Source organism: Coregonus lavaretus (assembly GCF_964263955.1).
Source record: "Coregonus lavaretus genome assembly, chromosome: 15".
NCBI classification, from domain to species: Eukaryota; Metazoa; Chordata; class Actinopteri; order Salmoniformes; family Salmonidae; genus Coregonus; species Coregonus lavaretus.
In genome coordinates this window covers 19,521,150-19,778,346 of record NC_140002.1, presented here as the reverse complement: position 1 = coordinate 19,778,346, position 257,197 = coordinate 19,521,150, and the positions used below count along the sequence as shown (strand labels likewise).

The window sequence follows — 257,197 nt, the reverse complement described above, 5'->3', positions numbered from 1 at the left end:
AAAACAATGCTAATGACTGAAAAACACTAGTCGCTGTAGTTTATGAAGAAGTCTGTGGAGAAAACATCCAGTTGTAAAATGAGAAATGTTTCCAAACGGATGCCCTTATTACGTGATTAGATTATTACCAATGATGTATATAAACCCTGGATTGTTGATTATATTTATTGGCCAATGAGAGGCTTTGAAGCCACCAGTCGCCATAATGGTACTACTCAGAAGGAGCAGTCCTCCATAGGAATGAATGTAATTCTACGGTATTTCAATAAAATGTTTCAAGGACAAAATTACATGTAATTACGTTTTTCTTCATTGTAGTGGGGACAGTAACATTCAGGGCTGGATTAATGCAAGGGCTTACAGAGGCTAAATCCCCTGGGCCCAGGCCGTAGGGGGCCCAAGAGGCAAAAAACAAAAAAAGGCAAATATATTGATGTCACTTGTTAAATCCACTTCAAACAGTGTAGACGGATGGGAGGAGACAGGTTAAAGAAGGATTTTTAAGCCTTGAGACAATTGTGGCCTTGTGTGCCATTCAGAGGGTGAATGGGCAAGACAAAATATTTAAGTGCCTTTGAACGTGGTATGGTATTAGGTGCCAGGCGCACCGGTTTGTGTCAAGAACTGCAACACTGCTAGGATTTTCACACTCAGCAGTTTCCCGTGTGTATCAAGAATAGTCCACCACCCAAAGGACATCCAGCCAACTTGACACAACTGTGGGAAGCATTGGAGTCAACATGGGCCATGAAGTCCGGGTGGACAGGAAGGGGACAGGGGGAGCAGGTGGCTGACTAGAGGCGGCTATTCAGCAGCCTGATGGTCTGGGGGTAGAAGCTATTGGCCAGTCTGACAGTTTTTGCCATGATGCTCCTATACTGCCTGCATCTGAGCACATCAGAGCACATACAAAGTTATCATGCTTGTCTTGAGCGGATGTGTTAGATTGTGTTAGTGTATGTAGACCGCCATGTATTGTTGCCTGTACCTTTTGATGATGTGGTTTTTGCTGAAGCTTGACATTACTTTTAACTGCAGCATACTACAATATCTGAGAGGATATCACCTGACCCACCCACTTGCCTCCCCCTCCTTTAGGTGTTGCATGTTCTTTCCATTAGCCTTCCAATAAATGTATAAATAAATGCCAGTGATCAAAATGCATAAATGGTGCATGGTTTCTTTTCATTATATTTTGGATTAATAAAAAGGTTTGCATGGCAACGTGGTATGTGTAAATACACCCACCAGTTGAAACTAATTTACTGTACTTCTACACAATTTTAAAACTAAAATGCAAAAACAAACAAAGATGTCCCCCAGACATTGTAGGTTTATATTAGGTTTAAAGGTCTGTGGAATGGCGTGTACAATGTACTACTCAACTTCATCAAACATAGGCTACATTGACCCATTTAACCTTCTTGTGGAACAGTGCATACAGTGTTTCAAATACCGACATCAATGTGAAAGTAACCGGAGCATAAAACAGCTGACTGCGAATGCAAACTATGCCAGGTAAATCATTTTTACATTTTATTCATTTAGCAGACGCTCTTATCCAGAGCGACTTACAGTTAGTGAGTGCTGGCCCCCCGTGGGAATCGAACCCACAACCCTGGCATTGCAAGCGCCATGCTCTTCCAACTGAGCTACAGGAGGCCTACACATGCATTGAAATAAAAGGCATACATCAAAGAAATTACTTAGGCCTACAAATCGGCAAGGACGCATAAAGACAAACAAACTCCACCAAGGAATGAAGAAACATTTTACATTTACATTTACGTCATTTAGCAGACGCTCTTATCCAGAGCGACTTACAAATTGGTGCATTCACCTTATGATAGCCAGTGGGACAACCACTTTACAATATATCAAATGGGGTAGGGGGACGGTAGAATGATTGCTTTTATCCTATCCCAGGTATTCCTTACAGAGGTGGGGTTTCAAGTGTCTCCGGAAGGTGGTGAGTGACTCCGCTGTCCTGGCGTCGTGAGGGAGCTTGTTCCACCATTGGGCTGCCAGAGCAGCGAACAGTTTTGACTGGGCTGAGCAGAAACTGTGCTTCTGCAGAGGTAGGGGGGCCAGCAGGCCAGAGGTGGATGAACGCAATGCCCTCGTTTGGGTGTAGGGACTGATCAGAGCCTGAAGGTAAGGAGGTGCCGTTCCCCTCACAGATCCGTAGGCAAGCACCATGGTCTTGTAGCAGATGCGGGCTTCAACTGGAAGCCAGTGGAGTGTGCGGAGGAGCGGGGTGACGTGAGAGAACTTGGGAAGGTTGAACACCAGACAGGCTGCAGCATTCTGTATGAGTTGTAGGGGTTTAATGGCACAGGCAGGGAGCCCAGCCAACAGCGAGTTGCAGTAATCCAGACAGGAGATGACAAGTGCCTGGATTAGGACCTGTGCCGCTTCCTGTGTGAGGTAGGGTCGTACTCTGCGAATGTTGTAGAGCATGAACCTACAGGATCGGGTCACCGCTTTGATGTTAGCGGAGAACGACAGGGTGTTGTCCAGGGTCACGCCAAGGTTCTTTGCACTCTGGGAGGAGTACACAACGGAGTTGTCAACCGTGATGGCGAGATCATGGAGCGGGCAGTCCTTCCCCGGGAGGAAGAGCAGCTCCGTCTTGCCGAGGTTCAGCTTGAGGTGGTGATCCGTCATCCACACTGATATGTCTGCCAGACATGCAGAGATGCGATTCGCACACCTGGTTATCAGAAGGGGGAAAGGAGAAGATTAATTGTGTGTCGTCTGCATAGCAATGATAGGAGAGACCATGTGAGGATATGACAGAGCCAAGTGACTTGGTGTATAGAGAGAATAGGAGAGGGCCTAGAACTGAGCCCTGGGGGACACCAGGGGTGAGAGCACATGGTGCGGAGACAGATTCACGCCACGCCACCTGGTAGGAGCGACCTGTGACGTAGGACGCAATCCAAGAGTGAGCCGCGCCGGAGATGCCCAACTCGGAGAGGGTGGAGAGGAGGATCTGATGGTTCACAGTATCAAAGGCAGCAGATAGGTCTAGAAGGATGAGAGCAGAGGAGAGAGAGTTAGCTTTAGCAGTGCGGAGAGCCTCCGTGACACAGAGAAGAGCAGTCTCAGTTGAATGACCAGTCTTGAAACCTGACTGGTTTGGATCAAGAAGGTCATTCTGAGAGAGATAACAAGCGAGTTGGCTAAAGACGGCACGCTCAAGAGTTTTGGAGAGAAAAGAAAGAAGGGATACTGGTCTGTAGTTGTTGACATCGGAGGGATCGAGTGTAGGTTTTTTGAGAAGGAGTGCAACTCTCGCTCTCTTGAAGACGGAAGGGACATAGCCAGTGGTCAAGCATGAGTTGATGAGCGAGGTGAGGTAAGGGAGAAGGTCTCCGGAAATGGTCTGGAGAAGAGAGGTGGGGATAGGGTCAAGCGGGCAGGTTGTTGGGCGGCCGGCCGTCACAAGTCGCAAGATTTCATCTGGAGAGAGAGGGGAGAAGGAAGTCAAAGCATAGGGTAGGGCAGTGTGAGCAGGACCAGCGGTGTCATTTGACTTAATAAATGAGGATCGGATGTCGTCAACCTTCTTTTCAAAATGGTTGACGAAATCATCCACAGAGAGGGAGGAGGGAGGGGGAGGGTGAGGAGGAGGAGGATTCAGCAGGGAGGAGAAGGTGGCAAAGAGCTTCCTAGGGTTAGAGGCAGAGGCTTGAAATTTAGAGTGGTAGAAAGTGGCTTTAGCAGCAGAAACAGAGGTCGGCAGGGAGTCTAGTTTTCCTCCATTTCCGCTCGGCTGCCCGGAGCCCTGTTCTGTGAGCTCGCAATGAGTCGTCAAGCCACGGAGCAGGAGTGGAGGACCGAGCCGGCCGGGAGGATAGGGGACATAGAGTCAAAAGATGCAGAAAGGGAGGAGAGGAGGGTTGAGGAGGCAGAATCAGGAGATTGGAGGGAGAAGGATTGAGCAGAGGGAAGAGATGATAGGATGGAAGAGGAGAGAGTAGCGGGAGAGAGAGAGCGAAGGTTGCGACGGCGCATTACCATCTGAGTAGGGGCAGAGTGAGTAGTGTTGGAGGAGAGCGAGAGAGAAAAGGATACAAAGTAGTGGTCGGAGACTTGGAGGGGAGTTGCAGTGAGATTAGTAGAAGAACAGCATCTAGTAAAGATGAGGTCAAGAGTATTGCCTGCCTTGTGAGTAGGGGGAGACGGTGAGGTCAAAAGAGTGGAAAGAAGGAGGCAGAGAGAAATGAGTCAAAGGTAGATGTAGGGAGGTTAAAGTCACCCAGAACTGTGAGGGGTGAGCCATCCTCAGGAAAGGAACTTATCAAGGCGTCAAGCTCATTGATGAACTCTCCAAGGGAACCTGGAGGGCGATAAATGATAAGGATGTTAAGCTTGAATGGGCTAGTGACTGTGACAGCATGGAATTCAAATGAGGAGATAGACAGATGGGTCAGGGGAGAAAGAGAGAATGTCCACTTGGGTGAGATGAGGATTCCTGTGCCACCGCCCCGCTGACCAGATGCTCTCGGGGTATGCGAGAACACATGGTCAGACGAGGAGAGAGCAGTAGGAGTAGCAGTGTTTTCTGTGATAATCCATGTTTCCGTCAGTGCCAAGAAGTTGAGGGACTGGAGGGTAGCATAGGCTGAGATGAACTCTGCCTTGTTGGCCGCAGAACGGCAGTTCCAGAGGCTGCCGGAGACCTGGAACTCCACGTGGGTCATGCGTGCAGGGACCACCAGGTTAGAGAGGCAGCAGCCACGCGGTGTGAGGCGTTTGTATGGCCTGTGCGGAGAGGAGAGAACAGGGATAGACAGACACATAGTTGACAGGCTACAGAAAAGGCTACACTAATGCAAAGGAGATCGGAATGAAATTAACTAAACATCTGGGGAAACGAGGCCTCCCTCACTAACCTTTCAATCTACACATTAAGGCCGCGCCCGTGATTCAGAACCACTGAATGGACAGTGCCTCGGTACAGGTAGGCAGAGTGGAGCTCCGTTGGGTGTGGCTGAATGGACAGCGTCTTTGTCTAGTAGCCAGCTAGAATTAGGCTATTCAGTTCGTGGGCAGTTAGACATTTTCTGGACACAGTTAAGTAGCCTACAATGCTTATATGAAAATCAGAACTGGCGCGCAGATCTTTAGAAATTGTATGATCAATTGTAAATTGAGCAAATGGCACTGTCCATAGCTGCAGGAAGTAGGGGTTCTGAGGGTGCTGCAGCACCCCCTGAAAAATCTGAATAAAAAATACATATTAATAAAAAATATATATTTTAAAATGAAAACATTTCTCACAAAAGTAGTTCACTGGGATTTACTAGCTCTTTATTAGAAGACCGATATAGCCTTCTGTAGTGCATCCCCCAAAAAAATTATAGTGCCACAATATCTCAGTTTATTGCATAAATCGTAAATGACATGATCATTTCCTCAATCAAAATTTGTACCGATTAAATAGCCTATCAATACAGGGCTTTCCAGCCCTGTTCCTGGAGCACTACCATCCTGTAGGGTTTCACTCTAACCCCAGTTGTAACCAATGTTCCCTCAAAATATTTTGGGCATTGAGCAAATTTTAGGTCGTAAACTTGAACAGTGAAAATTTTGTACAACTTCGGCACGGGTTTACAGTGAACACTGAGGCTGTACCCTTACAGTTTTAGACAGTAGCCAATAGGCTATTGTGACTTTTTGAGCATAATGTAGGTCTGCCAACAAAACCAATGGAGCAAATCCCATAACATTTTCATATAGCTTTTGATTTGTATGATATAGCCTACAGCAGCCTATATGTGGTGTTCAATGCAGGCCTACATTACATGATACTTTTAAAAACGTTTTTACATTATGAATGGCTTGATATTAATTATTTTTTACTTAGTCTAACACCATGGGCCAAATAGGTGACTGTAAATTGAATTGTATGATGCAAGAAACCACTTTATAACATAAAATTAATTATTAAAATACAGAGAATTAGATCATGTAGGCTACCCCTCGGCCTATTGGCTTATTTGCATATTGAAGCCTGTCTCAAAATACAGCACTACCCTTTAATTAAGACCTAAGCGTTTTACCTTAATGGCTTTTCAAAGACAGCTTGAAATGTACCCTACACGTTTTATGCTCTTGTAGGAAGCAGTAACTCTCAATTGCTGACCTATACTTATCTATATCTGGGCTAATAACTCGGTAACTAGCAAAGAAAATTAAGAAATGTGCACACGCGCGGCTCTGCGCTCTGATCTGAAAAGCGCATTCACCCACCAGTGATTGAAAGATCGCTCTAGAGTACCCCCGACAATAGAACGATACTCCGTTGTGCTCTGTGCTCTGGCTCTGCCTACAACAAAATCACAGACTCAATCTTGCAAAGTTAAGATTTGTTTTGTTTTTGTTTTTATTTTGAAAAGGGGCTGATATTATGTTGATTCTATCACAGAAAAAACGTTAATCTATATATTGCGAACTAATGGGGGAACTCAGTGAAGTTCAATCTCTTGCATCTCTGAGCGGCACGGCATTTGTTCTGCACCTCCGTCCTGGAGGAAGTGCGCATCCGCGCGCAGTTTAGAGGGAACATTGGTTGTAACTAACCCCATTCATTTTATAAACCAGCTAATTATTAGAATCAGGTGCGCTAGATTAGGGTTGGAATGAAAACCTACAGAATGGTAGCTCTCCAGGAACAGGGTTGGAGATCCCTGTTATAAAATATGCATAAAATGCATCCTCCAATTGCAACATCTGCCTATGCCCACTCATATTGTCTCAAGAAAATGTTATATTTTTAATACCCTCAAACACCAAGTTAGGCATACCTATAGGCCATCATCGCTGTCAATCATGAATTATAATTATTCACGTTTTACCGGTGAAACTGCATCTGCATGCCAATCATTTGATTGAACTCAGTCAGTTAATGGAAATAGCCTATGCATTTCGATCTTCTTGAATTACTGTTTCGTGAGCAAATTAGAGCACAGCTAACCATCCTAAAATCTTTTTTTGGTGTCACAGTAACTTTATAGGCCTACTATGCTATGCTATTATATTCGGGTCTGTTATGTAAAATACTAATGAATCGTTATGTGATCTTGCAAGACATTGATTCAGCTTTGATCTAACTTAACTTAGCTGGGACCGAGAGATTGAAAAACAGCTTATATCTCAAGGCCATCAGACTGTTAAATAGCCATCACTAGCACATTAGAGGCTGCTGCTGCCTATTGAATCACTGGCCACTTTAAGAAATGGAACACTAGTCACTTTAATAATGTTTACATATCTTGCACTCATCTCATATGTATATACTGTATTCTATTCTATAATATTCTACTGTATCTTAGTCCATGCCGCTCTGTCATTGCTTGTCCATGTATATTTTCTTAAATTCCATTCCTTACTAGTTTTGTGTGTATTAGGTATATGTTGTGAAATTGTTAGATATTACTTGTTAGATATTACTGCACTGTCTGAGCTAGAAGCACAAGCATTTCGCTACACCTGCAATAACATCTGCTAAACACGTGTATGTGACAAATACAATGTGATTTGATTTGATTTGACTAACACGCGCCATTGTGAGAAGTGATAATCTTCTATTTGTAATAATAATAATAAGTGATGAGTAGGACTATTAGACGTATAGGCAACAGATCTTGATGAGTGTTATTTTTAAACGATTGGAGCGCCCTTTGTGGCTCTAAAAGGACAACTTTGATTTGATTAGCTTGAGCACATGGTTACAAAATAGCCTACTACAGAATAAAATAAAACAGCGGGGTGATTTATCAATTCATATAATTTATTTGCATAGATTTGATCATCAAATCAATTGACCAAGTAGTGAACATAAATCATTACTACGTAGAATTGCAGGAAATTCGTTTTAAAACAGACATAAAATCTAACTTTTGGTGTGGCGTATTCATGCATCTCAATAAGCTATCACCTAAATGCATTATTACCTTTAACTTGGCCCAATTCACATTTCCAATTTCCCAACCTGACATAGCCTACCAAGCTAGAACCGGCCCTGCGTCTTAACCAATAGCCAATATAGGCTAAATATCCCAAGCAGGGCTACAGCAACTTCCAGAGAAGGTCAGGCTCTTGGGCTTTGCGGTGGCCACTCTGGTTTGGGTGTCCTCGGCAGAACAGTGTCGCTGTAATTAAGTGGTCACATATCGTTCTGGGTTCCACTGCACAATAGCAGGTGGTTGGAGTTTTATGAACATCAAAGCAGGCATCGTGATTTTTTTTTTTTCAACCTTCTGAAGTTGGCAAGCCTCCAACGGGCCTCTGCAGTGCACACATATAGCCCACAGTTCTTCATCATTCGCCAGAGAGAAGATCAGGGAAGAAACCCCCATTTACCTACCTCTAGGCTGCTGCATATTTATTTGGTTTGTATTTACATATTTATTTGGTTTGTAATTCTATTGTTTTTCATGGAATTTTTGTGGTGCTCGATGCTCCTTTCTAATTAATATCGAGGGTCTTATTCTGGTGACATGATCATCGATGCTTGGCTGCCGTTTGACAAATACAAATAATTTAGATTTTTTGGTCCATAATAATCTCATAATGTAGTAGGCTAAATCCGCACTGTATCTGCGAGCTGTTGCCTAGAGTGCATGTGCCAATACCACAGTGGGCACACTTGCTATATAACGCAACATTTTTTGTGATAAAATCATCAGTAGAGTTGACAATCCAATCGAAACCCATTTAACTTGTATTTTTTATTCGGTACATTGGAATTTAACCGCATAAACTATTTTTATGTGCGCTACATCATCACGCACAGACTTGTATCAGCAACAAGTCAATTTGATGGAAACATCTCTGGTGGGAAAATGCAAGCATATTGTTTTTACGCATATTTTAGAATATTTGCATGAAAATCTGTCGCCAATTGGATCTAAACCTAGCTAGTGTTTAAAAAAATGAAATGTTTCATATTCATATATACCTAATAAAACTACTAACAGATCGTGTTTACCTGTTGCAACATTTTGATACACTCTAAAAATAAAAGGTTCATGGAGTATCATTTAGGGGTTCTTCAAATTGAAATTGTGGGGGAGCCCCTATAAGTTCTTCAAAGAACCCCTTTTAATGGATCCTCGAATAACCTTTTGTAGAACCTTTTGGAGTTCATTTTTTAACTACCCCCCCTCCCCTATTATTATTATTATGAATTAATTAATAATAATACTAATAATATGCATAACAATAACAACACAATGTTTTAGTTGTCAGTGTTTATTATGATTTTAGTGCAAAGCAGAATTTAAAAAACAAAGTATGAGGTAAACTCCCAGCAGAGCCACAAGTCCAATGGGTATATCCTCTGGCGTGTTGATGTTCTCCATATCCAGAATGATTTTTCAGTGCATGGTGATCAAATAGGTTTCATTTACATTTTAGTCATTTAGCAGACGCTCTTATCCAGAGCGACTTACAGTTAGTGAGTGCATACATTTTTCAAACTGGCCCCCCGTGGGAATCAAACCCACAACCCTGGCTTTGCAAACGCCATGCTCTACCAACTGAGCTACATGGGACCCTGTTATAGTCCTGTTTCCTGTTATATTCATCAGAGGTGTAGGGAGGGTAAAGTCTGTGAATCCAAAAAATAGTCATTATACAGCTGATTAACAAGACAGTATTCATATCTTGGTTTTTGTGGTAAATGTGAATGAAAAAAATATGTTTTGATAATGCTTTTCACACACATACCTTGTCCATAATGTAGAGGCCTATGGGATATTTATTGAAGAGGTAAGGGAGGAGGATGATAAATGTGATCTGCATAACATACCAATACCAATTGACATACCTTTGTATGCCTCCTTGTCTGCATACCTGCAGACACAGACACAAAAGTGAGCAGTTCAGTCATCTGCACCCAATACAGCTAGCCTTCAACATGTTCTTATAGCCTACATATTGTTACCTCTTTGTTGATTGATATCCATTGAATTGTGTACATTTTCTGTCTTGGAAAGATTTGCACAAATATGAAAAGATAGATGGTACAATCAGAAAACAATATCAATTTACATCATACAAGGGACAAACCTTACCTTACATTGAGGAGATCTTTACATTTTTCAGTTAAGTGCCTGCACCTGCTGTCCTTTCAAATTCAAATCCAAATGTTTCAGTTGGGCAGTTAGGTTCCTGCAAGAACCCCCACCAACTAAGGAGGTTCCTTGATGAACCCCACCTCCTATGGGGTTCTTGGAAGAACCTTTTGGGGGCAAAACTTTGAGGATCTTAGAAGAACCCTTGTTGAACACCTCATTTTTAGAGTGCACTTGGGATGCTCCTCATTCACAGCTGTACATATTACATGATAAATACAGTGCATTCGGAAAGTATTCAGACCCCTTGAATTATTCCCCATTTTGTTACGTTACAGCCTTATTCTAAAATGGATTAAATTGTATTTTTTCCTCATCAATACCCCATAATGACAAAGCAAAAACAGGTTTTTAAACATTTTTGCAAATTTATTTAAAAAAAACAGGAAATATCACATTTAAATAAGTATTCAGACCCTTTACTCAGTACTTTGTTGAAGCACCTTTCGCAGCGATTACAGCCTCCAGTCTTCTTGGGTATGATGCTACAAGCTTGGCACACCTGTATTTAGGGAGTTTCTCCCATTCTTCTCTGCAGATCCTCTCAAGCTCTGTCAGGTTGGATAGGGAGCATCGCTGCATAGCTATTTTCAGGTCTCTCCAGAGATGTTCGATCGGGTTCAAGTTTGGGCTCTGGCTGGGCCACTCAAGAACATTCAGAGACTTGTCCCGAAGCCACTCCTGCATTGTCTTGGCTTTGTGCTTAGGGTCGTTGTCCTGTTGGAAGGTGAACCTTTGCCCCAGTCTGAGGTCCTGAGCGCTCTGGAGTAGGTTTTCTTCAAGGATCTCTCTGTACTTTGCTCCGTTCATCTTTCCCTCAATCCTGACTGGTCTCCCAATCCCTGCCACTGAAAAACATCCCCACAGCATGATGCTGCCACCACCATGCTTCACCGCAGGGATGGTGCCAGGTTTCCTCTAGACGTGACGCTTAGCATTCAGGCCAAAGAGATCAATCTTGGTTTCATCAGACCAGATAATCTTGTTTCTCATGGTCTGAGAGTCCTTTAGGTGCCTTTTGGCAAACTCCAAATGGGCTGTCATGTGCCTTTTACTCAGGAGTGGCTTCCGTCTGGCCACTCTACCATAAAGGCCTAATTGGTTGAGTACTGCAGAGATGGTTGTCCTTCTGGAAAGTTCTCCCATCTCCACAGAGGAACTCTGGAGCTGTGTCAGAGTCACCATCAGGTTCTTGGTCACCTCCCTGACCAAGGCCCTTCTCCCTTGATTGCTCCCTCGGCGGCCAGCTCTAGGAAGAGTCTTGGTGGTTCCAAACTTCTTCCATTTAAGAATGATGGAGGCCACTGTGTTCTTGGGGACCGTCAATGCAGCAGAAATATTTTGGTACCCTTCCCCATATCTGTGCCTCACCACAATCCTGTCTCGGAGCTCTATGGACAATTCCTTTGACCTCATGACTTGGTTTTTGCTCTGACATGCACTGTCAACTGTGGGACCTTATATAGAAAGGTGTGTGCCTTTCCAGATCATGTCCAATCAATTGAATTTACCACAGGTGGACTCCAATCAAGTTGTAGAAACATCTGAAGGATGATCAATGGATACAGGATGCTACTGAGCTCAATTTCGAGTCTCATAGCAAAGAGTCTGAATACTTATGTAAATAAGGTATTTTTTAATTGTTTTCTTAATAAATTAGCAAACATTTCTAAAAACGTGTTTTCACTTTGTCATTATCGGGTATTGTGTGTAGATTGATGAGTGTAAAAAATGCATTTAATCCATTTTAGAATAAGGCTGTAATGTAACAAAATGTGGAAAAAGTGAAGGGGTCTGAATACTTTCCTAATGCACTGTATTACATACATACCACGTTGAAACATCTGTAATGGTAGTAATCTTGAATGACTGTTCATGCTCTGGGTCCAGTCGTTTCAGTTTTGTCTACAAGCTTTGTCTACATAGTCTTTAGACACTGACGCCATGGAAGTCAATGGAAAGGTCTTTACTGTACATTAACAAATAAATAAAACATACTTTGTGGTGTTTGTTCCCTATAAAATGAAATACATTTAAACGATTTTTTGTGAGTGTAGAGTATCTGATATCTGTTATTAGCGTATATGGTGACAAAGATAAAGTGCTGAGGGGCCATAGCCAATATGTGATCAGAAGTAACTCTGTGGTCGCAGCCTGGTGTCATAGACTAGACATACCATAGTAAAAGTTGGTCTGTGGTCACAGCCTGGTGTCATAGACTAGACATACCATAGTAAAAGTTGGTCTGTGGTCGCAGCCTGGTGTCATAGACTAGACATAACATAGTAAAAGTTGGTCTGTGGTCGCAGCCTGGAGTCATAGACATAACTTAGTAAATGTAAATCCGGGACACTGAAATTAGTATGATATGTTACGTTTGGTTTTGTTACATAAGACAGATGGTTACTTAAGGCAAAAATACAAGTAGGGTGGATGGGTAGGCATTTAACGTGAACATCTAGTAACCCAAAGGTTGCGAGTTCGAATCTCATCAGGGACAGCATTTTAGCTAATTAGCAATTTTTCAACTACTTACTACTTTTTAGCTACTTTGCAACTACTTAGCATTTTAGCTAACCCTTCCCCTAACCCTAACCTTAACCCTTTTAGCTAACCCTAACCCTTTAACCTAACTCCTAAACTTAACCCTAACCCCTAGCCTAGCTAAGGTTAGTCAGCTAGCTAACGTTAGCCACCTAGCTAGAATTCGTAACATACTATATCATACGTTTTGCAAATTCGTAACATATTGTACGTTTTGCAAAATCATAACATACAGTGGGGAGAACAAGTATTTGATACACTGCCGATTTTGCAGGTTTTCCTACTTACAAAGCATGTAGAGGTCTGTAATTTTTATCATAGGTACACTTCAAATGTGAGAGATGGAATCTAAAACAAAAATCCAGAAAATCACATTGTATGATTTTTAAGTAATTAATTTGCATTTTATTGCATGACATAAGTATTTGATACATCAGAAAAGCAGAACTTAATATTTGGTACAGAAACCTTTGTTTGCAATTACAGAGATCATATGTTTCTGTAGGTCTTGACCAGGTTTGCACACACTGCAGCAGGGATTTTGGCCCACTCCTCCATACAGACCTTCTCCAGATCCTTCAGGTTTCGGGGCTGTCGCTGGGCAATACGGACTTTCAGCTCCCTCCAAAGATGTTCTATTGGGTTCAGGTCTGGAGACTGGCTAGGCCACTCCAGGACCTTGAGATGCTTCTTACGGAGCCACTCCTTAGTTGCCCTGGCTGTGTGTTTCGGGTCGTTGTCATGTCTCCCGAGTGGCGCAGTGGTCTAAGGCACTGCATCGCAGTGCTAGCTGTGCCACTAGAGATCCTGGTTCGAATCCAGGCTCTGTCGTAGCCGGCCGCGACCGGGAGACCCATGGGGCGGCGCACAATTGGCCCAGCGTCGTCCAGGGTAGGGGAGGGAATGGCCGGCAGGGGATGTAGCTCAGTTGGTAGAGCATGGCGTTTGCAACGCCAGGGTTGTGGGTTCGATAAAATAATGTATGCGCTAACTGTAAGTCGCTCTGGATAAGGGCGTCTGCTAAATGACTAAAATGTAAATGTAATGCTGGAAGACCCAGCCACGACCCATCTTCAATGCTCTTACTGAGGGAAGGAGGTTGTTGGCCAAGATTTCGCGATACATGGCCCCATCCATCCTCCCCTCAATACGGTGCTGTCGTCCTGTCCCCTTTGCAGAAAAGCATCCCCAAAGAATGATGTTTCCACCTCCATGCTTCACGGTTGGGATGGTGTTCTTGGGGTTGTACTCATCCTTCTTCTTCCTCCAAACACGGCGAGTGGAGTTTAGACCAAAAAGCTCTATTTTTGTCTCATCAGACCACATGACCTTCTCCCATTCCTCCTCTGGATCATCCAGATGGTCATTGGCAAACTTCAGACGGGCCTGGACATGCGCTGGCTTGAGCAGGGGGACCTTGCGTGCGCTGCAGGATTTTAATCCATGACGGCGTAGTGTGTTACTAATTGCTTTCTTTGAGACTGTGGTCCCAGCTCTCTTCAGGTCATTGACCAGGTCCTGCTGTGTAGTTCTGGGCTGATCCCTCACCTTCCTCATGATCATTGATGCCCCACGAGGTGAGATCTTGCATGGAGCCCCAGACCGAGGGTGATTGACCGTCATCTTGAACTTCTTCCATTTTCTAATAATTGCGCCAACAGTTGTTGCCTTCTTACCAAGCTGCTTGCCTATTGTCCTGTAGCCCATCTTTTCCTTGTGCAGGTCTACAATTTTATCCCTGATGTCCTTACACAGCTCTCTGGTCTTGGCCATTGTGGAGAGGTTGGAGTCTGTTTGATTGAGTGTGTGGACAGGTGTCTTTTATACAGGCAACGAGTTCAAACAGGTGCAGTTAATACAGGTAATGAGTGGAGCACAGGAGGGCTTCTTAAAGAAAAACTAACAGGTCTGTGAGAGCTGGAATTCTTACTGGTTGGTAGGTGATCAAATACTTATGTCATGCAATAAAATGCAAATTAATTACTTAAAAATCATACAATGTGATTTTCTGGATTTTTGTTATAGATTCCGTCTCTCACAGTTGAAGTGTACCTATGATAAAAATTACAGACCTCTACATGCTTTATAAGTAGGAAAACCTCAAAAATCAGCAGTGTATCAAAAACTTGTTCTCCCCACTGTATAATACGAATTATAATTCATATCATATCATACGAATTGGTGTTCGACATCCACAAATGAATACATACCATAAATGGAGTGTCTGGGATTTAGATACAGAACAATACGAAATGCTCAGAGACCAGGTTGTTACACTGGTGTTGGAGGCAGGTCTCTTATAATCTGGTTGAGTCCTGTGACTACAAAAACCCCCCAAAAATGCAATAAACAACGATTCAGTGGTGAGAACATATAATTTACTGTTGATCAGCACAATATAGCCATAGATAGAACAACCATCAGCATATTCATTAGATTCATTCAATCATTCAATATGAGAAGAGATATTTTTTTATTTTTTTTATTTAACTAGGCAAGTCAGTTAAGAACAAATTCTTATTTACAATGACGGCCTATACCGGCCAAACCCAGACGACGCTGGGCCAATTGTGCGCCGCCCTATGGGACTCCCAATCACGGCCGGTTGTGATACAGCCTGGAATCGAACCAGGCGGTCTGTAGTGACGCCTCAAGCACTGAGATGCAGTGCCTTAGACTGCTGCGCCAATAATTGAAATCCATTATTAATCTGGATTAATTTAAGTAGAATAAGACTAGTCCTGCTTGTGAAACCGCCACAAAGGGTTTGATGAATCACAATGTCAGTTTACCTGTTTGAGAACGCATTGCTGAAAATCTGCTACCTTCGCGTTTACTGTGGAGTGGGCAGAGTTACGTGAGCTAAAATCATATTGCCATATATGAGCCAATAGTGAGGTTAAATTGTTTTACAACATGAGATTAAAACTGTAATGTTAGGATATAAACTGCTCTTTTATGAATTATAGAAAATTACTATTTTACATGAGAAAATACATACAGTAATTATCCCATTCTATTGTAATATTCACCATATCCATAAGATCACAATTGGTCTTACAGTGCATCAATTATTTCATATCTACAGTGGGGGAAAAAAGTATTTAGTCAGCCACCAATTGTGCAAGTTCTCCCACTTAAAAAGATGAGAGAGGCCTGTAATTTTCATCATAGGTACACGTCAACTATGACAGACAAAATGAGAATTTTTTTTCCTGAAAATCACATTGTAGGATTTCTAATGAATTTATTTGCAAATTATGGTGGAAAATAAGTATTTGGTCAATAACAAAAGTTTCTCAATACTTGTTATATACCCTTTGTTGGCAATGACACAGGTCAAACGTTTTCTGTAAGTCTTCACAAGGTTTTCACACACTGTTGCTGGTATTTTGGCCCATTCCTCCATGCAGATCTCCTCTAGAGCAGTGATGTTTTGGGGCTGTCGCTGGGCAACACGGACTTTCAACTCCCTCCAAAGATTTTCTATGGGGTTGAGATCTGGAGACTGGCTAGGCCACTCCAGGACCTTGAAATGCTTCTTACGAAGCCACTCCTTCGTTGCCTGGGCGGTGTGTTTGGGATCATTGTCATGCTGAAAGACCCAGCCACGTTTCATCTTCAATGCCCTTGCTGATGGAAGGAGGTTTTCACTCAAAATCTCACGATACATGGCCCCATTCATTCTTTCCTTTACACGGATCAGTTGTCCTGGTCCCTTTGCAGAAAAACAGCCCCAAAGCATGATGTTTCCACCCCCATGCTTCACAGTAGGTATGGTGTTCTTTGGATGCAACTCAGCATTCTTTGTCCTCCAAACACGACGAGTTGAATTTTTACCAAAAAGTTATATTTTGGTTTCATCTGACATTCTCCCAATCCTCTTCTGGATCATCCAAATGCACTCTAGCAAACTTCAGACGGGCCTGGACATGTACTGGCTTAAGCAGGGGGACACGTCTTGCACTGTAGGATTTGAGTCCCTGGCGGCGTAGTGTGTTACTGATGGTAGGCTTTGTTACTTTGGTCCCAGCTCTCTGCAGGTCATTCACTAGGTCCCCCCGTGTGGTTCTGGGATTTTTGCTCACCGTTCTTGTGATCATTTTGACCCCACGGGGTGAGATCTTGCGTGGAGCCCCAGATCGAGGGAGATTATCAGTGGTCTTGTACATCTTCCATTTCCTAATAATTGCTCCCACAGTTGATTTCTTCAAACCAAGCTGCTTACCTATTGCAGATTCAGTCTTCCCAGCCTGGTGCAGGTCTACAATTTTGTTTCTGGTGTCCTTTGACAGCTCTTTGGTCTTGGCCATAGTGGAGTTTGGAGTGTGACTGTTTGAGGTTGTGGACAGGTGTCTTTTATACTGATAACAAGTTCAAACAGGTGCCATTAATACAGGTAACGAGTGGAGGACAGAGGAGCCTCTTAAAGAAGAAGTTACAGGTCTGTGAGAGCCAGAAATCTTGCTTGTTTGTAGGTGACCAAATACTTATTTTCCACCATAATTTGAAAATAAATTCATAAAAAATCCTACAATGTGATTTTCTGGAGAAAAAAAATCTCAATTTGTCTGTCATAGTTGATGTGTACCTATGATGAAAATTACAGGCCTCTCTCATCTTTTTAAGTGGGAGAACTTGCACAATTGGTGGCTGACTAAATACTTTTTTCCCCCACTGTATGTTAATGTTATACTTACAATAAATGGGGGTCATAAATTTGATTCTCTTCATGTATTATTTCTACAGATGAGGAAAAGGGGAACAATTGTATTTAATGGCACTTACACTGAGTGTACAAAATATTAGGAACACCTGCTCTTTCCATGACATGACCAGGTGAATCCAGGTGAAAGCTATGATCCCTTATTGATGTCACCTGTTAAATCCAATTCAATTATCAGTGTATATGAATGGGAGGAGACAGGTTAAAGTAGGATTTTTACGCCTTGAGACAATTGAGACACGGATTGTATGTGTGCCATTCAGAGGGTGAATGGGCAAGACAAAATATTTAAGTGCCTTGGAACAGGGTATGGTAGTACGTGCCAGGCACATGTGTGAGTGTGTCAAGAACTGCAACGCTGCTGGGTTTTTCACACTCAACAGTTTCCCCCGTATGTATCAAGAGCAGTCCACCACTCAAAGGACATCTAGCCAACTTGACACAACTCTGAGAAGCATTGGAGTCAACATTGGCCAGCATCCCTGTGGAACGCTTTTGACACCTTATAGTCCATGCCCCGATGAATTGAGGCTGTTCTGAGGGCAAAATGAGATGCAACTCAATATTAGGAAGGCGTTCCTAATGTTTTTTACACTACACTGACTGATTTGGTACAATTATTTCACAACAAATTAAGTATATTGATTTAGCTTTAGTGTTACATGACAAATTGATTTCATGACATTGGAATAGATGTACAGGTTGATTAGTGTAACATGTAATACATTTAATAAAGTGCCACTCACTGGTTTTCCTCCTGCACCACAGACAGAAAGCGGAGAGAAAACACTGAGAGATGCCACAGACACAACGGCGAGGACAGATCCTTGTAGGCTGAAGATGGCTATTATACTTAAAGGTTGAAAAGTAACACAACAATGCATTTACCTTTGGAATAATCTCATTTATTTCCTCCATAGTTTTCTGTATAAGTCATTCACCAAGAACAGTTGCTTACTGGTGTTTTTCACTTTACTACAAATAACTTAGAATATTTGTTTGGTATAACTATTAGAATGCATTACTGCTTTCTCTCTTTCACAGGTGTTGGCGAAACTTGTTCCTTATTCAGCTGTAACGGCACAAATCTCCTGCTCACCCAATGTTGTCATCAAAACATCTCAAGTTAATCAGATACTGACCAAGGGTTTAATGATTGCTTCCATCGCATTTCTATAGGCACCCAAACTACGTGAAACTAAAGACAAAACTGTAGAAAACCCCACACTTGGTATAAATTACTAATGTGTTCCTGTAAACAACCTACAGTATCTCACAAAAGTAGTACACCCCTCACATTTTTGTAAATATTTGAGTATATCTTTTCATGTGACAACACTGAAGAAATGACACTTTGCTACAATGTAAAGTAGTGAGTGTACAGCTTGTATAACAGTGTAAATGTGCTGTACCCTCAAAATAACACAACACACAGCCATTAATGTCTAAACCGCTGGCAACAAAAGTGAGTACACTCCTAAGTGAAAATGTCCAAATTGGGCCCAAAGTGTCAATATTTTGTGTGGCCACCATCATTTTCCAGCACTACCTTAACCCTCTTGGGAATGGAGTTCACCAGAGCTTCACAGGTTGCCACTGGAGTCCTCTTCCACTCCTCCATGACGACATCACGGAGCTGGTGGATGTTAGAGACCCTGCACTCCTCCACCTTCCGTTTGAGGATGCCCCAAAGATGCTCAATAGGGTTTAGGTCTGGAGACATGCTTGGCCAGTCCATCACCTTTACCCTCAGCTTCTTTAGCAAGGCAGTGGTCGTCTTGGAGGTGTGTTTGGGATCGTTATCATGCTGGAATACTGCTCTGCGGCCCAGTCTCCGAAGGGAGGGGATCATGCTCTGCTTCAGTATGTCACAGTACATGTTGGCATTCATGGTTCCCTCAATGAACTGTAGCTCCCCAGTGCCAGCAGCACTAATGCAGCCCCAGACCATGACACTCCCACCACCATGCTTGACTGTAGGCAAGACACACTTGTCTTTGTACTCCTCACCTGGTTGCCGCCACACACGCTTGACACCATCTGAACCAAATAAGTTTATCTTGGTCTCATCAGACCACAGGACATGGTTCCAGTAATCCATGTCCTTAGTCTGCTTGTCTTCAGCAAACTGTTTGCGGGCTTTCTTGTGCATCATCTTTAGAAGAGGCTTCCTTCTGGGACGACAGCCATGCAGACCAATTTGATGCAGTGTGCGGCGTATGGTCTGAGCACTGACAGGCTGACCCCCCACCCCTTCAACCTCTGCAGCAATGCTGGCAGCACTCATACGTCTATTTCCCAAAGACAACCTCTTGATATGACGCTGAGCACGTGCACTCAACTTCTTTGGTCGACCATGGCGAGGCCTGTTCTGAGTGGAACCTGTCCTGTTAAACGCTGTATGCTGCAGCTCAGTTTCAGGGTCTTGGCAATCTTCTTATGGCCCAGGCCATCTTTATGTTGAGCAACAATTCTTTTTTTCAGATCCTCAGAGAGTTCTTTGCCATGAGGTGCCATGTTGAACTTCCAGTGACCAGTATGAGGGAGTGTGAGAGCGATGACACCAAATTTAACACACCTTCTCCCCATTCACACCTGAGACCTTTTAACACTAACGAGTCACATGACACCGGGGAGGGAAAATGGCTAATTGGGCCCAATTTGGACATTTTCACTTAGGGGTGTACTCACTTTTGTTGCCAGCGGTTTAGACATTAATGGCTGTGTGTTGAGTTATTTTGAGGGGACAGCAAATTTACACTGTTATACAAACTGTACACTCACTACTTTACATTGTAGCAAAGTGTCATTTCTTCAGTATTGTCACATGAAAAGATATACTCAAATATTTACAAAAATGTGAGGGGTGTACTCACTTTTGTGAGATACTGTAAGTCTACAGATAACAACAGGATGTGTGTGGTCATCACAGAGCTATAGCCACATGCCATTGTGTCAAGTCTTGACTCTACTCAGTAAACGTTCACTACATTTTCAAGGAAGAATGATGATGGTATTGTATTCAATACACCCTTGTTGATTCAGTGATACAGTATCTGCATCAGAAGATAATAACGCTTTCAGCTTTGATAAAATAAATTGGTTCAGTTAGGGGAAATTATAGCAGATTGTGTGATAAAGGGTATAAAAGCCACATTTATAGAGATAGGGAAGAGGCATATCATGTACATTTGGTATTGATCAAACTTCTGAATACATTTTGTATGTTTAACTACCTTGAGCAAAATAGTTACTATGATCTAAATCCCTAATACTAATAAAAACAAATAAAGTGTTAATGAGTGGTCTATAATTTTTAATTCAAAGAGAAGAGATTTATGTTTATACCAAAGAGAAGATATTTGACACATATAGTCTATGAGTATACAGTTAAACAGAAATAGTTACATTGTTTTAATTGTACAAAACCTTAGCATAAAACTATTTTTATAATGTTACTTTTCTTTTTTTACACACTCAACTGAACTTCATCATACCAAATAAATTGCCGGACTGAATAAGGGCACATCTAAACAGACTTCTGAAGTGGTACAAAATGTTCCATTATTGAAAGCTATGAATAGCATTAAAATCAAGTCTTCACCTTGGTGTGAGGATGACAATAACATGACATGATGTGTCATTTGAAATTGAACCCCTTCAAATAGTCTATCTATCCCCAACCAAGCTGCGCCTACGCTTTTAAACATGAGACAATAGAAATACATGTATTGTGGTGTTGTTCTCACCTTCAGTAAAGCCTCTTCAGGCCACCTCCATCTCGCTGACAGCTCCACTTACAGACAGGCTGCTGTGACAGAGCTGTTAAGGGGGAGAGTAGAAAGAGCTTCCTGTTTCTAACTGAACTCCACACCACATCCGTCCTGATCAGCGGGCTGGACAGAGAGTATTGTCGACCACCTCTAAAGGGTGCCCTACATCACTGTGGTTTAACGAGGGTGCAAGAAATGACACCTTTCAGTGCATGCTTTAGGGAGAGTACCCTGATGTACAGTTGAAGTCGTAAGTTTACATACACTTAGGTTGGAGTCATTAAAACTCGTTTTTCAACCACTCCACAAATGTCTTGTTCATAAACTATAGTTTTGGCAAGTCGGTTAGGACGTCTACTTTGTGCATGACACAAGTAATTTTTCCAACAATTGTTTACAGACAGATTATTTCACTTATAATTCACTGTATTACAATTCCAGTGGGTCAGAAGTTTACATACACTAAGTTGACTGTGCCTTTAAACAGCTTGGAAAATTCCAGAAAATGATGTCTTGGCTTTAGAAGCTTCTGATAGGCTAATTGACATAATTTGAGTCAATTGGAGGTGTACCTGTGGATGTATTTCAAGGCCTACCTTCAAACTCAGTGCCTTTTTGCTTGACATCATGGGAAAATCAAAAGAAATCAGCCAAGACCTCAGAATTTTTTTTTTAGACCTCCACAAGTCTGGTTCATCATTGGGAGCAATTTCCAAACGCCTGAAGGTACCACGTTAATCTGTAGTAACAATAGTACGCAAGTATAAACACCATGGGACCACGTAGCCGTCATACCACTCAGGAAGGAGACGCGTTCTGTCTCCTAGAGATTAACGTACTTTGGTGCGAAAAGTGCAAATCAATCCCAGAACAACAGCAAAGGACCTTGTGAAGATGCTGGAGGAAACGGGTACAAAAGTATCTATATCTAGTCTTATATCGACATAACCTGAAAGGCCGCTCAGCAAGGAAGAAGCCACTGTTCCAAAACCGCCAAAAAAAAGCCAGACTACGGTTTGCAACTGCACATAGGGACAAAGATCGTACTTTTTGGAGAAATATCCTCTGGTCTGATGAAACAAAAATAGACCTGTTTGGCCATAATGACCATCGTTATGTTTGGAGGAAAAAGGGGGACGCTTGCAAGCCGAAGAACACCATCCCAACCGTGAAGCACGGGGGTGGCAGCGTCATGCTGTGGGGGTGCTTTGCTGCAGGAGGGACTGGTGCACTTCACAAAATAGATGGCATCATGAGGAAGGAAGATTATGTGGATATATTGAAGCAACATCTCAAGACATCAGTCAGGAAGTTAAAGCTTGGTCGCAAATGGGTCTTCCAAATGGACAATGACCCCAAGCATACTTCCAAAGTTGTGCCAAAATGGCTTAAGGACAACAAAGTCAAGGTATTGGAGTGGCCATCACAAAGCCCTGACCTCTATCCTATAGAAAATGTGTTGGCAGAACTGAAAAAGCATGTGCGAGCAAGGAGGCCTACAATCCTGACTCAGTTACACCAGCTCTGTCTGTAGGAATGGGCCAAAATTCACCCAACTTATTGTGGGAAGCTTGTGGAAGGCAACCCGAAACGTTTGACCCAAGTTAAAAAATGTAAAGGCAATGCTACCAAATACTAATTGAGTGTGTGTAAACTTCTGACCCACTGGGAATGTGATGAAAGAAATAAAAGCTGAAATAAATCATTCTCTCTACTGTTATTGGCTAATGTGTATGTAAACTTCTGACTTCAACTGTACATAGAACATAGTTTTTGAATGGACTTTGTAATTTGCTTTGTCGTAACTGTAGAAATATTTCAGTGTTCTTCACTACTGGTCCTAGGGGTCCTCACATTGCAGGTACTGTAGTGTGGCCCTCCGGGACCAGGGATGAAAAACACTATACAATGCAATACAGCATGAATTTAAAAGTATGTTATTCATGGAAAACATTGCTAATGACTGTTGCTGTAGTTTATGAAGAAGTCTGTGGAGAAAACATCCAGTTGTAAAGAGAAATGTTTCCAAACGGATGCCCTTATTATGTGATTAGGTTATTACCAATTATGTATATAAACCCTGGATTGTTGATTATATTTATTGGCCAATGAGAGGCTTTGAGGCCACCGGCCACATATTGTTACTACTCAGAAAGAGCAGTCCTCAAAAGGAATGTCATTCCATAGTATTTCAATAAAATGTTTCAAGGACAAAATTACATGTAATTACGTTTTTTTTTTGTAGTGGGGACAGTAACATTCAGGGCCGGATTAATGCAGGGTCTTACGGGGGGGGGGGGGGGGGGGGGACACAATAATATGAAAAATGTATGTGCTCACTACTGTAAGTCACTCTGGATAAGAGCTTCTGCTAAATGACTCCAATGTAAAATAAATTAATTTTTATAGCTTCCAAAATATTTTTTACAATGTACTTTGTGTACAATACACAACACATTTATTGTGTACAACATGACAATACATTTATTGTATGTACAACGTAATCTGAGTACAAAAATGGCTGCGCAGCGGCTCCAAAACAGCGCCCCCTTTTAGTCATCTAGGGTACATTGACATCATTGGTTATTACACAGGTGTAAACCAGCCAGTTTGTAGTCCTAGGACCCGGAAATGAGTTACATATGCTTCATTCAGCCATTCCTATGGGGAAAATGAATGTGGAAAGAATAAGGTTTTGGGATAAACGCCGAAAACAAGGTCTGAGGTTAAGACAAGCTACGTTTTGTTCTATGATATAATATCAGTCAGTTAACATGACCTTTATGAATTATGAAGCCTTTATGTGCTTTGTTTTGTAGGCCTATATAAATGCTTCAAAATTCACAAAAAGTTGACGTTAGCTGAGGAAGACTATCTCATAGAACAAAACATATAAGATATCCTAAACCTGTGTTTACCACATACCTTATTTTCAGCGTTTATCCAAAAACCCTACAAAAACTCAATTAATTTCATAGGCTGGTCTCTACAAAAAGACGCCATTAGTAGTAGTTTGGGAAATTCTGCCCTGGCTTTCTGAATTAAATGAAAATTCTTCAATTAAATTAGTGCCTACAAAAAGACGCCATTAGTAGTAGTTTGGAAAATTAAGCCATGGCTCTTTCTGAATTAAGTCTATATTCTTAAATTATTTACAAAAAAACGCCAAATAGTCTGTGAATCTGCGAATATGACCAAACGTATATTTTGCTTCATAGGACACATGTTACAGATTAGGCTACAGAAAGCATGAGTTCAAAGATTTTATGCTGAAGCAGCCATGATCATCATACACCACAGAGTAGGCTACAGAGGCTGTGTTTACACAGGCAGTTCAATTCTGATCTATTTCCACTAATTTGTCTTTTTGACCAGTCAAGATCAGCTATTTTGCGAATAATTGGGTAAACGGTCAGAATTGGTGTGCCTGTGTAAACCAGCAAAGAGCTGACAAAAACTGGTTGGCTCGTGAATAAAGGGTACTTCCCTTGAACCCGGAAGAAGTAAGTTTTTTTTTTTTTTTTTTTAGCTGCTGGGGTCACGCACGTTTCTCTCCAGACTGTCACATGGCATGCTTGGCCACTGCAATGCATGAAGATATGGGGGAGATAGAAAATGAACCAGTGCGACCAAAAATTACGGATGCAAAGGGTATTCTCCAACAGAATCGCGAGTTCCTGGACTTCTTCTGGGATATCGCTAAACCTGAACAAGAGATACGGTTGAAGTCCATTGAAAATCTCATACAATATCTGAAGAAGAGTGAAAAGGTTGGTGTGTTTGGGTCTGCTCTCAGTTGCTAGCTAGCTAACAGCTAGCTACGCAGTTAGCTAACATAGCCTACTTATCTTGCTAAACTAGCTAGATAGCTGGTTAGCAAGGCACCTTTTACTGTTGGTGGGTGTTGCACTTTAGAGAAACACATAACGTTATCCATTTCCAGTTTGGTACAGCTGTAAAACGCTGAGCAGTATGGCTAGCTAGTTGGGCTAACGTTAGCTAACTACTGAAGATGCCCAGGAATATTCTTTCACACATTGCCACGTGTGTTGAGAGCTTTAATTGCTGGCATGTTTCTTACTCCCATCAATTTGAGTTGTCAAACTCTCGTTAGAAGGGGTAGGTGCTACCACACGTACTTTTTATGTTAACTTTATGGAGCCATCCAGTTCTTGACATTTAGCCCAAATGTGTTGTCTTTCCTTTTATAGCCAGATGAGCTGAAGTACACTCTGAAGAGACTGGTGGATGGCTTGGCACACACCAGAGAGGCTGCCCGGCCAGGCTTCAGTTTGGCTTTGGGACAGGTAATGCAATCAAAAACGCATATTTTGACAAATGGGTAAAATAATGTCAAATGTGTAGATAGTCCTCTAAGAAAACCAATGGTCAACATCTCATGTCGCCATCATAATCCTTTCAAAAGTTATTGGAGTTTTTACCCTTGTAAGATGGCCAAAATTAGGGTGACTAAATCAATGAAGGCCAGAAGAAAAAAAAGGAGTCAAAAATAAGGAAAATTGCACAGCATCATGTCAGCTAGGCTGGATGCTGTGTGAGAATGAAGGCTACCTGACAGGCTCACTGCCCTCTTGATCATCATCATTCTTCTCAAATCCACAGGACATAAAACAATATAGAGGTAAGATAGATATCGATTTTGAGACATGTAGTAGTTTTGTATACAGTTTTCATATTGATGCGAATTTCCTGTTCCTTTTCAAAGATTTCAAACAAAAACAAGTGTATCTCGGTGAAATGTCAATGGAGCACTGAGCGTACAGCAAGCTTTTTTATTCTCAAATCCTTTTACATTTAATTCAGCTAGTATCATGCTAATGTAGGTTTTTGCGACATACGGAAAGAACTTTGAAGATGACCTCAACATGTAAAAGCCTCAAAAGTTGCAGTGAGAAAGCTGCACTGCTCTGTCAACAGAGTTCGGTGCTTATTATCGGATGTATTAGGTTACGAAATCCGACTTTTTGGATATACTGTTAATGAAAAGACCCCACTGAACGATTCAGAACATGAGAAATCATATTTGTCTTGGTAAACTGTATTTTTTAACATAAGGAAGGGAAATTTCATCGCCAAAGTGTGTTTTCACCCACTCATGGCAGTGGGTGGACACCCTACTATACATCTAATGTCTCGCCAACATCCTGTGTCTTTGTACATGTCTTTCATTTACATTACATTTACGTCATTTAGCAGACGCTCTTATCCAGAGCGACTTACAAATTGGTGCATTCACCTTATAGCCAGTGGGATAACCACTTGACAATGTTTTTTTGTTTTTTTTGGGGGGGTGGGGTAAGGGGGGAGTAGTCTTTCGAATGAGTTATTAAGGTGTTACTACATAACATGTAAGAAGATGTGACTTATGCATCATTTCTGTCAGGTCCTGAGCGTGTTTGAGGAGGTATCTCTGCGTACTGCATTTGATCAAATCAAAGAGAAGCACAACTTGGCGACAGTGAAAAAGGTGAGCATGTGATGTGACTAAAGTTAGAAGCTGTGTACCATGGTAAATATTTACTAGTCATTTTACTAACATCCATATACTTAATGTAATCGGCCAATGAAGATCTCCATTTTGTACTGTATCTTGTGTTGACGTTTATGTTCATGTTGACAGAAACTCATCAGAAATGCTGCTTTTGGGAACTTATTTGGTGTGCTCGCCCTGTCCCAGTCCACACGCCTTCCAAAGGTAAGAATGACACCAGGTAACCCAAGGGCTTGGCAGATAAGACTAATATACCATGTTTGGCGCAGAGAATGGAGGAGCACATAGACGGGTTGGTTGTTTAGCAACAAAACTGACGGGTGCGGAACTATGGGGCAAAACAGACGGTGTTGGCTTAGACTGTTGACAAGTAAACTAGACTGAACAAAAATATAAACGCAACATATAAAGTGTTGGTCCCATGTTTCATGAGCTGAAATAAAAGATCCCAGAAATGTTCCATACGCACCAAAAGCCTTTTTCTCTCAAATGTTGTGCACAAATTTGTTTACGTCCCTGTTGGTGAGTATTTCTCCTTTGCCAAGATAATCCATCCACCTGACAGGTGTGGCACATCAAGAAGCTGATTAAACAGCATGATCATTACACAGGTGCACCTTGTGCTGGGGACAAAAGGCCACTCTAAAATGTGCAGTTTTGTCACACAACACAATGCCACAAGTTTTGAGGGAGCGTGCAATTGTCCTGCTGACTGCAGGACTGTCCACCAGAGCTGTTGCCAGAGAATTGAATGTTCATTTCTCTACCATAAGCTGCCTCCAACGTTGTTTTAGAGAATTTGGCAATACGTCCAACCTGCCTCACAATCGCAGACCACGTGTATGGCGTCATGTGGGCGAGAGGTTTGCTGATGTGAACAGTGTGCCCCATGGTGGGGTTATGGTATGGGCAGGCGTAAGCTACGGACAATGTACACAATTGCATTTTATTGATGGCCATTTGAATGCACAGAGATACCGTGACGAGATCCTGAGGCCCATTGCCGTGCCATTAATCAGCCGCCATCACCTCATGTTTCAGCATGATAATGCAGGGCCCCATGTCGCAAGGGTCTGTACACAATTTCTGGAAGCTGAAAATGTCCCAGTTCTTCCATGGCCTGCATACACACCAGACATTTTGGAAAATATTTTTTTACGCCTTTTTCTCCCCAATTTCGTGATATCCAATTGGTAGTCTTGTCCCATCGCTGCAACTCCTGTACGAACTCGGGAGAGGCGAAGGTCGAGAGCCATGCGTTCTCTGAAACACGACCCTGCCAAGCCGCACTGCTTCTTGATACGCTGCTCGCTTAACCCGGAAGCCAGTCGCACCAATGTGTCGGAGGAAACACCGTACAACTGGCGACCATGTCAGCGTGCATGCGCCCGGCCCGCCACAATACTCACCAGAATTTTGTTTACATTTTAGTCATTTAGCAGACGCTCTTATCCAGAGCGACTTACAGTTAGTGAGTGCATACATTATTATTTTTATTATTATTATTATTTTCATACCCCCTGTGGGAATCGAACCCACAACCCTGGCGTTGCAAACGCCATGCTCTACCAACTGAGCTACATCCCTGCCGGCCATTCCCTCCCCTACCCTGGACGACGCTGGGCCAATTGTGTGCCGCCCCATGGGTCTCCTGGTTGCGGCCGGCTACAACAGAGCCTGGATTTGAATCAGGATCTCTAGTGGCACAGCTAGCACTGCGATGCAGTGCCTTAGACCACTGCGCCACTCGGGAGAACTGTCACCCATTCAGCATGTTTGGGATGCTCTGGTTCCAGTTAAAGCCAATATCCAGCAACTTCACACAGCCATTGAAGAGGAGTGGGACAACATTCCAATGGTCACAATCAACAGCATGATCAACTCTATGTGAAGGAGATGTTGTGCTGCATGAGGCAAATGGTGGTCACACCAGATACTGACTGGTTTTCTGATCCACGGCCCAATATTTTTTTTTTTTTAAGGTATCTTTGACCAACAGATGCATATCTGTATTCCCAGTCATATGGAATCCATAGATTAGGGCCTGATTAATTTATTTCAATTGACTGATTTCCTTAAACAGTGGGGAGAACAAGTATTTGATACACTGCCGATTTTGCAAGTTGTCCTACTTACAAAGCATGTAGAGGTCTGTAATTATTATCATAGGTACACTTCAACTGTGAGAGACGGAATCTAAAACAAAAATCCATAAAATCACATTGTATGATTTTAAAGTAATTAATTTGCATTTTATTGCATGACATAAGTATTTGATCACCTACCAACCAGTAAGAATTCCGGCTCTCACAGACCTGTTCATTTTTCTTTTAAGAAGCCCTCCTGTTCTCCACTCATTACCTGTATTAACTGCACCTGTTTGAACTCGTTACCTGTATAAAAGACACCTGTCCACACACTCAATCAAACAGACTCCAACCTCTCCACAGTGGCCAAGACCAGAGAGCTGTGTAAGGACATCAGGGATAAAATTGTAGACCTGCACAAGGCTGGGATGGGCTACAGGACAATAGGCAAGCAGCTTGGTGAGAAGGCAACAACTGTTGGCGCAATTATTAGAAAATGGAAGAAGTTCAAGATGACGGTCCATCACCCTCGGTCTGGGGCTCCGTGCAAGATCTCACCTCGTGGGGCATCAATGATCATGAGGAAGGTGAGGGATCAGCCCAGAACTACACGGCAGGACCTGGTCAATGACCTGAAGAGAGCTGGGACCACAGTCTCAAAGAAAACCATTAGTAACGCACTACGCCGTCCTGGATTAAAATCCTGCAGCGCACGCAAGGTCCCCCTGCTCAAGCCAGCGCATGTCCAGGCCCGTCTGAAGTTTGCCAATGACCATCTGGATGATCCAGAGGAGGAATGGGAGAAGGTCATGTGGTCTGATGAGACAAAAATAGAGCTTTTTGGTCTAAACTCCACTCGCCGTGTTTGGAGGAAGAGGAAGGATGAGTACAACCCCAAGAACACCATCCCAACCGTGAAGCATGGAGGTGGAAACATCATTCTTTGGGGATGCTTTTCTGCAAAGGGGACAGGACGACTGCACCGTATTGAGGGGAGGATGGATGGGGCCATGTATCGCGAGATCTTGGCCAACAACCTCCTTCCCTCAGTAAGAGCATTGAAGATGGGTCGTGGCTGGGTCTTCCAGCATGACAACGACCCGAAACACACAGCCAGGGCAACTAAGGAGTGGCTCCGTAAGAAGCATCTCAAGGTCCTGGAGTGGCCTAGCCAGTCTCCAGAGCTGAACCCAATAGAAAATCTTTGGAGGGAGCTGAAAGTCCGTATTGCCCAGCGACAGCCCCGAAACCTGAAGGATCTGGAGAAGGTCTGTATGGAGGAGTGGGCCAAAATCCTTGCTGCAGTGTGTGCAAACCTGGTCAAGACCTACAGGAAACATATGATCTCTGTAATTGCAAACAAAGGTTTCTGTACCAAATATTAAGTTCTGCTTTTCTGATGTATCAAATACTTATGTCATGCAATAAAATGCAAATTAATTACTTAAAAATCATACAATGTGATATTCTGGATTTTTGTTTTAGATTCCGTCTCTCACAGTTGAAGTGTACCTATGATAAAAATTACAGACCTCTACATGCTTTGTAAGTAGGAAACACTGCCGATTTTGCAGCTTATCAAATACTTGTTCTCCCCACTGTATGAACTGTACCTCAGTAAAATAGTTAATTGTTGCGTTTATTTTAGTTCAGTATATATTTAGTCTCCAAACGTTTATTGAAAACATAAATCCATTTGCACAATGAGCACTTGTCTCTCAAATACATTGTTAGTTGTTGGTTAGATAGCTAGCGAATCTTAGCCATATTAGCATAGACATGACATTAGTCAAAACACCTCAAAACAAGACATGGTATCAATAGCAAGATACAATGAGCTGAAACGAGCCACCTACGATTCCCCACGACAGCTTCTTGTCATTGTTGCTAGCTATCTGACCATTCAGAATCATAACACACGCCTTCCGGGCTCGTCGATGCTTGTATTATTTTCATGATGTCAGCCAACCCGTCTATGTCCCTCTATTGTTACTGCAGAACCTAGATCAGTCTCTACTTTTCAGACTTCAGTGTGTGTTTTGGTATGCTAACTTACCTGTGTGTGTGTGTGACAGGAGCCTCAGGTGGTGCTGGAGTGTGTCCAGCTCCTCCAGAGCCTCTCGCTGCACAGAGAACACCTGCGGGACCTGCCCAGGAAGACCATGGTGGACATCCTGTCTGAGGTGAGTGACTCAGCCAGCTCTATTTCATACTGTATCACTCTTTTCATGGTCCAACGTTAACATTTTCTCATTGGCCCGGTCTGAAATATCTACTGGGCCGAACATATTTTCTATTGGCCCGTACATGGTGTAGTTTTTAAATGCTTTGGGGCCACGCAGGGCCTATAGGTTGGCATGCTTTCTCTCTATATTCAGCTATTAATAGGCTATATCTGGTTATTATGGTATGTATTAAAAAGTTGTGTAATTTAATTTAGCAATGTAAGTCATTACTCCATTCTTTAGAATTGTATTGTATTAATTGCACACATTTTTGTTTCTAAAGAATGTCATTTTGAGTAGATTTTTTTCTACATTTCAAAATAGGACACTGCCCCTTTAAGACGTTCTGCGTTCCAAAAGAGATATCGTCATGGCTACAGTAGGCTAGCCAAAACGAATGCTAGGTGTCTTTTTGTAGCTTTTTTTTGTTTTGCGGACTATCAACAGTAGCCAGCATATTACTAGTATGTTCACTATTGAAGGTTTACTTTCGTAAATCACGTAAAGCACAGGGAGTAGATTGATGGGCGCTTGTTTTTGCTCTGGACAGCTTGCGTGTGCTGTGTGTAAAGACATCAACTCATGTACTGCTCAAGAAGTTGTGACTAGCGGAAGCGTGGTGGTGCTTGAATGAATGGCCAATCATATTGCTCAAATACAAATAGCTTTTCCGCGTGTAGTCTTCAATGGTTTAAAATGGTGGACTGCGACATAGCAGGTAAATGTTGATCTGGAACATGCTGAGAAGTTACTGGCCCGACGAGATCCACTGGCCCTTACACATGCTTTTACTCGCCCCGGGCCAACTTTAATGTTGGACCCTGCTTCTAATGGTGTCCCAATGTGATAAATCCTGGTGTGGAAGGTTGCAGTCAGTATGACCTGTGTGTTGTTTGGTGTGTGTGTGTTTCTCCAGACGTCAGAGGAGGTGTTTGAGGAGGTGTTGCTGGGAGCTCTGCAGACAGACCTGTCCTCCGCCTTCAGCACCCCCGAGCAGCTGCAGCTTCTCCTGGTGGCCATGCAGAAGTTCCCCCAGGTGCTCAAGCCCAAGAAGCTGAAGAAGCTGCTGGGCACCTCCACAATCATTACCATGGACAATATCCCTAAGTGAGCAGCTTTTTACGACTAGGTCTAGGTTATTTTCCACGGTCAGGGTGACACACACACACACACACCTTTAATAAATGTACAATCAAAACCTGTGTTTCCTCTCCTCTAGGTTAACAGAAGTACTGAAGATGGCAGCCCGCTCTGTCAAGAAGGACCGCCTGCTGCCTCCGGTGGCTCTGGACCTGCTGCAGATCTCTCTGAAGGAGGACAACTTTGAGCTCTTCTGGAGGGAAACAATCATCAACGGAATGTTGAAAGACCAGCCAGGGCCCACACAGTAAGCACAGAACTGGGGTTAAAAGACTATTGCTCCCCACTTACATTTGGACCCTGAACCCAAATATTAGCTGATTGAACTAAGTTCTGTAGCCTAGACCCCTGTAATTTTTCAATTTTTTTTTTTTTTTTTAAACATTTTTATTGCAAGCATTTCCTCCCATGTATGTTCCTGTTTTCCTTCCTTTGTGGCAAATGTCCATAGCTGTGCCAACAGTCTGTCTTCTCTGTGCCACAGTTACCTGAGCTACCGGCTGCTGGGCAGTGCCCTGCCCTTGCTGAGCCTGGCCCAGCTAAAACAGGTGCTAAATGGAGAGGTGATGAGGGCCTACGGTGAACACGTGGTCTCTGCTCAGGTCAGTCTCTCCACAAATGCACCAGGTCATAGAAATACATAGTAAAGCTGCAGGCATCTTAGTTGGTCACAAAAAATTTGTAGTAAGATGCTCACTTATCCAAAAAGTTAGTTTATAATGTATTGACTTACAAGTATGCACTCACCTCGGCCCCTCAGCTCCCAGACCGCTTCAAGTTTGCCCCCGAGATGGAGACGTACGTGGGCGACTTCCTGCAGGGCTGCGATGACCCGGAGAAGCAGCTGGCGGTGATGGTGGCCTTCTCCCTGCTCACCAACCAGGGCTACCCCGTGGTGCCCTCCTTCTGGAGGGTTGTGCAGCATCTGCGGCCCACCGCCCTGCAGAGCTACGTGGACTGGCTCAAAGAGATGTTCCTCAACCCCCAGCTGGACAGCTGCCTGGACTTCAGCACCCGCAGGCAGAAGGAGAACCAGGAGGGCGGAGTCCAGTGAGTAGAACCCTTATAACATGTCATAACTATTAATATATAGCTAGAGAAAGAAGCATTTCGCTACACCCGCATTAACATCTGCTAAACACGTGTATGTGACCAATAAGATTTGATTTGATATGCCTTTCCAATGAATTGTTGACTCTCTATCCTTAGGAGAGAGAACTGTATATTCCGCCTGAGGAAATGGATCATTCCGCGCCTCACCTCCATCGTGGAGAACAACCAGGTGAAGAGAGAGGAGGATCTAGTGATGGATGTAGCTAGGTGAGAGATCTCACTGCAGGGAAAAGATCATGTCACTAACTGTTTGCTGCTCCAAGAAATGTTAAATGATGCCTTGGTGGTATCACTTGTGGGAGAAGCAAAGGGTTATCTTTTTCCTGTACCAAGTTGGATGTGCGTAATCTTTTCAACATTTATATCATTTCAACCAATGTATTCTGAAGGGCAGTTTATATTAGTAATGTAGCATATATGCTAGGGATGTAACGATTCACTGATGATGTAACGATTCACCGATGATGTAACGATTCACCGATACGCACCGGTTCCTGATTCAAATTTTTAAGATACAAGTGCATTTGTCCACGGACCCCAACCGAATCCAAATGTAGCATGCATCGGTCAGAAAATCGATTCAAATGTTACGAATCGCCAGTTCACATTTTTTTGTTGCTCATTTTCCATTCTTTCTCTCTTCTGAAAATACCTCCTCTTTTGTGACAACTGATGAGTGCTCTCCTACAGTGTCGAACTGCATTTAACGGTTGACAGTCATTGATCTACAAGTCATTTTGCATGCCGAACAACCCCAGACAATATCAGTAGCCTAGTCAATCAGCCCAGCATCGTTCGCTGACCAACGTGAGGTAGGCGGCCTGTTCCTGATCTTCCACATCTGCACAACACCTTCAGCATTCAAATGCTAAAATGGCTTGTGTGATATTAGGCTTTATTAGTTGAGTGACAATCAATATAATTTGCTAGGTTATTGTTATCTATGCGCTGTTGAAAATTGTGTTTTACCGGAATAAAAGTAAACTACGGGAGACACAACTCTCATCTGGCTATACCTGCTGAACAAGGCTTACAATATATTTTATTTTCGTTGTTCAGGTTAACCATCAGCAATAGTTTTACTTTATAAACAATCAGTGGATATTAGGGATAAATATTTTTCCTGAAAATTCACCACGCTTCCATCCTGGGAATAATTCATATTTATCTAGAGTCCCGGGAAATACCGCAAATCGTTTGTGCCCATTTTACATTTTTAGTCATTTAGCAGACACTCTTATCCAGAGTGACTTACAGTTAGTGAGTGCATACATTTTTCATGCTGGCCCCCTGTGGGAATTGAACCCACAACCCTGGCGTTGCAAGTGCCATGCTCTACCAACTGGCCTTTAGCGTTTAAAACCAAGATATGGTCACTATGCCAGGGTTCTCCCCAAATAAGAGGGGCGCTGCGGCACCTCGTCGGATTGGCTGCGCCATTACGTAAAGATTTCAAAGCAAATTAAACTGATATTTAGTAACGATAAAAGTAACTGTCTTTGATCGCCAATAACATTGTTGTGAACTGCGAAACAGGCAGTTCATAAATTCCAAGCGTTATCATGTTCCTCTATTAATTCAGCACATTTCAGCAGTAGGCTATCTCAACACCGAGCGCGCTCAGGAGTAGGCATATAGCGTTGTCGAATCATACAAACTTTGTAATGGCACTTACAAACAAAAGTCAAATGACCAAATTTGCTAAGCTTGCTAGATAACCTCCTTCAACGAATGACAGAATATCTCCTATATTTAGAAAAATTGAGTTGATGACTATACAGATGGCAGATCAGCTCATGAATAATGGGGAGATGAAGAGTGGAAAAAGTTTAAATATGAAAGTATCTTAACGGAGACTAACTCTGTAAAAAAATTTTTTTTTAATCTACTCTCATACTGTTTTGATCACACATTCTCTACCGAAGCTCACATATGGGCAGCAAGTACGAGACAGTGCAGAGAAGTGGGGGACATGTTACAGCTGTATTTTTGAAATGAATAGGCGAGAGACTTGCTTTGATAATGCAACCTATGGATTACAGAATAGAGTTAGAAATGTTAATGCGAGTCAGGATTTTGGGTTTTATTGGGACTGGATAGGAAAATAGCCATGGCTCTAGGAGAGGAGAAGATAACAATTCAAAGGCATGAGAGAAAGTGTTAAGGCAGAGATGCCTATGTAGTGAATTGTGCATAGACCTATCAAATGTGAAGAGTCACGCTAACTAGGTGTCCATCCAACCTTTTTATGAGTAAAGTACATGTCAGATAAACGTCATGATGGGAGGTGAGAAATAATATCATATCGAAGTAAACCGTCACGCGATGACATCTTGTGTGGTCCTCCCACTACGCCGCCTCAGGAGAGCATGCAATTTATTAGGCTACATATGAAACAAGTTATGATCAACTTCACAGGGTGGTGAAAGTGCAAGGTGATGAGCTTGATGCTTCTTTCCAATAAATATCGAGGATCTTATTCTGATGACATGATCATCGATGCTTGGCTGCCATTTGACAAATACAAATCATCTCGCTCTTTTGTCCATAATAATCTCATCATGTAGGCTATACGTGCACTGTAGCCAACAGCACGCAGATATAATACCAGTGGGCACACTTTCTATATAACATTTTTTGTGAGAACCATGAGTATAGTTGAAAATCTGATAGAAACCCATTTAACTTGTATTTCTTTATTCGGTACATGGGAATTTAACCGCAACATTTATTTTTATGTGCACTACGTCATCACACACAGCTTTTTATCTGCTACCTGTACATTTGATGGTAACACATCTGGTGGGAAAATGTGCATTGTTTTTATGCAGATTTTAGAATATTTGCATTAAAATCTTTCGCCAATTGGATGGAAACCTAGCTAATGACAGCTCAAAGAGGTGCACGTTATTTTATAGGCTATACTGTAGGGGTTTCCTGTAGGGTTTATTAACTGCATTCGTGTCGCGTTTGCAGTCCGGCAGTGTCAACTGTGAATGTGCTTTGAGTTTATGGGGACTTAGTGTGAAGTAAATACTTTAGGCTAAAGGCTTCCATGCCACAACCTGTTTGGATAATGTGCTATTTAATGGTTTATTTTGGAGGGGGGGTCAAATACAAAATTGTGCTATATATTCATTGGTCATAGCTAATTTGTAAACCATAAAGATTGATACATTACTAGCTCAAACACTTACTGTAATCTGCAAAAATGACAAGTTAATTAGTGGGTGATGGTGATTTTAGAACCAAAGTGGGGGGGACAAAAAACTAAATTGTACCCCCCCCCCCCCCCCCCCCCAATCTGGTAGTGGCGTGGTAGATGCCTAGTCTCCCTTGTGGCTCAGCTCAGTGCCTACATAGTACATACACCATAGACATATACATAATACACACACAAGTCAGCTCAGACAGATCCAGCTCAGAGAGACCCAGCTCCATCAGCATCAGATTTGAATTTACAATGAAAAATGAATGTATTTATGCAACAAATGTTAGTGCATCATATCGGAGCACATGTATCGAATTATCTTGAGAGGGAAAGATGCACATCCCCAATAGATGCTAACCCATTGTTTTATCCTCCATTGCACCAGGTTTGTCTTTTTCCATGCTTTCTTTAATGCTAAGAAGGCCACCCCAGACATACCGGAGACAGAAGCCACTCTGTCAGTGCCCCTGGATGAGAAGACCAGAGCCATCATCATCAACTCCTTCTTTGGGTGAAATAAGACTTCTTTACACTATCACTTTACCAAACACAAGCTGTGGGGTAGTCAAAGATGAAGATCATGGCTGGAATAGTCGGTTAAGTTTTAAACGTATGGTTTTAAAGGGGCAATTACATGAAACGCCACAGCATGAGTGTTCATTTCTGTTACTCTACACACCCTATTAACACGTCTCTCTAATCTCCCAACCCCTTCAGACTGCTGCAGCACATGAACCACCTGCCTTTGCTGGGCGACTCCCCCGAGGTGGCGGGCCGCAACCAGAGGCACGTGCAGGGTGTGACGGGTGACGGCTCCATGTGGATCTACTGCCTAGTGCAGTACGCTGACGCCCTGCTCAACCAGCCCAAGTATGCCCAGAGCACCCAGCCCTTCAGCCCTGAGCAGAGACATTCCTGGGACAGGTACAGACCACACTGACTGTACATGGACCATGTAGAGATGGGGGATTTAAAGGTTGGTGTAAGAAATGTAACCCAATAGTGAACCTGTTGTTATGATATATCTAGTATGCTGGCGTCAGTAGGGACTCTAATGAAGAAATCTAAGAAAGGCCAGACTCCAGAGACCTCTGCATTCCAACAACTCTTCCTGCTGGTTGGCATTCACCTCTTCAAGGTAAGCAATTAACTAACAAATGAGGGAAGAACAATTATTATTGTAGTAATATGGACATTTTTAATTTATTTTTATTTAATGTAATAATTTTTTTACATTTTAGATACGTAATTCTACTTCGTTCTTTTCCCACACATTTATGTATACGTGTTTGCTTGTACCGTAAAGGCTCCAGAGGATTTGGTGGACCTGATGCAGGATCTGCAGAACTGCATGGAGAAAGCCCAAGAAAAGAAATCCAAGAAGAAGACAACGGGTAAGAGACCACATATCCATAGGCAATGTGTCAAAGCCAATAAACCTTACTGAAGAGTTGTCTAAACCACCCCGGTCTTAATCTGTGACAGGGAAGGAAGTGCTCATTCTCCATAAATTGAACAATGAAAACCATCTATTTGGCTAGTTCCCCTCCATACTCTTTCACAGTTTTACGGTGACAGTAAGGTTTGATAAATACCACCCTCTATGTTTAATATGGTAGCCCTTGGTGTGATGTCTCTGGAACCATATGTCCTCCGTTCATCCAGGCACTGCAGCAGCAGAAGGAGTGGAGCCCCACTGGGCTGAGGTGGTAGTGGACATCCTGCTCTCCCTCCTGTCCCAGCCCAGTAGACACATCCGCCACGTCTGCAGGACTGTCTTCTCCAACATCTGTCCCCACGTCACCGCCAGAGCCCTCACTGCCATCTTGGATGTAAGTGTTTGAGAGAATGTGAAGGTTTCCTGTAAGATAGACTAGAGAATACTGTACTGTTACAGAGCTGTAGTTTTGATATGTTACATTCAAATATTACATTGTGTTCACTGAAGGTAACTTTTGTTGATTTGTAAAAGTACATGTTAGTATATTACAGGAATGTCCATTAATTAGATGCATTGTGTATTTAGGTTCTGGACCCAGATAAAGATGAGGAGGACAGTGCCGTCGTGGTGACGGATGATAAAGACTCAGACAAGATAAAGAAAGACAAAAAAAAGAAAGGAGAGGAGGATGAGGACGATGAGGAAGAGATGGAGGTCAGATCAGTTCTTTCACACCTAGTCACGTCCAAAAAACTTAAGTGTATTCTAAAGAATATTATAAACCGGGTAGTTCGTGCCCCGAATGCTGATTGGTTGAAAGCCGTGGTATATCAGACTGTATACCACAGGTATGACACAAATTACTTGTTTACTGCTCTAATTACGTTGGAGACTAGTTTATTATAGCAATAAGGCACCTCGGGGTTTGTAGTATATGGCCAATATACCACGGCTAAGGGCTGTATCCAGGCACTCTGCGTCATGCCAATATTCCACACCCCCTCGGGCATTATTGCTTAAATATATCCTTCATTTTAAACAATGTCCTAGCATCCCATAAGAGTGATTGCTTATATTTGAATGTAAACATACTCATCCTAAATATGTATTACTTGCTTCCCCAGAATGAGGAACAGTCGGATGAATCTGATGATGACTCTGATGAGGAGGAGGGTGAAGATGAGGCCATGGAGGAAGGGGGCGAGGTGGATCAGAACTTCCGAATTGAGCTGATGAAGGTCCTACAGAACCAGGGTGCTCTGGTAGGTGTTTTCTTGCCTGTGATTGGTATTTTGTTCTAGCTCTGGGTTTGTATTTACCGGTAACTCTTAGTTTTCAAGGTTTCACTTCTAGTGTTCAAGAAATTGTTTTTTAGCCCTCATTTTTTAATGCATTTTGTAGTAAGTCTCTCTGGATAAGTTTCTAGTGGTTTCAAGGTTACATTGAAATTCTCTCTGAAGTGGAGGATTCAAAAGCAGAGACATGGTATTCTAGACATTAACTGGACTGGGTCGTTCTTCCTGCCCGTCACAGGCCACAGACGAGGACGGCAGCGATGATGACGAGCTGGACGATGAAGCCATGATGAAGCTGGACAGCAGCATCGCAGCACTGTTCCTTGAACAAAAGAAGAAGATGCAGGCCAAGAAGGACGAGAAGGACAAGCTCAAAAAGGAAAAGACCCTCGTCAGAGACTTCAAGATCAAGGTATTCACATGACAAGACGACTATTTCTGTCTCATCTGTTTGGATACAGAAATGAGTTGTAAGAGTGGAAGGTGTGATGTGCTGTTTCCAATGCTCGTACTAGTATTAGTTTCAGGGCACATACTAATAACTTTGTTACACTAGCTATGAGCAGTGCTATTTCTAACACTGCCTCTCTTGTTCTTCTGGTGCTGGTCCCCCCCTATGTTCATGGTGTGCTGACCCTGGTCCTTTGCTGTGTTCCAGGTGCTGGACCTGGTGGAGGTGTTCCTGGCCAAGCAGGGCAGCAGCCCCCTGGTGCTGGGCATGGTGGAGCCCCTGCTCAGCGTCATCGAGAGCGGCATGAGCTCTGAGAGCGACCAGCAGGAGCAGGACTTCCTCCGCAAGGCCGCAGACATCTTCAAGTACGTCATGCTAATGCCTTTAGACGCATACACAGGAGACTGGCTCAGATACATACCCACTACCCTCAGACACATACACAGCAGACTGGCTCAGATACATACCCACTACCCTCAGACACATACACAGGAGACTGGCTCAGATACATACCCACTACCCTCAGACACATACACAGCAGACTGGCTCAGATACATACCCACTACCCTCAGACACATACACAGGAGACTGGCTCAGATACATACCCACTACCCTCAGACACATGCACAGGAGACTGGCTCAGATACATACCCACTACCCTCAGACACATACACAGGAGACTGGCTCAGATACATACCCACTACCCTCAGACACATACACAGCAGACTGGCTCAGATACATACCCACTACCCTCAGACACATACACAGGAGACTGGCTCAGATACATACCCACTACCCTCAGACACATGCACAGGAGACTGGCTCAGATACATACCCACTACCCTCAGACACATACACAGCAGACTGGCTCAGATACATACCCACTACCCTCAGACACATACACAGGAGACTGGCTCAGATACATACCCACTACCCTCAGACACATACACAGCAGACTGGCTCAGAAACATACCCACTACCCTCAGACACATACACAGCAGACTGGCTCAGATACATACCCACTACCCTCAGACACATATACAGCAGACTGGCTCAGATACATACCCACTACCCTCAGACACATACACAGGAGACTGGCTCAGATACATACCCACTACCCTCAGACACATACACAGGAGACTGGCTCAGATACATACCCACTACCCTCAGACACATACACAGGGATGCAAAGTCGTCGCATTCCGCCGTTCTGATCTCAAAATAGGCCATCCACGTGAATCATGTAGATCTGAATAAAACTTTTTTTGCGCGTGTGGTTGAAGAGGTCTTTTTTGAAGAGGTCTTTTTTGGGTGTTTTCCAGGTTGGCAAAGTTTTGGAAAATGATCAAATCCAAAAGGTTTAGGAAAAGTCATGGAAATTATTAATTTCTATTCATGTATTTATTTAGGCACAGTTTTTTACTATTTTATCAATCAAATAAAAATCAACATCAGCCAGAATCGGAATGACACTAGCGCATCTGTGTTTGTGCGCATCACCTGCATATTTGCGAGAGGAGTGGGCCGTTGCATCAGCAGGTAGGTCTATAAAATATGATAGAGAACAGATTAACTAGGTAGCCAATTCAAAACATATTGTACCCTCTAGTTAACTGTTTAGCTATTATTAGCATGTATTAATGTTTTCATCATGTCCCAAAAAAACAACACTTGCAAATAAGGCCATACAAAGTTTGAACATTTCATATGACTAATTTAAATGATTATTTTTGATGAAACGAACGATTCATGTTACCATTCTATTAGTTGGGATTCGGTTCAATCACGGTGAATGTAATCATGTGAATCAAAATAAAAATTTGTGAATCATGAACATTTCATTGTAGAAATAAATATTAGATGTTGCCTTTCTTTTGGATCATGTGGCTTCAAAACTTGTTTTGTAGATACTTCCAGTTGATTTGAGCATCCAATGTATGGTACATTGTAACTCAATAGATGCTAGTCAGCCTGCAAAGTAAACACTTCTAATGTAGCTAAGATAAATATGACTAAACTAGAAAAGGTACATTTCCTGAAAATGTGTGGGCTTGTTTCAGCTGAATAAAAAGATTTGTAGCCTACCATAGCCATTTCATCTTTTGAGATTTTGAATGAGCGAATTATTTAAAAAGGCACAAAACATATTTGGTTGTAATGTTGCAATGTTTTACATCAAGGGTGGTCAACCATCCTCCAGGAGAGCTAATGGTTGTGCAGGCTTTTATTCCAGTCTCCCTCTAACAAACCACATTTTAGAAATGAGCTGCTCAACTAGACCTTGATAAACTGGCTTTGATGTGTTTGAGTAGCTCTCCAGACTGAGGGCTGACCACATGTTTTATACAGTTGCCTAACAGGTATTCTACTTTGGGGGCCTCCCAGTGTCGATACTACATTACACATACTTTTTTATACAGTGCCCTCCGTAATTATTGGGACAGTGACACATTTTTTGTTTTGGCTCTGTACTCCAGCACTTTGGATTTGAAATGATACAAGTGAGAAAGTTAGACGCACAAATCATACCCCCAAAACATGCTAACCTCTCACAATTACAATAACAGGGGAGGTTAGCGTTTGAGGGGGTATGATATTTCTGCATCTTAACTTTCTCACTCATCATTCAGGACTATCCACAATCATGGTAGCATGCACATTTAAATTAAAGCTGACAGTCTACACTTTAACCTCATAGTTATTGTATCATTTCAAATCCAAAGTGCTGGAGTACAGAGCCAAAACAACTAAATGTGTCACTGTCCCAATAATTACGGAGGGTGCCGTATGTACATGGAGACGCCGCCAATTGTTGATAATGGAAATTTGGTTAAAAGTCATAATTCCATCTGTCAAAATGCATATGAATCCTGCATATCGAAATCATTGACTGAGCACAGAATGCATCCCTACTCGTCATACAAAAAATAATATCAAATAAAAGAGTTCAGATTGTGATGTTAGATATGTCATATCAGGAAGTTACAGGTAGTTTCGCAAGCCAATGTAAACTAGTGTTAGCGCAATGACTGAGTCTACAGGTACAGTAGCATACTAAAAGTTAATGAATAAAAGGTTTGAGTGTTCCATGCTTAAATCAGGCACAATGTACCCTCAAATGAGTCACTTGTGAGACAAATGTTCAGCTGCCCCTTTAAGGAAGTTGGAGGTAGTGCACTATAAAGGGGATAGAATATAGGGATAGGGTGCCATTTGGACATAACCGAGGAGTGATTGGAAGCGATGGATCCACTTGGATTGTTCTCTAGCGTAATAACTCATTAACAAACACTATTATACAGAGCTCTACTGCACTAACATTTTTTACAAGGAGTACATGTAATCCTAAATAGAACATTTTAGGAACACAATGAAAGTGAAAATGAAATTTATATTATTAAGTATTTGAGGAAGTGTTTTAATGACAAATGACATTAATACTGTTAACGCAAAGCAATGTGTTAGATGTAAGACAGGATGTGTTTTACTTCTCTTTATGCACCTATATAGAACAACTTGTCAGGTGCAGGTGCATTGAAGACTGATCAATTCCTGTCTGGGGAGACAGATTATCATTGTCATGTCAACGGTTTTCCAGTATTATTCTGCCACACTGATCAGTCAGTAACATCCTCTACGCTCTCCCCTCCCCCCTCCTCCCCTCCAGGAACCAGCTATGCCGGGCCAAGCAGTATTGTAAGACCGTAGGTGACAGACAGGGGGAGCTCCACGACCTACTGGAGAAACTCATGACCAAAGCCCAGAAGCTCTCTGACTCGTCAGTGTCACTCTACTTCTTCAGTGCATCTCTGTACCTGGTCAAAGTGCTGAGAGGGGGGGTGCCTGGGGCCTCAGCAGATGGCAAGACAACACTATCTACTGAGGAGGTAAGCCTCTTTACCTTTCAAATTTCACTACAGTGACAGAAGTTGGTCCTTAACCAACCCCTTGCATTAATGTTGATAGGTTCAACATTAACCTCACATCTGTTGATAGGTTCAACATTAACCTCACATCTGTTGATAGGTTCAACATTAACCTCACATCTGTTGATAGGTTCAACATTAACCTCACATCTGTTGATAGGTTCAACATTAATGTACGCTGAGTATTTACTATTAGCGTGTCTTTTGTGTAAAACCAACCTGTTGATATGCTGAAATCTCCTTGTGCTGCAGCTGAGGTTCATGGGTAACGTGGACGTGGAGAGGGTGTCGGACATCTTTAAAGGGGCTCTGTGCTCATTCATGACGCGCAGGAAGAGCCCTCTGTCAGGCCTGATGTTCATCGACCTCTTCACCCGCTTCCCTGTGAGACAACGGCAACAACACTCTTATTCTATCCACACTGCCCTCTGATTTCAAGAGACTGTATAAACACTTGAAGATAAATAATGTTTTCCTCTTGTGGCTGGTGTCAAGTAGTCTGTTGGCTGGTGGAACCGTGATGCTATTGGAGGTTGATTATCTTCTGTTGTGTGTAGGTTCTGTGTGTGAACATATTGGAGACTGCAGTGGAACACATCACAACAGGAATCCGAGAACACCAACAGGTAAGACTAGCAGGCTCCTCACCTCAACAATTAGGAGTAAAAAGCATCTAACCCTGGGTCAACTTCTACCAGCTCCACTTTTACAGTGATGACTGACCTAACTCTTCCCAGCCAATGGTCCTTTCAGCCTGATGGTAAATACCACTGATCTGCAGAATAACATCTGCACATTGAGGGTTTGACTTTGTATGTATGTGCCACAGAGCCAAGCCAGTGCCATGGTGCTGCGGGCGCTGCAGAGCAGGGAGGTACAGCAGCTGTTGGCGGGCGACCCCTGGGCAGGGCTGCTTCAGAAGGCGGTGGGCCAGGTGGCAGCGGTAGGCATCAAACACCTCACCCAAGCTTAGACATTAGAGAACGTGTGAAACCCCACAGTACACCATACTGCAATCCATAGGAATCAATCTCTAGATCACATCAGAGACTTGGCATCATTACTATAAAGCATGGGAAAAATCATGATATCACATTAATAAACTCTGATCAACTAACAATTGATTTTCATGCAGTTCAATCTATAGGTTTCACTTAGATGATAAATCATCTGTCTCTCCCTGGGCTTCTGATTTAGAAGATGTTACTGATATGGTTGTGGATGTTGTTCTCCTCAGAGTCTGGAGACTGTAGTTGAGACCGGTAAGAACAAGGTGGTCCAGGAGAAGTTGGTCAAAGCCCTGGAGCTTGGCCTGTTCCTCGTCAAAAACGTCAACCAGCAGGTAAACCAACTCTAATTTTACCACATCCTACTAAAATGTGAGGATTTCTTAACCCACCTTTGTCTCCTGTGTTTTACAGAAACTGTCTGTGGCTCTTGAGCCCCTCAAGAAGGTTCTTCTGTCCATGAGAGAGGTTCTGGGCTTCAGGAAGACAGGCCAGATGGAGGACACCTACTGGGCCCTCATGAAACACTTTGGAGTCATGTGAGTAACTCCGCCACAGGATGACTTTATGCAGTTACAGTACCATGTCATTGGGAATTAATAGTACCAACAATACACTCATAGTAACATATCATCATTGAGACCTACTTGACAGGTTTTTCTGTTGTTGGATGTGAGAAATGTTGAAACTTTCCACTATTTCAGATAATTGATAAGAGCTGCAGTGGCAGTATACCCACAGAGCAGGTTGGTTAGTAGTCCTTTTAGGGCCCCCCAAGGGGTTATCAAACTTTTTGGGGGCGGGTGACCCCTTTTTACATTTTTGTCATTTAGCAGGCTCTTACCCAGAGCGTCTTACAGGCGCAATTAGGGTTAAGTGCCTTGCTCAAGTGTACGTCGGCTCGGGGCTGTAACCTTTCGGTTACTGACCCAACGCTCTTAACTGCTAGGCTACCTGCCACCCATTTGTGATAGCGAATTCATCGGGGACCCCGTCATAATCAGAACACAACTCGAGCAAAATACAAGGAGTTTTACTATGACTTTAGCAGTGCATGGCCAGATGAACCAAGTCTCGGGCCCTGGGAAGGAATATTGTAAATTCCCGCCTCTTGGCATCGGAGAGAAGATTTAGCAGTTTAAGCTAATTTCCTGCAAATCTACACATTTTGCCATGAGGCAGAGAGAACTTTGCGTACTGTGGATACCTATATCCCATGTTGCCCAGGGTCAGGAATATAAATTGTAGATTAATAATATTACATTGTAAACATATTCCACAGAAAATGTGTTTAATCTGTTAACTACATTTTTTTAAATGAAAATGTCTAACGTTTTATTTTGAGATCTGGCACTGCAGTACCGGGTCCACAGACCCCACTTTGCGAACCCCTTCTCTAATACCACGTTTTTGTGGCTCCATCTTTAACAGAAAGCCCAAAAGAGACAGGACCAGGAAAACCAAGGAGGACCAGGCTGAGCCGACCGCTCCCAAGAAGAAGAAAGGATTCCTGCCTGAGACCAAAAAGAGAAAAAACCGCAAGAAGCAATTGCCCGTCTCTGAGCAGGGGGCAACAGATGCCAACACAGTCCCCTTGGGGAAACCAGAGGGAGGGAAGAAGAAAAGGAACAAAAACAAGAGGAAACAGCCAGGAGGAGGAGAGACACCTGGACAGGGGCTGGCCAAGAAGGCCAAGATGACACAGTCTGCAGGCAAACAGAAGAAAAAGAAGCAGCAGGGAGGTGGAGGAGAATAAAGTGGACTATCTAGACTGTATGTGTGTGTACTTAGACCCGGTCCACACAGGTTCTACAACTGATGTAAAATGCATTTGTACAAACATTGTTGTATCCCAACAGTTTAGTTAAATGTGTTGTACATCAGTTGCATAACCTGATGTGAACAGGGCCAGAGAGAAAGCATGTGGTTGTGAAGATGTGGCCTCACTAAGTTTTCTGTTATATTTTTCATACAAAGTCATGGTGAGAGAGGTTTGTGGCCTTAGGCTGTGGACAGTGCTAGATTGTCTCTTGTGTTCTTCAGTCTATGTAACCCCCCCCCCCCCCAATGCATAATGTTCTCTCATCTGGAGTGTTCACAAGCATATGAACTAACTGAACTGGTAAGATGTTATGTATTAAAGTAATAATTCGTCATTTGTTTGTCATTGGCCAGGATTCAATCAGATCATGCTTTGTTGGTTATGCGCCATTTAATGGTCATTTCTGATTTAATGGAAATATGCAACGTCTACCTTGAATGGACATGGCGTGAATCCCGACCTTTGGCATTATGCTAGTAAACCTCAAGCCTATTGAATGTGTGGCACATGGTAATGATACTGCTTTTATTGATATTAAACATTTCATACAGTAAGTCGCAGAACAGAATTTGGGACTGTGTTCACTTCAATATTTGGTTGCTAGTGTTCTTAGTAATTCTTCCAAAACAGGGTTCCATCTCAACCCTATGATGCTGGGTCTCAGTAGGCGATTCTCTGGTCTGTCCTGTTTGTCCTCAGTACACTGTTGAGACTGGAAGAGAAAGTGGTCCAATGAGGAATGGTCTGCGTTGCACCTCAGAAGGTAAAGGGACAATACACTCAAATAACAAGATGAGTCCATGTCCCAAGCGATCAGTTGTAGACCCAGCTACAGTATATGCATCAACCCCAAATAAATAGAAAAGTACAGCAAATCTAGAAATAACATGTTATCTTTTCCATTCATTTTTGCTTATGGATGGCCTGCGACATGGACTTACAGTATCTTAACTTTGAGTTTGGAATGTGACTCAATAGGTAAAAGAGAACGTTTTTCAGGAGGCATTACAAATAATGCTAGTTCAGAGTTGGGAGCTGTACTCACGTGCACTGCTGCTCAGGCTGGAGGACATGTAGCTGCTCCTGCCTCCTCCCAGCCCGAGAACGCCTCCGTAACCGCCCCTTCCAAAGCCACCCATGCCCAGACCCCCTCCAAAGCCGCCCATTCCGTAGCCACCGCCCAGACCCATCCCAATGCCACCACCACTGCCTCCTCCCAAGGCCAGCCCAGCCCCACTTCCTCCGCCTCCCCCTCCTCCAATGGCTGTCTTAGACATGTGCACGGTCACACCTCCTCCTGACTTCAGTCTGAAATGATACGCATCACAAATACATAACTATCATAGATGTAGTACTTCAGAGAGCATCAATCAATGCTTAAATGGTTGCAAATGTGGATGATGTGTGAGACCCTACTCTCTTACCTGGTCTCTTCACTGTCTAGGAGCTTCTTGTATGCAGTGATCTCAACATCAAGAGACATTTTACTGGCCAGGAGTTCCTGGTACTCTTGACCATAGTGTGTTATTTGCTGTAAGAAGAGAATGATTCATAGGTTATGCTGCACATGAAAGTGGCTCATATCAGGGTTGAAATCAGTGTTTTTTAACAGGTGTGTATATCTGTGGAGGACTCCGAACCCCATCCTTACCTTTCTGATGTCATCAAGCTGTGACTTGAGGGTCAGCACCTGCTCCTGATAGGTCTCTGTGTGGGAGCTGGAGTGGGACTCTGCCTCATCCACCTGAGAATCCAACTGGATGTTCTACAATGGGAGAGGTCAGGCCTGATTATTTAACACTGTGGTGAGCATTTATTAGGTTATGTGTAATCTTGGTTAACCCAGAACAAAAATTGTGCGTAATTTGGTTAGATGCTCCATAGTCCGTCCACGAGAGAATAGGTTCTGTCATGAGATACTACTGTGATACTTACCCTCATAAGATAAGCATTTTCTTTGAGACAACATTGCATATCAACAGCTCAGATTAGGTAGTAATCCTACCAGGGTCTTGAGCCTGTCGATCTCCCTCTGTACTGAGTCCATCTGCAGTTTGTACATGCGCAGCTCCTCTTTGGTTTGGGACAGAGTCTGGGTACTGGGCTGGGATGTCATGGACATCATGGAGAGCTGGGGTTTGACATTAGAAAAAGGAGATGTTACATTTCCATGGTGCCCTCACCAGTCTTAAAGTCTAACATTTGGGGTTGGATGATGGAAGGCAATGTTCTAACAGAGATAGTCCTGTGTAGGCTAAAACATACAGCGTATTGAGTGCAATACTAAGAACATCTACTTGAGGGGGAACGTAACACAGGGATAGGAATGAGAGACAATGGATGTTGTACTGGTTCCAGTGGTGTTTGCAATCAGTTATCGGTAGATACTGCCTGGCAGACTTCAGATAATGCAATATAAAGTTAACATAATACTAGATAGACCCCGTGTAGCTCAGTTGGTAGAGCATGGCGCTTGCAATGCCAGGGTTGTGAGTTCGTTTCCCACGGGGGGCCAGTATGAAAAATGTATGCACTCACTAACTAAGTTGCTCTGGATAAGAGTGTCTGCTAAATGACAGAAATGTAAACCAATAGAGAGAATGCAGACAAGATACTGCTGCAGGGTACATACACTGTCCTGCACAGACACCAGGGCATCCTGCTTGCTGCGCTGGGCCAGGGCTTCGTAGTGGGCCTTGACGTCTGTCAGGGCAGAGGTCAGGTCCTGGGCCTGGGCCGCGTTGTCCACTGAGATGGAGAAGGCTGACTTCACACTACCCGTCACAATGTTCCTCACCTCCTTCACTTTCTACAACACAAAGCGCAACAGGAAATGTGTAATGTCTTTACAGTTGTTTTAACCTTCCTTGTGGATATGACAACATATAATAAAGCAATTGTTTAATGAGCATACTACTATCTGAGCAGTGATTGACAGTCACAACTGAACTCTGGAACACATTGGGTGCAACATCTGTTGGGCATGTAGCCTTTATTTGAACACGGTCCAATGTGGCTTTGTTGATCCCCATTAATACTGTAATCTACTGTAACAGTGTTGTTTTTGTTGCACTTACAGACCCATAGTCCCTCCTGTGTACCAATTAAGCTGTTTTTAAGGGTACAGAGAGAGTCACACAGGATCTGTAATGTAAATTCTTAATGTTGTGAACTTATGGAAGGTCAGGTTCTGCAGTGGGTGATTTTAGTGAGCGAGGGAAGGAGACAAGCAGCGGTGCTTAGTGTTGAGTGCTGGCTCTCGGCTTGTCTAAACTACATAATTGATGGGGAGACATTTTAATTCAGCGCCTGGGCAGGGGAGCATCTTCAGAAGGCTCGGGAAGGAATGCTTTTACTGGTCGAGTACAGGTGCAGATAAGGAACAGTGCATATGTAGAATTCAAATAAAACTATCGCCGGGAAAGTGAACCAAGAGGAAAACACGCTTCAATGTTTGCTCATTTTTTAGAGTCTAAATGTGCACTGAACCCCCCCATGCAAGTTTAGCCAGAATGTTGGAATTTTCCAGTAAAATAGTTATGTTATCATGTCATGTACTCACAGCGTCATACACCTGCTTTGAGAGACTGATCTGATCTTCCAGTCCACCGATGTTGGTTTGAAGCTCGAAAATGACAAGGTAGAGATTGTCCACCTCCTTTTAAAGCATGGGAATAGTAGTTTTCGTAGCCATAACAGGATGTCATTCATTATTTCAATTATTTGAATCAGCGGAGGTTGGTGGGAGGAGCTATAGGAGGACGGGCTCATTGTAATGGCAGGAATAGACTAAAGGGAAAGGAGTCAAGTCAGGTCTCCATATGTTTGATAGTGTTTGATTTATTCCCTTCCAGCTATTACAATGAGCCTGTGCATTAACGCCTCCCACCAGCCTCTGTTTGACTAATCCTTCAATAGTTTGACAACGCCATGATGTATCCATACCTCTTTTAATGTGGTCCAGTCCATCTCTAATGACTTGGTTTGGGCAGTCTCCTCCTCAAACCTTTCAACATAAAACCAATAGAAGGTTTTATATCAATTAACTTTCAGTCAAATATATGCATTAGGTTTCATATCATCAATGTCAACAATTCTGCTTCATGAGTTTAAAGGATAATATATTGTGTACTCGGCTGAAACATGTGGGTATTTGTTATTCATTTTCGCAGTATCAATTGAATCTCAAGCTGTGTGATGATTGGATACAGATTCTCTTTAGATCAAAAGTGTCAAGACTGCTGCTGGAGAACAACGAAGGCTATTATTAGATTTTGCTCCAACTGAGCATTAAAAGCATTGATCTGCCGAGGTAATTATAAAGCAAAGTCACAACACCTACATGAGGCTGAGAGCCTTCTCTCAGCCCTGGTGCAGCCAGCAGATTATTCATGTATTGAACACTACAGACTAGTAGACCCCACTGTATGTACTCTATTGTGGATTCACTGCAGTGTGTGGTATTGTGTATGTAGTCTATTTACTGTACTGTGTATTATAGGGTCACTGATTATTTCATTATGGCCACACTGTATTGTGAGGTAATCGACCCTAACCCCACTCAACCTGCTCTGGACGTCGTCGATGAGGCTCTTGTAGTGCTCGATCTCGGCAAGGATGGCCTCCTTGGTGGCGGACAGGCCATCGATCTGGGTCTTGTAGGTGCCGATGGCGGAGGTGAGCAGGATGGAGGTGCTGACAGGGCCGCTCTGCTCCGGGTTGGTGAACATGGAGATCTTGGTCCTCAGCACAGCATTGGTCTGCTCCAGAGAGCGAGCCTGGGGACCAGAGAGCGAGAGAGACAGATCGATGAATACAGTACACACATTGATTTCTATTAGGTTAACACACAGACATACAGTCTGGTGATGATCCTCTCTGGTGATGTTCCTCTCCAAGAATGGGTCTGAATTTCAATGAGCTTGATTGATTTTGGACATTGATGTTCAGGACATTCCAATGGGCCGTTTTTATTTTGTAAGATCAAATCACATGCACAATATACAACCGATACATGCGTAATATGTTTTAGCATGGAAACAATGTTGAATGCATACATGAGCATTGCTATCAATTCCAAAACAAGGTGAATCTGATCCTATCCTCAACTGGGTTTCGATTGAAGCACAGACATTAATTATGGTCTGTCAATCCACATCTGTATGAAAAGTCCTCACAGGTTATAAAAGGTAACACCCTCACAGGATTGGGGTGTGGAGGATGTTGATGGGTAGAGGATACTGATCAACATAATGTTAATCATTTTGTTTGTTCAAGCAGAAATACAAATATTGAGTTTAATTTGGTTGTTCCGAGTACAAAGAGTTTACACATGGGGCCATATTTATGCATAAATAATTATTGTAATCTCAAAGTGTACTTAAAATATTACTGTGATAGAAACATTTAATACAATTTCATTAAAAGTCAAATATAGTGGCTAAATACCAACATCAATTTTCACTGATTATTGATTATAGCCATGAAATAATACTGCCTGTATGACGTGTTTGTGTGACATACCTTGTCAATGAAGGTGGCAAACTTGTCATTGAGGACCTGCAGCTCCTCCTTTTCCTTTAGGCGGGTCACCTGGACTGTGTCGAGGGAGGGCAGCGATGGGTCGATGCTGGGCACAGGGCTGACACCACCCACTGCGGCGGTGGAGCTCAGGAAGGACGGGTTGAAGCCATAGCCTCCGATCTTGAAGACGCGGCCGCCCAAGCGAGCCCTGAGTGGGGCCACTCCAGCCCTGAACCCTGCTTCCCCGCCACCTCCACCTCCTAGAGCCAGGGCACGTCCACCCATTCCCATCCCAAGACCTCCACCTCCGCCTCCACCACCCATACCCAGGCCTCCCCCCATTCCCATCCCCATGCCTATCCCCATCCCGAGCCCTCCTCTCATGCCGAGCCCCGCTGCTCCACCCCCCCCAATTCCAAAAGATCTGGAGAGGGCCAGTCCGGCCCCTCCGCCACCACCTCCACCGCTCCTGCCTCCAGAGAAGAGCCTGTTGCCCCCATAGGTGGCACCGAACCTCACCGCCCCCCCACTGATTCTCAGGTTAGTCTCAGCCATGTCAGCAGCATCAGCAGCCTCAAAGCTGGGGTGTCCAAGATCAGAGTTCTCTAGTCATAGACAGACAGACTGCCAGCCTCCCAGGGGTTTATATACACTAGGGCCCTCTTAAGGGGGCAGCTGGCCTCCCTGGCTGCCAATTCGCTGGGGAGGCGGCTCACGTCACTGCAGGTAGCTGGGCTCACAGGCAGGCCAGCGTCTGCCCGACAGGCACTCTACTCCCACAGATGTCGGGAGAGATACCGCTGCCCCGCAGGCGACCAGGGACTGATGTCTTTCCAGAAGCTAAGCCTCCCTGACTCGTGTTGCCTTGGCATTTGATGGATATTTATCATATGTTTTTCTCCACAATAAGGGTGCACTTACTTCAGCTCTTTCACTAAAGCCGTTTAATTGCCTGGCAAGGACTGATCCCGTTTTATCTTAGTGTCGTGCTATCGAGACGGCATTTTTGGAGATTGTACCACTTCACTGAGGGCTTCGCTCATAAATCATTCACCGGGATCACTGCACATTCTTGGATGAGCAGCAGGGCCTTTGACAGAGGCATATGGTATGCAACATGCTGCAGCAGACTATAGGAGATTTAGCATTCTACCCACCAGGAGGGTGGTAGTGGATGGGTGGGGATCCACAATATACAATGTACAGTAAAAATGCTTTTTAACACCTAGAAAAGTGCATTCCAAATCAATCATCCTTTTGATTGGACCGAGTTCAGTTCTAGGTCATCTCCTTTGTCCAATCCACTGGGCTAAAACTTGTCCATACACATATCAGCCCTAATGGCGAAAAAGTAAACATGCAGCTCGTGTTGAGTTTTTGCCTTCCTTATAACCTTGTAACGCAAATACAATCACAAAGAGTAAATAGCAGGAATCTATTTGTCCCCACAGTCGCCAATGAGAGGAGTCTGTGGACAGCTCCGGTGAGAGACTCCCAACAGCAGTGCATCCTGTAGGAGCTGGAGCCCAGCCAGGGATTTATTTTATTTAACCTTTATTTCTCCAGGCGAGTCAATTAAGAACAAATTCTTATTTACAATGATGGCCCCAGGGCTGGTCTTTGAGGAAACAATTAGGAACATGCTCTTCTGGCACCTGGCCAAGGGCCTCAGTCCCACTGGGAGTGAATGCTCCTGGGGGTCATCACTAGTTACCACAGCCACAAGGTCATTAACCTGCAAATTTCTACAATTTGTTCTTAGCATTATTCTAACCCTAACATTAACCATACTGCTAACCTTATGCCTAACCCTAAATTAAAACCAAATAGCACATTTTTGTTTTCATGAATTTTTATGATAGCCAATTTTGACTGTGGCTGTACTATCCATTGGAAACCAACGCCATCGACATGTTAGAGAACATGTCAAAGCACTCAATGATCCAATCAGAGGAGAGGTAGGTGTGACTTTAGATTCAATAAGGTCAAGGAACCCCTTGGGTTACTGAGAGCCAAGGTCGATTTAAGACATATTTTAGTTGAATGCGTTCACTTGTGCAACTGACTAGGCATCCCCTTTCCCTTCCCTTTGTTTGAGAGGATCCATCCATTCTACCCTCAAAGTGAGGCTCAGAATGCATAAGGGTTTTCCAGCGTCACAATGTTACATTTACATTATAGGCTACCTGTAATGGGAATATTTAAGATGAATAAAGTTCATATTCGGTTAAGAGTAATTAACACAATGCTTAGCATATTTATGTTTTCCCTTTCTGTAATACACATTATTTCCAGTGTTCTATTTGTTACACTCATTTGTGTAGGCCGGGTTGGTGGTCACTAGACTTGATACTGAATGTTCTCATATCGTTTGACAGTGATTGAAGCCAGAGTTACTGAAGGTACAAGGACCGATGACACTGATTATTATTGTATTGATGATTTTATGAACACTGTGATTCTGTAGCAGCTGGCAAAGTCAATGGCTTTGTCCGAATACCCATAGGCCTACTTGCGTTCTAGATAGTAGGCATTTTAGGTAGGCCTATGTGACAAAAAAGCTGTATGTGAAATTTCGAAAGTTCAGCATGCTTTAAATGCTGGGATGTCATACCTATTTTGGCCTTTCATCTAGTTGTAGAATTCGCTGCACACTATTGAGGAAGAGAATCGTCTTTCGATACCTAAGTGTCTGACAACAGGTGATAATTAGCTGAATGGACGTGCTGTACCAAAATGAACAAATGGCTGGAATCAACGCAATTGCGGACTAGATGACACATTCTCAGTAGGATGAGCCTAGTGCAAACAGTTTACCTTGGCTATAGCCTAGTATGCGGATATTTGTTGCTTACTGCATTCGTTAACAGAAGGGTATACTACAAAGCAGGATCAAGGAGTTAGTTATCGATAGTTATCTCTGGTTGCTTATCAAAGTAGTATACCCCTCAGTACTTTCTAAATAGTATGTAGTACGATTAGTACACATCAGAGGAGGCTGGGAGGAGCTATAGGAGGACAGGCTCATTGTATTGGCTGGAATGGAGTCAAACGTGGTTTCCATATGTTTGATACCGTTCCATTTTCTTTCCTCCATTCCAGCCATTGCAATGAGCCCGTGCTCCTATAGCTCCTCCAGTACATAATATTCCTTTTTAGTAAGTAGTAGCCTAGGCAAGCCAGATTTCGGACAAGGCCACTGTCTTTGGTTTTGACTGACTTTATACAAGCGTCTCGCGCTGATGTGTAGATAACATTTGGTAGCCTACGGTCTGATTAGAAAGGTCCTGTCTCCAAGAGACCTGTTAGACATTTTCTATGCTTCCGTTCTGGAGGCGTCTCCCTGAATTATTGTATTACACTCTATTGATCTTTGATTGATATTATCAATGACTGCTCTCCTTTTTGTTCACCTGGACATTTTTTGTTACACAAATATTATTTTTGACATAACGTGGTTCAAGGTAGAAAATGAGACATACAATGTCACATGCATGACAAAGAAAAAAAGCAAAAAAATATTTATGATTCCCCATTTATTACATTTCAGAGGGTACATTATAAATACTGAAACTGCTATAGGCTATTAGGACTCACAGCTATCTGGCACATGAAAGTAAATTAAATCTCGAATAGTGCATTATTACAAACCAAACGCATTGTGCCCTACAAGAAGTCACACAAGCTAGAACCTACAGTCATCTTAAAGACATTTAAGAAAATATTGATGTCCTTTATATCAACAACCAATAAAAATGCATCATTTAAATTAAACTATGCATCTCTGAAAATAATTGTTTGAGGCCATTTCTAAATACAGTCTGCACTGCCTAACCGCAACACATGGCAACTTAAGCCTCTTGCCACACTTTTAAAGCCAAAAGCCTGAAGTAGGTTTATGAGACTTTGTCAAACATGACATAAAAGCTTTATTTGATAGCTCCTACAAAACGTTGTGAAAGGGTGCCATATAGCACATCCTCATCAGAGAGTCTGGTTCATTTTAAGGTTTCTTCCTACATCTACTTGCTCTTCGTTTGAAAGTGTTGTACAAATCAAATCAAATGGATTGATACTAAGAGGAATGCATGGTCGCCAGAGGATATTACATAAAATGTGCTATGTCACCCATTTCAAGCCTGACAATATAGCAACTGAATGATTTATAAAGTGAAGCTTGTTATGTGGCACTGGTTTTAAGAGGTTTGAGTGAATTTTTTGGGCAATATTTCTTTAGGTAAAAATCAAATTCTACCATTTGCAAGTCCAGTAGTAGAAATAGTCGCAGAAATAAATACTTGGACAACTAGCAATTTACATCTACACAACGAAATTGTGCTAGCGGCACATGAACGTATCTACATTTCAGCACCATGGATAGCGCTCTTTCTAGTGGGCCTGTCATTTCAGCACCACCGAAAGCGCTCTTTCTAGTAGCCTGTCTTCAATTTACAATACTTTACCAAATGGTCCTTTGCTGAAATTATTCCACAAATGTATTCCAATATACTGACGGATTTTACTTTTATACACGATTTACAAACGTGGCACATATCAATCCACTCGGTGTGATTTATGATGAAAATGGCAAACATAGTTCCTTGAGGTCGTAGTGTTTGTTTTTGTGCCATATTGCTTTTCCCAGTTAATCCCAAATTGATGTTGTTTCTTTGTCAGTTACACCTGAACTATAACGTGGATATATTGTCTATTTACAAAGTCCCAACACTTTCAATTGCAGAGTTATCAAGACAAGACGACCGTTTCCAGCACTTGTCCATCTCCTTGCTCAATGTGTGCCATATCCAATTCTGACGCATTATTTGCAATGGGTAAGGTACCGGGGTCTTCCTGAATGTGACAACTGGTATTTTGGACAGCGGAGTGTGGCCGGTGTTCGCCATCTCGAGGCGATGGTCGGACAATAATGCATGGTCTCGCCGGCTCTCTCTTCGCCTTGGTGGACGGGCTGCGGTTGTCACGCTCGTATTCCTCCTGGGCACGCTGGATCTTCCTCTTCTTCATCCTCCTCTTGTTAAAGTGAAATGCTGCCAGGGAAACCAATATTATCCCAATGATCATTGCCACCAGCACCATGAGCGCAAAGGTCGAGGAGAACGGTTGGAAGAAGCGGCCCATTTGGTCCATGCAGGTGCCGTTGGTTTGGGAAGCTCCGTTGTAGATGCACAGTGGTATGGAGAGACCCACATCCTCGGACTCCTTGTTTGTCATTTCGTTGGGCTTTGATTTTCACTTCAGGGTAGTAATATGTCCTCTCCAACCTCAGCGCGACGAGGCAAATGGAATCAAAGGCCTCGACTGTCCCATTAGATTTACCTAAATGGAAATTAAAACCCCGTTGAGATCAGAGTGGCAAACTGTTAGAATACATAAGCCAATGACATTGTGTAGCGAGACTACAGTGGTCTGCATATGCCATCCGTGTATAAGCTCGCCATTCACGGCACGCCCGATTAAATTATTTAAATAATTGAGAGAGCTATTAGGCGTGCGTAATTGCGCGTCAGCTTTGAGATTTCAACAAATTCATAGCTCCAGAACAGAAATCAGAATTATATTTGGACGCCAGAGACATGATTAAATTCCATACAATTCCAATCAGTTTACTGCAAAAGTTCCTATGTGAATACGGAAAGGATGCACTTGAGACGTGCATCTGCAGCATCCAGGCTACTACAATTCCAATTAAACGAATTTACTTACATGAAACAAGACATGGTCACCATGATGTAAGCTAGGCTAATTTCAAGAGGCAGAAATGTAAGAAAACAATATGAAGGTAAATATTTCAGTCTGTTCGTTTATGTTTGAGGGGAAAATAGATGTTTTAATCTCTTACCTGGTGAAACTGTCTAGTCGAAGCCGTTTCAAGAATCGAGGACCGGCTTGAGTGGCGATATGGGGAGTAGAGAGAATTCTCATAGATCGCAATGACGTATCACACAATGCGAAAGCTGTACTCTGTCCACACACACCCACAGTGGATGCACATCTGTGTTCCACATTCATCACTTGAGTCTACATTGGAGGCTCCTATGCCTTCTGAAAAGCTTCAAGCGTAGCCTATATGACCTACAGATACGCGATCAATAAACTGAAAAAACGCCTTGAACCCCAACGTACATTCTATTGGTCACATGCACGCACTTCAGAACTAGCATGTAAAATAGTGTGGAGCTGTTCCCACGACAGTGGTGCTGAAATCATCTGCACAGCATCACGACTACAAACAGCCAGTCTACCTAAGACTATCGACATTGCATTTCACGCACTTTTACTTCTCACATGGACATATGCAAAAGAAAGCTGGTGTCAAAGGAATTGATAGAGATTACTGGTATTCATAATGAGGGTGAGAGCAGAAATAACTGTAAATCATTCACTTCACATAAGTAAACTTGAAGTATCACTGGACTGTATTTGTGGTAGGCTAAAGCAGCATTTCCTTGTCAAGAGAGGCTAGTGGGCCCAATCTGACACAGCCAGTTACATTAGTAGGGTAGGCCTAAGTGGCCCACTGTAAAAATGCTTGATTTGGCCAACAGCAAAGGCAGATCTTAGAGTATAATCCCTAAACCATGTTCTGGCTCTCCAGATGCCAATGCCAAAGAGTTTACAGTCAGGATCTCATAAAAATGGGTTGGGTCTACTGAAGGGAAGCTGGTAAATCAAATTCCCCCATTTCCTGTGGTAAAAGGATAAAGAAGTGCAACATGATCTCACGAACTCACTGTAAAAACTGATGTTTAGCCAAAAGATGCAACCTCACACTGCAAGGCTGCAGCAAAACATAATATAAGCTAAATGCTTTCAAATGTGCAACCAGGTTGCCCAAACTCCCGACCAAGATGCAGGGCTCATTGCTCGTGAAAATTATGACATTCCCTTGTCCAAACTATGACTTCTAGAATGCAGGAACCTTGAGGGCCATACTTGTGAACATTAGGTACAGTTTAAGTTTAACCTGGACCTCTGTCTCTTAAAATCGTTGACATACTTGCAAGTGGTCAAACACTGTTAGCTGTTCCCATCAGATAACCTGACAGACTCAGCCCTGTGCTAACCTGCACAGCTTGGCGTGATTATATCCGGTTCAAATTCAGTATCAGCCAATTTAACTCTACCCACATGTACATATTACCTCAATTACCTTGACTAACCGGTGCCCCCGCACATTGACTCTGTACCGGTACCCCCTGTATATAGCCTCCCTACTGTTATTTTATTTTACTGCTGCTCTTTAATTATTTGCTATTTTATATTTTTTAATTAACACTTTTTTTTTTTTTTCTTAAAATCTGCATTGTTGGTTAAGGGCTTGTAAGTAATCATTTCACGGTAATGTCTACACCTGTTGTATTCGGCGCATGTGGCAAATAACATTTGATTTGATTTAAAATCGTTGCCGTAGTTGGACATGATCCAACACTTGTTCATGAAAGCGCACTTAACAGCAGTACAATGGCACGTTCTGATAATCAAAGCAACTAGATCACATGCATTTGTCTGACAGTGGCTTCACAGTGTAGAGTGCCTATAACTCTTCGTATGTCGTAGATTGTGGCAAGGGTTGGAATCCCACATTAGTTCCCCGCCCCCTTTGAAATGTATAATTACATTTGTGGATAGTGGGTTGAGAGAAGTGCAGCCAAAACCTTGTAAATGAAGATTACGAATACATTTAATGAGGAGCTTCTTGTTTGAGTCCCTCTTGCAGACCGAGACACAGGCTACTGGCACTGCTACATAAATAATAGTCCCTACTATTGTCTATATTACATAGACGTGTAGGCTACACTTCATGTACAACATTTCATATGCATTATTATAATCATCAACTGTCACATATGCATTATTTGAATGAAGCGTTGAGGACCAGCAGTGAACAGTGTTTTCTCCTCAACAAAAATGCTTGACGCGAGCTAGAACTATCAGTTAATGTGCACTATTGTTTTAGCAGTGCTTACCACCATTAAGCAATGATTAAGATTGTACATGACAGCTATTTGAAGTCCATAAGGCTTTTCAATTCTTTTTTACGATGTACGATAAACTTAAGTTGTAGACTTCCTTTATCTTTTTTTCCATAAAAGAACATGGATGTGTGTGAAATGGATGAGCAAAATCGTGGGATTTTGTCATATGTGAAAATTTGCCTTTCTGAATTTTGTCTAAAGTTAGTAGCTAATAGCCTAGTCAAGGATGCATCATCATGCAATATTGGCACTCTACACTTGAGACAGACCAGCTGAACAAAAGTCAACCTTGAATTTAGAGAGGTTTAAAATATCCCTTTGGTGGCCAAGTTGACCTATTTTAAGGAATGCCATTGGTTGGTGGATATAAAGTAAAATATATTTGATTGGCTGATGCAGAATTTGTTACAGGAAATAATCACCGTCAGCTGGTGAGGTTAGCATAGGGCTAATTTATGCCAGGTTATCTGATGGGACCAGCTACAATGTAGCGTTCTATTACGTGCAACTACGTCGACGATTGTAATTGGCAGATGCACATTGAGAAGAGGTCCAGGTTAAATTGAAACTTTTTCAAATGTTTGCAAGTATGGACCCCTGTGAGGGTCAGATAAGGAAAGGGAAGGGAAGGTTAAAGCTGAGCTCCGCATAAGGTGAAACAGCGGCACTGGTCGCCCCAGGCACATTTGTTATTGTTTTGTTTTTGAAACGGGGCAGAGGAGCATCTTGCATCTGGTAAACAATAAATACAATTGAGTATGTACTATTGCGCGTGTAACACATGGGGATGTGTGAAACTTACTCAAAAGCATTACGTGTCCCGCTTAGCTAGCTTTTGAGGTGACGCGATCGGCTAAGACGCTTGAGGAGGGCGGTCACATGTGTTTGTAAGGCAGAGGTCCCGAGTTCGAGCCAGGTATGGGCAGAATCAGGAGGAAGTGGTAATCGGTAAGCAAGCAGCGTGACGTCCTTAACACGCGCAATGATGTCCGAGAAAAAAAAAAAAAAAAAAAAAAACTGTTCGTTGTTTGAAGTAACTTCTTTCTTGTTGCAAGTAACGTCTTTGTTGTTGCAATATCGCAAACGGACGTGGCAGTTTAACTGCTATGTATTCCAGGGGTATACTACAAAGCAGGATCAATGAGTTAGCCAGCTAACTTGCCTAAATATTCTGAAATAACTTATTTTTAAGAAAGATAAGTTTGAAATATGCATGGTTTAATTGATTCAACAAACAAAAACACATATGTTTAGCTTTCATAATAAACCAGAAAATCAATAGTTATTTATGTGTTGTTTATCAAAGTTAGCTGGCTAACTCATTGATCCTGCTTTGTAGTATACCCCTCAGGTTCAAGATCATGGGAGAGGTTTAAATAGAAAACACAATTTTGTTATTTTACTATTTTTTTTAACCTCAAATCAAGGAAGCGCCCGTGACCCCAAAATGGGCAATCCCATTTTGGGGTCAAAACCCCTAGGTTGGAAACCCCGAACTAGAGGATAGTAGCAGCAAACACTCCCGAGTCAATACACACATAAATTATTGTTGCACCTTGGGGTCTTGGAGAGGTTCTCTCTCCACTGTGTTCAATCGTTAACAAGGTGAACTCGTTAGACAAACACAGATGGAATCATTGTTCCTCATTGCCGTGACTGATAATGACTTGGAAAATGACAAAAACACTATTTACAAAGATAGGGAGATTTTCTTTCCCCCGCAAAAATGCCTGAATTGAACTCATCACTCACAGTGAAATGTGACTGATATTTGAGTCACGCTGCATTACAGCAATCTTTACTCCTACGAATACACTCCCGAGGATCCACAAAGAACATTACCATGAGATGTGCATGGAATGTCAACATACTGCACACACTCAAGATGACAAACTAGACCTTATAACATCAACAAGGTAAAGAAAAAAAAAAGGTAGAGGAAAATAAGTCTACAAAATGGAACCATCTACTCAATCCTATGCCAATGATATGCTATGGCAATGGTATATTGGCGGGCATGGTTATTTTCTACCCCTCTACACTATTACAAGGGCCAGTTTTAAGATGCAATGGTAATACTGAGACAAAGAGATGTTAATAATAAGTGACCAAAGAAGAGCTTGAGGGCTATGGTCTTTTGGCCATATGAGTGGATTGGAGAGGGTCAAGCTTGTACTCTGCTCATAAAGAAAGGAAGGAAAATAAAGACTGAAAAGGTTGGAAACTTTGGGGCAAAGTGGATGGCGAGGCGAGTGGAGAGGGCACACAGCACTGACGGATGACTTAAATTTAAGGAACTGCCTCCATCCGGCCCCATCGCACACAAACAAACTTCATCAGCTACATTTGTCACTGCTGTGAGCAGGGCCCGGCTGTTTGATGCTCCGGCTAAGTTTGATAAGGTCATTGTGGGAGAAACTCACTTCGCTGCTCTGTCTTCTGCAGTCTACATTTTCCCCCTCTCTAATTATGTAGATTTAGTTGGAAAGGACAGGCAGAGGACTCTGCGCTAAAACCCAGTAATCCAGCCTTCCCTGGATTACTCACTCTCTCAGAGCACAGCAAAAGGGGGAGTCAACGCCACAAAAAGGCCATCTGCTTCATTCCCAAAATTGGGGACAGACAAATGGTAAAACCATATATTATGCAAAGGGAAAAAGCCAGATGCGCTTCTAATAAGTGGGTAGCATCTAAACATTACGCCTTCTAGTCTGTTGTTACAAAAAACCCGGACTGCATTGAAAAGGGGATTTACGGCTTCGCAATGGTCAGGTCTCTTAAGTGGTATATTCAAATAAAACTAAAGATTGTTCCACACTTGTTATGAGTAGATATTACCATAAATCTTTCGATAGCTTTTCCACAAAAATGATACAATTACAATAGGAGGCCATTTTCAGTAGTGAAGCAACAATAGTGATTTGCTGACTTTCTATTTTGAGAGTACATTACTGTAAAATCGCTGTGAAGATAATGCAGCTCCCCTGGTTAACTGAGGCACCCACTGACCACTGACATGTTAAAGGGGGAGTGAGACGAGTGCATATGGGTTTTACAGAAAGGGGGAAACTAAGTGGGTTTAAAGACATCTTTCATACATAACTACTAATATAACCATTGGATTGGTCAGTTGTCATGGTGACAGCAAAAATCTGTAACAGGAGGAGACAACAAATGTCCAAAACACAAAAATACACTCTGCTGTGGACAGATTATGAAAAATCCTATTCTGGCATTCTACAGCATTCGGGATCTGCTAAATGACACTAAACAAAAATATAAACGCAACATGTAAAGTGTTGGTCCCATGTTTCATTAGATGAAATAAATGATCCCAGAAATGTTCCATACGCACAAAAATATTATTTATCTAAAATCTTGTGCACAAATTTGTTTATATCCATGTTAGTGAGTATTTCTCCTTTGTCAAGATAATCAATCCACCTGACAGGCATATCAAGAAGCTGATTAAACAGCGTGATCATTACACAGGTGCACCTTGAGGACAATAAAAGGCCACTCTAAAATGTGCAGTTGTGTCACACAACACAACGCCACAGATGTCTCAAGTTTTGAGGGAGCATACAATTGGAATGCTGACTGCAGGAATATCCACCAGAGCTGTTGCCAGAGAATTGGATGTTCATTTCTCTACCATAAGCCACCTCTGGCATTTTAGAGAACTTGGCTGTATGTCCAACTGGCCTCACAACCGCAGACCACGTGTAATAGCCATCACGTCATGTTTCAGCATGATAATGCACAGCCCCATATTGCAAGGATCTGTACACAATTCCTGGAAGCTGAAAATGTCCCAGTTCTTCCATGAACTGCATACTCACCAGACATGTCACCCATTGAGCCCGCTTGGGATGCTCTGGATCGACGTATACGACAGCGTGTTCCAGTTCCCGCCAATATCCAGCAACTTTGCACAGCCATTGAAGAGGAGTGGGACAACATTCCACAAGCCACAATCAACAGCCTGATCCACTCTATGCGAGGAAGATGTCGCGCTGCATGAGGCAAATGGTGGTCACATCAGATACTGACTGGTTCTCTGATCCACTCCCCTACTTTCTTTTTTAAAGGTATCTGTGACCAACATATGCATATCTGTATTCTCAGTCATGTGAAATCCATAGATTAGGACTGATTTCCTTATATGAACTGTAACTCAGTAAAGTCTTTGAATAGCATGAAAAAAAAAAATTTATGCACTCACTAACTGTAAGTCGCTCTGGATAAGAGCGTCTGCTAAATGACAAAATTTTTTATATATTGTTGCATATTGCTTTTATCTTTTTGTTCAGTGTAAGTTATGTCAATCACAGGGGAGTCGTGGGCAAGGCCTACGCCCATGTAATATTTGAACATGATGTGCTGGGAGCTGGAGGTCTGAAAGCTGCCCCAGGTGAGCCTCAGATGACATGAAACCACTTCCTTCTCTGTGAAAGGCATAACAAGCTGCACCACCGATGCCAATAAAAGTAATGGAATACCTTGAAGTCCCTGTCGCGAACTGTGCCCCATTATTCAGAATAAACGCCTGGGGTCTCTCTAGAGGTAGTGGGATTAGTGTAATAGCAGAGCTATACTATTATGACATGTCACACAGAAGTCACATTTTGTGAGGTCCCACAATTTCCATTGGGTTTTGTCATACACCTAGGATTACAAAATTCCGGTAACTTTCCCCAAAATTCCCAGAAATCCTGGTTAGAATATTCCTGTCATCAAGAATAAACAGGAAATCTGGGAATCCTTCATCCAGGACTTCTGGAAAACCTGAGAATCTTATGGGAATTTTGGAACTCTAGTCATACATATTTTGATATTACCGTCAATGACATGGATCTTTCCTTTCTATCAAGTCAAGTGGCGCTACAGCCGAGCATAAAAAATTAATGATTAAGCCAAAAAAAAGTGGGGAAAAGCTATAACAGGTAATGGGTCACAGATGGCGACTGGGACTTGAAGGTATTACATTACTGTTGTTTATTTTGAACCAGTGATGCAGCATTCTATGCTTCATGCAGAGAAGGCAGTGGTTTGAAGTAATATGAGGCTGCATTGTCTTAGAGCCAGACAAGCGGCAACTTTCAAACCTGGAACTGCAGTGAGGGAGAGGGGGAATAGAACAAGTGGAGAGAAAAAAATATATATGTGATGAAACATAAAGAGCCAGTGAGAGCTAGAGAACCAAACAGAGAGAGAGAGGAGTGAGATGTAATGGGGGAAAACAGTGTGATGAGAGCAACAAGAGTGAAAGAGTACCATCGGGACAGCAAGAGGAAATTTAACACAAAAAGTGAAAGGGACAGAAAATAGTGGTCTTGGGATCTGGGACAAGCATGTCTGCGTATTGTACATCTGTCAGCCTGACAGTCCTCCCTCGTAGTGTGGAGCAGATCTCCTCTGGTGAGACCACAGGGGGTAGAAGGAATAATACATTAATTTCCTTCTAGAATGTGCCAAAGTAATTTACATCTGTGAAAATAAAAACCTGAAAGTGGGCTTCAGGCTTTAACCAAGTGAATGGTGGTCGCGTTGCCCCTGTATCGAGCTAGAATCAAATAATTCCAGTCAAGGTGCAGCACGTTCCATGCCATTATATTACAATAGACATCACCTGGAACGAGATGCAGAGAAACACGTACGCCAAGGAAGTGGCTGTGTGATATTACTTTCAGTCATAAAACGGATGGGTGCTTGAAAGGGTATTTTAGAACAAAGAGAAACACTTGAGAAGAAATGTAAAACAGTATTTGGATAGGTACTAACTAAAGCACTTGTCAAATGTTTTCCATGTTAAATTACATTTTATATACCAAACAATCACGTGTAACTGTAAATTGTATGTTTTATTTGACAGTTTGGAAAATCTCTAATGTTCCCAAAATAGTTGGGAACATCCCCAAATAATAACAGGACAACAAGACATTGAAGAGGATGCTCCATAACACAGAGTGTTCGGTAAATGTCCTCTTTCGCGAGCCCTAGCGCCGGTTCCCCAGCAGATGCAGGACCAGCTCTTCGTCCTCAGCCAGAGAGAGGCCAGTGTCCAGGGGCTTGGCAGCTGCCTGTTGCCTGGGTCTCTTCCGGGTTCCCGCTGCCTCTTCTTCCTCACCAGAGTCATCGCTGCAGTCACTGTGGCTGCGCTTCCTCATCCCAGCAGTAGGGCTTTAAACAAAGAGAGGAAAAAGGTTTTAACAATCAGTTTAGCTCACATCAATGGGAGTGCGGTTTATATTGAGGGTCGGTCTATGGAGATGGGCTTTGAAAGGTGTTATGAGAGATACCGTGGTTCATGGGGATCTGTGTAAGAGAGGAAGAGGAACGCAACCCTGGGAGGTACCTTGGTTAAAAGTCTTCCAATGTTGCTAGCTGTTTGATTGCTTTCGGCTGCTCACGGTTCTTTGTAATTAAGAGGGATGGAAAGATGCATCCGTCTCATATCTATCTGATAGGGGAGATAGCTGGCCCTCTTTATTCAAAGTTGTGAGATGGCGTGGAAATAAGCAGTTCTATAGAGATCTCCAGGACTCTGTGTCAGGATGATCAGACACCAGCAATGGCATAATGGGATTAATTGAAAAAATTAGCCAAAAAAAACACGTCTAAAACTTTGGGAACACGACTTAACTTTGATGAAGTCAATTGTTGTGGATCAATTGAGAGGGGAATGCTTTATCATGTGAACAGGAAGCAGAGTGAAACACAGTTATTGCTGATAGAGTCGTCTCTCCTATTATCTACACCTCCGATTCATGACACTCTACAACTCTGGGGCTGGGTGGTGAGCACTAGGAATACAAATTGGCTGCCTTGGATGCAGAACCCCCATTGGGGTCATATTCATTAAGGAACACAGTAGGAAAACGGTTTGCAACGGAAAACTAAAACAAGTGTTTTTTTGTTGTTGGATAAGTTCAGATGGTACCTCCTCGTTTCGCCTGTTTTCCTCCAATTAATTTCTAATGAGTTACTTTTAAAGTAACCTTGCCAACCACAAACATGTAGGCAAGCGCATTCTCTTGACAGTCTTTCAGCTAGCCATAAAGAGGAGTAATTTAACCCAAAGTAAAAAGGAAGGGGAAAACCAGTGGTACATTTGTCTTGCTTTGCTGTTTGTTAGTGCTGACAGGGTGGTTCTCTCTAACCTTAGTCCATGGTGAACACAACCTGAGCCCAAATGAAGAACTTAGTTTGTAGAAAATCTGTTTGGTGCAGATAGTGAAAACATGATAAGTTGGGGAATGGTCCCACCTGATCAGAGTAAGTTATGTTTGCAATTTTAATCTATACTGAACAAAAATATAAAACGCAACATGCAACAATTTCAAAGACTTTGCTGAGTTACAATTCATTTAAAGAAATCAGTCAATTGAAATAAATTCATTAGTCCCTAATCTATGGATTTCACATGACTGGGAATACAAATATGCATCTGTTGGTCACAGATACCTTCAAAAAAGGTAGGGGCGTGGATCAGAAAACCAGTCAGTATCTGGTGTGACCACCATTTGCCTCATGCAGCGAGACACATCTCCTTTGCATAGAGTTGATCAGGCTGTTGATTGTGGCCTGTGGAATGTTGTCCCACTCCTCTTCAATGGCTGTGTGAAGTTGCTGGATATTGGCGGGAACTGGAACACGCCATTGTACACGTCGATACAGAGCATCCCAAACATGCTCAATGGGTGACATGTCTGGTGAGTATGCAGGCCATGGAAGAACTGGGACATTTTCAGCTTCCAGGAATTGTGTACAGATCCTTGCAACATGGGGCCGTACATTATCATGCTGGAACATGAATAGCACAACAATGGGCCTCAGGATCTCATCACGGTATCTCTGTGCATTCAAATTGCCATCCATAAAATGCAATTGTGTTCGTTGTCCGTAGCTTATGCCTGCCTATACCATAACCCAACCTCCCCCATGGGGCACACTGTTCACAACGTCGACATCAGCAAACCACTCGCCCACACGACGCAATACACGCGGTCTGCCATCTGCCACCGTTTGTCCCCAGCGCAAGGTGCACCTGTGTAATGATCATGCTGTTTAATCAGCTTCTTGATATGCCACATCTGTCAGGTGGATGGATTATCTTGGAAAATGAGAAATGCTCACTAACAGGGATGTAAACAAATTTGTGCACAACATTTCTGAGAAAAAAGATTTTGTGAGCGTATGGAACATTTCTGGGATCTTTCATTTGAGCTCATGAAACATGGGACCAACAACTTTACATGTTGTGTTTATATTTTTGTTCAGTGTAGCTACGGAGGAGCGGCTAATATGGAGTAACTTTAAATGTCAGAGAGTTGGCTCAACGCCGAGGCTAGCTCAACGCCCTGGACCAGAGCTAGCTAACAAGCTTGTGTGCGCAGCGGCACCAGAATTCAAAACACTTACACAAGTCTTACCGTTTTGTTATTAATAAATCCAATGTGAAACATACAATCATAACTATAGTATCCTTAACTAGCCTAGAAAACTAGCTGGCAGGCAGACACTGGATGGACAAGTTTTAGAGACAAAGTGCTTTACATAGGCACTTTGATGGCCTTGGAACATAAGTCATTATTAACTGGTTTCAATGCATTTAAAAGAATCGTTCTGGTTAAATCATCAACACTTAAGCAGTGTTCACATTGGCAGTTTGAAGTGACTCAAATACTACACTGCTCAAAAAAATAAAGGGAACACTAAAATAACACATCCTAGATCTGAATGAATGAAATAATCTTATTAAATACTTTTTTCTTTACATAGTTGAATGTGCTGACAACAAAATCACACACAAATTATCAATGGAAATCAAATTTATCAACCCATGGAGGTCTGGATTTGGAGTCACCCTCAAAATTAAAGTGGAAAACCACACTACAAGCTGATCCAACTTTGATGTAATGTCCTTAAAACAAGTCAAAATGAGGCTCAGTAGTGTGTGTGGCCTCCACGTACGTGCCTGTATGACCTCCCTACAACGCCTGGGCATGCTCCTGATGAGGTGGCGGATGGTCTCCTGAGGGATCTCCTCCCAGACCTGGACTAAAGCATCCGCCAACTCCTGGACAGTCTGTGGTGCAACGTGGCGTTGGTGGATGGAGCGAGACATGATGTCCCAGATGTGCTCAATTGGATTCAGGTCTGGGGAACGGGCGGGCCAGTCCATAGCATCAATGCCTTCCTCTTGCAGGAACTGCTGACACACTCCAGCCACATGAGGTCTAGCATTGTCTTGCATTAGGAGGAACCCAGGGCCAACCGCACCAGCATATGGTCTCACAAGGGGTCTGAGGATCTCATCTCGGTACCTAATGGCAGTCAGGCTACCTCTGGCGAGCACATGGAGGGCTGTGCGGCCCCCCAAAGAAATGCCACCCCATACCATGACTGACCAACCGCCAAACCGGTCATGCTGGAGGATGTTGCAGGCAGCAGAACGTTCTCCACGGCGTCTCCAGACTCTGTCACGTGCTCAGTGTGAACCTGCTTTCATCTGTGAAGAGCACAGGGCGCCAGTGGCGAATTTGCCAATCTTGGTGTTCTCTGGCAAATGCCAAACGTCCTGCACGGTGTTGGGCTGTAAGCACAACCCCCACCTGTGGACGTCGGGCCCTCATACCACCCTCATGGAGTCTGTTTCTGACCGTTTGAGCAGACACATGCACATTTGTGGCCTGCTGGAGGTCATTTTGCAGGGCTCTGGCAGTGCTCCTCCTTGCACAAAGGCGGCGGTAGCAGTCCTGCTGCTGGGTTGTTGCCTTCCTACGGCCTCCTCGTCTCCTGATGTACTGGCCTGTCACCTGGTAGTGCCTCCATGCTCTGGACACTACGCTGACAGACACAGCAAACCTTCTTGCCACAGCTCGCATTGATGTGCCATCCTGGATGAGCTGCACTACCTGAGCCACTTGTGTGGGTGGTAGACTCCGTCTCATGCTACCACTAGAGTGAAAGCACCGCCAGCATTCAAAAGTGACCAAAACATCAGCCAGGAAGCATAGGAACTGAGAAGTGGTCTGTGGTCACCACCTGCAAAACCAGTCCTTTATTGGGGGTGTCTTGCTAATTGCCTATAATGTCCACCTGTTGTCTATTCCATTTGCACAACAGCATGTGAAATGTATTGTCAATCAGTGTTGCTTCCTAAGTGGACAGTTTGATTTCACAGAAGTGTGATTGACTTGGAGTTACATTGTGTTGTTTAAGTGTTCCCTTTATTTTTTTGAGCAGTGTATTTTTTTGCATATCCAATTAGAATCTGTTCTTTTTCCTGCAGTCTGAACAGCCAAAAAGCACATGGAATCAGATATTTCAAGCCACAATTCAAACCACCTTCGTAAGTGGTTTGAGAAGTCAAATACAAATCTGATTCCTGGCCATGTGACTTGTGTCTGAACGGTCAAATGTGATTTGCCCTCCAATGGTTTTTAGACTGTTATCCATAAAATGCAATTTCTTTGAAAGTTGGATCATCATATCCTTTGAGGCTTTAAAAAAAAGCCTCTTACATTGGGAAATGTCCATGGCAGGCGTTGTCGTCACCTTTGTTTGCTACATAACTTCTGAGTGATAGGAAGCACGAGCACACCACCACCACCCAGCCTACACCACTGCACACACCCGTCATTACGATAATAACTATCGTTGCCATGTCAACAAATGACTGCTGTCTGAACACACACAAGTCTGATTTGGTCACTTGTAACTCGCTGTTTGGACTGTCAGTATTCCAAAACGGATTTGAAAAACGAAACTGTTGAATAATTTAAGGCTTTTCTCATGTGGATCCACACATAACTGTATGTGGTGGTATATAATATATAGACAGGAATGGGGTTAACAACTGATAAGAGGGAATGTTTCATATGTTATGGCCCTCACGTCAATCATGGCTTAAGTTGTGTTGCAAACATAATTAATTCCGATCAGGTGGGACGATTCCCCAACATCTAATGTTCTTACTATCTGCACCAAACAGATTTTCTACAAACAAAGTTCTTCATTTGGGCTCAGGTTGTGTTCACCATGGACTAAGGTTAGAGAGAACCACCCTGACAGCACTAACAAACAGCAAAGCAAGACAAATGTACCACTGGTTTTCCCCTTCCTTTTTTACTTTGGGTTAAATTACTCCTCTTTATGGCTAGCTGAAAGACTGTCAAGAGAATGCGCTTGCCTACATGTTTATGGTTGGCAAGGTTACTGTTAAAAGTAACTCGCCTCACCTTATATCCTCACTGTAAATCAGTTTATACTCCAGAGTTCTATGTTTTCTGTATTTATATAGTTTATTCCGTATGTTGGTTATGTTTCTGTATTCTGTTTGTACATTGTCTATTGCTGGCAGCAACTATTCACCAAGTCAAATTCTGGGTATGTGTATTGGTTGGTTTATTCGGATCTCCATTAGCTTTTGCCGAAACAGCAGCTATTTCTACCTGGGGTCCACACAAAAACATAAAACACAAATCTAAAATAAAACAATATACAGCGCTCTCCTGAATTATTGGCCCCTAGGTAAAGATGAACAAAAAAGGCTATGGAAAAGTTTCTGCATTTCCAGCACTCATTTGAGAATTTCCACACTGCCACTGCACGATATGGGGAAACAATCTAGGCCTTATTTTTAACCAAATGGTGCAATTGCGATTTGACTTGCGATTTAGCGCAAAACACTTTGGTGAACTGTTGGAATCATGGAAATAGAATGATTATTCTAATTCTATAGTTAGAATTTAATAGTGGGCACTTTGAATACAGTGTTGTTTGACATGACAATGAATGAAAATGCCAGGGATGAGTTACTGTGACAGGTAAGGAACCAAAGTGTTATTTTGTTTTTTTTAGGAACCAAAGTGTTGATAAGTGTTTCCTAGGGGACCCTATAATCTTTGGCTACATTGAATGTTCTCTCTTCACTAATGTATGTAGCTAACATTCATGCTTCGCGTATTCCTCTTTGATTTAGAAGATACTGTTGCACAAACAACATGCTGATTTAGGTCTACACCATCACTGGTATTATCAGGCTGTATAGCTAATTACGTTTGCTCTGACTCAGTACATTTATTAGCTAGCTAACTAGCTAACTAGCGATTACCATTAGCGGCTAACAAGATTTAGGCCCAACTTCCTAAGAAAAGACAAACTAGCTGCTTGCAGATGTAAGAAACACAAACTAAATGTAATTATAGAACGCTAGTGGATTTATAATAAGAAGCAAAGTGAAAACAGCATCGTTGTCATCAACATTGTTGTATGTGCTGCATTGACCATGCAGACTGAACGCAAGTGACTCCTGGTCGAGGAACAACAAATGTGCTCCTTGAGTGACAGAGGGTGGGGCTAAGTCTGTGTGGAAAGCGGCATAGAGAGAGAGTGAAGAGAGATGACAGGGTTTAGCCGGCAGGGGTATTCTTGTCCCATCGCGCACAAGCGACTCCTGTGGCGGGCCGGGTGCAGTGCACATAATCAATGTTATTTGATTATGCCTACAATCTGGAATTTTCGTCAGTAATATTTATAATAAAAACTAGAAGAGAAGCAGTTAAATCTCTCGTCAACCCTCAACCAGGAAAGACTGGCATGCATGTTGTCAATGTTAGTTCTGTATGTGCAGTTAAGGGCAAAGCGTGCTGCTCTGTTTTGAGCCAGCTGCAGCTTTACTAGGTTTTTCTTTGCTGCACTTGACCATATTACCAGACTGTAATCAAGATTGGACAAGACCAGAGCCTGAAAAACTAGCACAGTTGATTTTTGTACTTGGCGAATAACGTGATTCTGATTTTGGTGGTGGTGATACATAATTAACACAGTGTCAGAAACGAGGGTAATATGGGCTGCTAAAGGCTGTGCATCAATCAATTGCGCCCCTATGGTTAGCGAGTAGCATGCTAATGATTGTCTATATCCAATTAAAGCCAATTGGCCTTAGAGCTGTCCTGGGGACATCAAACCATCCAAACACCTGATAGTGCTGCTACTCATCATGTCACCGGCTGTTGCCCTGGAGATCACGATCAAACGACTCAGTGATTACGTCAGCCAGGGAGACTGTCAATTACACTGTCATTCATCATCACCACAGGATATGAGCAGTGGAGTCAGTCAACCAGAGGAATAGGCCAGTACAGGCATGGATGGACTCAGCAGGGACATGGAATGGATAGACAGTACAGCATATCCTTGGTGCGCTGTAACAATGGCCAGGCCATAAACCAGCAGCACAGGGAGGGTTCTCTTACAGATAGTAGTGGTGTGTGGAAATCTGCCAGGGGAAGGCACTAGGAGGTGGTGTTAATATACACTGGAGGCAAGAGAGAGAGGGAGAGAGAGAGGAGGGGGGTGCAGTAGAAGGTGTCAAGGTTAGGGTGATAAATAAGTGGTGTTCTGAGAAACCCCTCCTTGGTATAAACCAGTGTCCCGAGGAGAGAGGCAGGCAGGCAGGCTAGTGGTAGATCTCCGTGGTAACGGGCCAGCGTAGTCATGCAGTGAACGCCGGGGGAGTGGAGCGATGCATAAATCTCCTCTCGCCTCCAGCCCTCTGGACTAGTGGGCTTACGGAGGAGGAGGAGATGGAATGAACATCACCTGCTCCTTCACACACAAGGGGAGAGGGAGGGGGTAATAAATGCAGGCGGAGGGAGAGAAAGAGGCAGAGAGAGAGAAAGAAGTGTATGTGAGGAAGCGAACAGCACAGGGCCAGAGAGAGGTAAGTAGAATCAAGTCAGAGCGCGAGAGCACAAAGACAATACAACGTAGCAGACACCTAAGACCTCGAGAAAAGAGAGGAAGATGTGGAGCAGAAAACCAGAAGCCTCGTACTGCCTGACTCTCTGCCTTTAAATCCTTGGTGCATTGCCCTGTAGCGAGAGGCCACGTTGCCCTTCACCCTCGGCTGCCACTTTTAATCTGCCTCTAACTACACACTTTATAGCCTAGCTGCCACACACCCCACGATCAATGCCTCGGCCAGCGGGCTACAAAGGGAGTCCTCCCTCCTGGAAAGGGTATAGTTCTGCTCTGGAGGCAATTACACCTCGAATCCCAATAACCCCAGGCAGACGAGCAGGGATACAGCGCTGCAAATCTAATGAATCTAGGAATGCTCGATAGAAACAACCCCCGCTACAACAGACTGCCGGTCCTATAACGCTGCGCAGCTCGTTGTTTTCCAATATGGATTTCTTGAGAAATGTCAGACCATTGCTGGATCACAAGCCCATGGCTTCTCGATTCTGTCTGGTAGCTTTGAAAAGATTGGACATGTAACAGTGAATTCCAGACATCTAGGCTTGGTCGAATTGATGCCTGTTCTTTCAGATCTACTAGTCACAAAATCCTTATGGGTAGGGGCTGCATTGTCAAGTGATTTTAAATGCTCTGGCTGGAGCCTTTAGTCTATCATACATTCAGTTTCAGCCTAAAAACTAGCTGGTACAGTAGCCTATAGTTTTTACCTGCTCTGGTCATCTTCTTCCTCTGAGTCGGAGCATAGTTTGTCCGGGTCGGGCAGCGTGCTGGGGTCAAACTCCTCTCCATCGGCACCGTCCAGGTACGCTACCACCTCCTCTTCATCATTCTCATCCTCCTCACCTGACTTCTGCTCCTGGGACAAACACAACGGGACAAAATACACTGTTACTTCAAATACCTCAGGTGTTGGATTCAATAAGCAAATCAACCAATTGTGTGAAGACTATATGAAACCCGATGAATGATGCACCGGCTGTCTTGAAAAAGGTCTTACTGACCGAATAATTTACACATCAAAAGGTACAGATGTAAATGGTGAGTGGGGGTAAGATAGGAACATCACACAAGTTGTGTGCGATGTCAATAGCTTCAGTTGACATTGGCAATGCAATCAATAAAATAGATGAACTAACATGGTGAGGAGGAGAAACAAATTCCCCATACACAGTAATGTATGAGTACCGATGTTAGTGTATCCAATTACTGGATGCCATCTTTCATGAGGAGAAAGCTTGCCAAACCACACCAAAATCACACCCCTATATGAAATCAGCAACAATACTAAGTCTGAAGCTGGAAAGTAGCAATACTGCTGGGGGGCGGACAGAAATAATAGGATGAAAATGTATTCACAGTGAAAGCCAGAGGGATACAAATATCTGGAAGGTTAAAGCAGTATAAGATAAGAAAACTCAAACTGCCTGGTGCAGGAGTAGGTTAAAGGAATAGGGGAAAGATAAACGCAGCTGGATATTGAGGTTTACAGAGACAGGCAGAAAGGTAACCCTAGTAATGCGAGCATCGTAAGGACCGAACCACTCTGCTCGTGTGTGTCACTAATAACCTGTGGATCTCCCTCACACAATGTAACCTACAGTGAGGGAAAAAAGTATTTGATCCCCTGCTGATTTTGTACGTTTGCCCACTGACAAAGAAATGATCAGTCTATAATTTTAATGGTAGGTTTATTTGAACAGTGAGAGACAGAATAACAACAAAAAAATCCAGAAAAACGCATGTCAAAAATGTTATAAATTGATTTGCATTTTAATGAGGGAAATAAGTATTTGACCCCTCTGCAAAACATGACTTAGTACTTGTTGGCAAAACCCTTGTTGGCAATCACAGAGGTCAGACATTTCTTGTAGTTGGCCACCAGGTTTGCACACATCTCAGGAGGGATTTTGTCCCACTCCTCTTTGCAGATCTTCTCCAAGTCATTAAGGTTTCGAGGCTGACGTTTGGCAACTCGAACCTTCAGCTCCCTCCACAGATTTTCTATGGTATTATGGTCTGGAGACTGGCTAGGCCACTCCAGGACCTTAATGTGCTTCTTCTTGAGCCACTCCTTTGTTGCCTTGGCCGTGTGTTTTGGGTCATTGTCATGCTGGAATACCCATCCACGACCCATTTTCAATGCCCTGGCTGAAGGAAGGAGGTTCTCACCCAAGAATTGACAGTACATGGCCCCGTCCATCGTCCCTTTGATGCGGTGAAGTTGTCCTGTCCCCTCAGCAGAAAAACACCCCCAAAGCATAATGTTTCCACCTCCATGTTCAATGGTGGGGATGGTGTTCTTGGGGTCATAGGCAGCATTCCTCCTCCTCCAAACACGGCGAGTTGAGTTGATGCCAAAGAGCTCCATTTTGGTCTCATCTGACCACAACACTTTCACCCAGTTCTCCTCTGAATCATTCAGATGTTCATTGGTAAACTTCAGACGGGCCTGTGTATGTGCTTTCTTGAGCAGGGGGACCTTGCAGGCGCTGCAGGATTTCAGTCCTTCACAACGTAGTGTGTTACCAATTGTTTTCTTGGTGACTATGATCCCAGCTGCCTTGAGATCATTGACAAGATCCTCCCGTGTAGTTCTGGGCTGATTCCTCACCGTTCTCATGATCATTGCAACTCCACGAGGTGAGATCTTGCATGGAGCCCCAGGCCGAGGGAGATTGACAGTTATTTTGTGTTTCTTCCATTTGCGAATAAATCGCACCAACTGTTGTCACCTTCTCACCAAGCTGCTTGGCGATGGTCTTGTAGCCCATTCCAGCCTTGTGTAGGTCTACAATCTTGTCCCTGACATCCTTGGAGCTCTTTGGTCTTGGCCATGGTGGAGAGTTTGGAATGTGTGCTCCTAATCTCAGCTCGTTACCTGTATAAAAGACACCTGTGAGCCAGAAATCTTTCTGATTGAGAGGGGGTCAAATACTTATTTTCCTCATTAAAATGCAAATCAATTTATTACATTTTTTACATGTGTTTTTCTGGATTTTTTTGTTGTTATTCTGTCTCTCACTGTTCAAATAAACCTACCATTAAAATTATAGACTGATCATTTCTTTGTCAGTGGGCAAACGTACCAAATCAGCAGGGGATCAAATACTTTTTTCCCCTCACTGTATATGCATATATGCCAGACAATAAAAGCTACAAATAAAACAAGTGGAAGTTCTAGGGAGTTTTACTGTGTGATTTTTAATCCAAGCAGGGAATGAGAGGGGAGGTACCAAGAGGAGAGAGAAATAATTGATATACTTAAAATGGATGAAACTGCCCAGTGGAACGCACTTGTTAATGAGCTTGGGTTCTCAGACCCACAGAGCCCCCATCTTATAAAAGAATCTGGGACCAACACGGCTGTGGTAGATTTCTCTATGGACAGCTATAATGAGAGGGTCCCATTTGTTCCACATATCTGAATCCATGTCTCTAATCTCAGTGTTCAACAAGCCTTATTCGTCCCACACAGACAAGTCAGACTTAACGGCTTCCGGAAAACCATGAAGAAAGAGAGGAGAACATTGCTGTTTTTAACAATTCGATGGACTTTCTCAGATCATCTGATATGTGAGAATGAGACCTCCCCCACAGAATGTTTGAAATTGAATAAGGTCAAAAGGTATGACTGTTACTTCAAATTGGGTAAATGGCGTCACTCCAGAGGCTACCGCAGAAAACAGAGAGGGTCATGAGCACGAAACGTTGCAGATGAAAGAGTTAGCTATAGCAATGCACTCTACCCCTTTCATAGCTTTCCAAACAGAACCTGCAGTATGGATTTTCCTACATTCTGGTGGTTATGCACAGTGTCCAAAAAATTAAGGACACCTGTTCTTTCCATGACAGACTGACCAGGTGAAAGCTATGATCCCTTATTGATCACTTGTTAAATCCACTTCAAATCAGTGTAGATGAAGGGGAGGAGACAGGTTAAAGAATGATGTTTAAGCCTTGAGACAATTGAGACACGGATTGTTTATGTGTGCCAGAGGGTGAATGGGCAAGACATAAGATTGAAGTGCCTTTGAACGGGGTGTGGGTAGTAGGTGCCAGGCGCACCGGTTTGTGTCAAGAACAGCAATGCTGCTGGGTCAACATGAGGCAAAAAAAAAAGGGCAACTCAATATTAGGAAGGTGTTCCTAATGTTTGGTATACTCAGTATAGAGCGCAGCTAAGTAAATAGTTCAATGCACTTTGCTGATTTAATTAAGAGATATACACATGAAGTAGAATGAAAGGCAGAGTTCTAAGCTTAGTGAATGACATTGAAGCAATAGCCAGGCCGCATATGTAGGCTTAATACAGACACAGTATGCCATAGTATTTCACTCTTCCTACAGTATGTTAGAGCCTATATACTAAAGCTGGGCGATATGGACCAATATCCATATTGAAACAACGTGCCTGAATTGATGCGATAACGATAAATAGAAGTTTAGAACATTAATGTGCACCATTTTTGTTTTGTTTTTATCCTTTCAACTTCTACTACTAGTTTGATGGTTGTAGCCATCAATTGTCTCATTAACAGTCACCCATATTAGCAAACTTATTTCATTTCAAACTTCACATTTCTCTAGTATAGGCTACTTATCGTAATGAACGATATGAACAAGCTGCCTGCGATAAGTGATCAGTGTCGATCATTTTTTGTTTTATCTTCCTTGCTCCACTATCTACTCCTATATCCTCATCTCAACTCCTATACCCATTTACTACCCAGAGCCGACAAAATGGGGGAGGTGAAGGAAGAAGCGGGTACATTGTAGTAATTCTTGAAGCTAGGGAGGAAATCTAATCTATATCTAATATTAGAACACTTTAGTATTAGCTGCCATTTCCCGCTGCTAGTCTTGCCGTGCAGGGAGAGAGATTCAATGTCTGTACGTGCTGTAAACCAATCCTTTCTGGAAACCTGGCTTTTGTGCGATTCATTTGGAATTCTGCTGACAGAGACTTGCGGTAAGAACAATCCTGTCCATGTGAACAGAATAAAAACAAGAGTTCGCCCTGCCTCATGCTGACATCAGGGTGATTGAAAGAAATCCAACCCCTGATAGAGAGCAGGGAGTACTCAATGAGACTCAAACACAATACCAGTGGGTCCCAACACTAGTTCTTGAAATCAGGTGAGTACTGTATTTTTTTCTAACCTGATCATTATCTACAGATTAACAGCAAACATGCATCATTTCACTCACTTTGCCCAATAGATTAGTAATTACAAAAAAACAAAGCTGACAGTATCATAAACTAAATCTACTGATGAATTGGCAGCATAATGCCACACCACCATGCAGGCCTGTGCGTGGTCTCATCTCATTATCTTCAGTATAGTCTCAGATGTTCAATACAGCCACAGTTAGTGCCATTTCAGCCCCCACTAGGGAGACTTCTGGACTCATTATGACAAGGATGCCTAATTTAGCTGAGCGAGGAGCCAGTGTTTCCTTAGAAACTGAAAACCCTTTTAGGCATATTACAGATACTGTGTGGAAAATAACTGACAATAGTTGCAATAAAATACTCAGAGCACCTTTAGTTGGAAATGTGCTAACATTCGACAGTATATGGCATGCCATGTATTGATTGAAACAAGATATTTAATATTATACAGCGCATTTGGAAAGTATTCAGACCCCTTGACGTTTTCCACATTTTGTTACGCTACAGCCTTATTCTAAAATTGATAAAATTGTTCCCCCCCCCCCCCCCCTCAATCTACACACAATACCCCATAATGACAAAGCAAAAACAGGTTTTTAGAAATGTTTGCACATTTACTACAAATAAAACTGAAATATCACATTTACATAAGCATTCAGACCCTTTTCTCAGTACTTTGTTGAAGCACCTTTGGCAGTGACTACAGCCTCAAGTCTTCTTGGGTATGGGGCTATAAGGCCTGATTGGTGGAGTGCTGCAGAGATGGTTGTCCTTCTTGAAGGTTCTCCCAGCTCCACAGAGGAACTCTGGAGCTCTGTCAGAGTGACCATTGGGTTCTTGGTTACCTCCTTGACCAAGGCCCTTCTCCCCCAATTGCTCACTTTGGCCTGGAGGCCAGCTCTAGGAAGAGTCTTGGTGGTTCCAACCTTCTTCCATTTAAGAATGATGGAGGCCACTGTGTTCTTGGGGACCTTCAATATTGCAGAATTTTTTTGGAACCCTTTCCCAGATCTGTGCCTCGACACAATCCTGTCTCAGAGCTCTACGGCAATTCCTTCGACCTCATGGCTTGGTTTTTGCTCTGACATGCACTGTCAACTGTGGGACCTTATATAGACAGGTGTGTGCCTTTCCAGACCCTGTCCAATAAATAGAATTTACCACAGATGGACTCCAATCCAGTTGTAGAAACATCTCAAGGATGATCAATGGAAACAGGATGCACCTGAGCTCAATTTCGAATCTCATATCAGGGTCTGAATACTGATGTAAATAAGGTATTTCGTTTTTTTTTTTGCTAACATTTTTAAAAACCTGTTTTCGCTTTGTCATTATGGGGTATTGGGTGTAAATAATATTTAATCAATTTTAGAATAAGGCTGTAACGTAACAAAATGTGGAACAAGTCAAGGGGTCTGAACACTTTCCAAATGCACTGTACCTCAGAGCTTTTCAAGGCACCACTACATTAACTCTTAGATGTAAAGTCCCGTTTAGGGGACCTGCGTGGTTCTGGTACCGACTGACATTTTGCACTTAGTTATCAATCTGTGGACACCGTAGATCGAAATGGCTTGCATTGAGTGGTAGCCATGGTTCTCACAGACACAGGAGTATATCTCTTCCGCCTGTGTGACGTAGGATGTGAAATCTGACACCACTTGAAGCTGGGATGTCCCTCCTACCATTTAATTTGCTTTTCCGACCGTCTATCAACTCCTGGCTGAACCCTACGTCACAGCCCGACAAAGCACATGCCTGCAAACCTGACATCGTAGCACAGCAGGAGAGAGTGGTTTTGTCACTCTAGCACATTTATAGGCAGCTTTATAATCGAATCTAAAATAATTCATAGATTTGAAACAAAAATCACTGTCATAGACAGGCAATATTAATATGAGAAGAAAGGAGAGTTCCTAACGAGTTCAGGAAGCCAAGCTGGGATGTCATGATGGTTTAAGATGTCTGACAGTCTACACACACACGCAGAATCCATGCCTGGTGCCAGCTTAGAATGGCTTCAGTAAGAGCTATTGCCTATAAATATTTAAATAAATGCTGTAATCACTTAACATTTAGGAGACCATCAAATGTATGTGACGCTTTAAAACGCCGGAATACTGGGCATACATTAAGGGCACGCTAACCTACAGTGAGTTCATCATCCAGGGATCAGAATTTCAGCCTATTAATTTGCATTGTACAGTATGTTACGGTTACGCTGCTGGAGCCTCGTTACGTCAACCTTTATTAAAGGGTAGGTAGCATAAACGTAACCACATGTAACATATGGATTTGCATTAGTATACACATACAAAGTTTCAATGCAAAGTTACACCTCACTTTTCAATTTTTTTAGTTATTACATAAAACTGATCAGAATTCCGAAGAATGCCGAAGCCATGTCTGATTTTTTTAATTTTCGGGGGTGATGTAATATGGAGAACCCAGCAAGCCAGACTATTCCTTATAAATGTAAACTCCAACAGAAATAACTTCAAATCTATAACTTCAAATTAAACAAATCGCTTGCACCCATGTCTATTGGTTTCAATTTAATTTCCAGCCGACTTAAAAGCAAATACTTATGAATTTATTGTTACAAATCAACTTGCAAGGTTGCTAGCCAACTAGCCTGCTAACGTTAGCCCTACTAGCCTACTAACTTTAACCCTACCAGTCTGCTAACGTTACGTTAGCACTACATGAGTCAGCCAGTTGCTATCAACACCTACAGTAGCTTACAGCTACATTCAAGTAAATCAATGTTTTGGAGAAACAACGCCATCTAACCATTTATCAAAGAATGCTAGCTATATGCAGTTCTCTTTATTATCTTTGCCAGCAAGCTATCCCTAGCTTTGCTTAGCCCTGTAATTTATTTTCATTACCAAACATATTCAACATGTATTGTATGGTAGTGGTTGTATATCGATTACACCTACTGTAGTTGGAAAAAAGCTTGTCCAGTTTTCCAATTATTGTTTACTGGTTTCATGTCTGTATTTCATCACAAGGTGAAGACATTGACCACAGCACACCACACCCTGAGTACCAACCTGTATGGTCTACCACACTGTCTCTCATTAGCACCACCAGCTGAAGAGAGTTCTCCCTAATTGTCTTCCCCATGCCCATTCCCTTGGTGATTATTCATTAGGCCATTGAAGGCTGAAACGTCAAGAAAAAAGAAAAAACCTGACCCAACTATTCTCCTCACGCTCCTGCTGGCTTTCGCAGATTCTGCCATTACTCTCCCGAAGTTGCCGGTAATAGGCTACACGACGAGTCGGTAACCTGTGGAAAGACAATTTATCTTACCATTTCTACCGATCTGCGTGCCAGTTATGGTTTTAATATGCACATTTTCGTAAAACAGTAATTTAATTTATAATAACGTCTTTGTATCTCAAAATCAGTCACGTGGTTAATCAAAATATCCTGATAAAAATAAATATCCTATAAATCACATTGGCTACACATGGCCTGTCTGCAAGGAACTTGAAACATTGTATCAACTATTAACTTGGTCCTGCCCAAAGCTCAAGCTAGCAAACTTGCAACAATATATAAAATATTCTGGGCCCTCAGAGTTTCTAGCGCCAGTGAGCTCAGGACAGATACAGCTGTAGGCTATTTGCGCAAGGGATCAGTGCTCGACTTGGGCAGGAGCTCACCGGAGCTCCTCTTATAGAATATTAGCTCAAAAGTATTGTGGAGCTCCTGCACCTAAATATAAACAGTACCAGCACCCAAAATGAGTACCGGAACCTATTTAAATCCAAGTCAAGCACTGATAAGAAGCCTATTTTATGACATTTCCACGGGATCAGAGCATGACATTTTCCCCTTTCACGCTGAGTGGTTATCGAAAGGGAGAGAGCTGGAAAGATTTTTCAAATACATTTAGGACCTATTGTAATTCTCAATGGATATAAAAACAGATGTCGTTTGCTTGCTGTTTGAGGTGAAGAAAACGTTACTTTGAGAAGCTCCACAGGTCATTAGTGGTGGTGCGTTAAACCAATCAGAAATAATATCAGATCCCCAAACAGTCACATTGATATGCCTACATTTGCGCGCAGGCCAGGTAGCCTATACACCTACTTCTATGCGTGCGCGTCCTTCCTCAACATTGACAGGAGCACTACAAACAAAAGACAATGACTAAATTGACAGAACTCATCAATTGAATTAAATAAACTAAAACTTGTTTCTCGCAAGTGTAGCTTAGGTTGTGTACTCTGCAAACAATGTGCCCACTCCGACTATGACAATAGGAAGACTGGAATAATAATATTGAATGCATTAAAATAAATGACCATAACCAAAGTAACAAACATTGTAGATTAGAAATTACAGGAATTAACGGTTAATGTACTACTGGTGATATATGTACTGGGGAATTGATATACACTAACAATCAAACGCAAACAATTCACACAATGAAGTTATGGCGGGAGAGAGCACATTCTGGAGAGAGAAGTGCATTGTGCATCTAGGCACATGGTCAATCTGACGTCTGCATTGGCCAAGCAGCATTTATGGTGAAATGGCCTCTACAGAAGTCAGGGCAAGAATGGCCTCAGCAGAAGTAAGGGCATTCATACTTCTTGCGCTTTGTGGAGCAGTGCAGAGCTGTTGTCAAGGAAGTGAGTTTGTGTTTATACAGGATGTACCACCCCCACCTACCCTCAATCAATCATGTCAATGTGGAGCTATACAGAGCCCTCCGCATTGTTACAAAATTTGGAGCCTCCGACCACATTTTCGAATCAAGCATAAATTGGCTTTTAGTCTAGGCCTCCGCAATGGATTAGTTCACTGAGATGGGCACATATAAACGTCCCTTTTTCAGGACCCTGTCTTTCAAAGATAATTCGTAAAAATCCAAATAACTTCACAGATCTTCATTGTAAAGGGTTTAAACACTGTTTCCCATGCTTGTTCAATGAACCATAAACAATTAATGAACATGCACCTGTGGAACAGTCGTTAAGACACTAACAGCTTACAGACGGTAGGCAATTAAGGTCACAGTTATGAAAACTTAGGACACTAAAGAGGCCTTTCTACTGACTCTGAAAAACACCAAAAGAAAGATGCCCAGGGTCCCTGCTCATCTGCGTGAACGTGCCTTAGGCATGCTGCAAGGAGGCATGAGGACTGCAGATGTGGCCAGGGCAATAAATTGCAATGTCCGTACTGTGAGACGCCTAAGACGGTGCTACAGGGAGACAGGACGGACAGCTCATTGCCCTCGCAGTGGCAGACCACGTGTAACACCACCTGCACAGGATCGGTACATCCGAACATCACACCTGCGGGACAGGTACAGGATGGCAACAACAACTGCCCGAGTTACACCAGGAACGCACAATCCCTCCATCAGTGCTCAGACTTTCCGCAATAGGCTGAGAGAGGCTAGACTGAGGGCTTGTAGGCCTGTTGTAAGGCAGGTCCTCACCAGACTTAACCGGCAACAACGTTGCCTATGGGCACAAACCCACTGTCGCAGGACCAGACAGGACTGGCAAAAAGGGCTCTTCACTGACGAGTTGTGGTTTTGTCTCACCAGGGGTGATGGTCGGATTCACGTTTATCGTCGAAGGAATGAGCGTTACACCGAGGCCTGTACTCTGGAGCGGGATCGATTTGGAGGTGGAGGGTCTGGGGCGGTGTGTCACAGCATCATCATACTGAGCTTGTTCTCATTGCAGGCAATCTCAACGCTGTGCGTTACAGGGAAGACATCCTCCTCCCTCATGTGGTACCCTTCCTGCAGGCTCATCCTGACATGACCCTCCAGCATGACAATGCCACCAGCCATACTGCTCGTTCTGTGCGGGATTTCCTGCAAGACAGGAATGTCAGTGTTCTGCCATGGCTAGCCTTAGAGCCCGGATCTCAATCCTATTGAGCACGTCTGGGACCTGTTGGATCGGAGGGTGAGGGCAAGGGCCATTCCCCCCAGAAATGTCTGGGAACTTGCAGGTGCCTTGGTGGAAGAGTGGGGTAACATCTCACAGCAAGAACTGGCAAATCTGGTGCAGTCCATGAGGAGGAGATGCACTGCAGGACTGAATGCAGCTGGTGGCCACACCAGATACTGACTGTTACTTTTGATTTTGACTCCCCCTTTGTTCAGGGACACATTATTCAATTTCTGTTAGTCACATGTCTGTGAAACTTGTTCAGTTTATGTCTCAGTTGTTGAATCTTGTTATGTTCATACAAATATTTACACATGTTAAGTTTGCTGAAAATAAATGCAGTTGACAGTGAGGACGTTTCTTTTTTTGCTGAGTTTATATACACACACTACCGGTCAAAAGTTTTAGAACACCTAGTTTCTACATTGTAGAATAATAGTGAAGACATCAAAGCCATGAAATAACACATTAAATCATGTAGTAACCAAGAATAGTGTTAAAATCAAAATATATTGTATATTTGAGATTTTTCAAATAGCTACCCTTTGCCTTGACAGATTTGCACACTCTTGGCATTCTCTCAACCAGCTTCATGAGGTAGTCACCTGGAATGCATTTCAATAAACAGGTGTGCCTTCTTAAAAGTTAATTTGTGGAATTTCTTTCCTTCTTAATGCGTTTGAGCCAATCAGTTGTGTTGTGACAAGGTGGGGGGGTATACAGAAGACAGCCCTATTTGGTAAAAGTCCATATTATGGCAAGAACAGCTCAAATAAGCAAAGATAAACGACAGTCCATTACTTTAAAACATGAAGGTCAGTCATTACGGAATATTTCAAGAACTTTGAAAGTTTCTTCAAGTGCAGTCGCAAAAACCATCAAGCGCTATGATGAAACTGGCTCTCACGAGGACCGCCACTGGACTGGAAGACCAGAGTTCATTAGAGTTACCAGCCTCAGAAATTGCAGCCCAAATAAATGCTACCAAGTTCAAGTAACAGACACATCTTAACATCAACTGTTCAGAGGAGACTGTGTGAAATCAGGCCTTCATGGTCGAATTGCTGCAAAGACACCACTACTAAAGGACACCAATAAGAAGAAGAGACTTGCTTGGGTCAAGAAACACAAGCAATGGACATTAGACCGGTGGAAATGTGCCCTTTGGTCTGGAGTCCAAATTGGAGATCTTTGGTTCCAACCGCCGAGTCTTTGTGAGACGCGGTGTGGGTGTACGGATGATCTCCGTATGTGTATTTCCCACCGTAAAGCATGGAGGAGGAGGTGTTATGGTGTGGGGGTGCTTTGCTGGTGACACTGTCTGTGATTTATTCAGAATTCAAGGCACACTTAACCAGCATGGCTACCACAGCATTCTGCAGCGATACGCCATCCCATCTGGTTTGGGCTTAGTGGGACTATTATTTGTTTTTCAACAGGACAATGACACATACAGCACCCGATGTCACAGGAAGGCCAAAAATATAATCAAGGACATCAACCACCTGAGCCACTGCCTGTTCACCCCGCTATCATCCAGAAGGCGAGGTCAGTACAGGTGCATCAAAGCTGAGACCGAGAGAATGAAAAACAGCTTCTATCTCAAGGCCATCAGACTGTTAAATAGCCATCACTAGCACATTAGAGTATGCTGCTGCCCATTGAAATCACTGGCCACTTTAAGAAATGGAACACTAGTCACTTTAATAATGTTTACATATCTTGCACTACTCATCTCATATGTATATACTGTATTCTATTCTACAATATCTTAGTCCATGCCGCTCTGTCATTGCTTGTCCATATATGTATATATTCTTAAATTCCATTCCTTACTAGTTTTGTGTGTATTGGGTATATGTTGTGAAATTGTTAGATATTACTGCACTGTCGGCGCTAGAAGCACAAGCATTTCGCTACACCCGCTATAACATCTGCTAAACACGTGTATGTGACAAATACAATTTGATTTGATTTGATCCAACACACCTCCAGGCTGTGTAAGGGCTATTTTACAAAGAAGGAAAGTGATGGAGTGCTGCATCAGATGACCTGGCCTCCACAATCCCCTGACCTCACCCAAATTGAGATGGTTTGGGACCGCAGAGTGCAGAGTGAAGGAAAAGCAGCCAACAAGTGTTCAGCATATGTGGGAACTCCTTCAAGACTGTTGGAAAAGCATTCCAGGTGAAGCTGGTTGAGAGAATGCCAAGAGTGTGCAAAGCTGTCATCAAGGCAAAGGGTGGCTATTTGAAGAATCTCAAATATAAAATATATTTTGATTTGTTTAACACTTTTTTGGTTACTACATGATTCCATGTGTGTTATTTCATAGTTTTGATGTCTTCACTATTATTCTACAATGTAGAAAATAGTAAAAATAAAACTCTCGGTCGACCAACAACCTTACAACCAAACAATCGACCAGTCGACTAATTGGGGTCAGCCCTAACTAAAATATAACCACAGATCAAAGCAAAGAGAACAGAGCCTTACAGATTGATGGCTGGGGCCCATCCGATGGTAAAATGTTTAAAAGCGTGCAGGCTGAGTTCTCTAATAAAGCCAGGGGGAGGTGGGCACGTCACCGGCCGATGAAGAGTTGGGGAAATCCCAAATAGATTCCAGATCTCCGTCAGCTAGGGCACTAGCACTAAGCCAAGGTGGATGAAGTTACAAAACTCCCGTAGCCTACTTCAAAGAGAACATGCCAAAAAGTTGACAAAACAAAAAGGAGAACAGATGAGGTACTACAAAATTAGAGCAAGCAGGTATAATTTTCTCTCGTTTTGAGCCCACGGGAAGAAGGCACCAGAGCCTGCTGTGCTAACGAGTTCCCACAAAGTCAGTGAAGAGCATGCTGCATGGCCGCACGTTCCCCATCTGCTTCTTGTTTACATCACACTTCCTGTGATTGGTGGATTGTAGCAGCTCACCACCGCCAACACTTGGTCTGGAATGTAATTACATGCTAGCATGGCTAGTGGCTAAAGTTAGCCAGCTTGAGCTAGCTACTGAGCTAGCATATGAACTCTGTAGCAGAGAGTAGATCCTCCATACGACGTTGAGAAATAGTGCATTGTGGGTAGTTTAGAAGATATCTGGAAATAAGTTAATATGTAATAACCCAAAAACATAACTATGTTTGTACTTATAGGTAACCAGATCGTGGCTACAACTAAGTTAAGTCTTTGACCACACTGTGTTGTTACATTAGTGAGTAAAAACTCATGCTTCTACATCTGCATTGCTTGCTGCCTTGTGTTTTAGGCTCGGTTTCTGAATAAGCACTTTGTTACATCTGCTGATGTAAAAAGGGCTTTATAAATACATTTGATTTGATTTTATGCTTCCTACCATTTAAAGAGGCAGGACAAGGAATTATTATTGAAGGTGGAACAAGGTCATTGATACAATCTTGAAAGAAAAAAAGATGGATTCAAATTCTGTTCATGGGGAGTTGAGTAGTTCAGAGCTACACAGGGTTGAGGTAGGACCATATTCCAATTCAATTAAGGAATTTGCTGATTCATGTATGGGCTCTGTATCAAAATTGGGCCAACAACTATGCAAAAAACACTTACAAAGTGTGGCCACGTCAGATTGAAATCCCAAAGTGGGAGCAATAAGAGAGACAGGTGGACAGATTGATGAGATGAGAGCAAGTTAGTATTTAGCATGACACCACAGCTCACTCTCCCTGGTGGACTTTTATCAAATCTCTTCAGGCCTCTGGTGAAGGATTCTCATTTAGAGCTTCATCTCTGAAAGTCTAACTCCGGAAAATGTTGAAAGCAGTATCAGGCAGCAGGGAGGGAACATTTATTACAAACCTGTCAGACATTAGGCGGTCTGCACTCATTGGTGCATGCAGATCTCCCCCCCTGCATTTCACATCGGTTTTATATAAAAGTAAGACCTAAAAGGCTTTCCGGGATTCAAAAATGCACAATATTATGCTAAATAAAAGAGGGTTTATAGATAATATTGTGAAGGTTATGAGGCTAGGAAGTGAACACATCTGAAAATCCTTGAGTTGATACAGCTCATTAGATAACATTAGTTTCCATCTGGACACCAAAACAATAAACAAAACTAGAATCTGTTCCTTGGTCGGTCAAGCCAAGTAATAAACAATACTTAATATGCTGTGCTTAAAAATAACACTTATTAAGAGATGGGCTTTTGGGTATAGATTGAAAGACACTCATTAGACAACAATAAATAGTAGCTTCGGTTCAGATACCAAATAGATGTGATAACTAAGCACCACCAGGTCCATTGAGAACAGGCTGTCAAGGGGTGGGATGGATACCTCTTCCCTACACCAGTGCCGAGGCATCGATTGGATGATTAATCGCTGCATCCACACACCTGCATTTGCATATGCTTGCTATGCGAGGTATCCCCAAGTGAGACTGGGGAAAGAATGGACATGACAGCTGCCATCTTGAACCTGTGGACGGCCTCCTGAAATGGATGACAACAGCTGCTTTCCAGGCATCTCTGACTCAGTCGGATATAACCATTCCAGGGGGAGCAGAGAAACACTTTGGATTGGCCATCACTGGGCAGCTGCCATATTCTCTGCAAAGCTGACTTTTAAATGGCAACAAAGAGCGGTTACCTCTTCCAACTTCAATTTCTGATGCAGAGAGTCCGGGCATTGTGGCTTTCTTGGCATGACATCACAATAATACACTTCTCTTGGGTGGAAGTGAGACGAGCAAAATGCCATCTGTCCGAAGTGGGGGCTTTGTTTGATAAATCTTGGTCTTAGGAGATGTCTATTTAAAAGCATGGGAGTGGGGGTCCATCTGCTCTCATTGGTGTTTTATTCAGATTCGCTCAAATGTCAGCGAGCTAAATGTGCTAACTGGCCTCGGTAGGGCCAGTATCAAAATGTTTATGTTTGTGCACTGGTCTGTGTGACGATAAGGGTCTCCAAAGACTTACAGATTTGTATATGAAATATTCTTTACATGACTGCACTGTGTAACATATTGGGAAGCACTTCACATAAAGTACATAAAATCAACATAAAGTATATGCATAAAATCATCAACCAACCAACTTCAAACACATGGTAACTGAAATAACTCCATGGTAAGCGTTAGCATTTTAGTTTGAGGACAGTCACCTCAGTTGACAGAAGCGTATGGATTATTGCCATGACTTGTTATGCCAGGAGTCAATGTCAATGTTATCACTGGGACAAAGCCTACATGAGAGAGGCCGTTAAATTATTATTATTTGTTACAATCTATTGCTTTGAAAGTCAACCTCCTCCTTTCAAGGCACCAAAGCTCTTTTGTAACAAATCTTTCAAATCCCTTGCTTCTGAAGACCAGCAGAGTCCGCAGCAGTGGAGTTCATAAAAGTCTTAAACCCATGAGGATGGTCGCAGGGTACTGGAGGGGTGAGAAGAGTTTGAGCAGTCTCCGGCTACTGTTCCACCAATTCGGTGCCTTTTGAGAAGTGTAACTTGGTCAAAAAAACGTTTGATTTCACCTAATTTGAACATTGTCATAAAGAGCACATGTTGAACTTTAGAAAAAAACAAGTTTTCCCATCTCAAGAGGTTAAATACAAAAATGACTATAGTAAGTGCCTATTAAGTGCCAAATAAAGTAAAAAGGTTGACCGTAACAGGGTTGACGATTTCATCTAAATCAGCCATAAATCCCCTCATGACAGGGTGAATGGAAGTTTGTGTGCAACAGGGAGTGTCAATTGAACGCAAGCTTCAAATGTTTTTCTCTTGTTAAAAAAATTATAGCCTGTCTATCTATCGGTAACAGGGTTGACGTGTTATGCTCAACCCACTCAGTTTCCCACCTCAAAACACCAGAAAATTGACAAAAATAGTAGAACAAGCTCAGCTGCTTTTATACTAATAGTTTCACCATTTTAAAACGAAAGTTCAGTTCACGTAACATGGTTGACCTTAAAATGGAGGGACAGACGTAAATGATTCACTAATCATACGAAATAAATAATAATCTTCAGAAATGACTTTGTCAAAGCAACAAAATAATTAGGGCTTTACAATGATGGTGAAAACTTCCGAGACATTTTGGGGTTAAAATCTTCCAAGAAGTCACAGAGGGTGCACAGAGGGACATGTCAAAACGCTCAAGTCTTTATTCATTTATTGAATTCTCTGTGGACTAAATTAAAGGGCACTTCATTAAATATAACAGGCTTTGAAAATTCAATTTTGGTGCACAATTTCTACTTAAAATATCAAAGGGCAAAAGGTTTAAGTAGAAATTGCGTATGGAGATTGATTTCTATCAAAATGTTTAATATATATTAGCAGTAAGTCACAAACAAAAGATGTGTTTTGAAAATACAGAATGGTACTTTCTTTCCAGATTAACACAGCACATTTTACAAACATATTTCTTGCTTTGCAAACACAATAACTCCCTTTCCTCCTCACCTTTCCTGACGAGTTTCAGAAGAAAGTTCTTTGTTTCTGGCCATTTTGAGCCTGTAATCGAACCCACAATTGCTGATGCTCCAGATACTCAACTAGTCTCAAGAAGGCCAGTTTTATTGCTTCTTTAATCAGCACAACAGTTTTCAGCTGTGCTAACATAATTGCAAAAGGGTTTTCTAATGATCAATTAGCTTTTTTAAATGATAAACTTGGATTAGCAAACACAACGTGCCATTGGAACACAGGACTGATGGTTGCTAATAATGGGCCTCTGTACGCCTATGTAGATATTCCATTAAAAATCAGCCGTTTCCAGCTACAATAGCCATTTACAACATTAACAATGTCTACACTGTATTTCTGATCATTTGGTGTTATTTTAATGGACAAAAAAAAATATTTTCTTTCAAAAACAAGGACATTTCTAAGTGACCCCAAACTTTTGAACGGTAGTGTATTTCTCTGACTGATCAAAACTCGTTTTCTCATGCTCTTGTCTCTATGCAGCAGACATACACTGAGTTTACAAAACATTAGGAACTATTCTTTCCATGACAGACTGACCAGGTGAAAGCTATGATCCCTTATAAATCCACTTCAATCAGTGTTGATGAAGGGGAGGAGACAGGTTAAAGAAGGATTTTTAAGCCTTGAGACAATTGAGACATGGATTGTGTATGTGTGCCATTCAGAGGGTGAATGGGCAAGACAAAAGATTGAAGTGCCTTTGGACATGGTATGGTAGTAGGTACCAGACGCACCGGTTTAAGTGTGTCAAGAACTGCAACACTGCTGGGTTTTTCACGCTCAACAGTTTCCCGTGTGTATCAAGAATGGTCCACCACCCACAGGACATCCAGCCAACTTACATTTTTACATTTTAGTCATTTAGCAGACGCTCTTATCCAGAGCGACTTACAGTTAGTGAGTGCATACATTTTTCATACTGGCCCCCTGTGGGAATCAAACCCACAACCCTGGCGTTGCAAGCGCCATGCTCTACCAACTGAGCTACAGGAGGCCTTGACACAACTGTGGGAAGCATTGAAGTCAACATGGGCCAGCATCCCTGTGGAACGCTTTCGACACCTTGTAGAGTCAATGCCCCGACTAATTGAGACTGAGGGCAAAAGGGAGTGCAACTCAATATAAGGAAGTTATTCCTAATGTTTTGTACATTCAGTGTATAGTGAGCAATATGTTGGAACATCAAATTGCAATAAAATCGATGTACCGAATCGCAATACATATCGTTTCGGCACCTAAGTATTGTGATATCGTATCATGAGGTCCCTATTAAATGGGTTTCCATCGCATTTTCAACTCTACTGGTGGTTTTATCCCAATTGTTTTTTGCGTTACATAGCAAATGTGCCCACTCTGGTCTTGGCACAAACGCTCTAGCCAACAGCTCGCAGTACAATGCTAGTAGGCTACCTAGATGAGATTATTATTTGTCAAAAATCAGTCAAGCGTGGATCATCATGTCACCAGAATAAGACCCCCAATATTTATTGGAAAGGAGCATCAAGCTCATCACCATGCACTTTCACCACCCTGTGAAGTTGATCATAACTAATTTCATGTGTAGCCTAATAAACAGCGTTTCCACCATCATTTATTGCATAGTTAATTTTACAGACAAAAAAAGCTCCCACTTTATCTAGTGTATTTTGTTTTGTCCACATTGAAACTGTACCGATAAATTAGGTGTTTCTATTAGGTATGTCGTGAATTTTTTTTATCCGATATGCACTTTACTCACATTAAAAGGTTGGCTGGAAACCTGGTTAGTATGCCATTTATTTTCAACTCTTAAAGTGGAATTTAAACTCCCTTCAGCTGACTAAATTTAAATGGAGTGGACTCCCAATCCTATTGTGGACAGAGGTTGTTTCTAGACTTGACAGTTTATGCAGCTTTTGTATTCTGATAATCGAGTTCTGATTATAAAATTCCGAACATGTCATGAGTCTACATTTAAATGTGTCCACATTGTGTCTGTTCCCGCACTATTTTGAAATATGCATTCTACAAACGGTGGAATAGGCAAAACATGATAACACAACAGCTGATGGCAGTAGCTAACTACTATAGCTAAGTAACCAGCTAACCTCTGTTGCTAGCCAGCAAGCTAGCACGCAACGCTAAAGGGATTGCAAACGAGTTAGCATAACTCTAGCCAAACAAAAAAACATTTTCCTAAACATTAGCTAGCATTTAAGAGGCAAGCAAAAGCATTCCCCACACGCTAGGAAGGTATTTCCTCCAACGTTATAATGAAAAAGGTGCCTCTAGGTCCCAAAACACACACTATTTGGGGACTTGTGGGAGGCGTGCTGAAAGCACAATGTGCTTTCGGTAGCCTGATTGCGTCCAGACTGAGGATAAATCTGCACTCAATGCATCCCTAACCACCTCCTGAAGTGGTCAGACAGATCTGAACTCAATCAGACCACAAAGCGACTTTTGTGTGTCGAGACTCGTCTTTTCAATGCGAGCTTCGTATTCTGATAGCAGAAGTCGCATGTACAGTTGAAGTCGGAAGTTTACATACACTTAGGTTGGAGTCATTAAAACTTGTTTTTCAACCACTCCACAAATTTCTTATTAACAAACTATAGTTTTGCCAAGTCTTTTAGGACATCTACTTTGTGCATGACACAAGTCATTTTTCCAACAATTGTTTACAAACAGATTATTTCACTTATAATTCACTGTATCACAATTCCAGTGGGTCAGAAGTTTACATACACTAAGTTGACTGTGCCTTTAACCAGCTTGGAAAATTCCAGAAAAATGTAATGGGTTTAGAAGCTTCTGATAGGCTAATTGACATAATTTGAGTCAATTGAAGGTGTACCTGTGGATGTATTTCAAGGCCTACCTTCAAACTCAGTGGCTCTTTGCTTGACATCATTGGAAAATCAAAAGAAATCCGCCAAGACCTAAGAAAAAAAATTGTAGACCTCCACAAGTCTGGTTCATCCTTCGGAGCAATTTCCAAACACCTGAAGGTACCACGTTCATCTGTACAAACAATAGTACGCAAGTATATACATAGTTGAATGTGCTGACAACAAAATCACACAAAAATTATCAATGGAAATCAAATTTATCAACCCATGGAGGTCTGGATTTGGAGTCACCCTCATAATTAAAGTGGAAAACCACACTACAGGCTGATCCAACTTTGATGTAATGTCCTTAAAACAAGTCAAAATGAGGCTCAGTAGTGTGTGTGGCCTCCACATGCCTGTATGACCTCCCTACAACGCCTGGGCATGCTCCTGATGAGGTGGCGGATGGTCTCCTGATGGATCTCCTACCGGACCTGGATGATGTCCCAGATGTGCTCAATTGGATTCAGGTCTGGGGAACGGGCGGGCCAGTCCATAGCATCAATGCCTTCCTCTTGCAGGAACTGCTGACAAACTCCAGCCACATGAGGTCTAGCATTGTCTTGCATTAGGAGGAACCCAGGGCCAACCGCACCAGCATATGGTCTCACAAGGGGTCTGAGGATCTCATCTCGGTACCTAATAGCAGTCAGGCTACCTCCGGCGAGCACATGGAGGGCTGTGCGGCCCCCCAAAGAAATGCCACCCCACACCATGACTGACCCACCGCCAAACCGGTCATGCTGGAGGATGTTGCAGGCAGCAGAACGTTCTCCACGGCATCTCCAGACTCTGTCACATGTGCTCAGTGTGAACCTGCTTTCATCTGTGAAGAGCACAGGGCGCCAGTGGCGAATTTGCCAATCTTGGTGTTCTCTGGCAAATGCCAAACGTCCTGCACGGTGTTGGGCTGTAAACACAACCCCCACCTGTGGACGTCGGGCCCTCATACCAACCTCATGGAGTCTGTTTCTGACCGTTTGAGCAGACGCATGCACATTTGTGGCCTGCTGGAGGTCATTTTGCTTGGCTCTGGCAGTGCTCCTCCTGCTCCTCCTTGCACAAAGGCGGAGGTAGCAGTCCTGCTGCTGGGTTGTTGCCCTCCTACGGCCTCCTCCACGTCTCCTGATGTACTGGCCTGTCTCCTGGTAGCGCCTCCATGCTCTGGACACTACGCTGACAGACACAGCAAACCTTCTTGCCACAGCTCGCATTGATGTGCCATCCTGGATGAGCTGCACTACCTGAGCCACTTGTGTGGGTTGTAGACTCCGTCTCATGCTACCACTAGAGTGAAAGCACCGCCAGCATTCAAAAGTGACCAAAACATCAGCCAGGAAGCATAGGAACTGAGAAGTGGTCTGTGGTCACCACCTGCAAAACCAGTCCTTTATTGGGGGTGTCTTGCTAATTGCCTATAATTTCCACCTGTTGTCTATTCCATTTGCACAACAGCATGTGAAATGTATTGTCAATCAGTGTTGCTTCCTAAGTGGACAGTTTGATTTCACAGAAGTGTGATTGACTTGGAGTTACATTGTGTTATTTAAGTGTTCCCTTTATTTTTTTGAGCAGTGTATATACACAGTAACACGAGTCCTATATCGACATAACCTGAAAGGCCGCTCAGCAAGGAAGAAGCCACTGCTCCAAAACCGCCATAAAAAAGCCAGACTACGGTTTGCAACTGCACATGTGGACAAAGATCGTACTTTTTGGAGAAATGTCCTCTGGTCTGATGAAACAAAAATAGAACTGTTTGGCCATAATGACCATCGTTATGTTTGGAGGAAAAAGGGGGACGCTTGCAAGCCGAAGAACACCATCCCAACCGTGAAGCACGGGGGTGGCAGCATCATGCTGTGGGGGTGCTTTGCTGCAGGAGGGACTGGTGCACTTCACAAAATAGATGGCATCATGAGGAAGGAAAATTATGAGGATATATTGAAGCAACATCTCAAGACATCAGTCAGGAAGTTAAAGCTTGGTCGCAAATGTGTCTTCCAAATGGACAATGACCCCAAGCACACTTCCAAAGTTGTGGCAAAATGGCTTAAGGACAACAACGTCAAGGTATTGGAGTGGCCATCACAAAGCCCTCAATCCTATAGAAAATGTGTGGGCAGAACTGAAAAAGCGTGTGCGAGCAAGGAAGCCTCTGTCAGGAGGAATGGGCCAAAATTCACCCAACTTATTGTGGGAAGCTTGTGGAAGGCTACCTGAAACGTTTGACCCAAGTTAAACAATTTAAAGGCAATGCTACCAAATACTAATTGAGTGTATGTAAACTTCTGACCCACTGGGAATGTGATTAAATAAATAAAAGCTGAAATAAATAATTCTCTCCACTATTATTCTGACATTTCACATTCTTAAAATAAAGTGGTAATCCTAACTGACCTAAGACAGGGAATTTTTACTAGGATTAAATGTCAGGAATTGTGAAAAACTGAGTTTAAATGTATTTGGCTAAGGTGTATGTAAACTTCAACTGTAAGTTTCAAGTGTAGACACGACTAGAGACAGTAGGGTTTGAGTGAGGACTCATCAGGACTTTGACCACCACATAGCCTATACATTTGTTACGAAAATAAAATCAGAGAGCTGTCACTTGGAACGTAATCTCTCGTGGACAGACGCATGTAACATAACGGGCATCATTGAATCTGTCAACAGACTGTGGGATGCGATGACTAACAAGGAACTTTGTTCTGGTGCGCAGATTTCTCGTCACTGATCATTTGGACAAATCACGATTTTGCAGGTGTTCGCATCTTTCGAATTTCGGAAGGGGACATTTGTCCCATAGACTTGCCCGTAACTTGCAAAGAAAGGGGGGTGGAGCTACCGGCTGCTTCCACTCCTCGTTTTAGTATATTTTCTAACACGTCTCCCCCTAAAACTTAATCAAACATCTGACGCAATTACGCAAGATTTAATTTTTACCGAAATTACTGGGTACCAGATACAAAAAATTAGGTTTACTTTCAGATTTTCATTACTTCATATGGGTAAATAAATACAGAGTTAATGGCTTCCACCTCAAGCGAAGACAAGTCCTCCATCTACTTTCAGCTGAGCACCCAATAGTTAACAGTGAGATTAATTATTGTTTTGGGACACAGGTAAACAAGCTGCTGAAGCCCATTGGAATGCAGATCTGAATGCAGCAGAGCTTCTCTGGGGCTGGTTGGGCCTCAGTGACAGATTGGGTGGCACAGGTTTATGTGCAGGTGGCTGATACCAAACACATGATTAATTCTGCATCAATCCTCTGGATTTAACATATTCCTGTGAGAAAGCATGAGCATGAGCCCAGTCATTTGTCAGAGCCAAACCTAACATTCACATTTTTATAATATCCTTAAGTTATCCAACTTCTGAGCGTTGTGCTTAAATAATGAATAATAGCACCCTTAGAAACAATATGTTTTTTCTCTGCCCAGAGAACATCTAAATGAAATAACTCCGGGGACAACACAACTACACAAAACTTTAAATGACAAAAAAAAAACGTATAACTCCCTCAAGGACAGTGTAGAAGGCACTACATTTTGTTAACATACAGTGGGGGAAAAAAGTATTTAGTCAGCCACCAATTGTGCAAGTTCTCCCACTTAAAAAGATGAGAGGCCTGTAATTTTCACCATAGGTACACGTCAACTATGACAGACAAAATGAGAAAAAAAAATCCAGAAAATCACATTGTAGGATTTTTAATGAATTTATTTGCAAATTATGGTGGAAAATAAGTATTTGGTCAATAACAAAAGTTTCTCAATACTTTGTTATATACCCTTTGTTGGCAATAAGACAGGTCAAACGTTTTCTGTAAGTCTTCACAAGGTTTTCACACACTGTTGCTGGTATTTTGGCCCATTCCTCGATGCAGATCTCCTCTAGAGCAGTGATGTTTTGGGGCTGTCGCTGGGCAACACGGACTTTCAACTCCCTCCAAAGATTTTCTATGGGGTTGAGATCTGGAGACTGGCTAGGCCACTCCAGGACCTTGAAATGCTTCTTACGAAGCCACTCCTTCGTTGCCCGGGCGGTGTGTTTGGGATCATTGTCATGCTGAAAGACCCAGCCACATTTCATCTTCAATGCCCTTGCTGATGGAAGGAGGTTTTCACTCAAAATCTCACGATACATGGCCCCATTCATTCTTTCCTTTACACGGATCAGTCGTCCTGGTCCCTTTGCAGAAAAACAGCCCCAAAGCATGATGTTTCCACCCCCATGCTTCACAGTAGGTATGGTGTTCTTTGGATGCAACTCAGCATTCTTTGTCCTCCAAACACGACGAGTTGAGTTTTTACCAAAAAGTTCTATTTTGGTTTCATCTGACCATATGACATTCTCCCAATCCTCTTCTGGATCATCCAAATGCACTCTAGCAAACTTCAGACGGGCCTGGACATGTACTGGCTTAAGCAGGGGGACACGTCTGGCACTGCAGGATTTGAGTCCCTGGCGGCGTAGTGTGTTACTGATGGTAGGCTTTGTTACCTTGGTCCCAGCTCTCTGCAGGTCATTCACTAGGTCCCCCTGTGTGGTTCTGGGATTTTTGCTCACCGTTCTTGTGATCATTTTGACCCCACGGGGTGAGATCTTGCGTGGAGCCCCAGATCGAGGGAGATTATCAGTGGTCTTGTATGTCTTCCATTTCCTAATAATTGCTCCCACAGTTGATTTCTTCAAACCAAGCTGCTTACCTATTGCAGATTCAGTCTTCCCAGCCTGGTGCAGGTCTACAATTTTGTTTCTGGTGTCCTTTGACAGCTCTTTGGTCTTGGCCATAGTGGAGTTTGGAGTGTGACTGTTTGAGGTTGTGGACAGGTGTCTTTTATACTGATAACAAGTTCAAACAGGTGCCATTAATACAGGTAATGAGTGGAGGACAGAGGAGCCTCTTAAAGAAGAAGTTACAGGTCTGTGAGAGCCAGAAATCTTGCTTGTTTGTAGGTGACCAAATACTTATTTTCCACCATAATTTGCAAATAAATTCATAAAAAATCCTACAATGTGATTTCCTGGATTTTTTTCTCTCAATTTGTCTGTCATAGTTGACGTGTACCTATGATGAAAATTACAGGCCTCTCTCATCTTTTTAAGTGGGAGAACTTGCACAATTGGTGGCTGACTAAATACTTTTTTTCCCCACTGTACCATATCTGACCCAAGACTTTCCCAATTCCCTCCAAATCTTTAACAAACCTATGAAGCAATAACGTCTCCAACATTTTGCTCTGCTTTAGCCTGGATAAGTCTGGCCTGCTGCCTTATTGAGGCCACCGTTGTTGCGCTCGCAGGCTTTGGGAACAGTGTTAGGGATGATAAATTAAAGGACAGTGGAGAGTTGAAGGCCCTTTACCCAGTGGAGACAGCCTGTAATCCTCGAATTGTCTCTGTGTGCGAGGGGAAGGACGGCAGCGGGAGAAGTGTTCGGCATTGCGGAGCATGGGTCAATACACACAACCCCCATTTATACCAGGAAGAACCGGCCTGGTTTAACGTGCAGTTGGTAAAATATGAGAGCAGACTTGTAATGGAGAAAGCTACTTAAAAAATCTGCCTGATTTAAAGAAAGATGGGAAATGTGGCTTCTGAACCCAATGAAAGGCAGGATAATTGGAAAGTGTCAATAAATGTCTGATTTAACCCAATAGGAGGTTTTTATGTGGACGCCGGGGAGACTCCACTGAGTCGAACAATAATCCTGCACATCACGCTGCATTCAGATGTTGCATTTTCCCTGTGTCCACTTATCTGGTGGATTTGTCTCCCGTATCACTGACAAGGCAAAATAGGAGAGCTAAAAAGAGCAAAAGAGGTAGGCTATACACCAGAGTAATAGGAGGCAACAGAAGACTTATCAGTTGAGCTACCGGAACCAGGATTAGAGAAATGCCGCCCTAACACCTCCAGAGTATCTATCGCTGTAAACCAGCATTAATGTAAGAGAGAAAGGGAGAGAAATAAAGAGCTTGCATGGTAATCCTGCTGAGGCTGAAGACAGTTTTCATTTTCACATTACGCAAGACGAATCCAGCAGGCGAGCAGACTGACACGAGCTGAGAAGAGGGGGATTTAATATTACACTGAGAGGAAGAGAGGCACTCTTCTCTGCTGAAGACACCCCGGATGCTTTGTGACAGGGGTCTTACGTAAGACATAAGACAAGGCACTTCTCCCTCATCGTCTCATCCTCGCCCTCCCTCGTAGGTGGCAGGAGTGGAGCTGTGACTCAGCTGGAGACAGACTCTATGGAGTGTTTGGTACCCTTTTGTGAAGATATAACACTTCACATGACTCACTAGAGGAGCTGACATTGATGACCATGTAAAGTACTGTACCATTGTGCTCGTCCCATTCTTTCCTCAATTAATTCTGTTCGAATCTGAAAGCTAAGTGCTACATCGGCGACGGGGGACTCTGCATTCCATGTTTGACATAGGGTAAAAAGGAGAGCATGTTCTTCTACCTTTGTTACAAAGACGAGGGGGAAGAGTGGGCCCCTCACCTTTAAAGACTGCCTCCCCTGTTGGAGCTAGACTGGAGTTCAATAGCGGCCTCCTGACAGAAGTATAACTTTAAACACCCAAGGTTGAATGTAGCGTGAGTGAAGAGGAGCTAGTGCCTGGAATCAAACCCATTCACGGTGTGATGGATATGCTTTTCTGGGTGTGATGGGGGTGGGAGGGAAGAAATTGTGCTGTAAAATGGAGGCGAGACGGAGACTTACCTCAGTGTGCTGCTTGCTGGCTTCTCGTCTGGCAGCCTTCTCCTTCAGTCTCTTCTCCTGTGAGAAAGAAGAGAGAGAGAATGAGTTAAGAGCAATGTCAGTCTGACCAGATTTTGGTGTTGCATAGAGCAGTTTAATCCATGCCTTTCAGGGCAGGTTGTTTTTTGGTGAAATGGACGTAATTCATTAGATTGTCAGCGATTCCATGAGAGGATATGCTTTCACTTTTTTTGTTCAATGTAGCTTTTATTTTATGATGAGTTACATTCTCTGGGAAATTGGCCATGAGTCATAGGAGAGAGAGGGGGCGAGAGGACGGAAAGAGAGCAGTGCGACAGAGGAGTGGAGGTCAGACAGGTCGCAATCAGAGTATCGAGAGGTAGCCACGTCCTTCAAGCGGGAAACCAAACACCAAACAAACTGACTTGCAAAACACAGTCCAAAATAAAGCAGACCTCTGCCATCAATATTCTGCCAAAACTGCACATTTCAGGGAGAACTGATCACAGTAAACAACTTGACACTGGAGTGAAACCCCCCGCTGGAGGGGGAAATAAGGATAGTGTGTGAAAACGGAAGCCTACTTAGATGCAGAGGGAGTGTAGCTAGTTACCCTTTAAAGAAATAATACAATTTGATTTTGGAGTGTTGCTAGTTACCCTTTAATTCAAGTGCCCACCTAGCAAGAGGCTGTAATTTTGCTGTGTTTTTGTAGCGCACGTTTGCTAAACAAATATCCTCGATTTATGCAAATAATCATATCATTCCGCAACGTAAGCATAGGCTACTTAGTAGTTAACATTTAATTGAGAAGTTTTTTGGGGAAATCCTTCCCATCTACCAGAAGACTGTTTTCATTAGCATCAATGCTAACGACTACACAAAGTGGAAGACGCGCGCACCGCACACACACAGACGGGTGAAAGATAGCAAGTGAATGAGAAAGGGAATGGAAGAGAGAACACCAGAGGGAGTCGTGACTAACCAATAAGTTAGGAATTTATTAGGACGGTCTGGGGAGAGTAATACCATTTCCCCACTAAGCTGCCCTCCATTAGCATGGGCCACGGCCACCAGACTAGTAACTGCCTGCCCATCTAGTTGGCAGTCTTTCAGTATGCCTCCAGTCACTCTGTCAGTATGCTGTGTGCAGTTACAGTAGCTACAGTGGTCCAGAGAGGTGAGTTGGCGCTTTACTGTAGAAGTATGGGCCAAAAAGTTAAGCAAGCGCTTGGAATTAGAATGATCCCCTTGTCACTGAAGTCAAATGATGACAACAGTGTTTGAGTGGGGCCCTAGTGGAACAGCCAGAAACAGAGCGGCAGCTATGTGAGGGGGGATATTTAGCACGTCAGCCAGCCAGCAAGCTAGCCAGCTAGCCAGCAAAGCCAGGAATGATTCATGTGCTGGTGCGTGCTGCTAATTGATTTCTGGGCCTGGGTCTCAGACGCAGCTCGTTGCACAGAAATTAAAATGGATTTTTAAAGCATCTGTTTTCTCCGTCACGCGTCAGCCATCATCACAACAACCCTTCTTGGCAATCCTTGGCGAGCACGACAAATGAACGGGACAAGGCGTTAAACACAACAGGTAAGCCTAATAGACGTGCGGGGGAGTACCTAAGGCATAACTTAATTGTCTAGACAATGAGATGATGAGCCACTTGAGGGCCGCCCTCTACGGGGGGAGGTGGCTCACCTACACAACACTTTAGCAGAGCTAATACGTGCTTGACATTGTCAATGTTTTCATAGACAGGAAAGAAGACAGGCCTCAGTGGGGTAGTTTCATTGGCCTCAGCGTAAAAGCATTTCCTAGGTCTAAAGAACAGATATAGGTTTTGATGTACTGTAACCTTTACTACTAAAGTGAAATACTCGTAGGGTATTTAGCTTTGGGGTAATCTTGAGTTAAAGGTAATTGTATAGCATAGAGTGAAGAAAAAAAAAAAACGGACATTGACTACACTGCTAAAAAGACTCCATTCTGTTCTATACCAGTTTTCTACACATTGCACAATGTTTATCCTCATCAATATTCACCACAACACACCTGCCTTCCAAAGGCCAGTCATTACTGCCTCCAATCAAATCATAAGATAATCACTTCATAAAAGCAAAATATGATAGCAACGAGCAGGGGGGAGAAAATAGAATCCAGCAGTCAATATTTATCCACTGACAAGAAAAGTACTTTCTCTGCAAATCAGATAAGCTGAGCAAACTTTCTGCAGTTACTTCAGGATTTTTTGTGGAGAGAAGCGAAGCTCGCTCTTGAAAATATTAACTGAACTCCCCAGCCCAATCTCCTGCAGTCTGCCTGCGGGCTCTCAAGCTGTGTGCCAGACTCAGCTATGTCAGTTATTTTCATTTGGGTTCCAACCTGCGATATATATCGGCTTATAAATATAACCTGGAGTGGGAGGGACGGGTGCAGCAGGACAGGCTTTGTCTTCTCCTCTGGGCAAATCTAGAACACTCGTATCCAGACAGAGTTTGAGCCCCAGTACTGTACTAGCGCAAATGTTACAGAGCTTATACTGCAGTAGCACTGAGCCTTTTGAAACAACACTTCTGTTTAGAAATCACTTATATTTTGACCATGTTATTCATAAAAGGCTAAAATAGGCAATTCGATATCAATTATCGATCCTTTATGTTTATTGGCATATACAGTGGGCTCCGAAACTATTGACAACTTTGACAAAGATGAGCAAAAATGACTGTATAAAATAAATAATTCAAATACTGAGCTACATTGTATGCTCCAGAAAATTTGGAAAATATATTGTTTTATACTATTACAATTGCTCAGAGAAAGAGATTTTGTTAAACAACTAATAATTAAAAAACATTTAAAGGTAGGGGTCAAAATTATTGACAAGACTGTTTTCAATACCTCACCTTGCGAGGATAACAGCACTGAGCCTTTTTCTAAAATGTTGTATGAGTTGGAGAACACATTGGGAGGGATCTTAGACCATTCCTCCATACAGAATCCTTCCAGATCCTTGATATCCACCACCATATTTTATAGTAGGTATAGGGTTATTTTTTGCTCATGTATTCTTATTTCAATCCCAACACTGGTGTGTGGCCAGAGAGCTCTATTTTTATGTCATCTGACCAAAGCACCAGTTCTAATCCAAGTGTCAATGCTGTTTAGCAAACTCCAGACTTTTACATTTGTTGGATGACATGAAAATAGAGGGTTTAGCGTCGAAATGAGAATGTATGAACAGAAAATAAATCCATAAAATATGGTGCTGGATCTTTGATGTTATGGGGCAATTTTCCTTCCACTACTCCTGGGGCCCTTGTTAAGGTCAACAGCATCATGAACTTTACCAAGTACCAGGATATTTTAGCCAAAAACCCGGTTGCCTCTGCCAGGAGGCTGAAACTTGGCGGCAAGTGGCTCTTCCAGCAAGACAATGACCCCAAGCACACATCAAAATCCACAAAGAAATAGTTAATTGGCCCCAAAAGCAACATTTCGCAATAGCCATCTTAGTCTCCAGACTTGATCCCATTGAAAACCTGTCGTTTGAATTTAAGAGGGCAGTCCATATTGAATTTAAGAGGGCAGTCCATAAGCGCAGACATAAAACATATACAGTGGGGAAAACAAGTATTTAGTCAGCCACCAGTTGTGCAAGTTCTCCCACTTTAAAAGATGAGAGAGGCCTGTAATTTTCATCATAGGTACACGTCAACTATGACAGACAAAATGAGGGAAAAAAATCCAGAAAATCAAATTGTAGGATTTTTAATGAATGTATTTGCAAATTATGGTGGAAAATAAGTATTTGGTCAATAACAAAAGTTTCTCAATACTTTGTTATATACCCTTTGTTGGCAATGACACAGGTCAAACGTTTTCTGTAAGTCTTCACAAGGTTTTCACACACTTTTGCTGGTATTTTGGCCCATTCCTCCATGCAGATCTCCTCTAGAGCAGTGATGTTTTGGGGCTGTCGCTGGGCAACACGGACTTTCAACTCCCTCCAAAGATTTTCTATGGGGTTGAGATCTGGAGACTGGCTAGGCCACTCCAGGACCTTGAAGTGCTTCTTACGAAGCCACTCCTTCGTTGCCCGGGCGGTGTGTTTGGGATCATTGTCATGCTGAAAGACCCAGCCACGTTTCATCTTCAATGCCCTTGCTGATGGAAGGAGGTTTTCACTCAAAATCTCACGATACATGGCCCCATTCATTCTTTCCTTTACACGGATCAGTCGTCCTGGTCCCTTTGCAGAAAAACAGCCCCAAAGCATGATGTTTCCACCCCCATGCTTCACAGTAGGTATGGTGTTCTTTGGATGCAACTCAGCATTCTTTGTCCTCCAAACACGACGAGTTGAGTTTTTACCAAAAAGTTCTATTTTGGTTTCATCTGACCATATGACATTCTCCCAATCCTCTTCTGGATCATCCAAATGCACTCTAGCAAACTTCAGATGGGCCTGGACATGTACTGGCTTAAGCAGGGGAACACGTCTTGCACTGCAGGATTTGAGTCCCTGGCGGCGTAGTGTGTTACTGATGGTAGGCTTTGTTACTTTGGTCCCAGCTCTCTGCAGGTCATTCACTAGGTCCCCCCGTGTGGTTCTGGGATTTTTGCTCACCGTTCTTGTGATAATTTTGACCCCACGGGGTGAGATCTTGCGTGGAGCCCCAGATCGAGGGAGATTATCAGTGGTCTTGTATGTCTTTCATTTCCTAATAATTGCTCCCACAGTTGATTTCTTCAAACCAAGCTGCTTACCTATTGCAGATTCAGTCTTCCCAGCCTGGTGCAGGTCTACAATTTTGTTTCTTGTGTCCTTTGACAGCTCTTTGGTCTTGGCCATAGTGGAGTTTGGAGTGTGACTGTTTGAGGATGTGGACAGGTGTCATTTATACTGATAACAAGTTCAAACAGGTGCCATTAATACAGGTAACGAGTGGAGGACAGAGGAGCCTCTTAAAGAAGAAGTTACAGGTCTGTGAGAGCCAGAAATCTTGCTTGTTTGTAGGTGACCAAATACTTATTTTCCACCATCATTTGCAAATAAATTCATAAAAAATCCTACAATGTGATTTTCTGGATTTTTTTTCTCAATTTGTCTGTCATAGTTGACGTGTACCTATGATGAAAATTACAGGCCTCTCTCATCTTTTTAAGTGGGAGAACTTGCACAATTGGTGGCTGACTAAATACTTTTTTTCCCCACTGTATATAAGCCTTTCCTGAACTAACACTCGCACTTGACTTTTTCTTCTCCTTGCTAGCTCTGACTTTGTTGGTCGCTACATTGAGGAAAAATGTACTTACTATGACTGTGATATGTGGTTGTCCCACCTAGCCATTTTAAGATTAATGATCATCTTAAGTTGCTCTGGATAAGAGCATTGCTAAATTACAAAAATGTACAGGATTCTGTATGGAGGAATGTTCTAAGATCCAAACTAATGTGTTCTCCAACTCATAAAACATTTTTGCAAAAAGGCTCAGTGCCGTTATCCTTGCAAGGTGAGGTATTGAAAAAAGGGGTATACATTTTGACCCCTACAGTGCATTCGGAAAGTATTCAGAACCCTTGACTTTTTCCACATTTTGTTATGTTACAGCCTTATTCTAAAATTGATTAAATAAATAAAAATCCTCAACAATCTACACACAATATCCCAATATGACAAAGTGAAAACAAGGGTACACATTTTTGCAAATTCATTAAAAATAAAAAACCTATAATATAATAATACCTTATTTACATAAGTATTCAGACCCTTTGCTATGAGACTCGAAATTGAGCTCAGGTGTATCCTGTTTCCATTGATCATACTTGAGATGTTTCTACAACTGGATTGGAGTCCACCTGTGGTAAATTCAATTGATTGGACATGATTTGGAAAGGCAAACACCTGTCTATATGAGGTCCCACAGTTGACAGTGCATGTAAGAGCAAAATCCAAGCCATGAGGTCAAAGGAATTGTCCGTAGAGCTCAAAGACAGGATTGTGTCAAGGCAAAGATCTGGGAAGGGTACCAAACAATGTCTGCAGCATTGAAGGTCCCCAAGAACACAGTGGCCTCATTCATTCTTAAATTGAAGAAGTTTGGAACCACCAAGATTCTTCCTAGAGCTGGCCCCCCAGCCAATCTGAGCAATCGGGGGAGAAGGGCCTTAGTCATGGAGGTGACCAAGAACCCAATGGTTACTCTGACAGAGCTACAGAGTTCCTCTGTGGAGATGGGAGAAACTTCCAAAAGGACAACCATCTCTGCAGCACTCCATCAATCAGGCTTTTATGGTAGAGTGGCCAGACGGAAGCCACTCCTCAGTAAAAGGCACATGACAGCCCGCTTGGGAGTTTGCCAAAAGGCACCTAAAGGACTCTCAGACCATGAGAAACAAGATTTTCTGGTCTGATGAAACCAAGATTTAACTCTTTGGCCTGAATGCCAAGCGTCACGTCTGGAAGAAACCTGGCAGAATCCCTACGATGAAGCACGGTGGTGGCAGCATCATGCTGTGGGAATGTTTTTCTGTGACAGAGACTGGGAAACTAGTCAGGTTTGAGGGAAAGATGAACGGAGCAAAGTACAGAGAGATCCTTGATGAAAACCTGCTCCAGAGCACTCAGGACCTCAGACTGGGGCAAAGGTTCACCTTCCAACAGGACACTGACCCTAAGCACACAGCCAAGACAACACTGGAGTGGCTTCGGGACAAGTCTCTGAATGTCCTTGAGTGGCCCAGCCAGAGCCCGGACTTGAACCCAATCTAACATCTCTGGAGAGACCTGAAAATAGCTGTGCAGCGACACTCCCCATCCAACCTGACAGAGCTTGAGAGGATCTGCAGAGAAGAATCCCGTGTAGCTCAGTTGGTAGAGCATGGCGTTTGCAACGCCAGGGTTGTGGGTTCGTTTCCCATGGGGGACCAGTATGAAAAAAACAAAAAACATGTATGCACTCACTAACTGGATAAGAGCGTCTGCTGAATGACTAAAATGTAAATGTAAGAATGGGAGAACCTCCCCAAATACAGGTGTGCCAAGCTTGTAGCTTCATAACCAAGAAGACTCATGGCTGTAATAGTTGCCAAAGGTGCTTCAACAAAACTACCGAGTAAAGGGTCTGAATACTTATGTAAATGTAATATTTCAGTTACTTTTCCAATTATTATTATAAATGTGCAAAAATGTCTAAAAACCTGTTTTTGCTTTGTCATTATAGAGTATTGTGTGTAGACTGATGTGGGGGAAAAAACAATTTACTCCATTTTAGAATACGTCTGTAACGTAAACTAATTTGGAAAAAGTCAATGGGTCTGAATACTCTGTACCTTTGAGAAAAATATATGACTCGTTAAAGCTGGATTATGTAACTTTTTGGGCGACCTGACCAAATCCACATAGAAATGTTAGTTATAGATCTGTCATTCTCATTGAAAGCAAATTGAAGCTGTAGATCTGTTCTATGTGCGCTATTTCTATGCTTCCCATTCTTAAGTTTTGTGTCTTTTACTTTTGGTTTTGTACACCATCTTCAAACATACAATATTTTTGGTTATTGAAAATATATTTCACAGTGGTTTAAAATGGTCCTCTACACTATACATTGCTTGTTTTGTCACAAACTGAAATTAGGCAAACTATTAGAATTTTAGCAAGCAGGAAATGGCAGAGCGATATCTGCATTTTGCACCTTTAAACAAAATAACTGTTTCTGAGCAATTGTATTAGTATAAAATAATTTCCCCCAAAGAATTTAACATACAATATACAGTTGAAGTCAGAAATGTACATACACTTAGGTTGGAGTCATTAAAACTTGTTTTTCAACCACTCCACAAATTTCTTGTTAACAAACTATAGTTTTGGCAAGTTGGTTAGGACGTCTACTTTGTGCATGACACAAGTAATTTTTCCAACAATTGTTTACAGACAGATTATTTCACTTATAATTCACTGTATCACAATTCCATTGGGTCAGAAGTTTACATACACTAAGTTGACTGTGCCGTTAAACAGCTTGGAAAATTCCAGAAAATGATGTCATGGCTTTAGAAGCTTCTGATAGGCTAATTGACATCATTTGAGTCAATTGGAGGTGTACCTGTGGATGTATTTCAAGGCCTACCTTCAAACTCAGTGCCTCTTTGCTTGACAGCATGGGAAAATCAAAAGAAATCAGCCAAGACCTCAGAAAAAAAATGCTAGACCTCCACAAGTCTGGTTTATCCTTGGGAGCAATTTCCAAACGCCTGAAGGTACCACGTTCATCTGTACAAACAATAGTACGCAAGTATAAACACCATGGGACCACGCAGCCGTCATACCGCTCAGGAAGGAGACGCGTTCTGTCTCCTAGAGATGAACGTACAGTGAGGGAAAAAAGTATCCCCTGCTGATTTTGTACGTTTGCCAACTGACAAAGACATGATCAGTCTATAATTTTAATGGTAGGTTTATTTCAACAGTGAGAGACAGAATAACAACAAAAAAATCCAGAAAAACGCATGTCAAAAATGTTATAAATTGATTTGCATTTTAATTAGGGAAATAAGTATTTGACCCCTCTGCAAAACATGACTTAGTACTTGGTGGCAAAACCGTTGTTGGCAATCACAGAGGTCAGACGTTTCTTGTAGTTGGCCACCAGGTTTGCACACATCTCAGGAGGGAGTTTGTCCCACTCCTCTTTGTAGATCTTCTCCAAGTCATTAAGGTTTCGAGGCTGACGTTTGGCAACTCAAACCTTCAGGTCCCTCCACAGATTTTCTATGGGATTAAGGTCTGGAGACTGGCTAGGCCACTCCAGGACCTTAATGTGCTTCTTCTTGAGCCACTCCTTTGTTGCCTTGGCCGTGTGTTTTGGGTCATTGTCATGCTGGAATACCCATCCACGACCCATTTTCAATGCCCTGGCTGAGGAAAGGAGGTTCTCACCCAAGATTTGACGGTACATGGCTCCGTCCATCGTCCCTTTGATGCGGTGAAGTTGTCCTGTCCCCTTAGCAGAAAAACACCCCCAAAGCATAATGTTTCCACCTCCATGTTTGACGGTGGGGATGTTGTTCTTGGGGTCATAGGCAGCATTCCTCCTCCTCCAAACACGGCGAGTTGAGTTGATGCCAAAGAGCTCCATTTTGGTCTCATCTGACCACAACACTTTCACCCAGTTCTCCTCTGAATCATTCAGATGTTCATTGGCTAACTTCAGACGGGCCTGTATATGTGCTTTGTTGAGCAGGGGGACCTTGCGGGCGCTGCAGGATTTCAGTCCTTCACGGCGTAGTGTGTTACCAATTGTTTTCTTGGTGACTATGGTCCCAGCTGCCTTGAGATCATTGACAAGATCCTCCCGTGTAGTTCTGGGCTGATTCCTCACCGTTCTCATGATCATTGCAACACCACGAGGTGAGATCTTGCATGGAGCCCCAGGCCGAGGGAGATTGACAGTTCTTTTGTGTTTCTTCCATTTGCGAATAATCAAAATGGCTTAAGGACAACAAAGTCAAGGCATTGGAGAGGCCATCACAAAACCCTGACCTCAATCCTATAGAACATTTGTGGGCAGAAATGAAAAAGTGTGCGCGAGCAAGGAGGCCTACAAACCTGACTCAGTTACACCAGCTCTGTCAGGAGGAATGGGCCAAAATTCACCCAATTTATTGTGGGAAGCTTGTGGAAGGCTAACCGAAACGTTTGACCCAAATTAAACAATTTAAAGGCAATGCTACCAAATACTAATGGAGTGTATGTAAACTTCTGACCCACTGGGAATGTGATGAAAGAAAGAAAAGCTGAAATCAATCACTCTACTATTGTTCTTACATTTCACATTCTTAAAATAAAGTGTTGATCCTAACTGACCTAAGACAGGGAATTTTTACTAGGATTAAATGTCAGGAATTGTGAAAAACTGAGTTTAAATGTATTTGGCTAAGGTGTATGTAAACTTCCGACTTCAACTGTAGCTTTGTATTTTAATTATTTCTTTTATACAGTCATTTTTGCTCATCTTTATCAAGGGTGTCAATAATTTATAAGCCCAATACAAGGCCCATAAAGACCACCTAGTGGCTGATAACTATTAAGTTCCTAATCTGACGGGTTATTGAATTTAATGTGCAGAGCCCATTTTGAAGCTCATTGAACGCTTGGCCATGCTATCGCTTTCATCTGGTTTCCATTGATATTGTGCAGCTCCAACAGCTGCTTCAAGTAATTCCAGAGACCCATCTGGCCCATGCCTCTCCTCAATCACTTTGAGGTAATAACCTCTGGGCGGGCGTGTGTGTGTGTGTGTGTATGTGTGTGAGAATGCATGCGTCTATGAGTTTGTATGTGTCTTTGAATGTGTATCTATGAATGTGTGTGTATTTGTGTCTATGTGTATCTGTGCGTATGTGTGAGTGAGTGTGCACTTGTCACAGCTGTGACATTTATTTTTCATACCTGCTGGGTGCAGAGTGGGGAGATTAAGTTAGAGCCTTTAACTGGCTCCATTGACAGTGATCCATCTAAACATCCAACCAGGTGTTCAGGTACCATAAGGGGCCTTGCAGCAGTTACAATTCAGGAATACATTCAGTATGTTATTATTATGCAGTTTGTACTTCATTTTCAATACTTTTTAAAAATTGTTTGTGCAGTCTGTTAGCAGCATGTATCTCCTGTACCTCTGCAGATCACCATTATGATAAATGCTATCTCCCCAAATTATGCAGGGAAATAGACTATCCTTCTGCACCCTGAAAGCTGCTGTATGGGCTAGCGGAGCAACTGTTTGACACTGTGACTGCACAACAGCAGGGCTCTACGCTGCCATTTTTTATAAGAGCACACAGAAATGTAAAATATTAAAGTTATTAATGATGGTAACTGGTAAAGTTACCATCATCTGTGGTTACCAGGTTGTTAGCTAGCTAATGCTGTAACATGACTGAACAAGGTTAGTGGCTCGCAAGTAGTTTTAGAACGGCCCGCAACATGGTTTATGAATGTAAAATGCGGTCTTGTCAATCTGCGATAGAAAGAAAAACCTTTGCTCGGTTTGGGCTAGAAATAAGATGTTTTCTCTCTAGTAATGGTGCAAGCATGACGGTCATGAATCTGCGTTCAGTGTATTCTCTATGGCATTTCGAGGCGGCGGAACAGCGAAGTCATAATTACAACAATTATTATCTGGGTGATTTGTTTCTGGTCGCACTGTAGAGCCCTGTACAGTCTTACCTTGTGTTTTTGCAGCCTGCTTTTTCTGCTCAACGTTATGTGTTTTTTGACTGATCTTTACAGCTGTGCTGCAGTCTTAACCTGTGAGTTTGTTTAACTTGACGGTTGTATTACAGTCTTACCCTGTGTTTCTCTTTGACTTTACGTCTGTACTCCAGCTTGTCAAACTCCTGGTCCTCTCGACGCAGCCTCTCTCTGGCTTCCTCCACATTGATGCCAGATGTGCCATCATCCTCCTCCCCCTCTGTGGCTTGCACAGCAGTCCTCTGGAGCGGGGGCCACTGCTGCACCATCTGGAGAGAGAGGGGCATTGATCAACACAGTTCAATTACAACACTGCAATGGTGCCATCTCATTTTCAGCTGGATGCGAGTACATCCACACACTATTTAGTGTCCTTTATTGAATTTTCAGCTGGCTGGGCATCAATACACAAAACATCACGTGCCATCTCATTTTCTCTGAGTGAAAAGGCTGTTAGTGAGGTAAACAAACTGGTTTTGACAATAAGTGGTCTTCTAATTTAGCTGATGCAGAGCCTAAAGCCACCAAAAAGGGTTATTACTGGATCTGACTGAAAATAAAAATGTATCAGGTAGAGAAATGTTTGTACAAACCTGTCCCTCTTCTGTGAAGACTAATTTGGTATTGACTTGGAAGTTTCTCTTCAGGACTTTCTTGGCCTCTTTGAACTTTGTCTCTTTTTCCATCTTCTTCATGGTGTTGCTGTCACTTTCCTTTGATGAGAGGGGAAATGATCAGAACACTGCATATATTTACATATCAACCTAACACAATTACACTGCTAATGTAATACCTCATAATATTGATCATGTTGACTTCCTTGCCTGAAACGGTCTGTCCCTGCTGATCTCGGCTAGAGGTAGCTAGACAATTCTGCCAGCAGGTAAAGACTGGAGACTCAGGAATGCTGACCAAGACAAACTTCACAGAGAACCACCAGTACTGTCCACTCATTGATTGCTTCAGCAGATTGATTAACTGTGCAACAAAATGAAATTCCCAGCCCCTGACAGAGGGTAGTTTTGCCATTTATTTAGGTTGGAAATAATTGAATTATCAAATTGTGTCAAACAATTTATTTACAGGGCAGCTGGCCTGTTCTATGAGGTAGGAATCAAGACTAAGGTCAGTGGTACACTATAGTTATAATAAGACCTCTGCATTCTGGAATATTGATGTAAGAAATTAATGAATTTTCCATTGCTCCTCTAATTAGGATCTGGGCAAAATCCAACCTGCAGGCTTTATAGTGTTCCAACATCAAACACCATTCCAATGTTTGCCCAGATAATAGATCATCTCTGGTTAAGCGGTTGACAAGGACACTAGACATAACATAAACAAAGGGAACCTTTCACTCCCAAATTGGCATTTCGCAACAGTGATTATTCCCTAGGAATTATTCAGTGCAAACAACCCATTTTGTTGTTGTAGTCAAAGCAGAGGGTAAATCAACTTTCCTTGGCACATTCCAGCATATATTCTCTCATATCCAGAGCGATAGAGCGCTCTTGCCTAGGGTGTTAATAAAACAAGCCCTTGGAATATGACTTGAGTTTAACGAGCAGTAGACTCTGCTGCGTTGGCACTTGGAAGGAGGCATAAATACTAGTGATGGGAGAAGAAAAGAAAAAACTAGTTACATATGGGGATATTGTTTTTAACTATATATATATATATATATATATATATATATATATATATATATATATATATATATATATATATATATATATATATATATATATATAGTATCATTTTGACAATATCGCAATATTTTTGCGCTAGTTGGCTGTACCTGCACCAAAACTCGTTTTCAGCACTTTTATTTCCATGACTGATCAAAACTTGTTTTCTCATGACTCTCTCTTGTCCCCCTGCAGCAGACATATGGTGAGCAATGTGTTTGGAACATCGAATCGCAATAAAACCACATTATCGGCACATAAGTATCGTGATAATATCGCATCGTGAGGTACTTGGCAATTCCCAGCCCTAATAAATACTGCATGCCTGATTATTACAACGTTTTTCACTTCAGAATGACCCACTGCCTCATCTTTGGTCGGCTTTCAGATTTGCTCATTTTCACTACACCAACTGTAGCTCAGTTGATAGAGCATGGCGCTTGCAACGTCAGGGTTGTGGGTTCCCACAGGGGGCCAGTATGAAAAATGTATGCACTCACTAACTGTAAGTCGCTCTGGATAAGAGCGTCTGCTAAACGACTAAAAATGTAAATGTAAAAAAAATTGTGCTCGCTAAACCATATATTGACGTATTTGGTGTCAATTGGCGAGGTTGTGCATTTTATGGTTTAATAAATGACGTCATCCCTCCCTTGGGGACATTGATCACCATCTTCAATTAGAAATAACTGATTTGAGCTTTTAGTAGAGAGAAGAATGTGATTCAAAAGGATGTGGCGTAAAAAAATATTATTATTTTTAATCATGCAACGTTCAGAAATATGAAACAATGACTATCATGCTGGGAATGCTTTGTCATACCGAAAGATATTAGATTTCTCCCAAACCAATAAATAATTGTTAATTCTCTCACCATCCATCTATTGAAGGTTCTCTTTAGTAATCTCAGAAAAATGGACAGAAAAACTTCCATTGCATTTCTATACAGTTTGTTCTGCTGACAAACACAGACTCTGCCAACAGAAGGTAGTGCCATCCATTTCAAGAGCCCTATTCAAAGCCACATCAACCAGTCTGAATACATTAAGGAACAAAATGAACTGCTCTGCACAACAATGGACACTAGCAGACTACCGGAGCAATACAAGAATGTGAGGCAGAGGCAAGGAAGTCTGGGGGGGCATTTGATTCATTCCGTCAGCTAATGAATTAGACTTCAGCATTCAACCTGTGGCAAAAGTCACCTCATAAACCTAGTGAGGTGAGCACATCATTAGCAATACATGACAACAACTCCGCTCTGTCCCACCTCCCTTATCAAAACGAATCAGTAAATGTCACTCCCCCTCCTGCCCCAGTTTCTATCTCCCCACTGAGAATCTAAATTAGGAGGTGGAGTTGGGACTCTCACTTAGCCCTCCCAGTTTAATAAGCGTTTCCCACTGGAGGCGCAGAGTCTCGCCGCTATTCTGAATGAGTCAATTAAATCTCTTTGGGTGTGAAGTTATTGCACTGCATTTTTATGGCAAAATGATGGGCCCGTTGAAAAGAAATTATTGAGGAAAAACCAATTTCAGTAGAAATCCAATATCAGCAGTTTAAAAAAAAAAAAGGGGCATGGTTTTCTGTATGCATTTGAAAAGATATAAGGAGATAGGAGCCACAAAGTAAATTCTTACCCCCCTTCTTCATTTCATCAGCTTTAGAAAAAAAGGACATAAATGTTTGATCCCGATTTAAGAGCATGTCCTACTAATTCGCTGTGCTCTCCTTAACCTTTGGACTAAGCAAAAGCCCAGTATTATGGATATTTCCAGTGCATGTTGCTCTTCTCTTGCGAGTTCAAATGTTCTCAAGGTTTGGTATCTGGCAGGTTGGCTTTTTGAATGGGAGGGACATTGAACAAAATCTTATCGTTAAGAAATCGTTATGTATTTAGCACTTTTTGGCAAGGATAGCAAACAAACTTCAACACGGATTCAGGTTAAGCCACAAGAATAGACCCATAATGAAATGTAATGCTTAGACATAGCAGAGGGTATGTAAAATCTTGGAGGGGTGATTTATTGCTTGTTCCATCACTGGACAGTTGTGCGTTGAGGAGCATTCCTCTCCCTGCAGCCGAGGCTGCCGGTCCTGACATGAATGGCTGAGGGCCAATTCATCGATTAGAGTGAGAATCAGATGCTCAATCAATCAATGAACCAATCAAAACTTCAATCAATGGGCTGGACCAAACACCACTGTCAATAGGGGGGGAATGGGGGAGTCAACATATCCTCAGAGAACTTAGCATTAGGTGAGTCTCTATAATCAGAGTTTGAGCATTCTTTATTTTCACTCTTAGTAGTTATAAAGTAAAGGAGAGGAAGAGAGAAATTAACTAACACGACTGAGAAGAAAAGTCCCCTGAGGCTCAGTGTTAAACTGTTTAAATCACATTTGCTAAATGCCAGATTGACAGTAATAGTTCTCTATAGCACTTGCTTGGTAAACAAAACAGAGCATACACCTGGCATTTAAGGTAGGTAGTTATTAAGTTGTATCAAAAACTCTCCTTTAAACACCAACAGACTTTGAAAAAAGAGCAGAGAACCCCAGATGGTAGCTAACAATGGATCCTTATGAAATTAACTGTCTTTAAAACATTTGATCACAAACTGTATCAATCCGAAAGCAAAAGTTCAAGGGAGGATATAGACAATTTCCTAAGGCCATTTTACCAATTATAAGTGATGCAGATAAAATGAATATGGATAGAAACATTACCTCAGGTAAACTGTTGGAGGTAGGCTTGGGCAATATACAGTTTATACCGTACAACAGGGTATTTTGAAATATAATGCAGTTAAAAAAATAAAAATAAATAAAGTGTTAAGTAAAAAAAAGATAAGTAAAAAAGAAAAATAGCTAATTGTTTAAAGAGCAGCAGTAAAATAAAATAACAGTAGGGAGGCTATATACAGGGGGTACCGGTACAGAGTCAATGTGCGGGGGCACCGGTTAGTTGAGGTAATTGAGGTAATATGTACATGTGGGTAGAGTTTGTGACTATGCATAGATAATAAACAGAGTAGCAGCAGCGTAAAAGAGGGGTTGGGGTGGGGGGGGGACAAAGCAAATAGTCTGGGTAGCCATGATTAGCTGTTCAGGAGTCTTATGGCTTGGGGGTAGAAGCTGTTAAGAAGCCTTTTGGACCTAGACTTGGCACTCCGGTACCGCTTGCAGTGCGGTAGCAGAGAGAACAGTCTATGACTAGGTAGCAGAGAGAACAGTCTATGACATACTCAAACATCAGGCTCTAACAGAGGGATGCTATGTTAGCTAGCTGGCTATGGCTATCCAACACTGGAACTCTTCCAAGTCAAGGTAAGCTTTTGGTTTTACAAATGCATTGCCACCAGGGCCCGCTGGTGTAGCTGCTAAACTGCTTACTACACTGTACTGCATGATTGTAGAGGGTTTACTAACGCGGTCGTTCTATTAGCTATGTTGGCTACAACGTTACTTTTGCTAATATGGTGACAATGATGTAGGCTGTGTGTAGCGGTTATGATATGAAGGTTTGGCTTGGAAAGGTTTTTTCGCCTGGTCACAGACAGCTGATCTGTTGTGCATTGAATCCACAAGCGAAGGGAAAAGGTGAGAGGAGGAGAGCGCGTAGATGCGAGAAGGAATACAACAAGCTGTTTGTATGTGGCTATGAAAGAACTGTTTGCGTGTGATCAGGGGTGTATTCATTGCGCCGATTCTGTTGAAATACATTTCTTAAACGGAAGCAAACGGAATGAAACGGGGATAAACATACCTGAATGTGTCCAATAGAAACTCGTTTGCAACTGTTTGGACTAATGATTACACCCTAGATCAACTAGATGCAGGCAAGAGTGTGCAAGGCGGTATTAAATGTGTCACTATCTGTCCATGTGTCACTGTCTGTCACCTCAAATCTTTCTCTCGACCTGTGTGCACCTACGTTGTAAACTTTCATTCATAGGCTAGGTTGTAAGAACCTCATGATGGGTATAGAGAAAATTTGAGTATCATGTAGTAGTTTAAACCTTTCGATGTTACATTGAACTGGGTGAATTAAATATGAATGACAGTCATCCAATATGCTGTAATAGAAATAAGGCCATGCTCATAAGGCCATGTGTCTTCCCTCATCTTAAATGGCACGGACCGCCACTGGTATGAAGGTATGGAAATCTGGATACTGCCCAACCCTAGTCCAAACACACCAAACACAGTCAGCACGACAATTCCTCTTCCCCCTCAGGAGGCTGAAAAGATTTGGCATGGGCCCTCAGATCCTCAAAAAGTTCTACAGCTGCACCATCGAGAGCATCTTTACTGGCTGCATCACCGCTTGGCATCGGACCGCAAGGTGCTAAAGCGGGTAGTGCGTATGGCCCAGTACATCACTGGGGCTAAGCTCTCTGCCATTCAGGACCTCTATACCAGGCGGTGTCAGAGGACGGCCAACAAAAATTGGCAAAGACTCCAGCCACCCAAGTCACATACTGTTCTCTCTGCTACTGCACGGCCAGCGGTACCAATGCACCAAGTCAGGAACAAACAGGACCCTGAACAGCCTCTACCCCAAAGCCATAAGACTTCTAAACAAGACTGCTAAATAGCAATCAAATGGCTACCCGGATTACCTGCATTTACCCTTTTTTGCATCAACCCTTGCATTGACTATGCACACACACACTGGACACACACTGACACTCCAACACACTCACCACATACACTACTGCTACTGTCTATTATCTAGCTTGTTGCTTAGTCACTTTACCTATACCTATCCGTACAGTACATAGCTACCTCAATTACCTTCCACCCCTGCACGTCGACTCGGTACATGGTATTCCCTATATTCAGTGCATTCGGAAAGTATTCAGACCCCTTGACTTTTTCCACATTGTTATGTTACAGCCTTATTCTAAAATGTATTAAATAAATATAAATCCTCATCAATCTACACACAATACCCCATAATGCAAGACGACATGGCAATAAATAAATAATAAAATTAAAAAAAATACGTATTTACATAAGGATTCAGACCATTTGCTATGAGACTCGAAATGAAGCTCAGGTGCATCCTGTTTTCATTGATCCTCCTTGAGATGTTTCTACAACTTGATTGGAGTTCAACTGTGGTAAATACTATTGATTGGACATGATTTGGAAAGGCACACACCTGTCTATATAAGGTCCCACAGTTGACAGTGCATGTCAGAGCAAAAACCAAGCCATGAGGTCGAAGGAATTGTCCGTAGAGCTCCGAGACAGGATTGTGTCAAGGCACATATCTGGGGAAGGGTTCCAGAAAATGTCTGCAGCATTGAAGGTCCCCAAGAACACAGTGGCCTCCATAATTCGTAAATAGAAGAAGTTTGGAACCACCAAGACTCTTCCTAGAGCTGGCCGCCCGGCCAAACTGAGCAATCGGGGGAGAAGGGCCTTGGTCAGGGAGGTGACCAAGAGCCGATGGTCACCGATGGCCAGAGTTCGTCTGTGGAGATGGGAGAACCTTTCAGAAGGACAACCATCTCTGCACCACTCCACCAATCAGGCCTTTATGGTAGAGTGGCCAGACAGAAGCCACAAATCAGTAAAAAGGCACGACAGCCAGCTTGGAGTTTGCCAAAAGGCACCTAAAGGACTCTGACCATGAGAAACAACATTCTCTGGTCTGATGAAACCAAGATTGAATTATTTGGCATGAATGCCAAGAATCACGTCTGGAGGAAAGCTGGCACCATCCCTACCGTGAAGCATGGTGGTGGCAGCGTCATGCTGTGGGGATGTTTTTCAGCAGCAGGGACTGGGAGACTAGTCAGGATCGAGGGAAAGATGAACGGAGCAAAGTACAGAGAACCTTCTCCAGAGTGCTTAGGACCTCAGACTGGGGGCGAAGGTTCACCTTCCAACACGACAACGACCCTAAGCACACAGCCAAGACAATGCAGGAGTGTCTCTGAATGTCCTTGAGTGGCCCAGCCAGAGCCCGGACTTGAACCCGATAGAACATCTCTGGAGAGACGTGAAAATAGCTGTGCAGCGATGCTCCCCATCCAACCTGACAGAGCTTGAGAGGATCTGCAGAGAAACTCCCCAAATAAAAGTGTGCCAAGCTTGTAGTGTCCTACCCAAGAAGACTCAAGGCTGTAATCGCTGCCAAAGGTGCTTCAACAAAGTACTGAGTAAAGGGTCTGAATACTTATGTAAATGTGATTTCAGTTTTTATTTTTAATACATTAGCAAAATTTTCTCAACACCTGTTTTTGCTTTGTCATTATGGGGTATTGTGTGTAGATTGATGAGGAAAAAAATCTATTTAATCCATTTCAGAATAAGGCTGTAACGTAATAAAATGTGGAAAAAGTCAAGGGGTCTGAATACTTTCCGAATGCACTGTATAGCCATGTTATTTGTACATTTTAAAAAAATGTGATATTCATTGTGTATTTATTCCTCGTGTCACTATTTAATTTTATTACATTTTTTTTATCTTATCTTTAACTCTGCATTATTGGAAATGGACCCGTAAGTAAGCATTTCACTGTTAGTGTACGAAGCATGTGACACATAAAATGTGACTTGATTTGATTGTGAACAAGTGCTGCCATGTTATTGTATGTGTTGTATAATGGATGTTTTGTTTTTGTGTTGTATTAGTTCTGTTTGTGAATTTAAGTTTATTTTTGATACATTTGACTTTATTATTTTGTTTAACAAATAAATAAAAAATATTATATCATAAGCCTTTAGCATACCATCTCTATGATAAGGCTATGCCTAAACCTTCTCAATTTGGGAGAGACCTACAAGGCGATGTCCAAGGGGATTTGGGTTTGGCAGGAGACCGTGTCTTCTCAAAGTAAGGGTGTGAGAGGACGACAAGGATGCAATTAGCATAATGGAATTGCCATGCGGTTCGTTCCCAATGAAAAGTGTCATTTGACAAAGAGGACTGTCGACAGGCTTCTGTCCTCTCCTGAGATTGTTATTGAAGGCTGAGGGGGCTGCTCTCACAAGATTGCCTCAATCAATCTCATACTCACAAAGCTGCATTTAAAAGGACACAATGAAGGATGTGTTATGTAAGGCTATCACCATCTCAAAGACCGAAAATTAATGATGGCATCAACGTGTGAAGCCTTAACATTTAGTGACAAACATATGTTTATATTACATTATCTGATGATGGAGCATACAAAAACACGGTTTGACCCTAACATTTTTGGTTAAGCCATGAAATTAATAGAATTGTATGAATATGCTCTATACCTTGTGCCAGAAGACGGCAATCATTGACATTGATCTTTTAAAACATGTCAAGAGGCACACTATCTGAGGTAGCTTCTCAGCCCCTCTAGGGCAGGATCAGGCCAGAGACAGTAGAAATGTTGGGGGCTTTCTGTTTCACCTGGAACAATGACAATTTCAGATGTAATTAAGCTGAACAGACCCTGCCAGCTGTATTGAAAAGCTGGGGTGACAGGGGTGAAGTCACCCGGATCTCTATAGAGGAGATAAAAGCGCTCCCAGCCATATAGTCCAGACAGTGATAGTGACAGTGGCACAACTTTGTCTAATTATTGTCACATGCTGGAGGAAAGTATATGATCTTTGCCGAGACAACAGGTATTTCAGGGAGAAAAAGCTTCCCTAGGAGTCTGAGTAAACTCTGACAGTTGGAAAGTTTTTTTGGATATTCATTATAACTCAAGTGGAAAGTTAACTTATTCATGTCAAGAAATTGCTCTATATTATAAACCATTTATCCCCTAGACAAACAAAGACATGTTCATTTTAATGCAAATACTTGATCTCAGATACAATTGGCCCAAAAGACACTTAACTGACCAGACTCTAGATAATCTAGATAAATGTAGCCATTTCACTCAATCTATAGTGATGAAGAAGAGCAAAAAACGAAATCTTCTTCCCTCATTTGAAGACAGTGAATCAGGTCTGAAAAGAAAACCACCGCTCCGCAGCCTCCCACACTCCAGCTGAAGGCACACTACAGCAGCTGTGACCCGGCCACCTACGGCATATTATTATCCCACTGCAGAGGAGTCAATGAAAGAGCTTGCCGGAGATGGCTAAACTCACCCTTACCTCAATTCAAACACTCTTCTTCTCCAAACCGTACAGCTGTATTTTTTTGCGGGAAAACTGGGATGTTTTATTTCTAACTTCACATGGGAGCTAGCCCGAATTGTTTGCCCCAAGGTGCACAGCAACTCTAAATATAAGCAACAAATAGCTTGGAAGGACCCATTTTTCTCCTGGAAAAACTGAGCATTTTGATCAGCCCACTCCAATTCCTGAGAAAAGGGCACAAAGGTTATAAACTGAATCACACTAGTAGTGTGCACTTGTGTAGGGGTTTAAGAGTTGTAGCTGCCTACTCCTCACTTAACAGCTTAGTCTCAGCCATTGAATTACGTTACAAGCTCATCACCCAAACCTGAGTGATTACTGTGATGAGGTCACCACTTGTAGGTGGGCACCTGTAGGTGGGCACTCAGCGCAAACAGTGATTTAGAGGTTCTCTCTCCAGCAGAGGAACAATCTGCCCAAAATTAAATGTGACATCGACGAGTATCCATCCACTGCCAGGTGTGCGTGGAGTGGAGTCATTAAGCCTTCAAGAACATGTTCCCAACTTTGATGGAAGTTTAATTAACAACGGAACTCTACAAAAATGCAGGGCAAAGTCTAAGAAAAACAACAGAAAACCTTTCAAAAATATATATATATTTATGTCTTGATTGTGTATGTCTTCACACCCCAGAGTTAATACTTGGTGGATGCACCTTTGGCAGCCATTACAATTTTGAAAAATAAAACTATATCCCAGGGTTCGGTTTTCAGAGGAATGATGCAGGGTTTCCTCTAACCTTTAACCTGGGATTTGCTCCTTTCATATTTATTTTGATCCTGACAAACTCCAACCAATCCCTACCGGTGACAAGCATACCCATAACATGATGCCTCCACCACAATACTCAAAAATACAGAAGGTTTCACTCCGTGTTGCATTGGATTTGACCCAAGCTTGTAGTTTTTCATTTAGGCCAAAAAGTTCATTTCTTTGCCATGTCGTCCTGCAGTATTATTTAACGGCATTGTTGCAAACAGAATGGATCATTTGGAGTGGATTTTTTTTAACACAGGCTTAATTCTTTTCACTTTGTCATACAGGCCAGTAATGTGGATTGAATGCAATGTTGTTGATCCTCTGTATTTCCAAGTATTGTGGTAGCAGCATCATGTTATGGGTATGCTTGTCACCGGCAGGGCCTGGGAAGTTTGTCAGGGTAAAAAAAAACATGAAAAGGAGCAAAGCCCAGATGAAAAGTTAGAGGAAACCCTGCAGCCTCTGTCTTCTAATCCCAAACCCTGGGATAAAGTTATATTTTTCAGTGGGATAATTACCCCCCCAAAAATTAATAAATTTAATATTCTGTGCAAGGGGAGTTTAGACTTTCATTTGGCACTGTATAACAGTGCCTTCAGAAAGTATTCACACCCCTTGACTTTTTCCATTTTGTTGTGTTACAGCCTGGATTAAATTGAGATTTTTTTGTCACTGATCTACACAGAATACCCCATAATGTCAAAGTGGAATGATGTTTCTTTGAAATGTTTACATATTAATAAAAAATGAAAAGCTGAAATGTATTTAACCCCTTTGTTATGGCCAGCCTAAAGTTCAGGAGTAAAAATCTGCTTAATAAGTCACATTAGTTGCATGGCCTCACCCTGCAATAATTGTTTTTAAAACTTTTTTTTGTTGTTGTAATTTTTACCACCCTTTTCTACCTAATTTCGTGATTACGATCTTGTCTCATTGCTGCAACTCCCCAACGGGTATGGGAGAGGCGAAGGTAGAGTCATGCGTCCTCCAAAACATGACCCGCCAAACCGCGCTTCTTAACACCCACTCGCTTAACCCGGAAGCCAGCCGCACCAATGTGTCGGAGGAAACCCCGTTCAAGTGACAACCGAAGTCAGCCTGCAGGAGCCCGGCCCGCCACAAGGAGTCGCTAGAGCGCGATGAGCCAAGGAAAGCCCCCCCGGCCAAACCCTCCCCTAACCCGGACGACGCTGGGCCAATTGTGCGCCGCCCTATGGGACTCACGGATCAAACCCCAGGCTGTATTGACGCCGCAACACTGCAATTCAGTGCCTTAGACAGCTGCATCACTCTGGAGGCCCTGCAATAATAGTTTTTAACATGATTTTTGAATGACTAGCACATCTTTGTACTCCACATATCATTATCTGTAAAGTCCCTCAGTCGAGCAGTGAATTTCAAACAGATTCAACCACAAAGACCAGGGAGGTTTTCCAATGCCTCGTAAGAACGGCACCTATTGGTAAAAAAACTGACATTGAATATCCCTCTGAGCATGCTGAAGTTATTAATTACACTTTGGATGGTGTATCAATACACTCAGTCACTAGAAATATACAGGCGTCCTTTCTAAATCAGTTGCCGGTGAGGAAGGCAACAGCTCAGAGATTTCGCCATGAAGCCAATGGTGACTTTGAGGGGGATTTTTTAGTGAACTATGTGCTAAACAAAGTTAAATAATGGTTCCTTTCACTGGGCTTGTGTATGTGTGAAATGGGGATCTGACCTAGGGTCGAATTGCTCGCGCTTACCTAATCCATGGCTGTCTTACCTTATCAGAAACTGAAACCAGACAGTTGCCTAATGCATCTCTCCTCAAACAAAGGTTCTGAGAGCGGAGCCAAAGTTGAACAGCGTTCAGACTAGTCATGAGTAATTACAGCATGACGGGAGGGAAGAGGAGTAGGTTTGGGTATGTTTGAAAGATTAAGTGTGAACCTGTCATTTCCAACAATCAATCTTCAGGTCAAGCTCGCGAGAGCTGGGGTTGAACATAGTTTAAACTAAACATGAGTGTTTTTGCAAGATAAGGGATTGATTGATTGTATTACTATTGATTCTGAACTGAATAAAAGTTACATTTAGCCGCCATCATAGACGAATGGAGTGGGCGGAGCAATAGAGAACGGGAAACTGAAGTTAATGGTAGGAGAACCCAAGAGGGAGGGGTTTTGAGCTAGGAGGGATGTGAATGGGACTATATAGACGGGGAGCAGAGAGAGCGAAGGGAGGATGCTTTGCAAATCACCCCGGCTTTGTCCATTGTAATAAAGTCTCTTGATTCTACAAAAACTCTGTAAGAACTATGATTTTTTAATAAAGTAAAGAGTCACTTTAACTCTACCCACATGTACATATTACCTCAACTAGCCGGTGCCCCCGCACATTGACTCTGCACCGGTACCCCCCTGTATATAGCCTCCCTACTGTTAATTTATTTTACTTCTGCTCTTTTTTTCTCAACACTTTTTTGTTGATGTTTTATTTTACTTTTTTAATAAAAAATAAATGCATTGTTGGTTAAAGGCTGTAAGTAAGCATTTCATGGTAATGTCTACACCTGTTGTATTCGGCATATGTGGCAAATAAAATTGGATTTGAAGTATAGTGACGAGTTTCCACAACATAATTGGTGACCCCGGCAGGACTGGAAAAATAGATAATTGAGTGCTGCGCCATCTGAGAAAGTTTGGACAAATCACACAAATACAGCGGCCACTGTTAATACAGGTAAGTGACGTTCTTACTTTTAGCATAGAACTGTGTGATTCGATCAAGCTGAATCTGAGGGTAAGGTACGGAAGGGGTCTCTCCAGCATTAAGGACTAAATTTAGGAAAAGTACAGAGTTTTTGTTGGAATGAGAAATAAGCATGCATGCAATGTTGTTGATATTTGATGGAGAAGCAGGCTAGCAGAGACGCAGGCTAGTGGACAAGCAGGCTAGCAGAGACGCAGGCTAGTGGACAAGCAGACTAGCAGAGACGCAGGCTAGTGGACAAGCAGGTTAGCAGAAACGCAGGCTAGTGGACAAGAAGTTTAAAAAGTAGCTTTGCTCCTCCAGAGTAGGTGACGCATCATCCTGTGGGGGTGATGCAATAATTGGAGAATTAATGGTATGTGAATATTCATTTACCAACTGAGTGTGGAAAGTTCACATTACTAGGAGGGGATCAGAAGGTGTGTGTTTCTTTGCCAGGAGGGGTATGAGAAATCTTGTTGGAGGAACAGGTCACGTGTACGGGTGTGATCGTATGACATATACACATTGTATTTCGGCCAATCTTTTAGGGTTTAATTATATTTGGGAAATGTAGAAGTAATGTAGGATTATGGTAAAATTGACTATAGTAAATGTCAAATGGGATAGGGTTAACATTCCAAATTGGGGCACTTTTATAGGAGAAAATATTCCTGTATGTATATACGAATATGGATTGTGTGTTGGGAAATAGCGTTGTGTGAATGTGATATGGGAGTCGTGTGAATATGGGAATGAGTTAATCTGAAGTTTGGAGAATAAGCTGTTGATATAATGAGATCTTGGGGTTTGTACAACACTGCCTGTCATAGAATATTGTAAGATCAGTGAATAAGTGACCAGTCTATAAGATTCTGGGAGGAGTCTATGACTGCGGGGAAGGGTCTAGGTAGTTAAAATTGTTGTTCCGCTGGGACTAGATTATGATAAACTGATTGGTGGCAATAAAGAATCATTAGAAATACGAATGATTTGGTTGATATGGGGCGGCAGGTAGCTTAGTGGGTAAGAGCGTTGTGCCAGTAACCGGAAGGTCGCTGGTTCTAATCCCCGAGCCGACTAGGTGAAAAATCTGTCGATTTGCCCTTAAGCAAGGCACTTAAACCTAATTGCTCCTGTAAGTCGCTCTGGATAAGAGCGTCTGCTAAATGACTAAAACGTAAATGTAATATGAATATATTACAATATGATGAATTTTATGTGCGTGTAAGTGATTACTAGAGATTGGATAAGATAAAAGTGGAATATTGTACAGGTGCTGACTTGCGCACCCAAAACGTAGACGTACGTGGGGGGTGGGAGACAGTACATAGATCATTTGATAGAAATAAGATAAAGCATTATAATAACTATCTATCATTTCGGAGCAGAGGTGATATAGTAAAGGAAGTTTAGTATACTGTAGGGGAAAAAAACATAATCCATTTGATCAAACTCGTTAGATCTGTTTCCAAGTCGATGAATGTAGATTTGACTCGTGACTGCTAAATCATTCCCTTCGAGCTTGTGGGATCTTTGTCCTGTAAAGCTATTTTCTGATAAGTGGGTTATGTGCCGGATGTTAAAACTACATACCATTATATAATTGGAATAAAGGAACATTTACTTGTCATTTCAATAAAGCATAGGTTCTGCATGACTGACTAAAATCTAGGTTCTGATTGTAGTTCAACTATGGTTATGGGTTGCTTAGATTGATAGAACAGTCAGTGTTGATTTTGTGATGTAAGACTGGGATTTAGCAGTTTGCGTGTTTCTAATTGAAAGACTCACTTAGTCAACAGGAATAGTGGGAGGAGTAAGAGAGTCATTTTCTGTGTTCCCTAATTAGTTGATAGTTTAAAAACTACTGAGAATAGAGTTGTAATGTGGAATATTGAATTGAATATGGATATGAATTGAATGTATGCTTGTCAACTATAACAAGTATTTGTTTTATTAATTAGAGGATCCTAATTTCCTAATCAGAAAGGACAGTTACATACATTTAATAGCGGACTAGCAATTGCGATAGAGCTGTGGCCATGATCTTAATTGATAATATTATCGGAAAGGGGCACATGGGTTATTCCGAAACGAGCGACAGTAATGGGTAGGCACAAATAGGAATGGTAAGAACAAATGGGCACAAATAGAATTACACAAATTGGAACATGAAATTCGAAGGTGGGGGCGCAGATAGGGAGAAAAGATAGCAGTCAAACCATGATTATTAAAACAGTGGTGGGAGTAAGAAATAGTAATAACAGAGAAGGTAGGAGAAGTTAGGATACGAACTAGGAAGAAATAGTAATAACAGAAGGTAGGAGAAGTTAGGATATGAACTAGGCGTGGTCCTCTGTAGCTCAATTGGTAGAGCATGGCGCTTGTAACGCCAGGGTAGTGGGTTCGATCCCCGGGACCACCCATACGTAAAGATTTATGCGCACATGACTAAGTCGCTTTGGATAAAAGCGTCTGCTAAATGGCATATTATATTATATTATTATAGATATAGACAAGTAAAAGAGAAAGACAAAGAAGGATGAGTTAGGGAATAAATGCCAAGACAAAGATTAGAACGAGAACCAGCCGCATTTATGTATAGGATAAGGGGAGATACAATGGTGAATATGAAAATAGTAACGTAAATATGATTAGGGGTAAATAGGGGGTGGTCTAGCGACCTAGAACTGAATAGACTACTGGGAAAATACCTAGGGACAGGAAAGTGAGGGGGCTATTTTATAGGTTTGGGATAAGATAAGGGAACCAAGGAAAATAAAAGTATAATACCAAAGTACAGGGGAGCGAGTGTATTATCTTAATGGGAAGTGAAGCATGGGGACAAAGATAATAAAATAATATTAAAAGGAGGGGCACAAGGGATAGAAGCGTATTTTTGGAAAGAAGCAGTGTATGAAGATATATTAGGGAGAAAGATACCATGAACTGAGGAATGTAAAAACTTTTAGCTGAGCTCACTACAGAATTATTACTGCCCCAACATCCTAACAAAGACACTGAATCAAACATAAGGCTTAAACAGCTATTGAGTATTGTGAAAGTTGTTCATAGCCTTACGACAGAGGTAAACGTTGAACGTTGGTTGAGAATGGTTTTATTTGTTATTTACTAATAAGAATAGAAGAGTTTCCATGTTTTAGTCTGCGGAGGTTAGTGACTGGGGCTCGCTGAACTCGAGCAAGCTGGGAGGGAGATAATGGGTTGAATTTGGTGTAGCCGGATCACTGGTAGCTGGGGAAAAGGAGGAGGACAAAGGGGGGTGAGTTTAACCGGTGTGAAATGGCTAGCTAGTTAGCGGCGCGCACTAGTGCCGTTTCAACAGGTGACATCACTCGCTCTGAGACCTGGAAGTAGTTTCTCTTGCTCTGCAAGGGCCGAGGCTTTTGTGGAGCGATAGGTAATGATGCTTTGTGCTTGATGTGTTCAGAGGATGCCTGGTTCGAGCCCAGGTTGGGGCGAGGAGAGGGACGGAAGCCGATCTGCTACATTGATGGTATTGACCCGGATTACTGGTTGCAATGATTGGAATATCTGAAAGGGATTGTCCTACCAACTCATGGCGGCCTAGGGTAACATAGTAATTAGTGGCCTCCTTGTGAATAGATGTTTTGTTTGTTTTAACTATAATTTAAAAATAACTGTTCATATGGTAAAGTAACGTTGGATGGAAAAACAGAGGTAAAGGATGATAGATTGTAGAGGGCTTTCTGGGTTAAAAGGAAAGTAGGTAAATTGGGAAATAATAAGTGTTGAATCTAAATTGTTTGAGAAGACTGGAATTAAAATAATGCCTTCTACTAAAGAGAATGCAAATATGTTATTAGTTCTTGGTGGTTTGTGGATAGATTTGACTAATGTCATTATTTAGTGTGCGTGTGAAAGAGAGTCGTGCTCGCTGGGCTATAGTGGGGAGAACAAGTAATTGATACACTGCCGATTTTGCAGGTTTTCCTACTTACAAAGCATGTAGAGGTCTGTCATTTTTATCATAGGTACACTTCAACTGTGAGAGACGGAATCTAAAACAAAAATCCAGACAATCACATTGTATGATTTTTAAGTAATTCATTTGCATTTTATTGCATAACATAAGTATTTGATCACCTACCAACCAGTAAGAATTCCGGCTCTCACAGACCCGTTAGTTTTTCTTTAAGAAGCCCTCCTGTTCTCCACTCATTACCTGTATTAAAAACACCTGTCCACACACTCAATCAAACAGACTCCAACCTCTCCACAATGGCCAAGACCAGAGAGCTGTGTAAGGACATCAGGGATAAAATTGTAGGGATGGGATGGGCTACAGGACAATAGGCAAGCAGCTTGGTGATTTTGTTGTCAGCACATTCAACTATGTAAAGAAAAAAGTATTATTTCATTCATTCAGATCTAGGATGTGTTATTTTAGTGTTCCCTTTATTTTTTTGAGCAGTGTAGTATGTATAAGCTGGAAGTAGAATCCTTAGTGTTGTTGTTCATTAGTTTACTACAATTAGGGGAGAGGTGGTAGGGATATTTTCTACATTGTAGAATAATAGTGAAGACATTAAAACTTTGAAATAACACATATGGAATCAAGTAAAAAGTGTTAAACAAAATCAAAATATATTTCATATTTAAGATTCTTCAAATAGCCACCCTTTGCCTTGACAGCTTTGCACACTTTTGGCATTCTCTCAACCAGCTTCATGAGGTAGCCACCTGGAATGCATTTCAATTAACAGGCGTGCCTTGTTAAAAGTTAATTTGTGGAATTTCATCCTTCTTAATGCGTTTGAGCCAATCAGTTGTGTTGTGACAAGGTAGGGGTGGTATACAGAAGATAGCCCTATTTGGCAAGAACAGCTCAAATAAGCAAAGAAAAACGACAGTCCATCTTTACATTAAGACATGAAGGTCAGTCAATACGGAACATTTTAAGAACTTTGAAAGTGTCTTCAAGTGCAGTCGCAAAAACCATCAAGCGCCATGATGAAACTGGCTCTCATGAGGACAGCCACATGAAAGGAAGACCCAGAGTTACCTCTGCTGCAGAGGATATGTTCATTAGTTACCAGTCTCAGAAATGGAGCCCAAATAAATGGTTCACAGAGTTCAAGTAACAGACACATTACATTGACATTTACATTTACGTCATTTAGCAGACGCTCTTATCCAGAGCGACTTACAGTTAGTGAATACGTTTTTTTTTTTTTTATACTGGCCCCCCGTGGGAATCGAACCCACAACCCTGGCGTTGCAAACGCCATGCTCTATCAACTGAGCTACATCCCTGCCGGCCATTCCCTCCCCTACCCTGGACGACGCTGGGCCAATTGTGCGCCGCCCCATGGGTCTCCCGGTCGCGGCCGGCTGCGACAGAGCCTGGATTCGAACCAGGATCTCTAGTGGCACAGTTAGCACTGCGATGCAGTGCCTTAGACCACTGCGCCACTCCTCAACATCAACTGTTCAGAGGAGACTGTGAATCAGGCCTTCATGGTCGAATTGCTGCAAAGAAACCACTACTAAAGGACCCCAATAAGAAGAGACTTGCTTGGGCCAAGAAACACGAGCAATGGACATTAGACCGGTGGAAATCTGTCCTTTGAACCGCCGTGTCTATGTGAGATGCAGAGTAGGTGAACGGATGTCTCTGCATGTGTGGTTCCCACCGTGAAGCACGGAGGAGGTGGTGTGATTGTGTGAGGGTGTTTGCTGGTGACACTACCAGTGATTTATTTAGAATTCAAAGCACACTTAACCAGCATGGCTACCACAGCAGTCTGGAGCGATACGCCATCCCACCTGGTTTGCGCATAGTGGGACTATCATTTGTTTTTCAACAGGGCAATGACACAAAACACACCTCCAGGCTGGGTAAGGGCTATTTGAACAAGAAGCAGAGTGATGGAGTGCTGCATCAGATGACCTGTACTCCACAATCACCCGACCTCAACACAATTGAGATGGTTTTGGATGAGTTGGACCGCAGAGTGAAGGAAATGTAGCCAACAACTGCTCAGCATATGTGGGAACTCCTTGAAGACTGTTGGAAAAGCATTCCTCATGAAGCTGGTTGAGAGAATGCCAAGAGTGTGCAAAGCTGTCATCAAGGGTGGCTACTTTTCAGAATCTAAAATATATTTTGATTTGTTTATCACTTTTTTGGTTACTACATGATTCCATATGTGTTATTTCATAGTTCTGATGTCTTCACTATTATTCTACAAAGTAGAAAATAGTAAAAATAAAGAAAAACCCTTGAATAAGTGGGTGTGTCCAAACTGTTGACTGGTACTGTACAGTTGAAGTCGGAAGTTTACATACACTTAGGTTGGAGTCATTAAAACTCGTTTTTCGACCACTCCACAAATTTCTTGTTAATAAACTATAGTTTTGGCAAGTCAGTTAGGACATCTACTTTGTGCATGACACAAGTAATTTTTCCAACAATTGTTTACAAACAGATTATTTCACTTATAATTCACTGTATCACAATTCCAGTGGGTCAGAAGTTTACATACACTAAGTTGACTGTGCCTTTAAACAGCTTGGAAATTCCAGGAAATGATGTCATGGATTTAGAAGCTTCTGATAGGCTAATTGACATCATTTGAGTCAATTGTTGGTGTACCTGTGGATGTATTTCAAGGCCTACCTTCAAACTCAGTGCCTCTTTGCTTGACATCATTGGAAAACCAAAAGAAATCCGCCAAGACCTCAGAAAAGAAATTGTAGACCTCCACAAGTCTGGTTCATCCTTGGGAGCAATTTCCAAAACGCCTGAAGGTACCACGTTCATCTGTACAAATAATAGTATGCAAATATAAACACCATGGGACCACGCAGCCGTCATACCGCTCAGGAAGGAGACGCGTTCTGTCTCCTAGAGATAAACTTATTTTGGTGCGAAAAGTGCAAATCAATCCCAGAACAACAGCAAATAACCTTGTGAAGATGCTGGAGGAAACAGGTACAAAAGTATCTATATCCACAGTAAAAATGAGTCCTACAGTGGGGAAAAAAAGTATTTAGTCAGCCACCAATTGTGCAAGTTCTCCCACTTAAAAAGATGAGAGAGGCCTGTAATTTTCATTATAGGTACACGTCAACTATGACAGACAAAATGAGAAAAAAAAATCCAGAAAATCACATTGTAGGATTTTTAATGAATTTATTTGCAAATTATGGTGGAAAATAAGTATTTGGTCAATAACAAAAGTTTCTCAATACTTTGTTATATACCCTTTGTTGGCAATGACACAGGTCAAACGTTTTCTGTAAGTCTTCACAAGGTTTTCACACACTGTTGCTGGTATTTTGGCCCATTCCTCCATGCTGATCTCCTCTAGAGCAGTGATGTTTTGGGGCTGTCGCTGGGCAACACGGACTTTCAACTCCCTCCAAAGATTTTCTATGGGGTTGAGATCTGGAGACTGGCTAGGCCACTCCAGGACCTTGAAATGCTTCTTACGAAGCCACTCCTTCGTTGCCCGGGCGGTGTGTTTGGGATCATTGTCATGCTGAAAGACCCAGCCACATTTCATCTTCAATGCCCTTGCTGATGGAAGGAGGTTTTCACTCAAAATCTCACGATACATGGCCCCATTCATTCTTTCCTTTACACGGATCAGTCGTCCTGGTCCCTTTGCAGAAAAACAGCCCCAAAGCATGATGTTTCCACCCCCATGCTTCACAGTAGGTATGGTGTTCTTTGGATGCAACTCAGCATTCTTTGTCCTCCAAACACGACGAGTTGAGTTTTTACCAAAAAGTTCTATTTTGGTTTCATCTGACCATATGACATTCTCCCAATCCTCTTCTGGATCATCCAAATGCACTCTAGCAAACTTCAGACGGGCCTGGACATGTACTGGCTTAGCAGGGGGACACGTCTGGCACTGCAGGATTTGAGTCCCTGGCGGCGTAGTGTGTTACTGATGGTAGGCTTTGTTACTTTGGTCCCAGCTCTCTGCAGGTCATTCACTACGTCCCCCCATGTGGTTCTGGGATTCTTGTGATCATTTTGACCCCACGGGGTGAGATCTTGCGTGGAGCCCCAGATCGAGGGAGATTATCAGTGGTGTTGTATGTCTTCCATTTCCTAATAATTGCTCCCACAGTTGATTTCTTCAAACCAAGCTGCTTACCTATTGCAGATTCAGTCTTCCCAGCCTGGTGCAGGTCTACAATTTTGTTTCTGGTGTCCTTTGACAGCTCTTTGGTCTTGGCCATAGTGGAGTTTGGAGTGTGACTGTTTGAGGTTGTGGACAGGTGTCTTTTATACTGATAACAAGTTCAAACAGGTGCCATTAATACAGGTAACGAGTGGAGGACAGAGGAGCCTCTTAAAGAAGAAGTTACAGGTCTGTGAGAGCCAGAAATCTTGCTTGTTTGTAGGTGACCAAATACTTATTTTCCACCATCATTTGCAAATAAATTCATAAAAAATCCTACAATGTGATTTTCTGGAAAAAAATTCTCAATTTGTCTGTCATAGTTGACGTGTACCTATGATGAAAATTACAGGCCTCTCTCATCTTTTTAAGTGGGAGAACTTGCACAATTGGTGGCTGACTAAATACTTTTTTTCCCCACTGTATATCGACATAACCTGAAAGGCCGCTCAGCAAGGAAGAAGCCACTGCTCCAAAACCGCCATAAAAAAGCCAGACTACGGTTTGCAACTGCACATGGGGACAAAGATCATACTTTTAAGAGAAATGTCCTCTGGTCTGATGAAACAAAAATAGAACTGTTTGGCCATAATGACCATTGTTATGTTTGGAGGAAAAAGGGGGTCGCTTGCAAGCCGAAGAACACCATCCCAACCGTGAAGCACGGGGGTGGCAGCATCATGCTGTGGGGGTGCTTTGCTGCAGGAGAGACTGGTGCACTTCAAAAAATAGATGGCATCATGAGGAAGGAAAATTATGTGGATATATTGAAGCAACATCTCAAGACATCAGTCAGGAAGTTAAAGCTTGGTCGCAAATGGGTCTTCCAAATGGACAATGACCCCAAGCATACTTCCAAAGTTGTGGCAAAATGGCTTAAGGCCAACAAAGTCAAGGTATTGGAGTGGCCATCACAAAACCCTGACCTCAATCCTATAGAACATTTGTGGGCAGAACTGAAAAAGTGTGTGCGAGCAAGGAGGCCTACAAACCTGACTCAGGTACACCAGCTCTGTCAGGAGGAATGGGCCAAAATTCACCCAATTTATTGTGGGAAGCTTGTGGAAGGCTACCCGAAACGTTTGACCCAAATTAAACAATTTAAAGGCAATACTACCAAATACTAATTGAGGGTATGTAAACTTCTGACCCACTGGGAATGTGATGAAAGAAATAAAAGCTGAAAGAAATAATTCTCTCCACTATTATTCTGACATTTCACATTCTTAAAATAAAGTGGTGATCCTAACTGACCTAAGACAGGGAATTTTTACTAGGATTAAATGTAAGGAATTGTGAAAAACTGAGTTTAAATGTATTTGGCTAAGGTGTATGTAAACTTCCGACTTCAACTGTATGTATGTATGTATGTATGTATGTATGTATGTATGTATGTATGTATGTATGTATGTATGTATGTATGTATATATATACAGTGGGGAGAACAAGTATTTGATACACTGTCGATTTTGCAGGTTTTCCTACTTACAAAGCATGTAGAGGTCTGTACTTTTTATCATAGGTACACTTCAACTGTGAGAGATGGAATCTAAAACAAAAATCCAGAAAATCATATTGTATGATTTTTAAGTAATTAATTTGCATTTTATTGCATGACATAAGTATTTGATACATCAGAAAAGCAGAACTTAATATTTGGTACAGAAACCTTTGTTTGCAATTACAGAGATCATACGTTTCCTGTAGGTCTTGACCAGGTTTGCACACACTGCAGCAGGGATTTTGGCCCACTCCTCCATACAGACCTTCTCCAGATCCTTCAGGTTTCGGGGCTGTCGCTGGGCAATACGGACATTCAGCTCCCTCCAAAGATTTTCTATGGGATTGAGATCTGGAGACTAGGCCACTCCAGGACCTTGAGATGCTTCTTACGGAGCCACTCCTTAGTTGCCCTGGCTGTGTGTTTCGGGTCGTTGTCATGCTGGAAGACCCAGCCACGACCCATCTTCAATGCTCTTACTGAGGGAAGGAGGTTGTTGGCCAAGATCTCGCAATACATGGCCCCATCCATCCTCCCCTCAATACAGTGCAGTCGTCCTGTCCCCTTTGCAGAAAAGCATCCCCAAAGAATGATGTTTCCACCTCCATGCTTCACGGTTGGGATGGTGTTCCTGGGGTTGTACTCATGCTTCTTCTTCCTCCAAACACGGCGAGTGGAGTTTAGACCAAAAAGCTCTATTTTTGTCTCATCAGACCACATGACCTTCTCCCATTCCTCCTCTGGATCATCCAGATGGTCATTGGCAAACTTCAGACGGGCCTGGACATGCGCTGGCTTGAGCAGGGGGACCTTGCGTGCGCTGCAGGATTTTAATCCATGTCGGCGTAGTGTGTTACTAATGGTTTTCTTTGAGACTGTGGTCCCAGCTCTCTTCAGGTCATTGACCAGGTCCTGCCGTGTAGTTCTGGGCTGATCCCTCACCTTCCTCATGATTATTGATGCCCCACGAGGTGAGATCTTGCAAGGAGCCCCAGACCGAGGGTGATTGACCGTCATCTTGAACTTCTTCCATTTTCTAATAATTGCGCCAACAGTTGTTTCGTTCTCACCAAGCTGCTTGCCTATTGTCCTGTAGCCCATCCCAGCCTTGTGCAGGTCTACAATTTTATCCCCGATGTCCTTACACAGCTCTCTGGTCTTGGCCATTTCAGAGAGGTTGGAGTCTGTTTGATTGAATGTGTGGACAGGTGTCTTTTATACAGGTAACGAGTTCAAACAGGTGCAGTTAATACAGGTAATGAGTGGAGAACAGGAGGGCTTCTTAAAGAAAAACTAACAGGTCTGTGAGAGCCGGAATTCTTACTGGTTGGTAGGTGATCAAATACTTAAGTGGGGGAAAAAGGTATTTAGTCAGCCACCAATTGTGCAAGTTCTCCCACTTAAAAATATGAGAGAGGCCTGTAATTTTCATCATAGGTACACGTCAACTATGACAGACAAAATGAGGAAAAAAATCCAGAAAATCACATTGTAGGATTTTTTAATGAATTTATTTGCAAATTATGGTGGAAAATAAGTATTTGGTCAATAATAAAAGTTTCTCAATACTTTGTTATATACCCTTTGTTGGCAATGACACAGGTCAAACGTTTTCTGTAAGTCTTCACAAGGTTTTCACACACTGTTGCTGGTATTTTGGCCCATTCCTCCATGCAGATCTCCTCTAGAGCAGTGATGTTTTGGGGCTGTCGCTGGGCAACACGGACTTTCAACTCCCTCCAAAGATTTTCTATGGGGTTGAGATCTGGAGACTAGCTAGGCCACTCCAGGACCTTGAAATGCTTCTTACGAAGCCACTCCTTTGTTGCCCGGGCGGTGTGTTTGGGATCATTGTCATGCTGAAAGACCCAGCCACGTTTCATCTTCAATGCCCTTGCTGATGGGGGTTTTCACTCAAAATCTCACGATCCATGGCCCCATTCATTCTTTCCTTTACACGGATCAGTCGTCCTGGTCCCTTTGCAGAAAAACAGCCCCAAAGCATGATGTTTCCACCCCCATGCTTCACAGTAGGTATGGTGTTCTTTGGATGCAACTCAGCATTCTTTGTCCTCCAAACACGACGAGTTGAGTTTTTACCAAAAAGTTCTATTTTAGTTTCATCTGACCATATGACATTCTCCCAATCCTCTTCTGGATCATCCAAATGCACTCTAGCAAACTTCAGACGGGCCTGGACATGTACTGGCTTAAGCAGGGGGATACGTCTGGCACTGCAGGATTTGAGTCCCTGGCGGCGTAGTGTGTTACTGATGGTAGGCTTTGTTACTTTGGTCCCAGCTCTCTGCAGGTCATTCACTAGGTCCCCCCGTGTGGTTCTGGGATTTTTGCTCACCGTTCTTGTAATCATTTTGACCCCAAGGGGGGTGAGATCTTGCGTGGAGCCCCAGATCGAGGGAGATTATCAGTGGTGTTGTATGTCTTCCATTTCCTAATAATTGCTCCCACAGTTGATTTCTTCAAACCAAGCTGCTTACCTATTGCAGATTCAGTCTTCCCAGCCTGGTGCAGGTCTACAATTTTGTTTCTGGTGTCCTTTGACAGCTCTTTGGTCTTGGCCATAGTGGAGTTTGGAGTGTGACTGTTTGAGGTTGTGGACAGGTGTCTTTTATACTGATAACAAGTTCAAACAGGTGCCATTAATACAGGTAACGAGTGGAGGACAGAGGAGCCTCTTAAAGAAGAAGTTACAGGTCTGTGAGAGCCAGAAATCTTGCTTGTTTGTAGGTGACCAAATACTTATTTTCCACCATAATTTGCAAATAAATAAATTAAAAATCCTACAATGTGATTTTCTGGATTTCTTTTTCTCAATTTGTCTGTCATAGTTGACGTGTACCTATGATGAAAATTACAGGCCTCTCTCATCTTTTTAAGTGGGAGAACTTGCACAATTGGTGGCTGACTAAATACTTTTTTCCCCCCACTGTATGTCATGCAATAAAATGCAAATTAATTACTTAAAAATAATACAATGTGATTTTCTGGATTTTTGTTTTAGATTCCGTCTCTCACAGACCTCTACATGCTTTGTAAGTAGGAAAACCTGCAAAATGGCAGTGTATCAAATACTTGTTCTCCCCACTGTATACACACACACACAAAATTATCAGTTTCTCTGGTTTTACTACTTATACAGTGACGGAAAAAAGTATTTGATCCCCTGCTGATTTTGTACGTTTGCCCAGTGACAAATGATCAGTCTATAATTTTAATGGTAGGTTTATTTGAACAGTGAGAGACAGAATAACAACACAAAAATCCAGAAAAAATTGATTTGCATTTTAATGAGGGAAATAAGTATTTGACCCCTCTGCAAAACATGACTTAGTAATTGGTGGCAAAACCTTTGTTGGCAATCACAGAGGTCAGACGTTTCTTGTAGTTGGCCACCAGGTTTGCACACATCTCAGGAGGGATTTTGTCCCACTCCTCTTTGCAGATCTTCTCCAAGTCATTAAGGTTTCGAGGCTGACGTTTGGCAACTCGAACCTTCAGCTCCCTCCACAGATTTTCTATGGGATTAAGGTCTGGAGACTGGCTAGGCCACTCCAGGACCTTAATGTGCTTCTTCTTGAGCCACTCCTTTGTTGCCTTGGCCGTGTGTTTTGGGTCATTGTCATGCTGGAATACCCATCCACGACCCATTTTCAATGCCCTGGCTGAGGGAAGGAGTTTCTCACCCAAGATTTGACGGTACATGGTCCATCGTCCCTTTGATGCGGTGAAGTTGTCCTGTCCCCTTAGCAGAAAAACACCCACCAAAGCATGATGTTTCCACCTCCATGTTTGACGGTGGGGATGGTGTTCTTGGGGTCATAGGCAGCATTCCTCCTCCTCCAAACATGGCGAGTTGAGTTGATGCCAAAGAGCTCGATTTTGGTCTCATCTGACCACAACACTTTCACCCAGTTCTCCTCTGAATCATTCAGATGTTCATTGGAAAACTTCAGACGGCCCTCTATATGTGCTTTCTTGAGCAGGGGGACCTTGCGGGCGCTGCAGGATTTCAGTCCTTCACGGCGTAGTGTGTTACCAATTGTTTTCTTGGTGACTATGATCCCAGCTGCCTTGAGATCATTGACAAGATCCTCCCGTGTATTTCTGGGCTGATTCCTCACCGTTCTCATGATCATTGCAACTCCACGAGGTGAGATCTTGCATGGAGCCCCAGGCCGAGGGAGATTGACAGTTCTTTTGTGTTTTTTCCATTTGCGAATAATCGCACCAACTGTTGTGACCTTCTCACCAAGCTGCTTGGCGATGGTCTTGTAGCCCATTCCAGCCTTATGTAGGTCTACAATCTTGTCCCTGACATCCTTGTAGAGCTCTTTGGTATTGGCCATGGTGGAGAGTTTGGAATCTGATTGATTGATTGATTCTGTGGACAGGTGTCTTTTATACAGGTAACAAGCTGAGATTGGGAGCACTCCCTTTAAGAGTGTGCTCCTAATCCTAGCTCGTTACCTGTATAAAAGACACCTGGGAGCCAAAAATCTTTCTGATTGAGATGGGGTCAAATACTTATTTCCCTCAATAAAATGCAAATAAATTTATAAAATTTTTGACAAGCGTTTTTCTGGATTTTTTTGTTGTTATTCTGTCTCTCATTCTTCAAATAAACCTACCATTAAAATGATAGACTGATCATTTCTTTGTCAGTGGGCAAACGTACAAAATCAGCAGGGGATCAAATACTTTTTTCCCTCACTGTAGGTATGTGTTTGGGTAAAAATAACATTTTTGTTTTATTCTATAAACTACTGACAACATTTCTCCCAAATTCCAAATAAAAATATAGTCATTTAGAGCTTTTATTTGCAGAAAATGACAACTGGTCAAAATAACAAAAAAGATGCAGTTTTGTCAGACCTCGAATAATGCAAAGAAAATAAGTTCATGTTCATTTTTAAACAACACAATAGCAATGTTTTAACTTAGGAAGAGAAATCAATATTTGGTGGAATAACCCTGATTTTCAATCACAGCTTTCGTGCGTCTTGGCACGCTCTCCACCATTCTTTCACATTGATGTTGGGTTCGGGAACAATGTCAGAGCAAAAGGAAGAACGTTTTCTTCCAGGACAACCTTGTACGTGGCTTGATTCATGCGTCCTTCACAAAGACAAATCTGCCCGATTCCAGCCTTGCTGAAGCACCCCCAGATCATCACCGATCCTCCACCAGATTTCACAGTGGGTGCGAGACGCTGTGGATTGTAGGCCTCTCCAGGTCTCCGTCTAACCATTAGACGACCAGGTGTTGGACAAAGCTGATAATTGGACTCATCAGAGAAGATGACCTTACTCCAGTCCTCTACGGTCCAATCCTTATGGTCTTTTGCAAACCTCAGCCTGGCTCTTCTTTGCTTCTCATTGATGAAGGGCTTTTTTCTAGCTTTGCACAACTTCAGCCCTGCCCCTAGGAGCCCCTCACTGTGCACTTCACCCCAGCTGCCATTTGCCATTCTTTTTGTAGGACAGTTGTTGAGTGACATTCGAATGAGTTGGCGGTCATCCCGGTCAGTAGAGAGTTGTTTTTGCCCTCTGCCGGTCTGTAGCTTTGTTGTCCCCAATGTCTGCTGCTTGACCTTGTTCTTATGAACCGCCGTCTTTGAAATTTTAAGGATGGAAGCAACCTGACCCTCACTTTATCCCTCTGACAGTTAAGCCATAAGTGAACCCTTCTTTCCTTTTCAACTCTTTTGGCATGGTCAATAGTTATTTTTTGATTAATATTAATTTTGAGGTACTATTAGCACAGTTTTTGCCATCCAGCTGGTCCTATTGCAAGAGGATAGTGATGACCACAGCAGTGTTTTTTATACTTTTCCTCGTTAAATAAGATTTGGTTCATGTGATCACCTAATCAGTACCTAATTCAGTAGAATGAAGTGTGCCTGTGTTCGAATTCAACAGACACTGGAATGGAATGGCTGTCATACATGTAGAGATGCTGATTTAAGAAAAATTTGCAGTGGTCTCTTAATTTTTTCCACAGCTCATTCTATGAGTTTGTGTGTGTGTGTATATATATATATATATATATATATATATATATATATATATATATATATATATATATATATATATATATATATATATATATATATATATATATATATATATATATATATATATATATATATACACATCAAAAAATATATGGGGGATTGGAAATTATGCAGACAATTACATTGATGAAAACTACACTCTATCTGCAATATTAAAGCTGATGTACCCCCCCCCCCCCCCATTTGTAAATAAAAAACTAAAACAAATGAATAATCATTCTTTTTTAAAGTAGCTATTACACAATACTAACCTAAATGAGTGAAAAGAAGGAAGCCTGTATAGAATAAAATGCATGCATCCTGTTTGCAACAAGGTACTAAAGTAATACTGCAAAACATTTGGCAAAGCAATTCACTTTTTGTCCTGAATACAAAGTGTTATGTTCGGGGCAAATCCAATACATCACATTATGGAGTACCACTCTCCATATTTTAAGGCATAGTGGTGGCTGCATCATGTTATTGGTATGCTTGTAATCGTTAAGGATTGGGGAGATTTTCAGGATTAAAAAAAGAAACTGAACAGAGCTGAGCACAGGCAAAAATCCTAGAGGAAAACCTGGTTCAGTCTGCTTTCCACCAGACACTGGGAGATGAATTCACCTTTCAGCAGGACAATAACCTAAAACACAAGGCCAAATCTACACTGGAGTTGCTTACCAAGAACACTGTGAATGTTCCTGAGTGGCAGAGTTACAGTTATGACTTAAGTCTGCTTGAAAATATATGGGAAGACCTGAAAATGGTTGTCTTGCAATGATCAGCAACCAAGTTGACAGAGCTTGAAGAATTTAAAAAATCATAAATTGGCAAATGTTGCACAATCCAGGTGTGGAAAATACTCTTACAGATTTACCCAGAAAGACTCACAGCTGTAATCGCTGCCAAAGGTGATTCTAACATGTATTGACTCAGGGGGTTGAATACTTACTTAATCAACATATATCAGTGTTTTATTTTTCATAAATTTTGTACAAATGTTAGAATTTTTCTTCCACTTTGACACTACAGTATTTTGTGTAGATCGTAGTTATTTTTTATTATATCCATTTTAATCCCACTTTGTAAAACGACAAAATCAAGTAAAAAGTCAAGGAGTGTGAATACTTTCTGAAGGCAATGTACTGTATATACTATAGCCATTTGGGTTTCCACAACCTGGCCATTTTAGCACAATTTTCCAGAACAATTTTCTTACCTTTACCATTTTCCTTATAAACTTTTGTTTATTCTTACTGTAAGCTACTACATGTCGCTGTGGAGAATAACATGAAGTCATTCTGTCAAGTATAAAATGTTAAGTAACTTAAATGCAACATGAGTAATTAATTTACTGTACACCAGTGTTTCTTAATCATGGTTCTGGGGATCCAAAGGGATGCACGTTTGAGTTGATTAGTGGAATCACAAGTGTAGTGCTAAGGCAAAAAGGTGCACCCCTTTGTGTCCCCAGGACCAGGATTAAGAAACACTGGTGTACACAATACTGGCACCACAACAGCCAAGAGCACCTCACCTCATCATCCTGGTCTCCCTCCTCCAGACTGAAGACATCTTTTCTCTTCACTGTCAGTAGGTCCAAGTCCCTCAGATCTTCATCCTCCTCCTCTTCATCTGCACCAAAGATGAGACCCTTAGGCCCAGGCTGTAACTTTTCCTCGCCCACCTTCTCCTCCTCATCTGAGCTTTGGGAATCCCAAGCTTCAGCACTTGGCCCATCTCCTCTGAGCTTATCCTTGAAGCTCTTCAGTTCATTCTCCTCCTCCTCAGACTGGGCCACCTCTCCCTGCCCGCTGCTCTGCCAAGGGTCTGCTCTCTGCTTCTGGGCTTTGTTGAGGAAACGCACCCTTGGAGCAACAGCAAGGCCCAGAGAACTATCAAGAGTGGCACAAGGGAAGGACGACGATGAGTTAAACATTTCCTGAAATGTTTGGTTCATTTAGGAATTTACTCATAATTGCTATTGATAGGTGATTCTGATTGACGATGATTTCATCATGTCATGGTCCAAAAAGGCTTAAAATAGCTAGTGATGGCTAATTCAGCTCAAGCTAAACTACTCTAAACTAGATTATAGGATCACACAGCTTCTTCTAATGACGCCCCAGATCATTAATTAATTAATTAATTTATATATATCTATATATATATATATATATATATATATATATATATATATATATACACACACACAGTACCAGTCAAAGGTTTGGACACACCTACTCATTCAAGGGTTTTTCTTTATTTTTACTATTTTCTACATTGTAGAATAATAAATAAATAAATTAAATAAATAAAATAAAATAAAAATAAAATATATATATATATATATATATATATATATATAATGTGGGGAAAAAAAGTATTTAGTCAGCCACCAATTGTGCAAGTTCTCCCACTTAAAAAGATGAGAGAGGCCTGTAATTTTCATCATAGGTACACGTCAACTATGACAGACAAATTGATTTTTAATGAATTTATTTGCAAATTATGGTGGAAAATAAGTATTTGGTCACCTACAAACAAGCAAGATTTCTGGCTCTCACAGACCTGTAACTTCTTCTTTAAGAGGCTCCTCTGTCCTCCACTCGTTACCTGTATTAATGGCACCTGTTTGAACTTGTTATCAGTATAAAAGACACCTGTCCACAACCTCAAACAGTCACACTCCAAACTCCACTATGGCCAAGACCAAAGAGCTGTCAAAGGACACCAGAAACAAAATTGTAGACCTGCACCAGGCTGGGAAGACTGAATCTGCAATAGGTAAGCAGCTTGGTTTGAAGAAATCAACTGTGGGAGCAATTATTAGGAAATGGAAGACATACAAGACCACTGATAATCTCCCTCGATCTGGGGCTCCACGCAAGATCTCACCCCGTGGGGTCAAAATGATCACAAGAACGGTGAGCAAAAATCCCAGAACCACACGGGGGGACCTAGTGAATGACCTGCAGAGAGCTGGGACCAAAGTAACAAAGCCTACCATCAGTAACACACTACGCCGCCAGGGACTCAAATCCTGCAGTGCCAGACGTGTCCCCCTGCTTAAGCCAGTACATGTCCAGGCCCGTCTGAAGTTTGCTAGAGTGCATTTGGATGATCCAGAAGAGGATTGGGAGAATGTCATATGGTCAGATGAAACCAAAATAGAACTTTTTGGTAAAAACTCAACTCGTCGTGTTTGGAGGACAAAGAATGTTGAGTTGCATCCAAAGAACACCATACCTACTGTGAAGCATGGGGGTGGAAACATCATGCTTTGGGGCTGTTTTTCTGCAAAGGGACCAGGACGACTGATCCGTGTAAAGGAAAGAATGAATGGGGCCATGGATCGTGAGATTTTGAGTGAAAACCTCCTTCCATCAGCAAGGGCATTGAAGATGAACCGTGGCTGGGTCTTTCAGCATGACAATGATCCCAAACACACCGCCCGGGCAACGAAGGAGTGGCTTCGTAAGAAGCATTTCAAGGTCCTGGAGTGGCCTAGCCAGTCTCCAGATCTCAACCCCATAGAAAATCTTTGGAGGGAGTTGAAAGTCCGTGTTGCCCAGCGACAGCCCCAAAACATCACTGCTCTAGAGGAGATCTGCATGGAGGAATGGGCCAAAATACCAGCAACAGTGTGTGAAAACCTTGTGAAGACTTACAGAAAACGTTTGACCTGTGTCATTGTCAACAAAGGGTATATAACAAAGTATTGAGAAACTTTTGTTATTGACCAAATACTTATTTTCCACCATAATTTGCAAATAAATTCATTAAAAATCCTACAATGTGATTTTCTGGAGAAAAAAAATCTCATTTTGTCTGTCATAGTTGACGTGTACCTATGATGAAAATTACAGGCCTCTCTCATATTTTTAAGTGGGAGAACTTGCACAATTGGTGGCTGACTAAATACTTTTTTCCCCACTGTGTGTGTGTATATATATATATAAAACAAATGAAAATAAAAAATATACTCAAAAAATTAAATTAGAAAAATAAATTGTAAAGTGGTTGTCCCACTGGCTATCATAAGGTGTATGCACCAATTTGTAAGTCACTCTGGATAAGAGCATCTGCTAAATGACGTAAATGTAATGTAAATAATATAATAATAGTGAAGACATCAAAACTATGAAATAACACATATGGAATCATGTAGTAACCAAAGAAAATGTTAAACAAATCAAAATATATTTTATATGAGAGATTCTTCAAATAGCCACCCTTTGCCTTGATGACAGCTTTGCACACTCTTGGCATTCTCTCAATTCCTGACATGTAATCCTAGTAAAAATTCCCTGTCTTAGGTCAGTTAGGATCACCACTTTATTTTAAGAATGTGAAATGTAAGAATAATAGTAGAGAGAATGATTGATTTCAGCTTTTCTTTCTTTCATCACATTCCCAGTGGGTCAGAAGTTTACATACACTCAATTAGTATTTGTAGCATTGCCTTTAAATTGTTTAACTTGGGTCAAACGTTTCGGGTAGCTTTCCACAAGCTTCCCACAATAAGTTGGGTGAATTTTGGCCCATTCCTCCTGACAGAGCTGGTGTAACGGAGTCAGGTTTGTAGGCCTCCTTGCTCGCACACGCTTTTTCAGTTCTGCCTACACATTTTCTATAGGATTGAGGGCTTTGTGATGGCCACTCCAATACCTTTACTTTGTTGTCCTTAAGCCATTTTGCCACAACTTTGGAAGTATGCTTGGGGTCATTGTCCATTTGGAAGACCCATTTGCGACCAAGCTTTAACTTCCTGACTGATGTCTTGAGATGTTGCTTCAATATATCCACATCATTTTCCTTCCTCATGATGCCATCTATTTTGTGAAGTGCACCAGTCCCTCCTGCAGCAAAGCACCCCTACAGCATGATGCTGCCACCCCCGTGCTTCACAGTAGGGATGGTGTTCTTCGACTTGCAAGCCACCCCCTTTTTCCAAACATAACGATGGTTATTATGGTAGACCAGAGGACATTTCTCCAAAAAGTATGATCTTTGTCCCCATGTGCAGTTGCAAACCATAGTCTGGCTTTTTTTATGGCGGTTTTGGAGCAGTGGCTTCTTCCTTGCTGAGCGGCCTTTCAGGTTATGTCGATATAGGACTTGTTTTACTGTGGATATAGATACTTTTGTACCTGTTTCCTCCAGCATCTTCACAAGGTCCTTTGCTGTTGTTCTGGGATTGATTTGCACTTTTCGCACCAAAGTACGTTCATCTCTAGGAGACAGAATGCGTCTCCTTCCTGAGCGGTATGACGGCTGCGTGGTCCCATGGTGTTTATACTTGCGTACTATTGTTTGTACAGATGAACGTGGTACCTTCAGGCGTTTGGAAATTGCTCCCAAGGATGAACCAGACTTGTGAAGGTCTACCATTTATTTTCCTGAGGTCTTGGCGGATTTCTTTTGATTTTCCAATTATGTCAAGCAAAGAGGCACTGAGTTTAAAGGTAGGCCTTGAAATACATCCACAGGTACACCTCCAATTGACTCAAATGATGTCAATAAGCCTATCAGAAGCTTCTAAACCCATGACATCATTTTCTGGAATTTTCCAAGCTGTTTAAAGGCACAGTCAACTTAGTGTTTGTAAACTTCTGACCCACTGAAATTGTGATACAGTGAATTATAAGTGAAATAATCTGTCTGTAAACAATTGTTGGAAAAATTACTTGTGTCATGCACAAAGTAGATGTCCTAACCGACCTTACAAAACTATAGTTTGTTAACAATACATTTGTGTAGTGGTTGAAAAACGAGTTTGAATGACTCCAACCTAAGTGTATGTAAACTTCCGACTTCAACTGTATTTAAGTATCCTCTGTAAAGAACAGTCAGGCCTTGTGCATAATGTAGGGTTTCCAATCAAAAACGTATTAACATTTGAATTGTGTAGATAATCCTCTAAGAAAACCAATGGTCCAAATCTCATGTTTCTATCATAATCCTTTCAGAAGTTATTGGTAACAACCCTTATAGGAAAAAAATAAAATTAATTTGGGTGACAATTTGGCCAGAGAAAAACAAATCATGGAATATTTTATAGAATATCACAGTAGCAGGATATAAAATTATCTACTGTATGAAGTAACCTACTGCCTATTTTTAAGGCAGACCATAAAAAAACGTTGTTTTAAATTTAATCCAGCCCATGTTTCTTAATCATTAATAGCAATTAAATGTAAAACACCTATGGGCGACTAAGTTTATATCCCCAATGAAATATTAGTGCTATTACTGTAACTCGTCTATAGCATCGCGTCAGCTAGGCTGGATGCTATGCGAGAATTAAGGCAACCTGACAGGCTCACCATTTAACTTGTCATCTTTCTTCTCGAATCCGGAGGACATAAAACACTAGAGGCAAGACCGTGATTTTTAGACATAACATGTAGTATTTACATATTTTAGTATATGCTTTTCATATTCATGCGAAATTCCTGTTATTTTTAAAAGACTTCAGAAAAACAAGCGTCTCTGACAAATCAACAGAACACTGAGCGTACTGCAAGCTTCTTATTTTCAAAGCATTTAATTCAGCTTGTGTCATGCTAATTTAGCTTTTTGTAACCCGAGGAAACAACTTTTAGACCGCCACCACATGTAAAATCCTGCACTGCTCTGTCAACAGAGATCGGTGCTTATCATCTGATATATTAGTTTATGAAATCCTACTTTTTGTATATAAATGTTAATGATATGTTAGAGAAAGACCCCACTGAATAATTCAGAACATGAAGAATAAAATGCCGAATAGTTAATCAACATTTTAAGCTGCATCAGCCTCATTGCTTTTAAAAAGTTTTATGATGCGAGCGGTTGTATTAATTTGGGAACTATTGCATCCCACAACTGTCCCAGACTATGTTTGGAATATTTCTTTCACGCGCAGATGGACAAGTTGACCACTAAAATAGGTCAACTTTTGTACTATGGGGGATAGTAGATTGACATAGGCTAGTGCTTTTCCTGATCGTTAGGGGGCATTATGGCCACACTAGGGGGATGTCGCCGGGAAACTCAAGACATTATCAAGTGCTTGTCAAATTATGAATGAGAGACTGATGAAGTGTGTGCAGCCTGTGCAAGAAACAAAGCAGAGCACATGCCTTTCATGCAACTTTTTCAAATCATCATTAGTCGCATCATGCAGCCTTAGAATGTATTAAAAATCCACAACATACAGTGCATTCAGAAAGTATTCAGACCCCTTGACGTTTTCCACGTTTTGTTACAGCCTTATTCTACAATCGATGAAATTGTTTTTTTCCCCTCATCAATCTACACACAATACCCCATAATGACAAAGCAAAAACTGGTTCATAGAAATGTTTGCAAATGTATTAAAAATAAAAAACTTAAATATCACAATTACATATGTATTCAGACCCTTTCCTCAGTACTTTGTTGAAGCCCCTTTGGCAGCGATTACAGCCTTGATTCTTCTTGGGTAGGACGGTACAAGCTTGGCAAACCTGTATTTGGGGAGTTTCTCCCATTCTTCTCTGCAGATCCTCTCAAGCTCTGTCAGGTTGGATGGGGAGCGTCGCTGCACAGCTATTTTCAGGTCTCTCCAGAGATGTTCGATCGGGTTCAAGTCCGGGCTCTGGTTGGGCCATTCAGCGACTTGTCCCGAAGCCACTCCTGTGTTGTCTTGGCAGTGTGCTTAGGGTCGTTTTCTTGTTGGAAGGCGAACCGTCGCCCCAGTCTGAAGTCCTGAGCGCTCTGGAGCAGGTTTTCATCAAGGATCTCTGTACTTTGCGCTGTTCATCTTTCCCTCAATCCTGACTAGTCTCCCAGTCCCTGCCACTGAAAAACATACCCACAGGATGATCCATGCTTCACCGTAGGGATGGTGCCAGATTTCCTCCAGAAGTGACGCTTGGCATTCAGGCCAAAGAGTTAAATCTTGCTTTCATCAGACCAGAGAATCTTGTTTCTCATGGTCTGAGAGTCCTTTAGGTGCCCTTTGGCAAACTCCAAGAGGGCTGTCATGTACCTTTTACTGAGGAGTGGCTACCGTCTGGCCACTCCACCATAAAGGCCTGATTGGTGGAGTGCTGCAGAGATGGTTTTCCTTCTGGAAGGTTCTCCCATCTCCACAGAGGAACTCTGGAGCTCTGTCAAAGTGACCATCGGGTTCTTGGTCACCTCCCTGACCAAGGCCCTTCTCCCCCGATTGCTCAGTTTGGCCAGCTCTAGAAGAGTCTTGGTGGTTCCAAACTTCTTCCATTTAAGAATGATGGAGGCCACTGTGTTCTCGGGGACCTTCAATGCTGCAGAAATGTTTTGGTACTCTTCCCCAGATCTAAAGCCTCGACACAATCCTGTCTCAGAGCTCTACGGACAATTCCTTCGACCTCATGGCTTGGTTTTTGCTCTGACATGCACTGTCAACTGTAGAACCTTAGACAGGTGTGTGCCTTTCCAAATCATGTCCAATCAATTGAATTTACCACAGGTGGCCTTCAATCAAGTTGTAGAAACATCTCAAGGATGATCAATGGAAACAGGATGGACCTGAGCTCAATTTCGAGTCTCATAGCAAAGGGTCTGAATCCTTATGTAAATAAGGTATCTGTTTTTTATTGTTAATACATTTCCCAACTTTTCTAAAAACCTGTTTTCGCTTTGTCATTATGGGGTATTGTGTGTAGATTGATGAGGAAAATAGTTTATTTAATCAAAATGTGGAAAAAGTCAAGGGGTCTGAAAACTTTCCGAATGCACTGTATAGCCCAACGTTTATATCACAACTAAAGTTGCATAAATAACTCTAAATTAAGCATATAGGAGGACCTGTTTCTTTGTTAACCGCTCAACACACAATAGCCGCATGTGCGCACTCCCTCAGAAATTGTTTGGAGAAAACATCCTTTCTATTTTATTCAGCTATGTTCAATTGTAATCTTTATACTATAAAATATTGCCACGCAATTCTAAGCAAATCAGGTCTGCTAAATGAACTAGTGTAGCCCACAGCCATACGTCATAGCCCGATCAGGGCCTAACATATGGACAACTGAAAGTATGCTATTCTGTTCTTCTGAAATATACTACATTTTCTTCATGTTTCTTTAGACCTGTGTAAAATAAATAATGGATGTATTGTGATGGTGTAGGCTATATTAAATTGATTTATTAGACTTTTTAAAATATAGGATGTTCCAAAGGTCTACATAAGTGGCTCGTAGGCTATGAGTGGAAGCCAGGAGATGCTAAATGTGTTTATGTTAATTAACGGTCAATTACCGTGAGACCGGCAGTTATTTGCTTGACAATCACCGGTTGACAAGATTTCGTGACAGCCACAGCCCTAGTGAACACCCTACATAATGATGTACTGTCTGAGTACAATCACATGCCTAAATAACAGGCATATTGTGGACTGGGAAGCCCTGAACAATTACAACATATGAAGAAAATGCTCCTCCACCGGTAGAGACAGCTAAGTGCTCAAAATGGCCCGTCTCCATCTTACTCACGCTGCGTACTCCTGGAGCTTGAGCTGGAACACATCAAAGACTTCTTTGTTCTTCATGAGGTAGACGGAGCGCAGGTAGGAGACAAAACACTACACAGAGAAAGAAAGCGAGAGAGGGAGATGGAAAGGTGAGCGATATTGACGCCAGCCATCTTCCAACAATAACAGCCAGCTGAGGGAGGCGATGAATCACACTGGATGGTGCAAGATGGTGATAAGGGCTCCTCTTTTCTCTTCGAGGGGGCTCTCTCTTCAGGAGAAATGTGTTGCCCGTCTCAAATTTTGATTAGAGGCTGAAGATGAAACAATCGGATGACTCACGAAATGGTGTAAAATCACGTTGTTATGAGTTCAAAAGGAGTGGGTATAACAATCGTACCATCTAGGTGGCGAGGTTGTTAGTGACAAGGCCAAAACACACACTGTTGGTGCATAAGAGGCAATTTCGATTTTCCATCGCATTTTAGTCATTTAGTCAAAAGTGTAAATAATGCAGTATGTAAATGCAGATGCCAACTCTAGATTTTATGGGTGTAAGCACTATGGGTGAAAATAACAACTCCTGTCCTGGAAGGCTACTGGCTTGACCCAATTCATCTCAACCCCCTGCCCTCACTGCCCCCTCCAGGACACTGACCCTCTGCGCTCGCTCCTTCTGTTCCTTCTCTTGGGCCAGGAAGGCCTCCAGCTTCTGCTGCACGCTCGCCAGCTTCTCTGGGTTCACCCTGGCAAAAAGAGAAAATACAACATTTAAATATTTTGAGAATCCACAAACCACATTACATTTGTAAAATGGATTAAAACAGTCAAAAGGTCACAGATGCATGGACACCAATATGGATAGAAACACACCGACACACAGGTTATTAGAGTGGACACGGTCCGTAACAAAACTTATCCAAGAATGGTTTATTTATCATCATTATCACAATGGACAAAATATAATTTCAGCAACAAACCCCAAAGTCAAAGCTATTTAGATCACAGCATGTCATTATATCGAAGAAAAAAAAGGATCTAGCACTATATTCTTTTTTTGAAAAAGCTAGCCACGCTAAGTCCATTTGTAGCACTGTAATAGATGGACTTCTTCTCTGTCAGGGTCTAGTGGGCACCTCTCACTGGCACAATGGCTCTCTGTGCCAGGCAGCTCTGCAGGAGAGAGGGGGCACATCAAAGGTCAATTTTCCTCTCCATTGCCCATCTCAGTGTCACAGAGGCCAAAGGAGACTGAAGGGGGATAATATAGTGGGAATGACAGGGAAATTAGTAACTGTCCCCCCTAACTATCCAATGCCAACATTAACAACAACCAGCCAGGCTGAGGGAAGGGTGTTTGTTTTGAGGTAGGAACCAGGGCTGCATTCCAATTCCCTACCCCTCCGCTCAAAGTGCTCACTGCACTTGCTTTCTTGGCTAATGGATATAAAAGCCATTGGATGGGTGTAGGGCTGTGGCGGTCATTACATTTTGTCAGCCGGTTATTGTCATGCAAAAGCCTGCCTGTCTCACGGTAATTGACCTTTAATTAACATAAACATGTTTAGCATATCCAGGCCTCCACACATACAAGCTGCTGATGTGCGCTTTTGGAACATCTACGTAAAAAAAAAAGTTAAATAAATCAATGGAATATACACCATCACAATAAATCCATTATTTTAGGCAGGTCTAAAGAAACATTAGGATATGAAGAAAATGTATTTCAGAAGAACAGAATATGAGTTGGCCTACTGCATGTTATCTGGCTATGCACCATGGCCATTGGCTGTAGGCTTGTTCATTTAGCAGACAAGATATGGTTCTAAGTCCTTTGCCATTATTTTATATTATATGATTTTATAGTAAGAAGAATATAATTGACCTCATATATAGGCCTATGCTTACGCATAAGCACTAATATGCATATGGTTGTTTTGAATGAATCACCTTAGAAAGCGCACTGTCCATTTCATTGCGTTAGGCTTTAAAACAACATCCACAACGACCATGTTTTCCACTCAGTTTCAACCTGTTTAATTTCTTTCTTCAAACTGATCAATCAATCACAGTGAGGTGAGTTTTAAAAGCACATACTGTTTTGATAAGTGTTTGATGTGATTTTCAATAGCCTTTGCATTGATGTCAGAGTGGTTAGAGAGACAATAAAGCCCTGAGTACCAGGCCATTAGTGACCTAATGATCGTTAGCGAGTTGGGTACTACTAACGAATGTCCATGACTCAACAGTCACATAGAATTTTACTGCGGTCATGACTGAGGACTGCCGGTGGGGCGGCAATACAGTCACCACAACAGCCCTAGATGGGTGTTAGCAAGGGCCAGAGTAAGTTTCCAATATATTTCTTCCACCAGTCCATTCATTTTGAGGGGAAGTGAATGAGTGCACACTTTGGGGAAAAGGAAATGAGCCCTTATAGTAGTGCATATTAGCTGTCAAGTCAGAACGAGTTCACAAAAAAAGAAAAAAATACTGACTTGAAGGTTAATTGGGTAGCACTCACTATCATCCATCATTCAGTTTGGCCAGTCAACCCTCAAAATATCATCACTGGTGAACTTGCACCAATGTCACTTCTCCATTAAGCATCAGTTTCATTTCAAAGCCCTTTGCTTGACCCGTGAGCTTGAGACTCCTGAGTGGCGCAGTGGTCTAAGGCACTGCATCGCAGTGCTAACTGTGCCACTAGAGATCCTGGTTCGAATCCAGGCTCTGTCGCAGCCGGCCGTGACCGGGAGACTCATGGGCGGCGCACAATTGGCCCAGCGTCGTCTAGGGTAGGGTAGGGAATGGCTGGCAGGGATGTAGCTCAGTTGATAGAGCATGACGTTTGCAACGCCAGGGTTGTGGGTTCGATTCCCACGGGGGGCCAGTATAAAAAAAATATGTAATCACTAACTGTAAGTCGCTCTGGATAAGAGCGTCTGCTAAATGACTAAAATGTAAATGTAAAATGAGATAATTAGCGAACAAAAAAAACAAAAAACAATTTTGTTATCTCTGTGACTAAAACTGCTCCAGTCGTAGAATCAAATTGGGATACAACTACAATCTAGTCAATACATAGGTGCACAAATCAAGTCCCTATGCAAGAGAGTAATCGGCCCATTCTAAAATCAGTTGTTGATTTAACAGAAAGAATTACTGAGCAGCATGTTACGGACGTTGGGAGATCCAAACTGTGCACCACTAGCCAGGACAAATAAGATGAGTGAGAGATGAAATGGGATGATTTTCCGCTGAACGACTTTCACTACGCATTGAAACACACACACACACAGGAGAGGGTAAAGCCGCATTATCCACCATCCATCCTGAACGTCCACCAGTGTAATTCCCATTCTCCTCACGCAATCACTCTGCCAGGTGGAGAGAAGCTGACGACCTTGCATCCTGCTGATAAAACCGTGTCGGCCCAGCACGACACACACTCCTCAACACACACACACACCTCATACAACAGCCCCAACAAACATCTTACGCAGTCACGACTTACCACCAGTCACCTCCACAACATGCATGAATTCACACCTGATCACCCAAACACACTCGAAAACAGCACCGAAAATTCACACCACAGAAGGTGGACTGGAGGTATGCGTGTCAAAGTGAGGTCTACTGTACATATCTTATTTTCAGTCAAAACAGATCCCCAAACATACCTTGCTGCAGGCTGACCTACTCCCCCGCCCAGAACCCCAACACCCAGTCCTCCCCCATCTTACTCTCCCACTCTCTCTGTCTGCCCCTCTTCTCTATAATGAAATTGAGTCCTGTTGATTTTCAGTTTCACAAGCAACGTATTACCTAGCGGCTGCTCTCAGGCACAATCAAAAGGAAGAAATCGAGATCATCATGAACTTCTTTTGATAACCATTATTGACTTAATTTCCTGTGAATAATACATTTTCATTGTGTCAGTGAAAATGTCTGTCTGGTTTAATATTGGCATTATTATTAATGGAGTAAATCCCCAGCCTAAATGTCAGTAAAACGCATGCAAAGCATGCAAGACTGTACACGAGTGATTCCTCAGGAATCCAGGACAAAAAGAATAGCATGATTTGGGGGAATTTTACGAATTGTAATCCATAGAACGGTCCTTTGGAGGAAGGATTGCTGACATATATTTGATATTTTGTAATTGAGAAATAATAAAAGTAGGCATATTTATGACGTTTTGGCCTTACCCAGGCCTCCTTTAAGACTCCAGAATGTTTCATCTGTAGGTGCTACAAAGCAAAACTGTGTCATATGAAGCTTTACGGCTTGCTCTGTAATAGGATTAGTATTTTGATATGAATATTTTTTTTACATTCATCTAAGAATATCGAAATATATTTTGATATGGCAATTTTTTTTTAAAATATTGTTGAACATAATATTCTCAAACTCAACTCTGGACCTCGAAGCCAGTTCCACTGCATTTTTTCTATTGTTACCCTTTAAATCAGGGACTGATTTAGACCTGGGACCAGGTGTGTGTAAATTAAATATCAGGTAGAACAGAAAACCAGCAGGCTCCGGACCTCATAGGGTAAGAGTTGAATACCCCTGCTATGCGGGCATATCAAAGTTCCAGAGTGGGATCTCTGCTACTTTTAGAGTTTGATCCAATTTGTAAGCATTCCCAAAAGTGTGAATGTGAATCCAATCAATCAATGTCTGGTTGTGCGCCTATGCCAGGGGAGGCTTAGCTCTATGAATCATAATTGCACAAAGCCTATGACTTGGCAGGGAATACTATTTGTAGATCAGTGATTCAACACCTCACTTTGCTGAAGTTGATCCTCTCCAACAGATTCAATCCCTGATTATCGGAGGTTATAATAAATAAGGCAATTACGACAGTTATAGGGGAGAGACTATGAATACAACCATGGAAGGACAAAAAAAAAATCAGAATATCGCCAATACCCCGCTGGGACGCTCTCTGCAGATGACATGGATATATTCTGCAAAACCTTCCATTTAGCATTAGATTATCGGCAGAAAGACAAGCATGTAAAAAAATATATAAAAAAATATATAAAAAAATAACACGCCATCTCAGAAGAATGCTTCTACCCAAGACAGTTTAGATAGGGGGCAGGCCGTGGAGAATTCGGTAGTGGCTTTTGCAAGCGCGAACATCCGTCTTCAAAAAGTTGACAATCCCAAAATGTGCGCATTCATTAACACACGTAAAGAACGGAGGTGCAGTCCTTAACACAAGTGGCCGAATAAGGAGACTGCACCTACCAAGGGTAGCAACAAAACAAGACAGAAAGTCTCTCCATAATAATCATTATTTGGATAGTCCATCTGTGGATGCTCTACAGCAGGGCTCTCCAACCCTGTTCCTGGAGAGCTACGCTCCTGTAGGGTCACTCCAACCCCAGTTGTAACTAACCTGATTCAGCTCACAACCAGCTAATTATTAGAATCAGGTGTGCTAGATTAGAGTTGGAATGAAAATCTGTAGGACGGTAATTCTCCAGGAATAGGGTTGGAGTACAGACAATCAGTAACATTTCAACTACCTCTCTAACCCTAACCCTTCTCCTAAACTTTACCCTAACCCTAGTACTAACTCTAATCTTAACCTTTTTATTTTTTGTACTTTTTACTTTTTCTCCCCAATTAGTAGTTACAGTCTTGTCCCATCGCTGCTACTCCCGTACGGACTCGGGAGAGGCGAAGGTCGAGAGCCATGCCTCCTCCGAATCACGACCCTGCCAAGCCGCACTGTTCTTGACACACTGCTCGCTTAACCCGGAAGCCAGCCGCACCAATGTGTTGGAGGAAACACCGTACAACTGGTGACCGAAGTCAGCGTGAATGCGCCCGGCCTGCCACAAGGAGTCACTAGAGCGAGATGGGACAAGGACATCCCAGCTGGCCAAACCCTCCCCTAACCCGGACGATGCTGGGCCAATTGTGCACCGCCTCATGGGTCTCCCGGTCGCAGCCGGCTGCGATGCAGTGCCTTAAACCGCTGCGCCACTCGGGAGGCCATTTTACATGTATTTCTATAGCGAATAAATATGGCTACTTTATGTTCTGAAATAGTCGTACAGGAGGCATGGGTAAGGCCAAAACGTCCTAAATATGCCAACTTTGATTAATTATTTCTCAATTATGCTTTTAGATACAAATGTGAAATATATGTAAACATATGTCAACAATACTACCTCCAATAGGTACATTCTATGTATTCGATTGTGAAAATCCCTAAAATAATGGTATTTTTTTTGTCCTGGTTTCGAGAGGAATCACTATTTATATTTTTACACTGACTGCATGTGTGAGTAATATTGTATCGTGTTAAGATAGCACCTTGGGCATGATAAATTATCAAAATGTAATTCTAATTATTTCTGTAAATGTGTGAAAGAGTGAGTGAGTGTGTGTGTGTATACATATTTGTGGATGTGGAAGAGAGAGTGGCGTGAGTTTGTGTGCAAATGCACGCGTGTGTGTATGTGCCCGAGTATGCATGTGCTGCATGTTCCCCATAAACACCGTACGTCGGTTAAATAGCCGATAACTCATTGTAAGCCGGCTACTTTTCCACTTAAATTAACTAGGCTTCTTTTTATTTAAAAGTTTAAATTCTCTAATCAAAAAAGTCCATATAGCCTTCTCCCGCTAGAATGAACGATATGCACACAGATAGTTCATTCAATCGGTTAGTTACAACAATTATTTGATATGCATCTTCTAGTGATCTATTTATAGGACAGGCGCCTGTTAATCACAAAGTGAGCGATGACAGGAAAACTGCTGGTTTGTCAGTCTGTTTACTGCCCCGCCTCTCGGTACCTGTGTTATTGCTGTACACTGTGGTCTACAGTGAATTAATTTACACGTCCCATGTAATGCGAGTGGTAACGATGAGTTGAAATTCACTTAATTATTGTTTTGTGGCACATTAATTTATTAATTTTCTTTTGCGTGTTTCATAGACCAATACAGCCACGGAGTCGGGGCGCATAGGCAATTTACTGTGCTTTGATTGATGACCGAAGAGCTTGTGTTGGCTAGTTTATAAAAGGTTGCCAACTGACTGAATAAAGTCAATCTCCTACATCCCTTTGCGTTTCATAAAATCATACAACGTAGTTATGTCCATGGTATCGCACTGGAACATGTAAACCAAAGATCTTGTTTTTTATTTTCCTAGGATTCAAAGCCCATATTGAGACTTGCCAGTGACCGCTAGTGACTTGTTAGTGTAGCCTAGTGGTGGGTTGTTCGCGAACGAACGGCTCTTTTTTTTAAAGGATCTGTAGTTGAACGAAACTAAATTGGTGAGCGAGCCGTTCATTTGGCTCCTTAATTTGCATACTCGTAGGCTACTACTGCTTTTTGGCGGTTATATGCAGATAGATTATGAAAACATTCTATGAATACGTTGAATCCTCACGGCACGCACAATAGGTAGTGGGATAGGTAGAGCCTCATTCTGGTCCAAAATTTGATAACAGATTGGTTATAAAAGCTAATATCATGATACTGACATGGTATTATTAAAGAAATTGATATATGCCTAGTAATTTGATTAAAGTGTCGACAATGGAGTAGTCAACTGTTGCATTCTGTGTAACAAAGTCCATGTTTAACACCTGCTTCATTCTTCAATCATACCTCTAGGTCTATTCATGGGCACCAGACTTAGTAGAAATGTGCGGGTGCACAATCTGGCTGGGGTCTGGTTTCCTCCCTCTGAAAATGGTTGCATTTTTAAATCCTTTTTCCTGCAATTCTATATTGTTTCCCAACAGAGAATCCAAGTATACTTGACAGAACACAACCTTTTTTCTTAGGTTTTTGTAACAAACTAAATTGAAAGAGTAGACTAGATTTAGTTTTTGCCACAATAAATTAAATTGAAAGAGTAGATTAGACTCGTTTTTCTGACTAGATTACTAATCTACCGCCTTCCCTCAAAGTACCACCCACAGTGATTGACTGACAGGCCAAACTGTTAAAAAGATAGTTCACCCAAATTACAAAATGACATTGTTTCCTTACCCTAAGTGTTGTAGCAGAGCCAATAAAATACATAATTTGAAAAACAATCATTGTGGCAATTCATATCTTGCAGTAAAACTGTAAATATGACTTTAAATCTCAAGAGAAGACAAGTTTAATGTTAAAAAAGGTTCACTTAAGAAATAGTTCTGATCATATAAGCCTAGATGATATCCAAAACCACTAACAAACTAAATTCATATATTTTCTGTCATTTCAATTATAAAGTCAGGTCTTTCTACTCAATACCACAACTCCTTTTACCAATCTGGGAGGTACAGTGAGGGAAGAAAGTATTTGATCCCCTGCTGATTTTGTACGTTTGCCCACTGACAAAGAAATGATCAGTCTATCATTTTAATGGTAGGTTTATTTGAACAGTGAGAGACAGAATAACAACAAAAAAATCCAGAAAAACGCATGTCAAAAATGTTATAAATTGATTTGCATTTTAATGAGGGAAATTAGTATTTGACCCCCTCCCAATCAGAAAGATTTCTGTCTCCCAGGTGTCTTTTATACAGGTAACGAGCTGAGATTAGGAGCACACTCTTAAAGGGAGTGCTCCTAATCTCAGTTTGTTCACTGTATAAAAGACACCTGTCCACAGAAGCAATCAATCAATCAGATTCCAAACTCTCCACCATGGCCAAGACCAAAGAGCTCTCCAAGGATGTCAGGGACAAGATTGTAGACCTACACAAGGCTGGAATGGGCTACAAGACCATCGCCAAGCAGCTTGGTGAGAAGGTGACAACAGTTGGTGCGATTATTCGCAAATGGAAGAAACACAAAAGACCTGTCAATCTCCCTCGGCCTGGGGCTCCATGCAAGATCTCACCTCGTGGAGTTGCAATGATCATGTGAACGGTGAGGAATCAGCCCAGAAATACACGGGAGGATCTTGTCAATGATCTCAAGGCAGCTGGGACCATAGTCACCAAGAAAACAATTGGTAACACACTACGCCGTGAAGGACTGAAATCCTGCAGCGCCCGCAAGGTCCCCCTGCTCAAGAAAGCACATATACAGGCCCGTCTGAAGTTTGCCAATGAACATCTGAATGATTCAGAGGAGAACTGGGTGACCAAAATCGAGCTCTTTGGCATCAACTCAACTCGCCGTGCTTGGAGGAGGAGGAATGCTGCCTATGACCCCAAGAACACCATCCCCACCGTCAAACATGGAGGTGGAAACATTATGCTTTGGGGGTGTTTTTCTGCTAAGGGGAAGGGACAACTTCACCGCATCAAAGGGACGATGGACGGAGCCATGTACCGTCAAATCTTGGGTGAGAACCTCCTTCCCTCAGCCAGGGCATTGAAAATGGGTCATGGATGGGTATTCCAGCATGACAATGACCCAAAACACACGGCCAAGGCAACAAAGGAGTGGCTCAAGAAGAGCACATTAAGGTCCTGGAGTGGCCTAGCCAATCCCATAGAAAATCTGTGGAGGGAGCTGAAGGTTAGAGTTGCCAAACGTCAGCCTCGAAACCTTAATGACTTGGAGAAGATCTGCAAAGAGGAGTGGGACAAAATCCCTGCTGAGATGTGTGCAAACCTGGTGGCCAACTAAAAGAAACGTCTGACCTCTGTGATTGCCAACAAGAGTTTTGCCACCAAGTACTAAGTCATGTTTTGCAGAGGGGTCAAATACTTATTTCCCTCATTAAAATACAAATCAATTTATAACATTTTTGACATGCGTTTTTCTGGATTTTTGTTGTTATTCTGTCTCTCACTGTTCAAATAAACCTACCATTAAAATTATAGACTGATCATGTCTTTGTCAGTGGGCAAACGTACAAAATCAGCAGGGGATCAAATACTTTTCCCCCCTCACTGTAAAGTCGTTAAAGCATTCAATAATTTAGCTGTGAATTTCGGATGGAATCAAGGCATTAGAATGTACCAGAGGTCACCAAAATAGTGCTTGTTCTGCTATTTTTCCCCCCCGGGGGCTACACTGTGTGCTGTAAGGGCATCATGCTGGGCCCTGTGCCTATCAGCATTTAGCCAGAAAGGCTCAGGCCTAGTCTCCTCTGTGAAGGCAGAGCCAGTCTCGCTCTCTCCCTCACACGGTTGGCCTACTTACTGCACCGCTAAAAGCCCCTCAGCTTCACCTACAATGAATTGCAAAAGTATTCATCCCCCTTGGCATTTTTCCTATTTTGTTGCATTACAATCTGTAATTTAAATTGATTTTTATTTGGATTTCATGTAATGGACATACACAAAATAGTCCAAATTGGTGAAGTGAAATGAAAGAAATAACTTGTTTCAAAGAATTCTACAAAATAAATAACGGAAAAGTAGTGAGTGCATGTTTATTCACCCCCTTTGCTATGAAGCCCCTAAATAAGATCTGGTGCAACCAATTACCTTCAGAAGTCACATAATTAGTTAAATAAAGTCCACCTGTGTGTCACATGATCTCAGTATATATATATATATATACACACCTGTTCTGAAAGGCCCCAGAGTCTGCAGCACCACTAAGCAAGGGGCATCACCAAGCAAGCAGCACCATGAAGACCAAGGAGCAATCCAAACAGGTCAGGGACAAAGTTGTGGAGAAGTACTGATCAGGGTTGGCTTATAGAAAAAGATCCGAAACTTTGAACATCCCACGGAGCACCATTAAATCCATTATTAAAAAATTGAAAGAATATGGCACCACAACAAACCTGCCAAGAGAGGGCCACCCACCAAAACTCACGGACCGGGCAAGGAGGGCATTAATCAGAGAGGCAACAAAGAGACCAAAGATAGCCCTGAAGGAGCTGCAAAGCTCCACAGCGGAGATTGGAGTATCTGTTAATAGGACCACTTTAAGCCGTACACTCCACAGAGCTGGGCTTTACGGAAGAGTGGCCAGAAAAAAGCCATTGCTTAAAGAACAAAATAAGCAAACACGTTTGGTGTTCACCAAAAGGCATGTGGGAGACTCCCCAAACATATGGAAGAAGGTACTCTGGTCAGATGAGACTTTTTGGCCATCAAGGAAAACGCTATGTCTGGCGCAAACCCAACACCTCTCATCACCCCGAGAACACCATCCCCACAGTGAAGCATGGTGGTAGCAGCATCATGCTGTGGGGATGTTTTTCATCGGCAGGGACTGGGAAACTGGTCAGAATTGAAGGAATGATGGATGGCACTATATACAGGGAAAGTTCTTCCAGAGATTTGAGACTGGGACAGAGGTTCACCTTCCAGCAGGACAATGACCCTAAGCATACTGCTAAAGCAACACTTGAGTGGTTTAAGGGGAAACATTTAAATGTCTTGGAATGGCCTAGTCAAAGCCCAGACCTCAATTCAATTGAGAATCTGTGATATGACTTAAAGATTGCTGTACACGAGCGGAACCCATCCAACTTGAAGGAGCTGGAGCAGCCTTGAAGAATGGGCAAATATCCCAGTGGCTAGATGTGCCAAGCTTATAGAGACATACCCCAAGAGACTTGAAGCTGTAATTGCTGCAAAAGGTAGCTCTACAAAGTATTGACTTTGGGGGGGGGGGGGGGGGGGGTGAATAGTTATGCACGCTCAAGTAATTTTTTTTGGTCTTATTTCTTGTTTGTTTCACAAAAAAAAATATTTTGCATCTCTAAAGTGGTAGGCATGTTATACAAACCCCCAAAAAAATCCATTTTAATTCCAGGTTGTAAGGCAACAAAATAGGAAAAATGCCAAGGGGGGGTGAATATTTTCGCAAGCCACTGTACATCTCCCCATCTCACAAACAGCTCCAAAAACTAGAACCTCAAGGTCACTATTAAAACATGAAACTGGTGGTATCAAGCACACAACAGGGACAGGACAAGGGCACAGGTTGAATATGGGTCATTCAGAATATTACACATCACTCATAGCATGTCCATTTGAAGTGCATGTTTGAACTACAAGACACGTTTCAGAATCAGAATATTTAGGAAAGTCAGCTGGCTTGTTGACCCTCCCTGCTTTGCAAAACCTCCCCCATCTGTCCAATGTGTCCCAGTAAGGTAAAATAGTATTTGAATCATATGGTATCATGTAAACATTCTCACAGGGCCTCAGTTTATTTGGTTGGGGGGAGTGGGGGGTGAAAGGGCAGGTGGGAAGATGGAGACTAGAGCCGGGACGATACCAGTATCACGATACTCATTAGTATCGTGGCAAGGAAACAAAACACGAAGCGGGTTTAAATTCTTTAGGAAAACGGCCCTAATGTTGGAAACAAATATAATTATGTTGTCATCCAGTCACATTTATTTATTTTCCAAGCTATAGCACACCATATTTCACATAAAACAGGTTTTTAAAGGACCAAAGAGTTGCCATGGAAAATATATTACGACACTGGTATCGTCACAGCCCTAGTCGAGACAGAATTAAGGTTCAAAAGAGTAAGAGACACAAAACTAGTCCACCACCTGTTGTTTTGTTTTAATTTCTCACCTACAGTAGATCTCCACAGCAAACAGCCTGCCCAGTCCCAGTGAAATACAAGTATGTGTGAGAGGTTGTAGGTGAACTCACTGGATTCTGTTGATGGGGACTTTTTTCTCCTGGAGCTGGGACAGCATGCTCTCCTCCTCGGAGGGCAGCAGGACGAGCAGAGCCTCTCCTCCCTCCTTATACCTGTAAGGCGAAAAACAGCATTCTTTTTTTATTGTATGTCCTAAATGTACAAATAAGTCAATAGCTCAGAGGAGTGGATGTAATAATGTATGATGAACAAAAATATAAACGCAACATGCAACAATTTCAAAGATTTTACTGAGTTACAGTTCATAAGGAAATCAGTCAATTGATATAAATTCAGTAGGATTGGACATGTATTTCACATGACTGGGCAGGGGTGCAGCCATGGGTGGACCTGGGAGGGCATAGGTCCACCCACTGGGGAGCCAGGCCCAGCCAAACAGAATGAGTTTTTTCCCACAAAAGGACTTTATTACAGACAGAAATACTCTTCAAATTTGTGCACAACATTTGAGAGAAATACACTTTTTGTGCGTGTGGAACATTTCTGGGATCTTTTTCCCCAGCTCATGAAACATGGGACCAACATTTTACATGTTGTGTATATATTTTTGTTCAATGTAAAAGGATGATACTGCTCAACCACAAATGCATATATAACTTCTACAATATGCTATATTTGCACAGTTAATGGTGCACCTCTTATGATCATAAAGGACTTATTTTCATCATGAAAACCATGATGGAAAATAAGTCCTTTATGATTGTAAGAGGGGTATGGTTTTGCCATGATGAAAATAAGTCCTTTATGATTATAAGAGGGGTATGGTTTTGTGACCAAGTCAGAGACCCAGAGGGAGAGAGATGGGGTGCAAGAGAGGTGGCGGGGAGAGAGCTACATTCCTCTTCTCACCAAGAGATGCTGTGAAATGCATGCAGAGTCAGACTCTGTGGAGAGAAAGAGAAACAGACAGACAAACAAAGCTGTGGAGGCTGAGCTGATGCTACACTGGCAGCTGCAAGAGCTCTAGTTGCAAGAGCGCACGTCTCCCAAATTCTAATACCATCAGGCAGCTAGTTGGGTGTCTGGAGCCATCTTAAGTTGTCCGCATGCTTCCCAGCTGAAACATATTTTATGACGACATTTTGGTCTTCGGCAAGGGGTTTTTCGGCTATTCGGGCAGACCAAAAAATGTATAAAGGCAAGCTGAAGTCGGTCAATAGTGTGCAACTGCAGTCCGCAATTCGGGGCGGTCCTGCATGCGGGAGTTTCTGCATCCCGCCTGCTATGTACCGGAGAAAATCTAAAATACCGAAAAAAGGACACTGTCTACCGCACAGCAGGCGCGAGGCTGGGGCGACACCGTGTACTAGCTAGCTTGATAGTTAGCGACACCGTGTGCTTGGTAGTTAGCTAGCTGCAAGCACACGGTGTCTTCCCAGCCTCCTCTGTACCGGAGTCCTCCTTAGGACTAGCTGGCTAAGCTAGCACACAGTGTCCTTCGCTCCCGCCTGCCGAACACATGCTCTCGCCGTCGTTAACATAACTGCGGGCATTCCACCTTGTTGTTTATAATTATATTGGTCCATTTTTAAGTTAGGACAGTTACGTTAGGACAAATTGACCAACAGAAGTATAAAGAGGGGTTCCTGCAGATGCAGGATTCCCACATGCAGGAACGCCCCGAATTGCGGGCCGCAATTGCACCTTTCTCTAGTCGGTAGCCGAAGTCTACGCCCCTTCATCGGTGATTGGTCAACAGTAAAGATTCTTCAATGAAGTGAAGTGTTTGTTGTCATTCAACGAGAGAAAACATTTTCATGCACATTTTTTCACTTGAGAAATACTTGAGAAATAACATATTAGTTAGATGTAAAATTGCGCGACTAAGATATCCTCAGCAAAAATGTCCAAATTAATGACAGATTTCTTGAGTCATCTTAGATTAATTCTTAATATTTTGAGGAAGTGTACACTGGTTATGGCACCTCAAATTGGACAAACAGTACTATTGCCACTTTTTTCTAGTTTTTCAAGGGAAGGTCTTTAAAGGGAGTATGCGAGCATGTTCGGTTAGGTGCCAGCTGAACCATACTGACGCCTACTCCCACAGCAGCAGCATGCTGCAAAGACTCCAAACAAATGCATTTACATTTACATTACGTCATTTAGCAAATGCCTGATCGCAGTAAGCCTAGAAAGGATTCCCCTTCAGTCCTGTTCGTTCACAAAAAAGAACCGACAAGCAAGAGGTTTGTCAAGGGGTATGGCATCCCAGAAGTGTCAAATTGTGAGATTAGCAGCACAGAGGTTTTAGCAGCTCACTAAACAGACTGCTGACCTAACTGCAATACACACCATGGCAGCGCAGTGGCTCGAAGCACATCCTGACTGCTTAAGACATTGTTGCTGACGGAAAGTGTGTGTCTTTGACACAGCTGCACAGAGCGCCGTATAAGTAATGTCTGTCTTAGACACACACCATCTTACACCAATACTGTTGCAATTCCCGGGTGCTATCGGAGTGCGATTACACAAACACCCATGAGTCAGCATTGCAGCTGGGTTAACTGCTATGGTACCAACCCACCATTGTACTTGCAGAGAACAATACAATACCAGAACAGCATCATATGTCACCTACACTACAGTAGGTTCCACTGGATTTTGGAGCTTTGGAACACATTTGAAAGCCACTTGTGGTTATAATGTGCAAGCTGTAGGCTACAGGGAGAGGTAGTGTGAGAGGTGGACCATACAACACTGCCATCTAGTGAGTAAGTCAACTGTTGTGAGGAGGGATTGTGAGATGTGATGATAGGATAATGGATTGTCTATAAGAAGGAACTTTCAACTGTTGCACTCCATATAAGAATTGTAATGGCGGCTTGTTGTGGGTACATTTGTTCAAATGGTATTGTGTCCCTGTAAGATTTATTATTACACTGTGATAACTTCACTTTAATACTACTGTTGGAAAAACAGTATTTGTTGAGTACGTATTAGGGATTAATATTTTCCTGAAAATCTACCAAGTTTCAATACAGGAAAAATGTATTTATCCCGAGAGTCCCGGGAAATACCACAGAAATCGGAAGTGCCCATTTAAAGCATTTAAAACCAAGATATGGTCACTATGCCAGGGTTCTCTGCAAATAAGAGGGGCGCTGCGCAACTATGTAAAGACTTTAGAGCAAATTAAACTGATATTTAGTCATGATAGTTACTCTATCTTTGATCGGCAATTACGTTGTGAATTGCGAAACAGGCCGTTCATTAATTCTGAGCGTTATGTTCCTCAATTCAGCGCATTTCAGCAGGAGGCTATCTCAACACAGAGCGCGCTCAGGACGCAACCCGAGTATAGCATTGTCGAATCATACAAACTTTGTAACGGCTGTCAAACACAAAAGTCAAATGACCAAAGATGCTAAGCTTGCTAGATATTCTGTCATTAGTTGGAGGTTATCTCCTATATTTGGCAAAATCTAGTTTATGATTATACAGATGGCAGATAAGCTCATGGATAATGGGGTGATGAAGAGTGGAAATAGTTTAAATAAAGGTATCTTAACGGGGCCAACTGTTTAAAAAATATCCATATCTACTCTCATACAGTTTGTTGATCACACATTCTCTACCGAAGCTCTCATATGGGCAGCAGGTACGAGACCGCACAGAGAAGCAGGGAAATGTTACAGCGGTATTTTGACATGCATAGGCTAGAAACCTGCTTGGATTATGCAACCTATGGATTACAGAATAAAGTTAAGAATTGTAATGTGAGACAGGAGTCATTTTGGGTTTCAGTGGGATTGGGAATAGATAGGAAAATAGCCTAGGCTCTAGGAAAGGAGAATATATAATTTTCCCTCATGCCTCTGAATTGTTAACAGACAATGTCTGTGACAGAGATGCCCAAGTAGTGAATTGTGCATAGTTTCAAGTTTTAGTCGTATGTACGGGATACGCATGGTATACAGTGCATTCGGAAAGTATTCAGACCCCTTCCCTTTTTGTTACGTTACAGCCTTATTCTAAAAATGTTTATATTATTTAATTTCCTCAATCTACACACAATACCCCATAATGACAAAGCAAAAACAGATATTTAGAAATTCGCGTAAATGTATTAAAAACAAAAAACAGAAATACCTTATTTACATAAGTATTCAGACCCTTTGCTATGAGACTCGAAATTGAACTCAGGTGCATCCTGTTTCCATTTATCATTCTTGAGATGTTTTTACAACTTGATTGGAGTCTACCTGTGGTAAAGAGACAGGATTGTGTTGAGGCACAGATCTGAGACAGGGCACCAAAAAATGTCTGCAGCATTGAAGATCCCCAAGAACACAGTGGCCTCCATCATTCTTAAATGGAAAAAGTTTGGAACCACCAAGACTCTTCTAGAGCAGGCCGCCCGGCCAAACTGAGCAAACAGGAGAGAAGGGCCTTGGTCAGGGAGGTGACCAAGAACCCGATGGTCACTCTGACAGAGCTCCAGAGTTCCTCTGTGGAGATGAGAGAACCTTCCAGAAGGAAAACCATATCTGCAGCACTCCACCAAATCAGGCCTTTATGGTAGAGTGGCCAGACAGAAGCCACTCCTCAGTAAAAGGCACATGTAAGCCCGCTTGGAGTTTGCCTAAAGGTCTCTCAGACCATGAGAAACAAGATTCTCTGGTCTGATGAAACCAAGATTGAACTCTTTGGCCTGAATGCCAAGCGTCACATCTGGAGGAAACCTGGGACCATCCTTGCAGCGTCATACCCAAAATGACTCAAGGCTGTTATCGCTGGCAAAGGTGCTTCAACAAAGTACTGAGTAAAGGGTCTGAATACTTATGTAAATGTGATTTCAGTTTTTAATTTTTAATACATTTGCAAAAACTTCTAACACCTGTTTTTGGTTTGTCATTATGGGGTATTGTGTGTAGATTGACGAGGGAAAAAAACGATTTAATCAATTTTAGAATAAGGCTGTAACGTAACAAAATGTGGAAAAAGTAAAGGGGTCTGAATACTTTCCAAATGCACTGTACATCGTCCAACGAAATGCTTACTTGCAGGTTCCTTCTCGACAATGCAACAATAAGAAATAGTAAAAAATAAGAATACGAACATAAAGTCAATGGCAGTAGAACAGAAAAAAACTTTTAGCATAAGTACAATACAGGAAGGCACAATTTATAGTGCAATTTATAGGCCTATCAAATTTGTGACTGTTTGAAGAGTCACAATGACAGGTCAAAGAGGCACATCTTTTATAGGCTATACTGTAGGGTTTATTAACTGCATTTGTGCAGTACAGAAGTGTCAACTGTGCATGTGCTTTGAGTTTATGGCGACTTAGTATGAAGTAAATACTTTAGGCTAAAGGCTTCCATGCGACAACCTGTTTGGATAATGTGCCATAATGTTTTTTTTTGCTAATCTGATGCTGCACATGTGTATTTTGTGGAATTGCATTAGTGCCGACATGGGGGGAAAATGTTTTAATTTCCCGCGTCTTGTTATTAAAACATTTTGGGAAATGGAAAGAGTGTTCCTGGGACCCTGGTTACCCATGTTAATCCCTAGTATGTATACATTTTCATTAATTCTCCATATACAATGAAAACATGCCCTTCAAGCAGATGTGACAGACTGCACACAGTCAATGCCTTTCCTTTTACTCCAGGTCCGGCTAGAGTGTGGTCCTCTGTAGCTCAGCTGGTAGAGCACGGCGCTTGTAACGCCAAGGTAGTGGGTTCGATCCCCGGGACCACCCATACACAAAAATTTATGCACGCATGACTGTAAGTCGCTTTGGATAAAAGCGTCTGCTAAATGGCATATTATTTTTTATATTTGTTATTACCTGGCGGTTCGTCCCACTCTGTGGATGTATGTGTTGGCGTCCTCTGGACAGTCAAACTGCAACACCCAGTTCACAGCAGGGAAGTCTGCAAAGTAGGGGGGGACGTAACTATTATTCACCAGCAGCCGTGATGAAGAACCTGCTGCCTCTGGTATCAGAGCAGTAAATATTAGTCATTTTAGGGGCCGTGTTTGAGCTGTGCCCCAAACCGTCATCTCTGTCCCTACTGACTACAGAGATCCAGCCAGTCTGTAGCGTAGACTGCTGATGTGTTAGCATTACCTAGGCCTCTGGCTGCAATGTCTGTGGCGAAGAGCACAGCATTCTTCTTCTTGATGAAGTCGTTGTAGACCTCCACCCTCTTCATCTGCTGTTGCTTCCCATGCAGGGCCAGGATGGGCATGCCCGGACGCAGCCGACAGAAGACCCGGAACAGGTATTGCACCTACGGATGGAGAGAGAAAGAGAAACTTCATGTTTGCAGCTCAGACTACAACTAGACCATGAAGCTATAATAAGCCAAACAGAGGACAATTAGCACAAACTAGCAGAGCCTTACCTCTTTGCAGCAGGCAAAGAAGACTATTACTTTCTTCTGCAGTTGACTCCTGATGAAGGAGAAGAGCATGTTGACCTTCTGGTGCAGCTCACACACCACGTAGTTCTGCTCCAGTGTGGCCGGCGTGCTACATGGACACACAAACATTACGTTTTTAGATTGGCCTCTTTCAGGTCGTTTATGTTTGTACTTTGCAATAAAATGCAAATTAATTACTTAAAAATCATACAATGTGATTTTCTGGATGCACACACACACACACACACACACACACATATATATATATATATATATATATATATATATATATATACACATACATACATACATACATACATACATACATACACACACACATACACATACAGTGGGGAGAACAAGTATTTGATACACTGCCGATTTTGCAGGTTTTCCTACTTACAAAGCATATAGAGGTCTGTAATTTTTATCATAGGTACACTTCAAATGTGAGAGACGGAATCTAAAACAAAAATCCAGAAAATCACATTATATGATTTTTAAGTAATTTATTTGCATTTCATTGCATGACATAAGTATTTGATACATCAGAAAAGCATAACTTAATATTTGGTACAGAAACCTTTGTTTGCAATTACAGAGATCATATGTTTCCTGTAGGTCTTGACCAGGTTTGCACACACTGCAGCAGGGATTTTGGCCCACTCCTCCATACGGACCTTCTCCAGATCCTTCAGGTTTCGGGGCTGTCGCTGGGCAATACGGACTTTCAGCTCCCTCCAAAGATTTTCTATTGGGTTCAGGTCTGGAGACTGGCTAGGCCACTCCAGGACCTTGAGATGCTTCTTACGGAGCCACTCCTTAGTTGCCCTGGCTGTGTGTTTCGGGTCGTTGTCATGCTGGAAGACCCAGCCACGACCCATCTTCAATGCTCTTACTGAGGGAAGGAGGTTGTTGGCCAAGATCTTGCGATACATGGCCCCATCCATCCTCCCCTCAATACAGTGCAGTCGTCCTGTCCCCTTTGCAGAAAAGCATCCCCAAAGAATGATGTTTCCACCTCCATGCTTCACGGTTGGGATGGTGTTCTTGGGGTTGTGTTCAGGACGACTGCACCGTATTGAGGGGAGGATGGATGGGGCAATGTATCGCGAGATCTTGGCCAACAACCTCCTTCCCTCAGTAAGAGCATTGAAGATGGGTTGTGGCTGGGTCTTCCAGCATGACAACGACCCGAAACACACAGCCAGGGCAACTAAGGAGTGGCTCTGATTTTAATAGCTAACATTTCGATGGCCATAAATAGATATGCCGATAGTGGACAACCTTGTTTTACCCTTCTTGACAGTTTAAAAAATTCGGAGAAATAGCCATTATTAACTATTTTACACCTAGGGTTACTATACCAGATTTTAACCCATTTTATAAGAGATTCTCCAAAATTGAAATGCTACAGGCATTTACAGTGGGGAAAAAAGTATTTAGTCAGCCACCAATTGTGCATGTTCTCCCACTTAAAAAGATGAGAAAGGCCTGTAATTTTCATCATAGGTACACGTCAACTATGACAGACAAATTGAGAGAATAAAATCCAGAAAATCACATTGTAGGATTTTTTATGAATTTTATTTGCAAATTATGGTGGAAAATAAGTATTTGGTCACCTACAAACAAGCAAGATTTCTGGCTCTAACAGACCTGTAACAACTTATTTAAGAGGCTCCTCTGTCCTCCACTCGTTACCTGTATTAATGGCACCTGTTTGAACTTGTTATCAGTATAAAAGACACCTGTCCACAACCTCAAACAGTCACACTCCAAACTCCACTATGGCCAAGACTAAAGAGCTGTCAAAGGACACCAGAAACAAAATTGTAGACCTGCACCAGGCTGGGAAGACTGAATCTGCAATAGGTAAGCAGCTTGGTTTGAAGAAATCAACTGTGGGAGCAATTATTAGGAAATGGAAGACATACAAGACCACTGATAATCTCCCTCGATCTGGGGCTCCACGCAAGATCTCACCCCGTGGGGTCAAAATGATCACAAGAACGGTGAGCAAAAATCCCAGAACCACACGGGGGGACCTAGTGAATGACCTGCAGAGAGCTGGGACCAAAGTAACAAAGCCTACCATCAGTAACACACTACGCCGCCAGGGACTCAAATCCTGCAGTGCCAGACGTGTCCCCCTGCTTAAGCCAGTACATGTCCAGGCCCGTCTGAAGTTTGCTAGAGTGCATTTGGATGATCCAGAAGAGGATTGGGAGAATGTCATATGGTCAGATGAAACCAAAATAGAACTTTTTGGTAAAAACTCAACTCGTCGTGTTTGGAGGACAAAGAATGCTGAGTTGCATCCAAAGAACACCATACCTACTGTGAAGCATGGGGGTGGAAACATCATGCTTTGGGGCTGTTTTTCTGCAAAGGGACCAGGACGACTGATCCGTGTAAAGGAAAGAATGAATGGGGCCATGTATCGTGAGATTTTGAGTGAAAACCTCCTTCCATCAGCAAGGGCATTGAAGATGAAATGTGGCTGGGTCTTTCAGCATGACAATGATCCCAAACACACCGCCCGGGCAACGAAGGAGTGGCTTCGTAAGAAGCATTTCAAGGTCCTGGAGTGGCCTAGCCAGTCTCCAGATCTCAACCCCATAGAAAATCTTTGGAGGGAGTTGAAAGTCTGTGTTGCCCAGTGACAGCCCCAAAACATCACTGCTCTAGAGGAGATCTGCATGGAGGAATGGGCCAAAATACCAGCAACAGTGTGTGAAAACCTTGTGAAGACTTACAGAAAACGTTTGACCTGTGTCATTGCCAACAAAGGGTATATAACAAAGTATTGAGAAACTTTTGTTATTGACCAAATACTTATTTTCCACCATAATTTGCAAATAAATTCATTAAAAATCCTACAATGTGATTTTCTGGATTTTTCTCTCTCATTTTGTCTGTCATAGTTGACGTGTACCTATGATGAAAATTACAGGCCTCTCATCTTTTTAAGTGGGAGAACTTGCACAATTGGTGGCTGACTAAATATATTTTTCCCCCACTGTATATATAAACTCCAGTCGTACTTTATCAAATGCCTTTTCGAAGTCTGCTATGAATAGCAGGCCTGGTTTTCCAGATTTGTCATAGTGTTCTATTGTTTCCAGTACTTGCCTTATATTATCTCCAATGTATCGTCCATGTAAAAAACCTGTCCGATTAGAATGAATAATGTCCGACAATACCTTTTTAATTCTATGCGCTATACATTTTGCTAGAATTTTTGCATCACAACACTGAAGTGTAAGGGGCCTCCAATTTTTTTTAATGGACTGGATCTTTATATTTCCCACTTGTATCCTGTTTCAGTAATAATGAAATCAGACCTTCTTCTTGAGTGTCTGATAATCTACCATTTACATAGGAGCGGTTAAAACATGCTAATAATGGTCCTCTGAGTATATCAAAAAAGGTTTGGTATACCTAGACTGGTATGCCATCCAACCCTGGAGTTTTCCCAGACTTAAAGTCTTTAATTGCATCCAGAAGTTCCTCCTCTGTAATTTCACCTTCACATGAGTCTTTCTGTATGGCTGTTAATTTTATATTATCATTAGAAAAAAATCCCTACAATTAGCTTCAGTTAGAGGAGATGGAGGCGACTGAAACGAAAACATATGCTTAAAGTACTTTGCTTCCTCCTTAATATCATTTGAAGAATCATGGGTGACTCCGTCATTTGTAACCAGTTTCAGTAAATTCTTTTTGGTAGCATTTCTATGTTGAAGATTAAAAAGAAAATTGGTGCATTTTTCCCCATATTCCATCCAGTTTGCTTTATTTTTATAATATATTATACTTGATCTTTCTTAAGTTTCTCAATTTCTTCTTGTTTTTCCTCTAATTTATTCTGAGCCTCTATGTTAGAGTTTTTATTGCTATCTATCTGTTCTGTTAGACCTATTTCCTTTCTTAGTATGGACTCTTTTGACCTAAATTGTTTTTGTTTTCGAGATGAGTACTGAATTGCATGGCCTCTAAAGGCACATTTAAGTGTCCCATACAATAAGGGGATTTGCAGTACCTATGTTATGTCGGAAAACATCAGTTATAAAGTCCTCTGTCCTAGTTAAAAACAAGTTATCATCCAATAGGCTTTGATTCAATTTCCAATATCCTCGCCCACGTGGATATTCAGTAAGATAAATGTATATGCCATTTATATGATGGTCCGACCGCATTCTGTCCCCTATCAACACTTAAAACTTTTGGTGCCAACGAAAAGGACATAAGAAAGAAGTCAAGATGACTAGCTTGATTGAGTCTCCGCCGTGTATATCTCACTAGGTCAGGATATTTAAGCCTCCATATATCTACTAGTTCTAATGTATCCATGACATTCACGATTTCCTTAAGAGCATGAGGGTGATTGTTTTTGTAGTGTGATTTCCTTTACTGTCCATTGAGCTATTTAAAACAGTATTATAATCTCCCACCATAAAAATAGAGTTTTGTATTGCTTGCAGGGTTGATAATTTATTATATATATTGTCAAAGAAGCGTGGATCATCATTATTTGGTCCGTAAAGATTAATGAGCCATATCTGTTTATGGTCCAATAACATATTTAAAATCATCCATCTACCTTGCGGATCTGTTTGGACAATTTGCACATTTGGATCGAAATTACTGTTTATTAATATCATCACCACTTTTGAGTTTCTTTGCCCATGGGAGAAGTATATTTCACCCCCCCAGTAGTTTTTCCAAAACAACTTCATCTAGAATTGTTGAATGAGTTTCCTGTAAACAATATATATTATATTCCTTCTCTTTGAGCCATGTAAATATTGTTATTCTTTTGTTATTATCTGCTAAGCCATTACAATTATAACTGGCTATACTTATTTCACCACTTACCATAATGAGATACACATTTCAAATCTATTTATCATAATAATGTTTGTAAATGTACCAATAAAAAACACCATGAGTGCTTGTTTGAACTTGCCTGTTGTGTTGCAATGAGCCAATAGAAAAGTCCCAAAAGTGCAAACCACACCCACGGCAACCTGGCACTCCAGGCAGGCTAAAGCAAAACACTAAAAGTATTTTACAAATATTTCAAATAGTAGGCTATTTGAAGCCATGCCAGCTTTGCAGGTAACAGGTATCAGGTAAAATTTAATTTAAAACACTGATGTGCACTGCCTGAGGAGCCCTGATAAGGCTGACAGAGTCCTCTTTCATCTCTTCCTCTGCTGCAGTAGCCTGTGCTTCCTTACTCCCATATAATAAATTAGCTTTAACATCGAGGACAAAGCCATTACAGCAGCATAAACACTAAACCAGCTTATCAGCAAAGGCTCATCGGAAAAGCTACAGAAGACAACTCATCGAAAAAGAAGTGGCACAAAAAGAAAGAGCATAAAACAAGCGCAGTATGATCAGTTTAAGACTGGATTGAAGTTTCTGACATTCAGATAAAACATTCTATGTTAATGGTGGACCCTATGTTAGTGGGAGAGAAACCACACTATCATTCAGCACCTGGCTGCACAGTGACACGCCATTCTTTCGAAGGGCTAGGGACTTCACAGAGCATCCATGACAACGCTCGTATTTGTTGAATGTACCGGCCCACTTTTGTCTTTCTGGTATTCATACCATATACTGGATGTCAGTTTGTCCCGATATAAGCAATCAATGTAAGCACCCTGCAATCGCTGAGCAATAACATTCACATGATGACCTACGAGTAGCCCCGGAGACTCATTGAAATCCCGACTGAATTCAACACATCACCTTTCACAAGTATTTTCAATTGAGACCGTTTTTCATTTCCTGAGTTTATAGAACTCCATGTGACATTAACCCCAACCGCCAGATTTCTAAAAGCCAAGACTAAGAGTTTTGACACAGGACTATAGTGGCATTGTTAAGTGTGTTATATAATAGAGCTCCTACCTGAACTTGGCCTTCTCGTGCACCCAGACGTACTCTGGGTCTTTGAGGCTGAGGCGGGCCAGGTCTTTCACTGACTTGGTCTGTGTGGCTGAGAACAGCAGTGTCTGACGGGTCTTGGGGAGGTTCTCCACTATGGCGTTGATAGTGTCGGAAAAACCCATGTCCAAGATACGATCCGCCTCATCCAAAACTGAAAGTTAAAAATAAATAAACAAATATAATGATTTCTGCCATTACAATCATGTCACAAGACCATAGATTTTGCAAACAAGTATATTATTCTCCAATGATCTGACTACAGATCAAAACAAACAGTGCTACTCAAGCAATGTTGCTTAATATTAACAGTAAGAATGTAAAAAGTCCATAAACAACATACTGCTCACACCACAGTAAAACTATTTTTATGGTGGCCTAGAAGCTCAGGTTTAACTATGTACCTAGCATGTGCAGATCGGAGGCGTGAAAGGCAGCAGTCTCGTCCATGTGCTGGAGCAGGCGTCCTGGCGTGCAGATGATGATGTTAGTGCGGTGGATCTTCTCAGACTCATTTTTCAGGTCCTGCAAAAAAACATGCCACAGAGATAAAACTCTGGCAACTACAGCTGTACTTTACATACAGAATTTGACATTCTATGTCAGTCTGTCCCTTAAATGCCCACACCAGTAGAAATCCACTTTCGAGGTGAAAAAATGGCCAGAGCTTACCCGAAGTTGCATATTTATTTAAGTTGTTTTAGTCAAAGTATGATATACAGTGCCTTCAGAAAGGATTCACACCCCTTTGACTTTTTCCACATTTTGTTGTGTTACAGACCAAATTTAAAATGGATTAAATTGAGATTTTGTGTCACTGGCCTACACACACACACACACACACACACAATACCCCATAATGTCAATGTGGATTTATGTTTTTAGAAATGTTTAAAAATTTAAAAAATTCTATGTCTTGAGAAAATAAGTAAGTATTCAACCCCTTTGTTATGGCAAGCCTTAATAAGTTAATAAATAATACAAATGTGCTTAACAAGTCACATAATAAGTTGCATGGACTCACTGTGTGCAATAGTGTTTAATATGATTTTTGATCGACTACCTGCTCTCTGTACCCCACACAAGTATCTGTAAGGTCCCTCAGTCGAGCAGTGCATTTCAAACACAGATTCAACAACAAAGACCAGAGAGGTTTTCCAATTCCTTGCAAAGAAGGGCACCTATTGGTAGATGGTATACTTTTAAAAAAAAGAAGAAACTGGATATCCCTTTGAGCATAGTGAAGTTATTAATTACACACCTAGTCACTACAAAGATACAGGTGTCCTTCCTAACTCAGTTGCCGGAGAGGAAGGAAACCGCTCAGGGATTTCACCATGAGGCCAATGGTGATATTAAAACAGTTACTGAGTTTAATGGCTGTGATAGGAGAAAACTGAGGATGGATCAACAACATTGTAGTTCCTCCACAATACTAACCTAAATGACAGTGTGAAAAGAAGGAAGCTTGTACATAATACAATTATTCCAGAAACACGCATCCTGTTTGCAATAAGGCACTAAAGTAAAACTGCAAAAAATGTGGCAAAGAAAGGAACTTTATGTCCTTAATACAAAGCTTTACGTTTGCATTGGCCGTGCAGCATTTATGGTGATAAGACCTCTGCAGAAGTCAGGGCATTTAAACTCCTTGCGTAGCGCAAAGCTGTTGTGAAGGAAGTTGTCAAGGAAGTGAGTTTGTGTTTATACAGGACCTCCCGCCCCACCTACTGTCAACCAATCATGTCAATGCGGAGCTATACGTAGCCATCCGTATTGTTACAAAATTTGGGAGGCGCACGGTGATACGGTACGGAGCTCAATTTGGCCTCTGCGTGCCTCCGGAGTTGCGTCACACCCTTTATACTGAGCCGCCGACCACGTTTTCAGATCAAGCATAAATTGGCTTTTATAGTTACATGTCGGTGTGCATGATCATGAGCAAAGTCATTGCAGGGCTCTACAGTGTGCCCATTTTACTCGCATATGCACCAAAATATTTTGCTGTGCGACCTGCAATTTTTATTTAGGCACACCAGTGGTTGCGAGTAGATGGGCTTGTTTTGAGATCAAAGCAAGAGCTGCATGTAGCCACGTGTGCACATTCGTTCATATTCTTTGCTACTGAGTTATTAGACCAGTTATAGCTCATTTCTAGTCAGCAATGGGGGAGTGATTGCTTCCTACAAGAGCACAAAATGTGTGCATTTCTAGCCATTTTGAAAAGTGAGTCAGGTAAAGAGCTTTTGTTTTATGTCTTAAATGGGCAGTGTTGTATTTTTAGACAGGCTAGAATAAGCTAAGTAGCCAATAGGCAGAGGGTAGCATAATTTGTCAGATTCTCTGTAATATGGTATGGGAATAATCCAACTTAATTTTGTAAAGTGGTTTCTTGAATCAAACAACACATTTTCAGTCACCTCCTTGTCTGAAGGACAAGTAGATAAACAGGTTAATGTCAAGCCTGGAATATTTTTTCCCAAAAGTCTCATGGAATGTAGCCCTACATTGAACACCACATATTGGCTGCTACAGTAGGCTGAATGATAGAACAACTATTACCATGTTCAAATGTTACAGATGCATTTTCTCCATTGTTTCTGATGGTAGACCAGTCTAATAGGCCTACATTATGATCAAAATAGCCACAGTAGCCTACTTGGCCACTGTTATAATGGTAACTTAAAGCGGGTAAAGCCTCAGTGTTCACAATAAACACACACCAGAAGCTGCACAGAATTTTCACAACGTTCAAGTTTGCACCGAAAAAAGTGAGGGAACATTGCTTTCAATAGTTAACCATATTACTGGAGCGTCATCTTATTCTTTCTAACTATTTCTATGGCGGATTCTCGGCTGCATTTTATGGAAGATGCCAAATCTTTGGAGATAACAATAGATGGTGAAGTCAAAGATAGGTTAACGGTTTCCATCTGTCGTGAAGTTTTTCCTAAATCAATACTTATGACAAATCCAGCACCAGAACCAGCTGGCTAATGTTTTGACTACAGTGAAAAAAAAAAAATGCAACAGATAACATTAGCTAGCTAGACACCAAGCTCAGAGCCCTGGGTCTGGACACCACCCTGCAACTGGATCCTGGACTTCCTGACGGGCAGACCACAGGCTGTGAGGATTGGCAACAACATCTCCACACTGACGCTAAACACAGGGCCCCCCCTGGGGTGTGTCTTCAGTCCTGTGTTGTACTCCCTGTTCACCCACAACTGTGTGGCTTTGCACAACACCAACTCCATCATCAAGTTCTCACGACACCACGGTTGCAGGCCTGATAACCGACAATGATGAGTCAGCCGATAGGGAGGAGGTAAGTGAACTGACATTGTGGTGTCATGACAACAACCTCTCCCACAACATCTGCAAAACAAAGGAGTTGATTGTTGACTTCAGGAAGCAGAGGAGGGAACATTCCGCAATCCACATCAACAGGACTGTAGTAGAAAGAATCACAAGTTTTAAGTTCCTCTGCGTCCACATCACGAGGATTTGTCATAGACCAACACCACCACAACCTCTTGTCAAGAGGGTGCAACAGCATCGCTACTTCCTAAGGCAGCTGAAGAAATTTGGCATCCCGCCCGGTGTCCTCTCCAAATACTACCGCTGCACCATTGAGAGCCTCCTGACTGGTTGCATTATGGCCTGGTACGGGAATTGCTCCGTCCACGACCGCAAGGCCCTCCAGCGGGTGGTGAAGACAGCCCAGTACATCACTGGGACCGTGCCCCGACCCATCGAGGTAATCTACTCGAAATGGTGCCTGATGAAGGCACGCAGCATCAAAGGACCCCACACACCCCAGCCACGAGCCGTTATCGGAGCATGAGGTCTGATACCAACAGGCTCAGAGACCGTTTCTATCTACAACCCATCAGACTGCTCAACACTTGAACTGGACTGACCACCTGCTCGGATTCTCCGCACCTTAGCACACATGCACTCACGCATGCACACACATATACTAAACAAAAATAAACGCAACATGCAACAATTTAAACAATTTTACTGAGTTACAGTTCATAAGGAAATCAGTCAATTTAAATAAATAAATTAGGCCCTAATCTATGGATTTCACATGACTGGGCGGGGGTGTGGCTCACTGGGGAGCCAGGCCCTGCCAATCAGAATGAGTTTTTCCCCACAAAAGGGCTTTATTACACACAGAAATACTCCTCAGTTTCATCAGCTGTCCGGGCTGCTGGTCTCAGACGATCCCACAGGTGAAGAAGCCAGATGTGGAGGTCCTAAGCTGACGTGGTTACACTTGCTCTGCGGTTGTGAGGCCAGTTGGATGTACTGCCAAATTCTCTAAAACTACATTGGAGGAGGCTTATGCTAGAGAAATGAACATTCAATTATCTGGTAACAGCTCTGGTGGACATTCCTGCAGTCAGCATGCCAATTGCACACTCCCCAAAAATGTAGACATCTGTGTCATTGTGTTGTGTGACAAAACTGCACATTTTAGAGTGGCCTTTTATTTTTCCCAGCACAAGATGCACCTGTGTAATGATCATCCTGTTTAAGCAGCTTCTTGATATGCCACACCTGTCAGGTGGATGGATTATTTTGGCAAATAATTCATGTTCACTAACATAGATGTAAACAAATTCTGGCACAAAATTTGAGAGAAATAAGCTTTTTGTGCGTATGGAAAAATTCTGGAATCTTTTATTTCAGCTCATGAAACATAGGACCAACACTTTAAATGTTGTGTTTATATTTTTGTTCAGAATATACACATTTATGCTACACACACACCACAACTGCTGCTACCAGACTCTTATTATACTGCTCAATTTATACACTTGCCCCCCATACACGTGGAAATATTGGACTATAAATTGTGCCTTCCTGTATCATACTTATGCTAAAATATTTATTCTATTATACTGCCATTTACTTTATGTTCGTATTATCTTTCATTATTTCTTATTGTTGTTGCATTGTCGAGAAGGAACCTGCAAATAAGCATTTCGTTGGACGAAGTATACCATGCATATCCCAGACATACGACTAATAAAACTTTAAACTAGATATGGTTAGCAAGATACTGTAGCTAGCTAGCTAGGCTGACGGTGGTCAGTGCCCTATTTGTTGATTTTTATCAACTCCACTTGGAAATTCCCACTCCCAATTCGTGCATTTCCTCTCTCATTTCCTCTCTAGGAAAGGAAATTACGTCGAAATAGTGGCGGCAACCTCCTCTGGGGGTGGGGGTGGGTCCATTAACTTAGCCTAAATGAATCAATGGTTGGTTGCGGAATCCAACAGAATAACAGGGCACAAAACGTTTCCTTTCAAACACCACCAACAGAGGTGTCAAAACCAACATGAAATGATCTACCAATAAAGGCACTTGAAAGTAAATAAGTACCTTTCCGCCAATGATGAGGCCGGCAGAGAACTCATGGTTCTTGCCCACTTTACGGAGCACCTCGAAGGTCTGATAGGCCAGCTCTCGTGTGGGGGAGATGATGAGGGCCCCGAGGCCATCCATTGCTGTCCACTGCTGACGATACAAACATTCCAATACCTGGAAATGAAACCAAACACGTGTGAAAGGCAATGACATGCCATCAATAGACTCAAATAATGGATGCACATTGCATTTGCCTCATATCAGCTTGCAATATTGCAGATATAGAATACAATTGGGTACTCACAGGAATGAGAAAGGCCAGTGTTTTCCCAGAGCCAGTCTTTGCAGCGCCCAGAACATCTTTACCTTGCAATGCAAAGCCAATGGTCTGTCTCTGTATTTCTGTGGGCTGACGATACTGTGCTTCCATCAGACCTGGGGTAAACAACAAAACTCAATCCTAAACAAGATACGGTATAAGATGTTTGCCAATGGCATGTTGGTCCATATTGCATGTACTGGCAAACACAGTCAACGCCATTTCATAACCAATTTATGTTTACCTCGCAGGGTATTCTTGGAGATGGGGAAATCTGAAAACCTCTCAGCATCCTTGGCATTTATCTAGAAGAAAGAATTGTTCAAGTGTATCTACACTGCCCCAGAAGTAATGATATGATACAAATCATTGTCAACAGCAATAATTTAGCTAACATTACAATAGAAACGTCAACTAGCTATCGTTATGTAACCTAGGACTTCCTAAAATGTCTTATGGGACAGGAGATTGCTTTGATAAGACTGAAGATGTGATAGCTAGCTAGATAGCTAGCTCATTTACAGTCCTAGGACATGTTCAGTTGCCAGCCGTTCTCCAACGTTGCAGATAGACATGCCATGAAGGCATGTTTGATCTACATTGCCTATTTCTATCTCAATTCTGCTGAACGCGGCCCTAGCTATCTACGTTAACTAGTCTCGCCCAACCTCGTAGGATAAAAACAAAAACGTTGTTTACCTCGTTATATTTGTTGACAAGACGTTGAATAACTTCTTTCTCCACCTGCCATTCAGGTTTCCTTTTCTGTCTTTTCTCCTGTTTGACTCGTGTTTTTGTCTTATTGTATTTCTTCTTCCATCGCTCGAAGTTCTTCACAGGATCAGCGGTGTCGGTTGGGTTTTTCTTCCCCATCTTTTTCTTGGGGGACAGGTTTGGTCGTCTGCCCTTCTCCATGGTTAAATTTATTTTAGAGGAGAATTCAATGTTTAAAAAATAAATGTTGGTAATTCACCCCAATCGCATAGAAACACCGAAGCGGACACGCATGTAGACGCATAAATATGACGTTAATGAAACCGGAAATACCAACAGGCAGGAGATGGGAGATGTAGTTCAACTGGGATATATTCATTAGTCGGATTCCTTCGCAAAACGTTTACTCCAAACGGAAAACGTGTTGCATCTCTTCATCCATGTATGGACACAGAACTTAATGGAGCAATTATGCAAGACTTTAGTTCTGGGTTAACCGAGATTAAGTTGTCTTGAACGCACCATATAGATCATGGTTGAAGAGAGGTGTATACATGTCCCATCTGAACTTTTCAGTTCAGTAAGGCTGCATTTCCACAGGCAGCCCAATTCTCAGATCAGCTTGTGAAGGACATTTTACTTTGTGCATCTTGTCTTTGGTGTCATAAACAATCATAGGTTCCTGTCTGTGCCTGGTAAAGATTTGAGGGGGGGCCTTCATGACATCCTCCTTTAGACTATTTGGCAGAACGCCCAGAATACGTTCTTTAAGTTAAGATAGGAGAAGTGCCAGACACATGCCGGAAGCAACCCTATGAACTATGCCTATGTAACGTGTCTGTAACCAGTTTATAAGGGAACTAAACGGGACTGCCCCATTAGAGCTCCTGACAGACGTTCACTATGGTGCATCAAGTTTGTTGGAACCTCTCCAGCGCGCTGTCAATAAACAATGATTAATTTACAATTGACTTCTAGTGTCCCTGTGTAAGAAATTGCCAATAATTAGGCAAAATATCAGAATTGGGCTGCCTGTGTAAACACAGCCATAGTGCTCAATCAGAAAGCAGTTTCAGATACAAATAATTGTATTAAAGCTGCAATATGTAACTTTTTGGGTGACTTGACCAAGTAATAGATCAGTTATTCTCATTAAAAGCAAGTCTAAGAAGCTGTTGGTAGATCTGTTCTGAGCGCTATTTCTATGCTTCCCATTTTTAAGTTTCATTTTTGCTCCTTTTACTTTCAGTTTTGTACACCAGCATCAAACAGCTGAAAATACAATATCTTTGGTTATTGAAAATAGCGGTTTAGATGGTACAATGATTCTCTACACTTGCTATTTTTTGTCTCAAACTGAAATTAGGCTATTAGAATTTTATCAACCAGGAATGGCAGAATTATTTCTGCATATTGCACCTTTAAATATTGTTGAACAGAACAGAGAAAGAACATGGTTTCATTCATCAACAGCCTTTTGCACATCCTAGTACAGCAGGGTTTCCCAAACTCGGTCCTGGGGTCCCCCCTGGGTGCACGCTTTGGTTTTTGTCCTAGCACTACACAGCTGATTCAAATACTCAAAGCTTGATGATGAGTTGGTTATTTGAATCAGCTGTGTAGTGCTGGGGCAAAAATCAAAATGTGCACCCAGGGGGGGCCCCAGGACTGAGTTTGGAAAACCCTGTAGTACAGTACGTATTATTAGTGTGGTAGAGGTTGTCCACATGCATAACTTATTGAATGAATGTCTTTGCTGAAAGTTGGTGTGTTATTGGGTTTTTAAAAAATAAGCTGGACATAACATTGTATTTGAAGTGCTGTTTTATCATATACAATGGCATATATTGCATTTAAATTCACAACTAGGCTTGAACAAAGACATTAATGAACAGTTTTCCACAGCAGTGAAGGAAAGTGCTGCAGCATATTGGGGTCATTTGTTGGAAGCAAGAGAGCAAAGGAGTCTATTTGATTTTGGTGAGAGCCACCGCCCGCCTCTCAGTGTTCTGGAACAAAGCTCGGATTAGGCTCTTCATCTCGGAGCTAGAGAACTCCAGTGCCAGCGGCCCTTTGCCCTCCGCCCACCTTCAGACAGGAAACAAGGACAAATCAACCAATTAGAGGACTCGGTGGTATAGCAATCAAACATCAACGACAACCACAATTCCAAAAGTTTACACATAAGTCATTCAAAATGTGTACACTTTTGGAATTGTGGTTGTCGTCATTTGTTGTTATGAAAATGAATAGCTTTAATGGTGATTTGACAAGCTGAGAAGTTCATTTTTGTACCTGTCGACTATCTCCTGCAGGTTAGCTCGCAGCACGATGACCAGTTCCTTGAAGGTGATCCACTTCTTCACGTACACAGGCACCTCCTCCTGGTACTTCTTGTTCTTGTTCTCCTCAGGCAGTGGAATGAACACCAGGGGTCCTTCCTCAATAATGGTCTGACAGAGGATGTGTAGGTGCTCCCCATCTTCAGTGGAGATATCCTAAAGAGCAAAATAGGATAGAAACCATAGGATGAGGAAGCCCACTCATTCAACCAAGATTAACAATATTTGCCCCCTGTAAAATCATTGCGGAAACACAAGCCACATTATCAAATAAGAGCCTGCCCTCACCTCCAGCGTCATGATTTTGGCAATCAGCTCTGAGATGGCAGTGTTGAGGAGAGTCCCCATGGCTTTACAGTATATGTTGACTGGTAGAACGTCTTGCCAGACGGTGCCCAGCCTTTTCAGCTGATGGATGACCTGCAAATGAAACAATCCATTTTCAGTAATGGAACAGTGACCACATCTTGTAAGAATTGTTAGTGCATTTGATACATGCCAAGCATAGCTAACTTTTTATCTGAATCTTAAAGGGATAGTTCAGCCAAAATTGATATTTGGGTCAAATTCCTCTTACCTTGAGTTGTGTCTGTAGGCCAGTAGTAACAACATCCACAATAATCCTTTGTTTACTTTTGCCACAGCCAGGAGTTAGCATAATTAGCATTGTCCAAAAAATGAATGTCCTCCTGCTATGCTAATCATGCTTACTTAGAAAGTTGACCTAAACATCAATTTTCGCTGAACTATCCCTTTAACTGACGCTTAACTCACCATTTTAGAATGTCTGGCTGATAGTTGCCCTTTGAGACAACTTCTTTTAAAATACTGGAGATCTAATTTCATATTTGTGGCTACAGTCATCATACGGACAATTGTAGATCTCTTTCAGCTATATTGCCTGTATACTTGAACACTGACCTGCCTGACGGCCTTGCTGGCTGTGGAGTAGTTGTCCTCGTCATCCAGGTTGGAGAAGTTGCGTGCGGTGGAGAAACGCTCCAGCATCTCTGCTCTCTGGACGTTCAGCTGGGCCAGGAAGCAATGAGCGCCTGGGGAATACAGCTAGTCAGAGAGCTAGAAGTGTACATTCGCTTTTCATCCACTTCGGCGTTGAGATGTCGCTAGAACATGATTGACTCAAATCTCACTGGTCTCATTATCCTTTTTGGAAATAAAAAACAGCTCAACCTCCACAAAAGCCCTTCAAGTGTGTAGCCATGCTAATGCTGAGCAAGCCATGGGACACACTCCTTCCCTTACCCAGTTTCCTGAATCCGGGCACTAGGTCCACAAAGGTGGCAGCACCCTCGCTGAGGGGGTCAGGCAGGTGTGGCCTGAACTGGTGGCCCAGGGTGAGCAGGTGGTGGGCGATGTACATGCAGTTGTTGTGCTGGATGGCTGCCAGGTGGGGGAACTTGAGCAGGTTCTCTCTGGAGAGCAGAGAGAGAGAAGTCAGTGAAAAGAGAGGAAATGCTAATTCTGAAATTGATTATACATAAACAGCATTCAAAAAAGACGAAAACCTGAATATACTCACTTATGGTATGTAGGCACAACATCATAGAATAGCTGAAATATATTCCGCACTGTGAAGAACAGTTGGGTAGCACTTCGAGGAACAAAAATTAGAGAAGAAAATGTTTTCAATTTTTTGCAACACAAACAACTTTAGTGAAACACTGTGCTAAAGCTGAAGAGTTAATATCAGTTGGTAACGTGGTGCTGCGCAACATGAGAGCGTACCATTGGCTGGAGCTGCCCACAGCCTCGGACAGCGTGTGCAGGGCCAGCTCCATCAGCTGCTGCACCGACTCGCTGATGCGACACACAGGCAGGCACAGCGTCTGCGTACCCAGCTGCTTCTCGTTCTCCAACCTGGACGCCTCAAGCTTATTGGCCCCTTGCTTGCCCTTGTTGTCTCCAGAGCCAGGGCTGGGCAGCTTGGGGATGGAAAGCTTAGAATCTGGGGTGATCTGTTGGCAGGAAATTATGTTAGAAGTACAACCTCTGTGCATTTACCTGCAGTGCAAGATGCAAAGCAGTTCACCTGACCCAGCTGCATTTCTTTTCTTTTCTGGGTATCTGTATGTTCTGATTTAGAACATGCATTCACATGTTGCAGTGGCAAGCAACCACATACTGTACATCAGGAGTCAACTGCATGGCTATTGTCAGTGTACATAATAATTAGAAACCACACAGATAAGACCATGGATAGACTGTAGGAAAACATAACACACTTTGACGGTGTTGTGCATCTCGGAGGTCATCAGCTTGCGTGCCGCCACGATCACGTCTTTGCATTTCTTGCTGGCAAAGTGGCAGTTGACGTCCCGGGCGTACTTGAGCAGCTCGTTGGAGTCTCCTCGGAGGTACTGCATCTCCTTCAGGGACTTCTCAAACTCCTCCGTCTCTTTGATCACCTAGGGGTGAGAACGTACATGGTGGTATTAATGAATGACAGAATGAAAAGTATCCTTGTTCTTTACATAGTCCATATCAAGTCACTAGTTCCAAAAATATAGGTATTTGTATCTCTTTGATAAAAGAGATAAACAACAAACTGTATTGCGTTTAAAACGAATTGTTTGTGCATAGAGTGTATAGGGGTGTATTTGGAGTACTTGGTTAGTCTTTGATACATACTGCACTGTACTGTTGAAGCTGGCAGCTATTGGTTGGGATGGAGTACAGGAGGCACTCATGGATGATGCAATGAGACATCTCCTGCCATACCAGGTCTCCGAGTATCACAGACACTTTTCTCTCACCAACTGATACGTCTGCAAAGCAAAAGAGACATGTCGTTACAGGGCCAATGGTACTGCTCTAAAATGGTGGCTGGCATATCAACTGGTTTCATATTTGCTGTGACTAAAGGATCTCGACCAGGTCCGTGTTGAAAATGTAAACTCTCCATAATCCTTCTAAACAAGATAAAGACTATGGGGCGGTTTCCTGGACACAGATAAGCCTAGTCTTGGACTACAAAGCATGATCAATGGAGAATCTCCATCGAAATAGCTTTTTAGGCTAGGACTAGGCTTAATCTGTGTATGGGAAACCAGCGCTAAATGACCAACAAATAGGACTATTTGCAAGGGTGCCTACCTAGCAGGTGTGTGTGTAGGGTCTTGAGTACCACCAGGACTTTGGTGTAGACCTGGGAGGGGCTGGGGTGCTCCTCGGGGGTCTCGGCACACTGGAGAGAGAGCAGGGTGCCCTCACTTTGCTGTTCCGACACCTCCACGTTCAGAGAGGGGTACGTGATCAGGGGCTTCAGCAGGTACTTCAGCAGCACCTGGCCTAGAGCGGAGAGAGGCTGGCTGTCTCATGATGGACTAACAGGATGCTATGGAAGCAGCCTCACAGTGTATGTTTAGAACAGAAGCAGTCCAGATTATTAAAACTCAATAGTCAGACTAATACAAACAGAAAATGATCTGTATTCAAATAATGGGGGGGGGGGGGGGGGGGGGGGGGTTTCAATTAGTTCAACTTCAATTCAATTCTGTCAGCTTCACAGTAAAAAAAATATTGACTGACTGAGTCTTACTGAAGAGTTTGATCTTGTGTTGGAGTTCCCCCTGGATGGTCAGGGCCTGGAGGACACAGGAGAGCAAAGGCGGAGGGCTCTGCCGGGGCTCCTTGGTCCCGCCCAGGGTCAGCTGGAGCTCCGTCTTCAGGAACGACTTCATCCCCATCGGTTCTGAGAGAGGATGGATGAACACACACAATCAGTGTCTGTGGTGGTCTGAATCAAGTGCAATTTACCACCTTTAAAATCAAAACGTACAACACGTTTTAAATAATATATTCATATCGGAAGATTCCATATTGTAACCTTCGAGTGCAACTGATACACCTCAGGCAACCTACTTATCCTCAATACAAGTGCCCTAGAATGGCTACTTTCTACTTACTAACACTTCATGGTCAAGAAATTGAGGCATGTCATTATGAGGCCAAGCATCAGCCCAGGGTCTTCCCCCCTCTATATGATGCCTGGGAGCCTTTTTACCTTTGGAAGGAGGCAGTTTCCAGACGGCTAGTCTCTTCCACTCGTCCCCCAGATGGTAGATGAGGTTCTCTCTCTGGACAGTGAGCTCTGAGCTGAGGGCTCTCAGCAGGGGCAGCTCAGAGCCTTTCCACGCCTTCAGGGAGTCTGCACTGTGCCGGGCCTTTTCTAACTGTTTGGCCGCAATTACATACTTCTTCTCCAGTAGGGTTTTGTGAAACTCCTCCATTGCAATGTGAAACTAAATCGAACAACAGAAAAATTTATGAGATATGCATTGATTTTGTGCAATATGATAAATAACACCATTCAGTTTAACAGGGCCATGTGTAGATATCAGTGGGGAACAGGTTAGGGCTACAGTGGGGAGTAGCCCATTTTCTAGCTGTATAACATTTAGCCAACTTGCGAGATATTTGCCAAGCCGTAACTGTGCGGCAATGCTTTTCCTTTCCCACGTCAGAGTACCATCCGTAGTCGGTGGACGATATCCTTATCCGAGCCGTCCACGGATATACTCTCCAATGTGGGAAAAGCATCGCCAAACAAATACACTACATGACCAAAAGTATGTGGACACCTGATCGTCCAACATCTAATTCCAAAATGGACTTGGTCCCCCCTTTGCTGCTATAACAGCCTCCACTCTTCTGGGAAGGCTTTCCACTAGATGTTGGAACATTGCTGCAGGGGACTTGCTTCCATTCAGCCAAAAGAGCATTAGTGAGGTCGGGCACTGATGTTGGGCGATTAGGCCTGGCTCGCATTCGGCATTTCAATTCATCCCAAAGGTGTTCGATGGGGTTATGGTCAGGGCTCTGTGCAGGCCAGTCAAGTTCTTCCACACAAATCTCGACAAACCATTTCTGTATGGACCTCGCTTTATGCACGGGGGCATTGTCATGCTGAAACAGCAAAGGGCCTTCCCCAACCGGTTGCCACAAAGCTGGAAGCACAGAATCTTCTAGAATGTCATTGTATGCTGTAGCGTTAAGATTTCACTTCACTGGAAATAAGAGGCCTAGCCCCAGACCATTATTCCTCCACCAAACTTTACAGTTGGTACTATGCATTCGGGCAGGTAGCGTTCTCCTGGCATCCGCCAAACACAGATTCGTCCGCCGGACTGCCAAATGGTGAAGCGTGATTCACACATACACTCCAGAGAACACGTTTCCACTGCTCCAGAGTCCAATGGTGGCGAGCTTTACACCACTCCAGCCGACGCTTGGCATTGCACATGGTAATCTTAGGCTTGTGTGCGGCTGCTCGGCCATTGAAACCCATTACATGAAGCTCCCATTACATGAAGCTTTCCACTTCACAATAACAGCACTTACAGTTGATCGGGGCAGCTCTAGCAGTGCAGACATTTGACGAACTGACTTGTTGGAAAGGTGGCATCCTATGACAGTGCCACGTTGAAAGCCACTGAGCTCTTCAGTAACACCAATGGTTGTCTATGGAGATTGCATGGCTGTGTGCTCCGGGTGTGGCTGAAATATCCGAATACACAAATTTGAAGGGGTGTCCACATACTTTTGAATATATAGTGTATCTCGCATGCCTCTCCAATGGTATGCCCTTAGACGGAATTTAACTTAAAATAACTGTCCATGACTGTGAGCCTGTAGGGCTACAGTGGGGAGCTACTTAGGATACCTCTTCTAGGTGCCTGAGCATGGCAATGACAGTAGTGTTTCTCTCCAGCTGCTGCTTCAGCTTTGCATATTCCGTCACGGCTGTATGTAGATTCTGCTGCACCTGTAAACACACATACACTTATTTTTAATAGTATGTCTCTGCCAACTGTGTCAGTTCGGTAACACCTCCCAAAAACACAAGGAGATGCCAATGACCCATGAACAGTTAGTGACGCTTACCTCTGTCTCGATGCAGCTTTTGAGGACATCAATTTCTTTAGAGACCTCTTCAGCTTGTCCCATGAGTACCTCTGCCCCCTGCATGCTGGGTAGGAACTCATTGTATCTCTTGTTGATCATGTCACATACCTCTTCCTATGGGGAGATACAGAGAAACAAATATAGTATGATTGAGGGAAAGAATCAAAGTGTAAGGCAATGATGAGAAGAGTCTGAAAGCTATACCACATTGCATAAATACCCCTGGTAAAAAAGCAAGATATATTATTTTTCAATATGGGCAGAGTAGGTAGGCACAACCATGACACGTCATTCAACACTGAACAGCTGTTTCTGGGTAGAATGGCCACAAGTAATCAAAACAGTGTGTGTGCGAGAGTAACCTAACTACCAAGCTTGGTAATGTTACCTTCTTACTAAGCCAACTCTTTCAGAACACGTTGCTAGATAACCTTGTCAAGAGGCTAGGTAGCTACAGCTACTTAGGCATGATCCTTATTCTGTAGTCAGCTAACTTGCTGCCACAGACAAGGCTGTGGCATTGGCACCAAGCTAACGTTAGATAGCAAGCAATTGGCTAACAGCAACTCCTTGTGGCTATATAGCGAACGTTAGTTTTATAGCTAATATTTATACTGAACAAAAATATAAACGCAACAATTTCAACGATTTGACTGAGTTACAGTTCATATAAGGAAATCAGTCAATTTAAATAAATTCATTAGGCCCTAATCTATGGATTTTACATGACTGGGCAGGGGCGCAGCCATGGGTGGGCCATGGAGGGTATAGGCCCACCCACTGGGGAGCCAGGCCCAGCCAATCAGAATTCGTTTTTCCCCAAAAAAGGGCTTTATTACGGCCTCCCGAGTGGCACAGCATCGCAGTGCTTGAGGTTGTCACTACAGCCCCGGGTTCGATCCTAGGCTGTGTTACAGCCGGCCGTGACCGGGAGACCCATGAGGCGGCGCACAATTGGCCCAGTGTCGTCTGGGTTAGGGGAGGGTTTGGCCGGCCTGGATTTCCTTGTCCCTTCGTGCTCTAGCGACTCCATGCGGCAGGCCGGGCGCCTGCAAGCTGACTTCGGTCGCCAGCTGGACGGTGTTTCCTCCGACACATTGGTGCGGCTGGCTTCCGGGTTAAGGGAGCAGTGTGTCAAGAAGCAGTGCGGCTTGGCAGGGTCATGTTTCGGAGGATGCATGGCTCTTGATCTTCGTCTCTCCCGAGTCCGTAGGGGAGGAGTTGCAGCGATGGGACAAGACTAACTACCAACTGGATATCATGAAATTGGGGGAGAAAAGGGGGTAAAAACAAAAAGGGGGGGCTTTATTTCAGAATGAAATACTCCTCAGTTTCATCAGCTGTCCGGGTGGCTGGTCTCAGACGATCCCGCAGGTGGAGGTCCTGGGCTGGCGTGGTCTGCGGTTGTGAGGCCGGTTGGACGTATTGCCAAATTCTCTAAAACGACATTGGAGGCAGCTTATGGTAGAAAAATTAACATTAAATTCACTGACATCAGCTCTGGTGGATATTCCTGCAGTCAGCATGCCAATTGCACGATCCCTCCAAAATCGAGACATCTGTGGCATTGTGTTGTGTGACAAAATTGCACATTTTAGAGTGGTCTTTTACTGTCCCCAGCACAAGGTGCACCTGTGTAATGAACATGCTGTTTAATCATCTTCTTGATATGCCACGACTGTCAGGTGGATGGATTATCTTGGCAAAGGAGAAATTCTCACTAACAGGGATGTAAACAAATGTGTGCACTAAATTGGATAAATAAGCTTTTTGTGCGTACATTTCGGGGATTTTATTTCAGCTCATGAAACCAACACTTTACATGTTGCGTTTATATTTTTGTTCAGTATAGCTAGCTAGCTAATTTAGCTAGTCGTGTCATAATCGGGGTAATGTTCACTAGCTAATTTAGCTAGTTAGTCCAGTCATACTCGGGGTAATATTCTCTAGATTGTTCGATTAGGCTAGCCAGCCTAGCAAAACGGTTTCGAACGATAAAACCAAAGATTTTGTTCGCTTTGTGATAAGAGTTAGCCAACTATGTTATTTCGCGGGCTAGCTAGCTTACGTTAGTTATTTAGCTAACGTTAGCTGGCTAGTTAGTTAACGTGAGCTATCTAAACTCGCTTGTTTACCTTAGTTTCCTCTACTTTCCGTGACAGCGTGCTAATTTTAGCAGCAAGGTCTTCTTTTTCAAGTTTACCAGAACTAGCAAGGACTTCTGTCACGAAAGACGCCATGTTTGGATTTGGAGAACATCTTACTGGTTAGCTAGCAGCACCAAAATCCTTCAGGCACTGTGCAGGCTGAAGAAGCCCACTCACATAAACCAATCAAAAGCAATGTTCCAATTCGTCATCACTCTGGCCACGCCCAGGCCAGACTTGTGATTTAAAAGACTTGAGTGGAGATGCATTATGAGTAGAAGAAATACTGAACAAAACAGAAGAAGCAATAAAAAATAAGCAATAGTGAAAGGACTAATTAATATCTAGCTCTCGAAAACTCTAGGCGGCAGTCTGTCTTCTCCCTACAGTTTCCCTACAGCCTCTCAACTGTGTATGTCTGGGAGTGTTGGGGAAAAGGCAGAACACGACTTTACCTTCGAACCAAATGGACAATAAATGATCTATTCTCTTCTATTCTATTAATAAATCAGCAACTACAGTATATATTTGGAGTAGAGTTGTAGTCTGTCAAGGAGAGGACAATTTATGTGATAAAAGCAGTGTTTGGCGTATTTCACAACCTTTTCTTGGATATACTGAGGAGGAACCTATAATAACCTATAAATAATTATACCCTTTATGTGAAAGGACAAATGTCACACTTGTCGGAAAAAAAAATCAACGTTTAATATGTCAAAAGGCAATCATATTAGAAAACTCTGGGGAGGACACTTTACAAGGCACTGTATAGGACTGATATGTGTAATAAATTTGCATCAGGGACATGGTTAATATAACAGAAACAGCTGAACAACACTGACATCATCCATATGTATCAAATTTTGAATCATAATGGCCTTATCACTACATCATCATGAATTAACAACCTTTCAAAACAACAAAAATCCTGACAATAATGACTGGCTCTATATTTCTATGATTTGGGAGGTAGCCGTTAACAAATGTATCCATAATGAACTACAACTACCCATTATAGACTAGAAACACAGATTAATAAACAGTATTGTAATCTAACAAAGCATGGAGTCATGGCTGCATACTCATTACTACACTAAATTATTTGTAAATCACCCACATGAATGCTGTCCCTGTCAACACAGTTCACATTCTAGTTGAGGGTGTAGATTAGCATGCTAATGTGTAAGTCTTACTCTTTTGAAGAATGTTTGTCCACAATATTAGAGACAACAGGAAAGTTCGTCTCAGGGAGGGAACCAAGGGCATTCACAAGAAGTCTTGGCCTTGAAATTCTATTAATACAAGGGCTGTTTGCTCAGTGTGAATAGTACAGTTTTATGATCTAAAAGAGGACCTCTTCTTCTTTTTCATTACTCTTGTCTTTAGCACTAAGGGTGGGGGTTTGTACTGTGAAGGTTTTGTCAAATGCACCACGGTCCACCCGGTAAGACCCCTTTTCCAGAGACATGCAGGATTCAAATCGGTGGCCCCACAGAATCTCGGCCTCAGTGTAGGAGGTTCTGGCTTGGCATGTCATACCTACAACACAGTAGAGACAACGCTTTTTTCACATTTTGCACAGCAAGGCAATTATTAAACGTTTAATCTTTACACATCTAGCTCTTATGCTACAGTCACAGACATGAAAGCATTAACATGTTTTCAAATGATTTTAGACATAATTTTTGAGGTCACATTCTAACATTCAAAGCCAACCAACCTGATGCCTCCACAATTCCCTCCAGAATGATTATGATCTCAAATCTCTCCCTTGTCAGACGCTCAGCCCCTATTTCCCAGAAGGGACTGCTCTCATTGATGACATGGGTGATGGTCTGAGGCTCGACCAACAGGAGCCTGTCTCCTCCGGTATCGTAGCCCAGGTTGATCTCCGACTGCTCCAGCGGTATGAACTCCCCTTCCTTGGTCTGTCTGGACTTGATCAGCTTGGCTCGGATCTTGGCGTCCACCATGTGACTCGCCCTTAGGTCTCCGATGCGGAAGAGGAGGCAGAGTTTCTCGTCGCGCTCCGATATGACACAGTGCTTGCTGAAGATCAGAGTCTGGGCCCTTTTCTGAGGCCGGGAGATCTTGACGAACATGCAGCCGACCATGAGGGCGTCGATGATGGAGCCAACGATAGACTGGGCCATGAGGAGAACCACTCCCTCCATGCAGTTGGCCGTCACCAATCTGGAGCCATAGCCAATCGTCCTCTGGCTCTCCACCGACAGAAGCAGGGCGGAGATGAAACTGTCCACGTTCTCGAAGCACGGCTGCCATTGAGGGTCGTGGACGTGGGCCACGTCATCCCGCAGCCAGGCGTCTAGGAAGTATATCTCGGCAAAGGCCACCCACGTGACAATGTAGCACATGGTGAAGATAAAGAGGAACCAACGGTACTTCAAGTCCACCAGAGTGGTGAAGATGTCCAAGAGGAAACGGCTCTTGTCCTCGATAGGGCCCAGGTTGACCCGACACTTCCCGTCTTTGGTGACGTAGCGCTGACGCTGCTTGTTGTCTGTGCCGTAATTTGGCCTCTCGTCACCTAGAAGTTTGCAGCGTGGCTTGTGGGGCTTGTTCTCACCACTTGTGCCATGGGCGGGGCTACGGGTGCTACCAAAGGGGCCACCAAAGGGAGCGCCTGAGTACCACCTGGAGCTGAAACGCTTAAGGTGGCGTCCGCGGTGAGAAGTGGCCGGCTCCTCTGGCTCCTCAGTGGGGATGATGTACTGGCAGGTGTCTACCTCCTGGTTGATCAAGCCTGCAACAATCTGATGGGGGCCTGGGCTCTGGGACTGTGGCTGGGGGGATGCAGAGGGGGCTGGCTGGGGTGAGAGAATTGGGAAGTTGTTGTTATTTGAGCTGGGGATGAGAGAGTCTCTTCTGGAGTGGAGCATTGTCAAGGCCATGTTGGTTTTTGCTGCAACCTGAAAAAAATATGTTTGAACAATCAATTGACTGACTTGTACATTACATACATGATCAACAATGTATTTGTGCTGAAAACAGTGTCCAGTGTAAACACAACCCACTGAACAATATACCAAAACACAAAATAACGAAATTGACTCTCTGCAATAGGTACCCTCTTTGGATATGGGGTGAAACGTGTTGACTCTGGGGGTGGTCTAGGGAGGTATGCCAGGAGGTGTTTGGCTGTGAGAGTCTGTGCTGGTGGAATTGAGTTCCTACGGGGGCAAATTCTCGTAGGACTCCTGTAGTCGCCGTTATGGGGCTCGTGTAATGTCACCCTGCTGCACATCATGGTGAAAACCATCAGCGAGACTACTGTAGATTCCTGTGCTCTGTGTGGCAGCTGAGCTGCAGAGGGCCCAGAAAGTTGATTTCTTGTTCCTGTTGAAACAATAGAATTTGATTGAGAGTTGTCACGCAATTAAAACCACCACTACAGAGGAAAGAGGAGACTAAATGAAACTCTTCCACCAAGTAATAATAATGGTGGAACTTAACTCCTTATGTCCTTATTATGTACAGTCATATTTCATAGTTCAGGGATTGCTAGAAGGCTAAATCCAGCTGTGGGTCAGTGGGTGTACGCCATATCTCTGATACGGTGAGGGTGGTCTTTCACCAGATGGTTCCCTCTCCTCAGTATAAATTCTTACATCATTCCTCCCCGGCCCCCAACAACTTTCAGATCATACCAATCTGACGTACGTTGTGCGATGTCATCGGTCTCTGCTGGATATAATTAAACTATCGGGATTACGATTGATCCTCTAAATTAATCTGGTAACAACCAAGGAGCATGGTGATGGATTTGAGGAGATTACGGTTTTACTCTTACTTACGAGGGCATAGATAATTGTTTTGCCCAGATGTGGTCAAATAAACCCTGGGCAAATCTCTATTATTTCTTGTTGTCAATGTTTCTGTTCGTGTTGTCACTCTCTCCCCTACTGGACCGCCACACAGCTCGTAGCGGCAGACGTGCTGCGCTGCGTGCAGGATTTCAGGACCACGTCAATATCGACTCAGACTCCAGAGTGCAGCAGACCATGAACTGCCCAAGGCATCGTAATCAACAGTACTAATTGTACTCCAATTTTTTTGCTGTAGAGGAAAAACTAGAGATATCTCATTAACCGTTATCTGTAGAATAGTTGCGATGCTTCATTTATGATGTGCAGCTAATGTTGAACAACATCTTCTTTGTAAATGTGTTGATTTTACACGGATGGGCTTCACCAACTCTGAGATGAGTAGCCCATTGCTAAAAGTTACGTAATACTGTATTAAAAAATCACTCTTTGCTTTTTTTCAGTTGCAACCTTAAAACAACATCCTTATAACCAGACCAACACCAGAAGAAATGTGCTAGGACAACCAGGGAAACTATACAAACACAAACAGAGAGGGAAAGTAGGGGATGGAGGTATGTCTGTACATTAAGGAGAGTCATCGTAACGAACTGCCAAAAGAAAGAAACAACAAACTAAACCATACCTGAATAGAGATGCCAGTAGTTGTTCTCAGTTTGGGATCATCTTCCACTGGAGACAAATGAATAAAAGTGGGATGGCTGTTTGAGTGGTAAAGCTGGTGCTGTGGTTTCTCTTCCAGTGATGTCAAGGCGAACTGGCAGGATTCCTGCTGTCCAGCTGCGGACCAGAGGGGGCCGTCCCTCACTCCCCCCCTCACCTCCCTTGCTCACACAGAGAGGTCAGTTGTTAATCTGCTCGTGGGGTCAGCAGGGCTAGCGAGCTGTGCAGGAAGTAGTGCGGCACCATGGGAAGTGACAAATAAACAACAAACACATTGCACAGTACAGAAGTGTTAAATTGGTCGTTGGACAATCAATAGTGTTTTCTGTGTGTGTGTGTGTGTGTGTGTGTGTGTGTGTGTGTGTATGACATGGGTGAAAGACAGAAATATAGATTGAAAAAAGGTTTGCATTATTTATCAGAAATGTAGATTGAAAAAAGGATTGCATAATATATCAGAAATATAGATTGAAAACAGGGGACAGACACAAAAGAAGACTTGAGAGCAAAGCAAGGAGAAAAGAACAACAGAAAGAACAGAAAGTTTGAAAGTTTATTGAGCATCAATACAGGTTTCAAGAAGTGGAAATCAGAGGAGTGGAAGGAAAGGCTTACATATAAACAAGAGAATACAAAACAAGACAGGTTTTGTCAAAGGAAACTGAATTTCTGTGTTCACGGCAATCCTAATTCGTCATGGTAAATGTAAAATATCTAAGAAACTATAAAAATACTATTTCTTGTGTTTTCACTTTCTTAAAAACACACCTGCATAGGTTCAAAGCACTAATACCTTAAAAATGCATAATAAAGAAATCTCTCCATCTCTCCTTGATGTCTCTGTGAGTATCATATGAGCGTATAAGCTCTGCCTCAAGTCACTCAGATTCTACTCAATGTTCCGGCTTAGAAAAATATGGTAAAAGCACATTAAAAAGTAATATAAAAAACTGCTTTGCAATACTAGGCACAAATCCAGTGTTTGTCAACTCTACATAAGGATAAAAACGCTAGCGGCCGTCGGCTGGCATACGGGCCCTGACACTTATTCTCAGCAGCTGACCTCTGACCCCTTGGCCTTACTTGACGGCGACCACAGAGGTGTTGGTGATGGACTCCATAATGGCAGCCAGGCGGCTGCACAGGTCGTGGGGCACTTTGGAGCGCACCGTTGGTGGATCTTTTAGAACCACCATCTCTGTTGAGCAGTCCAGAACCCTGGGCAGAAACTCACCCAGCTTCTCCTGAAGGGAGTCTGAGAAGGAGTGGAAGAGAAAGACTTAGAGCTTCCATGAGAGGAGTAAAATACAATTAAGATTGCCAGGTGAGCAAGAGATGTATGAGAAATTAGATGAGAAAGAGAGAGGAAAATGTGCTACAGAGACACGCTATTATAAGCCTTATAATAAGACATTATACATGCTAACACATGCTTTCAACACACAATAAAGCATTACACTGTACCTGAAACACGTAAATGACAGCATTATGGATGTACTGGAGATATAGACTACATGTCCAAAAGTATGTGGACACTTGCTCGTCGAACATCTCATTCCAAAATCATGGGTATTAATAAGGAGTTGGTCCCCCCTTTGCTGCTATAACAGCCTCCACTCTTCTGGGAAGGCTTTCCACTAGATGTTGGAACATTTCTGCAGGAAATTGCTTCCATTCAGCCACAAGAGCATTAGTGAGGTCGGGCACTGATGTTGGTCGATTAAGCCAGGCTCGCAGTCGGTGTTCCAATTCATCCCAAAGGTGTTCGATGGGTCGAGGTCAGGGCTCTGTGCAGGCCAGTCAAGTTCTTCCACACCGATCTCGACAAACCATTTCTGTATGGACCTAGCTTTATTCACGGGGGCACTGTCATGCTGAAACAGGAAAGCGCCTTCCCCAAACCCAGATTCAACTGCCAGATAGTGAAGCGTGATTCATCACTCCAGAGAACGTGTTTCCACTGCTCCAGAGTCCAATGGCGGCGAGCTTTACACCACTCCAGCCGACGCTTGGTATTGTGCATGGTGATCTTAGGCTTGTGTGCAGCTGCTCGGCCATGGAAACCCATTTCACGACGCTCACGACGAACAGTTCTTGTGCTGACGTTGCTTCCAGAGGCAGTTTGGAACTCGGTAGTGAGTGTTGTAACCGAGGACAGACGATTTTTACGGGCTACGCGCTTCAGCATTCGGCGATCCCGTTCTGTGAGCTTGTGTGGCCTACCACTTCGCGGCTGAGCCGTTGTTGCTCCTAGACGTTTCCACATCAAAATAACAGCACTTACAGTTGACCGGGGCAGCTCTAGCAGGGCAGATATTTGACGAACTGACTTGTTGGAAAGTAGGCATCCTATGACGGTGCCATGATGAAAGTCATTGAGCTCTTCAGTAAGGCCATTCTACTGCCAATTTTTGTCTATGGAGATTGCATGGCGGTGTGCTCGACTTTATACACCTATCAGCAACGGGTGTGGCTGAAATAGCCAAATCCACTAATTTGAAGGGATGTCCACATACTTTTGTATATATAGTGTACATTTAGCACAGCTTGGATAAAGCTCAGTAAAAACCTCTTCCCGGCCATCTGTCCTCACCATCTAGGTCTACTCCCAGGTAGGAGCACCAGTGGCTGCGGACAGCCTCCATGGTGTCCAGGTCCTCCTGGCTGACCATGTCCGGCCGGCTCATCAGGTGCATGCAGGGGATGACCGCCTCGTTCATGATGATCACGCCCTCCTCCACGTCGCTCACCTCGCCACTCCTGAACAGCGTGGCCGCGTTGTCATTCACCTCCTAGGAAGTGGGAAGAAGGGGGAGAACAGGGGATATGCAGATGCAGTGTCACTATGGAGTCTCTTTGGATAGTTAGTGTGTCTACTGTGTTCCGGTTAAGACCCTGGGGCATTCATGTACAAATTAACCCCATAACAAACACAAAAGAAGTGGCTGCAACAAGGTCTTTTCTAGTTTGAAATGAAAAACAAGACTTGTTCCTAAAGAAAAAGCCCAGTTTAAGCACAAGATGTTTAGTGAATTGTTGAATGTGGGGCTTAAAAGACAAGAGCTTCATCAAGGTGAAGTCCCAAGTACTTGTATGATGACACCACCTCTATTGGCTTGTTTTGCAAAGTGACTATCTGAGGGAGAGAAGGGGGTTGCTTTCTTGATCTTGAGAATAATAATAGTTTTGTTTTCTCTTCATTTAAGATCAATTTAAGCTGAAAGAGGTTATGTTGGACAACAAACACTCCCTGCAATTTGAGAAATGCCTAATCTAGTGAGGAAGCAGTGCTATAGCTGATGGTATCATCTCCATACAGATGTAGGATCTTAATTTGAGCCAGTTTGCTACAGAAGGAAAATAACCCTGCAGAACAGGAAATGTGAATTATTAGAGTCTTGAGATAAGTAGTTTATACACGGATAAAGAGTTTCTATACTATATACAGTGGGGAAAAAAAGTATTTAGTCAGCCACCAATTGTGCAAGTTCTCCCACTTAAAAAGATGAGAGAGGCCTGTAATTTTCATCATAGGTACACGTCAACTATGACAGACAAACTGAGAATTTCTTTCCAGAAAATCACATTGTAGGGTTTTTAATGAATTTATTTGCACATTTTGGTGGAAAATAAGTATTTGGTCAATAACAAAAGTTTCTCAATACTTTGTTATATACCCTTTGGTGGCAATGACACAGGTCAAACGTTTTCTGTAAGTCTTCACAAGGTTTTCACACACTGTTGCTGGTATTTTGGCCCATTCCTCCATGCAGATCTCCTCTAGAGCAGTGATGTTTTGGGGCTGTCGCTGGGCAACACGGACTTTCAACTCCCTCCAAAGATTTTCTATGGGGTTGAGATCTGGAGACTGGCTAGGCCACTCCAGGACCTTGAAATGCTTCTTACGAAGCCACTCCTTCGTTAGCCGGGCGGTGTGTTTGGGATCATTGTCATGCTGAAAGACCCAGCCACGTTTCATCTTCAATGCCCTTGCTGATGGAAGGAGGTTTTCACTCAAAATCTCACGATACATGGCCCCATTCATTCTTTCCTTTACACGGATCAGTCGTCCTGGTCCCTTTGCAGAAAAACAGCCCCAAAGCATGATGTTTCCACCCCCATGCTTCACAGTAGGTATGGTGTTCTTTGGATGCAACTCAGCATTCTTTGTCCTCCAAACACAACGAGTTGAGTTTTTACCAAAAAGTTATATTTTGGTTTCATCTGACCATATGACATTCTCCCAATCCTCTTCTGGATCATCCAAATGCACTCTAGCAAACTTCAGATGGGCCTGGACATGTACTGGCTTAAGCAGGGGGACACGTCTGGCACTGCAGGATTTGAGTCCCTGGCGGCGTAGTGTGTTACTGATGGTAGGCTTTGTTACTTTGGTCCCAGCTCTCTGCAGGTCATTCACTAGGTCCCCCCGTGTGGTTCTGGGATTTTTGCTCACCGTTCTTGTGATCATTTTGACCCCACGGGGTGAGATCTTGCGTGGAGCCCCAGATCGAGGGAGATTATCAGTGGTCTTGTATGTCTTCCATTTCCTAATAATTGCTCCCACAGTTGATTTCTTCAAACCAAGCTGCTTACCTATTGCAGATTCAGTCTTCCCAGCCTGGTGCAGGTCTACAATTTTGTTTCTGGTGTCCTTTGACAGCTCTTTGGTCTTGGCCATAGTGGAGTTTGGAGTGTGACTGTTTGAGGTTGTGGACAGGTGTCTTTTATACTGATAACAAGTTCAAACAGGTGCCATTAATACAGGTAACGAGTGGAGGACAGAGGAGCCTCTCAAAGAATTAGTTACAGGTCTGTGAGAGCCAGAAAACTTGCTTGTTTGTAGGTGACCAAATACTTATTTTCCACCATAATTTGCAAATAAATTCATTAAAAATCCTACAATGTGATTTTCTGGAGAAAAAAAATTCTCATTTTGTCTGTCATAGTTGACGTGTACCTATGATGAAAATTACAGGCCTCTCTCATCTTTTTAAGTGGGAGAACTTGCACAATTGGTGGCTGACTAAATACTTTTTTTCCCCACTGTAGCAGGGCTATTTAACTCCAGCCCGTGAAACTTTTCCTCACACTGAAGTTTAGCTTCTTATTCAATTTTTTTTGTCATTTAGCAGACGCTCTTATCCAGAGCGACTGACAGTTAGTGAGTGCATACATTTTTCATACTGGCCCCCCGTGGGAATCGAACCCACAACCCTGGCGTTGCAAGCGCCATGCTCTACCAACTGAGCTACAGGAGGGCCTGTATTCCCTATTTTATTAACATTTAATCAATCTTTACTTTTATATTCCCAACTGACAATAATCAGTCTCTTGTCCAAAATCTTTTTAAACAGGGTCTTTCAAAGTGATGCATCTGTATCATCAGTAACACTCACTTTGAGACACCTCCTCCTGTAAAGTGCAATAAGCGACTGCTCCATCCCTCTCTTCTCCCCTCTCCTCAGCAGCATGGCATTGTCTTTGTAGGCGTGGTTGAGGTAATTCAGCGCCTCGCGCACCCTGGTGGAACACAATGATGATATTACGTCATGACACGTCAGCCCACTGATGACATCAGCCAGTCAGCCCACTCAGTCACTAAAACCACCATAATACAGGCTGATCACGTAGGGGCAGAGCCCCGGTTGCCATGACAACACTTACTTTCCATGCTGGTACTGTTCCAGGCCCGTCAGCAGGTAGACAAACACTGTCCGGAACAGGCTGTAGTCGTCATGCCATTGCTGCGGAGAAGAGCACACAGACACAATCAATTCAAGTTTGGGGTGGTTTCAAATGGAGAAAAATGTCTACCTAGAGTTTTGGTGTAGATAATATACAGTGCCTGGCTCCTTCCATCAGCCATCAAGGCTTGTGTAATGCAACAATTTCAAAGATTTTACTGAGTTACAGTTCATATAAGGAAATCAGTAAATTGAAATAAATTCATTAGGCCCTAATCTATGGATTTCACATGACTGAGCAAGGGCGCAGCCATGGGTGGGCCTGGGAGGGCAAAGGCCCACCCACTTGGGAGCCAGGCCCACCCACTGGGGAGCCAGGCCCAGCCAATCAGAATGAGTTTTTCCCCACAAAAGGGCTTTATTACAGACAGAAATACGCTTCAGCACCCCCTCAGACGATCCCACAGATGAAGAAGCCGGGTGTGGATGTCCTAGGCTGGCGTGGTTACACGTGGTCTGCGGTTGTGAGGCCGGTTGGACATAATGCCAAATTCTCTAAAACAACTTTAGAGGCGGCTTATGGTAGAGAAATTAACATTCAATTATCTGGCAACAGCTCTGGTGGACATTCCTGCAGTCAGCATCACATCTGTGGTATTATGTTGTGTGACAAAACTGCACATTTTAGAGTGGTCTTTTATTGTCCCCAGCACAAGGTGCACCTGTGTAATGATCATGCTGTTTAATTAGCTTCTTGATATCCCACACCTGTCAGGTGAATGGATTATCTTGGCAAAGGAGAAATGCTCACTAACCGGGATCTAAACACATTTGTGCTCAAAATTTGAGAGAAATAAGCTTTTTGTGTGTATGGACAATTTCTGGGATCTTTTATTTCAACTCATGAAACATGGAACCAACATTTTACATGTTACGTTTATATTTTTGTTCAGTATAAATATGCGTTTTTATAAAGTTTTGCTCAAATTGTCCTTGTGAAATGACACAAGGGCACCATTAATCACGGATTGTCTTGGATTCTTTATGATTGGTGGAACAAACTGCTTATCAGTGAGGCCAAAATGGTGGAAAATCACAGTTTAGAGGTAATGATCAATCATACTCTGTAACCATGTTTCCTTCCAACCATTTTTATGTGAGTAAAAGTTTGTATGCTGGTGACATGATGATCGGTGCCTGGTTGCCAATTGGCAAATAAATATGAACTCCAATAACCAGAGAACATTCTGAATAATATTAAATCCACTTTTTGAGTGAGGAGTTCCTTCGCCACTTTAGCTGCCGGACATTTCCAATTATTACATTTACATTTTAGTCATTTAGCAGACGCTCTTATCCAGAGCGACTTACAGTTAGTGAGTGCATACATTATTTTTTTCATACTGGCCCCCCGTGGGAATCGAACCCACAACCCTGGCGTTGCAAACACCATGCTCTACCAACTGAGCTACATCCCTGCCGGCCATTCCCTCCCCTACCCTGGACGACGCTGGGCCAATTGTGCGCCGCCCCATGGGTCTCCCGGTCGCGGCTGGCTACGACAGAGCCTGGATTCGAACCAGGATCTCTAGTGGCACAGCTAGCACTGCGATGCAGTGCCTTAACCTCCCGAGTGGCGGTGTGGTCTATCGTTGCTGGACGTAGTCATTTCTAAGTGCTGCGGCCACATGTAGAAGAAGATGACAGCGCACCACACAACACAAACAAAGATCTACACACGTGCCAGAGGCATTTCTCACTCTGTACAATATATTCCTCTACAAAGCTGCTTTAAAGAGCCTAAAAGGGTTCTCCGGCTGTCCCCATAGGATAACCATTTGAAGAACCCTTTTGGGTTCCAGGTAGAGCCTTTTCTATAGAGGATTCTACATGGAATCCAAAAGGGTTCTCCTAAGGGGACAGCCAAAGATCCGTTTTGGAACCCTTATTTCTAAGAGTGTAGTTATCGGAGTTCCCCCTGCAACTGGAAACAGGCGTTTAGAAGACAGGTGCCTTCCAAATCGAGAATAAAGTAAGTATCGGCAGTTGATTGAAACTAAGTTTACTATGCTTTCAATAGACTATCGGATCAACCTCCAGTACAAGCTAGCTTAGCTATGCCGCTGGAGGTTGAATCTGGATTGGCTAAGGGAAACGTAGCTATTGACACATACCATATATTCCTCCATATCCATATCCTCTGGCTTGATGAGGCGTAGCTTGGCGCGGGCCTCTCTCATGATACTAATGGACCTACACAGGAAGTGATGACACAGGAAGTGATGATTTGCTCCACAGCAATATACCTATGAATAATACTGTCAACAAGCTGAATTGCAAGTACAACTTACAATGAAATGACAAAACATGAACACATTTGAAGTTATTAAATATACATTTCAATGTATGTCAGAGGGTTGTGCTGACTGACCTGTCGTCGAAGCTGAGGTTGCGGTCGGTGAAGCCCTCCAGCAGGGTCCTCTCGATGACGCGACTGGGCGCCTGGTTCTGGAAGAAGTAGACCAGGGCGTGGTGCAGACGTGGGTCCTGCTGGGGTGTGGTCTCCTCCTGGGACAACTCAAACAGACGGGAGTACTCCTCCTGGAACGCCTGGGGAGAGGGGTGTGAGGGATGTTAGAGGTGTGTGTAAGTGTGTGTGTCTGTGTGTTCTTTGTCGGGTACTGAGTTGTGTGGTACAAATAACATCATCCTACAGAAAACTGTACAAGAGTAATTGATATCTTCATTTCATCCACCTTGATTGGAGTGTGAGGTCCCAACAGTATACTTTTTCTAACATACCCCAAGTGTTTTTCATAAGTACATGGAGTAGCCAGACAAATAGAAAAAGAAGCCAGCCAGGGATTTCCGGGCGGGTGGGGTCCGGCGGAGCATGCCACCTGTGAATTTACTTTAACGACCTTACCTCCCAGATTGGTAAAATGAGTTGTGCTATTGAGTAGAAAGACATGACTTTACAATAAAAATGAGTGAAAATGTATGAATTCAGTGTGTTGTTACTTGTTTTGGATATTGTCTAGGCCTATGCCAATTTAATCAGGACTATTTTCTAAGTAAGATAGCCTTTTTTAACATTAATCCTGTCTTCTCTTGAGATTTACAGCTTTACTGCAAGATATTGCAAAAATGATGTTTGTTCTTCAAATTATGTATTTTATTGGCTCTGATGCTGTGGACACTTAGGGGAAGGAAACCAATGTGTAATTTTGTACTGGATTAACTATCCCTTTAACAATTTGGCCTGTCAATCCAATCACTGTGGGTGGGATTGTCAGGGGAGGGGGCAGGATGTTTGAGTCACACAGTTGGGAGGGTTTCAGACCTGTCAATCAATTACTGCGGGTGGGACTTTGAGAGAAGGTGGTAGATTAGTAATCTAGTCAGAAAAACTAGTCTAATCTTTTAATTTAATTTATTGTGGCAGAAATCTAAAATAAAATATTCCCTGTAGAGAAACAATATAGAATTGCTGGATTTAACAAAAATAATCTGCAAATTCCAAGTGGGAGAACCCCCAGACCACCTTCATTGAATGTTTTCATAATTTATCTGCAGATAATCACCAAAAAGCAGTAATAGCACAGATAGAACAATGAGCCAGATATTTCACCGGATGTATAAATGTGAAGCATCCGGTTGGCGTTTCTACTCACTACCAAATATGGTGATGAGAGGAAGCCCAGTGGCCGGCAGTGGGAGAAGATGGCACGAGATGGATTTTGGTCGACATTCTGCACATTTTCTCATCTATGAAACATTTGTTCTCAAATCAAATCTTATTTGTCACATGCGCCGAATACAACAGGTGTAGTAGACCTTACCGTGAAATGAGTACTTACGAGCACTTAACCAACAATGCAGAGTTTTTAAAAATTGGCTAAATAAACTAAAGGAAAAATAGTAACACAATAAAATAACAATAACGAGGCTATATACAAGGGGTACCGGTACCAAGTAAATGTGAAGGAGTTTTCTGTTTCCAAAACTAAAATCTGTAACAAACAGAGTAGATTGCATTTTGTAGACTTTACCCTTTGCCAAAGTTTTAAAAAATTGGCTTGTTTATGAGTGCAAGGGCGAATTGAGTTATTGCAAACGTGCACTTCAGAGTTGGCGTACCCTAATAGAAAATATGCAAATAAAGGCTCTGCCCACCTCCTTGCTTGTTCTGCCAACTATGATTAATTTGCTCCTATTGGAAACGGCAGGCTCTGGTCTATCTTGGGTTAGTTATAAAAATCTTTGGTAGTAACCTACCAGTATGCAAATCAGGGAGCCAAATGAACGGCTCTCTCACCGATGCGATTCGGTTTTATTCACCTAAATTATCTGTTCAAATAGAGCCATTCGTTCGCAAACAGCCCATCATTAGGCTACACTGATGAGTCACTTTAGCGTTCATCATGTCCAATCAATTGAATTTACCACAGGTGGACTCCAATCAATTTGTAGAAACATCTCAATGGTGATCAATGGAAACAGGATGCACCTGAGCTCAATTTCGAGTCTCATATCAAAGGGTCTGAATACATATGTAAATAAGGTATCTGTTTAAATTTTTTTATACATTTGTAAACATTTCTAAAAATCTGTTTTCACTTTGTCATTATGGGGTATTGTGTGTAGATTTATGATTTTGTTTTAATTTAATCAATTTTAGAATAAGGCTGTCACATAACAAAATGTGGAAAAAGTCAAGGGGTCTGAATACTTTCCGAATGTACTGTATAACTACTTTGTATGATTAATGATTAGCAAAGGGATATAGGAGATTTACCTTATTCAGTCAGTTTGACACCTTTAATGAACTAGTCAACACAAGCTCTTCGGTCGTCAATAAAAAAAATAGCCTATGCGTCCCGACTCCGTGGCTGAATATAGAACTATGAAACACGCAAAAAATTAAATATGAATGGCCCACAAAACAATAATTACGTGGATTTCAATTCATTGTTACCACTCACATTACCACTCACATTACAAGGGATGTTTAAATTCACTCACTGGAGATAATGAACAAGCATCATGCTCTCCCTCCTCCGTGAAAATCAATTTGACTGCAGCCATCCACAGTGTACAACAATAACACCGGTACCGAGAGGCGGGACAGACAGCAGACTGACAAACCAGCAGTGTTTCCCTGTCATCGCTCACGTTGTGACTGACAGGTGCCTGTCCTATCAATACAGTCGTGGTCAAAAGTTTTGAGAATGACACAAGTATTGGTCTTCACAAAGTTCGCTGCTTCAGTGTTATGAGATATTTTTGTCAGATGTTACTATGGTATACTGAAGTATAATTACAAGCATTCCATAAGTGTCAAAGGCTTTTATTGAAAATTACATTAAGTTTATGCAAAGAGTCAATATTTGCAGTGTCGACCCTTCTTTTTCAAGACCTCTGCAATCCGCCCTGGCATGCTGTCAATTAACTTCTGGGCCACATCCTGACTGATGGCAGCCCATTCTTGCATAATCAATAATTGGAGTTTGTCAGAATTTGTGGGTTTTTGTTTGTCCACCCGCCTCTTGAGGATCGACCACAAGTTCTCAATGGGATTAAGGTCTGGGGAGTTTCCTGGCCATGGACCCAAAATGTTGATGTTTTGACCCACTTAGTTATCACTTTTGCCTTATGGCAAGGTGCTCCACCATGCTGGAAAAGGCATTGGTCATCACCAAACTGTTCTTGGATGGTTGGGAGAAGTTGCTCTCGGAGGATGTGTTGGTACCATTCTTTATTCATGGCTGTGTTCTTAGGCAAAATTGTGAGTGAGCCCACTCTGTTGGCTGAGAAGCAACCCCATACATAAATGGTCTCAGGATGCTTTACTGTTGGCATGACACAGGACTGATGGTAGCGCTCACCTTGTCTTCTCCGGACAAGGTGTTTTCCGGATGCCCCAAACAATCGGAAAGGGGATTCATCAGAGAAAATGACTTTACCTGAGTCCTCAGCAGTCCAATCCCTGTACCTTTTGCAGAATATCAGTATGTCCCTGATGTTTTTCCTAGAGAGAAGTGGCTTCTTTGCTGCCCTTCTTGACACCAGGCCATCCTCCAAAAGTCTTCGCCTCACTGTGCATGCAGATGCACTCACACCTGCCTGCTGCCATTCCTGAGCAAGCTCTGCACTGGTGGTGCCCCGATCCCGCAGCTGAATCAACTTTAGGAGACAGTCCTGGCACTTGCTGGACTTTCTTGGGCGCCCTGACGCCTTCTTCACAACAATTGAACCTCTCTCCTTGAAGTTCTTGATGATCCGATAAATGGTTGATTTAGGCGCAATATCCTTGCCTGTGAAGCCCTTTTTGAGCAAAGCAATGATGACGGCACGTGTTTCCTTGCAGGTAACCATGGTTAACAGAGGAAGAACAATGATTTCAAGCACCACCCTCCTTTTAAAGCTTCCAGTCTGTTATTCTAACTCAATCAGCATGACAGAGTGATCTCCAGCCTTGTCCTCGTCAACACTCTCACCTGTGTTAACGAGAGAATCACTGACATGATGGCAGCTGGTCCTTTTGTGGCAGGGCTGAAATGCAGTGGAAATGTTTTTTGGGGATTAAAGTTCATTTTCATGGCAAAGAGGAACTTCGCAATTAATTGCAATTCATCTGATCACTCTTCATGACATTCTGGAGTATATGCAAATTGCCATCATCAAAACTGAGGCAGCAGACTGTGAAAATTAGTATTTGTGTCATCCTCAAAAATTTTGACCACAACTGTAGATCACTAGAACATGAATATCATTCTTTCTAGAGGGAGAGGGCTATACAGACTTAACTGACTAGAGCATTTAAACTTTTAAATGAAAAGAAGCCTAGTTAATTTATTACGTGAAAAAAGTAGCCGGCTGAGAGCGAGCGCTTATGGAAAACACCGCCTATGGCTCAAGTCTGCCAAGACTCTACCTCTCCCCTTTATGTATGTACAGTACCCGTCAAAAGTTTGGACACACCTACTCATTCAAGGGTTTTTCTTTATTTGTACTATTTTCTACATTGTAGAATAATAGTGAAAACATCAAAACTATGAAATAACACATATGGAATCATGTCAATCAATTATATTTTATATTTGAGATTCTTCAAATAGCCACAATTTGCCTTGATGACAGCTTTGCACACTCTTGGCATTCTCTCAACCAGCTTCACCTGGAATGCTTTTCCAACAGTCTTGAAGGAGTTCCCACATATGCTGAGCACTTGTTGGCTGCTTTTCCTTCACTCTGCGGTCCGCCTCATCCCAAACCATCTCAATTGGGTTGAGGTCGTGGGATTGTGGAGGCCAGGTCATCTGATGCAGCACTCCATCACTCTCCTTCTTGGTAAAATAGCCCTTACACAGCCTGGAGGTGTGTTGGGTCATTGTCCTGTTGAAAAACAAATGAAAGTCCCACTAAGCCCAAACCAGATGGGATGGCGTATCGCTGCAGAATGCTGTGGTAGCTATTCTGGTTAAGTGTGCCTTGAATTCTAAATAAATCACAGACAGTGTCACCAGCAAAGCACCCCCACACCATAACACCTCCTCATCCATGCTTTACGGTGGAAAATACACATGCGGAGATCATCCGTTCACCCACACCGCGTCTCACAAAGCCACGGCAGTTGGAACCAAATATCTCCAATTTGGACTCCAGACCAAAGGACACATTTTACCGGTTTAATGTCCATTGCTTGTGTTTCTTGGCCCAAGCATCTCCTCTAACTGAAGCTAATTGTAGGGATTTTTTTCTATTGATAATGTAAAATTAACAGCCATACAGAAAGACTCATGTGAAGGTGAAATTACAGAGGAGGAACTTCTGGATGCAATTAAAGACTTTATGTCCGGGAAAACTCCAGGGTTGGATGGCATACCAGTCGAGGTATACCAAACCTTTTTTGATATACTCAGAGGACCGTTATTAGCATGTTTTAACCACTCCTATGTAAATGGTAGACACTCAAGAAGAAGGTCTGATTTCATTATTACTGAAACAGGATACAAGTGGGAAATATAAAGATCCAGTCCATTAAAAAAATTGGAGGCCCCTTACACTTCAGTGTTGTGATGCAAAAATTCTAGCAAAATGTATAGCGCATAGAATTAAAAAGGTTTTTTACATGGACGATACATTGGAGATAATATAAGGCAAGTACTGGAAACGATAGAACATTATGAAAAATCTGGGAAACCAGGCCTGCTATTCATAGCAGACTTTGAAAAGGCATTTGATAAAGTACGACTGGAGTTTATATATAAATGCCTGGACCATTTCAATTTTTGAGAATCTCTTATAAAATGGGTTAAAATCTGGTATAGTAACCCTAGGTGTAAAATAGTAAATAATGGCTATGTCTCCTAAAGTTTTAAACTGTCAAGAGGAGTAAAACAAGGTTGTCCACTATCGGCATATCTATTTATGGCCATCGAAATGTTAGCTATTAAAATCAGATCCAACAATAATATCAAGAGATTAGAAATCCAGGGCTTAAAAACAAAGGTGTCATTGTACGCTGATGATTCATGTTTTCTTTTAAATACACAATTTGAATCCCTCCACAGTCTCATAGAGGATCTAGATACATTTTCTAACATCTCTGGATTACAACCAAATTATGATAAATATACTATATTACGTATTGGATCACTATAAAATACAATTTTTACATTACCATGTAGTTTACCAATAAAATGGTCTGATGGTGATATGGATATACTCGGAATACATATCCCAAATGAAATAAATGACTTCACTCCAATACATTTTAATAGAAAGTTAGCAAAAATAGATAAGATCATCCTACCATTTGTGGAAAAATCACCCTGATTAACTCTTTAGTATTATCCCAGTTTACCTATTTGCTTATGGTCTTGCCTATGCCTAGCGAACAGTTTTTAAATTATATGAGAAAAAAAGATTCAATTTTATTTGGAACGGCAAGTCAGAAAAAATTTAACAGGCCTATTTATATAATTAATATGAATTTGGAGGACAGAAATGAATCAATATTAAAGCATCACTAAAAGCTTCAGTCATACAAAAGTTATACTTAAATCCGAACTGGTTCTCTAGCAAATTAGTAAGATTGTCTCACCCCATGTTCAAGAATGGCCTTTTTCCCTTTATTCAGATTACAACCGCTCACTTTCAGTTATTTGAAAAGGAAATCATCTCCCAAATATCACTATTTCTAAAACAAGCCATAGAAAATTGGTTGCAATTTCAATTTAATCCTCCAGAAATGACAGAACAAATAATGCAACAAATATTGTGGTTAAACTCAAATACACTAATTGATGAAAAAAAAACATGTTTTTTTGAGGAAAAAAAGGTATAATATTCGGAAATGATATAATATGTAGGACTGGTGGAGTTATGTCGCACATGCAGCTAACAAAAACATATGGAAATGTCTGCTCTACCCAAAATTACAACCAAATAATTGCAGCATTACCGCAAAAATGGAAGAGGAAGGTGGAAGGGGGAAAAAGTAAGGAACTTGTCTGTCTGCCCTGCATTAAAGAACATAATTGGTTAAAGAAAATTGTGATAAATAAAAAAGTATACCAGTTTCATTTAAGGACCAACGGATTGACAGCCGTCCCATGCAAAATAGTTGGGAAGAGATTTTTGACGTACCGGTTCCATGGCATAGTGTTTATGAACTGATGCGCAAAACGACGCCGGATTCAAAACGTATAATTTTTCAATAAAATGTTTTATACTAAATTCTTGCTACCAATAGAATGTTATTTATATGGGGGATACAATCTTCCCAGGTCTGCAGATTTTGCTGTGAAGAGACAGAATCATTAGATCATTTGTTTTTGTACTGTCCATTTGTAGCTTGTTTTTGGTCACAGGTCCAGGAAGGGCTGAAGGATTGCAATATTTACCTGGAGCTAACCCTGCAGATACAGTGGGGAAAAAAAGTATTTAGTCAGCCACCAATTGTGCAAGTTCTCCCACTTAAAAAGATGAGAGAGGCCTGTAATTTTCATCACAGGTACACGTCAACTATGACAGACAAAATGAGAAAAAAAATGCCAGAAAATCACAGTAGGATTTTTTATGAATTTATTTGCAAATTATGGTGGAAAATAAGTATTTGGTCAATAACAAACGTTTCTCAATACTTTGTTATATACCCTTTGTTGGCAATGACACAGGTCAAACGTTTTCTGTAAGTCTTCACAAGGTTTTCACACACTGTTGCTGGTATTTTGGCCCATTCCTCCATGCAGATCTCCTCTAGAGCAGTGATGTTTTGGGGCTGTCGCTGGGCAACACGGACTTTCAACTCCCTCCAAAGATTTTCTATGGGGTTGAGATCTGGAGACTGGCTAGGCCACTCCAGGACCTTGAAATGCTTCTTACGAAGCCACTCCTTCGTTGCCCGGGCGGCGTGTTTGGGATCATTGTCATGCTGAAAGACCCAGCCACATTTCATCTTCAATGCCCTTGCTGATGGAAGGAGATTTTCACTCAAAATCTCACGATACATGGCCCCATTCATTCTTTCCTTTACACGGATCAGTCGTCCTGGTCCCTTTGCAGAAAAACAGCCCCAAAGCATGATGTTTCCACCCCCATGCTTCACAGTAGGTATGGTGTTCTTTGGATGCAACTCAGCATTCTTTGTCCTCCAAACACGACGAGTTGAGTTTTTACCAAAAAGTTCTATTTTGGTTTCATCTGACCATATGACATTCTTCCAATCCTCTTCTGGATCATCCAAATGCACTCTAGCAAACTTCAGACGGGCCTGGACATGTACTGGCTTAAGCAGGGGGACACGTCTGGCACTGCAGGATTTGAGTCCCTGGCGGCGTAGTGTGTTACTGATGGTAGGCTTTGTTACTTTGGTCCCAGCTCTCAGCAGGTCATTCACTAGGTCCCCCTGTGTGGTTCTGGGATTTTTTCTCACCGTTCTTGTGATCATTTTGACCCCACGGGGTGAGATCTTGCGTGGAGCCCCAGATCGAGGGAGATTATCAGTGGTCTTGTATGTCTTCCATTTCCTAATAATTGCTCCCACAGTTGATTTCTTCAAACCAAGCTGCTTACCTATTGCAGATTCAGTCTTCCCAGCCTGGTGCAGGTCTACAAAAAATTTTTCTGGTGTCCTTTGACAGCTCTTTGGTCTTGGCCATAGTGGAGTTTGGAGTGTGACTGTTTGAGGTTGTGGACAGGTGTCTTTTATACTGATAACAAGTTCAAACAGGTGCCATTAATACAGGTAACGAGTGGAGGACAGAGGAGCCTCTTAAAGAAGAAGTTACAGGTCTGTGAGAGCCAGAAATCTTGCTTGTTTGTAGGTGACCAAATACTTATTTTCCACCATAAATTGCAAATAAATTCATAAAAAATCCTACAATGTGATTTTCTGATTTTTTTCTCCTCAATTTGTCTGTCATAGTTGACGTGTACCTATGATGAAAATTACAGGCCTCTCTCATCTTTTTAAGTGGGAGAACTTGCACAATTGGTGGCTGACTAAATACTTTTTTTCCCCCACTGTAGCACTACTGGGTGATCTGAAAAGTCATAGTCAATCGATCAATAATATAATAATACTTTTAGTAAAAATGTTTATTTTCAATATACAATCTGTAGAAACAATGAGAATAGAATGGTTCAGAACTTTTGTGAAACATCACAGTACAGTTGAAAATATATATGGCAAATAGAAATCCAATATGGATGGTGTGAGGTGTTGAATGGAGCTGAAGGACGGGACTAATAACAACTAACAACAACTAATAACAACAAGATAACTAATGTAAAGCATACTGTGTCCATAATAAGTATATAAGTTATAGGTTGAGAGCTTTTGTGAAAGAGCACAGTTAGAAAGATATGGCATATAGAAGCAAACCGGGTGGACATCATGAAAATGATCGGAGAGGTTGAGGGTAGAGGAAGTTCAGGAGTAAAAACAAACAAAATAGAATTATTGTAAAATTGACTGTGTCCATAAAATGTATATAGTATGTATAAGCTGGAAGTAGAGGCCTAAGCGTTGTTGTTCACTAGTTTACTCCAATTAGGGAAGGGGTGGTGGGGTTGGAAAGTAATAAAGGGAAATATATATTTTTAAAGGATATGTATGTATATGTATTTATATGTATGTATGTATATATATATATATATATTAAAAAAAATTTGTGAGAAAAAAACCCATATGGGGGATTGGAAGTGATACAGACAATTACATTGATGGAAGTTACAATCTATCTGCAATATTGGTGTCCTTTAGTAGTGGTTTCTTTGCAGAAATTCGACCATGAAGGCCTGATTCACACAGTCCTCTCTGAACAGTTGATGTTGAGATGTGTCTGTTACTTAAATTCTGTGAAGCTTTATTTGACCTGCAGTTTCTGAGGCTGGTAACTCTAATGAACTTATCCTCTGCAGCAAAGGTAACTCTGGGTCTTCCATTCCTGTCGCGCTCCTCATGAGAGCCAGTTTCATCATAGCACTTGATGGTTTTTGCGAGTGCATTTGAAGAAACTTTCAAAGTTCTTGAAATTTTCCAGATTGGCTGACCTTCATGTCTTAAAGTAATGATGGACTGTTGTTTCTCTTTGCTTATTTGAGCTGTTCCTGCCATAATATGGACTTGGTCTTTTACCAAATAGGGCTATTTTCTGTATACCCCCCCCCCCCTACCTTATCACAACACAACTGATTGGCTCAAACGCATTAAGAAGGAAATAAATTCCACAAATTAACTTTTAACAAGGCACACCTGTTAATTGAAATGCATTACAGGTGACTACCTCATGAAGCTGGTTGAGAGAATGCCAAGAGTGTGCAAAGCTGTCATCAAAGCAAAGAGTGGCTATTTGAAGAATCTCAAATATAAAACATATTTTGATTTATTTAACACTTTTTCTGGTACTACATGATTCCATATGTGTTATTTCATAGTTTTGATGTCTTCACTATTATTCTACAATATAAAAAATTGTGAAAATAAAGAAAAACCCTTGAATGAGTAGGTGTGTCCAAACGTTTGACTGGTAGTCTACATATGCCTCAACAAGAAGAGACAGACAAAATGTTTACATTGTAGAAGGACATAGACTAGCGAGATGACACTGAGCGAGTACTAAGGACACAGCCTACTTTACCTTGATGAGGCCAGCCTCAGGGCCATCCTTGTCGAATGCCTGTCTGGCTTTGGCTATGGCCATAATGATGCCCTGCATGGCTGGAGTCAGCATCATCTTAAACACAGCACCACAGAGAAGGACAAAGAACAGGTATTAGAGCAAGTCCACACACAAACAAACTCCTATAGCAGCAATGCACCTTTCAGCGAGCCATGTATGCTGTATCCATTCATTGGATATATGCAAGCAATAATATTATAATTTGAAGCAACAGCCAAAGAGTGGCATTGCCCAAAATTTATCTAAACAATTTTCTAACCAAAAACAATAGAAGTCAATGTAACATGGAATAGCATGCTCCAAATGTATTATTACTATTCATTTGTATTTAGATATTTATTTATTTAAGTTAAATAAAGTTAGTTAAGTAGCGGCTCTCTACCTCTTCATTGTAGCCGTCAGTGTCAGCCCGGACCAGGATCCTGCCCACGTTGGGGATTTCCACCTCCGACACCACGTTCTCTGGTTGCTGCTGCCTGCGTCTGGTCGCCGCCGGGGCGTCCTGACCATCCTCGCCGCCTGCCTGGGTGTCAGGCGCTGCTGCAGCTTCCGCCACTGCCTCTCTGAACCCAGTCTCGCTGTCGGTCTCAGTGGTGACATCTGTGGAGGGGTCAGGAGTCACAGATGCAGTCTGGGCCTGGCCACTCATCTCTGCTGCAGGGCACGAAGACTGAAGTGGGAGGAGCTGCTTGGGATATGAAGTTGACATTAAAATTGTACATTTTAGTCATTTAGTCATCTTATCCAGAGCAACTTACAGTTAGTGCATTCATCTTAAGATAGCTAGGTGGGATAACCACATATCATAGGCATAGTAAGGACATTTTTAGTCAATAAAGTAGTTATCAGCAAAGTCAAAGCTAGAAGTGCATTCGGAAAGTATTCAGACCCCTTGACCTTTCCACATTTTGTTACGTTACAGCATTTTTCTAAAAATGATTAAATAGTTTTTTCCCCCCTCATAAATCTACACACAATACCCCATAATGACAAAGCAAAAACAGGTTGAGACATTTTTGCAAATGTATAAAATATTACAAATGTAAACATCACATTTACATAAGTATTCAGACCCTTTACTCAGTACTTGGTTGAAGGACCTTTGGCGCTGATTACAGCCTTGAGTCTTCTTGGGTATGACGCTACAAGCACACCTGGATTAAGGGAGTTTCTTCCATTCTTCTCTGCAGATCCTCTCAAGCTCTGTCAGGTAGGATGGGGAGCGTCGCTGTACAGCTATTTTCAGGTCTCTCCAGAGATGTTAGATAAGGTTCAAGTCCGGGCTCTGGCTGGGCCACTCAAGGACATTCAGAGACTTGTCCCAAAGCCACTTCTGCGTTGTCTTGGCTGTGTGCTTAGGGTCATTGTCCTATTGGAAGGTGAACCTTCGCCCCAGTCTGAGCTCCTGAGCGCTATCAAGGATCTCTCTGTACTTTGCTCCGTTCATCTTTCCCTCAATCCTGACTAGTCTCCCAGTCCCTGCCGCTGAAAGACATCCCCACAGCATGATGCTGCCACCACCATGCTTCACTGTAGGGATGGTGCCAGGTTTCCTCCAGATGTGACGCTTGGCATTCAGGCCAAAGAGTTCAATCTTGGTTTCAACAGACCAGAGAATCTTGTTTCTCATGGTCTGTGAGTCCTTTAGGTGCCTTTTGGCAAACTCCAAGCGGGCTGTCATATGACTTTTACTGAGGAGTGGCTTCCGTCTGGCCACTCTACCATAAAGGCCTGATTGGTGGAGTGCTGCAGAGATGGTTGTCCTCCTGGAAAGTTCTCCCATCTCCACAGAGGAACTCTGGAGCTCTGTCAGAGTGACCATCGGGTTCTTGGTCACCTCCCTGATCAAGGCCCTTCTACCCCGATTGCTCAGTTTGGCCGGGCGGCCAGCTCTAGGAAGGGTCTTGGTGGTTCCAAACTTCTTCCAGTTCAGAATGATGGAGGACACTGTGTTCTTGGGGACCTTCAATGCTGCAGACATTTTTTGGTACCCTTCCCCAGATCTGTGCCTCAAAACAATCCTGTCTCGTGACTTGGTTTTTGCTCTGACATTCACTGTCAACTGTGGGACCTTATATAGACAGGAGTGTGCCTTTCCAAATCATGTCCAATCAATTGAATTTACCACAGGTGGACTCCAATCAAGTTGTAGAAACATCTCAAGGATGATCAATGGAAACAGAATGCACCTGAGCTCAATTTCAAGTCTCATAGTAAAGGGTCTGAATACTTAAGTAAATAAGATATTTATGTTTTTTATTTTTAGTATATTTGCAAAAATGTCTAAAAACCTGTTTTCGCATTGTCATTATGGGGTATTGTGTGTAGATTGATGAGGAAAAACATTTATTTAATCAATTTTAGAATAAACCTGTAACGTAACAAAATGTGGAAAAGGGGAAGGGGTCTGAATACTTTGCAAATGCACTGTAGGTATGTATGTATTTATGTGTGTGTGTATATTCAGTACCAGTCAAAAGTTTGGACACACCTACTCATTGAAGGTTTTTCTTTATTTTTACTAGTTTCTACATTGTAGAATAATAGTGAAGACATCAAAACTATTAAATAACACACATGGAATCATGTAGTAACCACAAAAGTGTTAAACAAATATATTTTATATTTGAGATTCTTCAAATAGCCACCCTTTGCCTTGATGACAGCTTTGCACACTCTTGGCATTCTCTCAACCAGCTTCACCTGGAATTTTTTCCCAACAGTCTTGAAGGAGTTCACACATATGCTGAACACTTGTTGGCTGCTTTTCCTTCACTCTGCTGTCCGACTCTTCCCAAACCATCTCAATTGGGTTGAGGTCGGGGGATTGTGGAGGCCAGGTCATCTGATGCAGCACTCCATCACTCTCCTTCTTGGTAAAATAGCCCTTACACAGCCTGGAGGTGTGTTGGGTCATTGTCCTGTTGAAAAACAAATGAAAGTCCCACTAAGCCCAAACCAGATGGGATGGCGTATCGCTGCAGAATGTTGTAGTAGCTATTCTGGTTAAGTGTGCCTTGAATTCTAAATATATCACAGACAGTGTCACCTGCAAAGCACCCCCACACCATAACACCTCCTCATCCATGCTTTACGGTGGGAACTACGCAAGCAGAGATCATCTGTGAACCCACACCACGTCTCACAAACACACGGCGGTTGGAACCAAAGACAAATTTCCACCGGTCTAATGTCCATTGCTGGTGTTTCTTGGCCCAAGCAGGTCTCTTCTTCTTATCGGTGTCCTTTAGTAGTGGTTTCTTTGCAGCAATTCGACCATGAAGGCCTGATTCACACAGTTTCCTGTGAACAGTTGATGTTGAGAGGTGTCCGTGACTTCCATTCCTGTGGCGGTCATAGCGCTTCATGGTTATTGTGACTGCACTTGAAGAAACGTTTAAAGTTCTTGAAATTTTCCAGATTGACTGACCTTCATGTCTTAAAGTAATGATGGACTGTCGTTTCTCTTTGCTTATTTGAGCTGTTCTTGCCATAATATGGACTTGGTCTTTTACCAAATACCCCCCCACCTACCTTGTCACAACAGAACTGATTGGCTCAAACGCATTAAGAAGGAAAGAAATTCCACAAATTAACTTTTAAGGAGGCACACCTGTTAATTGAAATGCATTCCAGGTGACTACCTCATGAAGGTGGTTGAGAGAATGCCAAGAGCGTGCAAAGCTGTCATCAAGGCAAAGGGTGGCTACTTTGAAGAATCTAAAATATCAAATATATTTTGATTTGTTTAACACTTTTTCGTCTTAAGTTAATTTGTGGAATTTCTTTCCTTCTTAATGTGTTTGAGCCAATCAGTTGTGTTGTGCAAATGTAAAGGGGTGGTATACAAATGGGTCTCCCGAGTGGCGCAGTGGTCTAAGGCACTGCATCGCAGTGCTAGCTGTGCCACTAGAGATCCTGGTTCGAATCCAGGCTCTGTCGTAGCCGGCCGCGACCAGGAGACCCATGGGGCGGCGCACAATTGGCCCAGCGTCATCCAGGGTAGGGGAGGGAATGGCTGGCAGGGATGTAGCTCAGTTGGTAGAGCATGGCGTTTGCAACGCCAGGGTTGTGGGTTCGATTCCCACGGGGGGCCAGTATGAAAAAATAAAAATAATGTATGCACTCACTAACTGTAAGTCGCTCTGGATAAGAGCGTCTGCTAAATGACGTAAATGTAAATGTAAATGCAGAAGATAGCCCTATTTGGTAAAAGAAAAAGTCCATATTATGGCAAGAACAGCTCAAATAAGCAAAGAGAAATGACAGTTCATCATTACTTTAAGACATGAAGGTCAGTCAATCCGGAACATTTCAAGAACTTTGAACATTTCTTCAAGTGCAGTCACAAAAACCATGAAGCGCTATGATGAAACTGGCTCTCATGAGGAACGCCACAGGAAAGGAAGACCCAGAGTTACCTCTGCTGCAGATGATAAGTTCATTAGAATAACTGCACCTCAGAAATTTCAGCCCAAATAAATGCTTCACAGAGTTCAAGTAACAGAGACATCTCAACATCAACTGTTCAGAGGAGACTGTGTGAATCAGGCCGTCATGGTCAAATTGCTGCAAAGAAAACACTACTAAAGGACACCAATAAGAAGAAGAGACTTGCTTGGGCCAAGAAACATTAGCAATGGACATTAAACCGGTGGAAATCTGTCCTTTGGTCTGATGAGTCCACATTTGAGATTTTTGGTTCCAACCGCCGTGTCTTTGTGAGACGCAAAGTAGGTGAACGGATGATCTACGCATGTGTAGTTCCCAACGTGAAGCATAGAGGAGGAGGTGTGATGGTATGGGGATGCTTTGCTGGTGACACTGTCCGTGATTTATTTAGAATTCAAGGCACACTTAACCAGCATGGCTACCACAGCAGTCTGCAGCGATACGCCATCCCATCTGGTTTGCGCTTATTGGGACATTTGTTTTTCAACAGGACAATGACCCAAAACACACCTCCAGGCTGTGTAAGGGCTATTTGACCAAGGAGAGTGATGGAGTGCTGCATTAGATGACCTGGCCTCCACAATCACCCAACCTCAACCCAATTGAGATGGTTTGGGATGAGTTGGACTTCAGAGTGAAGGAAAAGCAGCCAACAAGTGCTCAGCATATGTGGAAAGTCCTTCAAGACTGTTGGAAAAGCATTCCTCATGAAGCTGGTTGAGAGAATGCCAAGAGTGTGCAAAGCTGTCATCAAGGCAAAGGGTGGCTACTTTGAAGAATCTAAAATCTAAAATATATTTTCATTTGTTTAACACCATATGTGTTATTTCATAGTTTTGATGTCTTCACTATTATTCTACAATGTAGAAACTAGTAAAAATAAAGAAAAACCCTTGAATGAGTAGGTGTGTCCAAACCTCTGACTGGTACTGTATATATATATATATATATATATATATATATATATATATATATATATATATATACAGTGGGGGAAAAAAGTATTTAGTCAGCCACCAATTGTGCAAGTTCTCCCACTTAAAAAGATGAGAGAGGAATGTAATTTTCATCATAGGTACACGTCAACTATGACAGACAAATTGAGCATTTTTTTTCCAGAAAATCACATTGTAGGATTTTTAATGAATTTATTTGCAAATTATGGTGGAAAATAAGTATTTGGTCACCTACAAGCAAGCAAGATTTCTGGCTCTCACAGACCTGTAACTTCTTCTTTAAGAGGCTCCTCTGTCCTCCACTCGTTACCTGTATTAATGGCACCTGTTTGAACTTGTTATCAGTATAAAAGACACCTGTCCACAACCTCAAACAGTCACACTCCAAACTCCACTATAGCCAAGACCAAAGAGCTGTCAAAGGACACCAGAAACAAAATTGTAGACCTGCACCAGGCTGGGAAGACTGAATCTGCAATAGGTAAGCAGCATGGTTTGAAGAAATCAACTGTGGGAGCAATTATTAGGAAATGGAAGACATACAAGACCACTGATAATCTCCCTCGATCTGGGGCTCCACGCAAGATCTCACCCCGTGGGGTCAAAATGATCACAAGAACGGTGAGAAAAAATCCCAGAACCACACGGGGGGACCTAGTGAATGACCTGCAGAGAGCTGGGACCAAAGTAACAAAGCCTACCATCAGTAACACACTACGCCGCCAGGGACTCAAATCCTGCAGTGCCAGACGTGTCCACCTGCTTAAGCCAGTACATGTCCAGGCCCGTCTGATGTTTGCTAGAGTGCATTTGGATGATCCAGAAGAGGATTGGGAGAATGTCATATGGTCAGATGAAACCAAAATAGAACTTTTTGGTAAAAACTCAACTCGTCGTGTTTGGAGGACAAAGAATGCTGAGTTGCATCCAAAGAACACCATACCTACTGTGAAGCATGGGGGTGGAAACATCATGCTTTGGGGCTGTTTTTCTGCAAAGGGACAAGGACGACTGAACCGTGTAAAGTCCGTGTTGCCCAGCGACAGCCCCAAAACATCACTGCTCTAGAGGGGATCTGCATGGAGGAATGGGCCAAAATACCAGCAACAGTGTGTGAAAACCTTGTGAAGACTTACAGAAAACGTTTGACCTGTGTCATTGCCAACAAAGGGTATATAACAAAGTATTGAGAAACTTTTGTTATTGACCAAATACTTATTTTCCACCATAATTTGCAAATAAATTCATTAAAAATCCTACAATGTGATTTTCTGGATTTTTTTTCTCTCATTTTGTCTGTCATAGTTGACGTGTACCTATGATGAAAATTACAGGCCTCTCTCATCTTTTTAAGTGGGAGAACTTGCACAATTGGTGGCTGACTAAATACCTTTTTACCCCACTGTACATACATACACTTTTTAATATATATTTTTTGCTAGATAAAGTCTTAGGCATATAGTTGCCTAACCTGCATACTTGTCTGGTAATAAAAAAAGTCTGTAACCCCCCCAAAAATGTCTAATGCTTAAACAATGAAAACTTTAATTACAGCATATACAGTGCATTAGGAAAGTATTCAGACCCCTTTACCTTTTCCACATTTTGTTACGTTACAGCCTTATTCTAAAATTGATTAAATAAAAAAATGTCCTCATCAATCTACACACAATACCCCATAATGATGAAGCGAGACCCTTTGCTATGAGACTCGAAATTGAGCTCAGGTGCATCCTGTTTCCATTGGTCATCCTTGAGATGTTTCTACAACTTCATTGGAGTCCACCTGTGGTAAATTCAATTGATTGGACATTATTTTGAAAGGCACACACCTGTCTATATAAGTTCCCACAGTTGACAGTGCATGTCAGAGCAAAAACCAAGCCATGAGGTCAAAGGAATTGTCCGTAGAGCTGCGAGACAGGATTGTGTCGAGGCACAGACCTGGTGAAGTGTACCAAAAAAATGTGGAAGCATTGAAGGTCCCCAAGAACACATCGGCCTCCATCATTCTGAACTGGAAGAAGTTTGGAACCACCAAGACTCTTCCTAGAGCTGGCCGCCCGGCCAAACTGAGCAATCGGGGGAGAAGGGCTTTGGACAGGGAGGTGACCAAGAATCCGATGGTCACACTGACAGAGCTCCAGAGTTCCTCTGTGGAGATGGGAGAACCTTCCAGAAGGACAACCATCTCTGAAGCACTCCACCAAATCAGGCCTTTATGGTAGAGTGGCCAGACAGAAGCCAGTAATTTTTTATACATTTGCACAATTTTAACAAAACCTGTTTTTGCTCAGTCATTATGGGGTATTGTGTGTAGATTGATGACGGAAAAAAACAATTTAATCCATTTTAGAATAAGGCTGTAACGTAACAAAAATGGAAAAAGTGAAGGGGTCTGAATACTTTCCGAATGCACTGTATAATTGAAATAAAATAGAATGATTTTTCTGACTGGATCCTCTTTCGATTGATAAACTGAGTCATAAAATGTACATTTACTGTGCATGAACTTAGTTTGATCTTTAAAATAACGGAAGGTCCATAAACAAAAACAAAAACAATTGGGATTCATTCAGGACTATATGCACTGACCACTAGAGGTCACATGTACACCATTTATGATTAAAGTTTGCAGTTTGCCCAGGTAGGTAGTCTGTCCAGCAAGCAATGGAATATGTGACACAAGCCCCGATTACAGTTATATTAAGCATAAGGCGTGTCAAATCTAGACCTAACATTCAGATACTACTGATACTACTATCAGTCTGACAACAAAGAGCAACTGATATATCGCAATGGATCCTTGTCAACAGGTAATATGCCTACGTTTCATAAACATTCACAAAATTATGTCGTCACTCAATGTTGACAAAAGCCACGTCATCAGCATTCACAGAAGCATTCTCAAAACATTTCACAGTCCTGAAAACGAGCATCAGTCCGAGCAAGCAACCAACCCACGGCTTGTCGCTGGAATACGCCAGAACTCTCAAACTAACCAACCGTAAAGTACAGTAAGGGATATAAAAAGCTAAAGGTTCTATTTAAAGCCATGCCTGTCACTGGCCACAGCTCCTGCACCTCCTGACAGAGTCTCCTCAACATCCCCCAGTGATAAACCAGCTGAGGACTATGTGGAATGCTGTTGGGATGGCCAGGGGAGGGTGTCCAGTGACTGGCTGCTAGGGCCTTATCACCTCCAGGGAGGGGGGTGTGGTATGTGGGGAAAGGGGATTTCGCTAAATAGTTGGAAAAATACTATTGTATACTAACAAGACTGTCTTTGTCCAAACACAACTAGTACGAAATGACATATTGAAACAAAAATGAAGCTCACACGTACAATCTCACAAAAGACTTGGTTAAAACTGAGACGAGATTGCAGGTTGCAGGTTGGCCTAGCGGTAAACACAGCTGCCTTTGGACTACACATAGCCACTGTCTAAAAGAAAGATATATAAAATAGAAAAGGGAGTTATTCTCTGAGTTATTTGTTGTTGTTTATCTCACACTGAACCCATGTATCACCCCAATGTCATGACTCATCCTAATGTCACACCCAAAACATCCAGTAGCAGCAGCTATCACTATGCAACAGGGAAGTAAGAGATATAGCCCTAGGTATATATGTGTATGTGGCCTAGATAGAGTATATGATCTTTATTCAATGGGTGCTCATATGACAACCCCAGATCCCTCTTTTCACCCTGCCCACCTGTCTGTGTTGCTGCCCCTCCTCGTCCTCACTGGTATGTTGGCAAGGCTCTGGCGAGACAGTGCCAGAGACAGAGACAGCCTGGTGGTTGCTCTCCTCTGGGCTGCTGCCAGTGCTCTCCGGTGACACAGGGACCGGGGACTGGGGCTGGCTTGTTGGAACTGGCTCTGAAACAGGACAAGGACCATGAGTGGAACAGGAAACTATAGTCAGAACTCAGATCTTAAAGACTGTATACAGTCTCCTGCAGTCCTGCTGGTTTAAATTTTTCACTAGTGCTTAATTGAAATTTTGAATTAAATAAACTTTATCAATTTTATGGAGAGAGCGAAACTGATTCATCACCATCGGCAGACAGACAGACAGACAGAGACAATAGTGCTTGGCCAAATGTGGTGACTAAAAGACAAGGATGAAAACCAGCATACACCGCCACCCTCAAAGACCAGAATTGTGTAACTCTGACATATAAATGTATGTCCAGACCAACCTCCAGATTCCATAGCTGGTTTAACAACCGATTCTGCCTCATGTTCCTGTTCCCCAGTGGGTTCCTGGGCAGGCCCAGGTTGGGGGACTGGTTCTGCTGGGTCGTCTTTACTGGGAGCACGAGTGGAGGTGACGGCTGCTGTGGGGGTTGATGGTTCCTCCTGTGGCTGCTGGCAGAACTGGTCTTCCCACTCCTTGAGCTCCTGCTGGAACCAGCGGTTGTCCTCGCGCACGTAGCGCCTGAGGATGGGTGGCAGGGAATCCATGGCCTGCATGACCTGGCCTGTCTCGTCATCTGTGTCCTCTGTGGACATAATATATCATAAATATAACAATCACAACGAGCTAACTGATAACAGTCAATAGTAACCTAAACTACTAAGCAGCATACACTGAAAAACTATGTAGATAAACCGGTCAGGTCTACAAAACCTAACACCTGGTCAGGCCATGTATTGGATATTCATAAATGTATTTATGTATAGATCAAGTGAAGCAGTTACAGTGTGGACAGATATAGCAGGTATACACTACATGACCAAAAGTATGTGGACACCTGCTTGTCGAACATCTCATTCCAAAATCATGGACATTAATAATGGAGTTAGTCCCCTCTTTGCTGCTATAACAGCCTCCACTCTTCTGGGAAGGCTTTCCACTAGATGTTGAAATATTGCTGCGGGGACTTGCTTCCATTCAGCCACAAGAGCATTAGTGAGGTCGGGCACTGATGTTGGGCGATTAGGCCTGGCTCGCAGTCAGCATTCCAATTCATCCCAAAGGTGTTCGATGGGGTTGAGGTCAGGGCTCTGTGCAGGCCAGTCAAGTTCTTCCACACCGATCTCAACAAACCATTTCTGTATGGACCTCGCTTTGTGCACGGGGGCAATGTCATGCTGAAACAGTAAAGGGCCTTCCCAAAACTGTTGCCACAAAGTTGGAAGCACAGAATTGTTTAGAATGTCATTGTATGCTGTAGCGTTAAGATTTTCCCTTCACTGGAACTAAGGGGCCTAGACCGAAGCATGAAAAACAGCCCCAGACCATTATTCCTCCTCCACCAAGCTGTACAGTTGGCACTATTCATTGGGGCAGGTAGCGTTCTCCTGGCATCCACCAAACCCAGATTAGTCCGTCGGACTGCCAGATAGTGAAGCATGATTCATCACTCCAGAGAACGCGTTTCCACTGCTACCGAGTCCAATGGCGGCGAGCTTTACACCACTCCAGCTGACGCTTGGCATTGCGCATGGTGATCTTAGGCTTGTGTGCAGCTCTTTGGCCATGGAAACCCATTTCATGAAGCTCCCGACGAACAGTTCTTGTGCTGTCATTGCTTCCAGAGGCAGTTTGGAACTCGGTAGTGAGTGTTGCAACTGAGGACAGACGATTTTTACGCGCTACGCACTTCAGCACTTAGCGGTCCCGTTCTGTGAGCTTGTGTGGCCTACCACTTCGCAGCTGAGCCGTTGTTGCTCCTAGACTTTTCCACTTCACAATAACAGCACTTACAGTTGACCGGGGCAGCTCTAGCAGTGCAGATATTTGACGAACTGACTTGTTGGAAAAGTGGCATCCTATGACGGTGCCACATTGAAAGTCACTGAGCTCTTCAGTAAGGCCATTCTACTGCCAATGTTTGTCTATGGCAATTGCATGGCTGTGTGCTCGATTTTATACACCTGTCAGCAGGTGTGGCTGAAATAGCCGAATCCACTAATTTGAAGGGGTGTCCACATACTTTTGTATATATAGTGTAGATACAGTATAGGTATGGTTAGATGTAAACAGCACTGTGACATGTCAACTTGAGCCTTCTGTTTGGCCCTGGGCTGGGGCTTGATACTTGCCCTGAGGCCAAGCGTACCTGCTGTGGCATCTGTGTGCTCAAAGAGACATGGAGCTCTGCTCGCTGGACAGTGCCAGCAGGCAGTCCAAATTAATTTAGCTGAGCACGATTTCAGTCCAAATTAATTTAGCTGATATGTTTTTGGTCCCTGGAATACATTCTATTTGATAATTTTTTTGGGATACCCATTAGCCGACGCCAATGGCGACAGCTAGTCTTACTGGAGTCCGACATATAACGAAAAATACATTACAGACAAAACACTTTACAATTTACAGACATTTAAAAACATTAACATGTAGTGTGTGTGTGCATCTATCAGTTACTTGACCATATCAGAGTACAATAATCAAGATAAGATAAAACTAGAGCCTGCAGGACTTGCTTTGTGGAATGTGGTGTCAAAAAAGCAGAGCATCTTTTTATTACAGACAGAACTCTCCCCATCTTTACAATCATTGAATCTATATGTTTTGACCATGACAGTTTACAATCTAAGGTGACACCAAGTAATTTACTTCTCCTCAACTTGTTCAACAGCCACACCATTCATTACCAGATTCAGCTGAGGTCTAGAACTTAGGGAATGATTTGTACCAAATACAATGGCCACCCATTCCAAAACAGACTTCAACTCTTTGTTAAGGGTTTCAGTGACTTCATTAGCTGTAGTTGCTGATGTGTATATGGTTGAATCATCAGCATTCATGGACACACATGCTTTGTTTAATGGCAGGTCATTGGTAAAAATAGAAAAGAGTAGAGGGCCTAGAGAGCTGCCCTGCGGTACACCACACTTTACATGTTTGACATTAGAGAAGCTTCCATTAAAGAAATAACCTCTGAGTTCTATTAGATAGATAGCGCTGAATCCACGATATGGCAGAGGTTGAAAAGCCATAACACACAAGTTTCCTCAACAACAGGTATGGTTAATCATATCAAAGGCTGCACTGAAATCTAACAGTATAGCTCTTCTTATTATCCATTTCTTTCAACCAATCATCAGTCATTTGTGTCAGTGTAGTACATGTTGAGTGCCCTTCTCTATAAGCATGCTGAAAGTCTGTTGTTAATTTATTTACAGAGAAGTAGCAGTTTGCTAAGAGCTGGCAGCAAGCTGATAAGTCTGCTGTTAGAACCAGTAAAGAACCATAGCTAGTTTCTCAGTGGAATGGGGTGGAGGGATATGGGTACCTGCGATGAGGTGAGGCAGCCTGTCGTCGATGTACATTAGACAATAGGCGCTGGCGTTGGTCATGCCTCCGTACGAGTCTCTGACCAGCTCCTCCCAGGAGGACTCGCTGACGATGACGTCGTTGTACTTCATCCAGCGCTGGTTGGCGTGGTCGTAGATATAAGCCCAGTAGTGGCCGGCCGAGGCTTGGCCCTCGTGGACGAGGACAGCGTGAAGCCTGTACGGCACCTTCACACGTCAAACAAGAGGTTAGGACCAGAAAAGTAGAAGTTTCAGCCGAATCTTTCTGTATTGGCCGGTGCACATTCAAACAAGAACTTTAGGTCCCAGAAATTCATGTTTCAGCAGAAATCTTCGGTATTGGCACGTGTACACATTAAACAAAGGATTAGGACTAAAAATGTTTCAGACATTCTATAATTGCTTCTGCACACATCAACCAAAAGCTTTTTATAACCTCTGCTTTGTTACTAGCATAGCATAGCATGCCATGGCATCTCATTACATATACTGAACTCATTACATTCTTGTTATTAACTTCTCATGACATTCAACACCCATGCACTCTCTGTTCCCACCCACAATGGTGCTGCATCGTGATAATGTGATAATGCACACATGCTAAGGCAACAATATCTCACTCATTGCCAATGGAAACATTGTAAGAATGTTTTTCAGTGTGTGGGATACTGTTAATCAGTCTTGTCTCTTGTGACAGACCGTTAACAAAATGCTAAATCGAGTACCTACACAAGATTTGGGTCTGGGTTCTGAGATGAATCATTATGCAACGCTTGTGACACATGTTCAACCTGACAAAGTGATATTAGTGTATCACATGCTTTAACCTGACACAGAATGTCAGATAGATGAGTACGAGGGATCTTACCTGACACAGGCTGTTATCCGAGTACATGGCCTCCAGTGCAAGGCTGACCCTGTCGATGCTGGCCTTTAGCTCTGAGCACCGAGACACAGACACACAGATCAATGCAGTGCACCTGGGGCCGTGCCAGACACACACACACACACACACACACACACACACACACACACACACACACACACACACACACACACACACACACACACACACACACACACACACACACACACACACACACACACACACACACACACACACACACACACACACACACACACACACTCTCTAGAGTAGACACTCTGGGATAACTGACTGACAGCCAGGATAGGCTTTCAGCTCATGATACACATCCAATTGAAAAACGATCACTAGAAATGTACAGTAAATTAGCATGATCAAATATAGCTTCAAATCATCTTTAAAAATTAAACTTGCTCTCATGGAATGTAATTTCCCAATCACTACAGATATATGATATAAATCAAGTACTATTTGCATGTCAAAATGTCATGGGATGTATTAGATCCATTGCTAAAATGTTGGTGCTATGCATATCTTACAGTGTGGCTTTAATGTACAATAAAAAATAAAATATTTTGACCCCAAATACAGAGAGGTTATCATTAGTGAATCAAGGTGTAAATCACTGTACCGTTCATGTTGTTCTCCACCTCTGTCCTCCAGCGCTGCAGGCAGGTCTTGACAAAGCGCAGCTCTTCCTCGGTCACACTGTGAGGGGCGGGGTGAGGTGGGGTATCCATGGGGGGTCTGCACTGGGTGAAGGGCTTGTAGATGGGTGTCCTCTGGCCCGAGGGGGGCTGTTGCTGGCAGGTGGTGCTGTCGGATGGGCCTGTGTCTCCTGGCTCCTGGCACTGACTGAGGAGACCCACAGAGGAAAAGCAGGATGTAAACAAATGGGGTTGGCATGAAAAAATACAGTAAAGACAGTGACTGATGTACTATACATAGGCTAACAGGTAAAACATTACAGGGTTTTGGTAAATTTCATTTCAGAAATTAAATGGAATAAATAGAAATCTATTTCCCATCATTTTTTACTAGGAGTTTCAAATGTATTAACTGATTTTCAATTATGTCCTGAATTGACTGACTTCACATTGACATTCTAGGTAGGAACACGTAACAAAGTGTTTACGCTCTCTTCAGCAGCTGGCACTGCGGTCATATTGAGTAACGGTAAGTGTGGCAGGACTAGATTTTGTGTAAGCACAATAAACTAGAAATTCACTCATAGCCTTGACTAGTGAGACAAAGTTGTCCAAGAGGTCCTTGCCTGGTGTCGTCAGGGTTGGCCTCTGTATGCTGGGTGTTGCTGCTGGGGGGAGTGGGGGAAGAGGCACCCAGCCTCACATCTTCAGCTGGGGAGACACTAGTGGGCTTAGTGGAGGCAAACTCCAACACGTACTGTAACATGTCTGCCAGGGGATACTTTGTCGGCCCTGAGCCATAGTTTCTGTAGCTGGAAACAGAAGGAGACAGAGGTTGAACTGACAGTAAATTGGCAAACAATTACAAGCAAGTTTCATCAATAACATTGTCGGTCATGACTCATGAGCAGGACATTTCCTACGTGAATCAAAATACTAATATTATGGGACCACTGCGTGTATGACAGTTTTTCTACTAACTCATGATTCATTCACTTTCAATGGACACATTTGGAGGTATCCATCCTGTTGCAGTCATCACTGACTTTTTCAATGAAAAATGATTAACTAAAAGAACACGTGTATTGGCGTGTACAAACCTGATGTGTCACCCTGCTTTACAAACAGTAAACTCGATAGTAAACTCACCATTCCAGTTTCTGCTGCAGGACTATGAGCTGCTCCTTCAGTCTCTTCACCTCTCCTCTCCTGTTGTGGGTCTGCTCATTGTTCTTGTGAAGGTATCTGTTCGCATACAGTAAACTTAGTTTACCACAACAAAAGTTTATTTGACTCGGATTCCCCACTTACAGTATCATCATTACAATGCAATACAATGGTCAGTCTAAATGAATGCCGATACTCAATATGATTATAAACTGGGTGGTTCAAGCCCTGAATGCTGATTGGCTGACAGCCATGGTATATCAGACCGTATACCACGGGGTATAGCAAAACATTTATTTTTACTGTTCTAATTACATTGGTAACCAGTTTATAATAGCAATAAGGCACCTCGGGGTTTTGTGTTACAGTATATGGCCAATATACCACGGCTAAGGACTGTATACAGGCACTCTGCATTGCGTCATGCGTAAGAACAGCACTTAGCCATGGTATATTGGCCATATACCACACCCCTTGGGCCTTATTGCTTAAATATAAACCATCACACTACCTCCACAGCGACGTGAGAAACTGATCAACAACTACAGGAAGAGTTTGGTTGGAGTCATTGCAGCTAAAGGTGGCACAACCAGTTATTGAGTGTAAGGGGGCAATTACTTTTTCACACAGGAGCATTGGGTTTTGCATAACTTTGTTTATGAAATAAATGAAATAAGTATGTAATTGTTGTGTTATTTGTTCATTCAGGTTCCCTTGATCTAATATTAGGTGTTGGTTGAAGATCTGATAACATTCAGTATCAAAAATATGCAAAAGTAGATAAAATTTGAAAGGGGGCAAATACATTTTCACAGCACTGCATATGTTTAGATACATATGAACACACATACAGTGGGGGAAAAAAGTATTTAGTCAGCCACCAATTGTGCAAGTTCTCCCACTTAAAAAGATGAGAGAGGCCTGTAATTTTCATCATATGTACACGTCAACTATGACAGACAAATTGAGAAAGAAAAATCCAGAAAATCACATTGTAGGATTTTTAATGAATTGATTTGCAAATTATGGTGGAAAATAAGTATTTGGTCACCTACAAACAAGCAAGATTTCTGGCTCTCACAGACCTGTAACTTCTTCTTTAAGAGGCTCCTCTGTCCTCCACTCGTTACCTGTATTAAAGGCACCTGTTTGAACTTGTTATCAGTATAAAATACACCTGTCCACAACCTCAAACAGTCACACTCCAAACTCCACTATGGCCAAGACCAAAGAGCTGTCAAAGGACACCAGAAACAAAATTGTAGACCTGCACCAGGCTGGGAAGACTGAATCTGCAATAGGTAAGCAGCTTGGTTTGAAGAAATCAACTGTGGGAGCAATTATTAGGAAATGGAAGACATACAAGACCACTGATAATCTCCCTCGATCTGGGGCTCCACGCAAGATCTCACCCCGTGGGGTCAAAATGATCACAAGAACGGTGAGCAAAAATCCCAGAACCACACAGGGGGACCTAGTGAATGACCTGCAGAGAGCTGGGACCAAAGTAACAAAGCCTCAACTTGTCGTGTTTGGAGGACAAAGAATGCTGAGTTGCATCCAAAGAACACCATACCTACTGTGAAGCATGGGGGTGGAAACATCATGCTTTGGGGCTGTTTTTCTGCAAAGGGACCAGGACGACTGATCCGTGTAAAGGAAAGAATGAATGGTGCCATGTACCGTGAGATTTTGAGTGAAAACCTCCTTCCATCAGCAAGGGCATTGAAGATGAAACGTGGCTGGGTCTTTCAGCATGACAATGATCCCAAACACACCGCCCGGGCAACGAAGGAGTGGCTTCGTAAGAAGCATTTCAAGGTCCTGGAGTTGCCTAGCCAGTCTCCAGATCTCAACCCCATAGAAAATCTTTGGAGGGAGTTGAAAGTCCGTGTTGCCCAGCGACAGCCCCAAAACATCACTGCTCTAGAGGAGATCTGCATGGAGGAATGGGCCAAAATACCAGCAACAGTGTGTGAAAACCTTGTGAAGACTTACAGAAAACGTTTGACCTGTGTCATTGCCAACAAAGGGTATATGACAAAGTATTGAGAAACTTTTGTTATTAACCAAATACTTATTTTCCACCATAATTTGCAAATAAATTCATTAAAAATCCTACAATGTGATTTTCTGGATTTTTTTTTCTAATTTTGTCTGTCATAGTTGACGTGTACCTATGATGAAAATTACAGGCCTCTCTCATCTTTTTAAGTGGGAGAACTTGCACAATTGGTGGCTGACTAAATACTTTTTTCCCCCACTGTAAATATACATAGATTTTGTTTTTTTCTCAAATGAATATCAAACAGCTCACCTGTCCATATATATGATTTGTGGGAACTCTAGTTTCTTGTGAATCTTTTCTGGGCGTCCTAAAGACTGGTTGAATTCAAACCTGGACAGTTCAAAGGTCAACACTGGTGGTAACTTTGAGAACCACCTCTGGAACAGAGAGAATTCACATCCAAATTAACATTTCCATATACATTTCTATTTCTATTACATTTACATTCATATTTACTTGGCTTAACATTCACAACAACTTTCAGAGTAAACATAAAGCTAGGAGTTTGGCATGCTCACCTCGCTGCCAGACGAAATGGTTTGATCCGAATGTAGGGCTTCAATCTCCCCTTCTACCATGGCGCCTTCAAGACATTCATCCAAGTTGTTGAAACCGTTCACTTGTAAGGGGTACTGGCCAAACTGCTCGATGTTGGATAAGGTCTTGCCTACACATGGTCAAACATCGATGTGAATTGACAGAAAGAATACGGATTGCATAAGAAGGGTCAGGAGTTTTTCTTCACCATGTGACCTCAGCAGGAAAAACTCTGGGGCCTACAAAATGGCTGTATCAGATTATGACTAGTCATACAGGGTCATAGCCCTTTAATGATAGTGACTACGGTCATAGCCTAAAAACGAGCTTTTCCTGGTCAGGTCAGGTGATCAGGAAATACTCAAGGCCCTACAGTATAACCAAAATGAAATGTCCATTCTATACTTACCCGCATGAGTTCTCTCTGCCACAAATGTCCCATAGAACAGCTGAACCATTGGGTTTTCTTTTTTATCTTCCGGGCTACTAAAGATAAGATCACTTTTATACCTCGAGCAATTCAATATCTGATTTATTGTACGTCAAGACACAAATAATACTGGTACAGTAATAGGAATACTTATTTTATGTTCAGTACATTTATATTTACATTTTAGTCATTTAGCAGACGCTCTTATCCAGAGCGACTTAGAGTTAGTGAGTGCATACATTTTATTATTATTATTATTTATTTATTTTTCATACTGGCCCCCCGTGGGAAACGAACCCACAACCCTGGCGTTGCAAACGCCATGCTCTACCAACTGAGCTACACGGGACTACAGTACTGGAATGTCAATAATGGAACGACAATGTCAGATAGCTGAACCAATTACAGTAGCTATGGAATCTTAGTTAGCTACAGGGGCGCAACTTTGGTTTTAGAAGTGGGCGCAACTTTGGTTTTAGAAGTGGAGGGGACATAATATTTTATTTTTTAATTTTTTTATCCAGTCGGATAAACACTCCAAACAGCCTACCCGACTGCTCGGTGGTGTCTGCATGGTCCTAAAGCACACCGTTGCCTTGTTTTGTATCACATTCCAATGATAAAACTAGGCAATCTCAGAATGTGGGGGGAACATGTCCCCAGTGAAAGTTGCGTCCCTGGTTAGCTATGACAATAAATATGTGCTTTCGTACAGAACTGACTGTTAAGGATCAAATCCTTGACTTACTTTCCATTAGCAGCCAGCTGAAAGGCATCTTCAAGCCAGTCAAGGAGTTTGTGGGTGAACTCACTCACATCCTAGAATTAACACATCTGAAATTAACATCTTTGTATACAAAGCAGTTGTTGTAAAGTGGTGTCCATGACCCAGGTGTGTGTGTGTGTGTGTGTGTGTGTGTGTGTGTGTGTGTGTGTGTGTGTGTGTGTGTGTGTGTGTGTGTGTGTGTGTGTGTGCGTGTGTGCGCATGCACTGACACAAGTGTGCATGCACGTGTGCGTGTACCTGTTGGACCTCAGTGTGTACCTGTTGGGCCTCACTGGATCTGAAAGCATCTCTCAAAAGCTCTACGGCAGCAGACGGGTCCACAAACCTGCGAGTGGAGCCCACCATGAGAGCAAAGAGACAGCGGAGCTCCTGCATGAAGGCTATGTTCCTCTTGTCCTGAGAACACAGGCGTATGTTAGGCTTTTCTCACTTCACAGAGCTGCACTGGAAAACCTGGGTAACGCTTTACTGATTTTTTACCTGTTTTCAACAATATATCGCCATATGCAGAGGGGTCCATATAACTTTGTACTTACACTTAATAATAACTTTCATGAGCCTTTCTTATAATTCTTATAAACGTATATACATTTTTATAACATTTGATTATAGCATGTAGCCTACACTGTTTATAAATGGTTTATCAATGCTTCTTCATGGAAGTTACTATTAAGTGTTACCCACTATCTTTATGCACACTCTATAACCCTGTAGTCTAGTTTCCCCTCTAACACCAGCCAGACATCCCCTGACTCTTCAGCCTCTGGGACCCAAAGGTCCCTTCTCTGTTCCTCAGGGCTCCTGGCCCTCCATTGGACACTCACCGAGTGGCTCTTACACTTCTCCAGGATTCGCTCAGACAGGCAGTAGTTAAGTACCAATCTGCGGAACACTGGCAGGTGGAACAGGGACTGAAATAAGAGACAAAGATGATATTGGTCACCTTTCCATCACTCTGTCTGTCTTTTCATGTGTAAAATGTCATTGTCGAGGATACTTATGGAGGTTTTAACACATGAGAGTCACAGTTAAGCAAACAAAAGAAAATGCCATTGAGATATAACTTTACTGTATGAGACAGGGTGATGGTAATTTTCGTCTCATAAGACGAATAAATTAGATAATTTTATCTTTATATTAGTTAGTGACAAGACACTTCATCGATGCTGGCGAACTATAGTGTGTTTTATTTCTAAATCTTAACTCTGTGTAACATATACAATACAAAATAATGGAGACTTAAGTGCAGTTTTGAAGCAACAACAATATACCCATGTTTTTGATCGCATTAGGCCTGTGTGTCTTCTCTACTTTCTCATTTCCCAGAAACTTAATTACAGCTTATCACAATCTTACTGTAAAGCGTACCACACCAGATACAACAGAAATATGAGTACACAGCCACATGCGGTCATACAGCGAGTCTCAATCAGATAACTACATTCTATTGGCAAATTGTGATGGAAAGAGTCAAATAAAAGGCTGGATTTAAAATGCAACGATTTCAAACGACTTCTCAGCCACTCAAAATGTGTGCATGCATTCCTATCCCCTGATTATATTTCCTTTGGGTTTTTGGTGCTTTAATCGATGTGGCGCATATCTGAACTAAATTAAGACACATGAGCGTTCCCATTTGGCCTAATCTACAGATATAAACTAATTTCAGTCCAGGCTGCAGAGTTCATCGCTCGCTCTATCATCACAACACTGCACTATTTAATTACCCTTGCAGTCTATCAATATCAATGTAGGCTTGAATTTCAGCAGATCCACCTGATAGGCCCGGCTAAATTTAGTCTGGAATGGACTCTTAATAGAATTAGAGCACCATGAAGCTTTTGCGTTTGGAAAGTAAAAACCCTTACCCCACCACTGCACCTCATCTTTCCCCATCCTCCTGGTATTACCGACAACTCAATTAACACAATATGGCTTGATTGTGTGGCAACAGTTTGAAACGATATGTTCTGAAATGTTTGGTTTCAGTCGAGAAAGCAGAGTGAGAAGTCAGGTAATATCTCTTGACAGAAGTCGACATCGTTCAGCGAATTGGACGCAAACATGTGTTTGAGGCCTTCTCTCCTAGTGGTAATATTTTGAACCGAGTCACACCAGAAGTCTTGAAAGGTTTCGGAAAACGGAGAGAGGTTCTAAACATGGTTATCACATATACACCAATTAGGAGGTGGTGCAGAAAAGTCAAGGTCATATTATAGAGACCATAGGAGTCCAAGGGATTCTGCAGATTCTGCAAAATTCAAATACAACCTTTACTGTACGACATCAACCTTAGTAACAGCAAGGACCCGACTGGTGATACAACAGGTGGTCTTAAATGGCAAAGCATGAACAAGGTCCACAGCACAAACCCAAATGTTCTACTTAACTTTTTATCCTGTTCATCTCACTGGCACAATTCTATTTTACTGTGCATATATTTTGTGTATATTTTAAAGTGCAAGCTCCAGAGCAGACACTGTTAATGACTGTGTATTTTTGTGTATATTGTGTGTACCTCACCTGTATGACGGCACTGAACCAGCAGGTGTTGCCCACATTGCGGATGCCCACGGGCCACTCCTCCTGGCGGATCCAGTCTGCAGGGCTGCAGCTCTCTCCTTGGGCCTCGCAGCGCTTCCTCTTCACCCGTGCAGCACTGTCCTCCACGCTGGCCTCCAGCGCCCTGGAACACACCAAAACATGCCACTCATCAACTGTAGACAATGGTCTGATTGAGAGTTACACCTGGGTTGTGTTCATTTGGCACCAAATGGAAGAAAACTGACAAAAATGGGGAGGGTCCAATAAGAAATACATTTTCTGTTGCATGCTCTTATGAACAGGACCCTGGTATTCCTTTTTCGTTGACGTTATCTATTGCTCATACAGTACCTCTGTGTTCACTTCAGATAATATAACTTTTTAATTGAGAGATGACTCTCAATTGGTGACTTCGTTCAGCAAGAAAACAGCAAACAAAGGGGAAATGGTGAGGTACTGGACTACTATACCTGTTGAGCTCTCGCTCCTCTGCCTGGGATTCTTGCAAGCTGAGCTCAATGGCTGTCTGAAGGTCATCTTTAGGAGGAGCACCTGAGGAAATTTCAGAATGATGGAGAGTCACAAGTTTGCATAGCTTTGATGTACTCAACAACAGAAATCAGTTTGCATTGGGAAACCAATTATCTTCTTCGTTCATCACCAGACCTTCAGTATTTTGCTCCTTTCCTTAGAGACTTTCCTTCTCAACTTCCAGCCTACCTTTCTGGCCCCCCCAGGCCTCCCTGTTGACTTCTGTGTCTGGGGTGTCCTCAGTCCCCTGGCCCTCCTCTGGTGGCTGTGTGGTCAGCAGCCCAACAGCATGGCTGATGTCCCCCTGACTGGCCTGATATCAGAGATATAAGAGTAGGCATTACAATGTGTCTTTTCCCAGAACTCCCTGGCCTGGTGCCAGTCTGTTTCTGATATTAACAACTCTGACAAAGGACAGAGCAGCTAAAGCAGAGATAAACTGGCATCTAGGCAAACGGCTACCCCTAACCTTAAGTTTGACCTCTACGTGACAGAGTCCTTCTAAAGGATTTGTTCCGGGGACTGACCGGGAAATATAGGCTATCTCAAGACAATGGTCAAAAGCCTGGTGAGAGAGCCGGCTGACAAAAATGTCTGTGACAATGGACTTTATTTTGACTTTCAAGCACGTAAGTTGCTGAGAACTCTTTTGCAACAACGACCTGAAATGTTCATAGCTCAAATGTACTATATGCAGGTTTTCCCTCCAACTAGTTCATGCTCATTGACTAATGGTGTAGGCATGACATCATCTCACAGTTGTCTTCTTAGACACTACATCATTGGTCTCTGACACGGCATACAGCTAATATCATGTCACAACACAATTAATCAAATCAAGACGTGGTAATAAAAACATTTGTTCCCAGAGTGTCTTCAGGACCTACCTTGAAGTCCTCTCATAGTGTCATTGAGACAGGCCAATCATTTAGCTGAACAATATCTAAGAAATGGTTTAGGTGTATGATAGGCCTGGACCACCAAGCAGAAATCAATAAACTTTGAGTTGGCTTAGGTTACTGTCTATCTATCTATCTATCTACAATATGACAACGTTATACTGATTAAGCAGGCAGAACCTAAGCCTATCTGCCTGTCTGTCCACAGTGTTTGGTACTCACATTAAGGGCCCTGAGGAGGATCTGTGGGTCTTGGATACCAGTGATCTCCCTCAGCTGGTTGATCAGCATCTGGCTCTGAGGAGTGACATAACGTCAATGAAGAACAAAAGGCTTTCCGTTAACCTGTTGCTAGGGTGAAAATAGTCTCTACAATGAAGGTATGCAATTGTTCATATGACCTTCCTGGCAAGATTGGAAAGAGTTCACGTTCTAGAGGTTATCTTTTCCAGTCCTTTCCTTTAAACTCCAATCCTTTAACCCTGATTAGCGTGACAGAGTATTGCTGAGTAATAATTACTCAGATGAGCTATGGAGCTCTTTTATTACAACTGTAAGATTGATGGATTTTTTTTGTCTCTGGGGCTAGGTTGATAATCTCATCATGGACAACTTCAGCATTTTAGCAGCTAATTACCTACTTTGCAACTACTTAGCATGTTAGCTAACCCTTCCCCTAACTTTAACCATTTAACCTAACTCCTAACCCTAACCTTAACCCCTAGCCTAGCTAACGTTAGCCACCTAGCTAACGTTAGCCACAACAAATTGGAATTCGTAAAATATCATATGTTTTTCAAATTTGTAACATATTGTACGAATATTCCAATTTGTAACATATTGTACAAATTGCAATTTGTAACATATCATAAGAATTGTAATTCGTAATTTATCATACGAAATGGATGATGGACATCCACAAATTAATACATACCATATTAAAATATAGGTATTACCACTAGTCATGCATTTAAGTTATTAACACTAGTCATGCATAGCCTAACAATTCAAGTTATTAACACTAGTCATGCATAGCCTAACAATTCAAGTTAACACTAGTCATGCATAGCCTAACAATTCAAGTTAACACTGGTCATGCATAGCCTAACAATTCAAGTTATTACCACTAGTCATGCATAGCCCTACAACTCATCCAGAATGCCGCAGCCCGTCTGGTGTTCAACCTTCCCAAGTTCTCTCATGTCACCCCGCTCCTCCGCACACTCCACTGGCTTCCAGTTGAAGCTCGCATCTGTTACAAAACCATGGTGCTTGCCTATGGAGCTGTGAGGGGATCGGCACCTCTGTACCTTCAGGCTCTGATCAGTCCCTACATCCAAACGAGGGCATTGCGTTCATCCACCTCTGGCCTGCTGGCTCCCCTTCCTCTGCGGAAGCATAGTTCCCGCTCAGCCCAGTCAAAACTGTTCGCTGCTCTGGCACCCCAATGGTGGAACAAGCTCCCTCACGACGCCAGGACAGCGGAGTCACTCACCACCTTCCGGAGACATTTGAAACCCCACCTCTTTAAGGAATACCTGAGATAGGATAAAGTAATCCTTCTACCCCCCCCCCCCCCCCCCCCTAAAAAAATAAAATAAAATAAAAATATTGTAAAGTGGTTATCCCACTGGCTATAGGGTGAATGCACCTATTTGTAAGTCGCTCTGGATAAGAGCGTCTGCTAAATGACGTAAATGTAAATGTAAATGTAAATGTAAACTTAACATATCATACTAATTGGAGTGTACTGGATTAACGTTTACTATGTTACGGCTACCCCCGAGTCCAGGTTGGGTTGAGAAAAAGAGACAGAGAGCATATCAAAATGATTTGTGCATATGTCACCTCCAGTCCACATTACTAGGTCCATTTTTAACTGGAGTAGTGTTGCCGGAGTCTATGTGAGGCCATATGAGTCTATGTGAGGCCATATGTTCCACCACCACGTCGGTACTCAAACCCAATGTTTCCCAAACCGGTCCCAGTCCTGCACAAACCTGTATTTGATCTATTCCAACACTAACACACCTGATTAGTTGTCTAGTTGAATCAGGTGTGCTATATAATATGTGGAGTGGCTGAGGGTCACAAGGACCAGTTCGGGAAACACTGCCTTTTTTTTTTTGGGGGGGGGGGGGATTTTAACCCCTTTTTCTCCCCAATTTTGTGGTATCCAATTGGTAGTAGTTACAGTCCCTGTCCCATCGCTGCAACCCCCGTACAGACACGGGAGAGGCGAAGGTCGAGAGTCGTGCATCCTCCAAAACACAACCCAACCGAGCCGCACTGCTTCTTGACACAGTGCCCGCTTAACCCAGAAGCCAGCCGCACCAATGTGTCGGAGGAAACACTGTACACCTGGCGACCAAGTCAGCGTGCACTGCGCCCGGGCCCGCCACAGGGGTCGCTAGATCGCGATGGGACAAGGACATCCCTGCCAGCCAAACCCTACCCTACCCTGGAAGACGCTGGGCCAATTGTGCGCCGCCCCATGGGTCTCCCAGTCGCGGCCGGCTACGACAGAGCCTGGACTCGAACCAGGATCTCTAGTGGCACAGCTAGCACTTCGATGCAGTGCCTTAGACCACTGCACTACTTGGGAGGCCCTGGGAAACACTGCCTTAACAAATTACAAACATGCCACATTAATGGGATGGAACCAACTGAAACATTCCCTCAAAGCTATGCCCATTGTTTACGGTCTGCCAATTTGCGAGATCAGATAAGTCTCACCTAAGTCCGCAGACTGGTAAATACCCTAAGTGTACAAAACATTAAGAACACCTACTCTTTCCATGACATAGACTGACCAGGTGAATCCAGGTGAAATATATGATCCCTTATTGATGTCATTGTTAAATCCACTTCAATCAGTGTAGCTGAAGGGGAGGAGACAGGTTAAAGAAGGATTTTTAAGCCTTGAGACAATTGAGACATAGATTGTGTATGTGTGCCATTCAGAGGGTGAATGGGCAAGACAAAATATTTAAGTGTCTTTGAACAGGGTGTGGTAGTACGTGCCAGGCGCACCAGTTTGTGTCAGGAACTGCAACGCTGCTGGGTTTTTCACGCTCAACAGTTTCCCATTGGTATCAAGAATGGTCCACCCCCCAAAGGACATCCAGCCAACTTGACACAACTGTGGGAAGGATTGGAGTCAACATGGGCCAGCATCCCTGTGGAATGCTTTAGACACCTTGTAGAGTCCTTGATGTTTTGTACACTCAGTGTAAGTTCAACATCACTCATTCATAGCGTACATAAGTCATCATCCATTTATACCTAATACAATGCAACTAAAAGTATTCTTAACCAGCCATAGCTGAGGCTTTGAAGTGATACACCGGATCAGTAGTGGCTAAACAGTTAAAATAATATGGGCCAGCTAAGGGGAGTGAGGCTATATAAAGCCCTCACCCCCATAGCAGCAGGTGGACATGTCAGGGTAACAGTGTGAAGGCAGCCAGACACACAGACCTGGGACCATGCAGACTTATATGGAGAGCTGGGGTCTATCTTAGCCTCTTGGTCCGCCTCTATTTTGGGCCCTGACATGGATAGCTAGCGCCTCTGTTTATCATTCCACTCACCATGCCACCGGGGTTTGAGTGACAAAGGCAGTGGGTGTTTCTCTGACACACACAAAAAGCCACCACAGACCCCTGACACAGATGACTGTAGATAGACATTAATTGGGGAAAAAATACAGTTATCATCATGCTATAAAATGGGATCGAGACATATTGTTTAAGATTAACTATAAAAAATGAAAGCTGATGGGGTTTTGTCCAGTTAAGACACTGGTGTATATGCCAAAACTGATGGTATGTATGTTGTTATAGTGGTTTTGAAAGATTACCTTTCTCTGATTACTGTTGTTATTTAAAAGATTGATTGAAAATAACATAACTATTTTGCCAACTGGTTGTCGTGATACGTTGAACGAGACAAATTGTCAAACATCTTTTCAGGACAGGATACTTAGTGACAACCGTTTAGAAACACAGAATTTCCCACACTTGAGGTAATTGAAACAACTGTGTCATTCACTGTTTCACTGAGGAATAAGGTCGTGTCGTGATATATAATTTAGTGGCTGTCCACACAGACAATGTAGGCTGTAACGTTATGTGTTTTGGTTAGTTCTTAACAATCTCATGCAAGGTTAGAGCTTTTGAAATGTCACTTGCATTGTCATTCCACTCCGTTACTTAGTGCTCACCGAATTCGTTGAGTTTTCCCCATGTTCACTCTGTTGTTCAACTCTCATGGCAGCAAAGCCCGAAATTCTTGTTTATTTCCCCAATTCCTTCAGTGCTACTTCGTAGTCAAACCAACTCCATCTGTCAAACAGCCACACACAAGCAAAGCAGTGTGGTGTCCTTGCCTGTCAAAAAAACGTGCGCGTGCAAGCAACGTGGGTGCGCGCGGTTACGTCTATGGTCATGGGCAATTGATACAGTATATTAGTGCAAGGATAAACTCTTATGAAATATGTTCATCATAGGCAATCATTTCAGCTAAATCTAGGGTATGTCAAAGTGACCGGGGGGGTCTTGAGTGGGGGTTTCCTCCCATTTACTAAATTAGAGTTTTTAATCCTGATGCTGAGCTAGTGTGTAGCAGCTAATTAACTGCTGTATGACCTGTTGGTAAGATGTTATCTCCCCTGTTGACTGAGGTGAATGAAGCTACAGCAGCCACGATGATAATGTCTGGGGTAATTTTTGCTTGTTCTCCAAATAGCATTTAAGCGTTTTAGCTCATTTACTGCATTTCTACACAATTTTAAAACGCTTAAATGCTATTTGGAGAACAAGCAAAAATTACCCCAGACATTATCATCGTGGCTGCTGTAGCTTCATTCACCTCAGTCAACAGGGGAGATAACATCTTACCAACAGGTCATACAGCTGTTAATTAGCTGCTACACACTAGCTCAGCATCAGGATTAAAAACTCTAATTTATTAAATCAATGAGCAGTTACGTAGCCTACCTAGCCATCTACAGCAATCTTCCAGCTATGCGTTGGCGCAGTGGCGACCCATCATTCAGGGCAGGTGGGGCTCTGAACCCAACCTGTTTAGCATGTTATTTTGTGTCCCATATCAGTTTGCAAAAAAATAAATAAAAAAAATACATGTATTGAGTTAATAAAGCCGCATACAAAAATGGTCTATTTTTTGCTTTCTTGAGTAAGGCAGCTCCAAAATGTAGGTGTTCAGCTTAGCTCAGTGCTTTCTGTGGTGGAGGGGCAGCCAGTGGAAAATACAGAGCATAGGGGTTGGTAATCTTCTCTAGTTGCGCCGTGATTGGCTCAGTGTTCTGTCACTCATGGGGAGTCGCCGCAAAATCTACAGGGAGAGCTAGCAAGTTCAAGCCCCCTTGGGTGTTGCCATAGATTTACATTAGAAGTGCCCATCCAAGAATGCTCAAGGTCATTGGCCACAGATAAAATGACGTCAAATCACATTATATCTACTGTAGCTTTAATTGGACTGATCATGTCAACATCTTACTTTCAAAATCTTAGCTAGCAAGCTAGACAAGCAGTCATCATCATGAATCACGTCGACAATCTACTGGTAAATCCTTTTCAATCCTTGTCATATGAAGAGAAATTATAGATAAAACGTATCGGTGCTCATCGGCCATTGCATTGGACATAAACATTACACAACAAGTTGGAAATTGCAAATTCAACAATGGATTTCTAGAGCTCCGACCTGAAGATCACTGACGTCATGATTCGACCTTGTTTTTTTCAGAGTTCCCAATTGTCTTGAAAGCACCATAAATCCAGAGAATTTGCCCACAAGGACCGCTGTGCCACCTCATAACTTAGCCTACTGTTCTGACTTGGTGGTGCACATGTAGCCTATCAATCAATCAATCAATTTTATTTTATATAGCCCTTCTTACATCAGCTAATATCTCGAAGTGCTGTACAGAAACCCAGCCTAAAACCCCAAACAGCTAGTAATGCAGGTGTAGAAGCACGGTGGCTAGGAAAAACTCCCTAGAAAGGCAAAACCTAGGAAGAAACCTAGAGAGGAACCAGGCTATGAGGGGTGGCCAGTCCTCTTCTGGCTGTGCCGGGTGGAGATTATAACAGAACCATGCCAAGATGTTCAAAAATGTTCATAAGTGACAAGCATGGTCAAATAATAATCAGGAATAAATCTCAGTTGGCTTTTCATAGCCGATCATTAGAGTTTAAAACAGCAGGTCTGGGACAGGTAGGGGTTCCATAACCGCAGGCAGAACAGTTTAAACTGGAATAGCAGCAAGGCCAGGCGGACTGGGGATAGCAAGGAGTCACCACGGCCGGTAGTCCCGACGTATGGTCCTAGGGCTCAGGTCTCTCAGTTGGCTTTTCATAGCCGATCATTTAGAGTTGAAAACAGCAGGTCTGGGACAGGTAGGGGTTTCGTAGCCGCAGGCAGAACAGTTGAAACTGGAATAGCAGCAAGGCCAGGCGGACTGGGGGCAGCAGGGTGTCATCATGCCCGGTAGTCCTGACGTATGGTCCTAGGGCTCAGGTTCTCAGAGAGAAAGAGAGAACGAGAGAATTAGAGAGAGCATACTTAAATTCACACAGGACACTGGATAAGACAGGAGAAGTACTCCAGGTATAACCAACTAACCCCAGCCCCCCGACACATAAACTACTGCAGCATAAATACTGGAGGCTGAGACAGGAGCGGTCCGGAGACACTGTGGCCCCATCCGAAGAAACCCCCGGACAGGGCCAAACAGGAAGGATATAACCCCACCCACTCCGCCAAAGCACAGCCCCCGCACCACTAGAGGGATATCCCCAACCACCAACTTACAATCCTGAGACAAGGCCGAGTATAGCCCACAGAGGTCTCCACCACAGCACAAACCAAGGGGGGGGGGGGGCGCCAACCCAGACAGGAAGATCACGTCAGTAACTCAACCCACTCAAGTGACGCACCCCTCCCAGGGACGGCATGAAAGAGCACCAGCAGGCCAGTGACTCAGCCCCTGCAACAGGGTTAGAGGCAGAGAACCCCAGTGGAGAGGGGAACCGGCCTGGCAGAGACAGCAAGGGCTGTTCGTTGCTCCAGCCTTTCCGTTCACCTTCACACTCCTGGGCCAGACTACACTCAATCATATGACCTACTGAAGAGATAAGTCTTCAGTAAAGACTTAAAGGTTGAGACCGAGTCTGCGTCTCTCACATGGGTAGGCAGACTGTTCCATAAAAATGGAGATCTATAGGAGAAAGCCCTGCCTCCCGCTGTTTGCTTAGAAATTCTAGGGACAATTAGGAGGCCTGCGTCTTGTGACCGTAGCGTACGTATTGGTATGTACGGCAGGACCAACTCGGAAAGATAGGTAGGAGCAAGCCCATGTAACGCTTTATAGGTTAACAGTAAAACCTTGAAATCAGCCCTTGCCTTAACAGGAAGCCAGTGTAGGGAAGCTAGCACTGGAGTAATATGATCAAATTTCTTGGTTCTAGTCAGGATTCTAGCAGCCGTATTTAGCACTAACTGAAGTTTATTTAGTGCTTTATCCGGGTAGCCGGAAAATAGAGCATTGCAGTAGTCTAATCTAGAAGTAACAAATGCATGGATTAATTTTTCTGCATCATTTTTGGACAGAAAATTTCTGATTTTTGCAATGTTACGTAGATGGAAAAAAGCTGTCCTTGAAACAGTCTTGATATGTTCGTCAAAAGAGAGATCAGGGTCAAGAGTAACGCCTAGGTCCTTCACAGTTTTATTTGAGACGACTTTACAACCATCAAGATGAATTGTCAGATTTAACAGAAGATCTCTTTGTTTCTTGGGACCTAGAACAAGCATCTCTGTTTTGTCCGAGTTTAAAAGTAAAAAGTTTTCAGCCATCCACTTCCTTATGTCTGAAACACAGGCTTCTAGCGAGGGCAATTTTGGGGCTTCACCATGCTTCATTGAAATGTACAGCTGTGTGTCATCCGCATAGCAGTGAAAGTTAACATTATGTTTTCGAATAACATCCCCAAGAGGTAAAATATATAGTGAAAACAATAGTGGTCCTAAAACGGAACCTTGAGGAACACCGAAATGTACAGTTGATTTGTCGGAGGACAGACCATTCACAGAGACAAACTGATATCTTTCCGACAGGTAGGATCTAAACCAGGCCAGAACTTGTCCGTGTAGACCAATTTGGGTTTCCAGTCTCTCCAAAAGAATGTGGTGATCGATGGTGTCAAAGGCAGCACTAAGGTCTAGTAGCACGAGGACAGATGCAGAGCCTCGGTCTGACGCCATTAAAAGGTCATTTACCACCTTCACAAGTGCAGTCTCAGTGCTATGATGGGGTCTAAAACCAGACTGAAGCATTTCGTATACATTGTTTGTCTTCAGAAAGGCAGTGAGTTGCTGCGCAACAGCTTTTTCTAAAATTTTTGAGAGGAATGGAAGATTCGATATTGGCCGATAGTTTTTTATATTTTCCGGGTCAAGGTTTGGCTTTTTCAAGAGAGGCTTTATCACTGCCACTTTTAGTGAGTTTGGTACACATCCGGTGGATAGAGAGCTGTTTATTATGTTCAACATAGGAGGGCCAAGCACAGGAAGCAGCTCCTTCAGCAGTTTAGTAGGAATAGGATCCAGTATGCAGCTTGAAGGTTTAGAGGCCATGATTATTTTCATCATTGTGTCAAGAGATATAGTACTAAAACACTTAAGTGTCTCTCCCGATCCCAGGCCCTCGCAGAGCTGTGCAGATCCAGGACAGCTAAGCCCTGGAGGAATACGCAGATTCAAAGAGGAGTCCGTAATTTGCTTTCTAATGGTCATGATCTTTTCCTCAAAGAAGTTCATGAATTTATCACTGCTGAAGTGAAAACCATCCTCTCTTAGGGAATGCTGCTTTTTAGTTAGCTTTGCAACAGTATCAAAAAGAAATTTTGGATTGTTCTTATTTTCCTCGATTAATTTGGAAAAGTAGGATGATCGAGCAGCAGTGAGGGCTCTTCGGTACTGCACGGTACTGTCTTTCCAAGCTAGTCGGAAGACTTCCAGTTTGGTGTGGCGCCATTTCCGTTCCAATTTCCTGGAAGCTTGCTTCAAAGCTCGGGTATTTTCTGTATACCAGGGAGCTAGTTTCTTATGACAAATGTTTTTCGTTTTTAGGGGTGCAACTGCATCTAGGGTATTGTGCAAGGTTAAATTTAGTTCCTCAGTTAAGTGGTTAACTGATTTTTGTCCTCTGACGTCCTTGGGTAGGCAGAAGGGGTCTGGAAGGGCATCAATGAATTTTTGTGTTGTCTGAGAATTTATAGCACGACTTTTGATGCTCCTTGGTTGGGGTCTGAGCAGATTATTTGTTGCGATTGCAAACGTAATAAAATGGTGGTCCGATAGTCCAGGATTTTGTGGAAAAACATTAAGATCTACAACATTTATTCCATGGGACAAAACTAGGTCCAGAGTATGACTGTGGCAGTGAGTAGGTCCAGAGACATGTTGGACAAAACCCACTGAGTCGATAATGGCTCCGAAGGACTTTTGGAGTGGGTCTGTGGACTTCTCCATGTGAATATTAAAATCACCAAAAATTAGAATATGATCTGCTATGACTACAAGGTCTGATAGGAATTCAGGAAACTCAGAGAGGAACGCTGTATATGGCCCAGGAGGCCTGTAAACAGTAGCTATAAAAAGTGATTGAGTAGGCTGCATAGATTTCATGACTAGAAGCTCGAAAGATGAAAACGTCATTTTTTTTTTTGTAAATTGAAATTTGCTATCGTAAATGTTAGCAACACCTCCGCCTTTGCGGGATGCACGGGGAATATGGTCACTAGTGTAACCAGGAGGTGAGGCCTCATTTAACACAGCAAATTCATCAGGCTTAAGCCATGTTTCAGTCAGGCCAATCACATCAAGATTATGATCAGTGATTAGTTCATTGACTATGACTGCCTTTGAAGTGAGGGATCTAACATTAAGTAACCCTATTTTGAGATGTGAGGTATCACGATCTCTTTCAATAATGGCAGGAATGGAGGAGGTCTTTATCCTAATAAGATTGCTAGGGTGGACACCACCATGTTTAGTTTTGCCCAACCTAGGTCGAGGCACAGACACAGTCTCAATGGGTATGGCTGAGCTGACTACACTGACTATGCTATTGGCAGACTCCACTAAGCTGGCAGGTTGGCTAACAGCCTGCTGCCTGGCCTGCACCCTATTTCACTGTGGGGCTAAAGGAGTTAGAGCCCTATCTATGTTGGTAGATAAGAGGAGAGCACCCCTCCAGCTAGGATGGAGTCCGTCACTCCTCAGCAGGTCAGGCTTGATCCTGTTTGTGGGTGAGTCCCAGAAAGAGGGCCAATTATCCACAAATGTTATCTTTTGGGAGGGGCAGAAAACAGTTTTCAACCAGCGATTAAGTGCTGAGACTCTGCTGTAGAGCTCGTCACTTCCCCTAACTGGGAGGGGGCCAGAGACAATTACTCGATGCCGACACATCTTTCTAGCTGATTTACACGCTGAAGCTATGTTGCACTTGGTGACCTCTGACTGTTTCATCCTAACATCGTTGGTGCCGACGTGGATAACAATATCTCTATACTCTCTACACTCGCCAGTTTTAGCTTTAGCCAGCACCATCTTTAGATTAGCCTTAACGTCGGTAGCCCTGCCCCCTGGTAAACAGTGTATGATCGCTGGGTGATTCGTTTTAAGTCTAATACTGCGGGTAATGGAGTCGCCAATGACTAGGGTTTTCAATTTGTCAGAGCTAATGGTGGGAGCCTTCGGCGTCTCAGACCCCGTAACGGGAGGAGTAGAGACTAGAGAAGACTCAGACTCAGACTCCGACTCGCTACATAATGGGGAAAACAGCCTATAACCTGTTTTAGAGAAATGTCATCATGGAATACTGTAAGAACTTTCATTGTCTGCTTATATGCCCCCTTTATTTATCATACGGTTCTGACTTGGTGTACAGGGAGAATACTGTAAGAACGGCCCATGTTCTGAATTCTGTCGCTGTACATTTCAAAAGTGCTGGACAAATAGCTATATTGACTATGTCCGTCTTAGCTCGCTCATTAATGTCTTAATCGAAATGATGGATTGCCTCTTATCCGGTCATCGTTCCCTTATGCCATAGTTTGTACATCTCAATTGTCAGTAGAAACCATATTTGTTTAAGGAAGTCAGCCACATCAGCTATGTTTTTTTTAAAAGGCAGTAAATTAGGCTGAATGAACTGTTTCGCTGCCAGACAAGGCTCCGCTGATAGCCAGGTGTAGCAGTGGTAAAGATTCCCTCCATGGTGCTAAAAAGACAACTCTGCTGTTGGGACAGCTTTATGTAGGCCCTAACAGTTTGTGTCCACCGTTTGTTACCGTTATAGTGCAATTAATGTATTGTTTAGTGTTGTGGCTTTGCTGGCATGCATCAAACATTTTGTTTTTTTACGTTTTCCCCACCAAGATTTATATGCTAAAATCGCCACTGCGCTGGCGGCTGTCTCAGAGCATTTCATATTATTTTGTACATAAATCCGAGACACTCCATTTAGTATGATATGTTCAGTTCAGCATTTGTGGAATTTCTTTCCTTCTTAATGCGTTTGAGCCTATCAGTTGTGTTGTGACAAGGTAGGAGGGCTATACAGAAGATAGCCCTATTTGGTAAAAGACCAAGTCCATATTATGGCAAGAACAGCTCAAATAAGCAAAGAGAAACGACAGTCCATCATTACTTTAAGACATGAAGGTCAGTCAATCCGGAAAATATCAAGAACTTTGAACGTTTCTTCAAGTGCAGTCGCAAAAACCATGAAGCGCTATGATGAAACTGGCTCTCATGAGGACCACCACAGGAATGGAAGACCCAGAGTTACCTCTGCTGCAGAGGATATGTTCATTAGAGTTACCAGTCTCAGAAATGGAGCCCAAATAAATGGTTCACAGAGTTCAAGTAACAGACACATCTCAACATAAACTGTTCAGAGGGGACTGTGTGAATCAGGCCTTCATGTACAAATTGCTGCAAAGAAACCACTACTAAAGGACACCAATAAGAAGAAGAGACCTGCTTGGGCCAAGAAACACGAGCAATGGACATTAGACCGGTGGATTTTTGGTTCCAACCGCCGTGGCTTTGTGAGACGCGGTGTGGGTGAACGGATGATCTCCGCATGTGTATTTTCCACCGTAAAGCATGGAGGAGGAATGGTGTGGGGGTGCTTTGTGGTGACACTATCTGTGATTTATTTAGAATTCAAGGCACACTTAACCAGCATGGCTACCACAGCATTCTGCAGTGATACGCCATCCCATCTGGTTTGGGCTTAGTGGGACTATCATTTGTTTTTCAACAGGACAATGACCCAACACACCTCTAGGCTGTGTAAGGGCTATTTTACCAAGATGGAGAGTGATAGAGTGCTGCATCAGATGACCTGGCCTCCACAATCCCCCGACCTCCCCCCAATTGAGATGGTTTGGGATGAGTCGGACGGCAGAGTGAAGGAAAAGCAGCCAACAAGTGCTCAGCATATGTAGGAACTCCTTCAAGACTGTTGGAAAAGCATTCCAGGTGAAGCTGGTTGAGAGAAAGCCAAGAGTGTGCAAAGCTGTCATCAAGGCAAAGGGTGACTATTTGAAGAATCTCAAATATAAAATATATTTTGATTTGTATAACACTTTTTTTGTTTACTACATGATTCCATATGTGTTATTTCATAGTCTTGATATCTTCACTATTATTCTACAATGTAAAAAATAGTAAAAATAAAGAAAAACCCTTGAATGAGTAGGTGTGTCCAAACCTTTGACTGGTACTGTATGTTACGAATTTGCAAAAGTACAATATGTTACGAATTTGCAAAATGTATGATATGCTAATGTTAGCTAGGCTAAGGGTTAGGGTTAGGGTTAGGGGTTAGGGTTAAGGTTAGGGTTAAGTTTTAGGAGTTAGGTTAAAGGGTTAAGGTTAGGGTTAGGGTTAGGGGAAGGGTTAGCTAAAAGGGTTAAGGTTAGGGGAAGGGTTATCTAACATGCTAAGTAGTTTTAAACTAACTAAAAAGTAGTAAGTAGTTGAAAAGTTGCTAATTAGCTAAAATGCTAAAGTTGCCCGTGATTCACCCACCGATTCACCCCAACCAACTTTTTTTTTGCCGTTAAGTAACCATCTGTCTTATGTAACCATACCAAACATAACGTATCATACTAATTTGAGTGTCCCGGATTTACATTTACTATGTTATGTGTAGTCTATGAGACCAGGCTGCTGAACAGTCTCAATTCCAAAGGTAAAAAAAAGTATAATCTTACCATGCTAATAGAAAATCAATACAGATGCCACAAACTTTCACACACAGGTCCATTTACTGTTAAAACCGAGTAAAGAAGAGACATCTTCAGACAAACTATTCAGAATTAATTTCAGAAAGAAACTAAACAGAAAGAAAGGAAAATGACTTTGAAGATCATCTGACATTACATTTTGGAGGGGAGATTTAGGTGTATCAAACTGGTTGCTCAACATGTTATCAGTCTTCTGGCTCCTACTGAGCTCAGGTAAGATTCACTCACACAGTTTTCCTCTTCTACAATCACCTATAACACAATGGATTAAATATCCATAAATATGAATTAAATACAAACATTAAAGACCAGTTTACCAGTCAGTGCTATCAGGAATTGTCTACATGAAACAGGCAACATTTAAAGATGATTGACATGTTAATGACAGTAGTTTCTACTCATTGCTATTAACTGTTTTCAAATACATTTTTAACTTGGTCTGAAATGACCAGTCATATTGAAAGAACTTATTCCAATGTCTGAGTGTGTTGTTTTATTATAATGCTATTTGTTATTTTATAGCAAATGTATGACTTAATGGAACCCTTCTGTGAGTTTCCTATCCTGTAAATCCAATAATATGATCTTAGGAAGTCCATCTGTTTGAATCTCAGGGTTTTAACCAACTCTGAAACTAGGGTTACAAAATTCTGGTAACTTCCTCAGAATTCCCAGGTTTTTCCAGAAATCCCGACTGGAGGATTCCCGGACTTCCAGCTTTTCCCTTCCTGATTCCAGGAATATTCCAACTGGGATTTCTGGAAAACCTGGGAATTTTGTGAAAGTTACCAGAATTCTGCAACCCTATCTGTGAGACAGATGAATGAAGAATATCATGCAATTTCCTGTCACTTACAAATAAATGAATGCATGGATGGTAAAATATTTTCAATTTAATGATAATAATATGTTTATTCATTATGCTTCCTAAATATGTTTTTCATTCTTAGTAGTGGATTGTAGTTAATTGTTGTGGAGACACAATGTCTTAAAACATAACACATGGAAGATTATTCTGTCTTAAAAAAATTACACAATAATCATGTTGAGAACAGATGAATACCGTAAATCATCAGGTAGATTTCTGTCATATGCAAGATGGATGGGGTAGGCATTTTATTTGATATATCAATAGGGTTAAACATTCTGCTAACTTTCCCCAAATTCCCAGGTTTCCAGAAATCCCTGTTGGAAGATTCCTGGAAATAAGCAGGAAAATCGGAATGCTCCAACCAGGATTTCTGGAAAACCTGGGAATTTTTTGAAATCCTATATATCAATGAGTTGAATTTCATATGATTGATTTACTACTTGACTTCCATTCAGCCCCTCTGGCTGAACTGGTAGCAGATAAACCCAAGAGGTCTGCTCTGAACCAGCTCACCAGGACCCTCCTGCGTAAATACGACTGTGGAGTAAGACCTGTTCAGAACTGGACCAGTCCCATACTCATCCACATAGACCTCATAATGCAGTCTGTCTTTGATGTGGTAAAGAATCCAATATAGCCTTATCTAAATAATTCATTATTTAAATTAAAATACAATATGATTACCTGCCATGTTTCTGGTAATACAGTGGGGGAAAAAAGTATTTAGTCAGCCACCAATTGTGCAAGTTCTCCCACTTAAAAAGATGAGAGAGGCCTGTAATTTTCATCATAGGTACACGTCAACTATGACAGACAAAATGAGAAAAAAAAACAGAAAATCACATTGTAGGATTTTAAATGAATTTATTTGCAAATTATGGTGGAAAATAAGTATTTGGTCAATAACAAAAGTTTCTCAATACTTTGTTATATACCCTTTGTTGGCAATGACACAGGTCAAACGTTTTCTGTAAGTCTTCACAAGGTTTTCACACACTGTTGCTGGTATTTTGGCCCATTCCTCCATGCAGATCTCCTCTAGAGCAGTGATGTTTTGGGGCTGTCGCTGGGCAACACAGACTTTCAACTCCCTCCAAAGATTTTCTATGGGGTTGAGATCTGGAGACTGGCTAGGCCACTCTAGGACCTTAAAATGTTTCTTACGAAGCCACTTCTTCGTTGCCCGGGCGGTGTGTACAGGTCTGTGAGAGCTAGAAATCTTGCTTGTTTGTGGGTGACCAAATACTTATTTTCCACCATAATTTGCAAATAAATTCATTAAAAATCCTACAATGTGGTTTTCTGGATTTTTTTTCTCTCAATTTGTCTGTCATAGTTGACGTGTACCTATGATGAAAATTACAGGCCTCTCTCATCTTTTTAAGTGGGAGAACTTGCACAATTGGTGGCTGACTAAATACTTTTTTTCCCCACTGTATGTAACACAGGAAATGAAAATATTGTTGATGTTTTTTTTTTGGTATTAAATATTAATCTTGTATCAGTAAATACATTTGGACCATTTGTAGCTAGACATTTCAATAGTCTGCACAAATAATTTACACCCAAAAATGTAATACAAAAGTAATACTCAATAATTTATTTTTGCAGGATGGAAAGACACAGCAAGTAACCACAAGCATTTGGTACCGGCAGGTTGGTATGAATTGTGTTCTTCTATTGGTATTAAACATACATTTCAAAATGTTCATGCAATGTAAAACCATCACTGGCCCCATCCACAAATAGGAATATTTTAGAATGTCATTACTTTAATTACCCCTTCAAGGAATAATCACTTCTACGCATCATATTTATAGTTTCAATGGAGTGGTGGAGTGAGCCATTGAAAAAAACAACATGAAAATAAAATCAGGATGAGGAGAATCTCATTAGGGTTGATTTGTTCGGTGGGGCCAGCAGATATGAGTCTCCAGGCTCACTCTCCATTCACTTTAATGCAGTTGCAACACCCTTGTTGACTTCGCTCATTTTCCCATCCGCCGCTTGTCCTTGTGCCATTGATTGAGCGCCAGAGGGTACACCTAAAGTCAAACATCAAATGTTCAGTATTTTGTTCAAAAACACTGAAAGACAATGCCGTTGGTGTACTTATACAAATGCAATGTTCTCTTCAGATATTATGAGTGAATAATGCACATTATGTCTGCCTTAACATGTGTACCACATTTATCTGTTGCTACGAATCCTGTGCCTGTGTTCCATGTCAGTTATATAATATATATAAAGCTTCTGCTTAGACATGGTTTTCACATGGTTGTTTTCCATGTATAGCATGTCTGTCTGAAAGACAGGGAGCCTGCTTCAGCCAATGCGTCTTCAGCCTTGTCTGGCATGCAACAATTGTGTTATTGAATGCCAAAACAGTCAGGCACCCATATGTCATGTACTTCATATGAATGGTCTTGTGATGTATTTCCTGTTTATGATGTCAGATATGGACTGATGAGTTCCTGGTATGGGACCCCGAGGAGTTTGACGGGATCACTGAGATCTCCCTGTCCTCTGACGCTATATGGGTGCCCGATCTCATCATCAGTGAATTGTAAGAATTGACACTATGTATTCCTGTTCAAATTACATAACATGTCATCCGATTACTCAATACCCACAGACTCTTCTCAGAAATGTTCAACATTTGGCCTTTTAATTTAAAATGACGGACTGACAAGGAAGTGTGTTGACCAGGGTCAGAGTGTCTCATGTTCGACATACAGTACTGTAAGCAGCTGGAACTCTTGTCTTACCCATAAGTCGTGTTCTTCCCCCTGTTAGTGTGGATGTAGGGGAGTCCCCTGCCATCCCCTATGTGTATGTCAACTCATTGGGCATGGTGAAAAACAACAAGCCTATCCAGGTGGTGTCTGCGTGTGACTTGGAGTTGTACGCCTTCCCCTTCGACAAGCAGAACTGCACTCTGACCTTCCGCAGCTGGCTTCACTCAGGTTAGCATAGAGAGCTGTAAACACGCTAACATTATTACCCAGTCAAATGACTATACAGTACATCTGGATATGCACAGATGGATGACGTGTCTAAAACACACAATTAGAAGTGCAAAATAACAATGGCATACCATTCCATAGACAAAATACAGTACCAGTCAAAGGTTTGGACACACCTACTCATTCAAGGGTTGTTCTTATTTTTATATTGTAGAATAATAGTGAAGACATCAAAACTATGAAATAACACATATGGAATCATGTAGTAAACAAAAAAGTGCTACATCAAAATATATTTTTTATTTTAGATTCTTCAAATAGCCACCCTTTGCCTTGATGACAGCTTTGCACACTCTTGGCATTCTCTCAACCAGCTTCATGAGGAATGCTTTTTCCAACAGTCTTAAAGGAGTTCCCACATATGCTGAGCACTTGTTGGCTGCTTTTTCTTCACTCTGCGGTCCAACTCATCCCAAACCATCTCAATTGTGTTAAGGTCAGGTGATCGGGGAGTACAGGTCATCTGATGCAGCACTCTATCACTCTCCTTCTTGGTCAAATAGCCCTTACACAGCCTGGAGGTGTTTTGGGTCATTGTCCTGTTTAAAAACAAATGATAGTCTCACTAAGCCCAAACCAGATGGGATGGCGTATCGCTGCACAATGCTGTGGTAGCCATGCTGGTTAAGTGTGCCTTCAATTCTAAATAATTGTGGTCCTCTGTAGCTCAGTTGGTAGAGCATGGTGCTTGTAAAGCCAGGGTAGTGAGTTCGATCCCTGGGACCACCCATACGTAAAAATTTATGCACACATGACTGTAAGTCGCTTTGGATAAAAGCGTCTGCTAAATGGCATATTATTATTATTATTATAAATAAATCACAGACAGTGTCACCACAATGCACCCCCACACTATAACACCTCCTCCTCCATGCTTTACGGTGGGAACTACACATGCA

The 257,197-nt window shown here is 42.5% G+C and overlaps 7 protein-coding genes and 1 pseudogene across 8 annotated transcripts in view; 2 read left to right on the top strand and 6 right to left on the bottom strand.

Moving 5' to 3' along the window:
- The first annotated feature begins 24,753 nt into the window (after window positions 1-24,753).
- On the top strand, window positions 24,754-46,975 carry mybbp1a (MYB binding protein (P160) 1a). The gene is made up of 26 exons (XM_084177828.1): window positions 24,754-24,961; window positions 25,403-25,498; window positions 26,596-26,679; window positions 26,833-26,907; window positions 30,866-30,973; window positions 31,932-32,122; window positions 32,235-32,402; window positions 32,640-32,757; window positions 32,916-33,205; window positions 33,365-33,475; window positions 36,865-36,990; window positions 37,197-37,403; window positions 37,509-37,617; window positions 37,786-37,873; window positions 38,145-38,311; window positions 38,506-38,634; window positions 39,045-39,182; window positions 39,454-39,627; window positions 39,874-40,031; window positions 43,334-43,553; window positions 43,845-43,976; window positions 44,150-44,218; window positions 44,422-44,535; window positions 44,830-44,934; window positions 45,014-45,138; window positions 46,031-46,975. Exons 1-26 carry the CDS (start codon window positions 24,758-24,760, stop codon window positions 46,353-46,355), a joined length of 3,831 nt encoding a protein of 1,276 aa, XP_084033954.1. The 5' UTR covers window positions 24,754-24,757; the 3' UTR covers window positions 46,356-46,975.
- Window positions 46,976-47,066: 91 nt separating this feature from the next.
- LOC311142227 (thread biopolymer filament subunit alpha-like) lies at window positions 47,067-52,499 on the bottom strand (the record flags this gene model as incomplete). The annotated part of the gene is made up of 10 exons (XM_084177834.1): window positions 47,067-47,133; window positions 47,467-47,729; window positions 47,846-47,952; window positions 48,073-48,186; window positions 48,427-48,552; window positions 49,054-49,230; window positions 49,984-50,079; window positions 50,367-50,427; window positions 50,988-51,199; window positions 51,945-52,499. 10 exons carry the CDS (start codon window positions 52,497-52,499, stop codon window positions 47,117-47,119), a joined length of 1,728 nt encoding a protein of 575 aa, XP_084033960.1. The 3' UTR covers window positions 47,067-47,116.
- A 4,191-nt stretch (window positions 52,500-56,690) lies between these two features.
- Window positions 56,691-57,176, bottom strand: LOC311142232 (uncharacterized protein C11orf87 homolog; the record flags this gene model as incomplete). Its single annotated transcript, XM_084177838.1, has 1 exon — window positions 56,691-57,176. One exon carries the CDS (start codon window positions 57,174-57,176, stop codon window positions 56,691-56,693), a length of 486 nt encoding a protein of 161 aa, XP_084033964.1.
- An 8,610-nt stretch (window positions 57,177-65,786) lies between these two features.
- Window positions 65,787-182,378, bottom strand: LOC311142225 (putative ATP-dependent RNA helicase DDX10). The gene is made up of 18 exons (XM_084177832.1): window positions 182,054-182,378; window positions 181,599-181,659; window positions 181,340-181,470; window positions 181,051-181,209; window positions 176,057-176,177; window positions 175,617-175,806; window positions 169,671-169,797; window positions 169,394-169,556; window positions 169,112-169,196; window positions 163,302-163,403; window positions 151,394-151,481; window positions 150,758-150,846; window positions 142,792-143,149; window positions 112,756-112,875; window positions 112,261-112,431; window positions 100,911-100,967; window positions 74,422-74,570; window positions 65,787-66,124 (listed from the first exon to the last, which is right to left on the bottom strand). Exons 1-18 carry the CDS (start codon window positions 182,267-182,269, stop codon window positions 65,941-65,943), a joined length of 2,571 nt encoding a protein of 856 aa, XP_084033958.1. The 5' UTR covers window positions 182,270-182,378; the 3' UTR covers window positions 65,787-65,940.
- Window positions 182,379-183,874: 1,496 nt separating this feature from the next.
- On the bottom strand, window positions 183,875-192,634 carry LOC311142226 (centromere/kinetochore protein zw10 homolog). The gene is made up of 15 exons (XM_084177833.1): window positions 192,471-192,634; window positions 190,315-190,449; window positions 190,094-190,195; window positions 188,435-188,672; window positions 187,970-188,122; window positions 187,525-187,719; window positions 187,060-187,196; window positions 186,654-186,836; window positions 186,157-186,386; window positions 185,951-186,022; window positions 185,674-185,843; window positions 185,332-185,462; window positions 184,699-184,830; window positions 184,364-184,566; window positions 183,875-184,156 (listed from the first exon to the last, which is right to left on the bottom strand). Exons 1-15 carry the CDS (start codon window positions 192,573-192,575, stop codon window positions 184,036-184,038), a joined length of 2,307 nt encoding a protein of 768 aa, XP_084033959.1. The 5' UTR covers window positions 192,576-192,634; the 3' UTR covers window positions 183,875-184,035.
- A 1,190-nt stretch (window positions 192,635-193,824) lies between these two features.
- On the bottom strand, window positions 193,825-195,762 carry LOC311142228 (G protein-activated inward rectifier potassium channel 4-like; the record flags this gene model as incomplete). Its single annotated transcript, XM_084177835.1, has 3 exons — window positions 193,825-194,021; window positions 194,203-195,412; window positions 195,571-195,762. The coding sequence occupies 3 exons, from the start codon at window positions 195,760-195,762 to the stop codon at window positions 193,825-193,827; spliced, it is 1,599 nt and encodes a 532-aa protein (XP_084033961.1).
- A 2,307-nt stretch (window positions 195,763-198,069) lies between these two features.
- On the bottom strand, window positions 198,070-243,322 carry LOC311142224 (ubiquitin carboxyl-terminal hydrolase 28-like; the record flags this gene model as incomplete). The annotated part of the gene is made up of 26 exons (XM_084177831.1): window positions 198,070-198,245; window positions 199,584-199,782; window positions 202,390-202,513; window positions 202,658-202,737; window positions 204,852-204,930; window positions 205,109-205,287; window positions 215,829-215,924; window positions 216,253-216,558; window positions 224,997-225,163; window positions 225,487-225,789; window positions 228,532-228,760; window positions 229,422-229,492; window positions 230,071-230,294; window positions 230,713-230,898; window positions 231,236-231,349; window positions 233,571-233,698; window positions 233,840-233,988; window positions 234,268-234,344; window positions 235,037-235,107; window positions 235,313-235,471; window positions 235,900-235,986; window positions 237,599-237,761; window positions 238,090-238,171; window positions 238,340-238,463; window positions 239,272-239,346; window positions 243,275-243,322. The coding sequence occupies 26 exons, from the start codon at window positions 243,320-243,322 to the stop codon at window positions 198,070-198,072; spliced, it is 3,696 nt and encodes a 1,231-aa protein (XP_084033957.1).
- A 9,258-nt stretch (window positions 243,323-252,580) lies between these two features.
- The window catches only part of LOC311142229 (5-hydroxytryptamine receptor 3A-like), a 9,701-nt pseudogene continuing 5,084 nt past the window's right edge, over window positions 252,581-257,197 (top strand). Inside the window, exons 1-5 of the transcript in view lie at window positions 252,581-252,614; window positions 253,728-253,891; window positions 254,884-254,928; window positions 255,729-255,838; window positions 256,069-256,238. The product of the transcript in view is annotated as a 5-hydroxytryptamine receptor 3A-like (transcript). The remainder of the gene's footprint in view (window positions 252,615-253,727; window positions 253,892-254,883; window positions 254,929-255,728; window positions 255,839-256,068; window positions 256,239-257,197) is intronic.

Excerpts from the sequence above, each read along its gene's own strand:
- mybbp1a (XM_084177828.1), top strand. The coding sequence starts at position 24,758 with ATGGCATGCTTGGCCACTGCAATGCATGAAGATATGGGGGAGATAGAA. Across the intron at positions 32,403-32,639 it reads GACCAGCCAGGGCCCACACA|TTACCTGAGCTACCGGCTGC; the intron begins GTAAGCACAGAA and ends TCTGTGCCACAG. Across the intron at positions 37,404-37,508 it reads CAGAGACATTCCTGGGACAG|TATGCTGGCGTCAGTAGGGA; the intron begins GTACAGACCACA and ends TGATATATCTAG.
- LOC311142225 (XM_084177832.1), bottom strand. The coding sequence starts at position 182,269 with ATGGAGAAGGGCAGACGACCAAACCTGTCCCCCAAGAAAAAGATGGGG. Across the intron at positions 176,178-181,050 it reads GCCTCATCATTGGCGGAAAG|GACCTGAAAAATGAGTCTGA; the intron begins GTACTTATTTAC and ends GTTTTTTTGCAG. Across the intron at positions 163,404-169,111 it reads AGAGTGGGACGAACCGCCAG|GTATAAGGAGGGAGGAGAGG; the intron begins GTAATAACAAAT and ends TTCGCCTTACAG.
- LOC311142226 (XM_084177833.1), bottom strand. The coding sequence starts at position 192,575 with ATGGCGTCTTTCGTGACAGAAGTCCTTGCTAGTTCTGGTAAACTTGAA. Across the intron at positions 188,673-190,093 it reads TGCTCAGGCACCTAGAAGAG|TTTCACATTGCAATGGAGGA; the intron begins GTATCCTAAGTA and ends TGTTCGATTTAG. Across the intron at positions 187,720-187,969 it reads ACACAAGATCAAACTCTTCA|GCCAGGTGCTGCTGAAGTAC; the intron begins GTAAGACTCAGT and ends TCTCCGCTCTAG.